General features: G+C 35.4%; 4 protein-coding genes across 5 annotated transcripts; 1 reads left to right on the forward strand and 3 right to left on the reverse strand.

The window, feature by feature from the left end:
• Positions 1–10,638: 10,638 nt before the first annotated feature.
• On the reverse strand, positions 10,639–44,076 carry LOC149780769 (uncharacterized). Its single transcript, XM_089936411.1, has 5 exons — positions 43,999–44,076; positions 13,109–13,196; positions 12,495–12,540; positions 11,888–11,956; positions 10,639–11,470 (listed from the first exon to the last, which is right to left on the reverse strand). Exons 3-5 carry the CDS (start codon positions 12,532–12,534, stop codon positions 11,073–11,075), a joined length of 507 nt encoding a protein of 168 aa, XP_089792537.1. The 5' UTR covers positions 12,535–12,540; positions 13,109–13,196; positions 43,999–44,076; the 3' UTR covers positions 10,639–11,072.
• A 7,053-nt stretch (positions 44,077–51,129) lies between these two features.
• On the reverse strand, positions 51,130–110,273 carry LOC149780770 (alanine aminotransferase 1-like). The gene is made up of 13 exons (XM_089937848.1): positions 109,706–110,273; positions 106,506–106,595; positions 96,189–96,300; positions 88,523–88,653; positions 85,302–85,418; positions 82,546–82,675; positions 79,623–79,702; positions 76,501–76,634; positions 70,942–71,050; positions 67,870–67,935; positions 66,027–66,182; positions 64,434–64,546; positions 51,130–59,307 (listed from the first exon to the last, which is right to left on the reverse strand). The coding sequence occupies exons 1-13, from the start codon at positions 109,892–109,894 to the stop codon at positions 59,217–59,219; spliced, it is 1,518 nt and encodes a 505-aa protein (XP_089793974.1). The 5' UTR covers positions 109,895–110,273; the 3' UTR covers positions 51,130–59,216.
• A 2-nt stretch (positions 110,274–110,275) lies between these two features.
• LOC149780771 (T-cell activation inhibitor, mitochondrial-like) lies at positions 110,276–160,789 on the forward strand. The gene is made up of 9 exons (XM_089937849.1): positions 110,276–110,414; positions 113,983–114,121; positions 116,082–116,208; positions 121,457–121,691; positions 126,723–126,946; positions 129,902–129,993; positions 138,016–138,257; positions 142,108–142,239; positions 159,255–160,789. Exons 1-9 carry the CDS (start codon positions 110,392–110,394, stop codon positions 159,493–159,495), a joined length of 1,455 nt encoding a protein of 484 aa, XP_089793975.1. The 5' UTR covers positions 110,276–110,391; the 3' UTR covers positions 159,496–160,789.
• Positions 160,790–168,057: 7,268 nt separating this feature from the next.
• On the reverse strand, positions 168,058–228,853 carry LOC149780772 (Y+L amino acid transporter 2-like). Of its 2 annotated transcripts, XM_089937845.1 has the most exons (12): positions 228,513–228,853; positions 224,866–225,012; positions 219,801–220,458; positions 217,653–217,778; positions 209,403–209,502; positions 205,900–205,944; positions 204,533–204,656; positions 199,933–200,036; positions 197,086–197,182; positions 187,006–187,161; positions 181,349–181,526; positions 168,058–176,784 (listed from the first exon to the last, which is right to left on the reverse strand). In XM_089937845.1, the coding sequence occupies exons 3-12, from the start codon at positions 220,381–220,383 to the stop codon at positions 176,729–176,731; spliced, it is 1,569 nt and encodes a 522-aa protein (XP_089793971.1). In that variant the 5' UTR covers positions 220,384–220,458; positions 224,866–225,012; positions 228,513–228,853; the 3' UTR covers positions 168,058–176,728. The 2 variants fall into 2 exon arrangements, with proteins under 2 accessions (XP_089793971.1, XP_089793973.1); XM_089937847.1 differs by lacking the exon at positions 224,866–225,012.
• Positions 228,854–237,037: the final 8,184 nt, after the last annotated feature.

The raw sequence follows: 237,037 nt of genomic DNA on the forward strand, positions 1-237,037 counted from the left end.
GTGACTTGGTGTATTCATTATTGTCCAGACTCATAACCTACTTTCGTTTCTTTATATCCATTTTCGTGTTCATTAACAGGTTAGGTTATATACAGAAGCTACATGCAAACGAAATTAAGACTATCGGTAAGTGGTTATAATGAATGGTCCAAGAGTGTAACGAAATAAGAAATCAACATTTACAGTTATGATCACAGCATCATCGCTAGCCAATGTTCCGATGTGTTAGCCCTATCTACATATTGGCTGATCGATCAGAGAACTCAGTGCTTCGAGTCTGTCAATTTCATTGGACCGCATCCAATCAAAATTAGGTTGGTCAATTTTGAACACTATTCGATACAAAGGGAGCACACAACTGGAATGGACTGATAAATTACATCCTTTCCCTCAAATAAAAATGTAATTGTTTTTTCTCTGATACGAAGTCGTTACACGCTATTGGTTAGTTGGCGTTACATACTAAGGGAGACAACTTATGAAATCCAATAGATATCGCTATGACAAAGCAATCAAATATTTTATCAATCCGCCAAGGTGCAAATAGGGTTAACATATCGGAACCTTGGCTAACGAAGATGCCATCACAGGTTCTCGTTGCCAAGAAAATTAAGAGTATCCGTCAATAAATAGAGTGCTGGGGGGGGGGGAGTCTAACCAGAAACAATATACCATATATTATAGTGATGTTTAACACGTGGGGCATCATGCTGCATACATTTAGCATCATGTCCCACCCATTCACATTATCCTGACACCAGACCAACCAGTCATAAAACTAACCTCTTAATGCTGAGCGTCAAGCGAGGCGGCTGATATTAGCATTTTTTACAAGTATTTGGTATGACTCAGCCGAGATTCGAACCCGCGACCTCCCGCATCCGAGGCGGACGCCACTTAGGCCACCGGAGCGGTCGTTATGAAAAATGAAACCATGCTCTTCATTCAGTCTGCAATAAGATTACTCGGGAATTTATATTTATAACCAGCCGCAATGAAAGACCAAGACCTAGCACAAATGCAACATTATATTTCTCCAGACATAGATCAAATCTAGATAGAGTCATTTATTTTTTTTTTAAATACATATTATTTGAAACTGTCAAAATGAATTTCTTTAAATTTTCTTAATTCGATATAAATTCACTAGCATTTTTATTTCATTTTAAAGGCATGCAATTTGTATGCCCTTCGTTTCATTATTTGCAAGAGTTACCTCGCACGTGACTCAAATTAAGTTTTAGTAACTTAATAAATGAATGAATGAATGAATGAATGAATGAATGAATGAATAAATATTGTGTTAGATACATAATATTTCTAACTTTGAGTATTTACAGGCGAATAAACTTAGAATTCATTTCTTCAGCTACTTCGACAAAAACTGGCCACTCAGATACATAAAACCCGTGTGTCTCTTTTGATGACCCACTTCAGTAAGGTCACTAGAACTTGTTTGTGTTGTTCATATCCTGGTAAATAATTCCATATAAGTAAACCAAAATGGACAATTTTATTTATGAATTATAGTTAAATAAACTTTGCACAGAAATTACTAATCTTTCTAACAATGTACATTTTCAATGTTTTCATGAGGGTAAATGAATTGTATATTTCACATGTCAAACAACCAGCATAATCAATATTGACGTACGCCCGCACATGGGATGGGGGCACTTGCCCGCCCCCTCCACCGGATTTTACCTTTATGCATATTTTGGCCTACATCCGTAAAACCTAACGTTTGACCACTACATGTTTGTCCCCACCACCATCATTGAACACATTTCTGTGATATGCATGAAATTCTTACAACAATATCCAATAACCCCAAAAGTTACCATTTGAAATTCAATTGTAGATCTAATTAAGGCATACTCTGAATAAGACGAATTCCAAAGTAGCTCACTCTCCATCTTAGATCCAGATATTTTATCGAGTCCGCAGTGGCCGTCACAGAAACTGTGTCATTTGCTTTAAGCATATACCTCAAATCATGCTGTACATGGTAAAAGTTTGTTTTAACACCGGAAGGAAATACGAATCGTTCCATCGTAATCTGAGCACTGTTTTTAAGCAATGTTGAATAAAGAACATTATCACGTGGGGTATTTTCGTCGTACCAGAAAGTCAACTTGGCATTCAGCTCGTACACTCCGGAAATGGAGACCTGGAAATGGCGGCTAGAGGAATTATATTGTATATCCGTGGATATCAAAGCATCAGTCCTTCTTGCATCCCAAGGTATATATGTATGATTACCTGAAACTAAGTTCAAATTATGAAAGTGTTAATATTGAAATTATCCTAACTTTTCTTACATTAGAATCGACTTATTTGCAAGACAACTTTATTAAGGCTCTCCAGAAACAATTCAGAAAGACAGAAATAGAAATTTTGAAAAAGGATTGTTTAATTTTAGGGATTTCTTATATCATCACTGCACTGTCTTCCCAAAGTACATAACGTGGATCTAAGAAGTCCAGAACTAGAAAGTCATATTTTGAGTAGTTTATCTAAGAAGTCCAGAACTAGAAAGTCATATTTTGACTAGTGGATCTAAGAAGTCCAGAACTGGAAAGTCATATTTTGACTCTTGTGTTATCATTAAAATAAAATAATATTCTATAATCTTCACTGAGTAATTTGAATGTCATTTTGAAGTTTCCAATCACAATTTGCAAAATCAGCTACCATTAACCCCCCCCCCCCCGTCTCTCTCTCTCTCTCTCTCTCTCTCTCTCTCTCTCTCTCTCTCTCTCACTGTACCTGAATTCAAGGGTTCGTTGACTTTTCCCACATCGAGGAACACGTTCACTAGTCCCACGGTACCTTTCAGAGCGTATGCCACAGGATCCTAAGAGACAAATACAAAGTGAATATACGGGAATAAGTACTGGTGTTATAACCTACGTATTATAACAATACTTGTTACTGTTCAGTATAAACAATAAAATTAATAACGTTTCAAGACAATTGTATATAGTTATCGCAGGCGTGAAATGTACCAGTTACTCATAAAAATAAGACTGAGAGGGTTTACAATCAGATAATTTCATTTTAAGACATTTTATAATATCGCAAATGCCATTTCAAAAAGTAGAAGCTCAAAAGTATAGTTCGATGACATTATATATATATATATATATATATATATATATATATATATATATATATATATATATATATATATATATATATATATATATATCGGATTATCAAAAGCATTAAAATTTCTTAAAGTGTACTTTAATTTACAAAATATAAGCATACCACAATAAATACTACAACCAACAACAAAACTAAAAATCTCCAGATGTAAATCTCCCTGTCTCACTGTACTAAACTCCGCAGAAAATTTGATTTTTGGAAAATTTTTCGAAACTGTGATAGGAACTTAGATTGATAAAATAATTAACTTCTGGCTCACTACCCACCTGTGCACTGTCGATAATTTCGATGTCTCTGGACACGTTTACGTCCGAGTTTGACTTTAGTAATAGTTGAACTGCAACGATTACCAAAGTGGAGACAAATAAGGAAACGAACGTCGTGATGAGGACAACTTTTTTCCATGTGACTGGACTCGTTTTATTCACAGATCCATCCAGTTCGATATCTCGCTCTAAGCATCTGTCTCCACTACCGTCTTGATCGTTAACATTACCTTTCTGTCTCATTATTTGTAATATCTGAACCAATGTATTAATTTCAATGTTAAGAAACACTTACTCGCAGACGTTTATTATGGTTCTTTTATTAATATAGAGTACAGTATCCAACAAAAATAAATGCTTTATAAAGATTTCTGTGTTTACCTATATATAAGCTTACAGAGAAATTTCCATTCCCTAAAATAGTTATACATGACTAACTGTGATTCACTGGTAAAGTTGATCGCCCCGCATCCATTATGTTCAGTTGTGTCTCCTGTTCATATCTCGTTCAAACAAAATGTTCCTAACTGAATAGTGGAGGGGATTTATTTCTGTGATTCTGTAGAAAACGTTAGACAAATGTAGCAACGTTCAACTATTTTCCCCAATAGTTGATTTCTCAACAAATAATGGACTATACTTTGGACACGTTTATATGCGGATATAAAAACCAATCGTGGTACGTATTACGGAAGCATTAGAGGCATAATTGGAACAGGTAATAAACTTGATACGCATTCGAAAAGCACAATCACTCATGTCCTCACATTTGCAACTGGGAAGTCGGAGTATCCGGATTAATTACCAAGAGAAACAGGGAGAGAGAGTTTATATTTATATTTACAAAAATACTGGAACCCCGAGTGGCCGAGTGGTCTAAAGCCCTCACCGTTCCGGATCACTGCCATCTCACCTCTGTCTGCGTGGGTTCGAATCCAGGGCACGGCTAGCGTGGGTACGTGGGAAATCCTGCCAGTAGCTTCTCGTGGGTCGGTGGTTCTTCCCTGGGTTTTCCAGGGTTCTTCCTCCACCAGTTAAACCCTACAACAACAACAACAACAGCAAAAATCCCCAACCCCCGCTTTGTATACTTTATTTTGTTTACAATTCTCTCAAAAAAATGAATATGTTTGTTTCACTTCGCTATATTTTATCTAAAGTATTTGCGTATTGTAATTCGGAAATCTGAGATATTTCATGTAATGACATTCTGGTAGGTTTTCAAATCTGATATTTATATTGTAACGCAGATTACGAAAGAAGTTCTTGCACTTACGTGACGCGATGTCGACGGCTCAGGCGTCGGCGCAGTGTTATTTAAGGTGAAGGAAAGCGTAGAACAAAGAAACCGCTGACTTGGGATTGGCGACCATACAAACTTTTATGTTTTGGAACCAGGGATCAAACCCTGGACAGGAAAGATTAAAGCAAGTGCGTTTCAAAGCCAATTTCAGGCCATTAATTGTACTTTTATGGAAGAAATGTGTCATTTCTGTCAGACATGCAATTTTCCCTTTTCCTTCATTCTCGTAGTCATTACGATCATATATTAGTCATTACGTTCATATATATATATATATATATATATATATATATATATATATATATATATATATATATATATATATATATATATATATATCAGTAGAGAATGTCTTACGTATTTGAAGCTTATCAACTTGAGTACACGAACTAAATTGTTACACTTAATTGTTCCCAATATTACACAGACGGACAGACATACATTACATCGATATATAGATTCATGGTTGGATAGGTTTTGCTATATAAAGACCAGTGGTCAAGTCTAGAAACAGTTTCATGCAAGAAAGACCGTTCTTTATTTCTCGATGGTTTCTGTATGGAAGATTTCACTTACCCAGATTCACTGATTCTGTTATTTTCAGTCGAATATTGACGTTTGTTTATTTTTCATTCTTTCTTTTCCGCTTTATTGCTTTGATGTTACATTTATCGATCTGAGATACAGTTGAATTATTAATGTGCCACAATGACACGAATGCTTTAACACACATATACGCAGAGACACAGACACGTACACACATACACACACACACACACACATACACACACACAGACACACACACAGACACAGACACACACACACACACACATATACATTTTGAGATTTTAGTGTCATGTTATTGTGTTTTCTTTACATTAAGCTTTACTATATTATTTACATTATGTCATCCATCCGGCATTATGCGACGGCAAATCTGGGATTGTGCAGTTTGCAGATGGCGTCGAGTTATATACCATTATATACGGTATATATTTTGTTTGCATAAAGGAGACCTTTAGAATTTAGCTTTAGTAGATAGACAATACCTGGCTACACGTGGACTTCACAATACATACCGAAACAAAAGGTAATTTGCAAAAGCGTGACTATCATTTTACAAGTGCTAAAGGTTCTTTACATTAGAGAGAAATGAACTGCTGAATAACATACAATGTGAAAATTGACTGTATACCACTTGTAATAATATTCTCACGAGGACTGACAAATATACATGAAATATGGAAGATACACCTACAAACTCCCCATCGGTGACAGCTAGCAAAGCAAATCTTTCCAAATCCACCACTTATATCTTCCGAGATAACATTTTCAATGTCATTATGTCCACATCAAACACAATCTGCAATGTCAACAAGAAAATCGATGCAAACCCGATTAAAAGGAGTACGTAATATGTGAATGCGTGATGAAATTCATCCAATGTGAAAAATACTAAATCCATGGCGATATAGACTGTCACTTTGCATGGCTTGCCTACTCGGTTTTCTGTCAATAAACGGTTCATCGAGGCCAAATAGAAGATTGTTTAAACAATGTAGCAGTTAAACCTCTCTTTAAATCAGAGCTAGAAACTTGCTGATCTTCTTGGAGATTGTCTTAATACAAATAACCACGCTTATAGGATCATAATGATAACTCACTGTCATTCTTATCTGCATTATTCTGCATTTATATATTTAATTAACCTTTCATTTTTGTTCTTAATTGCACCTTTACTGATGCCATTATTTTTGTTGAGTTTTATGTGGGAATTCTGCAGTTTGATGTGAATAATTGTAATGCCTTTGTGTGGTGTTTCTTTCGAACCTTAAATCCCATCCTTTATTTTAGTTAATGGAGTGCTGTTTTTCAACGAAACTCTCTCTCTCTCTCTCCTCTTTGGGTCATCAACCTTTCGTTTGCAGTCTGCACTATCTATCTTCTGTGCAGTTCGTATGGAGCTATCTTGTTTTTCCTTCAAATTGAATATAAAACCCAACCTAAATACTGTCAGTCCTGTTATCAACAAATATTTCCACTTTTTTCGCCAGATATCATCTATCAAAATCAACAGAACCAGCTATGTTCATTCGAACTAATGTACAAACAACCTATTCTCGTAAATCGATGCCTGATTAGCGGCTGCCACGTTCTTAACTGAGAACTTTGTTATAACTAGCCCTCTTTGATACTATTATTGTCACGCTGAGTCCATAGATTTACCAGCTGACCTATCAGTCGACACACATTCTTAATGTTACACCACTGGTTCAGTTGGAAAAAATTCACGACTCAATTACACACGAATTAATGGTCTTCACTCCGTGTCCTATATGCTTTACTCTGCTAATTATCTATTCATTGACACAGATTTCCAGACAAAAAAAAAAAATATCCTCAGTATACCTTATGGAAAGCATGAAATCTTTATGACACAAATCATTTAAGATAGACAATTTACTCCTCACAATTTTCCAGAGGAAATGCACGAACTCTTGTATTACATCAGTTCTATTACATACAAGCAACTTAATCCGAAATCATTCATATAACGAAATATTGTATGCCATTTATAAAACACGCGAATCATATAAGAGCACTAGTATTTATGAACTCAAGGAAAAATTGAAGAATGAATTTAAAATGAATAAATTCAACAATAATTGCAAACTTACATCCATGAATATACACTCCATGCAGTCGAGACAGACCTGGATGCTTTATTCGAGTCCTAGTTCGCTTATCATCAGATAACTCAACTGACCTTCTCTGGATACCGGTCTCTAAATATTCCAACGCCCCACCCACCCACCCCATCCCCCGTCCTTTTGATAGTTAGCCTAACGAGAGAAATTACTTATTAATTTTCTCGGAGTCCCTCAGTCTTTCCCCCTTGGCAGAAGAACTTGGACTGATTAATTTTACGAAGGGAACTATTTTAAAACCCTAAGCTCCGCCCGGAAATACAAACCTTCTCGTTTAGCTCTGCCAATCAGGATTACTGCTTTACACTCCAAAATTCTTATTGGTCCTATAGAAGTTAGAATAATTCTTTCTAGTCCGCATTTATTAACAACTTTTTTGGAAAATATAATTTTATTACAAATGTTTTCAATGGACTACAACTTCCTAAAATCTTTTCAAGTTTGTCTCATTTCTTTGACCTTGCGTTACCCTTGCACTTGTCAGGCTGTAACCGTTAGCCAGGCGGTTCCCAATTAAAACTCGCTTCATCCCCAAACAGAACAGTTTAATTATTGCAAGTTGCCAAGCTATATCGATTCTAGCCAATGCATCAAACTTAATGTTTATGTGTCACGCTGGCCCCAACAAAAATGTACACCGATTTCTCTACAAAATTTTGCACCATTGTAATGTATATTTTAAATTTCTTTACTTTTGTACGCGAATGACACTATTTCTGGCAGAAATAACATGCAACTTAGAGAATAACTTCGATTTGTTTCATAAGTATAATGAGTATTGCAAGTTGTCTGTTAAAAGAAATAAATTGCAGATCATTTATTTCTGCAGAGAAAAGGTATCAAATGAATTTTTATCCTGTTTTCAAAGGTATCTGCTTTATAAACAATGGATGTATTTAAGTATTTAGGTGTTCTTTTAACTAAAACGACTTTTGTAGTTTAATGTCAAAAAATATACGTACTTTATAATTCTTTTTAGATCTACAAATTAAACTGCCTAATATTACGTTAAACCTACATTTATGCATATTTGTGATTCTCGGAGGTTATGGTAAGATCTAAACATGCTGAAATGTCCTTAGCATTCTATAACTGATCAGATATGGCGCTGCCGCATTGCCAAACGACAGTGGCATGATGACGTCATATACATCTTGTTCACTAAATTTCTACTTGGTCACAAGTTTTATGATTGCGATAAAATTTTGAAGGTATGAAAATCTCATTTTCATCAATGATAGAGACTGATGCAAAACTATTCACATAGTTTGCTTCTTCGATTGCCACTAAAACCAATTTGTTTGATTTTTTTCTTCATCAACAAGCAGAAGAGGAACCGAATTGAATTTTATTACTTTATTTTAAAAAATCGAATAATCTTCCAGTATTGTCTAGAATTTGAACAAGTAAGTTTTAAAGTTTGAGTCTTCTTGGTATTTGTTTTCTTCCATTTTCTTTCTTTTTTTATGAATTATTTACTTTTATTTCTTAGTTCCCTATAAAGTTGACACTCTTAGTGATTGTTCCTCCATAACGCCTTTCTTAGCTCTATCGCTTCTAGTGAATTTTCATACCATGCTGTTGAATCAAGGATGATCATGTGGATGCAAATGAATGTTTTTATCTGGCATGTATGTTGAAGTCATGTCCAATAATTTCGATACAGCAAAATAATTATCATGTCCTATAATTTCGATGGAAAGGATTCAGTAAAATCATCATGTCCAATAATTTTGATGGAAAGTTTATAATAATATCATCATCATGTCTACCAATTTCGATACATAAGATTCAGTAAAATCTTCCTATACAATGATTTCGATGGAAAGGAGACAATAAAATAATCATGTCCAATAATTTCGACGGAAAGGACTTAGCAAAATCATTTTATCCAATAATTTCGATTGAAAGGATTTAGTAAAATCATCAGTTTTTTTCCTTTTCTTTCTAACTATTAAGAAATTCCACCTAATTAAAATGCTCGACTTCTGCTGTAAAAGTATCAAAGTCCGAACGAGAGTATAAACCAAATGTTGCCACTGTAAGTTTGCTTTAAACTTCAACGAAGGCAAAATTGCCGTAATGGCATGAGATCTCCACTCTAAATGGAATAATACTGCTTTTCCTAAATTTATCGAATTTTGTATTAATATTGGATCGAATAATGATGATCTGGTTTCTGTAATTCTGGTCAATTGTTGAATGATATTTGCAGAATTATTTATTTATTTTTTGAATCTTTTAATTTCCAATATTTTGCATCCATATCGTCATTTATATCACCAACTATAATGATATTTGAAGTTTCATTTCAAGTCCATTCTATGCTAACATTTAAGAAAACAGCAAACCGACAAATGTTTGTGCAGGGGCCGATAAACAACACATAGCAGAAAGGAACCGTGTTTACATAATAAGTGCATTCAATTTAGATCTTGAGAGATTTTTTTCATGACCAGGTAGTGGTTTTGATCACTCCGACCTTTTTTTTAAATCTGTATTGGAATACATTTGTTATGTATTTGCTCTTCTTTTATCATATACATTTAATAAGCACGCAAACCGGGTTTGGGGCTGTAAATGGTGTTGAAGAGGAAGTGACGACTAACTATTTTGAATCATCAGACTGTGAGTCAGATCTTGTTTTTCATGACCATGATTGTGCTAGTGGTTTTGATCACTCTGACCTTTTTTTAATTCTGCATTGGAATACATTTGTTATGTATTTGCTCTTATTTTGTCATATTTATTGTGGAACCGACTGACCCCATGAAGGGCTTGCACATTGCTTTGTATTTTTTCATTGTTTTTAGAGACCTCCCGACCCATGAAGGATGTCCAGTTTCCATTTCTTTAGGCGCTTTAGATGTGCAAAACAAGTCATATAATTATAATTCACACCACGCATTCCCTCCTGAGACACGATTGTTCATGCAGTTCGGACTAGTGGTTCTAGTACCAATGAGAAAAGAGCAGGTGCAATGATCTAATTTAATGCAGAATTCAAGTCTGTTTAATTTTTTACCTTAAATTGTCAAATGATTTGACAAGAAATATAAAATATATTCAAATTATTGTAAGTAAATAAAAAGTATAAATAAATGAATAAATAAATATTTTGTTAAATACATTAAAATTCTAACTTTAAGGATCAAATAATTTTAAGTAAATAAAAACGTTAAAAAAAATGAATAAATAAATATTTAATTATATACATTATATTTCTAACTTTGAGTATCAACTCGTCATTAGCCTTAGCATTCGTGTTTTTGATATTTCTTCAGGTATGTAGATTGTCTTCAGTAAGGTCACTAGCAGGCGATTTACAAAATTTCCCAGTCTGTCTTGGAGATACGCTGGTGCTGGTTCCGTAAACGAAAATTGTCCATTTTATTTAGGAATCATACTAAGATGAACATTTGCACAGAAATTACTACTCTTTCTAACGACGTATGTTCCAAATGTTTTCATGGAAGTAGATGAATTGTATATTTCATATTTCGAACACTGTGTATAATCAATATTACCGTATCAATGCCTCCAGCTGAGCTTTATTGTACGACGAGTGAAAATTCTGACATTTCCAATCGACCAAAAAATATCCTTTTAATTTCAACTGTAGATCTATTTCTGCATTCTCTGAATAAGACGAATTCCAAAGTAGCTCGCTCTCCATCTTGAATCCAAATATTTTGTCGCGTCTGTAGAGGCGGTTACAGAAACTGTGTCCCCTGCTTGAAGTAAATACCATAGATCATGTTGCACATGGTAAAAGTTTGTTTTAACACTGGAAGGAAATACAAATCGATCCAGCGTAATCTGGGAGCCGTTCCTAAGCAATGTTGAATAAAGAATAGTATCGTGTGTGGCATTTACGTCGTAATAGAAAGCCAACTTGGCATTCAGCTCGTACATTCCGGAAATGGAGACCTGGAAATGGCGGCTAGAGGGAATATATTGTATATCCGTGGATATAAAAGCACCAGTCTTTGTTGCATCCCATGGTATCCTTGTCTGATCACCTAAAAATGGGTTCAAGTTACGAAAGTATTAGCATGGAAATTTTCATGACTTTTCTCACATCAGATTCGACCTAGTTGCAAAGAGTTTTTTTTAAGGCTGTTCCCAAACAATACATAAACCAGAAATACAAATAAAAAAGAAATACAAGAACTTAAGGAAACGGCAATATAATTTTAAACGATTTCTGTACGTACAGTCAGTTCGTCCATTATTATATGAACTACAAAAGTACACAAATTGGGTAACAGAAGTCCAGAACTAGAAAATCATATTTTCACTACTGCTTTATCACTGGGAAAATTAATATTCTAAATATGATCTTCACAGATTAACTTGAATGTCAGCAAGTTTAAGTTTCCATTCAAAATTTGCAATCAGCTGGCATTCCACCCACCCACCCCTGTCTCTATTTTTACCTGAACTGAGGGATTCGTTGAATTGTCTCGTATCGAGGAAGACGTTTACAAGTCCTACGGGCGAATCAGCTGAAATAATAATAATAAAAAATAATAATAATAATAATAATAATAATAATAAACTTCATTATCATCGTCGTCATCATGTTATTATCGTCATTAACATCACTGTCTTTAGATATCAACATGGACATCATCTAGTTTTGATTTTATCGATTGGTTTACAAAGGGTTTTTCAGACAGTAAAATATCTTACAATTTTTTTCCGATATTTCCATAAATCGTTTTTAGATATTTGCATCTGTATTTTCCAAATGAAAAAGTAGAACGAAAGAAAACTATCTATAAAAAAGTGATGCGTAGAGATCTGAGAGCAGCAGCAACATATTAATCTGGTGCGCGAGTGCGCGCGCGCGCGCGCGCACACACACACACACACACACACACACACACACACTTGTGAGAGTGTATATTGTCACATAATCTCAGAAATATTTGATCCCAAAAGAGTACTCATTTCGAAAAACATGACTTTTTAGGAAAGTTCTCATTCAAAAGAAAGAAAAAATACTGTTATCGTTGAACAGAATGTCAAAGAGATTCTTACATGTTTCACCAGGTGCTGTCCCTTTTTGAGCGTGTGCCATAGGATCCTAAAAGGAAAAAATACAAATAGAAGATACTGGAATAGGTACTGGTGTTATAATATAAGTATCCATATATATTGTTCAGTATAAACAATAAGACCAACAACGTTTTTCAAGACAATTGGATATAGTTTTTACAGACTTTATCTGTATCTATTACTCATGTATAAGACTAAGGGTCAGAAGTTTTACAATCAAATCTTTTCCTTTTTTTAAAGACATTTTACAAGAACCCAATTGCCATTTCCAGAAGGAAAAAAAGATGAAGAAGAAAAAAGAAGTATAGTCCGATGAGATAATGTATCTTGCATCACTCATTCTCAATAAAACAAAAACGTTTTAACTTTCATAAGGTCCATGCTATATTACAAAATATAAGCAAAACACGAACAAACAAACAAACAAAACAATAAATACAACGATCAAAACCAAAATTAAATTTCCCCATGTAGATATTTCTTTTTTGTCATTGTATTGAATTCCGCTGAAAATGTTATTTTTAAAAAATAAATATTCCCAACTTTAATATGAACCAAAATTTATAAAATATATTAACTCTTTACTCACTACTCACCTGTGCACTCTCGATAATGTCGACGTCCCTGGAAACGTTTACGGTCGCATTTCCCTTTACTAGTAGTTGAACCGCAACGTTTACCAAACTGGAAACAAACAAGGGAATGAGAGTCGAGATGAGGACAAGTTTTTTCCACGTGACTTGACAATTTTTATTTTCGAATCCATCCAATTCTAAATCTCGTTCTAAGCATCTGTCTCCACTACCTTCTTGATAGTCTACGTTACCTTTCTGCTTCATTATTTACGACGTATGAACCAATATATAATTTCCAATGATAAAAGATCTTGACGCAAAACTATTGTAGAAGTTTATTAAAGTTCTTTTGTTAATATTGAGTACAGTATCCGACAACAACATACGTTTTTTAAAGAGTTCTGTGAGTTTATATACATATAAGTTTATGAAGGAATTTCCATTCTATAAAATCGTGATACATGTTTAGCAGTGATTCACTGGTAAACTTGATCTCAGTGCATCCGTTGTGTTTCCTTCATAAATGAAACAAAACGTTCCCATTTGAATGGTGGCGGGGAATTAATCTGTGATTCCGTTTGAAACGGTAGATAACTGTTGTATGTTGGAAATTATATATGCGGATATAAAACCAATCGAGGAACGCTATTACGGAAGCATTATTAGCAAAATTTACACGGGTAATAAACCTGATATTCACATTTCGAAAGCAATAGCTCCTCCAATTTTCATATGCCCTTGGTTTCTTGCAGTCATAAAGTTGATATATTAGCGGACAAGGCTTACTTATACATGAAGTTCTCTATTTTAATACACACTAAAACATAAATTAAATACTTAACTGCACCCAACATTTCACAGACAGACAAATTGATCTATGTACTGATTCACGAGTGGAAGGGTTTTGCTATATAAAAATCAATAGTAAAGTCTAGGAAAAGATATACAAGAAAAACGGGTGTTTATTTCTCCTTGTTTTCTATATAGAAAATTTCACTTAACCTGATTCGCTACTTCTGTTTTTAGCTGTGTGCTTTTTTGTGCTCCGTCATATACATAAATACCGACATTTGTCTTTCTTTCTGTCTTTGTGTCCCGACTTCCAAACAAGGTCGCGATTTCGAAACTAGTGGCGGCATCTAACTTTTTTTCGTATTTTATGTTCAAACCTTCTTCTAAACTCTTTCATCCCAGGTTTTGTACATTTTTTAATGCTTTTCTTTTTTAAAAAACACAAACAACAAAACACTTTCATGTTGAAACTTTCTTTATCACTCCCATCCTGGGACGGGCAATCATTTGTCTTTCTGTGTGTCCCATCTACCAAACAAGAAGTCGCAAATTCGAAACTATGTTTAGACTTTTTATGTTTAGACTTTCTTTTAAACTCTCTCGTCACAATTTTTTATTTTCAAATTTTAACTTTTTTTAGTCCAATCCTAGGAAGGGCAATTAACCTGGTTGTTTTGATATTATACTTATCGATTTGAAATTTGTTTAAAATATTTAATTTCTTTCATATTACGCGCTTCATCTGTCAGAAAGGGAAAAATATTTTAACAGATTATACATATAGTAATATTGAGAAGTGAAAGTAAAACGGTCTATACAACACTGAAATTGATGGTTTCCAACGTATATACAAAGTTGATTACTTATCGTGAAATTGTAATTCCTGTTGTAATAGATGATATCTACAATTTTTAGTAGATATGGGGAAATATTTCACCCCACGAGTGAAATACTTCCTTATATCCACTAAAAAAAAAACGTAGATTTCCCTTTCATTATGTAGCTTTTAAGGTTAAAAAAAAATTATTTCGTTGGATTTGTTTCTCCATTCTGTGTAAGTGCGATTAACGATTGCATTACTACATCAATAAAAAGAAGTTCCGAAATTTGCAATAATTTTGTGACAGCGACTTTGTACATTTTAGATTGTACATATAATGTTATAACTGTGTATATTGTCAACCTAATTTTTGTTCTCATAAGTAAATGAAGAAATGTTTTAATTACGTAAACACATTTCTTGTGCGGACTGATACAGTGAACGTGTTCGTTTTACTTTTGAAAAACCAGAAGAAGAAAAAAACAGCGATCCAACAAACTGCATGTGTTATTGAGAATTTTACAAGGAAAATATTTAATGATTAAAAACAATGGTAGCCTTTTTCAATTTTAATGAAGTTCTGATTCGAATTAAACTATAAAATGCAAATGAACTTATATTGCATCTAATTTTACAACGACTAGTGGAACATATTACATATACACATTTGATACACGTTTAATAACAGTAACAGAAATGGACACATTGCTCGGCTATATACCACCCATAAATATATATATATATATATATATATATATATATATATATATATATATATATATATATATATATATATATATATATATATATATATATATATATATATATATAGAGAGAGAGAGAGAGAGAGAGAGAGAGAGAGAGAGAGAGAGAGAGAAAGAGAATTACAATCACTAATCTCTGAGTTTTCTTTTGAGAGGCCATACAATATTCAATTTTTACATTAAAACTCTGGAACTAATGTAACATATTTATTTAGAATATGACATTAGATGTAGAGCACAAACTGTGTATACGACTATACATATGACAATGTAGAAGTGTGCTATTTGAGAGAAGATGTTTGAAGTACCTAGAGAGATATCGTTTTATGCACGAATGGAACTTGTAGAATTTAGCCTTCATAGATTGATGGTTCCAATATAGCGGTCGTCGCTACAGCACGTTTGACTGAGGATCTCAGTGTATTCACTTAATTGATCTGGGAGAATTAAAGTTCAATCATATCATTTTTTTTAATGTGGATGCTATGGTAGTTATAGCTTTATATCAGTCCGTTGTCACACAATGTACTGATTTTAATTTATGAAATATATGTATTGGAAGGGAATCTGGGTGGCTCACTCAAACATTTCACCTCTTTGAGTTAAAGTCTTGGATTGACCATCATCGGTATGTGAAAAAGCAAGCCAGTAATTTCCTCTGGATCAGTGGTTTTTCCTGTGGTCTTCCTGGTTTCTTCCTTCAGGAAATATACTGGCCACCATGTATAGCCTGTTATGTGCTGAAAAATGGTGTTAAATGAACAAACAAAAAAAACAACTGGGTCTGACATACAGGTGTGCATATGGTACACTGGTTTGGTTTTCAAATTAACAGGAAGACAACGGGTGGTTATGCATAATACTTTTTTAATTGTAATTCCATATAAGGAGTTTTATTACAGGGGTATGTGTTTGAACTGTTGCTCTCTTTTGTATATATCAATGTTCTTGATAACCGTAATGTCTAAGTCACTTATAAACTAACATGGCCATGAGGTTAAATAAGTGTATGGCACAGGCCTGTGTCCATTGTCCATCCACCAACCGTCCATCAACACATTCTTGTTGCCACTCTGGAGGCCATATTTCTGATTTAATTCTGATCAAACTTGGGCAGTATGCTTATATATTCAAGATCTCAGACAAGTTAAAAAATGATTAATAAGTGACATATGTGCATATTAACGACTTTATCTTGCATATGATTGGCTAATCTTGTTGCCATTCTGGAAGCAATATTTCCGATTTTGATCAAAGTTGAAAAAGAGGCTTATATCCTGAAAATTTTGGATGAGTTCGATAATGACTGAGATCCATGCATATTAAGGAAATGATCTTGCATCTGATTAGCTGAGCTTGTTGCCACTCAGGAGATGTATATCCTAATTTGATAAAACTTGTAATATAGTCTTTTATTATCAAGATCTCACATGAGTTCGACACTGAGTGAGATCCACACATTTCAATGCAGCGATCTTGCATCTCATTCACTGAACTTGTTACCACTCTAGAGACTGTAATTAGCTATTAATGATCTTGCATATGATTGGCTGAGCTTGTTACCATTCTGAAAGCCATATTTTAAATCCAGTTTTTAATAAAACTTGATACTTAAATCCTCAAGAATTATGAGCAAGATTAACACATTGATGAGGTGTTCTCGCATCAGATTAGGTGAGATGTCAGCACTTTGGTCACTATTTCTGATAAGATTTTTTTAATCAGATTTGGTTAAGAGCCCTGTAGCATCAAGAAAGAAATAGTTCTTTATTTAAATGATATTCAATACCTGTCTTCTTTCTCTAATTGAAAGCAAAATAGTATATGCATGATTTTGACTTTTGAGAATCACAGCTTTGCAGTTACAAAGAGTTCTTCCACTTGCAAATATGTGCAAACGACATTTTTCAAAACAAAATTAGAAATTTGAGATGTATAAATTGCAATAGAATAATTTATACAAATTAGTAAAATAATTCACCTCCGGAATCAAAATGAACAATGTGATATACATAAGTGAAGAAAAAACAAAATATAAATATTTTTAGAGAAAATTATTGTCTTCTAAAACACTGCTATATTTAATATCCAAAAAGTGTGAAGAAACTAATAACTTTAAAAAACAAAACAACAGCATGTCTATGAAAAATAATTTCAATTCATGTGAAAGACGTGATTCTGTAGAGCATACGTTGAAGATTCATCCATAAACTAAACTTTTAAACAGCTTCGATGAGCTCAGTTATGACCAAGAGACTTTGCAAATTAATCATGCCTTTATCTTTGGAAATACTTTATATCGGACCAGTAAAATGGGTAAAATTGATATGATATTTGGGCGATAATTTACATAGCTTGTTTTTCTCGCAATACTACATAAGCTGCCTAATGAAATGATCAGTTGTTCAGTTATGAAAACAGGCGACTGATATCAGATTCACTTGGGCCTCTTTGTCATTTTAAACATGCAGATCGGATTGTAAAAGTCTAGCAAATATCGCGAATTCTGAGGTATCAAAATATGGCGTCAACTGACTCTTTTTTGCTACAAAGAGTAACAGGAATTGTGCCATGCTGCCGGTATTTCAAGGACATGTAAAGAATTAACATCACCCAATGCCCTCATGGTTTGAGTTGTTCCCACTTTTTCAAATGTTGGACAAATCATTGTGGGTTGTCAAGGCAAAGCCTTACTTTTTTCAGAGACGGATGACATCTTATCAGTGCAAAAATGTTTCTGTTTGGATGTGTTTTGGTGCCATGAATACGCAAAGGTATCAGACGAATTACTCGTTTGAAATATAGATAGTTCAGACCTGCCAAGTCTTCCATCTCAGCTGATATATACTGAAACTATAAGTAATATAAAATACACAGAAAATATGTTGTAAAGCCCACAACACATATGTCAGTGATTTTCTGACCAGTCAAGTCCAAAATGTTCTGGAATGTCATCAAGAAGAGAAAGAAGAATTACACATGATGCTCACTTGATTAAAAATAGATGGTCTCACCTTTTGCAACAGCGCCAGCAGAACAAATATCTTAAATCGGCAATTGCTTAGAGTTCACCAAAAGAAGATCTTTTTCACACATACCAGACAACGAATTGAAAAACTGCTTGGTAACATCAAAACACACTAAGTACTGGCCCAGACCAAATTTCTGGTCGATTGCTTATATACGCTTTCACTGTATTTTCACTTGGCCGCACGAAACTCAAACTTCACCTTGGATAGTGGAAAGATTCCTGACGACTAGATAATCTCCCTAGTTGTGTAGATATTAAAGAAGGGGAACCGTTCTATACCAGCAAACGATCGGCTGATACTTCCGACTTCCATCACATGTACAACGCTGGAACCATCTCACGCTGCTCTGTCGTGTCACACTTCGTAAGCCACAACATACGTAGCGACTGCCAGCAAAGATTTCGAAAAAGAAGGTAATGTGATACACAACTTATCCTTTCCATGCTTAGCTAGCAAATAGTTTACTTTATATGTCTCCGAAACTATTGGCAGATTAACTCATTAATGCCGACTGAAGAAGATTCGCCACTGTGATGCAAGGAATTATACACTTAACTGGAGTGACTATTTTATCTCAAACCATACACAAAAGTTTGTTCCGCACGTCTGAAAGTCCACCTCTATACCAGTCGCGTCAGGCGTTCCTAAGGCAAAGTTTTGGGTCTCCTCCTATTTCTGGTAAATAACAATGACTTACCAGAGTGTACGTCATCATGTGTAACCAGACACGTTGCAGACGATTGGAGCCGGTACAGAATGGTCAATTCCACTGATGATTACCGCTATTCATCATAATAAAATAAACGTAGTAAAGTCAATGGGAGAGCTAATGAATAAAAGAGCTAATGTTCAACATAGAAACATAAGATCTCCGTGTTTTCCCATTGTTCTCTAACGGCATAAGGTCCTTTAGCTAGGTACATAAGGAATTTATTCAGCTGCTGGAGTGTGTGTGTGTGTGTGTGTGTGTGATTTACATTTTTAACATAGCTTTAACAATTTTAGTCATTTCGCTACGATGTCTGCAGCGTGACAGTTTATAGTGATGTCTGGCACTGGGGCATCATGTCGCAGACAAATGGCATTATGTCCCACCCAGTGACATTAACCTGACACCAGGCCAACCAGTCCTAACACTAACCTCTTAATAATGAGCGTCAAGTGAGGTTGCTGCAAGTAAGATTTTTACGAGTCATTGGTATGACTCGGCCGGGGTTTCGAACCCTTGACCTCTTGCATCCGAGGCTGATTCTCTAACCATTTAGGCCGCAGAGGCAGCCGCTGCTGGCTGGGATTTAAGCTTTTAAGAACCTTTTTCTCGTTTGCTGATGCCGGTTTTTGCATGTATAATCAAATCATAATTTATTGATACTTCTAGAAATCCCTGAAATTTTTAATACTGTATCCCCAACAACAGCATGGAGTGTGCTCTTGGTAATAGGAGTTTTCTAAAGGATCAGTCGTCAAATTTGATTCGCTGTAGGACCAAAACATTTTCCTAATATGTCCTGTTCGATTCCCATCGCTGCTGAAGTCCGTGAGCTTTGGGAGCATTACATGTGTATTTTGAAAATTTTAACTACCACAGAGGTCGTGACCATCTTCAATAGAAAGTACAGGTACAAAAGATGGGTCGCAGATAGTCATATCTAAGGACAAGTAGGGTCCTGTTGTTTGGTTCAGGTTTGTCATTAAAAAACAAAATATATGTTTCGAAACAAAGTTTTCTATTTTTCTTTGTTTGATATCTTTGCATTCCCAAAGTGTATAGTGGCCGATAAAATCGCAAGATCGACAAATTGGCGCTGGTAATTGTTCACTAAGATGGTCAACATCAGGTTGATCGATTGGAGTTCTTCTTGGGGTGGGAGAATACATCTTGAACACAATGTAACATTTTGTATTGGGAAATAAAATCGGCTAACTTGCAAAAAAATTTGTAAGAAGATTAATTTGGCTATGAGAAGTTTGTTATTTATGATTGTGGACACTCCGCAAGCGAACATTGCAGTTAGAAAATATTTGCATTAGCTATATCGTTCTCTTTTGAAAAGGACTTCTCAAGACAGGTGTCCATTGGGTCATGTTCTTTAGACGAAGATTTATTTCATCATTTGAACCGTGGTAACTCTATTGCATTAACGTTGTCAGATATACATCTGAAAGGGGTGAATGTGCTGGACGGAAATTCTGGAGATTTATATGGCGCGGAATGGAGTGTGGGGCTCGCCATGTTCGACATATTCTAAAATTTAAAACCCACTGAAGAGCTTGGTAAATTCCTGTCGAAGTTTACAAGATTCTTCAGTTCCCTCTTTTGTTCAGTTCTTAGCATGAGTTAGTGAGTGGTTCGCCGCTCTCGTTGTCGGCCGGATGCAACCAGTTTCTAGGTAGTAATGTTATGTTTCTTATTAGTCAGACTTTATTATCCACGAAGGTCCGTAGCGGTCAAAATTTAATCCAATGAGAAAATAGCATTTGTTGTTGTTTTTGTTGTTGTTGTGGGGTTTAACGCCATTTGTCAGCACATTATAGGCTATGCATGGCGGCCAGTATTAATGGTGGAGGAAGAACCCGGAAATCCCCCGGGAAGAACCACCGACCCACTAGAAGCTACTGGCAAGCTTTCTCACATACCAACATTGGCCGAATCCTAGACTCGAACCCACGCAGACAGAGGTGAGATGACAGTGATCCGTAACGGGGCCCCTAATGAGAAAGTAGCAGTTGAAATTTCAGTGTACTGTCGAGAATTACAATGTCATGAGTTAAATCAAATTCTTGATGACATTAGTTATATTTCATATGTCTAGTGTTTATATTTTATCTGTTGAATTAAACAACGGTGAGAAAAATTTTAATGATAACTATCTAGATTTCCAGTTTGACGTATGCAATCAAATTGATTGTTTTCAACGTTTCACTTCCTAGTTCGAGTTTTTAAATTTTATCTCTTGCAATACAAAGTGGTGGTTAGAATTTCCATGTTCCGATTTAACGTTTTAAATCAGACTGTGTTCAAAGTTTCACTTCCTATTGCGATTTTTTAAGTAATATCTGCTGAATTACAGAGTGGTGGTTGCAAATTCCATTTAATCTGTCACGGTTTTAGATTTTATATGTTGAATTACACAACTGTTGTTGAAATTTCACTGTTATACATCTCGGGTTCCAATTTTAAGTGTTGAATCAAATTGCTGGTTTTGAAAGTTCCATTGCATATGTCGAGCTTTTAGATTATGTATGTTGAATTACACAGCGGCGGTTGAAAGTTTAATTTTCAATGTGAAATGTTTAGCTTCTAACTTTAAATCACACATGGATGATTAAAATATCAATGTTGCATGTCGAGAATTTCAATTTCACTTGTTGAATTAAGTTGTTTGGATTGAAAATTCCATTTCCTATGTCGAGATTTTAGACTTTATCCGTTGATCTACAGAGAGGTTGTTGAAGTTTCATTTCCTATGTCGAAAAATGCCCATAACTGTTAAAGATAATCTTCTATGTTTATCTCCTGTAATTTACTGTTGCGTTCTTTTTTAATTCCGTGTGACGTTAATTACGTTACATGTATTTTGCACGGTTGACAGGAAATGACCATCTCACTCACGATTTGGCGAAATGACTGAGACCCTGAAAAAAATGCATAAACAAGGTCCCATATGACTTCTTTTATATGAATGATTTTTAACATTTTATAAAGTAAAAACAAGAATGAGATGCTCTTTAAATTCTGGTAAATAACTTCAATTTAGTTTTTCGTTTAGGTAACTTCCTCTTGCATTGTTAGTCCAAAAGTATAACATCTTTCTTTGCATACGCAACTCGGTGAATACCACAAATATCGACTAAAGTAGGTCACTTTCATTTATTTGTCCCTTCACACTCATTTTTAGTTTTATTTTCGTGTCAATGTTAGTGGGAGCGAGGCATAGCGCTCACTTTTCCGACGGTGGCATCTGTGTTCTCCACAGGCTCGGGTTTCAACGACCGCCTCGAAATTTGACGACGTCCATACAAGAATAAACATGTATGAACCTTATATTCTTACATGAAAATGCACGTGTAGCATTGTAGGACAAGGTATATCTATGTGTCCGCATTTATGTATCATCAGAGGATTTTGCGCTATTCATGTTCTGCTGTGTATTACACTTATCCTATTCTGCACCGCAACCCAAATCAATGCCTCACCACTTCCGCATCGTCAGTAAGAGCAACCTTTCCCTACTCGGATGTTATTCGCCACCATTAAGGACTCTATTCTTTCCCCACTAGTGTTCACATTGTACAATACAGAGGCAGAAGGGGACCAAGTCACAATAAAAACATCGTCGGCCTTTTCTGTCGTAATAGACGTGGTAGTTGCATTATTCCCCTAAATGACATATCGCAATGAATGTTTCTCCAAGTGTTTATATATCAAAAGACTTTTGGAGCTGGCTTCCTAACGAGAACATCCAATCGGTAAAGAGCCTCCCCGGAAAGGATTAAGTAACTTCAACGTAGCGGATCAACGCCTTCACTAGGGAGGCTTTAAATTTGATGTGAAACTATTAAAAATATTTTTTAAATACAAGAATAGCGATCATGCAAGATGTTGTTTTGTTGGGGGAGGGGTGTTGGAGGGGTACAAAAGTTCCTCTTCGAAGTTCCATCTCCCCATCCCCTCCGTCGGGAATTGAAAAACCTTGATTAAAAAAACAGTCATGTAGGAGAATGTACAGACGCTAGTATAAATTTATTTTGCCTTCGGACCATGATTCGTTGTCCATGATGCGCGTTATATCAGAACACAACTGGGGTCCCACCAATCTGTCCAACACTATCGGCCTTTCAGTAAAGTCGAGATAGAAACCGCCATTTAAAACTATATTTGGAACTAATGTTGTTCACATTGTACAAAATAGTGGTGAAAGGAGGCGAATCATCAAACCCATCAAAAGTTATGAATATTGATAGAACTTAATCTGGGGTTGTTTCTCGTTTGATATAAATGTCCAATCAGTTTCAAGCTATCACATTTTCACTGGAATTGACATATCTATTATATGTCACCACTTTTCACTCCGCTAACGAATCGAACATCGTATTTAAAGAACTAAGTGAACTATAAGGGTTTGACCGTTTATTTTGTTGGAAGGAGTGGGGTGGGAAGACAATCGGCAATCAGCCGGACTGAGTTGTTTTCTGAAGAAAAGTTCCGGCCCCCGAACATCTTGCAATAAAAGTATTCTTGCTTTGATATATTGAAAGGAAGTACCCATTATATCGATTACATTAGTCGACTAAAAAGTATCTTGAGGTAAAATAAAAATACTTTGGGATGAAAAAGAATTGGAATCTTGAAGATATGCGGCATCTTTTTGTGCTGCGACAATTAAATGTCGCAATTACAAGACACTGTAAACATTGTAAACACTGGGGCTTGTATCGTTGTATAGTTGCTTACAATTTACATATGAATTGTATATCTACTATATACAAATTATTACAAAGGAGGGCACATCTCCCATTTCTCGTACGACCAAGTTAAGAATGATATTGGTAACATTTCCATTGTAAAGATGATTATAGTGAAGCGGGTCTGTTAATGTTTGTGAACATGCGCTTCTAAACCGATTGGACTTGGTTGATGGAAGGCCAAAAACTTCATTAGTTCCGTTGTTATCCGTATTTATGGCGCAGTGGGAAGGCCATTGTGTTATGAGACAGCGCAGGCTCTGAGTAATCAATGAAAGTCCAAAGGCACAACAAATTAGACATACATACAGACAGGCATACATACATACATACATACATTGACAGCATTTTTTTGTCTCAGCAGCAGTGAAGTATTTAAATAGCACTCATCTATTTTATTTTATTTAATTCTGTAAAAACCTTTTCCCCTCACAGATAGGCCAAGAATAAAAATAATCAACATGATCTCAGATGTAAGTAATGTTGGACCACTCAAAAACATCTACCAAAACTTTATTTAAAGAGAGAGCGAGAAAGAGATTTATTTTTCGTGAGGTAGATAGATAGATCAACAATGGTTATAAAAGTTCTATTTTAAGATTTTAAGTGATTTCCATAAATTTTACTGTACTCAGTACTTTCAGTACTTCATTCCTGAAGAAGTATATGTGTGTGTGTGTGTGTGTGTGTTCGACAGACTGAAAACAGTATTGATCTTAGCTGATTATAAACCGAGTTTTTTTTTAAATTCATGTTAAATGGTGTAAAAAGTAACACACTGCGAGACAACTGATTTGTTTAAAGTTAAAACTATTATAATATCCACATTAAAATGATATGATTAAATTTTAATTTTCCGGTTCTATCCAAAGTCAAATTTACTGTAGCGTCCACCTGGACACAAGAGCCGTCAATCAATGAAGGCTAAATTCTACACGTTTCATTCATACATAAAACGATATCTTTTTACATATTATAACCATCTTCTCCTTACTTAGCTCAATTCTACATGGTCCTATGTATAATCCTTATACACAATTTGGACTGTACATCCCCAAAAAAATTTTAATAAATTTCTGGAGTGGTCAACACTGTATAGATTCTGTGTTAACGTATTTGAAAATCGTATACGTTCTGCATCAAAGGCTCTGCTTAATTGAAACGTTGGCATGAAAATACTGTTTACATGTACATAAATGTAGGACTCCTGTCCCCAGAAAACCAGGTCATTGTGGTTCCATTGGCAGGTGAACCCTTTATACCCACATGGCCACTATGAATTAGGGCCGTTTCATCCGAATATATGACAATATCAAACAGTTCCGTTTAAACTTCATATTATAAAAGAACAAAATATTGCATTAAAATCTAAAATTCTTTCGGTAAATATAGAATTTGATGATTTCAGAAACGTTAAAACGTTTAAATTAGTCCCCAAAAAATTTCATGAAATGTGAAATAATATATAGCCTGTCAAAAGATATATATGTAGTGAGAGACTTCTTTTTCGAGAGTTAGATAAAAATGGTCTGCTGAAATTACTATTGATTTTCTCTCTTTATTTAGACAAAATAAAAATAATATCAGTTAGCTAATTTGGGGCTTTTTTCGTGAGAAAGATAAACTGGTCATTTAAAATTCCCATTCAGTCATATCTTCCTTTACACAAGTCCTCATTTTATTGTAATTGGTTTGGATGAAAATGACTTAAATGCTATTTAACTTCCGCAACAATATTTTCTGTCAAATAAATGTTCTCTTCCCGCTTCTTTATTTACTTCCGAAATGCATTAATTCCAAATGGTAGAGAAATAATGCCACAGGTTGACTGGATAACACAGCGATGAGTACATTGTACTTAATGTCTGATATTTACTGTCGTTGCTGCCAAATATGCGATTGATTTTCCGTCTTTGGAAAGACAAAATAAAAATAATATTCAGTAACTATTGGAGGGATGGCATGGGGAGGGGGACTAACGACAGGCTTAATGTTACAAAAATGCTATAAAATAATTTGGTGTGTCGTCTTAATAATTATTGTTTTCATTAAAAGAGAATTAATTATTCTCATCTTCATAACATAAGCTGCCTAATAAAATGATCAGCTATTGAGTTATGATAACAGGCGAGTGATATCAGATTTACTTGGGCCTCTTTGTCATTTTAAACATGCAGATCGGATTGTAAAGATCTACTAAATGTCACAGATTCTGAGGCATCAATATACGGCGTCAAATGATTATTTTCTGCTACAAAGAGTAACAAGAATTGTGCCATCCTGCATATATTTCAAGGACTTGATTTTGATGTTTTTGTTGTTGTTGTTGCTGTTGTAGGGTTTAACGCCATTTTTCAGCACACGATAGGCTATACATGGCGGCCAGTATTAATGGTGGAGAAAGAACCCGGGAAAACCCCAGAAAGAACCACCGACCCTCGAGAAGCTACTGGCAAGCTTTCTCACATACCCACATTGGCAGTATCCGAGACTCGAACCTACGCAGACAGAGGTGAGATGGCAGTGATCCGTAACGGAGAGCGCTTTAGACCACTCGGCCACTCGGGGCCCCGGTTTGATTTTGAAGAATTAACTTCAACCATGGGCCTCACAGTTTGAGTTGTCACTTTTTTCAAATGTTGGACAAATCATTGTGGGTTTTCAAGACAGAGCCTTACATTATTCAGAGAAAGATGCCATCTTATCAGTGAAGAAAAGTTTCCTTTTGGATGAGTTCTCAGTGCTATAGCCAGCCATGAATACACAACGGTATCCGACGAATTACACGATTGAAATGTAGATAGTTGAGACTTGCCAAGCCTTTCATATTAACTGATATATAGTTAAACTATATGGCAATATAAAAAATACACAGTAAATGTGTTGAAAAGCCCGCGACACATATGTCAGTGATTTTGCTGACCAGTCAAGTCCAAAGAGCAAACATCTTAAATCGGCGATTTCCTCAGAGTTCACCAAAAGAAGACATATTACACATACTAGACAACGAATCGAGAAGCTACTTGATAACATCAAAACACATTAACTACCGGCCCAGACCAATGTCTGGTCGCTTGCTGAAATATGCTTCCATTGTATTTTCACTTGGCCTTACGAAACTCAAACCTCTCCCTTTACAGTGGAGAGTGAAAAGATTCCCGACGACTGGATTACATCCCTAGTTGTGCACTATTAAGGAAGGAAACGGTTCTATACCAACAAACGATCTGCTGATACTTCCGACTTCCATCACTTGTACAACGCTGGAACCATCACACTCTGCTCTGTCGTGTCACACTTCGTACGCCACAACATACTTAGCAACTGCCAGCATAGATTTCGGAAAAGAAGGTAATGTGATACACAACTTATCCTTTCCATGCATAGCTAGCAAATAGTTTACTCTACAAGTCTACAATACTTTTGACAGAATACACCATTAATGCAGCTTGATGAAGATTAACTACTGTGGTGCAAGGAATAATACACTTAACTGGAGTGACGGCTTTATCTCAAACCATATACATAAATTTGTTCTGCACGATAGAAAGGCAACCTCTAAACCAGTCATATCAGGCGTTCCAAAGGCAATGTTTTAGGTTTCCTCCTATTTCTGGCAAAGGGGCCCCGAGTGGCCGAGTGGTCTAAAGCGCTCTCCGTTACGGATCACTGCCATCTCACCTCTGTCTGCGTGATTCAGATTCGGTTAATGTGGGTATGTGAGAAAGCTTGCCAGTAGCTTCTCGTGGGTCGGTGGTTCTTTCCGAGGTTTTCCCGGGTTCTTCCTCCACCATTAATACTGGCCGCCATGTATAGCATATCGTGTGCTGAAAAATGGCGTTAAACCATACGACAACAACAACAAATATTTCTGGCAAATAACAATGATCTACCAGACTGTACATCATCATCTACAACCAGACACTTTGCGGACGATTGGAGCAGGTACAGAATGGTCCATTCCACTGATGATGACCGCTATTCAGAAGGACCTTGACAATCTCCGCTAGTGGGAGCCCGCCACCCCAAGAGAAACGTAAAAGAAAAGTCAATGGGAGAGGGTTCTAGTAGTAAGGGGGTGATTGCAAACCATAAAACGCATCCGCCCACACACCCCAAACCCCTTATCATACCGTGTACGTTTGTTCCATGATAGCACTAGTGAGATTATATCGGGTCAAAATTCTTCATAGAAACCGCATTACCTCGAAAATTCCATTTTTTGTTCTCTGGTGGACTATAATCCTAAAGTTTCTCAATCGAGTTCACATGCAAATTTGAAATAAACAAGAATGACTTACTTGGTGGAAGCCAATAAACTCGACGATAACACATTCCATTGTCAGTTAACCGTGTCAGGATACGAACTTTTTTTTTGTTGGGGGGGGGGGATCACCATTCAGGTGGTGTGCATAGGACAGGGATGTGTGTCCGCAAGCAATACCACTTCATAGCTGCCATTTATTATATATGTGGGATATCACTTCCAGTAATCGGTTTTATGTTCTGAAGCATGTTTTCTGGAATTTTCATTCCATGTATTTTACCAAGTATATAGAATAGGCTGGTTAATAGAATAATAGAACTCAGTGTACGGGATCTTCAGAAACATGCGATTGCAACTGTGGTTGCTTTATTGCCCCACCGTTGCCCATAATATTAATGTGAGACATCGTGTTGAATACATTTTCTAAATTGCGTGAGCAGATCATGTTTCTGCAAGATCTTCGATACTAAACGGTTAAAAAAACGTTTCGGTTTTGCATGACTCTCGTTGCGGAAAGATAATCCGAAAAATATGTAGACATTTGAATTGGTTTTTTTAAAGATTGATGAATCTTAATGTTAACGTCTTCGGTAAAAAATTAGGATATATCTTATAATCGGCTTGAGATAATGCTATCGGGTGTTGCAACAGCAATTCCAGTCTTGTCTCAGACTTTCAAACCATTTGTATACAGGGGCGTATAGCCAGGATCTTTTGAATTTACTCTGAAAAAAGTTTGGATTTGATAAGAATTTTTGTAATTAGGAAAAATCTAATTAATAGTGGGGGTTGGGCAAATTACCAGCATGGTGATTTTGGCCCAGAGAATTTTGCAATATTGGCAAGATTGAATTTTGCTGCTTCTAGATGAGGACGCTTTCTGATTTTAAAAGGTGGACATTATTATGCTTTATGTACCGACAGTGTTTGATTTTTGGGCCTGACTAGTTCATTGCAGGTAAGATTTGCCAGCTGACCAATAAACAATCGAGCTATAGTCAAGTTTTGGATCTTATTAAAATCTTGTATAACCGGAATAAAAACTATCATTCTGCTCTGTAATCTGTGTTTGCATCGACATGTCTTACATGTAGGCCATTTGTCATTTAGCACTGAGGTCTTTATTACGCAGAAGGAAAATTTGTTGACAATTTAAATTTATAAAAATACAAGACCACAGAAAGGTTCGCACCTGCCGTAACTCTGAAACTTCTATACTTTAAATAATCAATCCAACAATAAGTAGGCCGCCTCATAAAGCATTGACTAAATAGTTATTCATTATGCCATACTTCCGGGAAGTATCATAAACTTTCTCCAAATCAAACCAGGTGGCTAGTATATTCTTCCGTGATGAAAGTTATCGAATCAATGTTTGAAGTCTGTCTACATGCTTAATTGTGCTTCTCTGGAGTCTGAATACATACTGATAGTCTGACGGTAGTTTGTTCAACTCCAGATACAAGATGAGTCAGTCATTTATCATTTGTTCTATGGTTTAACCAATACGACTTGTTTGTGATCTGGGACGATAGATGGAAGGCTCGGTATGGTCCTTGCCAAGAACGGGTGTTGGGATCATTGTTGCTTTCTCGCCATGTCTTCCGGAAGGAGCCAGTTTCCCAAATTGTATGGATTATGTATAGCATTATATTAAGAGCTCTGTCGGTAAGTGTTTCAGAACTTGATAGTGGATATCAACTAGACCTGCTATGAGCTGGATCGTGCTGTTCCCTAAGAATTAAAGGATGTAATCTTCAGAGTTAGCAAATGCAAAATTTTAAGGAACCGTTTCCTTCACGTTTTGTTTACACGGAGAAACATATTCGTACCAGTTCTCATGTGAGTATTTTCTGAGGAAACCTTCAGCCAACACACTTGAATTTCTGATAAGGTCGTGGCCAATTCATGCGATTTCTTAAGGGTTTAATATGTTTGTAGTTTTGCCAATATTTTTTCCGTACCATATTCCATGCCGATGTAATAAAAGAGCTAGTGTTCAACATAGATACATAAGATCTCCGTATGTTTTCCTCTTGTTCTCTAACGGCATAAGGTGCTTTAGCTGGAAACATAACGTATCTAATCAGATTTTCAGCTGCTGGATTGTATGTTATGTGATTTAGATTTTTAAGTAACTTTAACAATTTTAGTCATATCGCTACGATGTCTGCAGTTTCGCTGTTTATAGTGATGTCTAGCACTGGGTAATCATGCCGCAGAGATGTAGCATGATGCCCCACCCAACCATATTAACCTGACCCAAGGCCGACTAATCTTAACACTAACCTCTTAATACTGAGCACCAAGCGAGGTAGTTTCTGTACGGACGCTCTTGCCATTTAGGCCATCGAAGCGGTCACTGCTGGACTGGAATTAAAGCTTTTAAGAACCTCGTTTTCGTTTGCTGATGCCGGTTTTTGCATGTATAATCAAATCATGATTTATTGATACTTCTTGAAATCGCTGAAATTTTTAATACTGTATCCCCAACAACAGCATGGAGTGTGCTCTTGGTAATAAGAGTTTTCTAAAGGGTCAATCACCAAATCTGATTCGCTGTAGGACTTAAACGTTTTCCTAATCTGTCCTGTTCGATTCCCATCGCTACTGACGGACGTGATCTTTCTGGACATTACTTATGTATTCTGAGAGTGTTTGAAAGTTTTCATTACCACAGAGGTCGTGACGATCATCAATCTAAAGGGCAAGTACAAAAGATGGGTCGCAGATGGTCAGCTCTAAGAACAAGTAGGATCCTATTATACGTTTCAGGCTTTGTCATTAAGAAAAACAAAATATATGTTTCGAAACAAAGTTTTCTATCTTTCTTTGATATATTTGCATTCCCAAACTGTATAGTGGCCGTAAAAATCGCAAAATCGACAAATTGGCGCTCGTAACTGTTCACTAAGATGGTAAACATCAGATTCATCGATTGGAGATTTTGGGGTGAGAGCAGACATCTTGAGTGAAATTTAAAAATGTTATAGGGACATAAAAACGGCTAGCTTGTAAAACAAATTGTATGAAGATTAATTTGGCTGTCAGGAGTTCGTTATTTATTATTGTGGACACTCCGAATCGGACATTACAGTTTAAAAATGTTTGCATTAGCTATATCGTTCTCTTTTGAAAATGACTTCTCAAGACAGGCATCTTTTGGGTCATGTTCTTTATATGAAGGTTTATTTCATCATTTAAACCACGATAACTCTATTGCATTAACGAGTCAGACATAGATATGAAAGGGGTGAAGGTACTGGGCGGAAATTCTGGAGATTTCTATGGGGCTGACTGGAGCGTGGGGCTCGCCATTTTCCGCACATTCTAAATTTTCAAACCTACCGAAGAGCTTGTTACATTCATTTCTAAGTTTACTAAATTCTTCAATTCCCTCTTTTTTATGGTTCTTAGCATGTGTTAGTGGTTCGCCGCTCTCGTTGTAGGCCGGATGCAACAGGTTTCAACGTAGTAATGTTACGTTTCTTATTAGTCAGACTTCGTTATCCACGAGGGTCAGTAACGGACAAAATTTAATCCAATGAGAAAGGAGCAGTTGAAATTTCAATGTGATAACAAGAATTACAATGCCATATGTTAAATCAAATTGTTGGTGACAATAGTTATATTTCGTATATCGAATATTTATATTTTATATGTTGAATTAAATAACGGTGAGTTAAATTTCAATGGTAACTATCTAGATTTCCAACTTGACGTATTCAATCAAATTGCTTGTTTTCAACGTTTCACTTCCTAGTTCGAGTTTTTAAATTTTATCTGTTGAATTACAAAGCGGTGGTTGGAATTTCCATGTTCCGATTTAACGTTTTAAATCAAATTGCGTTCAAAGTTTCACTTAATATTGCGAGTTTTTTAAATTATATTTGCTGAATTACAGAGTTGTGGTTGAAAATTCCATTTCATATGGCATAGTTTTAGATTTTATATGTTGAATTACACAGCTGTCGTTGAAATTTTACTGTTATACATCTCGGATTCCAATTTTACTTGTTGAATCAAATTGCTGGTGTTGAAAGTAGATTATGTATGTTAAATTACGCAGCGGTGGTAGAAAGTTTAATTTCCAATGTCAAATGTTTAGCTTTCAGCTTTAAATCACACACGGATGATTGAAATATCAATGTTGCATGTCGAGAATTTCAATTTCACTTGTTGAATTAAGTGGTTTGTATTGAAAATTCCATTTCCTATGTCGCGATTTTAGACTTTATCCGTTGATCTACAGAAAGGTTGTTGACAGTTTCATTTCCAATGTCAAAAAATCCCCATAACTGTGAAAGATAACACTGGTCAACAGTGAAATCATTACTGACTTGAAAAGGCCCTAATCTGTAGTATTTGGGTGTGCCGAACACGAATATAACCGTGAAAAATTTGTATTGGCTCTCGTTTTGAAGATATTCATATACCTCATTTTCTATGTTTCACTGTGTAAATTTCTCCAGTAGGACTGCAGCAACATCCGGAATAATGATGTAACATTGCATAATACCATCATGCTCACATCATCCACAGTTGATTGCATCATTTTCTGATGCAATGCAATACTAATGCCATGCGGCTGCTGAAGTAAGTTGACGTCAGCAGTGTACTATACATGTGGAGGCCTATTATACTAATGCCAGGCGGCTGCTGAAGCTGACGTAAGCAGTGTACTATATAAAGCCCAATCAGATAGGTTCAGCATTTAAAATATTTTAGACGTTGTGCGAGACAGTTCAAGCTACTGTTACATAAAACTTATTATTTTATCCATTTACGTACAATAAAGAACAGTAATGCCTCGAAAGTGTGTTAATACCGCGGACAATTTTTGCTATATTTGTGGGGAAGTGACATTTGCCAACCAGAAGAAAAGTATCAATTCTCAAGTGAAGAAGGCATATCATCTTTACTTCGGATGCAAGGTTGGTGACCAAGACAAGCCTTGGGCTCCGCATATATGCTGTGCTACATGTACAACACAGCTTTCACAGTGGTTGAATTGCAAAAGGTCATCAATGCCGTTTGCAGTCCCAATGGTGTGGAGAGAGCCAAGCAACCACCTAAATGACTGTTACTTCTGCTTGGTTCCTCCTCTTTCCGGCGGAATAACGAAGCGAAAGAAGTCGAGAATAGTCTACCCAAACATTCCGTCTGCATTGAGACCAGTTCCACATGGTGAGGGACTTCCTATTCCAGAACCTCCAGCAGAATATTCTCTTGATTCATCTGACGAAGACAAAGGTGAGTCGACCTGTTCTTCTCCTGGTCCATCAGCATGCAGTGATCCAGATTTCACTGTGGTGCATCATCAACCCCACACATAATAACACAGGAAGAACTAAATGACCTGATTCGTGATTTGGACTTATCAAAGAACAAGGCAGAATTGCTAGGATCAAGACTCCAACAATGGAATCTTCTAGAAGAAGATGTCACAATTACTGCATATCGAAAGCGCCACCAGCAATTGGAGCCTTTCTTCAGAAAGGAAAGTAATCTGATATTCTGTTCCGATATTGAGGGCCTCATGAATGCTTTAAAAATCACTCATGACCCACAAGAATGGAGACTATTTGTGGACTCTTCGAAACTGAGTCTCAAGGCTGTGCTTTTGCACAATGGAAACATTCTTCCATCTATTCCAGTAGCGTATGCTGTCCACATGAAAGAGACATACGATAACTTAAGGCAGCTACTGAATTCCATTGAGTATAACAAGTACAGCTGGCACCTCTGTGGTGATTTGAAGGTAGTTGCCCTTTTAATGGGACTGCAGCAAGGATATACAAAATACATATGTTTCTTATGCGAGTGGGATAGCCGAGCAAGGGAAATGCACTACATGAGGAAGGAATGGACTCACAGGCAGAATGTAGCCATTGGAGAGAAGAATATCCAACACCCAGCTCTGGTTGAGGCTCAGAAAATCTTGCTACCACCCCTTCACATCAAACTAGGTTTGATGAAGAACTTCGTGAAAGCCATTGACCGGACTTTGCCAGCATTCCGATACCTGCATGAAAAATTCCCTCGACTCAGCGAAGCAAAGATTAAAGAGGGAGTTTTTGTGGGTCCTCAGATTCGAGAGCTTTTCAAAGATGACCGGTTCAACAACTTGCTGGAAGGTGACGCGAAACAAGCATGGAATGCTTTTCGCCTAGTTTCTACAAACTTCCTCGGAAATGTTAGGGCAGAAAACTATAAGGAACTAGTAGAAGACATGTTGATGAAGTATAAGAAACTTGGCTGCAATATGTCTCTAAAGATTCACTTCCTTCATTCCCATTTGGATTTCTTTCCTAGCAACTGTGGTATTGTTAGTGATTAACACGGCGAACGTTTTCATCAAGATATCGCAACAATGGAACAAAGATACCAGGGAAAATGGTCCACTACAATGCTGGCTGACTACTGCTGGACACTCCTCAGAGATGCTCCCGAACAGCTGTACAAGAGACAGGCGAAGAAATCTAAGATGTAGTCAATGACTTGATTTTTTATAGGTAGGCTATTACAGTTGACCTTTTACTATTGGAATGCATTTCGTTATGTAAACATTAATTTCTTGCAGATTACAAAAAAAACTAGAGCCAATTTTGCAATTTGACTGTCATATTCGTGTTCAGCACATAAAAATTGATAAGAATTGACTAATTTTATTTCAGTAACATGACTTTTGTAAAAATTTGTTGTCCAGTGTAATCTTCTATGTTTAACTTCTGTATTTACTATGGCGTTCTTTTTTAATTCTGTGTGACGTTAATGACCGTCTAACTCACGATCTGGCGAAATGATCGAGACCCTGAAAAAAATGCGTAAACAAAGTCCCATATGACTTCTTTTATATTTATTATTTTTGAAATTTTATAAGGTAAAAACTAGAATGAGATGCTGCTTAAATTCTGGCAAATAACTTCAATTTAGTTTTTCGTTTAGGTAAATTCCTCTTGCATTGTTAGTCCAAGAGTAATACATCTTTCTTTGCACACGCAACTCGGTGAATACCACAGATATCGACTAAAGTAGGTCACCTTCATTTATTTGTACCCTTCACACTCATTTTTAGTTTTATTTTCGCGTCATTGTTAGTGGGAGCGAGGCATAGCGCTCACTTTTCCGACAGTGGCATCTGTGTTCTCCACAGGCTCGGGTTTCATTGTGTAGCATTGTAGAGCGAGGTATATGAATGTGTCAGCATCCATGTATCATCAGAGGATTTTTCGCTATTTATGTTCTGCTGTGTATTACACTTATCCTTATTCTGCACCGCAACTCAAATGCCTCCAGAATTTCCGTCCAGTACCTCACCACTTCCGCATCGTCAATCGGAGCAGCCTCTTCCTACTTGGATGTAATTCACCACCATTACGGACTCTATTTTGTATCTACTCGTGTTCACATTGCACAATACGGAGGCAGAAGGGATCAAAAGCACAATAGAACATTGTCGGTCTTTTCTGTCGTACTATACGTGGTAGCCAAAAATTACATATCACACTGAATGTGTCTCCAAGTAGTTATTTATCAATAGACTTTTGAAGCTGGCTTCTAACGAGAAGAACCACTCGGGAAAGAGCCACACCGGAAAGGATTAAGTAAAGACAACGTAGCTGACAAATACCTTCACTAGGGAGGCTTTAAATTTGATATGAAACTATTAAAAGCGTTTTTTACTACAAGAATAGCGATCATACAAGTTGTTTTGTTGGTTCGTGGGGTGCGGTTGGAGGGGTATCAAATCTTCTCTTCCAAGTTCCACCGGCCCCTTCCCTCCGTTCTTCCAAGTTCCACCGGCCCCTTCCCTCCGTCCGTATATATATATATATATATATATATATATATATATATATATATATATATATATATATATATATACGCGATAAAACATTTTAAGTTGGTGATTATCCATACCAACTGTCTTTATGGTTTCCATGGAATTCCTGGTGATAATTTCCATTCCATGTCTAGTTAGGATACTCAAATTATTCGTACTGCAGTTGATTGAAGCTTGTTTCTATAATGCATGAATAGAAGGTGTAAAAAAATTGTTCAAAAGGTATTTTTTAAAATATGTATATTTTAGTAGCGAAATGGTATGAGCAGTTGATGACCTTTAAAACGATATTTATGTCCTACCACCAGTAGATTCACATGAATGTTATTTGAAGAAATGAAAATATTAGGATAACACAAATGTCATAGGTAAATAACAGTATCTGCCGATAGTTAACCATCCGAGTTTTATTTTAGATTTTAGGTGATTTTCAGTACCCCATTCCTCAACATGGTTAAATATCACAAATAAAACTCTATGACATACACAGTGTAAAATTAAACTTATTGCTTCGATTTCCTGTTTAAGTTGTTTAATCAATGTGTTAGCTAGCATTTGACATCTTTCGAATTCCGTCTGTTTATCGGTCGATGTTGTATATGAAAATTACTGATCATAAACTCACTGAGTCACTGAGACCACCACCACCAAAAGAACAACATCGACCCCAACGACTCGTGCTGCTGCTGCTACTACTACTGTTTTAATCAATAGCACAAATTTAACATTTTGACGATTAAAACGAATGATGACAATGACGACGATGATGATGCCATAATGATGCCGACAAAGATGATGAGAGAACAATACATTTATTTTCTTAAGAATATAATAATTGTTAACACGAAGCACCAACTTATTTTATAACAGTTTTGTAACATAAAGCCCGTCGTTATTCCCTTCTTCCGCCACACAACGAAATAGTTACTGAATATTATTTTTATTTTGACTATACAAAGACTGAAAATCAATAGTATATTTGGCAGCAACGACAGTAAATATCAAACATTAGGTACAATGTACTCGTCGCTCTGTTATCCAGTCAACCTGTGGGATTTGTTTTTCCTTCGGGGAAAAATACATTTAAGTAAATCAAGGAGTGTGAAAAGTGCACTTATTTGACACAAAATATTGTTGCGGAAGCTGAAATAGCATTTAACTCTTTTTCATACAAATAAACTACGATAAAATCGAATACGTGAGTAAAGGAGGATATGACTGGGAATCTTAAATGACTCTTGTTTATCTTTCTCACGAAAAAAATCTCTCTGTATATAAATAATCAAAATGACTATAATCTGCGAGTTTCCTATTGACAGGTTTTACTTTATTTCACTTTTCATGAAAATTCTGGGACTAATTAAATGCTTTCACGTGTCCGAAATCGTAAAATTATATCTGTACCGAAAGCATTTTTAGATTTTAGTGTAATATTTTGTTCTTTCTTAATATGAAGTTTCACTGGATCTGTTACATCCTGTGGTCCATTCGGATGAAACGTCTTTCATTCGTGGTGTCTATGTGCTTAAAAGGGCTCCGCACAACTCCGTCACACCTGCCAACGGCGCTATGATGACGTAGTTTTATCAGGACAAGAGTCCTAGATTTATATACTTGTAGAAGTGTGATGTTTACGAGAAGATTGTTATGTGTAGAGACATCGTTTTATGCATGAATGAAACGAGTAGAATTTAGCCTTCATGGATTGATGGTTCCTGTGTATATGTGGACGCTACAGCATGTTTGATTTTGGTTATCAAGCATTCACCCAATAGAACCGGGAACATTAAAATTTAATCATATCATTTTATTTTTCTTATGAATGTGATGACAGTTTCAACTTTAAATCATTCAGTTGTCTCGCAATATACTGCTTTTACACCACTAAATATGGATTTAAAACAAATGGCTTAACTTTAAGTCACACACACACACACACACACACACACAAATTGTTTATACTCCAGGTGTTTTAAGTTTGTACCTTATCTACACACACGTCCATTACAAAATTATTTAAGATACTACCATTAGCAATCGGATGTGTAGAGACTATACATGGATTACATTATTTAAAATACTGTAATTATGCACAAATGAAAACTTATAAGAACGGATTAACCTTTTTGAACTGTTGTATATATAAATCTACTAATATATCTTTACAAATGTCAAATGTACATTGAGAAAGGTCACTCAACTTGAAAATACTAGGGTAACACTAGTTAAGTAAACAATACCGGTAGAAAACCGATATGTTGAGGTTTAATTTTAGTTTTTAGTTGACATCCAGTACTCCAGTCCTCAACAGGGTTAAATATAGCATATGCTGCTCTATAATGTACACAGTGTAAAAATAAACTGATTAATTTCGTTTCTTCTTTTAGGCACTCTAACATGTTTTATGCTATTTAATCATTGTTTTTAACTGCATTGTACAACTTTCGAATTGCGTCGGTGTATCGCTCGATATTGTATTTGAAAACAATGCTCATAAACTCAGTGAGTCACTGAAACCACCACCACCACGACAAAAACATGGACAACAACATCTACTGCTGCTACTACTACTGCTACTATTTTTAACATTAGCACTAACTTCACCTCTTGACTATCACAGCCGATGATGACGATGATGATGATGATGATGATAAAAATAATGATGCCGACAAAGATGATGAGAATAATGAATTTATCTTTTAGGAAAACAATGATTGGTAAGACAATATACCAAATTATTTTATAACATTTTTGTGACCTAAAGTCTGTCGTTAGTCCCCTCCCCCCGCCAGTCTCCGAAATATCTACTGAATATTATTTTGATTGTGTCTAAGCAAGGACAGAAAATCAATAATATTTTGAGCAGAATCGATAATGAACATGAAACATTAAGTACAATGCACTCGTCGTTATGTGATACAGTCCACCTGTGTGATATTTTTCCTCGAGAAATAGTACATTTCATAAGGAAAGCATGAAGTGGGAAAAGAGCATTTATTTGAAATAAAATATTCTTGCGGAAGATAAAATAGTATTTAAATCATTATAATCCAAACCAATTACAATAAAATGGAGGACAAAGGCAAATGAGGATATGATTGGATGGGAATCTTAAATGACCATTGTTTACTTTTCTTGCGAACTATATATATATATATATATATATATATATATATATATATATATATATACGACTTTTTAAGTTGGAGGTGTTTATCATAGATTTCCATACCAACTGTCTTTATGGTTTCCATGGAATTCCTGGTGATATTTCCATTCCACGTCTAGTTAGGATGCACAAATTGTTTGTAATTCAGCTATTTGAATTTCTACTTAATTGACACCGACGTCCATTTAAAATTTCTATATAAACTAGTACCATTAGCAATCTAATGTGTGGGGAACGTACATGGATTAGATTATTTAAAAAATCGTGTAATTATGCATAAGTGACAAATAATAAGAACGGATTAACTTTTGTTTACAAAGGACTAAACTTTATGAACTGATGTATGCATAAAGCTGCTAAAAAAATTACCATTCTCATATGTACATTGAAACAAGTCACTCAGTATGAAAATATTAGGGTAACGGGAATGTCATAGGTACGTAAACAATATTTGCTGAAAGTTAATAAGCCGAGTTTTATTTTTAGATTTTAGGTGATTTTCAGTACCCCATTCCTCAACATAGTTAAATATAACAAATAACACTCTATGACATACACAGTGTAAAATTAAACTGATTGCTTCGATTTCCTGTTTAAGTTGTTTAATCATTGTGTGTAGCTAGCATTGGACAACTTTCGAATTCCGTCTGTTTATCGGTCGTTGTTGTGTTTGAAAATTACTGATAATAAAATCACTATCTGAGTCACTGAAACCACTACCATCAAAAGAACAACATCGACAGCAACGACTCCTGTTGCTGCAACTACTACTACTACTAATGTTTTAAACATTAGCATCAATGTTTTAAACATTTGCACCAATTTCACGTTTTGACTATCAAAACGAATGATGACAATGACGACGATGATGGTGCCATAATGATGCCGACAAAGATGATGAGAGAACAATGAATTTTTTTTTTAGGAAAACAATAATTGTTAATGCGACGCACCAACTTATTTTATAAGATATTGTAACATAAAGCCCGTCGTTATTCCCCTCCTCCGCCACACAACGAAATAGTTACTGAATATTATTTTTATTTTGACTATACAAAGACTGAAAATCAATAGTATATTTGGCAGCAACGACAGTAAATATCAAACATTAGGTACAATGTACTCGTCGCTCTGTTATCCAGTCAACCTGTGGGATTTGTTTTTCTTTCGGGGAAAAATACATTTAAGTAAATCAAGAAGTATGAAAAGTGCACTTATTTGACACAAAATTTTAACTCTTTTTCATACAAATAAACTACGATAAAATCGAATACCTGAGTTTTATGGGGAAAAGAATCGTAGATTTATATACTTGTAGAAGTGTGATATTTAGGAGAAGATGGTTATAATATGTAGAGACATCGTTTTATGCATGAATGAAACGAGTAGAATTTAGCCTTCATAGATTGATGGTTCCTGTGTAGAGGTGGACGCTACATCATGTTTGACTTTGGCTCTCAAATAATCACTCAATAGAACCGAGAACATTAAAATTTAATCATATCATTTTATTTTTATTATGGATGTGATAACAGTTTTAACTTTAAATCATTCAGTTGTCTTGCGATATACTGCTTTTACACCACTAAATATGGATTTAAAACAAATGGCTTAATCGCAAGCTAAGATCGACTCTGATTTTGGTCTCTCTCTCTCTCTCTCTCTCTCTCTCTCTCACACACACACACACACACACACAGAGATATATATAATTAGGTCACACAATTGTTTTATACTCTAGCTGTATTAAGTTTGTACCTTATCTACACCCACGTCCATTTAAAATATTTTTAAGCTAGTACCATTAGCAATTGGATGTGTAGAGAATATACATGGATCACATTATTTAAAATAACTGTGTAATTATGCACAAATGAAAATTTATAAGAACGGATAAACCTTTTTGGTAAAGGACTAAACTTTATGAACTGTTGTATACATTCATCTACTAATATCTCTTTACAAATGTCACAGGTCCATTGAGAAAGGTCACTCAACTTGAAAATACTAGGATAACACTAGTTAAGTAAACAATATGGTAGAAAATCAATAAGTTGAGTTTTATTGTTAGGTTTTAGGTGACTTGCAATACTCCAGTCCTCAACATGGTTAAATATAAGATATACTACTCTATGATGTACACAATCTAAAAATAAACTGATCATACACAATCTAAAGATAAACTGATCATACACAATCTAAAAATAAACTGATCACTTTCGTTTCTTGTTTTAGACTGCGAATTGTATTTAACTACATTGTACAACTTTTGAATTCCTTCCTTTTATCCCTCGATGTTGTAAATTGAAAATACTGCTCATAAACTCACTATCTGAATCACTGAAACCACCACCACCACAACAAAAACATCGACAACAAGTACTGCTGCTACTACTGCTACTATTTTCAACATTAGCACTAACTTCACCTCTTGACTATCACAACCGATGATGATGATGATAATGCAAATAATGATGCCGACAAAGATGATGAGAATAAATAATTTATTTTCTTAGGAAAACAATAATTGGTAAGACGAAGTACCAAATTCTTTATAACATTTTTGTGACAAAAAGCCTGTCGTTAGTCCCCTCGCCACGCCAGCCCCTAAATAGTTACTGAATATTATTTTGATTTTGTCTAAGCAAGCACAGAAAATCGATAATATTTTGAGCAGAATCGACAATGAACATGAAACATTAAGTACAATGCATTCGTCGTTATGTGATACAGTCCACCTGTGTGATTTTTTTCCCTCGAGAAATAGTACATTTCATAAGGAAAGCATGAAGTGGGAAAAGAGCATTTATTTGAAATAAAAGATTGTTGCGGAAGATAAAATAGCATTTGTCATTTTAATCCAAACCAATTACAATAAAATGTAGGACATGGGCAAAGGAAGATATGATTGGATGGGAATCTTAAATGAACATTGTTTATTTTTCTCTCTCTTTCACCCCCCCCCATATATATATATATATATATATATATATATATATATATATATATATATATATATATATATATATATATATATATATGCATGCTATACATTATTTCACATCTCATGAAAAATATGGGACTAAGTTATAAGTTTTAATGTCTCTGAAATTTTAAAATTCAATCTTCATCTAACACACACACACACACACACACACACACACACACACACATATATATATATATATATATATATATATATATATATATATATATATATATATATATATATATATATATATATATATATATATATATAACTTTTTAAGTTGGAGGTGTTTATCATATATTTTCCATACCAACTGTCTTTATTATTTCCATGCAAGTCGTCGTGATATTTCCATTCCATATCTGGTTAGGATACACCAATTGTTTGCACTCCAGCTATTTGAATCATGTACTTTATCTACAACGACGTCCATTTCAAATTTCTTTAAACCAGTACTATTAGCAATCTAATGTGTGGGGAAAGTACATGGATTATATTATTTTAAAAATGTGTAATTATGTAGAAGTGAGAAATAATAAGAACGGATTAACTTTTGTTTACAAAGGACTAAACTTTATGAAGTGCTGTATGAATAAATCTGCTTTAAAAATTTACTATTGTCATATGTACATTGAAACAGGTCACTCAGCATGAAAATATTAGGGTAACACGAATGTCATAGGTAAGTAAACAATATCTGCTGAAAGTTAATAAGCCGAGTTTTATTTTTAGATTTTAGGTGATTTCCAATACCCCATTCCTCAACATGGTTAAATATAACAAGTAACACTCTGTGACATGCAATGTAAAATTAAACTGATTACTTTGATTTCCTGTTGAAGTTGTTTAATCATTGTGTGTAGCTAGCACTGGACAACTTTCGAATTCCGTCTGTTTATCAGTCGTTGTTATTTTTGAAAATTACTGATAATAAAATCACTATCTGAGTCACTGAATCCAACTCCACCAAAAGAACAACATCGACAGCAACGAATCCTGCTGCTGCTGTTACTACTACTGTCCTCTCATTGGTTAAAACAAAATGACGTCCTGTATTTTTTTTAGAACTTATTTTCACTTGGACAATGGGAAGGTAGTATTCCATTCAGCGCGTTGTTATTGCATATTAAGTGGGCACGATTAGGGCCATGGCGAGCAGTAGCGTGGGAAAATTATTTGGCATAGCTCAAAGGTATGATATTAAGTCAAACTTTTGAGAGGGATACACATTCGAATGCCTGAGCTATATATCGATACCAAATTTATCAAGCGACGCAAAGCGTAACTTGAAATATCAACGTTTATTCTTAAATAGGTCGGGCGAACAAGGAGAGAAGTGTCCTCCCTTGTATTTGTTATATAGTCATGTATGACAGGTCAATTGTAAGCAATGATACGAATCCCTGTGGTTCTCGTTCTCGAGCGGCAACAGCTCCAAAAGTCTGTTGATAAATAACCACTTGGAGAAACATTGTGTGATATGTCTTTTGGGGGAATAAAGCAACTACCACGTATATTACGGCAGAAAAGGCCGACGATGTTCTTATTGTGACTTGGTCTCTTTCTGTCTCCGTATTGTGCCATGTGAACAAGAATAGGGACAAAATATAGACCAGCAAGTTGTTCTCCACCTTTTTTTTTTTTTTTTTTTTGACTGGCGACGGAGACCAACGTTATTCTGCACCACTCGTGCTAAGCCGTCCGCACCATGTATCTTCGGATGATCGGACCGCGCGCTATTAATTAATAAATTTATTTACACTAACCTTTGTATCCAGACGGTAAGTATAATCGCTCTTCTAATGATCCACAGCGTTAAATCCGTTAGAACACACACGTTTTTAGTATAAATCCCTGTCAGAACAGAACACCTGTGTATTCATCGGCTGTTGATCTCAGATTTGAATTACCCACGCATGCGTGTAAAGCAGCATCACCACATGGCAAGAAATGTGAGATAGAGTGAATGATAAATAAATTGTAAAAAGACCACAAACTGTATTCAGATGTGAAAATATCTTACACAATAATAATAATAATAATAACCCCGGCCGAGTCATACCAATGACTCGTAAAATTGTTATTAGCAGCAACCTCGCTTGGCGCTCAGTATTAAGAGGTTAGTGTTAGGACTGGTCGGCCTGGGGTCAGCTTAATGTGATTGGGTGGGGCATAATGCCACTTGTCTGAGGCATGATGCTTCAGTTCTGACATCACTATAAACTGTCACACTGCAGACATTGTAGCCATACGACTTGAATTGTTAAAGCTACTTTAAAAATCCAAATCACACACACACACACACACAATCCAGCAGATGAATAAATTCCTTATGTGCCGAGCTAAAGCACCTTATGCCGTTAGAGAACAATAGGAAAACACGGAGATCTTATGCCTCTACGTTGAACATTTATTCTTTTATTCATTAGATCTCCCAATGACTTTACTACGTTTATTGGGGGGGGGGGGGGTATTCATCAGTGGAACTGACTGGTTGTAGATGATGACGTACATTCGATTAGGTCATTGTTATTTGCCAAAAATAGGAGGAGACTTAAAATTTTGCCTTGGGAACGTATGATCTGACTGGTTAGATGTGGACTTTTTGACGTGCGGAACAAACGTTTGTGTATGGTTTGAGATAAAATAGTCACTCCAGTTAAGTATATAATTCCTTGCACCACAGTGGTGAATCTTCTTCAAGCAGCATTAATGGGGTAATCTGTCAAAAGTATTGGAGACATATAGAGTAAACTATTTGCTAGCTAAGTATGTAAAGGGTAGGTTGTGTATCACATTACTTTCTTTTCCGAAATCTATCCTGGCAGTCGCGAAGTATGTTGTGGCTTACGAAGTGTGACATGACAGAGCAGGTGTGAAGGTTCCAGCTTTGTACATGTGATGAAAGTTGGAAGTATCAGCCGATTGTTTCTGGTGTAGAACGGTTTCCCTACTTAAGACACACGTACCTAATTATATGGAAGAACTGAGAACCAGTCTAATAATGGGTGGAAATAATCGAGTATATACGGTTTTGGTGGTCCATAATTGGTTAATAATGAAAAGTACAATTTTGTTTTAAAAAAATCTTTAGAGAGCTTATCCTATCTGTAATTTTAAACAAATATAGACTAAATTCTACTGATGCAATTTTAATATTTTTACAGACTTGACTTACGAGCATTATATAATGAAAGTAGAACCTGATTCGTTTGGTGCAAAATAGGTAACGTGTTTCATGTACATTTAGATGAAGAAAAAAAAAATGCCGCGGCTCATATGGTGTTCTACACACAGAAGCTTGCACCAAGGATAGCTATGCATGGAGAAATATAGGTCTGATCATCAGCGCCCAGAAATTTTAAGTTATTGAATTTTGAATATGATGTTGTTTTCATATATTTACTATGGGAGTTGAATTAGTACTGCTAGTCCTGTAATATCTGCACAACTAGGGAGGTAATCTAGTCGTCGGGAATCTCTCCACTCTCCAGGGTGAAGTTTGAGTTTCGTATGGCCAAGTGAAAATACAGTGAAACTATATTTCAGCAATCTACCAGAAATCTCTCCACTCTCCAGGGTGAAGTTTGAGTTTCGTATAGACAAGTGAAAATACAATGAAATTATATTTCAGGAATCTACCAGAAATTTGGTCTGGGCCGGTAGTTAACGTGTTTTGATGTTACCAAGCAGTTTCTCGATTCGTTGTCTAGTATGTGTGATATATCTTCTTTTGGTGAACTCGAAGCAATTTGCCGCTTTAAGATTTTTGTTCTGCTGTCGCTGTCGCAAAAGGTGAAACCATCTTTTTTTTCGAGGAAGCAACATATGTAATTCTTCTTTCTCTTTTTGATGACATTACAGAACATTTTGGACTTGACTGGTCAGCAAATCACTGACATGTGAGTGTGGGCTTTTTATGTGTATTTTATATTACCTTATAGTTTCAGTATATATCAGCTGAGATGGAAGACTTGACAGGTCTGAACTATCTTCATTTCAATCGAGTAATTCGTCTGATACCTTTGCGTACTCATGGCTGGCTATAGCACCGAGAACTCATCCAAAAAGAAACATTTCTTCACTGATAAGACGGCATCCGTCTCTGAAAAAAAGTAAGGCATTGCCTTGACAACCCACAATGATTTGTCCAACATTTGAAAAAACTGGGAACAACTCATATCTTGAGGCCATTGGGTGAAGATAATTCTTTACATGTCCTTGAAATATGGGCATGATGGCACAATTCCTGTTACTCTTTGTAGCAGAAAGTAATCTGACGCCATATTTTGATACCTCAGAATTCGTGACATTTGCCAGACTTTTACAATCCGATCTGCATGTTTAAAATGACAAAGAGGCCCAAGTGAATCTGATATCAGTCGCCTGTTTTCATAAATCAACAGCTGATCATTTCATTAGGCAGCTTATGCAGTATTGCAAGAAAAACAAGCTATGTAAATTATCGCCCAAATTTCATATCAATTTTATCCATTTTACTGGTCCGATATAAAGTATTTCCAAAGATAAAAGCATACTTAATTTGCAAAGTCTCTTGGTCATAACTGAACTTATCGAAGCTCTTTAGAAGTTATGCTGTTTGTTTTAAAAGTTACTAGTTTCTCTTCACTTTTTGGTTATTAAATATAGCAGTGTTTTAGAAGACAATAATGTATTAAAAATCTATTTAAGACATTTTAAATAGGTTTTAAGCAATGGCATTAAATATATGAAATCTCATAAAATAATTTCACAATACGTGTGCTAACACAGACATGACACATGTTTTAGCCATTTAAACATGACAATACCAGCAACTGTCAAACTCTTTTTCACCAAACATCTGAAAATTGTCTTAAAATATTTAAGAATTTTGAATATGGCAAAGTTTTAGAAATAACTTTCTGCAAATAAACATATAAACTTTGACATGGTCTTTAAAAAAAATGGTTCGCACTGGAAAATAGATATTAAAAAACAAAGTACAAATGTCTCTATGTAAAGACATTCTGATCCTTAATTACAACATTGCATATAGTCTATGCTGGCCTGCAAGTGTACATTTTCTCTATAAATATTTATATTTTGTTTTTTCTTCACTTATATATAACACATTCCAAAGGTGAGTTATTTTGCTAATTTGTATAAATTATTCTATTGCAATTTATACATCTCAACATTCTAATTTTGTTTTTAAAAAATGTAGTTTGCATAATTTGCAACGGGAAGAACTCTTTGTAACTGCAAAGCTGTGATTCTCAAAAGTCAAAATCATGGATATACTATTTTGCTTTCAATTAGAGAAAGAAGACAGGTATTGACTATCAATTGAAGAAAAAAACCTATTTCTTTCTTGATGTTACAGGGCTCTTAACCAAGTCTGATAAAAAGTCTTATCAGAAATAGTGACCAAAGTGCTGACATCTCAACTAATCTGATGCGAGATCACCTCATCAGTGTGTTGGTCTTGTTCATAATTGTACCCGTCTAAGATCTTGAGGATTTAAGTATAAAGTTTTATTAAAAACTGGATTAAAAATATGGCTTCCAGACTGGTAACATGCTCAGCCAATCACATGCAAGATCATCAATAACTAATTACAGTCTCTAGAGTGGTAACAAGTTCAGTGAATGATATGCAAGATCGCTGCATTGAAATGTGTGGATCTCACTCAGTGTCGAACTCATGTGAGATCTTGATAATAAAAGACTATATTACAAGTTTTATCAAATTAGGATATACATCTCCTGAGTGGCAACAAGCTCAGCTAATCAGATGCAACATCATTTCCTTAATATGCATGGATCTCAGTCATTATCGAACTCATCCAAAATTGTCAGGATATAAGCCTCTTTTTCAACTTTGATCAAAATCGGAAATATTGCTTCCAGAATGGCAACAGGCTTAGCCAATCATATGCAAGATAAAATCGTTAATATGCACATATGTCTGAGATCTTGAATATATAAACATACTGCCCAAGTTTGATCAGAATCAGATCAGAAATATGGCCTCCAGAGTCAGTTCAGCCAGTTTTGCCCGTCACCCCTGCCGGGGTATAGGCCGCCCACAAAACATCGCCAGAGGCTTCTGTCCTGTACCATCCCTTCGAGCTGACTCCAGGTGTGACCCATCTTAGTGATGTCTACCTCAAGGTCGCATCAACAGGTGTTTCTTGGTCGGCACCTTCTTCGTTTGCCTTGAGGGTTCCACCTCAATGCCTGTCTGGTAATGTTGGTTGGCGGCTTACGTAGGGTGTGTCCTTTCCAACCCCACCTTCTCTTCTTGATTTCATACTCTACCGGAAGCTGGGAGGTTCTCTGCCACATGTTGGTGTTGCTGATGGTGTCTGACCAGCGGATCTGGAAAATTCTTCTTAGGCAGCTGTTGATGAAGATCTGAACGCTCTTTACGGTCGACTTGGTGGCTCCCCAGGTCTCTGCTCCATACACTAGGACTGGCTTCACGTTGGAGTTGAACAGTCTGGCCTCCAGAGTGGCAACAAGAAAATGTTGATGGACAGTTGGTGGATGGCCAATGGACACAGGCCTATACCATACACTTACCTAACCTTATGGCCATGTTAGTTTATAAGTGACTTAGACATTACTGTTATCAACAACATTGATAATATACAAAAGAAAGCAACAGTTTAAGTACATACCCCTGTAATAAACCTCCGTATATGGAATTACAATTTAAAAAAGTATTGTATACAACCACCAGTTGTCTTCCTGTTAATTTAATAACCAAACCAGTGCATCATATGTACACCTGAATGTCAGACCCTGTTTTTTTGTTTTTGTGGGTCTAACACCATTTTTCAGCACATAACAGGCTATACATAGTGGCCAGCATATTTCCTGAAGGAAGAACTCAGGAAAAACCACTAACCCTGAGGAAACTACTGGCATGCTTTTTCACATACCCATGATGGTCAAGCCAAGGCTTGAACTCAAAGAGGTGAAATGTTTGAGTGAGCCACCCAGAGCCCCTTCCAATACAAGAATTGGAGCTAAAAATGTTTGCGAGGATTCTATGAAATCTGGTAGGGTCTTTAATAATTATATGCATCATGTGAATTTGATCTTGTGCAAACAGCAGTAGGTTAATATTGAAATCAACTGATCAGCTCACTGGCACTTAAATTTTTTATTTTGCATTAGTGAAAACTATATTACTGCATGTATTCACTTGTAATTCAAGACCAACTACAAACTGTACTGACTCAGACCTGCCATCACACAATGAACCAGCAGATAGGGATCTATTTAGTTTTTCTGGAGCAATCAACAGAACAAACAACATAGATCTTGATCTGCCAATGCATTTTGCCATGGCAGATCAGGATCTATGTTCTTCGCAATTGGACTTCTACGTGAATTATTTACATATATTGGAGTGACAGTTTTATTATACCTACAAGTTCTATCACATTAATGTGATCACTCTTATCGTAAATAACATAATTATCTGCATGGCAAATCCCATCACAATAATGCTTCATGACAACATTTAGTGTAAACTTCACTACTGTTTACACTTTGATGTCATTCCATTTGTAAAAACCAAAAAAAAAAAAACAGCAACAAAAAAAACAAAAACAATAATGCAGTATGCAGAAAGGTACTGCAGATAAATGACAATTTCTATTTCTAGCTACTGGGTACCTAAATTACTTAACTTGGGCTTTTTGTATGATTTGAAAATAAACCGTAATATCATTCTGATAGCATTTTCAAGAAATTCTGCAAAAAATTATGAAATGAACTTTTCATAAACTAGTGGGTTCAAAAATCTACCTCTTTAAGAACAAAACTCCATAAAAAATCATCCTTGTCCTTTTTTTCAGACCATCATATATCATTACAGTCCATGTTGGATCCTGAGATAAGCTCTTCCTTCTCTGTGTGGTATATATGTGTCAATTTGTAATTATTATTGTACATGACTTGTACTGATAAACAGTAACCCATTTGGTCTTTGCATTTAGCTGAGTGACATGCAACAGTTACAAAAATAAAGATGACAACTGCATAAATGTGACAGAACTAGGGCATCAAACCATTAGATTTATAAATTTTGATCATAGATTGGCTTCTAAACTATAATTTTTTTATTAACATAAATTTTACCTGTTTAAGGTAGAATGAAAGGAAAACAAATGGGATTATTGAAACTATTATCTTCATTCTCTAATAAACAGTAACTGTTGAATCAAATTTTAATGGACATATTTACAATATTAATAATGAATATCAGCCAGTGTATTGTCAATTAAATGAAAATTAGAGCTGTACATCTCATATTAAACTGCAAATTTCTTTTTCTTTTTTATAAAATCCACAAGCATATTTAACTTGCTTCACAATATACTGACAGGTAACCACTAAAGACATTCAATGTGATTATTAAGTTTTACACTTAACATGCTCTCAATAGTTTTCTGGTCCTGATTTTTCCTTGAATCCCTTTTGATTGTGCAAAGAATGGTCAAGGTACTCTCTGTATCTGCATCTGAAGAGGCAATGACAAAACAATCCTGCTCTGCCCGCAAAGAAGTTTGTTTCAATGTGGATAGATTTTTAAGGAGCTTGACTATCCTTCCAAGCTAAGTTCACCCCAAGGAGAAAGTTCCTGAGTTGGATATTTCTTAATTGGTGGTTATTTAGCTTTTCGAGAAAGTGCAAGATTTTGGCAATTTGACAAAAGAATTTTAAAAAATAATTATGAGCTGCCTCTTGAACAATGCAATAACAATTAAATAAAACAGAAACTGAAAATACTAACTCAAGTGTTTTCACTGAAATAAAATTTTGGTTGGTCTCTCCTTTGCACCTCACATCCACCAAAGGTCAGCCATTTTTCATTCAAAGACTCAAAAACCATCATGGAATAATTTTAAACTTTTTATTACTTCCAATACCTCTAAAAACATTTCAAATTTAGCCTTAAACTCTCCAGATTACAAAAATAAAAAATGTATAACTTGTATACATGTAAGCCTTGTTAATCCAATTAATCAACCACACAGCACTGCACTAATATAATATTTCAGGTTACTCCAGCAGACTGGTTCCCACTGGTTTCTATAATGCATGGATAAAATGTGTAAAAACTGTACGGGATTTTAAGAATAAATGTTAAAAATGTTGTATTTTTCAAAAGAGGTTGTTGTTGTTGTTTTAGGGTTTAACGCCATTTTGCAGCACACAATAGGCTATACATGGCGGCCATTAATAATGGTAGAGGCAGAACCCAGGAAAACCCCGGAAAGAACCACCGACCCACGAGAAGCTACTGGCAAGCTTTCTCACAGACCCACATTAGTCGAATCCGAGACTCAAACCCATGCAGACAGAGGTGAGATGGCAGTGATTCGTAACAGAGAACCCTTTAGACCACTCGGGGCCCTCTTCAGAAGAGGTACATTTAAGCAATAGAATGGTATTTGTGGTAGATGGTCTTTAATATATTTTTTTCCTACCACCTGTAGAATCACATGTATGCAACTATATAATGATTGGGTGTATCAGTGGAAAAAGAGAAATAAAAATATGTGGTTGGGGTGATACCATGATGCTCTAATCAATTTAACTACATAAAAAGATTTCTAGTGCCTGTTTGAACTGCTTGTTTGTCCATCTCAGGATAAATTAACATGTGTGTGTGTGTGTGATTCAGATTTTTAACGTAGCCATAAAAATTTTCCAGTCATATTGCAATGATGTATGCAGTGTGGCAGTTTAGAGTGAGGTTTAGCACTGGGGCATCATGCCGCAGACATGTAGCATGCATGTAACACTAACCTCTTAATGCTGAGTGCCTAGCGAGGCATCTGTTAGTACCATTTTTAGAAGTCTTTGGTATGACTCGGCTGGGGTTTGAACCCATGACCTCCCACATGCAGGGCGGATGCTCTAACCACTAAGCCACCGGAGCAGTAAATTAAGAACTAATACTTCTATTATTTTTTGAAGAAATGGGACAAAACTTGCATCCTACCTGTATCCAAACATAAATAAAAGTTAATTGATGAATCTGCATTGTTGTAATACTGCTTAATGAATGGGAAGCTGACAAAAACAAACAACATCTAAATGTGAACAAATATGTACAGTATGATTTGTACAAAATTTGCATACCCATGATTATTATATCTTGTGTTCTATATACAGGTCAGTGCATATCTATAACTTTTTTCATAACTGTCCAAGACAATAAGCAATAGCCTATTCCACGTTGTAAACTAGTCACAAATTCATCAAGACCAACTCTCTAACGACTAGACTCATTTCATTTGGGATATATTTTATTTACAAATTTAAAGGTGCAGCTTTGTTTGGAACAATCATGCTGGAATTATTTTGAACAGATGAACTGATATGTGGACAAATGAATGGAAGAAGATAGGAAAATTAGGTAGTGACACAATCATATGAAACTAGCCATCTGTGCAGGAACTTTTTTTATTTCCAATATGATTTAAACTTAAATCCCGATTAAGATCTTTTATGTATGTAAAACATTACATTATTTTATATAATGCATCATTGATACATTATACTGTATATGTAGATGAAAAACTTCTGACAAATCTTTAAATACATGGCATCATCAATAAATTAAAAAAATGCAACAAAAATGTCACTGTTTAACAAGTTCATAAAAAGTGTACATATTTTCGGTAGAATACTTTGAGAGGTTCACGTTTCCTGAAATTGTTGAGAATAAAAATGGCTTTCTGACTTGTAGCTTTGCTGATAGCCAATTATCTTGAAAAAAGTTTCACATGTGTGTGATCCTTTCAGAAGACCTGCCTGTAAGAATACACAATATTTGTTTTTTGTGAGGGATATGCACATAATCATAACTGAACTGTTCCTCACTACATTCTATCTACAGGTTTACTCAAGCAGGCAGATAACTATTAGAACACTTGCATATTATGGCAAATATGAAATCAAGTTTTTTAAAGTAAATTATGCTTCTCTGAAAATACACACCTAATCACAATAACATTTGGAATATAATCGTACTTCTCCTGAATCCAGCTCTACAAACTATGAAAAATGTCATTGCTAGCTGCAACATACATATAATGGGCAATAACCCTTGCCTATTACCTCCCCTAGATGCTGCAATGTGGTGGTCGTTTTAAGCTGAGCGCTGGATCATTTAGCATGCTTTTATGGTGGGAAGGTGGGAGGGTATTAAAGTAATGTGATTGGGTAATTATTTTTGGAGAAACATAATTTACTTGCTTTCTCCTCAAATAAGTTCCCGATCTTGTTAACTTTAGAATAATAGGTAATAGGAAGGAACACTGAGCAACCTACCAATACCCTTGGAAGAAAGGCTGGATTCCCTATCTGAAAGATAACCCACTCTCATACTTGGATGCAACACAGATGATGTAGCCTGTGAAAATTATAACTGATTTACAAGTGTTACTGAACTCTTCTTTGTGGGAAGTTCCAGGAGAAGAACTAGGAATGTCCATAATGAAGACTATGCTGACATCAGCAAGTTCTGGTGGATAACTAGGCCACAGACACTGGACCCACTAGATTCAAATATTGTCTGTGGGAAGCTAGGTCCCAGAGACAGAATCTTCAGATTGACTGTGCATGCCAGCCAACATCTTATATTCTGTCTCATATCGCAACATTGTGTTTGAGAGCAGATACTGATCTAATTTCAAGGGCTAAAATCTTCATGAAGTGACTCTGATCTCTTGAAAGTCAGAGTGCGCTGAGTGTATGACCCACTTCAGCCACGATGTTAGGGCTTGAGGAGTAATGTCTTCTTTCCTGACTTTGACGGGGAAGAAGTGTTGTTTTCTTGTTCACCGAAGTATCTCTGTGGGCTTCAGGTAATGTTTGAGAGCATGGAGAAGATTTAACAAGGACATTTCTCTGACATTTGATGGTAATTGTGACCAACCTTTTCTCCTCATAAATCCAGAGAACAAATTTAGCCAGTTGTGGGGTCAAGGCACTCAAAGGGACTATGCTATCATCTTCGCGCTAGTCCTTGAATATACACCACTTTCCTCTGTAAGACATCAATATGGAGGGTCTTCTTGCTCATGCAATTTTCTCCATGATATAAGGCTTGAATTCTATTCTTTGCAGGGGATTCTGACAAATGCCAAGTGCAAAGGAGTTACCTGTTTGGACAGAGATGGAAACCATGTGACCATGCCTGTTTTGAGAAGAAAGTTTGGGTAGGCGAAGAATGACAGACCGTCCCAAATGAAAAAAAGTGCATCCATGACACAAACTGCTGGGTCTAGGACTGGGCAGATAGAGATGGGCTTTTTGTGGTTCCATCAAAAAAAGGTATCATTGGTTGCCTTCAAACTGCATAAATCTGATGAAAGATTGATTGGTGAAACATTAATTCTGTATGAAATAGGAATAGAACATGCCCAGCAGCATGGCAGGGGCAAAGCCATCTTCATTACAGAAGCCTTAGTTGCCTGGTGCAGGAGATATTTCCACATTGACATATCAGAGGGATGTTTAAATTAAAAGAGAAAATAATTTGGTAATAGATGAGCATGCAAATATTTTTTCCTGTTTACCAACACAAGTGTTTGTTTTTTGAAAGCCATTTATATTTTTTAAAATTTAAGGGATAACAATCTGGTGTTGGTGGATATGAAATTAAAATTCTAACTCTGGTGTTACCATCAACCAATCCACTTTTGACAAATGCATGTAAATAATGAAAAATAATCATGAATATAATCATAAATTTTCCATGAATGTATACGTCATATGCAAAGTACCAAACATACTTGCTTGTAAGTCAGGGAAAACTGCAAAACAACATAGACTAAGAGCTACAATTACATAATGCACTGGCAGATTGGGGTCTATGTTGCTTGGTATACTGATCACTTATAGGAAACTACAAAAAAAATCTAGATGTGCTGATGCATAATGCAATGGCATATCCATGTCTATGCAGACTCAACATATCAGCAAGTATATGAGATACATTAAAATAAGTGGTTCAATCAATTAGACAAATAAAACCATGTGCCAATACATGTACCAAATAGAATACTATTACGTAGACATATATTTCCTGCCCTTTATTTCCAACACAGTGAATAACAACATTTCACATGATTGTCTTTTTAAATGTTATGCAAAGCACTACTTTAAAACAGTATTATACATAAAAACAAAACAATATCTTTGGTATCAGGAATTAATTTAGTCCTGTAATTTTTTTATCATAATGACTTTAACAATTAAAACTCTAGATGAAATGATGTTTGGACAAAATGCATATGATCTGACGAGTTCTGAGTATGAAAGTTATATATCAAGCTTTACTTCAACAGATCTCAAGTTAGTTAATTACAAATATTAAAATCTGGTAAATTTACCATTAAAAAATTAGAATGAACAGTAAGGCATTTTATGTTAATGTCAACAATGACAAATACGATTTCTATTCTTATGGTACTGTAATATTTTATACACAGTCAATCCATAATTCTTTCCTTTGATCTTGGGTTAGTAACTTTTTAAAAAAAATACTTTTTAAATTTAAGATATCTAAGAATATGATAATAATCTTGTACCAAATTACCTATAAAAAAAAGAACCAAATAAAATGGGTATGAAAAATGACAGACAATATAGAATCTTGTTTCTTTGGGAAACTGGAATTACAATGTACTCTGGCATGAATTTTTTTCAAAAAAAGACTTCCCAATGTATGTTAATGAAACAGGCCTTAATTATTATATCCAGACAAGTAATACTTTCTCAAACACAATAGACCATCATTATGTTGAGACAACCTTTCATTTATAATATGTACTCGCTTGTAACTTGTTGATAGGAGTAATCAGTAGAACAAACAACACAGACCTTGATCTGCCAGCAGAATATGGGATGGCAGATCAGGGTCTATGCTGGTTGCAGTTGGACTCGGCTTATATACAGGTTGTGCTCCTGAGGTTATGGTGTAAATCGAAAATAAATCAAAAGTAATGTGAATGCATTACGTGAGCTGTGTGTGAGTCATAACATGTGGCACCAGCAATGGCATACAAATGAGTGGAAAGTGATTGCCATGTCAAACTTTAATGATCTTAAAATACATCCTGTTGGTTGAACATGTAAAGAAATTAAAAATACTACCTGAAAATAGTCATCCAAGACAAAAAAAATTATTGTGCTATAGTCTAAATGAAGCAAAAAAATACAGATCTTCTAAAATGTAATTATGATTTCTCTACACCCTATAAGGGTCTTCAAATATATCATAAAATGGTCTGATAATCAAAAATTATCACATTACTGCTGAGTGGTAAGTGGTCTCTGTTGCAAAGAATTTTACCAGCTACACATCAGTGGAGCTGATTAAAACAGATATTTGCAACAGTCAAACCACCAGTTACATCCTCAAATCCTTAAACACAAAGTGGTTATCCACACTCTGAAAACATACTTTAGAAAATGGCCAAAAATTGAAAATATAATTCTATTTGGTAGCATATCACCTGGAAAGTATTGACATTTCAACAGAATCAAAATTTCCAACATTTCATACCAGATTTTACTGTCTCAAATTTGTACCCTTGACCAATGAGAAATTGCATTACCTTTGCAAATGTGTTTTTAACATTTTTAATGTTTTCATAATGCAATCAAAGCATTCCCAGATAAAAGATACATACTTCCAAATATGTATGCATTACATATCTAAATCACACCCACCCACCCACACACTCCTTTTAGAGTCACTCTCCTGACCTCTCATCCTTGTCTTGTTTATTACTTTGTTAATTGTACCCATAGTATGACATGCTTCTGACTGACCAGACTCTTTAAAGAAAATTAAAACTGGGAGATTACAAGTGTATGCAAAATTCACTGCAAAATGACCATTATGATCTCAAATCACCACAGCAAACAAACAAGCGGGCATCAATTATAAAATCAAGATGCATATATTCAGTTTACAAAAATATGATATTAAAGCATGTTAGAAGCTGATTCCCAAACCCTATGAGCAAAAAAATACACATATAACTAGGAATTAAACTTCCATTTTATTTCAATTTATTGTCAATTGCACAATGATTAAAACAGGAGTATCTAATGAGGACTGGCACTCAAATGAATGAAAAGAATTTTCCAGAAATTCAATACAATACAAGACCATTTCTTCTTTTAAAGTATTAAGAGTTGAAACCACCTCTAATATACTTTAGCAATAATCCAATTTTCAAATTAGCTGATGCTGTTGTCATAATGAAACAAGACCGTAGGACCAACTACATATCTGAAGTCTTTTGGTCAAAACTATATGTGAATGTGACCATCCATTTAGGAGAGTAGCAATAACAAGATTTCAAGAGGGACACAATGGTGGCCATACTGGATGTCCGACTGGCCAACCAGACCTCATAAGAAGTCTTCTGGTCCAAACCCCATGTTAGTAAGACTTTACATTTAGGATGAGATGTGATAAGACTTTCAAAATGGCTGTCATGGTACTCATATTTGATGTCAAATTGGCACCATTATCATTTTGCGGCTGACAAAACATCACAGGAAGTATTGTAGTGAAAACTACATATTAATATGACTTTCAATTTATGAAAAGAGTTGACAAAAAGACTTCAAAGATATCAGTCATGTTGGTCATATTGGATGTCAGATCAACACCATTTTCATTTAGGTCCAACTATACTTCACAGGATATATTTTGGTGAAGATCCAATGTAGATATGACCAATCAAGGAGCAGCTCTTGTTTGGTTTGACAAGCCAATAAGTTGTCAGTGTTAGGGACCCCCTGGCATCAATGAGGTTAGAAATTATAAATTGACGGAAAAAAATTACAAAGTTTTCTGCATTTTATTTATATACTTGATGCTTTTTGTTATTAAAATCAGTACTGGGGGTTAAAACAAGTGGGACATGTGTGAAAACTACACACTTCATAAAAATCCTTCTCAGGGGAAAAACTCCTCATGTTAATACAACTTTCCATTCAGGAGCTGCAATGATAAAAAGATTTTCAAGATGGCTGCAGTAGTGGCCATATTGGATTTCTTAGTAACACCATTTTTATTTAGGATAAACAAGATATTATAAGTCCTTGAAAACCCCATGCTGATATGACCAACCATTCAGGAATAGTAGCAACAACATGATTTGTATGATGACTGCTGTGATGGACATAGTGGACATCCAAGTGGCACAATATTTCATTTAGAATCAACTAGATCTCATAAATAGTCTTATTGTGAAAACTTCTGTGGAGGGATAGCAAAGACAAGATTTCAAGACAGCCATTATGATGGCCATAACAGATGTCCAAGCAGCACCATATCACTGTGGATCAATTAAGCATCGTAAGAAATCTTCTGGTGAATATGACATGTCTATAAGACATTACAATCAGGAGGAATAGCAACATTGAGAATTTCAAGATGGTCATCATGGTAACCCAATCAACATAATTTTTATTTGCCATTGGACCATTAAGAGATCATAACAAGTATTCTGGTGAAAACCCCATGTTGATTTGACTTTACATTCAGGAGGAGTATCAATAACATGATTCAATTAGTACCAATCAGAATATCGGATAAATGTGTGTGTAAAGTTTTAATGCAGTCTTCAAAGCAATTTAGGAGGAACAGCAATAACAAACTTGTACTAATTTCAGTGGGCAACAAGCCATCCCATAAGCTCTTCTGGTCAATACCAATAGAGCTAAATGTTTAACAAATGTATTATTTACAATGAAGAAAGTGGTCTTAGATCTGGACAAAAAACTGAAAGAACCTGGAATGCAGTTTTCATTTACACAAAAGAAGTTCATTCTGATACATAATTTCAACAGTCTATTGGAGATCTATATTAAGTTTTTTTTTTGCAATAAAGGCATCACATTGATGGTTTACTGTCTTCAACTGACAAGTTTCTTTGGAGTTCTAGCTTTACTTGTAGGACTGCAGGAACTTCTGGTGGAAACCTTTAAACAATTCCATCATTACTTGAATCTTCTCTACTGGTGGCAAAATGGTTGTCCTAAAATATGAAAATAGAATCATTTAGGAAAACTAATCAAAAGAATATAAAGAACACAAGTACCACAAATGGCGCATGCTACACCCATCTCATGACCTCTTTGCCACATGAATGGCCTTGACCTCTGAGTTAATGTTGTTGTTGTTGTTGTAGGGTTTAACGCCATTTTTCAGCACAAGTAGGCTATACATGGCGGCCAGTATTAATGGTGGAGGAAGAACCCGGGAAAACACCGGAAAGAACCAGCGACACACGAGAAGCTACTGGCAAGCTTTCTCACATACCCACATTAGCCAAATCCGAGACTCGAACTCACGCAGGCAGAGGTGAGATGGCAGTGATCCGTAATGGAGGACCTCTGAGTTAAGGACTTTACTGTGACCTTTTTTTTTTCCTTATCCTGTCACTTTTTAATCTTTACAGATATTTTTAATGAAACTTATCATACACACCTTATCATACAGTAAAGACCTCTGAGTTAAGGACTTTACTGTATGATAAGGTGTGTATGATAAGTTTCATAAAAAATATCTGTAAAGATTAAAAAGTGACAGTTAGGATAAGGAAAAAGGTCACTGACTTGCATCATTTCTTGTTGTGACTTTGACCTTGTAATGGTTTAACCCCATTTTTTCAGCACAGGATAAATTATACATGGCAGCCACTATATTTGGTGCAAGAAGAACCTCAGAAAACCCTAGGAAGAACCACTGACCCACGGGAATCTACTGGCAAGCTTTCTCACATACAAAGGTTGGTTAAGTCTAAGACTTGAACCCATGCAGACAGAGGTGAGATTTCAGTGATCTGTAAAGGCAAGTGCCTTTGACAACTCAGCTACCTTGGGCCCCTATGTCTGACCTTGAGACTGGGCATAGAATAAAATAGTTTTCAAGACAAATAAAAGGCTATAAATTCATTACTTCACGGGCTCAAAAGTTATCACTTTTACTATTTAACAAGACTATTGGCTACTACTGACGTTTCACTTAAATTTCAATTCATTTAAAATAAATTCCTCTAAGTTAGATCAATGGATCAATCTGCTATACCCTGCTATGACATAATTCAATCAGAACTTTTTTTCTGTATAAACTAGATCTCAGTCATACAAGTGCTTGCATGCAAACATATCTACCTAATCAATTGAGATCATGGAGACAAAAGACAAAAACATGATGAACTGATAAATATTTTGAAATTTAAAAATAACAACCAATCAGTACATCAAATTGCATAAACGCTGTATGACAATCAAGCGTTACTGTGAGAATCCCATTATCCCTAGGCCAAGCAGCTTCTTTGTGCTTTACATGTACCAAATCTGGTTGATGTTGTTGTTGTTGTAGGGTTTAATGCCATATTTCAGCACATGATAGGCTATGCATAGCGGCCAGTATTAAGGGTGGAGGAAGAACCCCGTAAAACCCTGGGAAGAACCACCGACCCACGAGAAGCTACTGGCAAGCTTTCTCACATACCCACATTGGCCGAATCCTAGACTCGAACCCATGCAGACAGAGGTGAGATGGCAGTAATCCGTAACGGAAAGCTCTTTAGACCACTCGGCCACTCGGGGCCCCCCAAATCTGGTTGAAGTATCTTGAACAGTTTGAGAGTTATATTCTGAAAACAATAATGTTTATGGAGAGACAGATGGACATAGTGTCAAGCTAGCCCCCCACCACTATATCTATGGGTGGGGGTGAAAACCCAAAACAGTCATCTACAACTAATCACAAAGCCAAAATCTCTTCACAGAGACAGAATGATTTGTTAGAAATTTTTATATCATGAAGTCTGTATGTATAAAACATATATAAGGAGGGAGGGAGCGAGGGAGAGAGGGATGCGGTGACAAGTGGACAGAAAAAATACAGAAATTAGCATACAACATATCTGGACCAAGAGTCTTATATGAATTTTAAAGAGATATCTTGAACAGCTTTAGAGTTGTGGTCCATAAACTATTGAGTTTAATGGATGGATGGATATAAGAACAGACAAATTTATGAAAATGTTTAAAATGTTGAAAATGAATTGTGAATATCAAATGGCACATTAGGACTATGAGTCTAATATTTGAACCAAGCTACAGAGAATTATTTTCAATGGCTTCACCCTGGAATGAGAGTGTGGATAATGACTGGGTTGACTGACTGGACAGTTGTTGTTGTTATAGGGTTTAATGCCAAATTTTAGCACAAGATAGACTATACATGGAGGCCAGTATAAATGGTGGAGGAAGAACCCAGAAAAGCCTTGGAAAGAACCACTGACCCACAAGAAGCTACTGGCAAGCTTTTCTCGCGTACATACTCTGGCTAAGCCCAAGACTTGAACCCATGCAGACAGAGGTCAGATGGCAGTGATCCATAATGGTGAGTGTTTTAGACCACTCGGCCACTCTGGGCCACCTGACTAGATGGATATTAAGCTGTAAGTAGTCTCTAGTAGCATCTATTAGTATTAATTATGATAGTGAAATTATTCTAAAGTGATCTTGACAGCAACTTGTTGGCAACTTTTCAAATTAAAGACTTTATGAGAAACATTGCTCTGCTTATTTTGATTCATAACCTTTCCCCAAAAAATCAAGTTTAAAATTTTAATTAGTACTATATTGCTAGTGTTGTGCTGACATACTGTTAAACCACACAAACTACCAACCACCTGCCTACAAGCATCCATACATAATGTCACATTGCATAAAACAATAAAAAAAATTAAAAAAATTCTATGATATTAAAGTAGAGTACTATAATGAGTTGATAAACAAAAGTCCCTCGAAGGGACTGGCACTCTCCTGGCCAAAAAGAATTTCCAAGAATTCAAGACAAGACCATTTCTTCCTGTTAAATGCCAAGTGTTGAAACCATCTCTGATATTCTTCAGTGATACCAAGATTTTCAAATTAGCTGCTGTGGTGGAAAGATGAGATGTGAGATTGGCACCATTTTTATTTGGAACCTAGTAGACATTATTAACCCCATATCTGCAGACCCGCCAACCCTGACATGTCAGTCTCAGTAAGGCAGTTGATTTTTTTCTGTAAGAATAACCAGTTTTCAGTAAGGTGTAACAAAATATCAATAACTGCTATTGTAAAGCTGGAAAACGTAATTAAAAGTTTGACACATTGACGATAAACATTACGTTCAACTGAAAAGTTTGTAAAGTACGCATAGACTTTATTTACCACTAGTTCAGCTGCACAAACTCTAGTTCCAGACCATATGCAGCTCAATGGCTTGTTGCTATCTCTTAACTTGACATAATTCTTGGCAATTCTTTTCCATTTCATGCGATGATGGTAATCATATCTCCCACCATGAGACATACTCAAATTGGCATGTGATGTCCAATAAACATAACTGTGTCCTGTCTAGCTTTTATTCACAAGAATCTAAATACTTCTTTTTATTCTTCTGTGTCGATTATTAGCACTTTTTAGAAGCTTATTTTCCCTTTCATCTTAAACATGCATTGCTTTCTGGATGCCATTTTTAAAAATTCTATAATCAACCATTTGATCATGCAGATGCTTCGCATGAACAAATAGGTACAGTTTAAAGCATCTGGGGTCCCGCTGTAAAGTTAGTCTGGTTCCCAGACTAATTTCACTAATTCTAAGATGAAACCCGGATCCAAATAAAACACAGATGAACGAATTATCTGGATTTTTCAGCAACAATCATTTTTCCATAGCTTTTACTAGTATACTGTAAGTCCGTATTTTAAGGGTAATTTTCATAAGACTTATGGCAAAATCATAAGAACTGGCAGGTCTTTATCAGGTTAAGTAGTGACAGCAAAATTTAAAAAACAGCCATCATGGCCACCATACTGGATCTAAGATTGACACCATTTTCATTTAGGTCCAACTAGGTATCATAAGAAGTCTACTGGTGAAAACCACATATTGATATAGCTATCCGTTTGGGAGTTAAGATAATATTTTCAAGATGGCTACTTTAGTGGCCATACTGAGGATCAATTTATCATTTTCATTCAGGAACAACTAGACACCATAAGAATTTTCTGATGAAAATCCGATGTCAAAGTGACTTCCCATTTATGAGGAGTAGCAATAACACATTTTTCAAGATGGCCATGATGGTGGTCATACGGGACGTCAGGTCAGCACCATTTTAATCCAAAACCAACAAGATATTATATGAAAACCTCTGATGTGACTTTCCATTCTGGAGGAGTAATAAGATTTTCAAGATGACTGCCACGGTGGCCATACTGGATAACAACTTCATAACATTTCCATCTAGGATCAACTAGACTTCATAAGAAATCTTTTGGTGGAAGCACAATGTCGATTTGATAAGTCATTCTGGAGAAGTAGCAATAAGATTTTCATATTAAAGGTTAGATTATCACCATTTTCATTTACAACAAACTTGATATCACAAGAAATATTTCAGTGAAAACTCCATGCTGATATGACCATTCATTCAGGAGAAATAGTGATAACAATTTCAAAATGGCCACCGTCACTGCAAGCTGGATGACTAAGCTGCACCATTTTCATTTAGGACCATCTACCAAAAAAGATGTCTTTCGGTGAAAACCCCATGTCCATGTGAATTTTTGTTCAGGATTAGCCATAACAAGATTTTCAAAATGGCTGCAATGGTGGCCATACTGGCCCTTGCATTGGCACATTTTTCATTTTGGACCAACTAGTGAAAGGAACATGTGAACCACTAGTCTAAATTCATCACCAAGTGCCAAGAGAATCTATGAATGGTTTGAGAGTTATATGCACGAAATGAGCGTAATGGACTGAGAGATGCCACCCACTTCTATACAGATAAAAATATATTTGGACCAAGTTTAGATAACTGATACTGATGATTAAGCTAAGAGTAAAGATGTGTGGAACAAGGGAGATAACTCTAGGAATATCACATGCACAGACTAATCTACCCCACACACCCCATCTCTGGAACGTAGTGGTGGTGAGGGTTGGTTTAGTTGTCTATATCACCATTGTCCTTGGGGTTAAGGTTAAGGAAATAACTTTTGGAAAATAGGGATATGGACCAACTCTACTACCTTTGCCACTGCATTTCCATATTAGTGACATGAATAAAGAACAGAAATAAACCTACCTGAAGTGAAATGTATTTGGTTTCTGCCCGAATCCTGATCCAGGCACAACACAAATTCCTGTGTTTTCTAGCAGCTGGAAGCAGTAGAATGCATCAGGATTCTGACCTTTTGCCTGTATAAAAAAATAAAAAACAAAAAGTGAAATTTCTAAAAACAGTAAATAGCAGCAACAAAATACTGTTGCATTTTATTTTTCATTTTTTGCTTAAAACACTGACAGCCTATGATCCACAGTGACACTTTATCAATGGTCTGTTGAAAAAAGCTCTGTGCTTGGCCTATAAGCATATGAAAGTTGTTTCTATTGATCCTGGAATGTGGCAAAGTTAAACAAGACAATACTGTTGCTGCATACTCTATTGGTTTGTGCTACAATGGCTACTAAATAAAATACAAATTTCTGCCTGAAGAATTTTGCTACCTGACAGTTTAAGACATTTGAGTAATAGTATTAGATTAATAATAACATGAACTGTATAAACTCAGATAAACATAAAATGGGGTAATCTTTTCGGTCCAGAGTTGTCCAAATACTAGAAAGCTGATGGACAGCCCTTGTGTCATTTCAAGGCAATATCGTCAAAGTGTGTGAAATGCAAGAGACTTAAAGCCAGGGAGGCCGCCCAGTATCGTATGTACAACAACTATATTTCAGTAATTTTTGCTTTTATACTGCAAATCTGTATGATAAGAGTAATTTTCGTAAGATTTAAGGTCCAATCATAAGAGTTGGCAGGTCGGTAGATTACATCAATTTTGGAGGCAAATCATTGATTTACTGAGCAACCAAAAAAAACTGGGGGGTAACCAGGTTTTAAAAGCTGTTTGCCAAGGAATAAACATGAATTCTGAAAACAGTTATACCCTTGGGTTTAACTATTTTTAGTAATGGCAGCCATATTGGCTGGCACATCAGCATCATTTGTTAAATCTTGAATGGCCCCCATTTAAGGGTGCTTTCAGTCAAATTTTGTTCTGTGATTTAGGAGAGTTAAGGGCAGTCATATCTAAAGGAGGAATGCCATTATCTCTACCAACCTAAAAGACATCTATGCCAGACAATTTCTGTGAAACTTGGTTGAAATTGATCCAATGGTTTATCCTTTTTGATTGCTGAAAGTTGAAAATGGCAAATGCTAATGGACAACAGATAATGTATGATGAACAATGCATGATGTCACCTAACTTTAGGGCCCAGTAAGCTAAAACAAAATGGAAAATGCCTGTTTTATTCTTCTGTTGTCAAAACTCCTAAAATTCAAATCTTTAATAAAGCTACAAATCCTCATGGTTCATCCCTCATCCTTCAGAAGTGTCCCCATCACTAAGCTCTGCCATCAAATGCGAATAAAAACTCTAAACATTCTGTGTACATCTACAGACCACTGTATATAATATCCCATGGTTTCAAATTGTTATGACATCCCATGGTTTCAAATTTCTATCTTGAACAATACTGGAGAAGATACACAACTTCACAGATGCAATCATGTATGTTTTTGGTTGGGTGGGATTATATCATCTGCATCTTTTCCATGAAATGTGTTGAGATAAGACATCAAGAAGTAACTTTGCAAACACTGGTCTTTTACCTGAGCAGCCTGGATGGCTTTTGGTGGAAGTGAGATTCTTGGAAAGGCATACATGGCTCCCTGCACAACGTTACAACTGATACCCTCAATTGAATTAAATGTTTTTGTCACCAATTGGGCCTTCTGTGCCAGCTGACCAAGGACATCTGATTTTTCCTGTATAAATATGAAATGCGATTATTTTAACAGGCTTATTACTTATGAAACTAAAAACTTCCGCACAAAAAAATATTTTGCTCATACTGTAGTGTAACACTTAGCAACAAACCATAAAATCATTTGCCATTCTGTAGTGTAACACTCAGCAGCATATAAAATCATGTCATACTGTAGTGTAGCACTTAGCAACATATAAAATCATTTGCCATACTGTAGTGTAACACTTAGCAACATCAAAGAGCAAAGTCATCAAGTAATGTAAAATACTTTTAAATCATGTCATAAAAAGGATCTTCAGCTCATGTTAAATTCATATTAATGAATGCAACCCCTAAGACTATACAACAAAACAATTGCAAGTAGTTTGTGTCATATCATATTATTCCACTTGTTTCATAAATTCTTTATCCAATGAACACTCCTGAACAATCCTCTATGTCTATAATGTACACCCAACTATACTCAGTATAGACCCAGCTCTGCTGTGGTATAATGCACCAGTAGTTCTGGCCCTGGACTTATTCTAACTGTGACAACTTGCACAAAGTGTAGACCTATATTTGTTGTGCACTGATTCTAACTGTGAGGACCAGCACACATTGTAGACCTATATATATTCGTGTATAATGCACCAATAGATCAGGGTCTAGGTTCACTCAAAGACCCAACTATGCAACTGAGACCCAACTCTGCAACTGTATAATTCACCAGTAGAATTGGGTCTCGACTTTTTGTAAAATCCTCTACTTGCATAACCCAACTACACACAGTTTAGACCTAGATCTACCATTGTATCATGCCCATCTGGGTCTGGACTCATTCTAAATGTGAAGCCCAGCACACAGTGTAAACCTAGATTTGCTGTGTACTCATTCCAACAGATAACCTGTACACAGTGTAGACCTAGACCTGTAATGCAACAACAGATCTGGGTCTGGTCTCAACAAATTGTGATATCCTGCAAAACAACAGACCTAGATCTGCTGTAAAATGTAAAGAGCTGAAAATGTATAATCTGAACTACACGATTTCTCTGTATACTAAAACTTCTCCCAAACAGTTACATTACTAGTTTCCATACTAATAAAAAATTAAGATTCTAACACACTAACAGAGCTGGATCTGGACTCGTATTAACTGATGTCATGCATAGTGTAGATGTAGATTAGATCTGCTCTTGTACATTGCAGCAATATATCCGGATCTGGTCTCGGTTTCTAATGTCCTGCAGAGAATATAGATCTAGATTTGCTTACGGATAATGTGCCAAAAGAGTCTGGACCATCTCTAGGTGTGATGTGCTGCACACAGTATTGACCTAGCTCTACTGTTGTATAATGCACTAATAGACCTGAGTCTGGATTCATTCAAAATTAAATGCCATACTAACAGTGTAGACCCTGATCTGACATAGTATAATTCAGACACATGACATATTGAAGGATCTTGATTTATGCTATTGATTGTAAAATGTGTTATTCTAGAGTAAATATGGCATTTGCCAAAGTAAAATGTTTGGGATCTGCCAATCAAGCATGATATCTCATTATGGGTATGTTCCTAATGAAAGTGAACATTTGTGAAAACTTAGTTTTCTTGCGGAATTGTGGGAAATTTTGATGCTCATGGTGACAAGACTAATCCTATCTGGTGTACATGACTTGAATATTAATGACATACGTACCTTTTCAAACAACTCATAGGAAGGTTCCCCAGGTTTAGGAGGGTTTACCACCACATCCATCGCTGCCTGAAAACAAAGAAGTCTGTAATTTTATCTCATAGATTTTAACTAAAATGCATTCAATTTGAGTTCCAACCTTACATGGAAGCAATCACAAAAATCTTCACTACTGAAGTAGGATTCAGGATCTGAAACTTTGCTTGTCATCTATTTATCATACCCTTCTTCAATTAGTGTAAATGGTGTTCAGGTTACAAAGAAGATTTGATATTACCACAAGAAAATGTGATCCCCTTAGGAATCATCCAGGCTCTAAAGAATTCAATGTAATCTACACATCCTCACTAACATGATACCCAATATGATTACCTCTCAAAAATGGTGCTCATGAAGTTCAGACCATAAGAACTGATAGACTGACATTTGGCTTTTTGTAAATGTGCAGATATATCAGCTGGTCTGTAACCATGACCTTTGACCCATTTGCCCCTCGCATGACATATGGTCCTTCCTGACCTAGGTGCAAGCCATCATAAAGTCTGGTAACATGAATGAGGACAACTCAAGTTATGCTCAGAAACCATTCATCTTCTTTCAGTCACCATGTTAAAAATATGGCCCACAACCCTGTCCTACAAGCCTCTCCATTGACACTTATGTTTTGTTACTATTGGTAATTCTGTATGTGAAGTTTAAAACAATCCATTAATATTTATCTCATCTAATTTTACATCTGTAGATGTTCTGTTTTTGGTTGTTTTTTTTAATGCACATCAACCTATACATTCTCTTGCTGTCAGCAGGTACACATCTTATGACAAAAAAAAGACTACTTGAAAGGTATGGAACACTAACTTTAAACCAGTGTTAGTTGTGATGGGGGCATCCCAAAAGGGCTCTGCTCTGTTCAATATGCTTGGCAAAATATTAAACAGAAGAACTTTTGCTGCAAAACCAAAGTTTGAAGAATAAAAGATGTGAATTCAGGGGCTATAACTCTTTTAATTGATGACATGTTATGTTGGAAATGCAACACAATGTCTAATCAACATAAAGGTGCAATATAACTTTGGCTTAAATGCAATATTCCTTAGAAATGTTATGCTGCAGAAAGCAAACTGGAGGAGGATGGCCAATCAAAGGCCACTACTCCAATAAATGATAACATGGAACAACTGAAATTGCGTTCATTTAAGGTCTGATCAATATAAAGTTTCATGCTAAATCTGGTTGAAATCATAACAAACTTAGGAAAATTATTATGCAGAAACGAGTCATGATAAAGGAAAATCAAGAATGATTTTATGGAATACTGAAACTGACCTTACTCGAGGTCTCATCAATCTGAGATCACATGCCAAACTTGGCTGCAATGCAGCAATTTGGGTGAAGTTTTCTGGTGGAAACCTAATTCCGAAGGATGAACAGTCACCAGTCCACAACTCTTCTAAATGAGTCCAAACCCATATAAGGCACATGAAGGTCAGGTTAACATGAAACTGCATCAGGTATGTTGAATGCTTCTTGAGCTGGTCACAAGGACATGATGTAGTAGAGATGTAGTATTTATTGAAAAAGGGTCAATAAGTCAATTAAAACAAGATCTAAAAGACTAAACCTTTATAATATAATAGGCAGTCAATCTACCAAACAGAATCCAGTGAGATGCAATGATTGCTGAGCTTTGCTGATACAAGCAACATCTTATGTTCAGATACAGAGTTAACTGTCAAGGACCATAACTCTGTCCAATTTGCATGCGGTGAGACAAAATCTGTAAATAAGTTACAAGATAATGTGAATGATACTGGTACAAGAGATGTAATATTGATGGAAAAAGGGCAATAACTGTGTTAAATTGGACCTGAAAGACTAAACCTTTAAAAGGCACATCTACATATAACTAGACAAATAATCTACCAAATAATATTTGATGGGTTGCTGTGCTTTGCCGATACAATCAAAATCCCATCTATAGACAAAAAGTTAACTGTCAAGGGTCATAACTGTATCCAAAGTGGAGAAAAAATCCGTAAATAGGTAATGAGATAATGTGTACACCAAACTACATCAACAAATGTTCAATAATTCCTGCACTATACCTGTAACAAGGATTTCCCACTGAAGAGATGTTCTATTGATAGGAAAAGGGAAATAACTCAATTATAATTGGATCTGAAAGATGAAACCTTTAAGGCACATTAACATGCAACAGGCAATTCATCTACCAAACATTATCCAATTTTGTGAAATAGTTGCTGAGCTATGCTGATCACAAAAAGTGTGAAGGGACAGACCGATAAAGATCTTACTCTGGTTCTTTGTTTGATTTGTACTCTGAAATCAGTATTATCTAAATATATACCTTACATTTCTTAGACTGTATTACATTCATAATAACCATAAATTATAATGCACTGTCATAATTTTTTTTATATACAACTGTAATAGATAGTGGTATTTCTTGTATCTTGCAGGACACACGGTACTAATTGTATGGAAAAATGGGAACCAGCCTGGAAATGGGTGAACATAAAATAGAGTATATATGGGTTTGGCTGGCGACGATTGGTTAATAATGTAAGTTATGTTTTAGGAAAAAGAATCTTTTGAGAGCTTATCCGAGTTGCAAGTGGAAAAAAAAAATGAGACATTGTTTTATTGAGGGAATTTCAGTCCTTTACCAGTCTTGAGTTTGGAATACTCATTACTAAAATCAGCACCTGACTTTTTGGTGCGGAACTGAAAGCACATGTTTCAAAACACATGCAGGTCCAGAAAATGCTGTGGCTCATTCTTTTCTCTACACAAAAGCTGACATCCAGGTTTCATCTATATTGATAAATACAGTTTTAATCATGAGATCATAAGTTATTGAATAGTTTATATCATGGTGTTTGCATAAGTTTACTATGGGAATTGAATTAGTACCACGAGTCCTGTAATGAACTATTCCCAACTGCAATCTGGATTTTTTTTAATGTGGAGTCCAAGAATTACAGTTTTGTGTATCAATGCATTATGTTTACCAAACATCTTATACATACATATTTCACAACACAACAATTCTACCTGTCCAGCAACAGATGAGCACAGTTTGGCTGAAATGGACTTCAACAGCATAGCCTTGACGTCAGGGTCCAGGTTTACTGCTTCACAGTAACCACCGCGAAATCCACACCTACAAGCAGATGATTAAAGATGTATTCTTGATTATAGAACATATCTAAATTATGTATTCACGAAATAACTTACAAACCTGTATGAATGATCATTTTGCTATTGCAGACCTAGCATACTGGGTAAGTACTAGCCAATTTTGCCCTGGAAAAGAATACTGACCTGTTCAACAAGTTGGTGTGTGTGCATGCATGCAAACATATATTGTTACACATCTTATTCCAAATGAAAGACTGACAGGAAGCGAGCATAACACAGCTTGCTTGACTTTTTGGGTACAGCTGACTTAAGATGCTTTTTTCTCTCTCAAGACAATAGGTAAAAGGAGGATTTATGTCCCCTTACCCTGGAGTCCCTTCAGACTTCAGTATTCTAACATATAGGAAGCATCTTCAATCTGAAGATGCCGTGGGCTTGGGTTAGCATTAGCAAACAAAACTGCAGGTATACGAGTGATGGAAAATATTTTTGCTTTCACAAATCCAAATGAAGTAGAGTGACCCACATTTATGTGAAGCTGCTGAGAAACCTGGAAGGGTAGCCTGTTGTGCTGCTATTATCAGACCCACTGGGCTGAACTGAATTCCTTGGAATGAGAGGCCTCCTAAACTTTCAGTGCAGTGTGCTGTCTATCCTGAGCAATCCTGTATACCACAAGTTCTGAAAAGAGCTTCTTTCTGAAGACTTTCATTATATGAGTCATGTGTGCATGTTCACCATCTCTGTCACAAAACATACATTTGTGGTTGTTGCAGCATGTGAGTTGAGTGTGATATTTTCCAGCAATCTTTGCTAGATTATTCAAATGGTCACTGATCCATCATTTTTCTTAGCCATGGTACTCTGACTCCTCATATTCTGCAAGACTTTGGAAATCAGAGGTGTAGTAGGGTTGGCAAGTGCATCCAGACCATTCAGTGCAGTTCAAGGTCATTGAATGAACAGGCTCTTGTGTCTGTATGGAAGACAAAAGGTTGGGAGTTAGGCATTCCACATGGTCATAACTAGGTTTACATGAGGGTGACCCCAGCATAGCTTCAGTCATGACTGTTTGAGGGGGATCACTTAAACTGGTCATACACAATGAGGTTAAATGCTGCAATGAGAACATCCAATAGGCAAAGAAAAACTCTGGCCAAGATGTGAATCTGAGTGAATGGTAGGCACCAATAAGACGATGCTTCCTGAATGACAGACACCCAGTTCTTGAGAGTACTATATTCCATATCCAAGAAATGAAAGCTCAAACAGTAGAGTTATAAGTGATTTCATGTTCAATGCAAAGTCGTCTGGCATCTTTGTAGGATGTTGTCCATGGGACTGGATGCCATGGACATGGATATGGCGCAGAAATGTGACAAATGCGACACAACATTATCCAGGATTCTCATGAAGACCCTGGGGCTGATGTTCTGGCTGGCGTCCTTGTATGCAAACAACAGGAATTTCTGAGATGTGTGGATGGGATGTGGAGTAAACATCTTGAAGATTTTGACTGATGGTGAAATCCCTCTCCTGAATGGCAATGAGTACTGAGTTTAGGGTCTCCATTTCTGAAGTACAGGTCCCATAAAAAGTGAGTGAGCTGAGGTCTATAACATATTGAGGAACATCAATTTCACCAAAATTACCCGAGTGCTTTAATAAATTCAAGATACACAAGATTCAAAACACAGCACTGACATTACAATAAATAGAAATATAACTGTAACTGCAACAATATGTAATACGAGTCCCTCAAAGGGAATGACATTCTACTAGATGAAAATTTTCAGATATTCAAGATAAGACCATTTCTTCCTTTTTACTGTCAAGTGTTGAAACCATCTGCGATATTCTTTGCCAATATTAAGATTCTGACATGATTTTGGTCTTCCATAAAATAAAGCTGAAAAAAAAGTTTAAGGGGGGTTTGGAGGTCCTCCCCAAACAGGGTCTCGAGGAGCAGTGCCCCCGATCCAGGGGTCCAGCTAAAACGTATTTTACACTCAGAAAAAACTGCTCCCGGTGCAACTTATGATCACAAAATAAACCAAAATAATCATCTGAAAAACTAATAAACTTACCAAAAATGTTCAACTTGACATCAATAATATCACAGTATTTATTGTCACATGAATTTGTTCTCCAATACTACTGATACTGAAGTTATTTCATGTGCATGTCAGTGTTCACATCATAATTAAGTCACAATAATTTCTCAATGTTTTGCAGCAAATATATTTTACTTCTCTCTTTTCATAATAAATCTGTAAAATAAGTACCCAAGTACCAGTACATCAACTATATACAAATAATCCCAATCATTCACTTGTCTTTTTCTCCAATGGACACAACCTGTTGATAATGCCAGTCAAGCTCTTTTTGCGGCTTTGGCAAAGATTTCTTTAGCCTTCCTTTTTGTCACCACTGACTTTGGACTCAATGTGCAATTGTTTCTTTTCCTTCTCAATGAGAACTTTTTTCCTTTCAAGCTGGTGCGTGTATTGGTGATATGCAGTGCACATATTCCAACAGAGGGCTACATCTGTTTTCTCATGCAAGAAATCTTTCTTATTATCATAATTAACTGCAGCTATTCCAGATGCCTGCTGAGCTTCAATTTTTCTGTATGCAGCTTCTTTTGTAGGTGCTGTTCCAAACTCTTCCAACCATGATTACCATAATTCAGATCTTTCTTGCAGAGGTCACAAAATGCCAGTCCTCGCGTGCTCAGTTTTCTTATAAACTGACCAACTAAATTTCCATCAACTTTTCACACCAGCCATTACCATTTCCATACGTTTTTTAAACCTTTATCAAAACTTTTAGTGTCATGGTCTCTCTCAACATCTTGGGACGCCATGTTTTGCAAACACGCTTCTTCTTTCCATTGCCATCAGTTTCCACTACACAAAGATTCATTGGATGAATTAAAACTTTTGACCAATCAGAATACTCTTTACGAGAGTTGTGTGCTAACTAATATATGGAACAAATAATTTACAAGGGTTGTTGTAGAATGGGACTGGACAGACCATTTTTTAAAAACCAGATTGGAGATGATATAAAAAAAATGGACTATATCAAGAAAATCTGCTTCAAGTCATGAGAAAAATCATGTCTGAAGATTATAAAATCAGCTGCTGTACGGCACATTTATTACATACCAGATCAGAACCATTTTCATTTAGGACCAAGCAGACATCAGTCCTTTGGTGAAAACCCCATGTCAAATTGATCATCCATTCAAGGGGATTAGTAATAGCAAGATTTTTAAGACAGTTGTCATGGCAGCCACAATGGTTGTATGACTGGTACCATTTTCATTAAGGACCAACTAGATAGCATAAGAAGTCTACTGGTGAAAACTATGTCGGAGGAGTAGCAATAAACAAATTAAAGACAGCTATCATGGTGGCCATATATTGACAGTCATTTTCATTTAAGACCAACTATACACCATAAGATTTTCAAGAAGGCCACATATTTGACGTCAGATCAGCACCAATTTAATTTACGTTCAATAAAACATTATAAGTCAGTGAAAACCCCAGGCTTTCATTCAACAAGATTCTAATAACAAGATTTTCAAGCCAGCCATCATGATCGACATATTGGATCAGCTCCATTTTAATTTGGGTCCAATTTGACACTATAAGAAGTCGTAATGTAGAAAGCCCATACTAGACATCATTACAAGTCTTTCAGTGAAAATCCTATGCTGATATAACCATCCATTAATCAGGAAAACCAATACCAAGATTTTTAAGATGGTGGCTGTTGCAGCAATACAGAACAATCTCATTAAAATCAGACTATAATTTCCTACATGAAGATCTGACAGCGACCATTTAGGGGTCATGTTCTGGTGACCTTTGAATGAGCCAAAAGAAATGCAGCATTCAGAAATCTGAAAGTGAATCAAATCATTCAGCACACATTGATGCTCTTCAGCCACTCTGCTCAGTCTCCCAAACACTAAGTACATAAAACTTCATCTTATTGGCTGATAAAATATGCAATTATGGCAACAAGATAGGTCACCAGAACATGACCCCTACTCGGTCACTGTTGGATCTTAAGAAAGGACAGTGGAGATCTGATTTTAATCAGATTTCCATACTTGACATCCAAGCTGCAAAATTTTCACTCGGGACCAACTAGTGCATGGGATGAATATGCGTGTAAGTTTCAAGGCAATCCTCCAAATAGTTTAGAGGAAGTAGTAATAACGAACTTGTGCTAATGGATGACGGTGGTCAAGAGACCATTACATAAGCACTTCTGGTCAATGTCCATAAGAGCCAAAAATACAGTTTATGCATATTTATCTCACTGCATTTCATTTTAATAACAATATTACCAGTGATGATGTCATCACATCAATGGTGGATTTAAGAAAAATTTAACAGCATCCAAGTAGAGAGAAAAAAAAGCGTCTGTCAGTGTAAAGAATAAAGAATCTGATTCTGGATTATCATGCAAAAGGGTTTTTAACCAAAGAAATTAAGGGGTAGGCTAAAAAAACATGAAAACAGATTTTCAAATCCATGCATGAAATATTTTTGTTTCATTTCATTTTTGTTTATCATTCATCATGTTGCAATATTTGCATTGTCTGGTTCCTTCATATTGCATTCAGCAATTTATTTGCATTCATTCTGCATTTCCATTTTTGTTGCTCTAGTAAAATAACTCATTTAATCCTATTAAACTTTGAACATGGAAAATTAAGAAGAATAACATTTTTTCCTTTTAATTTAAAATTTTTCCTATTTTGCAAAATCATATTTTAAAAACATTAAAATATGTTCTTTTCTAACCTGAGCTTTATATACCAATTTCATAAACTCTTTTCAGAGATGTATTTTCTAAAGTAGTAAAAATTCATTCACACCAACAGATACTGACTGATAAAAGTAAGGATATAAGCTTACATACCAAGTTTGATCAAAATCTGTTCCGAAATTTAACCACTGGAGTGGTAACATGCCAAACTTGACTGTCAATGAAAACAAACAAAGAAGACACCTAATAAATGATTTAGCCAAGTATATAATAATTATTATAGAGAACTAGTGTGCAAATAGTTCCTGGCCAGATAAATACTGTTGCAGTTAGTATGGTCTGTAACATGTATTTTTAATTTGGTGGTGTACATTTTCAGAAAATTGGGAAACTTTCATAGCACAACAAACATGACTGGTACTATTATACTGTGGTGGGTGCTACCAAAATTTAAATCCTCAGGAGTGAGGTAAATGCAACCAAATTTAAAACCTCAGAGAAGTGAGGGAAATGCTACCTAATTTAAAAGCTTGGAGAAGTGAGGGAAAGGCTACCAAATTTAGAAGCTCGGAGAAGTGAGAGAAATGCTACAAAATGTAAAACCTCCTAGAAGTGAGGGTAATGCTCTACTGTAAGACCATAGAGCCATTACAAGTCCGACATAGCTGACAGAGCACTTACTCTCCCATATATCCTTTGGATGTGGACAAGAAAGAAGTCAGTTCCATGTTGCGATATTCTGGTGGCATCTCCATCAATACCTTTTTGAATGAGTTGAACTGAGAACCTTTGGCATAAATGTTGTGCTGGTACACCTGGCAATATAAATACAGTAAAAAAATATGTTGGAATACATGTCAATATAAATACAATAATAAATATGTTGGTATACGTGGCAAACAAAAAACAGTTTAAAAAATGTGTTGGTATGCCTGGAAAAATAAATTCTATACAAAATGTGTAAGTGTACCTGGCAAAATAAATACAGTAAAAAAATATGTTGGTATAACTGGTAAATTAAATACAGTGAAAACATGTGTTAGTTTACCTGGAAAAATAAATACTGTAAAAACATTTTTAATCCTATTAAACTTTGAACATGGAAAATTAAGAAGAATAACATTTTTTCCTTTTAATTTAAAATTTTTCCTATTTTGCAAAATCATATTTTAAAAACATTAAAATATGTACAAATGTTTGTTGGTCTTAAGAGTACTCTTAACACATCAGCTATATCATCCCGTGGAAATGGGAGCAAAGTGCCCATCTCAAAAACACACCAAGGCAGCCAACTCGGGTTTGTCTGGGCAGACAATGAACCCATGATTCTTGGATAAGGCCAATGTTCAACCAATTAAGCAAATGTCACTCACTCAAATACTAAGAATTTTTTTTATCAGCTTAAAAGTCAGTCAGATTAATAATTATCAAATTCTACTGAATACCCATGGTATCAGTACATTTCTTTACATGGGCATTACCAGGGGCAGATAAAGACAGCAAACCTCTCTTTTTCTACCTTTGGATCAAATTTCTGCCACCTCTTTACAGTTCTACTAAATTAAAAATCTTGAACTTAAAAATTATGCAGAAAGGGCATTTTCTAAAAGCCCAAACAAAGAAATCATTTTTAAGTGCTGGAATTTATAGATCTTACCAGGGATATTAACTAGCTATTACTGTTTGAAAATGGACCAGAGAGGAGCCTTTGTAGCTTAGTGGTTAGCATTCTGGATTTGCAATTGATAGGGTGCAGGTTCAAACTCTATAATTGGATCAAACCACCCTGGTATGTCCTTTGACGAGATATTTTACTTCAACTGCCTCAGCACTGAATAATCTGTGTTGATGTGCCATAAATTGCCATACCAAGCCAAAGTGGATCTGGAAGTTGTTTACAGTTGTTGGACTATTCCTAATAAACAGTACAGACCTAGATTACACAAGGAAAGATGGTATATAGGAGAACAAAATAGTATGTGCCTGAAGGCAGGATGGTAGCTAGGCAGTCTTTTTCTATGTATTTTTATTTTTCTATGTTACACAGGTGCATGTGCATGCACACCTGTACTACAACCAGGAATCAGATATAAAGTGCACCCACCTTTTTAGCAGACATTCATAAATAGGGTACACTCACAAAGTACACCCACCTTATTAGCAGACACTCATAAATAGGGTACACTCACAAACATGGGCCTGTTATTTACAGTGCCAAATATTAATTCAACACATTCCAATTATATACTTCCTCAAGAAATGAGGATACCTGCAAATTAAGAAAAGCTGACAAAAATTTGGTCAAGAAGATAAAAAAATTATTTTAATCTGATCTACATGCAATGGAAAATCACTACATGGTTACATCTTGCATTAAGTATGCAATCAAAGTTCACTTCTGGCACGTGCGATAACAAATAAAAGGCATAGATGTTCATGATGAGTCTAATCCATTCCTTTCTATGAGTAAGCAGGTCAGTAATGTACCTGCCCATTCAACAATGTTGTTCTTTCTTACAACATAGACAGTACTGAGTCTCCTTTAAGAAGTTGTGCTCTTTGTCTTAAAATTTGCATTCATTTACATTCAGATATTTTGGTGCACAATTTCAAAAGTGAACTTTAGGACTATAGCAGGATTATCAAAAACTGAATACACATTTTAAGACATGAACTCAGTCTAAAAGAAATAAATTACTGACATCAATGAGATATTATCCGAAATTCATGAAAGGCTGATAATACAAGTGATTGAGTATTGGAAATTAAATTTTCAAATAGAAATAACCAATTTTTGTGTAACAAGGTATCAATATCCGTTTCACCCATTACAACAGCAAAATGTACTGTCTATACTCACATCAGAGTTCAGTCCAAATGCACAAACCCAGAACTGTTTGCACATTATGTGATGACAGATCTGGGTCTATGCAGTTCATTAGGCCTAACCAGTAGAACAAACAAAACTGACCCTAATATTCTCAAGTATTAAATGATGTCTGATCAGAGACTATGATGTTTGCCAGTTGCACTCAACTTACAAGTTAGTATACACAGTAAAAAAAAAAGTCAAGGATACAAACTGGGTACCTAACAATTGGAAGAAAAAAACAACAACCGAACTAAATAAACCTCGAGATGCTTCTTGATTCTTGGTCTAAGTCATAAAGGTTTAAGTCTTACGAAAATGTTTTGATCTTTAATAACAGAACTGTCTGGGAAAAATCGGAAGCCAAAATGTGCAAGATAACTAGAGATAACCTCTGAAATGATGATACTCCACTCAAGTCCGATGAATAAAATGAATTCTCTGGTGTGTATATGTATAGCAAATATCTTGAAAATTGATCTTATGTGAGATAACAGACAAATATTCAGTATTTGGCAAAAGGTTGTATGTCAATTACAGTAATAAGTCCCCACTGACTTCTTGTTACCATTATTCACTGAAAACTATACAAGCCACTGCAAAATTTGTAAATATTTGCCATAACCAATTTTGTTATTACAACATCCAGCTAATAGGAGGAAGTAACAGACATAAACGATGCCTGGGTGTGTGTCTAATTTACACTCACTGATTGGTTACTCGAACAATGTGATTGACAAGTGGCGATAGGTCAATTACAGTTGAGATCCAGGCATTTTCTGCTTGCACTGAAAACATCCAAGAACGCATTTCAGTATGGCAGCGTTAATTTTACTATAACCAATATACAGCCATGAATGTAAAAATTAAATGAATTTTAGTTTCAGCTAATGAAGATGTTTGTTTCTTTTATGGTGTTTGTGTATGTATTTACCTCATCGGCCAAAATGAACAAATTTTCCTCTTTTGCAAACTTTATGACTGACTGAATATTCTCACGTGACAGAACTTGACCTGCAAGTAGATAACAAATTTGTTTCTTTGTGTGAATAAGTGTCCTTTAGAACTAGATTTCTTACCTGCATATGTACAATGACATATTCTTCCACCCCCACCCCCCCACAGGAATCTGACATAAAAACTTTGAAGCTGTATATGCTGTAATTGGTAGTAATTTTGTGCTTTGAAAGTGCATAAAATAGTACAATATTAGTTATGATACTCTACCAGGCAAAACCAAGCCTTACTGTCTGATTTCAAGTTTTACCACTGTTAAAGAGTGATAATTTTTTTTGTTCTTCTTTGCTCTTTGCTCATGAATATTCAAAGCTATAGTCTCCCTTGCAGTCTCAAAAATAGTCACATGATGGTGTTTCCTCGCAATGAAAATGGAAAGCAGTGTACAGTATGTGCTAATGTAGCAAGGCATGGGTTAACCCTATAATCATTCATAAGGATCGAAGATTTGTTAATAGTGTGAAACCCATGAAAACCAAAAATCACTGACACCAAATTTAATATTTGGTTTCCAAAGATGTTCGCTTCACTGTGGGGTTTCCAAATGTGAAAAAATGTCTTTCATAAGCACTGAATGTGACCTAAGAGAGAGAGAGAGAAAATTTAATTAATTAATTATTAATCTGTGCATGTTCAGGAGTGAAAAAATTAAGAAAGATGTTTGTTTTTTTTACCATTAAATGAAAAGTTAGCTGAACAGTGTATGTTCTTTCTGAAAATCAATTTGAATCAGGTAAATACAGTTGTTCCACAAAGAAACACAGACCTTGTCTCAAGAAACATTTCAGGTACAAGAAACATTTATAACTATACTACTAATCCATTAGAATTATGAATGATAATCAATAATATTTCAATAATTTGCAAAATTCATAATGTTCCTATGCCTAATTTTTCACCATGTTTCTGCAACACAGAATTTAGCACAAATTCATACTTTTTGATTAGATTTATTTTATTCTGTTAGGATAATACAATCCTATAATGCTTAGCTGGTTATTCGGACATCCTGGCATGTGGGTGAAGACAAATGACAGTCATGGCTACTTTAATACATGTAGGTAATGAATTCTTCTCCTTTGAAAATCTGTTGAGAAAATCTGACTTTTAGAATACTGTTTTGGTGCCTCAGTGGGCACAGCATTGACAGCAAGGCCACATGCCTGATTAATAAAGCCCAGGTATTTATTTAAAAAAAACAGAACACAAAACAAAAACCATACTATTGATGATTCACACCAATGAATAGCACCAATAATAATTAGATAATCTGCAGATAAGTACAATCTTTTTCAAGATATTTACAAGCATTTAGTTAGTAATACTTTACCTTAAAAGCTGGCACTTTTTATTAGTGCAAATTCTCCAGATTAGTTTACTGATAGCCCTACTCTGTATCAGTGAGCATGTCATCCATTGTTTTAACCTTGTTTCCACTGCAACAGTGCATGTCAAGCACTGTTGTAACCTTGCTTGCTGTTGCAACAACACATGTCAAGCATCATGAATTGCTTTAACCTTGCTTGCCACTGCAACAACACATGTCAAGAATTGCTTTAACCTTGCTTGCTGCTGCAAAAACACAGGTCAAGCATTGTTTTAAACGTTGCATGCCGCTGCAACAACACATATCAAGCATTGTTTTAACCATGCATGCCACTGCAACAATATGTCAAGCATTGTTTTAACCTTTTCCAATACAACAATATGTCAAGCATTGTTTTAACCTTTTCCAAAGCAACATTTTCTCACTAAAAAGCCTACTACACTGTTTACTAAATGTAAATAATCTGGTCCAGCATATGTCAGGAATTTAGAAGCTAAAATACAGTTCCAAGTTTTGGTTCTATGTGGGTTTTCAAAACATGTCAAATGAAATTTCTGACTGGAATTAGTTGCAGTTTTTGGAGCTGACAAGTTTTGGTTTACTAAAACAAAAAATATCATAGAAAGGAAATAAAAATTGAGAACCCAAAACAAATTTTGATTGTGAGGATATTCTGGTATACCAAGAATTTGGTTTCAAGGTGCTTCACTGTACTGGCTTCAACCAATTGTATATCCATCTGACTGATTGTTTGGCATTAATATGATAACAAAATTTAATGTCACATAAGTGATCAGACCCATTTTTGTCACAATCTTCCTGTTTCACTGCTCCATCATCCTTGCAATTTAAGGCAAATGGCTTTTGTTTTTAAAAAAAATGAATTCTTTTCACTATATGGCTCTGTTGGCTCAACTTCTACAAGTTGTGGGCAGTGAACCATGGAAAAAAGCAGAGACCTCAACAAAATTATTTGATCTAATTATCCATAATTATCCATAATTATCATGCTCTATGTAATTCCACCAACACATGTATAAAAATGTAAAAGCTCATAATTATTGAGAAAAAATGTGCATATGTATACACTTGTTTTACATTATGTCAGAAATTTACAAAATCCATGGCATATATAACTTTATGGCCAATGATAATGACTGTGTTACTGCACCTGTTGACCCCAGAAAGTGAAATCTATATCTCACCATGCTTACATAGGTTCAACAAAAAATAACCAAATACACTGTAAAGAAGAAAAGAGAGAGAGAGAGAGAGAGAGAGAGAGAGAATAGGAAGGAAAACAAGCAAAAGACCATCCTTTATATAATCTTGACTCATCCAGATTATCTGAAACACATGGATGTGCCAAAATGTAAGATTGACAACGACCTAAATTTTTACATTTAAAATTATTGACTATTACCTAATTGTTACATCGAAAATTATGTCTACCTAACATTCCCCAAGTATTCTAAGGTGTTTTACATATTCATGTTGAAATTAATATTCTCACCTGTAGGATTTCCTGGATTTATAACCACAATTGCTCTAGGTTTACAATCAGCTCTTGCCTCATTAAGTGCCCGTTTCAGCTCGTCAATATTTAGAGCCCAGGTGTTGTCCTCATCTAGGTAATATCCAATCTGAAGACAAAATGGGTATTGATTTTCATAAGCAAAATGTTTCCACTACAAATGAACTTTTGTTAAAACTTGACATTATTTGTAAGTTTACATTAAAATTACCTCGTTTTTATCAGACTGATCAGTATTGAATACAATGACCTCACATAGTCACATAAAGCACACAAAAGATAAGAACATCATGTAAATGGCCAAATGAGTATCCAAACACTATGTTGGAGAGGTAAAGTTTTCATTGAGACAGGTTAAAGCGACCTATTTTAAGCATGCTTGTGTTGAGACTGCATACAACTGAATAGTTTACACATTGCTCTCATTAGCAGTCAGAGAGTTGCAATGTTAGGTGGGTTTTCAAGGACAGTTATAGATTTTTTTCTCAATATTTACAGGCTAGGCAATACACACAGGTACCTTTGCAATGTAATGGGTCTACTAATGAATGTGTACAGCACATCTACTTACTGGTTAAATAATATGGTTAGCTATGATTGCAGTGTTAAAAGACTATCATTATATAGGAACAGCGTACTTACTAGAATACTCCTACTCATTTATAGTTACAGTGTAAAGTGGGTATTCTCTTGGTACCAACAAGTTTGTCTCCCAACGTACCCTTCTAGGGTGCCCACCCCTCTAAAACTACCTGCAGGCAGCATATTAGTGCAAAACCGGTCAAGTTTATCCTTCACAAGTGGCCACACAATGGGGTTTAAAGATAGAAATCACAAGAATATTTGTTCATTTCTAAATATAACCTGTTGACATTTGTTCCATCACTCTGATAAATTACTTAGCTTGTTCCAACATACTGATAAAGTACCCAACTTTAATCCATACAAGGATGTAAGTAATCAAATTATCCTTAATGCTGCTTGTTCATTAGATGTTAGGTTTTGTACTGGCTATTATTACTACTGATAATAGTCAAGATGACAAAAGCTGGGGCCCCGAGTGGCCGAGTGGTCTAAAGCGCTCTCCATCACGGATCACTGCCATTTCACCTCTGTCTGCATGGGTTCAAGTCTCAGATTTGGCTAATGTGGGTATGTGAGAAAGCTTGCCAGCAGCTTCTCGTGGGTTGGTGGTTCCTTCCAGGGTTTTCCCGGGTTCTTCCTCCACCATTAATACTGGCCATCATGTATAACCTATCGTGTGCTGAAAAATGGCATTAAACCCTAAAAACAACAACAACAACAACAACAAAAGCTAACCACTGAGAAGCCAAGTATTGCTTGTCTCAAGGAAGAGTGATATACAGTTGCCATAAAGTAAAAATGGTATATTAGCCTTAGTGGCTTCTCTCTCACAGATTATGAAATGAATATGAAAGGGTACCAGACTCATGCCAGCTGATTGCATTACAAACCATGCATATGATTCTACCAGCAGTAGGGCAAAAATAATGTTTTAAAAACCATCCACTGCACTTAGTCATAGCTCAAATCTACAACTTTTGATAACTAAAAGATTTTTTTTTAAATATGAAGAAAGAACATAAAACCCTGGTATTTTACGTATTCTCCCAACACATTTCAGAATCCATCCAGACTCATTCCTGTGGGGACAGGAAGTGTTCAAGCAGTGCACTGCCAGTGCAATAATGTGTGATGAGTAATAAGATAAGAATTAAAAAAATGGCTAATATGTTTTTAAGAATTATTTTACTAAACTGGTTAAAGTTGTTTCCAAACTCACTGATTTCACAGGTATTTTGATGCCAGTACACAATAATATGTTCCCAATCAGGTCCTAGCCCCATCCACCCACCACCCACAACAACAGAAAAATTTAAATTATGTGCAGGAGTCTGAAGTTCAGTGTATGATTTAAAAGGTTAAGGTTCTTTGTTGCTTTACTGTTGTTAAAGCATGAACGCAGTACCAAATGCAACATAATCAGAGAAAGAAGAAAATGTGTACAGTAACTATGACACATTTTATTCTATTTTACCTACTTAAAACCAGCTGAATTTTGACACTGAAAACAAGCCCTCATGCAGGGATCTATTAGATACCACCTGTCCTGAGAAACCATTTTGGTTGGCAAAAGGGGCGTTCTCTCAAGACAGATTTATCTGTATTTTAAGATTATCTTTACATGACGGAATTATTTTTTTATCTGTTCTTTGTGCCCAGAGATAGCGTTCAACCAAGCTATCTGCCGTCCTTAAGACACTTCTAATTTTCACTTACAGCTGGAACACTGTTAAAATTAAACTCAGTATAAATTAACGTGATGATGGAAAGACATGAGAATGGCCTCTCCATAGAATATGGTATAGGTATATTAGGTTTAAAGGGGAAGATTCCATATATGCTCACTTACAAGCTAAAGTCATACTGCAAACAACATATAGACTATGATCTGCAATGCACCAGCAGATCCGAGTCTATGCTATTTGTTCTACTGATTACTACTAACAAACTGTATAGAGAAGATCTGGGTCTGTGCAGTTTGCAGTTGAATTTATAAGCAGGTAGATTCTGTACTATGTATTTACTTGCAGGGTGTGCATTATACTCAGCTATAGTGGCAGTGTAAAGAGGGTACTGTATATTTACTTACAGTGTGTGCATTATACTCAGCTACAGTGGCAGTGTAAAGAGGGTACTGTATATTTACTTACAGGGTGTGCATTATACTCAGCTATAGTGGCAGTGTAAAGAGGGTACTGAGGGATGGGTATCATGATTCCAGCTCTGTCTTTACCCATTTTGCCTGTCAGTAGCAGCTTCATGATGCTCTGGAAAAATCACAATAATTACACTGTTACATCATATATTTATATATAAAAATTATTGTATTATATATTTACATACATCATTTGTCTGGATTGCAGGAATCTAGCATTGAAGTAAAAATTGAAATATTTGAAGCATACAGCTGGCAAATATCTTAATCAAAAAGCTCAACTATTTTTATTTAATTCAAAACATCTGAATATGGCGCATATTTATTCAAACTGAATTAATTTGGATGTAAATACGGATTCCCAAATCTCCAGTGTTAGTAGTTGGTATGTTGGTATTTCTTGGAATTTATCTTACCAACAATCAAAAGGAATGCTGGTTATGAATATCTGACTCATTTCAGCACTCTAGGAATCATCATGTAAGGAAAATAACAGAAGATTTGAAACTTAAAGGCCAGGCCTGAGAGTTCACATTCTACTCTGCTGTTTTCCTGAAAATGTCTGAATTTTATAAATTATGAATGATCAACATTTTTTCAAAACATATAAGTGAATTTGTTGATTAGATAAGGCTCCTCAAAGGTTATGTTTTCTGGTAATCTTTATTCCTTGGGTACATCTGATATTTTAAACAAACATTTGACACAGACATTGTAATATACACTGGACTATAGGTTGTGTTTACAAACAAGATACAGTCTTTCTGGCATTTTTTTTCAAGAAGGGTACCTTGAATGCATGGATGCTCTTCTGGTTCTAAAGAATTTCCAGGATAAGATCATTTCTTCCTTTTAAATGCTTAGTGTTGGAACTATCTCTGATATTCTTTAGCAATTACATGATTTTCAAGTTGGCCATGATCGGTGCAAGATTGGTATCATTTTCATATGGGACCAAAAATCATAAGGTCTTTTGGTTAAAATACCATGTCAACATGACCACCCATTCAGGAGGAACTGTGATTTTTTTAAATGACCACCATTATGGCCCGATCAATGTCATAGCAGCATCCTTTTCATGTAAGTTTGTTTTTGTGTTTAGTGTTTTACAGTGTAGCAGCATGAGTTAGTTATTTTGAGCCAAGGCAATTGGAATAAATTGACTTGTTCAAGGACACATCACAGCAGCCAAAATCGTTTAATCCAATGGTAGGATTCTAACCCTTTCAGTTGCCAGTTTAGCATACTAATGACTGTATCACTGCTACAGTAAATCCTATTCATTTAAGACCAACAAGACATGATAAGAAGTCTTCTGGTGAAAACCCAATGTTGTTATCACTGTTCATTTTGGACAAGCAGTGATACGATTTTCAAGATGGTTGCCATATCAAATCAGCACCATTATTGTTTAGGACCAACAAGACATCGTAAGTAGAATTCTGGTCAAAACCCTATGTATATATGCAATTATATTCACTTAAGAAATTTTTCAAGAATTCAACAAACTATCCCGATGCAAGATGTTACCATACTTAGTTTTGTTTTGTCTTAGAATATCAACTGGTTCTACTTTCATTTGTTAGACTGGTCTCTGCTGATGATCAAGAACTACTAAATTATAGCTAGGAACCAGTAAAGGCACAATCATACAAAACAACAGAGATAACAAAACATCTGTGTTTGTTTACCTGCCAGATCATGTGTCACACGAAACATGACTCCCAGTAAATCTTATTAAAAAGAAGAGTGAAAGAGAGAACTTTCTGGACACCATGATACTTGCCCATAACATGTAATGTGTAAAAACAGTAAACCATGATTTGCATAGGAACATGCTTTGTGCTCAAGGAATACTGTCACCCATGTACAGTTTCTACACTTCATATCCATAGAGGTGAAAACATGATAAGATCCGATAGTAGCCACCACTATAACAAATTACCTAATTGACTGACTGCAGCTAACACGATTTTCTGTTTGATATTCCTTGAGTGCTGCTGGAGACAGTTCTTCAAGGTAATTCATGTAGATAAAGTCCACAAAAAGGAACCCAATTTGTTTCAAGTTTGGTAAATTAGGAACAAAAGTTATTACACAATGCTGAAAATGTTTAAGCTATATTAAAGATTAGTGGCTAGTTCGTAATCAGTGGCAATGTTTCTTTGAAGTTGTCATTAATCCATATAAAAATGCCAAACATGGCTATTTTGTAATGGTAAAGTTCACCTGTGATTCAGGAAAGCATGTGCCATCTGTGAAGTGAGCAAAAACAAACTTCAGAACTCCTGGTTGACAGTTTCATTTTGTGAATCTTGGCAGCAAGAGGGAGCATGAACATACTGTAAAAACCATACTGACACTGCAACAATACCCTGCACTGGGGCAGATGTAGAAAGATGAATTTCAATGCAAAGAAAAATTCAATATGCTCTTTGGGGACGTTTCAACAACAGACCATCCTTCTCTAATTAGTGCAGAAATGATCAGTTAGACATTCACATCACCTTCAAACACTCCACCGACTTGTTGACTACAGCAAAGTCAGTAACTATGGTTTAATACTGTATTCCACAGTCTATGGGATTTTAAAGACAGAACCTTTATATATATTTGTATTTAATGTCTGCATTGTTGTGATTGTGTGTGTGTGTGTGTGTGTGTGTGTGTGTTTGATAATAATTGACAATGCTAAGTATACCAGTTATTTTTGTTTTTTGGTACATTATAAAATGTTTGAAAGAAAACGTTCATTTTTTTCGTTCAGATTTGACAAGTCAGACAAATCAATGAATTTATATTAGAAGCATGTATCACTTAATCAGTTTCTCATATTAACATATTTTAGATTCAATTAATTTTGTTAAGGAAAAAAAAGAATGGATATTTTGAGTTAAGCAAGCTAGGGCTGTTCCAGTAAAATATACATGGGACTCAGGGGAGACACCTTTAATGTAGAATAGTCACCCATTGATGAAATTTAAAAAATTTGTATTGTTTTCATGTGAACTCTTTGGGCAATCTGAGTACCCTAGCATATATTTTTCAAAAAGTGTCTTCTGTAGGTAACAACCCTTATGGAACAATTAGATTTTGGCTAGAATGGTTGGAAACTAAGGATCTGATAGTATTATTGGCTATTTATTGGTTGATTCCTTAAAGGGATCAAAGTTAATCATGGCTCTATTTTAAACAATAATTTGTACAATCACACACCTTGATGGCATCACTGGCTCCAGTAGCAAGGAAGATGTCATCAGGATTGGAAGGGTGACCATCTCGCTGTCTAATGTAATTAGCGATATCCTCTCGAATGACCCTCACCCCAGCACTATCACTGTATGCTCCTGGTAATTAAAATAGTTTAAGACAGATCATCATAAGATTTTCAGACATTCTCAAAGGTAGGTGGAAAGAGAAAAGTGCCCACCATTCTAGCACAACTTGGTTTACAGGAAATTTAACTTTTGATGGATACAAATTCTTGCTCTCAATAATATACAAAACTGACAAGAAAACCATATAATTATATTGAAATCTGTCCTTGTTTTAATGAAAGGCTGAGGTGACTTTGAAAGTCTAAGAAAACGGATGTACATGAAATGGCTAGGCAGCCCTATGAAATATTGCAGAAGAACTGGAAACATGACCCCCTAACATCAACTTTGCTTCATTTAAAAACTGTACGGTCCTTGGGTTAACCAAAGCCAAAATTCACAGTATCCAAAATATAATAATCAACTGAATTATGTGATGGAAGCAAGAGGTCCAAGTGAGCCTTATTAGTCAAGTGCAGGAGTAACTGGGCAAGAAATCTGGATCAGAAGGATGCCTTCTGTTCAATGTTTTTTATTAAAATTCTGCTGATTGCATATTTTATGAAAACAATTGTTTAAAGGTTCACTAGTTACTAATATTGATGCAAGAATGCTTTGGCCAATGTTGGTCTAATTCTGTTCAGCAGTTATAAAATCGTCAACTGTTATTTTTTGGAATGGAAACCATATTTGATGATGGATTTGCAACATTTCTATAGATGTTTCTAAGATCACCAAGGTATGGTTTATTCCTGCTATATTTTTGTCTCTGTTCAGTGTTTTCTTGTAAAAGATGTTCAAGGTTTTGCTATTTTTAGTAACAGATGCCATATTTGAAGGCACATTAGCATCATATAAACAAACGGTAAGCTCTTCATGCCAGGATGCTTTCTGTCAATTCTGGTAAAATTCTGCTATCTAGTTAAACAAATAAGCCATTTAAAGGATTTTCTAGTTTTAGTAATGGTAGCTATATTCAAAGGCAGACTGGCATCAAATGCATAAAGCTGAAGTTCTTAATGTCATTATTAAATTTGGTCAAATGCTATTAATTGATTTCTGAATATATATATATATATGAATGAATGAACTGAAATACTCATTTATAAGATGAAGGTTTTTGTTTTTACTAAAATTTCCAATCATGCAGAAATTAAATGGGGTCATCTTACATATCTTTTTTATATACAAATCTAAGGGTAATGTTGGAAACCCATGATGTTATTTACATTTTCAAGACACTATTATCATTCAGAAATTCATATATCGCTTACAGCGTTTTATTCATTTTGTGGCAATATAATTACACAATACTTTAAGTACTGTAATTTGGACTTCAATAATCTGAAAACAAAACCGGTAATTTAAATACTACCCACCAAAATAAGAAGTGTCCATTATTGTTTACAATGTTTACTAGTAAATATATTGCTTCCATTTCTCATTCAAGTTAGAACAACCTGTATTTGCATTATATTTTGTGTTTTGCTGAAAAAGCAGTGTACATGTTTGAGTGTGTGTGATTTAGATTTTTAATGTAGCTTTAACAATTTTCAGTCATATCATTATGATGTCTGCAATGTGACAGTTTAGATTGATGTCTAGCACTGGGACATCATGCCGCAGACATGTAGCATGATGTCCCACCCAGTCACATTATCCTGACACCAGAACGACCAGTCCTAACACTAACCTCTTAATGCTGAGCACCAAGTGAGGCAGCTGTTAGTACCATTTTTATAAATCTTTGGTAGGCCTAGCGGAGTCCTACAAATACCTTAATCCCTTAGCTTGTACAGGCAGCACCCTCTTTGTTTTCCCAAATGAAAACCTTTTGATTGACTTATGAATATGATAATTATTCAGTGCAGAGAGTAGTTATTTGCACTCCCTTTTATCCTATCGTCCAACTGGCACCTGTTCAGTTGTATCTTTAATAGATTTCACAGTCTATGATTAAAGTGTCAATTACAGAGTCCAAATTCAGTCTCCACATAAATACCCACATATGACAGTAAAGACCAGGAACTGGAGTTGGACAATATTCATAATGAATAGATGACAATGGAAGATTTCTGAACATAAGGATGTATTATTGGGCTTTGTACCAGATGACATGAGGCATTTATATGATACAGTAGTCCGCCTTTTTAAAGGCCCCCTTGACCAGCGGCCACTCGCTTCTTATGGCCAGAATCCCTTGCCACTGATGAGTTTGTGGTCAAAAGTACTCCTCAAGAACAGTCACCCCTCTAATGCAACCAGCAGCCAGCATATTAGTATAAAACTCTAAAATGTTCCCCTCACAAGTGGCCATTTTTTCTTCAAATTATCCAAAACCAATAATTAATTTATTTTGTGACGTAAGCTAAGTAATCAGATTATCTCCATCATCGATACACGTCTCCCAATGTCAAGCTTCCGTTACTGAAAGAAGTGTTGACTAAAGTACATGTAACACTAAGATTAATATTGTATTATTGTCTATAAAAGCCGATGTCTACAGGAAATGGACTCAACAATGTTATGCTAGAGTTTTGGGCTTCACACATCTGTCGAGTTCTCTTTGATGATTACAACTGGGCATAATTGTCACGATCATAACATGGTCAGCATAGGCTAAAAATAGATTTGTGCATTAACACTCACACAGAGAAATTACCTTGAACAAACCAGACCAAGACTGAAAAATCATGTGACAACACATTTATTGCTTCCTTTATGAAGACAACATTTCGTCCACTCTACAAAAGTTTCGTCTGCATAATTGAATCACATACAGTTAGCAACATCCAAATAAATCATTACAAAACATTAACATGTCATCATGTAAATGAAAATGTATTATTTTAAAAGAAAGTCAGTTATTCTACTCGATGACATGGGGGGAGGTGGGGAGGGGGAACTTGCAGAACAATTTTGTGTAGAAAAGACTTGAAAAAAACAATTTTATGTCGAAAAGACTCGAATAAACAACGTCATAACCAATAAGGAGGTTATTCAGCAGCAGTGGGAAAATGGAGCAAATGGAAATAGAATTATGTATGTACCAAGATTTAAATGACGTTTAACAAGAACCTTTTAATAATTAATGTTACTTTTAAATGAAGATATTAAACGCTTTCAAGTATGTAGCTTTCTTACTACGTACATTACATATACTTCTCACAACATTTGTAGTCCCCCTCTAGAAAGGCCACCCATCTTATATGGCCACTTTCCTGGTGCAGAAGGGGTGGCTGTATAAGAGTGGGACCACTGTACTCTGAAGTACAAATATGTGGACAATCATTGTTTATTTGTAACACATGTAGAAGTAACATATTAAAGGATACTGAGATTTGGATCATTCTGGGTTACTGTTTTTATACTGGTATGTGACTTATAACTGAATTCATTATCACAAAAATGGATCTAAATTGTAAAGCATTATGGATTTCTAATGATTTTAGTGGCACAAAGATGAACAGAGAATAAGGTGTAAGATGGATTCAATAATACAATTGCATTTTACAATGGTTTTGTCATTATTTATTTTTTATGTATTGATCTGTCTAGTTTGGCTTTTTTTATTTTCCATAATGTAACTTTGACTCAATAACAAACACTCAACCCTTTAGATAGATCTGACTTTGTACAATACTCCATGACTTAGAAAGCTAAAAAAGAAATCAGTTTTCTGTAAACCTCAAAAATGCTGTGGTTCAGCTTGTAATTGAGTATGCATGCTGTGTATAGAGTTTGTTGGCATTTCACTACTCATTACAAGTTCTAAAATTCTAAAGAAACATTGCAACAACAAAAAATTAATTAAAAAAATGGGGAGACAAGAGACCCAAGAGGGCATGAGATAGCTCACCTTGCGGACATTTCTTTTAGTAATAGTAACCAATGGAGAATCATTTGAACAAATCTGAAAGTCGTACATGTCAGAATGTTTTCTTTCAAATTTATTCAAGTTCTGATGAGCAGGGTCTGTTCAAGTCGCTTAAAGTATTTTCTAGTTTTAGTAACAGTGGCTATACTTGTTCTGAGCAAACCTGAAGGACATTCATACGAGGGCATTTTCTGTCAAATTTGATGAAATTTCTCAGATTCTGAGAATTGCTTTTCGGGTTTTTCCAATTTTGAGTAAGGTCAGACACGCTTCATGGAGGATCAACATAATTTGTACAAAAACTAAGAACCATCAATGCCATGATGCCTTGTCAAATTTGGTAAAGTTCTATTGAGTGGGTTTTAAGAGGATGTCATTTAAAGGTTCTACTTTCAACAAGTGATGGTGGATTGAAAACATTTTAAGAACTGTTTAAAGATCATCATGCCAAGATGCATTTTCTTAATTAAGATGCAGTAGTTCAGTGCTCAGCATGCCCAGTTCATAAGTGAAAAGGGGTGACAGCCCGAATTATACCACTGGACCAGCCTTGGTCAACCACCATGGCATTTCCTTGGGAAAGGCAGTCAACTCAAATTTGCTCCAGTATCCAATAGTCTGCTTGCGTCACTGTGCCTTTTTATTAAATTTGGTCAAATTCTGTTTAATGGTTTTTGAGAACTCTTTGTCTAAAAGTCTATTTTTAGTAATGGTGGCTATATTTGATGGCAGATTAACGTCATCAGAAACAATTTCATGTCATGATGCTTTCTTTAAAATCTGGACTAATTCTGTTAAGTGGTTTTTGAGAAGGCATTGCAAATAGCACAAAGGTTGAGGGACCAAAAATTTAGTTCATTTGGTCTTATTGCCAGATGAGCTAATAAACCCTTTCAAACCTACATGGACAAGTAGTCTTACAAGTCAAAGAATAAGGGTAAAGAAGTTAGAAGTCAACAACAAAAAAAAGTTAAATGCAAAAAATTAAAAAGTCCTTAAAATATTGGGTAAAAAGATTTGAAAAAAGTCTGAACTGGATGTACATGATCACAAAACTTCTTGAATGAGTTCACATCATACAACTCCTGTCTTATTGGGAGGAAGTCGGTACCTTTGACAAGAATGTGAGGTATTCATGAACCCAGATTGTTTCCTATCCACAAATTGCTCAATCTGTTGGTGGATCAGTATCATTTGAATAACTCTCAAAGAACTTGATGCCAGGATGATTTCTTTAAATTTGATCAATTTCTGCTGAACAGCCTTTTGGGATGCTGTTTAAAGATTTTTCTATTTTTAGTAACAGTGGCCATATTTTATGGTCAACGGCATAATTCATAAAAATATGAGTACTCAATGATGAAAAATCTTTCTGTTGAGTGCTTCTGTGACCAAATCAGTTAAAGGTTGCTATATCAGGGATGGTCCTGGCTTTTAAAAAGCTGTCGCCAAAAAAATCGCCAACCTCAATATTTTGTCGACAATTTTCAAAAAGTGTCGCCAGAACAAGTAGTGTACATTTTTCCAAGTGTCAATTTATTCTATTAATGTAACAGGCAATGAAAATTACAAAAGATGGGTTAGTTAATACTTTAATTACAACAAGCATTAACAAAATGTTACAAAGTGTTACATAAAGATCCGTCGCAAGTTTAGGGCTGCCCACTTGTTGAATGCAGCTTCAAAGTCTAATTTTTCACATCTGTACATGCTGATTCTCATGAAATTCTCGAGAGATGAGATGCAGAGTTTATTTCTGATGTCAGTTTTTAAGAGGTTCATCTTACTGAATCCACGTTCACAGTGCTGACAGGTGACACCAGTAGTCTATCAGCAGGCCCCCCCCCAGCTAGCTTTACAAAGCTTGTAGTGAATTGCTTCCTAAATCCCAAGAATGATCACTGAATGCTGTATAAATTTTCTCGACAAGCAAAATAGGATCTCCATTCCCACAAATGAAATTTACATGACTCAACACCTGGCAATATTGGACCGTATATATAAGCATAAATTCACTCCCAATTTAGAGATTCTTTCACTCCTGTATTTTGAGAAATAAATAATTATTATTAATTATGCAAAACTGGGGTTTTTTGTGCTATTTCTTGTTGCGGAGTTTAAATCTCAGCAGCCGTAACACGGATTGATGGCAAAAGGAAAAGGTCAATGAGTAAAATGCTGCACTGGCGACAGACATAATTGTGATTGAGATTTTTTCCATTTGCTTTGTATTTATACACAGTAGTCGGTACCTCAAATGTTATCAGTCTTCTATGAAGGTTCAGCAAAACTATTGTATTGGTATACGTAAAAAAAAAACAACAGAAGGATTAGCCATTCAATTAATTGTATCTGTTCTATTGGCGTCTTCAAAAGTTGGCCAGTTGTAGGTCTAGTTTGGTAGCTTAATTGACTGTATCACAGCATACAGTACTCAGCCAAGATGTCAGCATAAGCAGATTATGATGTAACAATGCACTGTAAAGATGGGGTTGTCAATATGAACAAAGGATCATTTGTGTAACAGATTGATTCCAATGCACTGCTTAGTCAAGTTTGCGGCTTCCTTTCAATCTCCCTTTTAATTTATCCAGTCCAAATCCATGATTGTATGTACAAATTAAATAACCAAAAAGTCTGTCGCCAAAAAAAAATCGCCAGATGGGATATTTTTGTTGCCAATAAGGAAAAAAATAAAATCACAATTTGCGACATTGGCGAAGCCCAGGACGATCCCTGTTATATATTTAGGAATGGCAGCCTATTGGAATACATTACATCATTATTGATAGCCAGTTATGCCAGTTTGGTTCAGTTCTGTTAGTTAATTTTGAGTGGAGGTTATAAAAAGAATTTTCTGTTTTGGAGTAACAGCAAGTATTATATTTTGTTGCAAATATGCCCTCAAGGTTCAAGCTTCTGAATGTATGCATAAACAATATGTGTCCTATATGTAAGTATAAACAATGTGAGTGTGTCCTATATGTAAGCATAAACAATGTGTGTGTGTCCTTTATGTAAGTATAAACAATGTGTGTCCTATATGTAAGTATAAACAATGTGAGTGTGTCCTATATGTAAGTATAAACAATGTGAGTGTGTCCTATATGTAAGTATCACAATTGTGTGGGTGGATGGGCATCTCTTGATGTAATCCCATTAGTTTTCAGGAACCTTGCAGAATCAATTAAAACCTGGAATGATGCAAAAACGTATGACATGAAGCCATTCATTTTTCAAACATTACACTTAACCAGTACCATATAGCTAGCATTGTGCTGACATGCCATTAAACTCAAACACAAACATACATGCATATGACACAAAACACAAATCTACATTTCAATGGGCATTGTCTCCAAATCAGAAATATGGAAATTGCTTATATATAGAAAGGTGATTTCTAAACACTTTTCTCTCCTTTTACAGAAGCCTTCAAAAAGTACAGAAAAACAAAAGAAAAAAATGGGAAAATCACTGCAGGCTGGAAATGAGAAATAAATCTTGGACATTTAAATTTTCTGTATTTTTTGTTTTTAAAAGAATGTAAGGCAAATCTCTGAAAGATATGCGGTTGCATTAAATCTCAGCACTGGCAAAGATTATTTCCCAGAACTGCGATATCTGTTTAAAGATAGAAACTGCTACAAAAAGTTTAACTGCAGTATGCTTTTTAATGTAACTGTACCTATACTGCGTCCCCCACATCCATCCAGTATCCTTGTTGCCCTCTGTTTGGCATCAGTCGGGTAAGCAGGGTTGTTCATCAGCCTATCAGGGTCTGTACACAGACCCACAACCTTAAAGAAACCAGAACGTAATTACCCACCTGCTTAAGCTTGTCAAAGTCTCCAGCAACCACAGTGAACATTCTTTATCATGCAGTAAAAGGAATTCTGACTAGAGTGATTTTGATGTTTGAAATATTAGCCCTGTGACAAGAGCATAAATAATGAAAACAATAAAAGATGAACATTCTTGTCTGTGAAATCAAACTTGATGTAATATAATGAGTTTTTTTAAAAACCCAGAATTTTTGTACGAAAATATTGTTCATAATATGTTTCAGCAGCAATTATCATTGTCTAAAACTAAAAGCCATATTTTACTGGGCAGAAGTCACAGGGTTTGAGTAATCAAGGAGCAAGGACCTATATGACCACAGTTACAAGTAAACTTTACATGAATCAGTTAATACCTTGAATAGCCACTGTTACAAGTACACTTTACATGCATCAGTTAATACCATGATTAACCACTATTACAACCATAATTTACCTGCATCAGTTAATACTTTAATTAACCATTATTGCAACTGTAATTTACATGCCGCAGTTAATACCTTGATTATCCACTGCAGATGACTCTCAGTAATTGGATGCATTCTATTATACCAATACCTACCCTCATTCATATGTACAATACAGTTCACCTGTTGCAAGTAAGTTATCACAATAAATAAAGTGAAAACCATAACGTGTAAAGTTTACCTTTAAATAAATGTATTTATCCTTACTTGCAAATGTTCTTGTCAAATGGCCTTCTGCTTTCACTATATATTTATTGCTCTTGATATAGACACAAGTACTTAACCCATGTTAGACAAGCATAAAATGAAAGTCAGAGTGACATTTGTTGGTTGTTAAGATGTACTACTGGTTTCATGCCAGAAGGTGATTCTGGCAAAATAGGCCTCCTAGTGCCTGTCATTTTGCTCAAATACTGAGAAAGGAAGCTGACTGCCTTTTCTCAAGTTTACATCTTTAACCATCCACTCCCCTTTAGACCATTTTGAGTACAATATCTAGGTATTTTTTCTTCTCATGAAATAGCCATGTAAAACAATTTCAACATAGAATTTCATGCATTCTGATCAACTTTTGTTTTGATTTAATTATTATGTCTCCAATTACATTTTAATTTTCTCAATTCCTGGTTAATTTACAAGATTCACATGATTATTTACTTATGAAGCTCAAAGAAGAAATGCCATGTGTTTGCAGCCTAATGAAGAGAAAATTGTTTGTAACATAACCAAGAGAAAATTGTAACATAACGTAGAGAAAATTCTAACATAACTTAGAGAAAATTGTAACATAACAAGGAGAAAACTGTTTGAAACATAACTAAAAGAAAATTGTTATTCTGTGGAGTTTTAAAAGCAACAAGCACCTGACATCTGTTTTTGATAGTAACCTATTTTTCAGGTCTTTTGCTAAAAGAAATTTGTCATACAAACCTCCTGGATCAACCTGAAACTTGTTTCTGTTTTACTTACATTTACTGAGTATTATTTATGTTCATATAATATCTTACCATTGTGGCTCAGTGGTTAACATGCCAGACTTGTTATCAAAACCATATGGGTGTGAATTATACCATTGGATACCAATCATACTACCATGGTTAATTCCTGGTAAATGCACTTTATTCCAACTGCATTGGCACTAAATAATTATGTGCTGTTGTACAATAAAACACCAAACCAAACCAATTATCTTATCTCGCTCAAAGGAATAGTAATGCTGATATTTTAAGCAGACGGTTTTTGACCATTCTGTAGTCACATCTCCCATCTGTTTTAAGCAGATGGTTTTTGACCATTCTGTAGTCACTTGAACCTATTCTGGAAAGAGATGTCCCCATTACCAAAATGTTGTCCCTTTATAGATTCTGAAGTACTATATAACTCATGATTTGTGATTCTAACATCAACACTCAAGAAATGAATTTTAAATTTGAAAGTCTATAAAGAATGAAATATAGATCATATAGACCTTTCTTTTAGAAAAAAGGGTGTAGTACTTATCAGAATGCATCAACCCATTAAGTTTCATGGATCTCAGAAGGATAGTATCCATGTAGTGCAGGATGATTCTGTTATATTAATTTTATTTTGAAATATTCCTGTGAAAAGTTAGTAAATCTGGATTGGCAGAACTTTTCACTGATTCCATTCACATCTGAACCATAATTTTACTTTTATCTTACCATAAATCATCATAATCATGCAAAAGCTTAGCACTGTTTTTAAGTACTTAAATCATCTTAATCATGCAAAAGCTTAGCACTGCTTTTGGGGGCACTCACCAGTTATTATGTACTTTTGAGAGAGTGACATACGTATGGTGAAGTGTTTTGCATTTAAAACATGCACATTGGAGAGAATGTTGGCATACCTCTATGCTATTTTAATGTAATGTGGCTGACGTTTCTTTTGATATTGTACTTTTGTAAATTGTACATGATCTAAGCACATTGATAACTAAAATGACAGCTCCCTTGTGCTAAAAAAAAATCGCCTCAATAAGTCTAAAGTACACTATCTGTAGCAGCTATTAAAATAGGGAAAATGAATTTCTGAAAAATGAATTTCTGAAAGTGCAACGAATGAATTACCAAATATGTAAAATGTAACAAAAAATTATCAGCTCTTTTTTATACAATTTACCTCTGAAGTTCAGGAAGTGAAAATGACCAAGTGGAGCTAGGACTTTTATGAAAGGTACACATCTGGAGTAAGGCCAAGCTGTATACTCTATAACCCATACTGCACCCATTAATCATACACCAAAATAATGGGAATGAAATGTTCTTTGAACTATACCTAAAATATACAAGGTCTTCTTTAAATATCCAGTATAACCAGAGAGGAAAACTGGGGAAATTCTTTTTATTTAAAATTCTAACCCTATGCAAAATTGGAAACAGTTGAGCGCCACCTTTAAATGATTGAATCATCTTAATCATGCAAAAGCTTAACACTGCTTTTAAGTGCATGAATCATTTATCATCTTAATTATGCAAAAGCTTACCATGTTTTAAGTGCATAAATCATCTTAATCATGTAAAAGTTTGGCACTGCTTTTAAGTGCATTTGATCATGACAAGTTAGGATTAACAATTTACCCAATATTTTGGTAAAATTACTTCTACCAGAATAGAGTAAGGTTGGCAGAAATATTAGTGGGAACAGAAAGTTCAAAGTACTAACAGCTTAAACTGATGTAGTCTTTGCATATTTTCAGGCCATATTATTAAAATGATGATAAATATTATTAAGAGTTTTTACAAATATTGAAACTTTTTCTATTCTGCTTCATCATATATGTTGTATAACATATAAAAGCAACGTCAAAAATAGGTTAAAATAAAAAATCTACAGCCTCTTCCAGATCAGATGTCCTCTTTTCATATATCAATATAATGAAATATCAGATCAGTTGATTTTTTGCTACAAATGGACCTGGATGCTTCCAATAAGTCATAATTTGCTAAAGAAAGTCAATTTTTTGACCCACTCTGTACACATACAAGTTTTCTATCTGAATATAATGTCTGGCATGTATGATCCCCAAATTAGTACCAAAGCTAATTACAGAGCATAAGACTTCACCTTTCTTTCCACATTCCTCTTTTATGGGAAAACTGATTATTAATGTAACGTACTGAAGCTAAATTGGCTGGGGGTAATGTGAAATGAATGCATGGTAAAGTGAACTTCACTTTTGGGCCTGTTTTGGTGAAATGACAGACTGACTCTAAGGCGACTATTTCACCGAACCCACTTCTTGTGTGGACCTTGTAAATATCTGGATTCTCCAAATATGTGCACTGTAGAAATGCTTATGAAAGCAGTCAGCTCCCCATTTTCATAATGACATATATGCATTCCTTCCTTAAGTTAATTTACTCTTTTATACTGTTCCAATAGCTGACTCTACACACTGGTAATGGCATATAATTTTAAACAGCGGTCAGTATTTAAGTTTGATGGCTTGTGTCAACATGGTAGAAATGGCGTATAATTTTAAACAGTGGTCAGAATTTAAGTTTGATGGCTTGTGTCAACATGGTAAAAATGGCATATAATTTTAAACAGTGGTCAGTATTTAAGTTTGATGATTTGTGTCAACATGGTAAAAATGGCATATAATTTTAAACAGTGGTCAGGATTTAAGTTTGATGGCTTGTGTCAACATGGTAAAAATGGCATATCATTTTAAACAGTGGTCAGTATTTAAGTTTGATGACTTGTGTCAACATGGTAAAAATGGCATATCATTTTAAACAGTGGTCAGTATTTAAGTTTGATGATTTGTGTCAACATGGTAAAAATGGCATATAATTTTAAACAGTGGTCAGTATTTAAGTTTGATGACTTGTGTCAACATGGTAAAAATGGCATATAATTTTAAACAGTGGTCAGTATTTAAGTTTGATGATTTGTGTCAACATGGTAATAATGCTGCAATGATTTCTATCCTTTAAAACATAAAATTTTAATCTGATATGAAACAAATTAACAGTGCCATATTATCAAAGTGCACCTTCATTCCAATAACACCTGTAAGTAACATACACCAACAGACTAGGTTAACATAAAGGACATGTTATCAAAAAGCCACTGTTTATAGAATACAACAATGGCACCAATTTCTATCACCCTACCATTCGGCAACTTCACTACAAACAAGAAAACTACATTACTAACATTGGTTAATAATATTAAGTTTTTTAATCTGCTATAAAGGAACATAAAAAATGCAAATTGCCCAAAAAATTAAGAGTGATGAAGGCTATTAGGTTACAAAGGATAAACCTATGTGTAAACAATTCTGAAATATACTCTTCTCATGATGAAAATTCTGGGGATGGGGGTCCAAAAATGTTATTGTTGAAATCATTCCTGTAACATCACAATAATTCAGGTGGTCATGATATGTAGGTCACATAGGGCTTTTGCTGCTAGCATGAACAGTGCCTGAGAAAAGAACACAAAGCAAAACGTTTAACCGAGACTAAGTGTAAAATATGAGCCATAATGACCTACTTTTGTAAAGCTGTTGTAGTGATCATCAAGATGCCTCTCTTCATAAAGTCTCATGATTCTGGATAGGACAGCATGTATACAGCATGCCAGAATGCCAGCATGCCAGAAACCTATCTGGTCATGAGCTAGAAGCAAAGACTTAATCTATGCCAGTAATGCATGTGTGTGATCCCAATTTTTTAACGTAGTTATAATAAAAAATCAATGATATCAATGTCTGCAGTGTGGCAGTTTATAGTGCTGTCTAGCATTGAGGCATCATGCTCGATACATGTGGAATCATGTACAACCCAGTCATATTATCTGGACCCTAGGCCATCCAGTCCTAACACTAACCTCTTAATGCTGAGTGCCAAGTGAGGCAGCTGTTTGTACCATTTTTTTGTCTTTAAGACAAGTCAACCCTACCACCTTCTCCATAAGGCTGTCAATTATTTTCTGTAAGTTGGACTAATTTTCAGTAAGATGTAACAAAGTATTATGTGCTGCTATTGTAAAGCTGGAGAACATGCATTATAAAGTCCAGAAGTGTGAATCAAGACTGATAAAGCCATGGTAAACATCATGTTTAACTCAAACGTTTGTCAAGATTTACTTGAACCTTAATTACCTTCAGCACAGTTTCACAAACTGCAATTTAAAACCCTATGGAGCTCAATGGCATCTTGATACGTGTATCTCTCAATCTGATGCAATCCTAATAAAAATTTCATGTGGGCCATGAATTCAGTTTCCCCACCATGTGACATACTCAAAGCAACATATTATGTCCTCTAAATGTAACTGTTGCAATTCCTGACTTTTTCACCATGAATCTAAATATTTCCTTATAGTCTTCTGTACTATTAAAACATTTTATGAAGATTTTTGGTCCCTTTCATCCTAAAATGTTAATTGTTGGATGCCATTTTCTAAACAGACTAACAACTTGATCATGCAGATGAATTGCACCACAAAATACATGCAGTTAAAAGCGCATGAGTTACTCTGATAAAGCTAGACTGGTTCCCAGACCAATTTCACTGAATCTAATATGAAAACTAGATCCATATCAAACATGGACAAACCAGTATCTGGCTTTTACCACAAACAATCTTCTATCCGTAATTTGTGCCATTATTCAGTAAGTCTGTATTTTAAGTGCCATTTCCCTTAGACTTATGGCAAAATTTTATGGGTTGGCAGGTCTGGTCTTTGGTATGACTTGACCAGGGTTCAAACTTGCAACCTCCCGCATCTGAGGTAGATGCTCAATATACCTTTTCCCTGATAACTCGCACAATATGTAACCCATAAATATCAAACATGATAAAAGCAAGTAACAAGAAGTTCAGTTAACACTATATAGTGTAGTGTGGGGTGTTTGGGGTGGAGTTGCCAGCAATTTCCATTCATAAAAGTATTATGAGTCTATGCTCTTAAAATAATTAACAGAAAAGAGTGAAGACAACAAGCTTTGTAAAATTTAACAAATAATTATTTTCCGTATAACACAAAGTGAAAAATAAGAAAAAAGAACTTATGATATTGCAAATTTAATCCAAAAGTAATCCAAGAATTAAAGACACAAGTCCTAGTAATAAAGAGTCCTGAATAAAACTCAGTTCAAGTCCCGAAGAGATCCAAGGTAATGATGTGTCTGTTATAACCTGAGAAGTACTGATGTGTCAACAATCTCTTGTTGACTCACAGAAATATTATTCCAGGTTTGAATTCAGTATAATTTCCAATGAATGTCTTTATCCAAGAATTTTGACAGACTACTTTTGTATTTCCAGAGAAAATAATCACTTGAATTCAATAATTTGAAGAAAATAAACTTCAGCCCAAACTAGTCACAAAATATACAAGATAAAGTGCTAGATGTTAAAGCATGACTGGTAAAATCCTCAGCCACAAGATAATATAGTTCTCTGCTTGACCTCAGGTCACAATTAGCATTTTCTAAAAATAACCATTACCAAATGGAAAATAACCTTCTAGAATGATCTAATGAGCCTCATTTATTTACAACACATTAGCCTACAAAATTCACTTAGGAATCTCCAAAACCCTGACCTTGATCAACAAAATTTTAACCTTCTTGTTTACCTGAATAATAATCCTGATAATAAGCTCATACACATAGAGAATAGACATGCTATTATTAGCGGTTTACATAAATGAAATAAAACAAATTAACAAAAGTCATTCAGGTCAAGCAGAAATGAACTCAATTTTGGACAAGGTCAAGTCCAGCAAAAAATGTTACATTACAATGATATGTAATGAAATAAAAAATTTAAAAAGACAAACAAGTAAATTAAATATAAATAAAAAGAAAATTATAACCTTCATAGTCCTACACAAATATCCATCCAATGAATTATAATATTAATGAATCCTGAATTTTATTAAATCAATTAAAATAAATAAAATTTAAAAAATTCACAAGCAATACAATAAATTTATGTATCAACTGGAAGCAAGCGAGAAGAAAAACAAGCAACAAAGCTAGATTTACATACATAAATCACAAAAGCCTAAAATAGATTTGCACTAGTTATTTCCTCAATACAGCAATTTTAAATGCCAGCATACACTGTTTGTCAACTGCAAATGGCAAAGACTAGGCACATATCAATCATATTTGTACATGTACTAGTAAACAACTTGCATGTGACACTTGTACGGTTCCAGAAAACTACATATATATATATATATATATATATATATATATATATATATATATATATATATATATATATATATATATATAGAGGGAGGAAAACATGACAAGAAAATAATAGACAAAAATAAGATGTGTATTTTAATATAACTTATAATTTGATTTTAAAATATATCACTGCAAATTCTGAGTAACAAGTGAGAGATTAGCAAACGGCAAAAAAATTTGTGCATTTGTCTACAGTGAGTAATTTTAACAAGAAATTAGGTTGACCCTAAATTTGGATGTTACTGTGATGTAGGCACCTTTCATGTACTTTACACTTACAGGCTAGAGACAATTTGCTAACTAGCTTTTGTTAACATGTCAGTTGACCATTAAGTCCAAAACCATTGTCAAAATAAAGCCACAAGAACCTGCTTAACAAACATAGTTATTACAATCTATTTTTTGTTTCTGATTTCACAACATTTTTAATGCCTTGGGCATAGACACAAAATTAAGCAGTCTTGTGTTACTCTAAATATCCAAATGTTGACTTATTTATATATTTCACTTTCAGTAACAATGCTGAACTCCGAAGATATATGGACATTGTAATATTTAATTTAGTTTCATGCAGGAGTGGCATAGAATGTACCCCCCACTCCATAATAGGTCCTTTAATATGAAACCTACTTGAAAGCTAGTGCCTAGGACCACAGGAACACAAGCATCAAATAAAACAAAGCTCACATAAAAACAAGTATACTGTATCATAGAGACAAGAAATGAATGTGACAAATGTAAACAATCATACCCCATTGCAGTTTGGATCCATATTCTCCCTTCATAAATGAAAAATGATCAGCATTGTTGAATATAGTGTTATGTATATCCACACTGTGTGCCAACTTTTGTCCATGATTGTAAAAAGTATTTTAATATAATGGTCATTTGTAAACAGGCTATTTACTTGACTAACTTTTGTCCATGATTGTAAGTTGTAACTAACATGCTGAAATAACTTTAAAGTTCAGAACATTCTAGAAACAGGCTTGTGGAAATCCATTACAGTTGTGTTGTGATTGGAGATGAATTATTTATTTAAATTATTCATCAGAATTACTAAATGCTCATTGACTCTGGTTTAATACATTTTTTCGAATTATTGTGAACTCATTCAAAGACATTCTGGTTTACATCACTGTAGTACATCAGGACATTCAAGACTATTGGAACTGATTCTATACTTTTTTCAACAGGACATTTAGGATTTGGGATTTAATTCACAATAATGTGTTTCTTAGATTTTCACTTTGTAAATTAGAGAAATAAACTGTTTGCTGATTTGACTTAAATTACTGGTTTCATTTCTTTCTGTTACATAATTTAACACTTAGAGTCATAACAAGAGAAAGTCATCAGACTAAATATTCAACAAACCAACACATATTCTAGTGATATTAATGTCCACACAAACAGATATTCTGAATTTCCTCCTGTGGCATACTCCCATTAGAGAATATACAGATGATCATTGTTGAAATGTGCATCACACAAAAATGCCAAAAAAAAAAGCACTGCAATGAACAGGGTAATGGAAAGAAGAAAACAAAACAAAAATGATTATAGATGTCAATGTTCATAAAATATTGGAAAATATCATTGTCAGATGTAGTACTTCTCATGATGCAATTACATAACAACATTCTTAGGGAAACAGTGCATAAGAAAATGAGCTAAAGACATTAGCTCAAATCTCTGGGCTGTAAAATATGTTAATGACAATACATAAAATGGAACATGGGATACACTGAATTGAGCAACATAAGCTTATTGCAAGTTCTCTCCTCATTAACAATAGTTGCTTTTATAATATAATTTATAAGCATTTACAGCAAAACATGTTACTCTGTATACTTGCAAAGCGACGAATGAAGGAAAAATAAGAAAGAAAAAATGAAGTTGGTACTGTATTGATGAAGGGGAAGTGTTAGAAGACTTTTAACTTCAACTTGGGTGTATATATTTATAACATCTAAAAATGTACTAGCGATATAACATAAATGGCTTAAAGTGAAGACATAAGCAGTGATCAAGCAAATCTCTTACTTGTAATTATGTACTTTTGGACCACCTGGAAGATCTCTTAAAGTGATTACAACAGCTTACCCATGAATAATGAAGTTATATCTATAATATAAGACACAATTACTATTGCTCAGTTTCTGAGGGTAAGATTTTGTGTAGTCCAATAGAACATGCTTTGTGGTTTATGCTTCACCGCATGAACATAAACTGCAATTGTTTTGCAACCTGGACAAATTGTTCAATATTCAAACATTTCACAAAATGAATGTCAATTTATGAAGAAAAAAAAACATTTTATATTGACAAACACTACAGTTTAAAATTAGACAATGTGAAAACAACCACAAAAGCTAAGTGATAACAATGTGTTACTCTTTAACATCTTCCAAAAATCTAAATTGTTTGCTGCATTGCAAACATGGAGCATTTACCTGTCTCAGAAATGTGATTGGTTTTTGTCCTGTGGCATGGCAGTCTCCAATATTGGCACGGATAACTTCCTTGAATGGCTTTTTAGCACCCTGAAATGTAGATTATAATGTAAGGGTTGTCAATCACTGTCAGAACTCTGGCTAAACAAATTATTTGAAAAAATATACACAAAGATAAACTTTACTGGCATTGGACCTGCTGTCCTTTAACATGCATACAGTATATGCTCACTTAAAAGACAAGTCCTCCTTGCTTCTCCCTCAGCATCATGTTATGTGATAAAGTCCAACTGCAAACTGCACAGACTCTGATCTGTCATTTCATAATGTTTGGGCAGATCTGGATCTGTGCAGTTTGTTAGCAGTAATCAGTGGAACATAACACACAGACTCTGATCTGCTGGCATTTTATGCTACAGCATTATACACAAACTTCAAACTTGTGCATTTGTTACATGTACCAGTCTTACAAATTAATGGTTCACTTAAAGATGTAATGTACTGTGAAACTTAAAATATGCAACATATCACCATTGTCTTAACCCTCATTAGTACCCTATGACCTACCCACTGCCATCAATTCCCAATACCCTGCAACAAACTTTCCTTTACACAAGGTACAGATTAAAACTGAGATAAGATGTCTCCTAACAATATATATGCTCCAAAAAAATGATGCAATAGAAAGGAAAAGTTCTGAGTCGGACAGGTGCCATGACTCCATAGAAAATGGTAAAAATTAGACTTGATCCAAATTATCAATAACCTTTTTCACCCTTCCAATTTTTTTGGGCAGAGTTTATAATGGAGATGTCATGACTATTATGATTAAAATAAACCAAACACTAATTTATCCAGAAGTTCTTATTAATTCGTTACATATGTCCATTATCAGCAATTTCAGGCTAAAGTCTCTTAATATCCATTAGCAGCAATTTCATGCTAAAGTCTCTTAATACTATTATACAATTTTTGTATATGGGCTGGAGTGATAACTGTCCAAACCTATTTGACCATTTGTATTAGGTCATTATGGAATTCAATGTTAGGTTTGGTTTTGTAGGATTAATGCCATTTTTAAGAACATGGTAGGCTATACATAGCAGCCAGTATATTTATAGGAAGAACCTGAAAAAAAAACCTGGAAAGAACCACTGACCCACAAGAAGGATCTGGGAAGATTTCTTATGTAACCAGACTTGATGAAATTCAAACTTTTTGCAGACAGAAGTGAGATGATCTCTGAAGGCAAGTGCTTTAGACCACCTAGCCACCCAGGGCCTCAGGAATTTAATGTCACTGTAGTCTTTATCTAGCTATATTTTAATATATATCACTATATTTTCAAGAACATTAATATAGTACCTTGTGATTTTTCAAGGCCACATAAGATTATTAACTTGGTTGTCATGTTTCCATTGAGAAATAATTTCGTTTTTCTTGTTTTTATGACAAAGCAACACTTTGATGGTTATATCACACTAAGGCAGGTAGTCTAAAGTGCCTTGCTCAAAGACACACTCTGTAGCTGATCTGGACTGATTTAGCAGTGAAAATAAAATGTCCTCTTTCGACAATGGGTATTACATCTTATCCACCAAGCCACCACTATTCAACACCAACCAAAGTAACTTCAGATACATTCCATGAAGCACTTACTCTCCATGATATTTTGGGCCACTAATGTACTGCACATTTTTGAGGATAGATATATACTTCTCACTATTCACAGTCAACTTCAGTCAACGGGGCAATAACACTATATGTTATACATTCCAAAAACAAGCATGAAACTTTCAATGCATTCTTTTTGTCAAGACAACTTGTATGCCAAAGTTGTTTCGTTTTCTCCAAACATGTACAACTCTATCTTTCCCAATAGCTACTTTTGTTTCATAAGTAATAATGACATTATACCAATTTTCAGTCACTGTCCATTCATGTCTCTCAAGGACCCAACAGACATAACTGACTATCTGGTTTCGAAATAGTTATGATTATGAGGCATCATATGCAACCCATGGAAATTCAATCAGTGATGAAGAGTTCATAAAGCTATATGAACATGCCATGATGAATAAATGACATTAGTGATTTTCCTCATTAGTCAGCTGCCCTTCTGCATTCTGCCTAATCAGTTGGTTGGTTATAACATGGACTGGTCTATAACATGGTCCGGTTCTTTGGACCCCAACCATTGCAATCTAGTGGTGTCACACTGTATTAGTTAATTTCCTTATTAGTCAGCATCCTTTCTAGCATTCTGACTAATCAGTTGGTTTTCTTCAGCTGGCTTGCTTGGTTATAACATGGATTGGTCTATAACATGGTCAGGTTCTATGGACCCCAATATCAAATTTCACAATAGCTGTTAATGGAGCAACAAAATTGCAGTCAAAGCTACCAATAAATTATATCTCTTCTTACAAAGCATGAGCAATATAGAACTTCTTTTATTTGTGTCTTATGACCATGTAAAGATTCAGCATTTGATCATTTTTCCATTTTTGTCTGCCAAAAAACATGGACAAGATAATTATCGTTCTATAAGATATATTTCACATTCTAAATGTTCTAATATAACTTTTTAATAAAAGTTTACACAGCATTAAATTAGTTACATCTATAGTCATATAATAATTTTGCAACTTGCTACGAGACCAAACAAAAAAATATGTGCATTTCCACTTTGTATCCTCAACTTGTGTTGTTAACTGACAACAGCTTGTTCATCTAAACAGAAGCCACACATTGTAATTACATAGCTATCAAATGCCACTAGAAACAAGCCTTTTCTTTTTCCCTTCAAAACTTCACCAAAATTTGAGTCCCAAAATGTCAGATTGTTTCGGAATTAAAGCACTAAACATGTACTTGTATAGTGGAGGTTACTCAAATACAGTTCAGTAACAACTATAGTTTGAACAGATAACAGTCTATGGTGTGAAGACAGTCACACATGCTTTCATATACATTTGTAGCAGATGTGTCAAACTTCTTTTGTAATGTTTTTGATTGTCATATTCTGGTGAAGTTATTTGAAGCACAGGAGCTCCTATGGTTGCTTACAACTGACCTGTCATAAATGTACTATAGAATATGTATGACAAGTCAACTGTTAGCAACGATACGAGACCCTGTGATCTGAAGCTAAACTGAATTTATCTTGGGTGCTAAGCACGTTGAGAATGTTACCCTACTTTCTTTAGCTCTGCCTCTATCTCCCCAGCTCGAATAACAATCGGTCCTCGTACTGCGTATTCCATGCTCTTTACAAAGGGGTTCATATTGTCCAAAGACAGGACCTTGCTTCTCTTTCCAATCCATTGGTGAGCCCTGCAGCTGCACAGACGGGCTCCGAAATTTGACCCCACTCGTACACTTTTCATTTTTGCCACGTCGATGTCCTGATTTTAATTTCTAGCCCTTGAGAATGGTCAGTTGTGACTGCGGCAACGAAGTTTTTATAGCTTGCCTCACTTCAAAACCTGAAGTAAAAACGACTGGTTCAATCCTGACACACAGTACGTGTTCACGACTGATGTTTAGAGGCCACCGAGATGCTAGCCTACAGTGAACAAGCGCGAAAAGGTCAATGACCTGACAGGCAAAACATACAATGGTCTCTGAAGAATGTCATTTACGTTGCAATATTGCAGTGAATATGTATTAACCCAGTCACATGCAGGCTGAATAATCAAATCTATCTGACGTTCCCTACAAAGAATAGCAAATCGTTAAAAAGTTGACATTCGCAACTTCGAGGTCAATCCTGCGGATCATGCAGGCACCTTTTTGTCTTGCAGAAACAACCGTGGTGGATCAAATGTAACATCCGAGAGACTATACTCCTAGCGACCAATTCTTGAAACAAACTGCTCATGGCATGTTCAGAACGTGCATTTTTAGGTGATAAGATTTTGAAAGGCACTGAATTTAAATAATATATTGATTTCATATGTAGTCTTTTTGTCTGCTACTAGCGAAATTCAGATATATGCAGTCTACACCAGTTTCTGTTTAGTCACCTATTTTCACTATCTCATATAAAAATATATCCCGGCTGATGAAAATCATAGCAAGAAATTATCAGTTTTGTTAAGGATCTGTTCTAATGATCTTAATGATGAACTTAGTAGAAATAATAAGATTCCATTGCCGCAAAAGATTTGTCAGTTATGTGAAATATGATAATGCCCTCTTATGCAGCCTTGTACTGTAGTTATTTGTACTTTTTACCATCAAACTAGTTGATATAGTACCATCTTTCGTAAAATGACTGAAAAATGGATACATATATTTAGTGGGAATGTTCCAAATAGCTGAAAAATTATTCATCCTCCGTCTTTAAAAACAAATGAACAAATTATATTGTTTTCATTAGTTGAAAACAAAAAGTATTTCAATTTAGAAATAAAATTCCAGCCCATACTATCCCAAATAGTTTTTCCCATGATTTTTTACATGTACAGATTGTGAGAAACCTAATGGAATAAGTTAAATATCAGAATCGCTCTCTTTTTTCCACTCTGATGGCCTAAGTGGTTAGAGCAGCCACGCTGAATGTTGGAGGTCGCTGGTTCGAACCCCTGCCGAGTTATACCAAATAATTATAAAAATGGTATGCGCAGCTGCCTCACTTTACACTTAGCATTAAGATGTTAGTGTTAGGACTGGTTGGCCTGGTGTCATGATAATGTGACTGGTTGAGATATGATGCTACATGTCTGCGGCATGATGTCCCAGTGTTCAGCATCACTATAAACTGTCACACTGCAGACATCATAGCAATATGACTGAAAAATTGGCAAAGCTAGGTTAAAAATCCAAATCATACATGCACACACTATCTCACTCAGTGGTATATGTAATAAGTGCCTATTTATACTTAGTGGAAGTGATTATGGTATTAACAAGATATATTTTTTATCTGGCTATACATGTATATCAAACATGTATCACCTGTCATACAGTTACAGTATAATAATAAAAATAGTTCTTATCTATTGTTATGAGTCTATGCTCTTAAAATAAGTAACAGAAAAGAGTGAAGACAACAAGCTTTGTAAAATTTAACAAATAATTTATTTCCCTAGAATACAGAGTGAAAAATGAGATAAAAGAATGTACAGTTTTGTGAATTAAATACAAAATAGTCCAAGAATTAAAGACACAAGTCCTAGTAATAGAAAGTCCTGAATAAAACTGAGTTCAAGTCCGGAAGAGATCCAGAATTGAAGGTAATGATGTGTCTGTTATAACCTGAGAAGTACTGATGTGTCAACAGTCTCTTGTTGACTCACAGAAATATTATTCCAGGTTTGAATTCGGTACAAATTCCAATGAATGTCTTAATCCAAGAATTTTATCAGACCACTTTTGTATTTCCAAAGGAAATAATCACTTGAATTCAATAATTTGAAGAAAATAAAATTCAGCCCAAACTGGTCATAATACAACTTGTAGTACCAGATGTTAAAGCACAACTGGTAAATTCCTCACAATCACAACACAATATAGTTCTCTGCTTTACCTCAGGTCACATTAGCATTTTCTAAAAACAACCATTACCTAATGGAAAATATCCTTCTAGAATGATCTAATGAGAATTTTTTCTTACAACACGATAGCCTACTAAATTCACATGGTAATCTTCAAAAACCCTGACCCTGATCAACATATTTACCACTTTTTGTTTACCTGATTAATAATTCAGTTAATGAGCTCATACACATAGAGAATAATAAAGCTATTATTAGTTGCTTACATAAATTGTATTTAAAAAAATTAAAAAGTCAATCAGGTCAAGCAGAAATGAACTCAATTTTGGACATGGTCAAGTACAGTAAACAATGTTACATTACAGTAACATGTAATGAAATTTAAAAAATTAAAACTAACAGAGAGACAATTAAATTAAATGTACATAGCACTGTTAGTACCATTTTTGTAAGTAATTGGTATGACTCGGCCGGGATTTGAACCCACGACCTCCTGCATCTGAGGTGGACACTCTAACCACTAGGCCACCGGCATGGTCCAGTGTGACTAATAAACAGTCAATCCTTACAAATATAATTCTCATGTAAAATAGACTGCCCATCCAATGTTTACCCTAATATCCTTCAAAGAAACTATGTTATAATAAGTGTATATGTCTTCTTTTTTGTTTGATATTATAAATGGCTAAGAATTTGAACCTGATATGTATTAAAAGAATGAGCATGTGCTTTTCATTTTCCTTTCTATCCTTTTGAAAGAGAGGGACTCCTGAGTTCATACCAGATTACTATCAGAAATATGCTTATGGCTCCTGAGTTCTATCTTGAAACTATGTTGAATTTCGATTGCTTGATGTGCTACCTGTTAACAGGTTGTTTAAGGTAAAAGCCTTTACAGATGACTCACATCTCACCTCTGTCCACATGGATTTCAGTCTCAGGCTCGACCCATGTAGGTACGTGAGAAAGCTTGCCATTAGCTTCCCATGGGTGGATGGTTCTTCACAGGTTTTCTGGGTTCTTCCTCGACCAGATGTATTGGTTGCCATGTATAGCCATTCATGTGCTGATAAAAGGAGTTAAACCCACAGCAACAACAACTTCTTATCTTGAGATATTGCTCACACTGTGAAGGAACAACAATCACTAATTGTATCAAGCTTTAGCAAGACAAAGTGTATTTTGTAAATTAAATGCAGATTGACAAAGTGTATTTTGTAATACAGATTGACTCCTGGCTCTAATGATTCCATAAATGACAAGAGTGAAACAAAAATTAAACTTAAACTTCTTTCAGTGTGATTTGGATTTTAAACGCAGCTTTTGCAATTTTTCTGTCCATGTCACTATGATGTCTGCAGTGTAGCAGTTTATAGAAATGCCTGGCACTGGATCATCATGCCATAGACTTTTAGCATGATGTCCCACCCAGTCACATTATCCTTACTCCAGGCCCACCAATCTTAACACTAATGCTGAGCACCTAGCAAGGCAGCTGTTAGTACCATTTTTATAAGTCTTTGGTATGATTCAGCAAGGATTTGACCCTGCAACCTCCTGCATGCAAGGCAGATGCTCTAACCACTAGGACACTGGTGCAGTCAACTTCATTCAGGATCACCCTCATAACTTTCTATTTGAACTCTGTAATTGTTATCAAAAAAAGGAAATTTTTATTGGGCAAGGCACTTAACTCCAATTGCTTTGGCACTAAATAACCTCCTTTTTTTGCTGTGCAATAAGACACCAACCAACCCCAACCCCCAAAACCGTATTTTTATTTTAGCTTGATACTGACTGATTGTAATTTATTCATTAGCTGTAAATTAATAATTTTTCCTTTGAGATAAATCATCAGAAGGAAAAAAGGGAGCTTTTGGTACTTAAGCAAATTGTAGTGAGGTTTCATTATACCTGATTTCTTATTACTTGTAATGATACTTTTATTTTCTTCAATTTTTTTAATAAAATTTCAGCCTGAAAATCCAGAAAAAGCAGTTATTTCCCTTGATTATTGGTAGGAGGACAATAACTGCCCATGAAACTGCAGCAGTCTTGAGGCCTTTTTACTTTGCAGTCCATCCAGATCGATTTGGAAGCCATCCAAATGAAAGGGTAAAAACAGTATTTAACTGGGCTTTTGCTTCATCCACCATATGTACCTGTTTATAAATCAAGTCCAACTGCAAACAACATAGACCCAGATCTGCCAACATTTTATGCTTAGATCCACATACATCCATATTTTTTTGGAGAGCCATTATTTACACGACCCGAGAAACACACGTGGTAAGTCTCGGTGTTAAAATATGTGGACATTTTTGGATGAGGTTAACCTAAAGGTGTGATCCAGTACAAACCAGCCTGAATGTCTTGTGCTGTGATGTCACAATGAAAGCTATGCATGTTGAAAAAAATTGAGCTATATATTTTGACAATTAGACCCCATATGCTCTTGTTATGACCCGGTTTAGAACCTTGCCACCATTGTAAAAGTCCATAGTGATCAATAATTTTCATCTTGAAATTTCTTGCCAACAGTTAATGAAGAGAATTCAGTAATCAGGATTGAATAGACTTGGTTAAACTATATTAGGATTAAATTTTAAAACAACAATTACTATTAATTTAAAATGAGTAAGTGTTCCTGAATGATAACATTGGCATACACTTTAATGTATATTACTTGCCATTAAACAAATGCATATATAATTCACATTTTCAAATAAATAGTTCTTAATATGAATCAGATATGTGACATTCTAGGTCTTTTAACAGTATGTCTAGTTTCTCCAAGTCTTTGTTTGCATGTTTCAGTTGACAAGTTATTCTCTCAGTGGAATTGCATGTACATGCTTTGTACAGCCTTGTAAAATCCTTGAACTTGGTGGTTTGCCTTGAAAACTCCTTGAATTTCAAAACATTTGGTTTTACCCCTGAAATAGTTATCAAGTCTTTAAAAAAAAACTACTTGAATTATTCCAAAACCTCATGGAATTCATCAGGGGCAATACAAATCTTAAAAGTGGACAAAATATGAAACTTTTTCTGTTTAGAATTTTTGTTGATTTCCATATGGACCAAAAATAATAAATAAATAAAACAGGACAAAATATTGTGGATTAAATGGTACAACAGCAGTAGTTAACAAAAGATTTATACAATGGTCAACTTCCATGAGATAAAATACCCCTTTCTGGAAGGTTTTGCTGTGTGAACCATGCTGCATTTATCACACTGAGCTGCCAGTCATTGACTCTTAGATTTGCCACTTTGTGCCCTCCACTGGAAGCCCCATCTGTGGGATTGTTATTCTTGAGCTACTCAAATGCCATCTAGTGCCCTCCACAGGACACCCCTACTGTAGGATTGTTAGCTTAGAACTAGTCTAATGCTGCCTAGTGCCCTCCACTGGAAGCCCAATATATGGGATTGCTAGCCTAGAACTAGTCTAACGGTGCCTAGTGCCTGCCACTGGAAACCTCTACTGTGGGATTGTTAGCCTAGAACTAATCTAATGCTGCCTAGTGCCCTCAGCTGGAAGCCCTTACTGTGGGATTGTTAGCCTTGAACTAATCTAATGCTGCCCAGTGCCCTCTGCTGGAAGCCCTATCTGTGGGATTGTTAGCCTTGAACTAATCTAATGCTGCCTAGTGCCCTCTGCTGGAAGCCCTATCTGTGGGATTGTTAGCCTTGAACTAATCAAATGCCATCTAGTGCCATCCACTAGAAGCCCATCCAGTAGGATTTATTAGCCTAAGGCTAGTCTAATGTCACCTAGTGTCTCCACTAGAAGCCTGTACTGTTAGATTATTAGCCTGGAGATAGTCTAATTCCACCTTGTACACTCCACTGGAAGCCCCTAATGTAGGATTTGCTAACCCTGGGTTGGTTTAATGCCACCTAGTGCCCATCACTATTGAAAAATAACCCTGAACCATTGAGGAAACATTATGTAAAACATGTCATGCTTTTAAAATGTTAATGTAAATACTTTGCTGCAAATACATTAGCAGTCAGTACTATTTGTTGTAGTATTATATATATATATATAATTTTATAATTTTTTTTCCAGTCCATTAATGAAGAATCCCTTAAAAGCCTTCATGAGTATGTTGACAGTCTTCAGAAAGGAAATAAGGTCCAGCCAACAGAAATTGTTTTCTTCATTCAAGCATTTGATGGCAAAGGACATTCTATAGGTATCAGTAACATACTAATTTTCAATACATTGCACATAAAAGGAAAACAAACTTTAGCCTATATTCAGCTTAGAATTAAAAGAAAATTCTCATATTTTGGCATATTGATTCAGGATTCATATTTTTTATTTGAGAATAATAAACAGCCCAGGCCAGTTTTTGAATCCATTCATCTCTACTCTGAACTCTTATTTTGCATTTGTAAAGACCACTGAAGGTTCTTACTGATGTAGGACATGTTTTACTTCATCCTTTGCCATTATTTATTTTTGTGAAACATTATACATGCCTTTGACTGAATATCGAAAAAGGAGGCAAAAGGTCTTGATTACTAACCCTAATTTTTTTTAGAAGTCCAAAGGGAATACTTTTTGCTAAGCTTGACCCATGAAACTTTAAAATGATTTTATGACTAAAAGGCACATCTTACACATGGACGTCCTGTTGAACATAATAACATTATTCCAGTGCTTCTGACTGTATTATATGCTTGAGTTGTGAACATGGGAGTCTTGTTGATCATAATGATATCATTAAAGTGCTGGATACTGTATTGTGGCATCATACAACCTACCGGTAACAACTATTCATCATAAAACCTACTGGAATTCAGACAGACTTCCAAATAGCAACAATGTCAGATGCTAAGACACAGACAATCCCTATACCAGCCAAAAGAAAATGTAAAATGACCATGCAAGTAACATCTGATACCCAAAGTAATCCTGCATTGCAAACAACAGTACCCCCTTCTCAGTCATGTGTCACACCTGCAACAGCATTAAGTGTATACACATGGCCCTCAGCTCAGACAAGTCTGTTGCCAGCACCAAGAACTGCATTGCCCAGTGCACAGACAAATGTGTCAACATCAGCTCAACTGAGACACCAATTTCAACACCCCTTCCTACAAGAGATGTGTCTTAAATACAAACCAGAATCCAGCACATGAAATCACAAGCCAGAAAAGATAGGACACTAATAATTGGCTCCTCAATATTGAAAATTATAATACCAAGAAGACTTCTTAAAACAGATGTACAGACTCTAAGAGGTGCAAAAATTGACAACACCACAAACAGAATAATAAATACTGACCTCACCAAATACAACCAAATTATTATTTTAGTAGGTGGAAATAATGCCAGTGATGGAAGGTCACTAAATCAAATCAGAACAGATTTTAAAGTTTACCCCATGCTGCTAGGTATTGCAGTCCAGATACAGTAAAATAATGATAACAGGACTACCTCCTTATGTGGACACAGGTGAAAGAAATCAGTGATCGGAAAATTTACCTATCTGAAGTCTTCAACCTACAGTACATTCCACAATACACATTTTTCTTTCTTCAGAACCAGGATGTCAGCCTAAGCATCTACCACAGAGACAAAATTCATTTAAGTAGAAAAGGAACCTCTCAACAATTAAGAAATATTAACATGTATGTCCCCATTTTCAGGTACTATAATGAGGAGTACACAGGTATGCCATCATGGCAAACAGATTGAGTGCTTCAGATGCCATAAATTTGGACACAAACAAAGACTCTGTTAATCAATGTATTATACATATTAGGAGCTGGCAAAGAGGAAAATGCCAATGCTTCATTTATAAAAAAATCTAAATGTACCTAGTGAGACTCTTGACTCTAATTATTCAATGGACACTATTTTAAATGCAAAAGTTAATGAATTTTCAGGGTATGTATGTGACTTTGAAGACACTAATATATTTGAATATTTAAATATGGAAATAGGATGTCATAATGATAAAAGTAGTAGAGACAATCTCAGTGAGTACCCTATTGCATGATGACATATAATTGATATGAAACTAAATACAAAAGGTTTTTACATAGGTCACTTAAATGTACAAGGTATAATTGGAAAAAATAGACCAGATTAAGCTAATGTTGTCTTCCAAAGAAAATAATATATATGTTTTAGGACTCACTGAAACCAAATTAAATGCTAACCACACTGATAATCAATTTCACTGTCAAGGCTACAATAAACTATTAGGCAGGGACAGAGAGACAGCCCAGGTGTGTGTGACCTGTTGTATACATTAAGGAAGATGTAAATGCAGAATGGCAACTTGACTTGGAGTCGCATGAAATTGAGAGCATCTGGGTGGAAATTTCTCAAAATAATGCAAAATCATTCCTAGTTGGTTTCATTTATAGACCACCTTCCTCCAAAGCAATTTTGGAATGAATACTTTTTTAAACAAATGATAAATGTTCTTGCACAGGAGAAAGAAACATATATACTTGGTGATATAAATAAGGACCTTTCCAGTACTCAAATAAGGAACAACTGGATGGAATTTATTGAATCATTAGGCCTAGTCCAGCTGGTAAATGAGCCAACAATGGTAGCAGAAAAATCAAGCACTCTTATTGGTCACATTTATACCAACCAACCAGACAATGTGGCTTGTCTTAATGTACCAGATGTTGGTCTTAGGGACCACTATCCTAATATTTTGATAAGAATGGTTAAATGCAAGAAAAATAAGAAAAATAACTAAATAAACTATCACTTACAGATCATTCAAAACTTTTAAAGAAGAACAATTTCACAATGACCTACATAGTTCCATGGAGTATGATTCCAAATTTGGATGGCATAGATGAAGCTCTGAGGGTGTGGACTGATTTATTTACAGATGTAGTCTCTAAGCATGCACCACTGAAAGTACATCAAGTAAAGAATGAAATCCAATCTAATTGGCTTACTACTGAAATCCTAGATGCTATGAAAACATGAGACAATTCAAGGCTATGGGAAACCATGCACAATATAAAGTATGGAGAAATAAAATAACAAGTATGATTAAAAAAGCTATTAAAAAAACTTATTATCAATCATTACTTAAAAACAAAACGAGCAACACAAACTCCATTGGAAAGTCATCAGTGAACTCACTGGAGGAAACACAAAGATCAGAAAAATAAAATGCACACACGTCTGGTAAATGACACCATAGTCACTGATGACACTGACATGGCAATGTTTTCAATGATTTTTTTCACCAACATTACCACAAATTTGAAAGAACCAATGATAGAAAACAACTTTAATGAACTGAAAAGGTTCTGCAACAGCAATATCTCTAAGGAGGCATATTTCTCCATCCCACCAGTATTAAAAAAAAACTTTGTTAAAAAATGTCTCAGTGAACTTGATACCAAGAAAGCTACAGGACTTGATCAGATTGGTCTATGACTCATTAAATCTTCTGCCTCTGCCATTTTAGATAGCATAAGAATCAAAATCAGTTTAAGTATTGCAACCTCATCTGTCCCCCAAAGTATGGAAAACTGCAAAAGTAACTCCTATGCACAAATCTGGTTCTAGGGATGATGCTGATAACTACTGACCAATCTCAATACTACCAAACTTGTCAAAATTGATTAAAAAACATGTCCATGACTCATTTATGTCATATTTAACCAAACACTTGCTGTTACACCCTAATCAATCAGGCTTTAGACAGAAACATTTCTGTGAGACTGCCTTGATCTCCCTAACTGATAAATGGCTTGACCAAGGTAGAATAATAGACAAAGGTAGAATAATAGACCAAGGTAGAATAAAAGACCTAGACCAAGGTAGAATAATAGACCAAGGTAGAATAATAGACCAAGGTAGGATAATAGGATCTGTATTTGTAGATTTCAGGAAAGCTTTTGACAAGGAGGATCATGAAATCCTTTTAAAGAAACTGAAAATCGACCAATGTGCTGAAAGCAGTTAGATGGTTTACTTCATACTTAAGTGAGAGAACACAATATGTTTACATAAATAATGTTCTGTCTGAACCTTGAATAATTAGATATGGAGTACCACAAGGCTCAAGGTCCATTACAATTTTATTTATTAATGACCTGCCACTTTTACTAAAGGGACTCAATATCATCTACAGATCTCTGTGCAGATGACACAACATTGTAAGACATCCAAAACACAAAGCATGAACTTGAAATTTCTGTACAGAATGCCCTAAACAAACTGGACAACTGGTGTACGTGCAATGGCATGGTGATAAATTTTTGTTGTTGTTGTTGTTGTAGGGTTTAACGCCATTTTTCAGCACAAGATAGACTATACATGGCGGCCAGTATTAGTGGTGGAGGAAGAACCCGGGAAAACCCCAGAAAGAACCACCGACCCACGAGAAGCTACCGGCAAGCTTTCTCACATATCCACATTGGCCGAGCCCAAGACTCAAACCCACGCAGACAGAGGTGAGATGGCAGTGATCCGTGATGGAGAACGTTTTAGATCACTCGGCCACTCTGGGCCCCCATGGTGATAAATACTGGTGAAGCTAAAATATTATCTCAACACTGCAAAAAAGAACAAATCTTGATAGTGATGAACTATGTTTGACATGGAGGGATAAAAGTTTGCAAATGGTCTCTCATGATAGACTACTGGTGTTTGGGTAAATAATAACCTTTCACAGACTGAACATATCAAACATATCAGTAAAAAAGTCAATTCAGGTTTATGGCTTCTCAGTAGGATAAGACATTTTCTCCTTGAAAGGCACAGAAAACTATTTTATAACAGTTAGATACAACTCTATTTAGACTTCTATAATACACTATGGGGTAATTCACATGATTAAAAAATAGCAAAGCTGGCACATCTTCAATAAAGAGCATTTGAGCTAATATCAATCCAGAAAGAAAGCAAGCTGTAAAAAATATTACCTATTAAAGACTGAATCTGTTTGAGAAAAGCCAAATTAATATACAGGATATCACAAAATAGTGCTCCTGAATATTTACAATCACTATTCCAGTATAGGCTACCTGGCAATACTCCCCATATGTCTACCAAACAGTATAAAATTCCCAAACCAAGTAAGGAATTATTTTAAAAGTGTCTAATACTCTGGAATTTTGCTCTGGAAAGTATTCTAGTTGAGATCAGAAATGCCCACTATATTTCCTTCTTCCAAACCTAATATATCCAGTGGCTTCAGAGATGCAGCTAAAATAAATAAATTCCTCTGTATGATGCCTCAAGGTAGATTAGTTCTTTGCTAATTGTGTTACCCTCTTTAAATAAAGTCATTATTATTATTATTATTATTATTATTATTATAGTTTAAGACAAGACAGGGAAATAAAGGGGTGCAAAACTGCACAGTTTTTATCACAGGGTGAGTATGTTGTATACAATTCAATAAGCTTAAGTCCAGGCAGTCATTTATTTTCTGTTTATTGCAGGTTTGAGGAAAGTCAAAATTAGATTGGTGTCCTCTGACCTCAGAACAACTTTAACATCAATTTTGAAATCATGTGAACTTCCTCTTGACTACCTTCAAACAATTTCTACCCAGAAAACAGAGAGTGTTATTCTAGACCGACCAGTCAAATGGGACCCTTCATATTACACAGTTACTGGCAAGCCCAACCATTATCAACAAGGAAGCTACAAACCTCCTCCTCAGAAAACTTTAGGGTATTTAGAAATTTAAGTTGTTCGAGAAGGCACATTAATTTAAATATATTTTGGTTAGATATTTGATTATATTTTCTTGCAGGTTTTTTTTCAGTTAAAATCTGAGGGACATAATTTGTAAAAAAGAATAATTATTGTAATAGCTTTGAAACAAAGATAGTTGAGATAATGCTAGGTATATTTGTTCTGGACTAGAGGCTGTAACCATGTACAGCAGGCAAGTGCAACCTATGGCCAGTGGGCTGGATGTGGCCCATGGACCAGGTACAGCTTGTGGTTTGGTTTTATCCACCTATTTACATCATAGGGGTCATGCTACTAGGCAAAGTGGGCAACTAAGTTGCTGAAGTGACAATAGTTTGGTGCTTTTGGAACACTCCCTTGACTCAGCCCAGGGTTCCCATGATACCAGGAAATCAGGAAAAAAGTCAGGAGAAATGTTATATGTTTTCCAGACCATGAAAACTCCTTGAATTTTGCAAATATTTATGAAACTCAGGAAAAACCCAGGAATTTTCCACCACAACTTGATGACAGAAACAAGTATGTAACTGATCGAAACTGAACTGATTGTGAGTTAAATTTTATTGAGTTCTGACCAGAATATTCAGAGCATGCAATATGGATCGTTTGCCATAAACATATTTGTTTTGTCAATCCAAACGCTCAGTGGATTAGATTCATTTGGTAAACTGGTTATTTCACATGCAGCTTGCTATCGGTATCTTTTCTTATATGGAAGTTATGAAAATGAGTCTAGCATTACAAGAAGTCAACATGGTGGCAGCAGAGTGTTGCCATTAACCAGATGGTCTAGCAGACTTAAACACTGTTACATGTGGTCATAACATCATGAAATCGATATGAAAATTATTTATTTTCTCAGAAATTGCAAGTATTGCAATTTTTGTCTTTAATCTGCTGAAATATGAGATATTTATATGGCATTGGTGATATTTGACATGGTCCTTGCTTTTTGCATTGCTAGTTCACACGAGTACACAAATCTTTTAACCCATATGTTCATGACATCATAGGTCCAATACAATAGTCACATGATATCGGTAATAACCCATTTCAAATGTTGTATAAAAAAAATATTAAATGAAAATTGTATACTCTCTGTAATAAAACATTCAACAAAAGAACACAAAATTCTCTTGATATTTATTGCAAGAATTATTGCCTTGGATTTTTTGTATCATGTGACTACCTCATTGACATGTGCTCTCTGCTTGATGAATCTGACTGGCCAGATTCCTGCAACTGCAACAGGTTTTTGGTCATTGTTTTTGCAACAAATAGATTGAAAATTATATGTTCCTTCTGGTTTTTACAAAAGGTATCTGATTTTCATGTAATGTATTTGGATTTTGTACAGCATTAGAATGGAGTTGTTGATACCATGTGACTGTTGGACTTCAGTGTCGTTGTTTGCGATTCATGTGACTAATAATGCAAACGGTGAGTACATGGTCAGGTTTCATCTATGCTGTAGTTTCGTCAGCAGATTGAAGACATAACGATTATAATACTTGCCATTTCTGAGAAAATAAATTGATTTCATGCAGGTATGACTCAATGTAACATCATTTAAGTTGTATAGGCCCGCTGATAAGTGACTATCATATGCCACTTCTGCACGGTGGTGGCAAATTCCAATTTTTCAATAGGCATTTGCTATGACCTCACACCCCTACCGAAATATCCAAATGTGAAAAATGGGCTGGGAATATTTGAAGGAAACCCCAATTAGAAAATGGACTGTTTCAAGTCAAATTTGTAGTCTAAAATGTTGACTCTCTGAGATGAAGATTGATGCTAAACTATTATACTGTGACATGTAGCTTGAAGTATTGGTTTCAGATCTTAAATAGGTTGTTTAATAGACGATTGACCATTAACACATTCCTGTGAATGTGCAAAAGCTTATTTGCCTGGGGCTACAATAATATAAACTATATGGCTGACATGGTTGCCACCCTTTCTTAAAGATAAATTTCCAGGTCATGGCCGGGATGAAATTGATTTTTCAAGGTTCACATATGACCATTACTGAATGGAATTGATTTTTCAAGGTTCACATATAACCATTATTGAATGGAATTAAAGAACGTTTTAGCTTATAAAACAAGCATCTTTTTAAAAATAATATATGATTGACCATTAACACCTTCTGCCACAAGTTATCATTTGTAGTCGCTGCCCAATTTTTGCAGGGTATCGTTTGATTATGAGAACATACCAACTTGTGTTTCAAAACTTTAAAGCATGAATAGGTAAATAACAAGTTGTTTTAGGAATGGAATAGATGAAAGTACTTTCGTAATATATTTTTTGAAGATTTTAACTGCCATGCTTTTGTTATTTTCTTTATAAAGTCAATTTGAAACCATAAGTGATAATTGCATTTGGAATAGATGTCAATAAGATGAGTTTTCTAATGAGGTGTTTAGCTTTTCTGTAATAAATAACCTTTATTTTTGAGGTAACCAACATTTGAGTGATAGTTGTAAACATTAATCCAAGACATTTTAACACATATGATGTGTACCTCCAACAAAAACATTATGTATTATGTCACTGCATTTTGCATATGAATGCTGTTGTTGTTGTTGTTGTAGGGTTTAATGCCATTTTTCAGCACATGATAGGCTATACATGGCGGCCAGCATTAATGGTGGAGGAAGAACCCGGGAAAACCCTGGAAAGAACCACCAACCCTCGAGAAGCTACTGGCTAGCTTTCTCACATACCCACATTGGCCGAATCCGAGACTCAAACCTACGCAGACAGAGGTGAGATGGCAGTGTTCCGTAACAGAGAACGCTTTCGGCCACTCAGAGCCTTGCATATGAATGCAGATATTTGAGTGTCATTATTGGCTCACAAAAGAACGAGATTTCCTTTTTTTAAAAACTGCACAATTAATAACAATCATCAACACCGAAACTAAATTTTTTTAATATTGGTGTACTAAGAAAACTTTGATGCCATGATTCTATTGCAAATAATAGTGAAATTTCTGCTCATCCTTGAGTAAACCCCAGGGTGCAAGTTTTGGAATTTTTAGTTCCCTAAACTTTAGAACTTGCTTCTCCATAATTAACAGTACTTGTAAAACAACGATTTGCATAAACTGATTACTCATTTCATTTTGCTTCTTTTGCTGTCATGGATCACATTTGTGGTTGAGTAGGATAAGCTCCTGATTGATATTAGATACTTTAATTATATTACCTAAATAATAATATTTATAACAGTGCAATTGGTTGATTGAAATGAGATGACCTAGCACTGTTGAGACCATTATCTCTCACATAGGTAGGATTTGCATGCCTTTTAACTTTTTTTTAAATAACACCCATTTTATTTGAAACCATACAGAAAGTAATTAATTAACATGATAAAGCCAGCAGGTCTACTTTTAATTGATTGTAACAATGCAACAAATTTTCTGCAAATTGAAGCTCAAAACCGGGTCACACTTAATTAGTTTCTCAGAAATACTTGTGGACATAGCTGTGACTTTAGGTTGACACTTTTTGCAGTGGAATACAAGAGGGCATACATCATCTATCATGATTACACTGGAACTGAATTAAATAGAACAAAAACATGAATTTCACTTTACAAAAGTTAATTAACATGTATTTTTTTCTTAAAGGGCTGCCGCCAGTAGGCATTACTTATATTTTCATGGATCAAATATTGAATATTGTTATTTACGGTATACTGAGAACTTTTCTATTGGAAAACTTAGGAAAATATATGACTTATTAACAGTTGAAAATGATGTTGAATCAGATTTCAGGTCACTTTCAGCCATTTTTGATGATAACATAAGCAATATATCAAAATGTTATTTTCAAATTTTGATTGTGATTTTCTTTGTGTTCAGCAAATAGGGACCAATTCATTTGGTTTTTCTGGAAGAAAATGTGATTCACACCTAACTCACTGTGATCAGTAGATTTTCAAGTTATCGTTGGTGCAAGTTATCAAGGAAGAGATTTATGAACTGATTAGATTTAGCCTAAAAATAATTTTTGCTTTAGGTCATAAATGTATGGAATAATGCTGTGTTGTGGAATTCAAAAAGTGCTGTCAGGTAAATGTTGTTTTCTTACAAAACCCATTTTTGTGAAAATATGAAATAAGAAGGGAATCAAAAAATATTGAATGTTATGTTGAGTACATAATTGTAAAAACAAACAAGTATAAATAGTTAGCCAACTGCCAGAAGAACAAGCAATTTAATATTTCGACTTTTTAAAACTTCACCAAAATAAGAGAGTCTTAAGAATTCACTTTTAATTTAAAATAAAGAACCTGAAGTTGTAAAGTTAAGGTTATTCTTCCATGACATCAGTGTCCTCTATGGTTTGAATGGATGAAGACTATGGTGTGAAGGATTGTTTCAAACTAGTGTAGAAAAGTTTTTGACAGCCAGATTTAATTGAAGTTTTAGAAACCAAAAATATGATGTATTTTTAACTCTTTGTATTGACATTATACAAATCTAGGTACATATATCAGTTAAAATTAATTAGAATGTATATTTTCTGCTGTGCTATTATTTTAAAGTCATATGGCCAAAATGCATTGCATATATCTCTCCATCCACTTTCAAGTATGAATATAATACATTCATGTACTTAAAGAATGTCTTTAAAATATACATACAAACACAGAATTTTCAACCTAAACATAAAGTATTGCAGGACAGTTCAGTTACAAGAACGAAAGCACACACACACACAATATATATATATATATATATATATATATATATATATATATATATATATATATATATATATATATATAATCAAGATCCATGAAGAGAGACAGATAAAGGGGTCATTATTGCACATGTGCTGTCTGAGAGTGAATGTCCCAGAATCTTAAAATACATTGAGGTGATTCAGTTTCTCCTTGGAAAATGCTGACATGCTACATTAGGACTTATCATTATCTAGAATGGCATAATATATAAAGAAAGAAACAATCCTCATCATTCCTTTATAGTGGCTGGCTGAGTGAAAACATCTCCAGAATTCGAAGGTACAGTGAGACAGCTCGATTCCTGCAGGGTGAGATTGACAAGATATGTGAGAAGCTAGTTGATCTCATAGGGATGACAGGGATCCACTGGGATAATGTCTGGGGTAACAGACACTATATGGGCTGTCTCAAAACATTTGACCGGTTGTGTACCCAGCAAACTCATCGTATTCAGGGCATTCTGAAAGGTAATTTTCAACAATAAATTTCTTTGCAGACAGCTTAAGTTTTGTAAACTATTTTTGCCATTTCCGACACCAGAATTTATGTTGAAGTATATTAAGAATATCATTGGCTAGCCAGAAGGTGGTTGTATGCTTTTCATGAAAAACTGACTTTGTCTTGGGATTTACAACCCTTCTTAAGTTCTATTTTTATTTTAAAAAATTGCATTTTTATCTCACTTTGACCTAAGGCATAGTGAGCTATAGTATGACCACAGGTCCATCATGCATTGTCTGTGTTGCATCCATTGTGTGTCATGCATCCATCAATTATTGCTCTTATCAACATCAGTTCAAGAGCTGCTAGACCAGTTTACTGAATTTCATGTAATATTTTGTACATGAGAAAATAATTATTAATTTCAGTGTACAAAAAATTATATGTAAAATAAATATCATTTTGTGGTACTGACCGTGTATGAAAAACAAAAGGGATCATACCCGAACAAGTTCTATGGAACACATGCTATTCAACAACCTAACGGTACAAACTAAATGTATGTTTCCTGTCTCATTCTGCTCTCAACTCAAGAAGCCAGTTACAATAAAAATAAAAGTACTCAAAAAGATTATTTTTTTTAGAGATAGAGAGAGAGCATAATATCTTAGTGTGCAAGCTTGTCTGCACTTAAGAGCCTACTTCCTTGTAGCTGTTATGTTGTGTAATGTTGGCAAAATGATTAAGATGGCCTGAACATGTAGGGATATTATTGGTATTGGTAAATTGTATGCAATGAGTCCATGTTGTCAAGAAACTAAGTGCAACTTTTATTCTTACAGCCACAGCCTCATTTTCAAATTACAATAATAAATAGAAAGAACTTATAAGCACGTTTTAGTTAATGTGTGTGAGCGCATGTGTGTGTGTGTGTGAGAGAGAGAGAGAGAGAGAGAGAGAGAGAGAAAATTTTGTCAGTGTACAAGACCGTATTTATTCAGGACAGTTTTTAATTGTAGCTTTTGCAAAGAGAAAAAAGACTATTTCCAGTTACCTGACAGGTGTGATAATCCTCGTGTATTAGGACAAAACTACACCACTCCCATGTTAACTCATGCCCTGATAACTTGCGAAACCCACTTATAATGTGGGGTCAAGCGTGGATCACATTTTTTAAACCAGATAATACCCCAAAAATTGATCCCTATTTGTTGAACTTGAAGAAAATCGTGATCCAGATTGGTAATGGAAACTTTGATGTATTGCTCGTTTTATCATCGAAAACAGTAGATTGGACCTGGAAATTTTAATCAACACTATGAAATATCAAATTTAAAAATAGGTCATACAATTTTTTACATTTTGTTTCCAAACGACATTCCTAGTACACTGCAATTAACAATATGTAAGGAAATTTCGATCAATGAAAATGTCACTTACGCTGAGTTTAGGCAGTACTTTAATAAATACAAATTAAATAATTTTTATCTGTTGAAATTTGTGTTCTAGTTCTATCTTTTAGTTCCTTTTAAGTGTAATTGTCATAAATGCAATGTGTCCTCTTGTAATTAAACGTAAAATGTATCAATCTACCATAATAGCTATGTCCGCGAGCCTTTCTCTGAGAACCTAATTAAGTGCCGACCATGTTTTGATAACTGACTTTCGGAAGTATTTGTTGTATTGTTGCACTGAAATAAAAGCTGGCCTCCTTTGTATTTTCATGTTAGTTATGTCTTTTGAATCAAATAAAGGAGGTGGAATAAAAGAGAGTTAAAAGGCACGAAAATCCTACAAACTTAAAACCTAGCGGCTCTGGTCGTATGTCAGGTGAACTCACTTTATTTGATCAATCAAACACTTATAAATGATATTGTGTATGTAACATAAACTACCTTAAATTAATCGACTCTTTCATAACTGATTAAAGATAACAAGGCCGGCAAGTGAAATGAACACTTCGTAAAATAAAGAGCTTGATTTCACAGATATGGACCATTGTGGGCAAGCGAGTTTCAGAGAATTCTTGAACTGGCACTTAGAGATATCCTCAAAGATGATAAGAAGTTTCATTATTACTTCCAATGAAATCATGACATCAATATTGTACTAACTGAACAATAAAAAGTTTTTGATGTAGACGATTGTCTCACAAAATAAATATCGCATGTTTTTGAAAAAATGGAAACTTTTTAGGTGTGTATCAACAGTTAGTCTAGTTCCCTGCTCTGAGGACTCCCGATTTGGCAGGATAATATTAAACATCACTATGGGAACCAGACTCATCAAGAAAACAAAAAGCAGTGACGTAATGCACAGATATTTTTCACGTACACATGATGGTTGTTGAGACCAGTTGGAACAATCTTTCATATGTTGGACATTTTGAAAATAAATGTTATTTAAACAGAATAACAAACAGATTCATTAGAAAAAGCGCATTATTAAAAATTATTATAAACGTGATTGTAAAATGAGGATTCAGTCAATGAACAGCCCAGTTCCCTAACTCCACTCCCCCCACCACCACAGTTTTCTTGATGTCAAAGCAATTTTTTCTCTCAAGTTTTGGATGTCTCTCTGTAACTTGCACCTCACTTGTTACCTGTGTAATAACATTATTTCTTCATGACATATTTCAACCAAACTTAGTGGATGGCTTGCATTTAGAGTAAGGAAAAAGCCTAGTGATTTAGGGCTCAAGAAATTAAAGGTCAGGGTCACTGACTGAAAGAAGAAATATGCTTTTGACAGAGTAGCATTAGTTCTGCATTTCAGACCTGAAGCAGACTATGTGGATAGCTTGCACTTGGGTAAGGAAGAAACCAGTTTGCTTTTGGGTCGCAAGTTCAAAGATCATGGTCACTGATTTTCTGTGCAAAATTTCAGGTTCATCTTCAAGGATTATTAGATATGTGGCAGGCATATAATGTGCCATTCATGGTACTCCTACCATGTATAATATACCATTTTATTCCTAGGGCGAATGGTTGTGTTCAGCAGTAAAACGGGCATTAATCTTCATGGAGAAGTTGTGCTGGGTAGTGAAGATGTTCCAACAGAGTGGATGACTGTAAGCTTCTTTCTGATACTTTTTAATCAGGACAATGATATGAGAAAAAAAATATAGTAAAAATTCCAGCAAGAAATTTTAAGTTTTCTACTTATCAGTTCTAAAAAGGACGATGTTGTTTTTCATAACTTTTATCTCATATATTGGCCATACACTGGGCTTCAGATATAATTTACTTACTATTTTAGTGATATGTTTTGATCTTTAAAATTTTTACTGAGAGAAAAAACAAAACAACAACAGCACCCAGATAATCAGCCTTATTCTTGATGCCATTGTAGATCATTTCAATGAAATAATAGGTAATATTCCATTTCTTACGTAAAACTAAAAAACAAATTCTGTCATTAAAATAGCAGCTCTCACATTTCTCACATGCATTCGGTTACCCCCCCGTTTAAAAACCAAATTGTTTCTGAATGGTTCAACATGAGCTTGATGAAAACTTGGCAGAGGTTAACTTGTACCTGCTTTTGACCTCATAGATAAATGGGATCTGGGCCCCACTTGTATAAGACATCTGTTTTGAGGGAAAATTATCTGTAAATCTGATAAGCACCAGTTCAAGGTAATATTCTTTTGAACTTTTTAATTCATTAATCAAATTAGAGCTTTCATCCTTTAGTAATGATAACACTGCCTGTAGTTAAATGAGCTCTTTATCTGATACTAAACAGATGTGGACCAGGAATTCCCAAAGTCAACATAGCATGATCTTTAATCAGTGCCTGTCAGATCTTAATGTTACGGAATGCAGCATTACCTCAGCTAGCCTGGTAGGGCATGGAACTCGTTATCCTAGGGTCCCAGGTTGATATCCATGGTGGCCAGCATGAGTCACTGTCTTGGTGTGTCCTTAGGAAAAGCATTAGCTAAAATTAACTCAGAATGATATAGATTTGTTGTTGTTGTGGGGTTTAATGCCATTTTTCAGCACACGGTAGTCTATGTATGGCAGCCAGTATTAATGGTGGAGGAAGAACCTGGGAAAACCCCGGGAAGAACCACCAACCCACGAGAAGCTACTGGCAAGCTTTCTCAAATACCCACATTGGTCGAATCCTAGACTCGAACCCACACAGACAGAGGTGAGATGGCAGTGATCCTTAACAGAGAGCGCTTTAGACCACTCGGCCACTCGGGGCCCCCCATGATATAGATAATAATCTGTTTAAAGATTACATGAAAATGAAAAATAACCAAAACACTCTGACTGAACTTTAGTACTAAGCTCAGATTGCTGAGCCTTGTTCATGGTAAAACAGAAAAACCCAATTCTAGTAAAAATTGGCCATAATAGCTCATAAGAAAGGATGTTATTTTTTAATATGAGTTTATGGAAATATTCAGAGGGAACAGAATAATTAGTTGTAAAGATGAGAAGTTTTGCATAAGTGTTTCAAGAACAAGAAGAAAAGTATGGTAGTTTGAAATGGTTTTAGTTTTTCATTCAGTCAAATTTTTAAGGTGCTTGAAAATATTTCCCATAGTGTATAAAGACTAATTTAATTGTTTCATTGATAAAACAGATTTATTTCATTTTCGTATTTTGATTTGTTGGTATCTCTTTATAATTTTTGTTGAATAGGCAAAAAAATTACGTTTTTATTCACCATCATAGGGAATAACTGAATTTTTAAGATTGCCAAGGAAAGCATATTACATGGATATAATTTTCTCATAGGAGCATTGTAGGTACAAAGTTACATTGTGTAATGTATTTATATTAATAATATATTACCTGTTGCTATTGCATAGATTACATTTCTTGAATGGAAAAGTATCCTTATCCATATGATACAAATTCCATCCTCCCATGAGAGGAAAATTGTGGGATGTTCAGAACTAAAAGCACACAGAGACCCAGTCTATTCCCCCATATTTGTAAAACCATGCATAGCATCATCCTTTCTTTGAATGACATTTGGATTGGTCATTTCAAACATGGCCATAGAACTATTGTCGTATGTCGTCTAAATACAGTTCTGTGTAGCTAGGTCGTTTATACCCTCATTACATTGCATATTTATTTGCAATATTAGCTCTGCAACTTTTTAGGCATTTGTTGTTCTGTTTATCAGCTGTGCCATTTATCATTACCCTTTGCCTTTGGCAACTGGGTAATCTTTATCTGTTTCGTTACAATTCAGTTATGTTTGGGGCTTTTTTCCATTTTTTCTTTCCATTCGTCTCTAGATATGCTTGTAACCTCTGTTTAAGTGTGCATTTAGTGAAGATCTGGTTTGAGGTTTCATTAATTGTTTTTTGTTCAATTATAAGATTTTTTGGAAAGGCATGCACACAAGCAGTATCGTTTTTAAGTGTGTTTGCTGGTCACACAGCATTCATTTTCAGTTATAGTTCACTGCTCTGGTGGCCTAAGTGGTTAGAGTGTCCACCTCAGATGCGCGAGATAGTGGGTTCAAACACCAGACAAGTTATACCAAAGACTTGTAAAAATTGTACTTGCAGCTGCCTTGTTTGGTGCTCAGCATTATGAGGTTAGTGTTAGGACTGGTTGGCCTGGTGTCAGAATAATGTGACTGGTTGGGACATCATGCTACATGACTGTGGCGTGATGCCCCAGTGCTGTAACTATAAACAAAAGCCACATGATATGACTGAAAAAAATTTGAAATATTTGTTATAAATCCAAATCATACACACACACATACACATTTATAGTGAGTTGGAATCACACTCCATGCATTTTTATACCTTATAATTGCAAAGTCCTTGTTTCTTCCTATTCTTTGCTTTCAAGAGGTTAAATATTGCTGCTTTTATCTCATATTTAGATGATAATCCAAATGAGCCTGACTTCATTTTTTTAATTAAAATTATAACATATTATGTGTTGCTTCTTTTATTATATTTATTATCATCAGTGTATTATTATCAATTTATTATCATCAATTCTCAGGTTAAGTATTGCTCAGATTTGATAGTGTTTGACTACAGGTTTCACACCACTCATTATCATTGATTCCTTTACAAGCAGATATGGTATTGTTGCTATTATATTGCGTTTAACTTCAAGTCTCATGCAACTCATAATATTATAATCATTATTTATTATTGTCCCTTGTTATCAGAGATTTACTTTGCCATTTATCATTACCCTTTCCCTTTGGCAACTGGGTTATCGTTAAATGTTGCAAAGTGTGGGTTAATGTTGGAATAAAAATGTCCCATGGTATATACTTCCCACCTGCCTTGCTTCAACTAATTACTGTCTGAAAGATGGGTGTCTGTTTTACTGCTTATAGTCAGATGAGGGGTCCCCCTGCAGATCAATTGCCTGACTGATCAGTGGGAAGTAACCAGGCACTGGTCATTAGAACCAGCTTCAGCATGAGAACAGAGATCAGGTCTCTCACTCACAGGCAACCGATGGACCCCACTGTGGAACTAGAAGTCAGCATACGCATGCCAGACTAGAGAAGGTATGAGATCAGATTGCAGCCTGACACAGTCTTTTAAAAGTGAAGACAAAAGGATGGAGTTAGGATGGTCCTCTTACCACAGATGCTCAAGGAGCAAGCATTATCATCCTCCTGCCAACTGTGATAATAGAGACAGTCCCATCTCTGTGCATGCAAGAATATACTTGATAAGGCTTTCCCTACCCCAGGTCTCCAATTCACGAGAGACAGGCCTCCCAGGAGTGAAATCATGATGAAGACATCCTGTCAGTCTTAGAGGACTCTAATGAGTTTCAGTAGAACAGGCTGAGATGGTGCCTCCTCCTTTATGGTTCCCTGCCTCCTCCCATCCATCAGTTCAGTTGGATATGATAAGACCATAAATGAAGTTAACCATCTTTTACCCCAGGATTTGTGTCCTAAATCCTCAGGCTAAAGGGAGAAGAAAATTTTCATCAGTTTTTAGAGGCTCTTCAGGGATACTTAACACCTTGATCTTCTCCCCATTCAGCTATGGTCAGGGAGATTTTTCAAAGGTTTTGTCAGGGCCAAGAGTTTGCTAGGCAGCATAGGGGGTGGTCAGTGCCCCCCTCTACATTGAGACCTCAAGTTTCTGCATCTTGCTATAGACTACTTTCCCAAACCTGGTCTCATAGTCCTCCCACCATGTATGCTGAGGTATTACATCTCCACAGGGAAATTAACCTGACTTCCAATGATAATGTTGTGGCATAGGTATTTAAGGCTAGTTGCTTGTCACCATAGAATTGAATGCAGATCAATTTTTGCAGCCGTTTAAAGGAGGAATGTCCATTTCCACCCATGTTACAGTGCTTGTTTGAGGCAGTTGCCAAAACCTCTAGGCATTTGATGTTGCTCTGAACATGTCTAAGGTCTTAGTAGAGTACAGAAAGGGTCTTCTTTGGGCTGCTTCTCTGGACATAGAAGCCTGCTTTGGAGGGCTCATTCCATCTGGCATCTCAAAACTAGAAGGTCCAACAGAACTGGTACCTTGCATTTGCTCCTGGCCCATCAAAACCAGCTAGAAAGTATGTTCATCTATATCACTCCATGAGGCCATCAGCAAAGTTCTTTAAACAGGTGCAGTTCAGTCTAGGAAGCAACCCCGATTGAAACCTGTGCCTCACCCATCGGCTGCTCGATGGGGTCACCAGAAAGCCTACGGTTGAAGTTACAGACCCTTCTTCCTTTCCAGGATGTGGGGTAGCTTAGGGGCTCTGTCACTCTCTGGCAGTGCATCCCTTTTCCAGTAATTCCCATAGGTGCTCAACTAGCCCTCTTTTCAAAGATCTGTTTGAGTGTAATAGATGATGGGTTTGTACTTCCTATTTTAAACAGAACATATTGCCTTTAGTTCTGGGAACTTTTTTGTCTGGCAAGGGCTCCCATGCTGTTCTATCAGTGAAATATGGTGCAGTTAAAATGACAGGCACACTGCTTTATATGGAAGTGGACAGTAGAGAGTATGTAAAAACTCCCAGACTTCAGCCTTCTACTCCCTGATTTTCCTGGAATCCCTAACAAAGTGAGAGGTTTCAGCTGATTGTCAACCTTTCCACCTTCTGCAGGAGAAACCTCTCAAGATGGAGATCACAGCCTATGCCAAGAATGTCATATTGCCTGCACAGCATCTGGGTGGTCTCCGTTGATCTCCAGGATGCATACCTTCACATCCCAAATTTATCTCATCACAGGAAGTATACATTCCAGCCTAACATCCACATGCAGAGTCTTTAACAGATTAATGGGAATAGTCACTGCCCTTTTACGATCACTAGAGATCCCTATTCTCCGGTATAAAAGACAAGATCTGTCACACTGTTGACCCTTATACCGAACCTTGAGAAATCAGGACTAGCTGCCTCTCTATGTTGAAATGAATTAGTTCATGTCCTGCTAGGTCCTGACCCTTTGGGAGCCAAGACTTAGTTGTCAACTTGCCTATGTCTGTCTGTTCTGGGGAACTTGAACTCCAAACTGGGCCCGATTCCTCCAGGAAGACTATATTTGTGCATCCACCCAGTTTCCCCTTCTGGCAAAGTGGAAACTGCACAGGGATCCTGTGGCTGCTCAAATTTCTCCAGGATCAGATTTTAACCATCATTTGAGATGGTGGATAAATTGGGTCTGGTTTCTGACCAGAGTTCCTCTACATGCTCCCAAACCCCACACCTATCAGTTTATGGACACCTCAGATTTTGGGTGCTGTGCTCACTTAGAGCTGGAAGAACGGGTTCTTCAGGACCATATTGTACCACAAAGAATCTACCCTACACAATAAAAATGTGGAAATGAGGGTGGTATTGATAGCCCAAAAAGGGATGAGTCAACCCATTAAGGAGAGTATTTGTGATGGTCACTTCTGACAACACATTGGTGCTACCATGCCACAGGTGACAAGAAGGCATACAGGCCACTGCTCTGTGCAAAGAGATTTGGAATCTTCTTTGCTAAGCAGCCTTTAAAAGGATTATTTTTTTCATTTTATTACCTTCAGGGCAAGAAGAATATTTTTGGCAGCCATTCAGTCCAGGAGAGACAATGTTGTCCTCACTTAAGGATCTCTGCAGTAAGATGCCTGAGGAATGCCTGAGCAGACTACATGGAAGACCTTGATGGACTTGTTTGCAACAAGGCTAATCAACAAGCTCCCATTTTTGTTTCCCAGGTTTCAGACCAGAGGGCCTGAGCAGTGGGTGCCTTCAGCAGAAGTTGGAGTATCAGTTCACTTGTGCCTTCTCACTGTTCCTGATAATTCTGCAAGTGCTCCACAAAATTAGGATCTGCACTGCTAAGCTCATTTTCAGCTGGTGGCCTCAGTGATCAAGGTTTATCGAGCAGTTGGTGGACAGATTTAGGACACAGCCTCAGAAGAGGGACCTTCTGTTGCTGCAAAGGGGCTCTCTTTTGCACAGCAGCCCACAGATTTTCCAGTTCACACTTGACTCATCTCAAGTGATCTATCTGCCTGGACAGGTTTTCAAGCAAAGTTGCCAAGTGCATCGTTCATACCAGAAGATGCTCCATGTTAAAGATCTCTGATGCCTTTGGTACGGCCTCTACCTACTGAGATCTCCAGTCTCATATCTGTTCTAGTGATGATCAAGATCAACTATTAAATTCTGCACTTTATGATTCTATTTGACCACTTCTAGAAGGAGAAAGAAAGGTAGGAAGCATCATTTCCTTCCATTAAAGGGCTAATTTTGGCATCTACTATTTCCATTTGAATTGTCGTAATGATCAAGAGGGTTTGACGGTCCCTTCTTGAAAGGGACATTTCATTCATGGACATTAATTCTCATCAGATTCTTGCCATTGCTACCTCATTCTATTTATTTTTAAGAGACTAAATGTTCATGAGTGAGTTTCGTCCAATTCGTACTGGAAGATTTTAAGAAATCTGCATTTTGGCAGTCACACACTACTTTCAGTCTTTTAAACCATCAGCACTTCCACCACATTGGCAAATTCAGCTGCGCAATAGTGACAGGTATTGCATTACTAATATTAACATGTAGTTGGTGACAGTGGTGGTGGGAACAAATTTGAATGATGTATTATGTACTAGTCACAAACCTTGTATGGTTGTTATTCTTACTATCTTGACACTAACAGTCTTCAAAATTGCTAGCAGCAATAAAGAATTTCAGATAGTCAATCATTCCAGTATAAGTAACAGGTGATTTTAATACTTTTGGTGGTTGTGCCATTGTCTGCAGATAATCTTTGAAGTATCTCACATCCATTATTGGCACATATTGAGATTATTTAAATTGTATAAAGGGACTTTTTTAACAAAGGAACATGCAGAAATGCATAATTGAGAAGAATTAAGTAAAAGATGGGAATTAAGAAAAAGTTATTAGTCAGTAAAAGGTTATGACTACAGCCAAATAGGAGTGCTGCCTTTTTCTGGTGCATTAGATAATCAAACATATGGGGAGATATGGCAACTCCTTGAGAAATTCTAATGACAGCCTACTTTTAAATGGTCAGTTACCAAATAAATAAATTCTTTATAAACTGGCAAAAAGAAGGAGTGATATAAAAATGAAAAGAGAATGTGCCAAATCAGCACATTCTATTCTGGTGTATGCTTATAACTGATGTCCTAAAAACATGTCAAACCAGCTGGAACAAACCTGAAACCTAAGAATTGGAATTATATCATGAAAATGCAGTAAGGCCTGTCTTAAATGACCACTGCTATGTGAGACCACCCATCTTTGGAACCAGATTTATTGAATATATAGTGTTATGACCTGTCATAAAAGACCACCTGTCTTTAGGGACCATGACTTTTGGGCAAAAGGGATGGTCTTTCAAAACAGGTTCTACTGTAATATGATTATAAGTTTACTTGTAACACTGACTTGAAAGTTTTTTTTCTCCTCAATAGAATGTTAACTTGAACATAAGTGTCCATTTATTGTCACTTTTCAGGCATATAAGTTGAAGTAAACCTTAGGATTTATGTTAAACATTAAGGAATAGGAATTGCAATAGACTTTTAAATTGCCTACAAATAATTCAGGGGAGGAAATGACGATTTCATAATAGTTTTTCATTGCAGCTATTGTTATCAGTAAAGGCATACGATGCTGTACTGGAGCGCCTACCCAGGATGGAGTGGGAGCTTTCTAGACTACTTAATGGCATTAAAGTGGTGCGTGGGCAGCGCCACCAGATGATGATGGCACAGCAGTATGAGGTGCTACTCAACAAAATTCTCAACTCACTGCGGCGATGTCAGGAGGATGTTCTGAGAGAGATAGGGACAGAAGACCTTTCACACTTGGAGTTAGTACCTGAAGGGTAGGAATCTGTTAATCTATTACAAAATCATGATGGTACTGATGACCAAATTGGTGTCTGAATGTTGTAATACTGCTGTTTCTGTTGCCTGACTGATATGGTGTCTCAAATATGCAATACTGTAGTTTCTTTTGCCTGACAGATATGGTGTCTTAATATAGCAATACTGTAGTTCTGTTCCTTGACAGATGTAGTGTCTGAATATAATAATATTGCAGTATTTGTTGCTCGACAGATGTGGTGTCCAAATATTTCATTCCTGTAGTGTCTCTTGCCTGTCTGATGGTGGCATTTGAATATTGCAATACTGCAGTTTCTGTTGCTTGATAGATGTGTTGTGTGAATATTTAAATCCTGCAATTTATGTTGTCTGACTGATACATATATACCTTTGAAATGTAGTATAGGTTATTGCCTCAAACTGTATAGATATGGAGCCTTGTTTATCAAAAAGATGAGTGTATTTAACCATGTGTATGTCCCATAATGTGCAGGCATCATATAAGCTAAACTTGTCCATTATCCAAATTATCAGTGTAAACAACATATATATGTGTACCTTTATATGTAACGATGTGCTATGAAACAAACATATCCATTATCCTGATTATCAGTGTATCCAACACGTCTGTGTGTACCACGTATGTAATGATATAATATGAAACAAACATATCCATTATCCTGATTATCAGTGTATCCAACACATCTGTGTGTACCATGTATGTAATGATATAATATGAAACAAACATATCCATTATCCTGATTATCAGTGTATCCAACACATCTGTGTGTATCATGTATGTAATGATATACAGTTGAACCCGGTTATGTCGCCGGCCTAGGGGTTTGCCAAAAAGCGTCGAGATAACCAATGATCGAGATAAACGAAAACCAATATGGCGGCAATATATTAACATGTGCTTGAAATTTCTTTATGTACATGATGTGCGTTAGTAAATGAGAATGTACATGCACGTGTTTTTGGAGGATTTTTTACACAACAGTGTTGCCGCGATTTGTTTGATGAAGCGATCGGCATGCTATAAAAATGTACATACATGTTTGCTAACAACAAAAGGCATATGTGCACCAACTAACAGCAGAGATTTACCAGTATACAATACAAACCACCGTCGATTCTCGATACAAACCTTTATTATATTCTCCAACATTGCAAACACAAAGATCGCTCACAAAATCACAAAAAACGTGCGGGGTGTAGTTCGTTTTTACAAAAAGCTAACCAGTGTCAAAATTAAATTCGCGAGTCATTTCACTCTGACACAGCTCTGAAAAGTATCGTACACGCGGTTACTATCAAAAGACCGTGTTCTTGCAAAATAGGATCTCCATTCCCACGAAAGAAACTTACACGAGTCAACACCTGGCAATATTGGACCGTATATATTACTGTAGCATAAGTTAACACCCAATATAGGGATTCTTTCACTCCTGTATTTTGAGAAATAAATAATTATTTTTAATTATGCAAAACTTGTTTATTTGTTGTTTGCTATTTCTTCTTGCGGAGTTTAAGTCTCTGTAACCGTAACACGGGATTGATGGCAAAAGGAAAAGATCAATGAATAAAATGCACAAATATTAATTACCCCCTGGATTTATGTTTGGTGACATACTCCTTCTTCAAAATATCACAGCCAGTTGTAAATTAATTGACAAACTTTGCCTTGATACATGCATCATAGAACATCAGTTTTAACTTTTTATCATATCTCAGCCAACAAACAGAAGGATTAGCCATTCCATTAATTTTATCTGTTCTATTCGCATCTTCAGAAGTCGGCCAGTTGTAGGTATAGTACGGTAGCATGATTGACTGTCACAGCATACAGTACTCGGCCCAGATGTCAGCATAAGCAGATTATGATGTAACAATGCACTGCTAAGATGGGGTTGTCGATACAAACAAAGTGATTGGTCATGGGGATTGAGATAACCGACGTTAAGTGGCAAATTTGGCCTTCTTTTGTGCTCGAGATATTAGGGTTTGGCGACATAAAAGAATCGACATAACCGATGAGAAAATGCTAAGACAAAGAGAGAATTTGGCGGTTCCACTTCAAAAACGTCGACTTAATAGGGTTGGCGAGTTAACCGAGGTCGAGATAAGTGGGTTCGACTGTAATATGAAACAAACATATCCATTATCCTGATTATCAGTGTATCCAACACATCTGTGTGTACCATGTTTGTAATGATATAATATGAAACAAACATATCCATTATCCTGATTATCAGTGTATCCAACACATCTGTGTGTATCATATATGTAATGATATAATATGAAACAAACATATCCATTATCCTGATTATCACTGTATCCAACACATCAGTGTGTACCATGTATGTAATGATATAATTTAAAACAAACTTATCCATTGTCCTGATTATCAGTTATCCGAACCACATGTATGTCCATTGAATGTGCCATGGAGCAAATTACTGCTTCGGTGGCCTAGTGGTTAGAGCGTCTGCCTTGGAAGCAGGAGGTTGTGGGTTCAAACCCTGGTTGAGTCATACCAAAGACTTACAAAAATGGTACTAACAGCTGCCTTGCTAGGCATTAAGAGGTTAGTGTTAGGACTGGTCGGCCTGGTGTCAGGATAATGTGACTGGGTGGGACATCATGTTACATGTCTGCAGCATGATGCCCCAGTGCTAGACATCACAATAAGCTGTCACACTGCAGACATCATACCAATATGACTGAAAAATTCATAAACTTACGTTGAAAGTCCTAATCACAGACACACACACACACCATGGGCCAAAACCTCCTGTTTATCTTAATGATTATCTTGCTCTCCCCGTCACCACAGTGGCTTAGTGCTTAGTGTGCTCAAATCTGGACCAGAAGGATGTGGGTTGACATTCTACCCATACTAGGCCAGGTCAGTGGTCATGATGTGTCCCTGAGCAAGGTGATGTAATGTTTTATGTGTTGATATGCTGTTGAAGAAACAAGTGTGCTCCCACAAGACTGTCAAGAAGATTAGATACTAGGTTGAACCGCAGAAGGAAGCCTTTATATAATGAAATCCTTTGTGTCAAACTTACTTTAAATATGACAAACAATAGTATTTGCACTTGCACACCCTTAGTTTGTTTGTACTCCCCTACATGTTTTAAAAACAAAAAGCATCAAGGATATAAAAAAAAAGTCATTTTAAAATTTCTAACCTAATTGTTGCCAAACACTGTCAACTTGCTGGCATTTCGAGTCAAACAGGAGTTTCTTTAGTAACACAGTTTATATATTTGCATGGGCAAGTCTCAGTTTTCAAGCAAAAGATGTGATGTAGTTCACCATCGTTTTTAATCTCAATAATTTTGTAAATTTTGGAGTTACATCTCTTGGAACTATGTATACAAGAATTCCTCTTTTTTTATTTGTTCAGTCTCTTTTTAAATAATAAAACAAGACTTTGAAAATATTGGAAGCAAACAGCACAGTTTTTACTGAAATGGTCTATTCTAAAAACCAGAAAATGATAGTGAGTAGTCTGTCTGTTTGGTTTGAAACACAAGTAAGATGATGTTAGGGATCCCCTAGAAATTATAAATTGATGAATAAAAAGCATTGTTTTGGTATCCTTGATGCTTTTTGTTGTTAAAATTGGTAGGGGGCACTAACAAATGTGACAGTGTGCAAATACTATAGTATTTGTTTCTTTCAGGATTATTTTATTTTCCTCTTAGTTTCTACCATTATTAATATTAACTGTCATAAAAATGATTATTAAGGGTTTTGTTAATTAAAGCAATGCTGTATTTATGTTTATTCATTTGCTTGTTTCCATTGTTAATTTACATGTATGACTGCTTTTAGTGATTCCGGACCTCTTGCCCTGACCTCCAGTGGTCAGCTTCTGATACCTGCCTCAGTGCCTGGTTCCATGGCTGTCAAGTTCATAGCAGAGAACAAGGTCAATGCTGTTATTTTTCTTGCCAAGAATGAAAGGTAAGGATTATTGGAATTAAATAGTTTGATTTGTGGAAATATTAAACATAATTTCAGGAAAATATTTTAACCTAAAGGTCAGAAAGTGTCACAGACAATTTAGCATTTGTATTTAATATTTCACAATGTTAATTGTGTTAAGGCACAAAATAATTACTGTAGTATCATCAATTTTCATGATGGACCAATTTTCATGGTTTTTGTTGTTGCCCTAAACCACAAATTTAAATCCCCAACGAAAAATGAGCCACGTAGGATGATGACACCCCCCCCCATTTTCTTAGTGTTTCATTCTAGAGATTAACACATCTACTAGTATTTGATAGATCAAAGTCAATACTGTAATCAGGTAATTAAATATTAACATTTATAAATGTTTGTTTTATTTTTTATTTTAACCTTTTGAAACAAGAATTGTAAATCATTTTATATTGTTTCAATGCACACATTCGATAAGGTATCCGGTAGCTGTAATTTTTCACTCACTGCCTTAAATCACTATATAAGGTAAGGATAGAAAGAAAATAGAGATAAAGCATAAGCATTTAAACAATAGTAATACTGAAAATGAAAGAAAAATAATACAAAATAAGAGTGTATGAAAATTAAATTTAATACTTATTCAACTTGATCCTTCATTCGAGTACAACTGTTTTTGAAACATTTAAATCCTTCTGAAAGCACATGTAATTTTATTCATGCATATTTAATCCCAAAGAACAACAATCCTGTAAAATACTATAACTATTTCTTGAAACACTATTATTAATGAAACACTATGTATATACACTAATTACAGCATAGTATTAAAGCTCACACTTCACATATTTTTGGACAAAGCCACTGCATTAACATGGTGTCAATCAAGTCTCATGTTGCTTACAAATTCTTCTCAGATAAATAATCCCAAAATTGTTGAATTAAACAAGTCCAGCGTTTTCAAAACCACTGATAATTAGGTCTGATATTTCACTCATTGTCACGTGAGCTGCAATTATCCATTCAGCGTGAATTGACTTGATTTATGAGGTTGCAAGGTTTACTAATAACTGTGCACTGATTGTCACCAGTAACATCTTCATTTTCCATAATGGCATCCATGGCCTGTCTAGCATACCACTCGTGGAAGTGTGACTTTAATTCTTTTTTGTACTCTTTATTTACTGTCAAGTCTAGTGGTTGAAGTTGGTCAGTACAAGAGGAAGGCACAAAGGAGAGATTCCACTGTCTTTCAATTTTGTTAGCCTCTTCGCTCTTTGGTGGGCTCTAAACATATCAAATATTGATGGTGCAACTTGATGGACAGTGTTATAAGTAAGAGATCATTCATATGTACTTTAATAACTGATTGGCCTTGTTGGCTGCATCAGCTTCCTTTGATGTTGAGTACTCAAACAAAAACATGGCGAAAATGATTAATCTTGACAGGTGTCTTATTTGTGCTTATAGAGATGGAAGTATTATTTCAGCGTTGTTGGCTGTGTCAGCTTTGACTGATGTTATTCACTTGGTCCAAAACACAGTGTAAGTATTGAACTTGCCAGGTCTTTGATTTGTGCTCATACAAGTGGTAGTATTGTTTCAAACATTAAAGTGACTGCCGTTTGCATCGGCATAATTTTATTCTTTTGTATTCTTTATTTTGAGTACCTGTAGAGGTTAAACCATTAAATTAAATACCTGCAAATATGCAAACTTTGACAGGCAAAACCACAAATTTAAATACACACGAAAATTACTTTTTTTTACAACACCATGAAAATAGAGCAGAATGAAAATAAATGATACTACAGTAACTTATTTTACAAAAGCTTCAAGTATGCTAATGAATATTTTATTTCAGTCTATTGCCAGATACTATAGTTGACTTCGTTTGTTCATGTAACTGACTTTTTTATCTTCCAATAGTTCAGAGCATCCCATAAATGTTATTGATTTATTTCTCATGGAAGACAAGATGGCCACTATCGCTTAACCAGCTAGAAGCAGCTGTTCTGTTTTTTGTGCCGTTTTTCATGACATATGTGCTAGTTGCCTGTCTTTGTCTACGTTATTGTGTTCATCATGCACTTGCTGTTCAGTTTGTATGTGTTTCTTCATCTCCCTGTTTTGGAAACGAGAACAATTAGACTTTTTCTAAGCTGTCTTGCTCCACTGCTACAACTTCCTTTGTTGTTGAACAAACCGCCATCAAGTGATACTCGCTAGTCAACCTGTTTATGCTATGATGGGCCCTCATCAAATGCTTTAAATGACCACTCCTTGGCTCTCCACACTACATTGTGCTCCAGACTAAATGAACTGGGACTACATTCATCATTACTTAAATGTAAATAAAAGCGAAGAAAGAAAAACATTTCAAAGCTGGCAGGCGTAGAACAGGATGAAGAATTCCAGTTATCTCCCTTATGCCCTTTCCGGCTTAACAATTTAAAAATTTGACCGTTAATTCGGATAACCTAATTCAAATCCTTATTCAGTCGTCAACCTTTGTATCAACTATCCAAGAGATACCTCTACGTATTGCATTATTCAATGCCCAATCAGTAGGACCAACGGAAAAGCGCACAGAAACAATTAATTTTATCAACAATCAGAATATTGACGTCTTTTTCCTGACGGAAACATGGCTAAAAACATCAGGCGATGAGCTTAAGTACACAGATCTAACACCCACCGGTTACTCCAAGTCGTTCCCCTGCCACTCGCAGAGGTGGAATTGCTGTCATCACAAAGAGCTCCATGATCAAACGTCTTAACCACATGACAACTTTCAATTTCTACCACACATTGTTTGAACTAGTCCAACCACACTTACAGTGGAACAAAGGTCAGTCAGTGTTTTCATTTTTTCTGCCTATACCGCCCTCCTCCTAATAGAAAAAACAAGCTGACTGAATCTCTATTTTTGGAGCAGTTTCCGAATCTCCTGGAGTATGGAAATTCAGTAGATGGCAACCTGATTGTATTCTATTCATGTTTTCAACCTCGAACAGTCAGTTATTCAACCCACCCATAAATATGGTCACATTTTAGACTGAATTCTTCAAAGACCTGATGATAATATTATACGTTCCTCCCTGGTATCCCACGAACACCTCTGCATTATATGCCATCTTGACTTATCAATCCCTGACCCTCCACCTTTATTTGCTGCTAAGAGAAACCTCCGTATAATAAATAGAACCAAACTTACTAACAAGCAAATGTCAAGGAACAAATGTATACCACTTCCAACTACCTTCTCTCCAGTCGACCTTCCAGACATGTTGCAAATTTCTTCCGTGACAAAGTACAAACCGTTAGAGATAAGCTTGACACCACAATTTCAATTGACTCGTCATCACCATACAGTTGGGATACAGAATTTGAGCGATAACCATTAGCAGCATTTGAACCTGTCTCTATGGATTTCGTACGTACAATCCTGATGAAGAGTGCACCAAAGTCATGTGAACTTGATCCAATTCCAGCATCACTGCTGCTTGAGTGCTTAGATCCAGTATTGCCTTCACTAACTGATGTTATTAATACCTCTCTCTCATCTGGGGAATTCCCATCATTTTTCAGAACTGCCATTGTAAAGCCTCTGCTGAAGAAACCAACACCAGACCGTAATGATTTAAAGAACTACCGCCCAGTTTCTAACCTCCCATTCATATAAAAAATGTTAGAAAAGGTTCTTTCCCAGCTTGTATTTCATCTGAATTCAAACAGTTGTTTTAGCCATGTACATTCTGCATATCACCCTTGCTACAGTACTGAAACTACTCTTCTAAAGGTAGTTAATGACATTCTCTCTGCGTTGGATAGTGGAAAGATTACAGTCCTCATTATTCTTGATTTGTCTGCAGCATTTGACACAATAGACCATGATATATTACTTCACTGTCTCCAGCATGTATTTGGCATTCATGATACAGCCATACTGTGGTTCAAGTCCTACTTGGTCAACAGGACACAAATTGTGTCAGCAAATGGAATACACTCCAGCCCAGTTAATCCATGTTGTGGTGTTCCACAGGGGTCTGTTCCTGGACCTGTTCTCTTCATTCTGTACACTCAGCCGCTCTCAAGTGTCATAGGTCATCATCCAGTGTTTCACCAATTGTATGCTGACAACACCCAAATATACAAATCTAGCCACCCAACTGAAGTTGATGCTACCATCCAAGGTGTAGAGAGGTGCATTTCTGATGTGAAATCATGGATGATATGTAACAAGCTGTGGACGAATGAGGATAAAACTGAGGCCATTCTGATCACAACACAAAGACTTTCTCGGTCACATCCTTTACCTCAAACAATAAATATCAGTAACACCAACATTAAATTCACACAGTCAGTATGAAACCTAGGTGTCACTCTGGACAGTACTCTCACATTACACCAACATGTCATGAACATATGCAAGACTGCATATCTTGAGCTGAAACGCATCAGCTCCATTCGCAAATATCTTTCAGTTGATGCCACTAAAACACTTGTATGTTCATTAGTACTTTCAAGACTGGACTATTGTAACTCAATTATGTCTGGTTCATGACAATATCTACTTCAGAATTTTTAAAAAGTTCAAAACACAGCTGCTCGGATCATACTTAGAGTACCACGATCAGAGCACATCTCCCCGATGCTCAGTACCCAACACTGGCTCTCCATTCGATCCAGAATCAAACACAAAATGTGTTCTCTGTGCTACGTTTCACTGACTGACTCCAGTCCAACATACCTATCTGACCTCACCCATGTGTACACACCAGCAAGATACTTACACTCCTCTTCTGACAATCATATACTTATTATTCGCACTATGAAAACGAAGTCATATGGACAACATTCTTTTGCATACCAGGGCCCAGCAACGTGGAATGAATTGCCCACTGAACTTAGACACAAAGACAGTGATACATATATATATTGCATTTCTTGCTTTGCTCTTACTTCTTCCTACTCTGTCAAAAGGATAAGTCACTTCTCCCTAAAGTTCAAGTCTAGCTTGACCCCAGCTTCATTAAACTTTGTACACTATATTTAGTCACTTATAAGACGAGTCCAACTGCAAACTGCACAGATCCAGATCTCCTGTCACATTAGGCGACAGCAGATCTAAGTCTGTGCAGTTTGTTAGAAGTAATCAGTACAACAAATAGCATAGGACCTGATCTGCAAACGCATTATGCTGTGGTACATTTGTATTTTAATAAGTTTACCATTTATAAAATGGGGCCACGAGTGCCCGAGTGGTCTAAAGTGATCATCGTTCCGGATCACTGCCATCTCACCTCTGCATGGGTTTGAGTCTCAGGCATGGCTAGCATGGGTACATGGGAAAGCCTGCCAGTAGCTTCTCGTGGATCAGTGGTTCTTCCCTGGGTTTTTCAGGTTTCTTCCTCCACCAGTTATACTGGCTGCCATGTATAGCCTATCTTGTGCTGAAAGATGGCATTAAACCCTAGACCAACAACAACAACCATATATAAAGTTTGCCTTTGTTAGGCAAATTTATTTTTCAGGTAACTCCATTGTTTTAAACATGACTCTTGAGTGTCCATTTGATATTGCCAGTTAGGATATCTTTATGAAACTTGATTCATTTGTATATTATGATGGTGTGTCGGGTATGAAGATAAACATTGCCAGATTTCTACTGTTTGGATTATCTCTTAAAAGCTGCAGTTCAATCGCAAACTGTCTGCCTGCATGTTTTTTATTAGCAGGTAACACTGAAGTTCAACAGCCATTGATTAGAAATAACGATTGGACTCCCATTTAAACAGATATATTTATCCCTACCGGCTGTTAAGTTTGTGCTTGGTGTATCCAATAAAGTTCTCTATCTTTCCATTTAGTATTGTTACTAGAGATCTCAGGATCCAGTTGGATGATTTCTATTATCTGATACTGAACACAGTTTATGTTGTGGTCAGGTTGATTTAAGTGACTCCTTCATGGTATCCCTAAGGTTTTCTTTTTTTTTCTCACTTTTGGCTGCAGTCTTGAAGATTGTCAGCTACTTGTAGTTTGACAAATTTTTTTGGTAGCTTCGTAGCTCTTTTGTTGACAGGAATTGAGGGGTTTGGTAGTAGCAGATGCTTGTTGGCATTCTGAAATTAGGTTTTCCAGTTTTCTTGTTTCCCTTCTAGTCACTGTGGTTTTGGAAGTGCTTGATAGAATTACTGGTGCACTTCCATAGAAATTTATCGGGTTCTCAGTGGAATTGGGATCTATAAAATTGGTATCCCACAGAGTGCCACCTTCACTTCCAGTTGAATTTAAGCTGAAAGAAGGTACTGCCTGATTGGATGTGGAAACATTCCCTCCCATCTGCTCTGGTGGTCTAGTCACCCCAGTTCACTGACTGGTTTCGTTATCTTTGTAACTCATTGAAGGAATTGGTCCTGTTGATTCATTTTTTCAACTGATCTTGTGGGTGCAAAGTTTATATACAGCCCAGCTGCCAGCACCACTTTGTACAGCCACATTTTAGGTCATGTGACCTTTGCTGTCTCCTATTTGAAGGGGAATTGTATTATCTCTACTTGAAAAATGGCATTAAACCCACAAAACCAAACCAAACCAAACCTGCCTGGACAGGTTCTTCCTTTATAACCAACTCTTGTCAAGAGGGTGCTGCATTGAAAAGAAATTTGGTCATTCAGCTATGGAGAGAACCTCACATGCTAGAAGGTGCTCCTTTTTAAAGGCATACGGGGGATAGTAACAGTTTTTCATGGACTGGTTCAAGGGCAGCAGCATCATGCCTTTAAATGTCATTTTGTGGTAACTTCAATGTCTTTCTTTGCTTAAACTAGTTCAGGTAATTCAGTCACATGATCAGAGGCAGTATTACCATAAATATACTACTCTGGAACTAAATTATGAAATAAATGTGAACACTTACTTGGAAGATTTCAGAGACAGGAGAGATGTGAAACATACAAAAACGCAGGAGAAAAACCCTCCCATGCAGAAGGTTCACATTTATGTGGTGGAGGTGATATAGGCCATGTTGGACTACTTGGTAAATTCTGACCTGGAAAGAACCAGATCACTTATTTTACTTCATAAGTGGAATCTTGTATGGGTTTTGATATGGCTCAACTCAGACAAGTTCAAGCCTTTAGCCAAAGTTTTGCTGATGCCATTATCTTACAAAGCATATTTTTACAGAACTAGATTTGGCAATCAGGATGAGCAAGTTGCATGCCCTTTTGACAGACAAAGTTCAGTTCATATTGGATGGTTCCATGGTCATACTGATGCAACCAGGTTTTATTGCAAGCAGAAAGTGGTTATTCGCCATCTGTCCTCGACTGATACATCGAGAGAGGTAGCGATGCAAGACTCAATCTTCCAGTAAAGGCCTGAAAAGATGAATACAGCCTCTCAAGATTGTTCATCTTAACTGAAGCAGCTGATATGCTTATTGTACACAGACGCAATATTCCTTGTGAAATATTCATCTTGTAAGATTCAAGTGACCTTGTATTTCACGGAAAACATTTGACCAAAGACATTATTGAAGCCATTGGCTGGCAATCAGTCAGCCGTTTTGAGTTTCTATCTCCAAGATATATTTTAGCAGAGAAGAGAATTTAATCTGGTGGGTCCAGTGGATGCAGCCCATATTATCCAGTTAAAATCACCTTCAAGGGTTTTGGTCTAGATTTTTTTACTGGATTGGACAGAATTTTTTTCCTCATGAGAAACACAATTCATTTGCCATTACCAGTGTATTGACATCATGTGCCATTAGTTGTGCTGCTTCAGTGTCAGAAGAGTGTTTTATCCTTCATATTAGGCACTCCAGCTATATTTCTTTCCCTCGAAGAAGACTTGAGATGGAAGTTGGATGCTCAATGCTGCCTCTTTTTACCTGTTCTCCAATGTGATCAGGATAAGGGATGTAATTTATGAGAGTTTTTTCCCTTTGTGTAAACAGTATATAGACCGGAAAGAAGACAATTTTTGTCTTTCTGGAAGGGTTGTTTTTGAGAGGTAGCCAAGTTTGTTTCTTAATTTTAATGTAATAAAGTAAACATTTGTCAAAGAAACATAATTCGCTAAAAACTTTATTTTTTTTCTCTTTAACATAATGTCAGAATTTGTTTTTAATGTGGCTGAGAATAACTTTTTGGTCTTCAGAATTGATTGAGATAATTTACGAAACATTTCAGGAGCCCCGAGTGGCCGAGTAGTCAAAAGCGCTCACTGTTATGGATCACTGCCATCTCACCTCTGTCTGCATGGGTTCGAGTCTCGGGTTTGGCCAATGTGGGTATGTGAAAAAGCTTGCCAGTAGCTTCTCTTGGGTCAGTGGTTCTTTCCAAGGTTTTCCCGGGTTCTTCTGCCACCATTTATACTGGCTGCCATGTATAGCCTATCTTATGCTGAAAAATGGCATCAAACCCTACAACAACAATTAAGAAACATTTCATTCATTTATATCATTACATGTTGGTGTGTTGCGTACGAAAATGGGCTTTGTCAGAATGATTTATATATAGGAGTTATCTTCTCCTTATAACACTGGTCAACAGTGAAATCATTACTGACTTGAAAAGGCCCTAATCTGTAGTATTTTGGTGTGCCGAACACGAATATAACCGTGAAAAATTTGTATTGGCTCTCGTTTTGAAGATATTCATATACCTCATTTTCTATGTTTCACTGTGTAAATTTCTCCAGTAGGACTGCAGCAACATCCGGAATAATGATGTAACATTGCATAATACCATCATGCTCACATCATCCACAGTTGATTGCATCATTTTCTGATGCAATGCAATACTAATGCCATGCGGCTGCTGAAGTAAGTTGACGTCAGCAGTGTACTATACATGTGTAGGCCTATTATACTAATGCCAGGCGGCTGCTGAAGCTGACGTAAGCAGTGTACTATATAAAGCCCAATCAGATAGGTTCAGCATTTAAAATATTTTAGACGTTGTGCGAGACAGTTCAAGCTACTGTTACATAAAACTTATTATTTTATCCATTTACGTACAATAAAGAACAGTAATGCCTCGAAAGTGTGTTAATACCGCGGACAATTTTTGCTATATTTGTGGGGAAGTGACATTTGCCAACCAGAAGAAAAGTATCAATTCTCAAGTGAAGAAGGCATATCATCTTTACTTCGGATGCAAGGTTGGTGACCAAGACAAGCCTTGGGCTCCGCATATATGCTGTGCTACATGTACAACACAGCTTTCACAGTGGTTGAATTGCAAAAGGTCATCAATGCCGTTTGCAGTCCCAATGGTGTGGAGAGAGCCAAGCAACCACCTAAATGACTGTTACTTCTGCTTGGTTCCTCCTCTTTCCGGCGGAATAACGAAGCGAAAGAAGTCGAGAATAGTCTACCCAAACATTCCGTCTGCATTGAGACCAGTTCCACATGGTGAGGGACTTCCTATTCCAGAACCTCCAGCAGAATATTCTCTTGATTCATCTGACGAAGACAAAGGTGAGTCGACCTGTTCTTCTCCTGGTCCATCAGCATGCAGTGATCCAGATTTTCACTGTGGTGCATCATCAACCCCACACAGAATAACACAGGAAGAACTAAATGACCTGATTCGTGATTTGGACTTATCAAAGAACAAGGCAGAATTGCTAGGATCAAGACTCCAACAATGGAATCTTCTAGAAGAAGATGTCACAATTACTGCATATCGAAAGCGCCACCAGCAATTGGAGCCTTTCTTCAGAAAGGAAAGTAATCTGATATTCTGTTCCGATATTGAGGGCCTCATGAATGCTTTAAAAATCACTCATGACCCACAAGAATGGAGACTATTTGTGGACTCTTCGAAACTGAGTCTCAAGGCTGTGCTTTTGCACAATGGAAACATTCTTCCATCTATTCCAGTAGCGTATGCTGTCCACATGAAAGAGACATACGATAACTTAAGGCAGCTACTGAATTCCATTGAGTATAACAAGTACAGCTGGCACCTCTGTGGTGATTTGAAGGTAGTTGCCCTTTTAATGGGACTGCAGCAAGGATATACAAAATACATGTGTTTCTTATGCGAGTGGGATAGCCGAGCAAGGGAAATGCACTACATGAGGAAGGAATGGACTCACAGGCAGAATGTAGCCATTGGAGAGAAGAATATCCAACACCCAGCTCTGGTTGAGGCTCAGAAAATCTTGCTACCACCCCTTCACATCAAACTAGGTTTGATGAAGAACTTCATGAAAGCCATTGACCGGACTTTGCCAGCATTCCGATACCTGCATGAAAAATTCCCTCGACTCAGCGAAGCAAAGATTAAAGAGGGAGTTTTTGTGGGTCCTCAGATTCGAGAGCTTTTCAAAGATGACCGGTTCAACAACTTGCTGGAAGGTGACGCGAAACAAGCATGGAATGCTTTTCGCCTAGTTTCTACAAACTTCCTCGGAAATGTTAGGGCAGAAAACTATAAGGAACTAGTAGAAGACATGTTGATGAAGTATAAGAAACTTGGCTGCAATATGTCTCTAAAGATTCACTTCCTTCATTCCCATTTGGATTTCTTTCCTAGCAACTGTGGTATTGTTAGTGATGAACACGGCGAACGTTTTCATCAAGATATCGCAACAATGGAACAAAGATACCAGGGAAAATGGTCCACTACAATGCTGGCTGACTACTGCTGGACACTCCTCAGAGATGCTCCCGAACAGCTGTACAAGAGACAGGCGAAGAAATCTAAGATGTAGTCAATGACTTGATTTTTTATAGGTAGGCTATTACAGTTGACCTTTTACTATTGGAATGCATTTCGTTATGTAAACATTAATTTCTTGCAGATTACAAAAAAACTAGAGCCAATTTTGCAATTTGACTGTCATATTCGTGTTCAGCACATAAAAATTGATAAGAATTGACTAATTTTATTTCAGTAACATGACTTTTGTAAAAATTTGTTGTCCAGTGTAAGATAAGAAATGGTTTCTACACAGAAAGTTTAGTTCAAGACCATATGCTGTATCTAAAGTCCAGGTAATTGGTTCCCATGAGTCAATAATAGTCAGTTAACAGAGTCTAACTAGTGTCTACATTCAGGATTATTAAACATGGGGCAGATGTAGAATCATCCATTCCTGGTACTCTTATGACCTTTATAGTTCATAAACTATTTGACATATCTTCATAAAACTTTGTTTGCATGTGTATTGTGACTAGGCAATATGCTATATACAGAAGTGGACTTGGTCAAATAGGTATTTGTATATGAAGACTAGATGGTGTGTTACATAGATAATTGGGCTTTGTCAAGTAGGTATTTTGTTTTGTGACTAAACAGTGTATTACATACACAAGTGGGCTTTGTCAAATAGGTATTTGTGTATCATGACTAGATGTTGTTACATACACAAGTGGGCTTTGTCAAATAGGTATTTGTGTATCATGACTAGATGTTGTTACATACACAAGTGGGCTTTGTCAAATAGGTATTTGTATCTGATGACTAGATGGTGTATTACATAGATAACTGGGCTTTGTCAAATAGGTATTTTGTTTTGTGACTAAACGGTGTGTTACATACACAAGTGGGATTTGTCAAATAGGTATTTGTGTATCATGACTAGATGTTGTGTTACATACACAAGTGGGCTTTGTCAAATAGGTTGTTGTTGTTGTAATGTTTAATGCCATTTTTCAGCACAAGATAGGCTATACATGGCGGCCAGTATAAGTGGTGGAGGAAGAACCCAGGAAAACCCTGGAAAGAACCACTGACCCATGAGAAACTTTCTCACGTACCCACATTGGCCGAGCCTGAGACCCGAACCCACACAGACAGGTGAGATGGCAGTGATCCGTAATGGTGAACACTTTAGAACACTTGGCCACTTGTCAAATAGGTATTTTGTTTTGTGACTAAATGGTGTGTTACATATACAAGTGGGCTTTGTCAAATATGTATTTTTTTATCTTGGATAGATGTTGTGTTACATGCACAAGTGGGCTTTGTCAAATTGGTATTTTGTTTTGTGACTAAACGGTGTGTTACATGCACAAGTGGGCTTTGTCCAATAGGTATTTGTTTATCATGACTAGATGTTGTGTTACTTGCACAAGTAGGGGGCCCCGAGTGTCTGAATGGTCTAAAGCGCTCACCATTATGGATCACTACCATCTCATCTCAGTCTGCATGGGTTTAAGTCTTGAGCTCGGCCAGTATGGGTATGTGAGAAAGCTTGCTGGTAACTTCTTGTGGGTTGATGGTTCTTTCCAGACTTTTTCTAGGTTCTTCCTGCATTATTGATACTGGCCACCATGTATAGCCTATCCTTTACTGAAAAACGGCATTAAACCCTACAACAACAACAACAACAACAACATACACAAGTGGGCTTTGTCAAATAGGTTTTTGTGTATCATGACTAGATGTTGTGTTACATATACAAGTGGGCTTTGTCAAAAAGGTATTTGTGTATCATTACTAGATGTTGTGTTACATACACAAGTGAGATTTGTCAAAAAGTTATTTGTGTATCATGACTAGATGTTGTTTTACATACACAAGTGGGATTTGTCAATAGATATTTGTGCATCATGACTATTGGGTGTGATACATAAAAATGTGGGCATTGTGGGTGGTATTCCAAAAGTCCCTTTTTAAATGTATATATAGTCTTATATGTATCTTGAGCAGATAGTGTGATATATGCAGAAGTGGGCTGTCAGGGTTTGTGGGTGGCAATTCCATAATCTCTTTCTGTACAAAAACTTTTAGCCTTATATATATATATATATATATATATATATATATATATATATATATATATATATATATATATATATATATATATATATATGTATATAAATAGAGTGACTAACTAGTGTGTTGTGTACGAAAGCTGTGAAAATTGTAGTAAACATTGGATACCCATCTAACTTACTGATTGGTTACCTAGTTAACCAATCAAAAGGAAATTGTACTAAATTTGTACAACCCTGAATAAATGGTTGTCATGTGGGAAAACAAGCTAAGATTAAGGTATATTAAATTCGCTGCACAATCAAAGGATTGTCAACTTGAAATCAAAGCAAGTGCTGCCTTTACAAGCCAAGGGCTTATGGAATCACATGCACTGGCAGAAAACTTGTATACAGTAAATGGGTACCCGCTTGCTCATTTTATTACCCAGGTTATTATCAGTGTGTGGGTACTATATATAGTTTCCAGGTACCCAATGACAGCTCTATTGCAAACAGAAGTGGGCTTTGTCTGATAAGTATTTAGTGTCATATCTATAATGACTAGATGGTGTGTTATATACATAATTGTTGGTATGTGAGAAAGCTTGCCAGTAGCTTCATATGGGTGCGTGGTTCTTCCTTGTTGTTTTCCTGGATTCTTCCTCCACCAGTTATGCTAGCTGCCATGTATAGCCTATCATGTGCACAACAACATACACAAGTGGGCTTTATCAGAGAAGCATTTGTGAACAGTATTCCATTTACCCCTTGTGATATAATCGTGTCGAGTCTAATGTGTATAAATACTAAATGGTGTATTCCATACTAATGTTGGCATGTTACATACAGAAGTTGGTGTGTTACATACAGAAGTTGGTGTGTTACATACAGAAGTTGGCATGTTACATACAGAAGTTGGTGTGTTACATACAAAAGTTGGCATGTTACATACAAAAGTTGGTGTGTTACATACAAAATACAAAAGTTGGTGTGTTACATACAGAAGGTGGTGTGTTACATACAGAAGTGGGCATTATCAGATACATATTTGCAGGCACTATTCTATAATCTTCCTCCTTATATAATTTTCTAATGCAGTGCATATTCACATCATATAAAATGTAACCTTTGGGAGGTTCTGCCAGTGTGGATATGTAAGAAATTATTTTGTCAGTAGCTTCTGTGGTTCAGTAGTTCTTCCTCTACTAAATATACTGACTGCCATGTATAGCCTGTCATGTGCTGAAAAATGGCATTAAACCCACACACAAAAAACAAAGTAACCTTTGGGATTGTTTGGAAGTTGATGAATGTATTAGCAATGTAAAGTTTTGAAAGGTTAAAGGGTTATTGAGGATGTTATGAATGCAGCAGAACACAATTTAGCCCAATAACATTTTGTCAGACATTTCTGTAAGCTATATGACGTTATTTCATTCATCCAGAAGGTCATTTATATGTTCCAAAAATAAAATATGTTGATGGTATTAGTTGCTTTGCTTGATTTCTATAGTAATTATCAGTTTGTAAGTCACGGCTTTGTACTTTTGAGATTTTATCATGGATAATTAGTTTTTGTAGAGCAGCCTTAACAGAAGCTTGGCACAGTTTGGCCTCTTTTTGCATGTGTAAATATGTGTGACTGTCCATCCATCAAGACCCTATGTTAAGGTCAGTGTACAGCTTTTACATTAAACTATGTGTGTTTAAGTCTGTTACTTTCCACTTAAACAAAAGATAGGCTCCACAAAAAGGAAGTATCTTGTGTTAACATCCCTTTTTATACTGGCTTGTAAATCAAGTCCAACTGCAAACATTGTAGACCTTGATCTGCCATTGCATTATGCACTGGCACATCAAGGTTTAGGTTGTTTGTTCTAATGATTACTCCTAACTAACTGCAGACCAAATCTTCCTGCACATTTTAAGATGGCAGATTTGGATCTGTCCAGTTTGCAGTTGGGCTTGACATATGAGTGAGTATACATTTTATACATTTTATCAAAAATAATTATACTACAGTGTGACCCCACTATAATATGGTAAGTGGGGGCCATAGAACCTGACCGTGTTATAGACTGAACTGTGTTATAAGCAGCCAGGTCAGTTAGCTTAAGAAAATAATGCATGTATCCCCAAAAATGTGCAGGGGGAGTTGATAATAAATGAGGGTGGTAAAATATGTGCTTCTATGGCACAGTTACCATCTTAAATTGATGCATATTCAATGAAAAATATACCTGAAGTGAAAATAGAGAAGGCATATATAATAGTTTACTTTATTTAGAGAACCACAAATTGGTACATATACATGAATACTGTTTATATATACATGTCTAATGTATAGCATGAATAGAGTTTTTGTTGTTGTTGTTGTGGAGTTTAATGCCATTTTTCAGCACACAATAGGCTATACATAGCTGCCAGTATTAATGGTGGAGGAAGAACCCGGGAAAACCCCAGAAAGAACCACTGACCCACGAGAAGCTACTGGCAAGCTTTGTCACATACCCACATTGGCTGAATCCGAGACTCGAACCCATACAGACTGAGGTGAGATGGCAGTGATCTTTAACGGAGAGCGCTTTAGACCACTCGGGGCCCCCATGAATAGAGTACTCACCTGCTAATCTCATCATATACATTGAGTCCACAATACAAGTGATTCCATCTAAAATATGCACACACACACATTTAAAATATTCAGTAATTTTCTCACAGGTTGTATTGGTCTGAATTCAGTGGAAAAACATAGCACAATCACGTAATGAATGATGAAATACATTTACTTTTCAGTATGTCCCAAGCCAGTAAAAGTTAGTTTGTGTTTTAAGCCACCATAGGTAGCGTTCGTAAACATAAACGTTTTCTATGCAAAAAGGAAACTCTCATGGCACAGTTAACATGTTCAAGTCACGTTGGAAAATGCAAAAATCCATCAGATTCCATTACTTCTATTTAAGTTTGGTACTGACTTCCTTTGAAGAAAAGTTCTTTGTTTGTATTGAAGATTGTAGTCAGCTTTCTTTGATGAAGGGGGCATGCATTATTGATGTCACCGCTGAAGGACAGCTTTGGAGAAGCAAACAAATGTCCATTTCTTATTCAGTTATTGAAGCGGCAACATCAAAAAATTGTATTGCATGATTGAGGCTGATTTTTTTTTCATTTGCTGAGTACGTTTTCATAACAATTGGTGCTTCAAAGGTAATCTGTTTCCTCTGAAATTTCAGCAAACTATTTTATCTAGGTACATTTTTAAAAGGGAATTGGCCATCCTTTGGCCTCTTCTAGTTACTGTTCCTCCTTGCCTATTGAATAAACCAATAAGTAAGATGTGTGGGGTTTAGTTTTTTTGTTTTATTTTACATTTATGGTAACAACATGATGCTGCCTTTCATGCATGCATTGGAAATTTAACAAAGGGTCAACGGACGATAGAGATGCATGTGTTCTGGTCTGATGACAGGGATTATTACAGAAAATGTGAGTTTTCTGAAGGATTTAATTCCGAGTGAAAAGAATAGAGGAATTTTACTTACCATCCAGATACAAATGTCAGTCTATGTAAATATATTAATTACTATCGAGCGGCCAAAATCCAACGAAAGATAGATTATGAGTTAATGTCTCATCCAGTTGACCTCCATTACCAGCAGCAAAAAAGCAGATATCTCACAACATAAAGTACTCATGATAGATGTCAAGATAAGCAGATTAACAATGCACTGTTTAGATGGTTTGTCAATATGGGCAAAGAATTTGTTCATGTAACAATAGATAAATTTTAGTGAATTTTATATCCAGTTGGCGGCTTCCTTTCATGGGGTCTCTGAATTTCTCCACTCCAAACCAATGCTTGTATATACAAGTTTAAACAGCCAACAATGTCGACCATAAAAAAAATAGATGATATATTTTGCCACCAATAAGGAAAAAAATGTAAGTTTGCAACATTGGCGAAGCCCTATGTGATCCCAGAATAAACTTTTTAAACATTATTTTGTGTACTTTTAAGAAGAAAAAACTACTTTTTCGTGTACGAGAAAAATATATTTAAAATTTCAGGAGCTATACCACAATCGACTCATATTATTCATATGTGATCTCTTCCCTAAAATGATAATAAACTTTTTATGATTTTTTTCGTACTTTTAAGAAAGAATTTTTTTTCATGTGCAAGAAAAATACATGTGAAATTTTGGGAGCCACACCATGACTGTGTTATATCCTAATTCATGTTATAACAGCATGCTCTAGCGTGGTCACACTGTACATATTTTTGTGAATTGACAGTGTTTTTATTTTGCAGAGAGATGAAAGAGATGGAAGAGATACTTGTTCGATGTAAGGAAGCTTTTGACTTGACTTCTTTGCTTCGAGATGACACTGTGACTCCCCAGCAAATGAAAGAATGTTGTAAGCGACTCTTAGATTTACAGGGCAGCTTGGGTGAATATCTACAGGGTGCAGAGCTCAGGATTTCAATGTACTACACTGTAATGAAAGATGGTGAGATCACTATACCCTGGAACTGGTTGGATGATTCTTGATTATAAGTGCAGTGATAAAAATACCTGCCTCCACCAAAGCCAGGAAGAGTCTGTTTTACTAAAGAAAAATTAGACTTCTGTTTAAAGGAATTGTGGGTGGTTTTTTTACAGACCTGGCCAGTTTTACTAATGCAAGAAATGACATGGACTTAATGCATGAAGACATTAGTGTATATTCAATGTTTTCTTTCTAGTATTGTTAAATTTGAAATTGTCGTGAGGTTTTCATTAGTTTGCTTTTTTGATTCTCTCTCATTCTATCTCTCCCTCTCTCTCTCTCTCCCTGCACCAGGGAATTTATAATAAAGTTATTGTTTTTGCAGAATAGTGTTGAGTACAAGAGAATTATTGGGCATGAAATGTTACACATTTATTTGTTTGTTATAAATGCAAGTGATAGTGGAAAAAGCATTTGATACCATTTAGTATTTACTTCCTGTGCAGTCGGTTTTTTACTTTTAAAGACAGGCAAAATGGTATACAAAATTTAGGTTATGTGCATATATTACAGACATAGCTGTGGTCTACATCTGTACATAAAAAAAGGGAGGGAGTCAGCTTATGGTCAAGTCGACTTGTAATCGAGTATATATTGAACATAGCAGTGGTCTAAATGTGTGCATAAAAAGGGTGGGGAGTTGACCTACAGTCAATTCAACTTATAATTGAGTCTATACGGTACATAGCAGTGGTTTACATCTGTATATGGATACCCTATAAACTCAAAAAATGTAGCAGCTTATATTATACTTAAGTGATTTTCATTAACCTTACTTTTAAGGATGCCTTACTTTTAAGGTGGTCATAATGGTTTCTGTGTATGTAACATTGGTACTGTATATTAGAGGAATATGGACTTTTACAACCATACTTTACGGTGCTGCAATGATAGGGAAAATTTTAACATTTCTTCAATTGCTACATGATTTTACAATTAGATTTTGACATGATTTTGAATATGTACATTTTTGTGTTTGAAAATACAAGGTTCTCCTCACTTTACATTCACTTGTAAATGTATTAGGTAGCTTGCTTCTTAAATGTCTTCCAAAACATTGTAAGAATTGGATTCTTTGGGGGGGGGGGGGTTTGTTAATTTTGAGGATATTTAAGTTTAGATAAGAAGCGTTTAAACTTTATGAGGTTTGTTCTTGGCTCCATTTCTGTTAATGTCAGTGAAGATGACTATAACCCTTCACTCACCGAGGTCTTAATGAACAACATTGTGCTATTGTGGCTTTATTTGGACTTTTTATTCCCATGCTTTTTTAATAAATTGTCAGGGATATTGTGATTGCCTTCTTCTGTCTGTATTCTATATCCTTTGACCTACAGTTTTAGAAATGCGTAAACAAAACCTGGCGCAATAGTTTTCCCATGATGTAAAGTGTTTCCAGTTGTGACACCCCTCCGCAACAGCTTCCCAGACCTTTGTGATGGGTCAAAAAGTGGACATACAAGTGATTGACACTATGGTGGAAATGTAGCCTGGTTTTGTTTTTTTTTACTGGAAAGTTTTTTTAATTTTTGTATTTTAACACCACTTAAGAAGAGGGATACATTACACAACTTGCTTTTCTTTTGGTTTAAATTTTACTTACTTTATTTCTGCCCTATTGGAAGGCCTCAACTATAACCAAATGAGCCTCCCTCCTTTTTTCTAGGTTGGATACCTTTTCTCAACTTAAAGGGAGGACAGTGCCCAAATTTACTAAGTCCTAGATGCAGTGCTGCTTATATTATGATCACTGGTTTGATACCCACCTGAGGCCAGCCATGGTCAACTGCCATGATGTGTCCTTGGGAAAGGCACTTGGCTCCCATAGCCACTGTATAATATAGCCATTAATGTGTTAACATTGCCTTTAAAACCAACAAACAAAAATGAACCTAGTATCATATACACATCAGATAAAGATTGTGATTCATCATTGTTATGGTTGATGTCAATTAATAACGATCATGTGAAGGGACAAAAGCAGTTACACTGTTTAAAGGACACTGTGAGTAGATGGAAGGAATCAAAGTAAACAACAGCAACATAAATCAGTCATTTTTATTAAGAAATAATTGATTAGGGTACAGTAGTCCCCCTCTTGAACGGCCCCTGACCAGCAGCCACCCGCTCCTTACGGCCAGAATCTGTTGGCACCAACGAGTTTGTGTTCAAAAGTACCCCTCACGAAAGGCCACCCGGCTAACATGACCAGCGACCAGCATATTAGTGCAATAATATAAAATGTAAATTAAATCCCCACAAAAATTCTAAAATATTTATCACAACTGCCAAAGTATAGTGTTCCAAAGAATTCCAGTATTGAATGTGCTGACATGTCAGTAGCCTTGACTGTGCCAATATGCTGACAATCTTGATGAATCACTATGATATATTCCAGAATGTCTTTGAATGAATTCACAATAATCCCAACCTAGTGATTTGATCCAATGGTCAATAAACACTTTGTAATTCCAATGAATTATTTAGATGCCTGTACATATGTTCCAGGCTTGATACTTTGATTTTTAAAATCACTTAATTATCTAATGTAAAACCAGATTCTTCACATCATGTCGTATATACTGTATATACTGTACATAACAGATAGAAGGCCTCAAGGTAGATTAGTTCTGTAACTAACTGAGTTACCTTCTCTAAATAAAGTATTAAATAAATACTCTCTAATTATAACTGAACACAGCTAAAAGACTGATTCCACTAGACAGATGTTAACATAGGAATGAATAATTTTGATGTAAACAACCTTATATACATTCTGACTTAACCTATGTAACAATAAACCTTTCAGAAAAAACTCTGTCATCTTAATGGAAGATTACCCAAAAATGAAAACAAGGTCAGATCTGTTTACAGGTACTTAAAATATAGTGAATCAATCTGACAAAACATCAGGTAGACTATGATCTTTTTCCAGAGAAAATAAAACTAATGTCCTGAACTAAAATCCAAGTAAATATGCTACTCACATATGAACATTATCTTAAAATATAATCACAATCATGGACAGAAATTAGCTATGTAAGATGTTCTTTACAAATGATCTTTATGATCGACAGTCATGGACAAAAGATAATTGCACAATATAGACATACATAACAACATTTGCATGATACAGACATACATAACAACATTTGCATGATATAGACATAACAACATTAAGTTAATACTCTGTAAAGTTCAAAGTATATACACCAACAAAAAAAAAAAGATATCATTTCATCAGAAAGTAGGCTTTTATTTTATTGTGCAAGATGCTGATATGAATTAAAATAATTGGAGTTGTATAAATCAAGAAAACAAAAGCAATAAATACAGGAAGTATTCATAAAACACTTAGTTCTTTCCACTTTGAATCACCTATCCACCTTCACCACTCACCCCCTCCCTGTGATACTTTTCAGTGCCAATTTTTTTTATAATTAATGTCAAAATGTGAAATGTGGAGGAGATTGAAGGATAGCTTGACGCTTGAAAATAATTTCATTTCTTATGTTACATTTTAGGTTCTTTAAAACAGTAACAAGAAAAGACTGAAGACAACAAGCTTTGTAAAATTTAAAAAATAATTTATTTCTCTAGAAAAACAAGGTAAAAATGAGAAAAACAAATTACAGTTCTACGAATCAAATCTAAAAATAATCCAAGAATATAAAAAAGAAAAAGTCCTAAACGAATCTGAGCTAGAGTCCTGAAAAAAATCCAAGATGGAGGAGGATGATGTAGGCAATATTCAGTGTTGTCCTAATATGTCAACAGTTCCTTGTCCTAATATGTCAATAGTTCCTTATTGAGCCAAAGAAAATAAATCCAGTGTTTGAATTCTTTGTAAATTTCGATAACTGTCCTTGTCCAGGAATTAATTTAGAGCACAAGTATTTCCAAGGAATTTTTAAAAATTCAACTCAAACTGTTCACAACAAAACACCTTTAAGTGTCAATGGTTTAAAGCCCAACTGACTAAAAAATCTATAAAATATAGTTATACACTAATTTAAGATACAAAACAGATTCCTGTATGAGGGTCACATGATCATGTTTCTAGAACATAGAAGCTTTTTACATGGTCAACAATTATTGGTTACCTGACTTGGTCTTAGGTAAGGGACCAACACAATCTACCATTATTCTTCTTAATGGTTTGTTTTATGCAGGAATAGGTTGTAGATGAGCCTTAGGTATCTTCTGATTGGATGTCCTACCATTTGACAAATATGACAAGATCTACAGTATTTACAAACATCACTTTTGATTTTTGGCCAATAGAAGTGAGTCAAGATCTTGTGACAAGTCTTATTAATCCCTAAATGTCCAGCCAAAGGAGTTTCATGGGCCAGACTAAGTATTTCCTGCCTGTAAGGTTTTGGAACTAAAATTTGATAGTTCACTGACCATTCATTTTTAATGAAATAACACAGGTACTTCAGTTTCACTAATAGCCCTTTGAAACAAACAGGAGATCTCAGGATCTTTTTCCTGTTTGGTGACAAATGATTGTTGTTTGTCACCCTGATTAGAATAAAGAGAATGAGTTGTTAAAAGAGGATCACTGTGATCAATACCTTTTGATTGATCCAAACAAAGAGGGAAAGTGACCTCATCAAAAACCTAACCAATATATGTGTCAGCTAAAGGAATACTTTCCTGATCAACATCATTCTCAAGAGCTTTCTTTGCCATAGCTCTAAACTGCACAAGCTGGGTATAAATCAGGGAATTCTTCTTCAATAGGATTGACTGTCTGATCCAAACAAGGCTTGTCAGTTACAAGTGGATTAACCACAACCTTATCTCCAGATTGGTCGTTGCCTAGTAATAACTGAATGCCCTCAACGGGTAAAGCACACACTGTTCCGACTGTCACGGGTCCTGAAACTAAGTCTGATGACAAATTTACACAATGGAGAGGAGCATTAACAAAGCCACACTCTACTTCCTGAATAAGAACTCTCATTAGAAGAAGACTTCTCAGAAAAAGGCAAAGTACCTGACAATAAAAGATTGAGAAGCTCCTGTGTCCCTTAAAATTTTAATAGGGATAGGATTGGCCAAATCACCCAAGAGTGATATAGAATCCTTCAACATGAATTGTTCATAATTCTCCAAAATAAAATTCAGACCCAACAAATGTATTGCTCTTAATACATGACCTTGACCTTGACCTCTTAGAAATAAGAGCATTTGGAATAGGTCTGTCTTGATTCTGATGCTTATTTTTCAATTTGTAGCAATCAGAAATAATGAGTCCTCTCTTCCTGCAATAGGTACACGTTGGAAGAGACAAATATTTTTGATCAATCTTATCAGAAGCTTCATTTTTAGAAGTTGTGCCAGTTTGAGATTTAGAAGGGCTTGTATTATGCTGAAATACATTTCTACAAGAAGACTGCTGAGTGGAAGTCTTATTTACAAAAGAAACTTTATGAGCTAAAGAATACTCATCAGCAGCACGAGCAGTATTTTCCAAGATTTCAACATTATGCTCATAAAGATAAGTCTTAAAGTCAATACGGACACAGTTCTTGAACTCTTCAAGTAATACAGGTGTTTGAGACTTTCATAGTCTTGATCAACTTTCTTGGCTAAGCACGATCTATCATATAACTGCTCTTTTTCTCTTGCAAATTCAAGTTTGTCCAGCTTCTTTTTTATAGTTCCTGAATTTTTGCCAATAAGCCAAAGGGACTAACAAATAACTCTTTAAAATGCATTTCTTAACCAGATCATAGTCCTTAACTACATTCCTATAGTGACTAAAACCAATGATTTTACTCTAAGAATTTTAACACATTAACCCCTGGAGGTTTTTGCCATTTTTGCCTGAAAAATCGAGTAGGAAACACATTTTGAAAGCTATTTCTGAATAGACTCAAAAACATCAAATCCCCGGTCATCTTTCAATAACATACTGCCTAGTTGTGTTAGAAACATCGTTTTTTGTTGGCTATTTGACTCGCACATGAGCAGAGGGTAAAAGTTGGACTTGTTTTTAGTGTTTTTTGTGTTTTTCTTGCTAAACGGAGCCATTATTTTTGTATGGAGACCATTCTTTATTCCAAATGCCCATCTTATCCTACTTTTTGCTAAGGCTCATCTGTCTGTTTGCAGTTCATACCGGTTTGCCTTAGATCTGAGATCAAAAAGTCTAAAATCCGGGCACAAAATGGGACTCCGACCACGGGCAAATTTTTCGTAAAAAAAAGTCGGGTCCAAAAAATGAGGTTTTTCTATCTGTATTTTATAGTGCAACTAGATATTCCAGATTATTTGGTATCATTGTAGAGCTACATCTGTCTACCTTTCTATAATACCATCCACTTTAGTGTATCATGCATGACCATGATGCTACAGAGCTCGGCAGTAGGCTACTACCTCCTGCTCCATAAAGTCGTCGCTAGGGGTTAATGTGTTAAAAAATAATATTTAAAAAATTGTTTATTTCAAATCTTCCTGAATTTAAATCAAGAATCAAGAACTAGGTCAGCATTAGATACAAAGTTTCTATTATTAGTGTTTATGAAAAACAGTCGGGTCAAACTGAACTGAATTTCTGGAAAATGTTAAATCCAGTAAATAAAATTACATTACAATAATATGTAATGGAATAAAAAATATAAAAAACTAACAAACAATTAAATTAAACCAAATATAAATTAAACCAAATATAAATCAATTCAAATATAAATTAAATCAAATATACATAACACTTATAAGTGACATGTTATACCTACTATAGCACATTTGCATACTCTAATGAACACACCTGCATTAACGATTGGTAGGACAATGGCAGCAGGTGTACACGTCATAGATAAAGTAATGATAAAGACTTAGACTAAACCTTCATGTTTGATCATGTATTACCCAATTTTCTACAGCACAGACACAGCTCAGTGCCATGTAATACACAACACACATCCAACTTTCAAATGGATAGACTCAGCTTATTGTCATGCAGTACGTAACACACACCCAAATTTCAACAGGAGAGACCCAGGCATGTGCCCTGTAATAACGCACACACACACACACCTTCTAACAGGGCAGACCCAGTCATGTGCCCAGTAATATATAACACACATCCAACTTCCAACAGGATAGACCCAGACATTTCCTCTGTAATGTATAACACACACCCAAACTAACAACAGGACAGACCCAGACATGTGCCCTGTAATATTGAACACACAACTTCCAACAGGATAGACCCAGATATATGTGACTTGTAATGTCTATCACACATCCAAATTTCAAGAAGTTGTTTAAACTTCTAATTTTAGCAATGGTAGCCATATCTGATGGTGTGTATGCATCGTTAATACAATTTGAAAGACCTTCATACTCAGATGATTTCTGTCAAATTCTGTTGAGCATTTTTTGAGAAACAGTTTTAAATTTTTCTGTTTCAGCAATGGCAGCCATATCTGATTGCAGATCGGCATCAATTGTACAAAAACTGAGTCATCTATGCCGGGACACTTACTATCAAATTTGGTTAAATTCTGTTCGGTGACTTTTATGAAGTCACTTAAATGTCTTTTTATATTTGTTATTTTGGCTATATTTGATGGTGGACCAGCACTCATGTAAGGACGCTTTCTGTAAAATGGTCACATTCTGTGAACAGTATTTCACAAGTTTTTGAAGGTTTTTGTATTTTTTTATAATTTTGGCCATATTTGATAGCAAATCTGCATCACTGAATAAATATGAAAGACCTCCATGCCAGAATGCTGTTGAATTTGATCAAATTCTTTAAAGTGGTTTTTGAGAAGTCATGTAAATGTATTTATTTTTAGTAATAACATCCATATTTGAAATATATATCTTAAAGGTTTTTGAGAAGTCATTTGAAGGAGTTTCTATTTTTAGTAACAATGGCCATTTCTGATGACAGATTACCAACATCTGAAAGACATTCATGCCAGGACATTCTGTTAAATTTTATCAGACTGTATTGAGCGGTTCACAAGAAGTCATTTAATTATATTTATTCTTAGTAATGGTTGCCAAATATGTGTGGCAGTTTATAGTGCTGTCTAGCACTGGGGCATCATGCCACAGACATGTAGCATGATGTCCCACCCAGTAACATTATCCTGACACCAGGCAGACCAGTCCTAACACTAACCTCTTAATGCTGAGCACGTAGAAAGGAAGTTGTAAGTACCATTTTTATAAGTCTTTGGTATGACTCAGCCGGGGTTCAAACCCATGACCTCCTGCATCTGAGACAGATACTCTATCCACTAGGTCATCGAAGCAGTCTTGTTGATGGATAAGTGTAATTTTAAAATATTTTACAGAAATTCATGGTAGGATGCTTTCTTTCAAAGTTCATTTCTGTTGAGCAGTTTGTAAGAAGAGGTTATAGATAGCAATTTTGAATGGAAGACAGATGCACTATACAAGACAGAAAATTCACACAGGATGAAATACCATACCATAAGCTCACTTCACACACAGAAAAGAAAAGAAAGAAAAAACAAGTGAACAGATTTAGAACAGTAATACAAGTGAAAGTAGAAGTCTTAGTATCAAAAAAGTAAGTCATGGATCTTTATTTCATACCATCAAAACAGTAGTACAAACTTATTTTTATTGGTCACAAAAAATAACTAGCAGATCCTCATGGTACATTTCATATTACTAACCAATTCATATTAGTCACGATACTATTAATCACAATAAAGCAGATCATATATTTCATATTACATAAACAATCTACCCATAATATAGTAGCATATAAAAAAACACAACTCAGACTTAAGTATTATATTGCAATCTATTAAACACTTTAACTATGTCTTCATAATGAAAAATATATTTCTTCATTTAATATATTCATGCAATGTAAGCTGCAGTCAAAATAAAAACTATTTAACAAATAAAGAAAAACAACTTATAAATCAGCACCTGCTTCATTTCAAGGCCATTTATGAAATTCCGCACTTTTTTGTTATAAAAAAAAATTAAAGATTCAAAATTGGTGAATACATGTATATCAAAAGGTAGAACTTAAAACTGTTATCTCATTCTTTAGGCATACACACCCTCTCGCAAACCCTAAACATTTACAAACTGACATTATAGTATCCATACAGATCAGGTTTCAATTCTACTCAAATTAGCAAAGCAGTGGTTTCCAGTTCCCAGGTCAGGACCCAAATCATGGTCGTGAGGAAAAGCTGTAAGGACGCCAGGATATTTTTTAGGGTAGTAAAACTTGCCAAATGTGAAAAAAGGGTTGTGAGGCTCAGAAAAATATTTTAAAGGGTCATGGCCAAGAAAGGTTGGGAACCACTGTAGTAAAGTATATTGTAACGATGTATGTCAAAAAAACAGTCGTTTGGTAGAGTATGGAAACTAATATAATATAGCAAATTCCTGCTGTAACATACTTCATAAAAAAAATGATTATGGGTGTATACCTGTCATGGCATGGCTCCTGAAAATGAAAAATAATTTTGCCAATTGCTTTAAGTGCTACAAAGCTTGGGTGCAAAAATAAACTAGCTTAAATAACTTTGCAAGATAATATGGACACTACATATAAAAAGCTCTATAGTTGATCCTAATAATTTCAGGGGCATATAATTGATTACTGCTACATGTAAGATGTTTACCTCCCTTTTAAACAAGCGTCTATGAAACACAGAGTTTTGGCAACATTATTCCAATACTGATAACATATTCACTCTACAGTCTATCATAAATATATATCATAAAAAAATGGGTAGGTTTTGTTGTTTGTAGATTTTTATAAAGTAGATCGAACATGCTATCTGTATAAGTGTTTTGCCTCAAAATATGTAAATGGGAAATTTGTATCCATTTTAAATTCAATGGACTCAAACTTGTGGTCATGTGTAAAAAGTCAAGTGAAGGTTTAATTGAACACTCTATGATGATGACAAGGCTGTGCTTCAAATTCACTTTTATTTTTTGGGTTTAATAACAATTTGATTTGGTTACAGTGTGTGTGTGTGTGATTTGGATTATTAACATAGCTTTAACAATTTTTCAGTCATATTGCTAGTATGTTTGCAGTGTGGCAGTTTATAGTGATGTCTCGCACTGGGGCATCATACTGCAAACGTGTAGCATGATGTCCCACCTAGCCATATTATCCTGACACCAGGCCAACCAGTCCTAACACTAACCTCTTAATGCTGAGCACCTAGTGAGGCAGCTGTTAGTACCATTTTTTAAGTCTTTGGCATGTCTTGCAGAGGTTCAAACCTCCAACCTCCTGCATCTGAGGCAGACACTCTAACACTGAGAGAAAACTGAAAAAGAGGTACTTTTATTGGGAAAATGTCCTTGATCTTTTAGCACTCATATTTGTTGATGTAGCAAATTGCACCAATACAGTGATAGCGTCACAACAGCAGATACTCATCACTTTTATAATGCCACTGTTATGGTAGATAACTTGGACAAGACAAAAATAAATGTCTTCACAATGACGGACTTTTACGGCATAATGAAAAGTGGCTTTAAAATGGGGCACAAATTGGTAATTTCATTTTACAAATATATGGGTCTTGTGCTAACACCCAAATTATCCTGGACAAAGGCTAAAGAAATATTAGTAGCTCAGAGTATCAGATTTGTTATTTGTTTCTATTACCAAAGTCAATTTTTGCACTTTAGTTGTGTATGAGCCTCTAAAATATTTGATACTATTGTAAAGCCTATATTGTGTTATGGTTCTGAAATTTGGGGAAGTATATGCTGTTTTTGCCAGCCTATAAGTAGATACTTTTTTATTTGAAAATTTGGGCTTCGTCTATACTCCGAATTGACTTGTATATGGATTACGGCAAGTTATTTTTTGAATGTTAAAAAATCTCCAAAAGAGATCATGTAAGAAATAACATAGGACACCACTGAAAAGGATTTTAAAATATTTGCATGATTGTAAGTATTGAATTAACTTACATCATATGTAAATATGCTAAAGCGGCATATACTAGTAATATACATTGTTTAAATTGATTACATATATGTGCATTAGAATAGGCAAGTTAGGAAATGAATAACCATGACAATGATAGGTATTTAATCACACTTTTCTTCTTGCACTATGTTTTCAAACAAATTATGCAGAGAAAGAGAGAGAGAGATTGTTTAGTTACCATATGACTGTCACCTTACTCCTTGTACAAGTGCAACACTACTCCATTATCAATTAATACCACTGTAAACAATTTCTTCTAGTTTTAGTTTCCATATCCATTATGCCAAGAACAACATGGCTTTGATGTAATATTTAGATCATAATTAAATATGCTACAGGTGTGGTCAGGTCATCAAAGCTAACACCTGTTTCATTTCAAGATTCTGCAGACCAGGTCAAATTAGTGAGGCTATCAATAGGGAAATGAGGCTACCCATAGGGTATTATGAATAATGTACCATGTAATGAAAGGAAATGCCAGTTGCTAACTCATGTACTGAAAACCAGTGACTTCTTTTGAACTTGCCAACATAACTATCAGAGCAATTTAAAGTAACAACTAACATGAACAAAGATATAGAAAAATATATAAAAAATCCACCCAAGTACAGGAAGAGTACATGAACTTATTGATAAAAGAATGATCTTATTTGTTGGGAATGGAGAGGTCATTTTACTTGCAATTTTTTAAGACATTTTGGGAATATAATGTAATAAGAGTCTATGGATATAAATAATGTGAATATTTAAACTTTGAAACAGAAGGAGTATTGTATTTTAATAGTTTATATTTACTACTCAAATTTTTACTATTTTCTCTCTTTCACAAAAGCTTTGGCAAGACAGGGGTAGTAAAATAAGATGAAAGAGGCTGAAATCTCTCTCATATTGGGCCATATTTTATTTGTATCACGATGTGCAAGAAGAAAAATCCGATGAAATTTATCTCTCTCTCTCTCAAGCAAACAAACAAACAAAACTGTAAAACTGTACAAAAAGCATCAGTGATGCAATTTCCGTATTGCTGTTAACCTGAAATAGCATACAGCAATACCACTAATATTAATTAAACCTGATGTTACTATAGTTTCATTCCTCGTAGCATAGTGAATTTCATCCTATCTGTAACTCGATGAATTTTCAAATCAGCATCATTAAATGTAGCTAAAAGTAAATAATTTGTTTAAAAGACTTATTTTCAAACAAATTAGATACTTTTAGTTACATTTAATGATCCCAACCTGAAAATTTACAGTTACAAATATGATAAAATTCACAGTGTTGTATCGAACGAAGTGAAAAAGACGAAGCTGCGGTATTGATCTGGCCTTGTCTTATACTCAGCATCAAATTATATATGGATGAAGGATGGAAAATTTACAAAATTTGCTGATTCCATTTATACCCTGCATCGACTTATAGGCCGGCAAATACAGCATTCAGAATGTCTTGAAAGTGTCGTCAATATTATCTGTGTTGCTTTATAGACTTTGTATTGCCATTAGAGAATGTGGCAGATTACCCTTGTGTGTTACATACTGTTCTAGGTGTGTTAATTATTACTGTAAATTGTTGTTGTTGTTCTTGTTCTAGGGTTTAACGCCATTTTTCAGCACGCGATAGGCTATACATGGCGGCCAGTATTAATGGTGGAGGAAGAACCCGGGAAAACCCTGGAAAGAACCGCCGACCCACAAGAAACTGTAAATTGTTACATATCGATATGAGCAGATACCCATCAGAATGTTACAAAATCCTTGAATCATTAAATGATAGTGGATGTGTTTCATTGGACTAACATGTGAGACATTTGTTATTTAGCTGAAGTTTTGGCTTGGTATGGTTATTACAAGATGTTGGAAATGTTAATGTATTTGTAACAGCATTCTCTCAAATAGTGAAGGATTGCACTAGTCAAATCTGATATTAAATCATGTGATCATCAAAATGTAGGTATCATTAACATTTTAAAACAATATTAAATATTGAGAAATATATTTCCATAGGTTTGCATATTTATGTTATCAAAGCCTTTTTTGATACAGATGTTCTTGTCATAACTTTTTATAGAGATTAGTAGACATAATGGTGTCACTACTTCATATCAGTTGTGTAACTTTTGTAATCGCAGTAATTTGGCATTCTGTAGAAAGTGAATATCATGCATTTTTCATTTGTAAACATTATCAAGAGAAAAGTATTTAGAGAAATCTTGGTATAATAATCCCTCTTTAGAAAAACTGTATGGCTTTATGTCAACAAAAAATCATTCACTGATTTGCAATATTTATATACCAGTGGCTGCCTTAACAAGAAGATACATACAATATTTAACATAAAGACAATACGTATATGTACACTTAGGATGATGTATGTGTGATTTAGATTTTTAACATAGCTTTAACAATTTTCCAGTTATATCGCTGTGATGTCTGCAGTGTGGCAGTTTAAAGTGATGTCTAGCACTGGGGCATCATGCCGCAGACATGTTGCACGATGTCCCACCCAGTCACATTATTCTGACACCAGGCCGACCAGTCCTAACACTAACCTCTTAATGCTGAGCGCTAAGCAAGGCAGCTGTTAGTACTATTTTTAAAAGGCATTGGTATGACTCGGCCTGGGTTCGAACCCACGACCTCCTGCATCCGGGACGGACGCTCTAACCACTAGGCCACCGGAGCGGTCACTTAGGATGATAAATTTTTTCAATGTGTATACTATTGTATTATGGGCCGGTGGCATAGATTACCAATTAAAAATCATGAATCTTGACTCTTAAAGAAAACAAATACCATAGTTATTTTAATAGAAGCCCCCTTCTAAAAAATGTCCCTCTCCCCTTTTATCCACACAAAAAATTAAACGTTTTCCTTATCGAGGCTTATAAATCCATATATATCCATTATGGTACGTCCACAGAAATAAAACAGTGTATGATTAATCCAAGAAAGGATCAAAACAACTTAATTTACAATCATTTTCAGTCAAACATTGATGCATGGTATTCAATGCCCCCCTCCCCCTTTGAAATTGCACTGCCCCTGAGGCATCTATTAGAATAACAATATATCATTGCTTCTTTTTTTCTTTTTGATGGATGTTAATCCCTTAAAAAGCTAATATATGTAATTGTTAATGTAATTATTACTGAACCATCAACAATAAAGTCATTAAGTCTCCAATGTGTTTTGCTTCAGTGCATTCAGCATACCAGTAGCCAACAGATTTTTGTTCAGTCATTTGTCATACACATCCAGTGTTCTGATCAAGTTTCTCAACTAAATTTATAAATCAATTTACCTATTTTAGGAAAATCAACAGACCACTAATGCATGCTCAGTCAACCTTCACACACCTCTATTAAAAAATGTTTATTGGTTTATTGCCACACATCCCACCACCACTGCAACATTCATCTTCATCTTTTTAAGTAAAAAATGTAGACCAGACCACTTTCACATGGAAATGTTTTCAGATGGGTACCAAATCAGAGAAGAAAAGGGGCATAAAATTCAGACAAGGGAGCTAAAATTGAACTTTCATTTTTCTTCCTATGAAAATCTTTTTTATTTGGCCATAACTTGCATCAATTTCTTAAGAGATTTCTGGTCCAGAAATATTGTTGAGGCATGCATGAATGAATACAGATAAGTGGGGGGACCAAATGTTTGTTTTGCACAGGGTGCCATATCTTCTCACTCTGGCCATGGTTATAATTATAAACATAAATTTCAACGAAAAGGAATATAGGTTTTCCTTTGTCTTTTCAAGAATAACTCACCATTTTTTATCAAGATCACTCTTTACCCATCAAACAAATTGGTTTGCTCCAAAACATGTCCACACTTGTTACATTTTTCATCTCAAGTTCACTAAGTCAGTACCCTTGACCTCTTGTATGAATTTCAACTAAATTTCCAATGTACAATTTCAATACATTATTTTTGGTCAAATATTAGACCCTCTGGACATGTACAGTGAATATAATGTTTCAGACAAGACAGTGTTTCATAAGTGAGTGTATTACCAAGAAATTAAGTATTTGGATTCAAATGGAATCTAGCAGAAAAATATTCTAACAATTAAGTTCTATTGTACACATGTGCAATATGTTTTTTACTGCATAGTCAGTACACTTTATCTCCATCTCACCTCTGTCTGCGTAAGTTCGAGTCTCAGGCTCGGCTAACGTGGGTACGTGAGAAAGCCTGCCAGTAGCTTCTCAAGGGTCGGTGGTTCTTTCCGGGATTTTCCAGGGTTCTTCCTCCACCAATTATACTGGCCGCCATGTATAGCCTATCTTGTGCTGAAAAATGGCGTTAAACCCTACAACAACTACAACAACAACTACACTTTATCTATAGTGTGTGCAGTTTAAAATGTTTGATAATACATGTTAATTAGTCCAAATAAGCCAATGAAATTCTTGCACAATATTCTCTTTTTGAATGGCGGCCATTGTGGGAAAAGTTTCCCAACCCTGCCTTCCGGAACTTTTGGTTTTAATTATTACTACCAAAGTTTTGGCAGCCATATTTTGCCTTGATTCCCGAAAGAAAAATGGGAAAAAAGGTTAATTTTTTCTGAATATGGACATATTACCACACATATGCTCACTACATCGTGTGCATATCATGCTATGAAATATGGCGTAAAACCCCAAGACAAGAACAACAACAAATAAAATTAAGGGTATTGTTCAGTTGATAGCAGGTGTGGGGGAAGGGTGGGCAGTATATTTGTAATATGGAATCCACCCTATATATAAGCGTGTTTTAAATTTTAAAGTGTAGAATAAACTCACCTCTGTTTGCAGAAGAATGTAGATATAAACCTGTCTTCCAACTGACAGAACTTTATCCAACCATAGCATTCTTAAGCAGTTAAATAGCTCAAACAAACTAAACTTGCTTGTGTGATAATTATCTGGCATCATGCTTGCACAAATACATGATATTATGCAAAATCTAGAGCTCTGTAATCAATGTATGAAAACTGAATTTTATTTCTGCATTATGAACAGTATGTAAGAAGAACTCACCTCAATCATGATTCCCAGCCTATTATGAATCTTAATACACTCATAATATTCATTAAATACGACAAAGCTTACAAGTAAATAAATTCTATATGTAATTAGTTCTCTATGAACCTTTTCTGATGACTACATATAATAAAGCATACCACATTAAGCAGTGTTTTAATAATGATGTGTTTCATACAGCAACCCAAAGAAAAAAAATGCACACCCAAATGCACATGGCATACTCAATGACATAACATTTGTCTTCACTATCAAATCATAATCAAATAGCATGTGTCCTTCCTTTACAATGTGCAAAAAATGACAAAAAGGAAACACTGTGGCAACCTCTGGCTCACACATCTGATTGGTAATTGGTTAACAAGCAAAAATATAATTCCCTTCATACCAATGTTTAAATTGTTGAAAGTTTCAATTAACAAAGGAACATCTGATCTTTGAATGTAAAGTGAATGAAAAAGAGAAAAAATAAAGTCAAACATAAACAGTATGACACAGTAAAGATAACAGTATACCTGAACAATATCAGAAATGGAATAATATATAGGAATTGAACAAAACCTAATTGTTAATATCACAGATATAATTAACTATCTGAGAAACAAAATTTAACAACTCCATAAACAGATGCATGTATCTGTGCATCTGTATTGTTACAACTCTAGGTCTTACACCATGTAACAGAAAGGAAGTGAAATGAACAATTTTTAAAAAAATCAATTCATAATTTATTTACCTAGAATGCAACTTAAAAATTCAAAAGACGAAATTCTGAATTAAATCCCAAATAAGTCTAAATGTCCTATCACAGTCCAACAGTACAGAATGCTCCAGATAAATTCCAATAGTCAAAAGTGTCTTGATGTGCCACAATGACACAATCCAGAATGTCTTTGAGTTAGTTATCAATAATTCCAAAATAGTGTTTCAGTCCAAAAAGACAATAAGCATAATTAAAATTATATCTGAAAATCTAATAATAGTTTCTCTGATATGAGACATGAATAAAAAATGTGTTTATCAAACTTCTATACAGATAATAAATAAAACAACTTTTAACTTAGATAAGTTCATGGGTCACCTCATAGGCCTGCTAGTTTATCATAGCTGGAGGTCTGAAGGTTAACAAAAATAATTTTCTTACAAAAATGATTGAAGATAACAAGTGTATAATCCTTTACATTTACTGGTGCTGAATAGCAACAGCTCATAATCCTGTTTTCTGGATATTCAATATTTTCTGTGCTGCAACTGTCATATTTCCTGAAAAAAGACACGTAGGATAAAAGAGTGTCAAATAAATAAACTTGACAGTTTTTCATAAGCATACAGTTTTTGCATTAAGCATTCAAATAAATAGTAACATCATTCCCATGAACTAATTAAAAAATGTCACAGATCTGCTTAACTTACTGAAATCACACTAATTTATGGGCAATGAATTAGTTTGATTTCCAGTTTTCACACATAAAACCAACACAGTGCAGCCTCAATTACCTGAACACTCATTTATACAAAGTATTGGATTATCTAAAACAATTGCATTATATCTCCTTAGATACAGTAATTCTTTAACATGTTTCCTAAATTATATTTTTAAGATATCAACAATTTCTTCTAATTTTAATTCATAAAACAGCTAAACAAAAGCAGACATAAAACTGATATATTTCCAAAGATAACAATGCCTACCAACATCTAACAAGAATGTCAGCTGTAAAACATGGAGGAAAGGGGGAGACAACTTTTATTGATACATAAGAATTTTAATCTCTGATGTCCTATACAAAATATATATCTTATAGATTTTAATATCAATGAATATTATAATGTAAGGAGTCAGTTAAAGTCAATAAAGTCATGGCAGACATTTAATGTAAATCAAGCTGGCATGCAGTACTTGCACATTCATGTATCAGTAAATATGGGCTTACCGTCCATTCAAAATTCAAGTCTGTGTATCCAACATAAGCAACTGCAAATGAACTAAAGCATCATAATGAAGCAAGAGGCCCAACTGGGCTTACTATTGCTCAACTGGTTACATAATGAAACAGCTGATCATTTTAAAAAGTAGGGTTATGTAGGATTGTAAGAATACATCCCATGTAAACTAGCTCCTGAACTTTACGTTGTAGGAATACATCCCATGTAAACTATCTCCTAAACTTTATATCATGCTGATTTTACCTAATTTACTACATCCTGATAAAAATTTCTTCTAAAGATATAAGGAATAGTTAATAACACAAAGTCTTCTGCTCATAATCAAAGTCATCCAAGTGCTTGATGATATAAACCTGTTTACCAAGTTTTATTTAAACTGGATGAAAAATATAGCCTCTGGATCCCCCGAGATAACAAGCTCTGCCCATCTGATGCAAGGTATGTTATGAGTATGTGATGATCTCACTTATTAAAGAACCTGTCTATGACAACATAAGCTTAAGGTGGAGCAATTGCAGGGGTAGTGGGTAGGAATTTGGCCTCTAGAGTGTTAACAAGCTTAGCCAATCAGATGCAAGATTACCTCATTAAATTTCCTTCAAAATCAAACAAGACTATTTAAGAAGTTTCATCAAAATCTGATCTGAAATAGAGTTGCAAGATTGCCAACAAGCTCAGCCAATCAAATGCATGGTGACATCATTATTATGGATACATTTTACTGGTACAGATAATCATACTCAACCAAGACCTTGATGACAGTGACTTCATTTATATGCATAAATTTCACTCATAATCATACTCAACCAAGACCTTGATGACAGTGACTTCATTTATATGCATAAATTTCACTCATAATCATACTCAACCAAGACCTTGATGACAGTGACTTCATTTATATGCATAAATTTCACTCATAATCATACTCAACCAAGACCTTGATGACAGTGACTTCATTTATATGCATAAATTTCACTCATAATCATACTCAACCAAGACCTTGATGATAAAGGTCTTTTTATCCAGTTTGATCCAAATTGTATCAAAACTACTGCCTCTACAGTGGAAAAAACAACAGGTCTTTCTCATAATAGAAATCACCTAACATTTGAAGATATCAGCTTATTTACCAAGTTTGGTGTATGTGTGATTTGGATTTTTAACGTAGCTTTTAAAAAAATCAGTCATATCACTACAATGTCTGCAATGGGGCAGTTTATAGTGATGTCTAGCAATGGGGCATCATGCCGCAGACATGTAGCATGATGTCCCACCCACTCACATTATCCTGACACCAGGCCAACCAGATCAACACTAACCTCTTAATGCTGAATGTCAAGAGAGGCAGCTGTTAGTACCATTTTAATGAGTCTTTGATATGACTTGCTCATAACAGTACTTGTCCAAGACTTTACTGATTTAAGCCTATTTACCAAGTTTCATCAAAACTCAATCAAAAATACAATCTCAAGGTTGGTAACAAGCTCTGTCGAACACGTGTAAAATCAACTCATTAATGTGTGTGGATCTCATGTATTACAGAACTCCTGTCCGATCTTAATCAAATACATTTCAAAATCAGATTAAAAAATGATTTCAGGAGTGGTAACATGATCAGACAATCATAAACAAATTTGCCTCATTAACATGACTTGTATCAATCCACTCACTGTTGAAATTTTAATGATATAAGACTAAAGTTCACCTTAATATGTATGGATCAATGAAACTAATGCCAGTGTAAAAGATTCTGACGATATGAGCATACATTCCAAGTCTGATCAAAATCGAATCACAAATATGGCTTGCAGAGAGGTAACACCCAAGATCTTGAAGATATCAGCCCATATCTACAGCCTCCAGAGTGGTAACCAGCTCAGTCAGGTGCAAGATTAGTGATCATTATGCACTGATCTTGCTGATTATCGAACTCGTCCAAGATCTTAAAGAAATTTTTTAAAAACATTTCAAGTTTGACCAAAGCTAGTTCATAAATATTGCCTCCAGAATGCTATCAAGCTCTACCAACCAGATGCAAGATCACGTCATTACTATGCATGTTCTTGATCAAACTCCTCCAAAAGCTTAATGACGTATGCATTTAATACAAGTTTTATCAAAATCTAGCTTCCAGAGTGGTAACAAGCTCAGCCAATCTGATACAAGTGCACCTCATTAGATTATGTGGATCTTGATAATTATCAAACTTGATCAAGATCTTAATGCTCTAAGCATATATTCCAAGTTTGTTAAAAACTAGATCAAAAATATGACTTTCAGAGTGGTAAATAAATTTAGCCAATCAGATGTTAGATCACCTCATTAATATGCATGGATCTCACTCATTATCAGACACATACATGATTCTGATGATAAAAACTTGTTCCAAGTGTGAAATTTGATGAAAAATAAGGACTTCAAAGTGGTAAAAACAATTGTTGGTGGACAGACAATGGCAGACACTCAACAGACTTAGAGCCATTGCATAATTTCAGCTTGCCAAAACTCATAACTGCTGGAGTGGAATCCATCAATACACTTGCATTGGTTAATTCCTCCAGAAAGTGATTTTAAATGTCAAGATAGACATATGCTTCTTTGTTGTTGCACTAATAAACAAAATTAGCACACATCTGGATCAGCAAAAAAATAAATGTGTTTCAGTAGACCTTTCAAGTTATTCCAGAATATATCATTAGACATTCACATATCAGCCAAACACAAAAGTGAGTTATCAATAGTATGTGATGTTAACAAGAAATTATGCGGAACCTATACCCAAATGTTATTGTGACATCCGCAACTTTCACATGATACATGGCCTAAGTGGTTAGACTGTCCACCTTCGATGCATGATGTCATGGGTTCAAACCCTGGCCAAGTCATACCAAAGACTTATAAAATGGTATCATCAGCTGCCTTGCTTGGCACTCAGCATTAAGAAGTTAGTGTTAGGACTGATCAGTCTGGTGTCATGACACACACACAGACACACATTCACATTTTACTGTCATTTGGAGATATTTTTCTGTCAATAATGTTTGTGTCATGTCACATGATGATTAAGTCTCCAATTGTTATTTTTATCCAACAACTATCTGAAATACAAGGTCTTACAACACAACTATCTGAAATACAAGGACTTACAATACAACTATCTGAAATACAAGGACTTACAACACAACTATCTGAAATACAAGGACTTATAATACAACTATCTGAAATACAAGGACTTGCAACACAACTATCTGAAATACAAGGACTTACAATACAACTATCTGAAATACAAGGACTTGCAACACAACTATCTGAAATACAAGGACTTACAATACAACTATCTGAAATACAAGGACTTACAATACAACTATCTGAAATACAAGGACTTACAATACAACTATCTGAAATACAAGGACTTGCAACACAACTATCTGAAATACAAGGACTTGCAACACAACTATCTGAAATACAAGGTCTTACAATACAACTATCTGAAATACAAGGACTTGCAACACAACTATCTGAAATACAAGGACTTACAATACAACTATCTGAAATACAAGGACTTGCAATTCAAAAAGCTTCCTTAAAAGAATTTAATATTGGGCAGTATGTTGTGTCAATCATCTGGTGTCCAAGTTGATGTTTGCATTATCAAATTTCATCTGATTAGACAGACAAAATCTGAGAGAACTGACTGCAGTGGTGTGATTGAATGTTAAATATGGGAATGATTCTGCCAAGAATAGGTTGGCATCTCTGTGTTTCTAAGAAATTTGTGATTGGTCTCTAGACTGGTAGAATTTAATTTCTGTTTTAAGGAAATATAATGTCTGGCAGTATGCCTGCATTTTGTTGAAAAAAACCTCCTGTGTATACTTACTGACTAAAGAAGTGATTAATTTTGGCTTGTTTTTCCAGTGGACTCCAAACCAGTAAACTGGAATCCCTGCAAAAAGGATGGCAAGACCAATTCCCATTCTATGAGGCTTCTGATATATTGCCAAGAACAGTACAGCTATGTTCACTAGCAGTTGTATTACAGGGATCAGTATGAAAGTCTGAAATAAAACAGTTACATCACGATAGGAAATAAACAAAAATTAAATTAAATTAAATTAAAAAAAGTGTATAAAATATCTCTATTTTTATATCAAAAACAAAAAGAATTTAATCTATATAATAATTTTGATACATATATTCCATATATAAACTAGAACTGTACTTCAAAAACCTTAAGTACTGTGAAATCAACATTTATTTTTGAGATTTTGGTTCTCTGAAGTTTTCAAAGTCACAAGAGAATTGGACAAGGCATCTGAACTATGCAGAGTCTTCAAATAACTGATGCTTGAATTAATCAAAATTACCTTAATGATCTGAAAATTCTGATTGCTAACACATTCAGTATCTGAAATCAAACTAGACTTATTAGTGATGGGTGTCTCACAAATGGGCTTACTGACTATAATTTGCATGGGAGGTCCTTAAACAGAGGACCTTGTGTTGGAAAATAAAGTTGGGAGAATGGGTGTTCAGGGGCCATAACTCTTTCACATGATAATGTGAATGCTGGAAATGAAATGGTTCAAGGTCTCGTCAGTATAAAGGTATGCCCCAAATGTGGTTGAAATCCAACAATCCTTGGTAAAGTACTGTGCAGAAACCAAAGTATGGAGGACCTGCCATCAAGGGGCATAACTCTATGAATGAAAATTTGGAACACTTGGAATAAAATTAATTTCAATATTTCATTAGAAGAAGCTACAGACCATTTGGATTGAAATCCATCAATACTTTGTAAATAATGCTGCGCAAACCAAGGTCAGCAGAACCACAGACAACACTGGTCAACAGTGAAATCATTACTGACTTGAAAAGGCCCTAATCTGTAGTATTTTGGTGTGCCGAACACGAATATAACCGTGAAAAATTTGTATTGGCTCTCGTTTTGAAGATATTCATATACCTCATTTTCTATGTTTCACTGTGTAAATTTCTCCAGTAGGACTGCAGCAACATCCGGAATAATGATGTAACATTGCATAATACCATCATGCTCACATCATCCACAGTTGATTGCATCATTTTCTGATGCAATGCAATACTAATGCCATGCGGCTGCTGAAGTAAGTTGACGTCAGCAGTGTACTATACATGTGTAGGCCTATTATACTAATGCCAGGCGGCTGCTGAAGCTGACGTAAGCAGTGTACTATATAAAGCCCAATCAGATAGGTTCAGCATTTAAAATATTTTAGACGTTGTGCGAGACAGTTCAAGCTACTGTTACATAAAACTTATTATTTTATCCATTTACGTACAATAAAGAACAGTAATGCCTCGAAAGTGTGTTAATACCGCGGACAATTTTTGCTATATTTGTGGGGAAGTGACATTTGCCAACCAGAAGAAAAGTATCAATTCTCAAGTGAAGAAGGCATATCATCTTTACTTCGGATGCAAGGTTGGTGACCAAGACAAGCCTTGGGCTCCGCATATATGCTCTGCTACATGTACAACACAGCTTTCACAGTGGTTGAATTGCAAAAGGTCATCAATGCCGTTTGCAGTCCCAATGGTGTGGAGAGAGCCAAGCAACCACCTAAATGACTGTTACTTCTGCTTGGTTCCTCCTCTTTCCGGCGGAATAACGAAGCGAAAGAAGTCGAGAATAGTCTACCCAAACATTCCGTCTGCATTGAGACCAGTTCCACATGGTGAGGGACTTCCTATTCCAGAACCTCCAGCAGAATATTCTCTTGATTCATCTGACGAAGACAAAGGTGAGTCGACCTGTTCTTCTCCTGGTCATCAGCATGCAGTGATCCAGATTTTCACTGTGGTGCATCATCAACCCCACACAGAATAACACAGGAAGAACTAAATGACCTGATTAGTGATTTGGACTTATCAAAGAACAAGGCAGAATTGCTAGGATCAAGACTCCAACAATGGAATCTTCTAGAAGAAGATGTCACAATTACTGCATATCGAAAGCGCCACCAGCAATTGGAGCCTTTCTTCAGAAAGGAAAGTAATCTGATATTCTGTTCCGATATTGAGGGCCTCATGAATGCTTTAAAAATCACTCATGACCCACAAGAATGGAGACTATTTGTGGACTCTTCGAAACTGAGTCTCAAGGCTGTGCTTTTGCACAATGGAAACATTCTTCCATCTATTCCAGTAGCGTATGCTGTCCACATGAAAGAGACATACGATAACTTAAGGCAGCTACTGAATTCCATTGAGTATAACAAGTACAGCTGGCACCTCTGTGGTGATTTGAAGGTAGTTGCCCTTTTAATGGGACTGCAGCAAGGATATACAAAATACATGTGTTTCTTATGCGAGTGGGATAGCCGAGCAAGGGAAATGCACTACATGAGGAAGGAATGGACTCACAGGCAGAATGTAGCCATTGGAGAGAAGAATATCCAACACCCAGCTCTGGTTGAGGCTCAGAAAATCTTGCTACCACCCCTTCACATCAAACTAGGTTTGATGAAGAACTTCGTGAAAGCCATTGACCGGACTTTGCCAGCATTCCGATACCTGCATGAAAAATTCCCTCGACTCAGCGAAGCAAAGATTAAAGAGGGAGTTTTTGTGGGTCCTCAGATTCGAGAGCTTTTCAAAGATGACCGGTTCAACAACTTGCTGGAAGGTGACGCGAAACAAGCATGGAATGCTTTTCGCCTAGTTTCTACAAACTTCCTCGGAAATGTTAGGGCAGAAAACTATAAGGAACTAGTAGAAGACATGTTGATGAAGTATAAGAAACTTGGCTGCAATATGTCTCTAAAGATTCACTTCCTTCATTCCCATTTGGATTTCTTTCCTAGCAACTGTGGTATTGTTAGTGATGAACACGGCGAACGTTTTCATCAAGATATCGCAACAATGGAACAAAGATACCAGGGAAAATGGTCCACTACAATGCTGGCTGACTACTGCTGGACACTCCTCAGAGATGCTCCCGAACAGCTGTACAAGAGACAGGCGAAGAAATCTAAGATGTAGTCAATGACTTGATTTTTTATAGGTAGGCTATTACAGTTGACCTTTTACTATTGGAATGCATTTCGTTATGTAAACATTAATTTCTTGCAGATTACAAAAAAAACTAGAGCCAATTTTGCAATTTGACTGTCATATTCGTGTTCAGCACATAAAAATTGATAAGAATTGACTAATTTTATTTCAGTAACATGACTTTTGTAAAAATTTGTTGTCCAGTGCAATCTGGGGCAAGTAACTCCTGTATAAGATGTGAAATTTTAAAAAATCAAACCATTTCAAGGTCTCATCCATACATGAAATTCGAAAGTTCTTCATAAAGTTATACTGCAGAAACCAAAGTTAGAAAGATAGAAAATTAAGGGCAATAACTCTTGTGTGTATGTGATATGGATTTTTAAAGTAGCTTTAACAATTTTAAGCCATATTTGGTTTAAATCCAAAAATTCGTACTGAAGTAATGCTTCATAACTAAAATCAGGAAGAAGGTCAAAATTGGGTTAGCTGCTGTAAACAAAGTCATGAAAATCAAATTTCATTCAAAGCCTCATCAACATAAAGCCAAAGACAGATGGCAACCAGGGGTCACAATGTCTTTAACACATTAACCCCTAGTGATGACTTTACGGGGCAGGAGGTAGTAGCCTACTGCCGAGCTCTGTAGCGTCATGGTCATGCATGATACACTAAAGTGGGTGGTATTATAGAAAGGTAGACAGATGTAGCTCTACAATGATACCAAATAATCTGGAATATCTAGTTGCACTACAAAATACAGATTGAAAAACCTCATTTTTTGGACCCGACTTTTTTTACCCAAAATTCGCCCAATGTCGGAATCCGATTTTGTGTCTGGATTTTAGACTTTTGGTCTCAGATCTAAGGCAAACTGGTATAAACTGCAAACAGACAGATCAGCCTTTGCAAAAAGTAGGATAAGATGGGCATTTGGAATAAAGAGTGGTCTCCATACAAAAATAATGGCTCTGTTTAGCAAAAAAAAAAAGAAAGAAGTACAACTTTTACCCTTCTGCTCATGTGCAAGTCAAATAGCCAATGAAAAACGATGTTTCTAACACAACTAGGCAGTATGTTATTGAAAGATGACCGGGGATCTGGTGTTTTCAAGTCTATTCAGAAATAGCTTTCAAAATGTGTTTCCTACTCGATTTTCAGGCAAAAATGACAAAAAGCTCCAGGGGTTAATGTGTTAAAAGATGAAACAGAGCTGCATGCAATATTGGGTTAAAATCCAACCATTCCTAGGAAAGTTATCTAACAGAAATCAAAACTGCTGAATGGCATAGGTGACTATTGTAGAGCTATGTTGACTTCATTGAGATGAATGGCATAGATGACTATTTTAGAGCTATGCTGACTTCATTGAGATGAATGGCATAGGTGACTATTTTAGAGCTATGCTGACTTCATGAGATGAATGGCATAGGTGACTATTTTAGAGCTATGCTGACTTCATTAAGATGAATGGCATAGATGACTATTTTAGAGCTATGCTGACTTCATTGAGATGAATGGCATAGGTGACTATTTTAGAGCTATGCTGACTTCATGAGATGAATGGCATAGGTGACTATTTTAGAACTATGCTGACTTCATTGAGATGAATGGCATAGGTGACTATTTTAGAGCTAAGCTGACTTCACTGAGATGGCCCAATATTTGCATACCCTTTTTACTGCAAAATCAATAAACTTCTTTCTTACCCAACATTCAAGTCATCCACAATCTCTGGTGAGGTACATGGTTGCAAACTGAAATTTTTTGCAGATAGAATTATTTCCCCTTATTGTCTCAGTAACCATGACCTTTTGACACCCAAATCAATTGACTTTTTCATTAACTTAGGTACAATCCATCCAAAAAGTTTGGTCCAAACTTGTGATGTAGAATACTAGTTCTTCTTTCAGTCACAATAACCTGACCATGACCTTTGAGCTTTTGACCCCAAATTCAGTAAGCTTGTTCTATTTACCCTAAGTGCAAGATATCCACAAAGTTTGGTCCAGGAATGTGATGTTAAACTCAAGTTAGTGTGCAGAAATCATTTTTCTTTATTCAATCAGTGACTTGACCTTTGACCTTTTGACCCTGTAATCAACAGGATTCTTCCATACCCCACATACAAGCCATCCACAAAGTTTGGATGTTGTAGATTGTGGAGAACTTAAGTTACTCTGCATAAAAAAAACTGTTAAAAGATGGAAGGACAGATATAACATAATATGCTGTCCTATGGCAGACATGTAGAAATTTTATTTCTTTAATGTCATATACATTTTGTGATACAAAGAATTCCTGACCATCAAAGCAACATAAAATGATGTTATTCCTTTTCTGGGATGTACATACCTGTGACAGGTGGGACAAAATTCATGAACATAAACAGCAAACTATAAATAATTCAGTTTCTATATTTTAAAGGACTCATGGAAAGAAATAAATTCCTGGAATGAAAGAGTCATTTCAACATTATTAACACCACAAAGGCATCTATACCTTGTAAGGTCGGTGCTCATCTGGATTTTTCCACCTGAGATAGAGCAAGGAGAGTACACACAAGATTCCCGTGATGGTGGAAAAAAGAGTGATGAACTCCATCATGCCTGCCACAGTCTCACCACTAAAAAACAGTATCACCAGGCTCCATCCAAGCTGAGGAATATATATATATATATATATATATATATATATATATATATATATATATATATATATATATATATATATATATATATATATATAAATTTGCACATAAACAGTAAGAGTAAGGTCTTTTAGAACACTACTATCAAGGACTATTTTCTTAGTGGGGAGCACCTAAAAAAAAATTTGGAAAAGTAATTTCCACCCCTAAAATAGCTTTTAAAAAACCCATCTTGCTCTGACTTATAGCCAAAAATCATTACATCTATTTGATTATGTATATTTATTTGCATTGTTTATTAGTACTTTTAATTTTTTATTTGATTATATGCTATTGGTAATGAAACATTGTATTTTGACTTGACCTTGTCCACAATCAAGTTCATTTTCTACCTGAGCTAAATCAATGATTTTGATACTGTTGTAAACATGTTTATCTAAATCTGAGTCAGGAACTTTGCAAATTTCCCATACCTGTTGTTTACTAAATTTTATAGTATAATTTTAGAAACAGACTTCTAGTTATAACTAAGATTTTATCTTGTAAACATTTGGAGCCTTCCAGAAGGAAACTTTCCATTAGATAATATTTTTTTTTAAAAAAAGGCCAAGTGTGACCTGAGGTCAGGTAGAGGACTAAATAATCTTGTTGTTCTACAAAGTAATTATTCATGCTTTAATACCTTAGTAGAAACAATTGAATTATTGTTGTGCCCAACAGCTCATTTGAGCTGGAATTTTATTTATTCAAATTACTAATTCACTGGAAATACAAACTGCTCTTCAAAAATAATTTGCTTGGAAACTGAGACTTGAATTTAAAGTGAATTTTCAAATTATAATATATTCTTGGATTGCATTATTGTGATCCAACAAAAAACTGTTGGCACATCAGCACAACATGGGCCACCACAGGCAAATCAACACTTCCAGCATTGGATTTAATCTGGATTTACACTAAAGTTTATTCAGAATTGTAATCATTAGGACTTATGTCTGTAATTCTATGATTATTTGGGATTTAATTCACAATACTGTAAGTTCCTTTTTTTATTTTCACTTTGTATTCTAAGGAAATAAATTATGTTGAACTGGTCCATGACAATTATCATAAAACCTGGAATTCAGTCTCATGGATGGTTAGAAACTTACTCAATCAGATTCCAGTTTACTTCATTAATATGCATAAATCCTGCTCATAATTAAACTCACTCCAATTCTTAACAATATAAAACTATTTAACAAGTTCTATACAAATTTGATCAGAAATGTAGCTGCAAGATTGTTGACAAGCTCCACCAATAAGATGCATGGTCACATCATAAATATGCATGAATTTGACTCAATCTCACTCAACCACAAGATGCTGAATATGTAAGCATATTTAAAAAGTTTGATAAAAATCATATCAAATCAAAAATGCAGTCTTTAGAGTGGTACAAAAGTCTGCTAATCTGATGCAAGATCATCTCCATCATATGCATGGGTATTGTTCATAATAAAATCATCCAACATCATGGTCATAGTCTCTCATATGGTAAGAAGGTCATCCAGTCATTTGCAAGATCACCTCCTTAATATCAACATATCATGCTCATATTAAAACTCATTATATAACTTGATGATACAAGCCTATTTATCACGCCCAGTATAAAAAATATATCGGACAAAGTCATGCAACTGTTGACAAGCTAAATCAATTAGATTATAAAAAAACTCAAAAATATGCAACAAGACATTAAAAAATAACTACTTTAATATGGCAAAATGAAATAAGTGTGTTTCCTATTGCACTGTTTTTAAAATTAGTGTATATATATATATATATATATATATATATATATATATATATATATATATATATATATATATATATATATATATATATATATATATATATATATATATAGAGAGAGAGAGAGAGAGAGAGAGAGAGAGTATTAAGCACTTCAAGTACTGGCTAAACCAGTTCAATTAGATGCACAAATCAATTTATTTAGGAATTTTTTTATTAATTTTTTTTCACCAGGGACAAAAGTGCTAGAGTTGGCAACAAAGACAGGGATGATCAGCCAACCAGAAACACATATATTTTGTTTTTTGGCCTTACATACTTAAGTGTGAAATACAGAAATTTATTGGCAAGATAATTTAGATCCTTTTTTCATTCCTATATTTTCACCTTTCAAGAACAGATCCCTATATTTTCACATCTGATAATATAAGAATTCCAATCATATCATGCCATACCTGATTGTGTGTACCTACATCTGCAGAAGCAAAAACAAGAATTTTGTGGGCTAAAATACATAAATTTCTACTGCTTTAGATTTCAGGCATGAAAATAAATTTTTATTTAAAAAATCTGACTTGATGCCATTTGTGTCATTATGAAGTTATTTCCCCTTATCTGACAATAATGATAAATCCGCTCTGATGCTGAATCGGACCTGCTTTGTCTTCAAAATATGAACAAATAACTTACAAAATGTCAAAAATGTCAGTTACTGCAACAGATAAGGTCAACCCACTCCTACTGCTCTCTTATGTCACTGATATTTATATTATTGGTCTATGAAAGTGAGATGAATTTACGAAAAGAGTGAATGGTTGATGTTGTGGTTAAGCACGAGTTTAATATCTAAGTTGCAATTGTTGAGCAATTATGGTACACAATAAAAATAACATTTTCTTTTCCTGCAAAAATACTGAAAATAGTTCATTTAGTGGTACCAAAAATGATATATTTTAACTTGTGGCTTTTGCCACTCAATAAATATCATGTTTATTAAACCACATTATGAAATATATCCGGCATTAACATACTATAAAAAAAAAAAACACTTTTTCCTTCTATCCAGATAATTCAGATCCTAACGAAAATTATCATATTTTAACAATTATTTTGTATCTAAACTTAACATCTTTACTGTCAGGATTACGTATCACCTTACAAGTTCAATGCTGCTTGGTTGTGGCTGTCCAGGCAGGAAAACAAAGTTGTTACATGAGTCATGACATCAGACCCACATGAGGAAGCAAACATTTTCAATAACTAGTTTTATAAGGTGTTCACTGCAGAATAAAATACCATTCCTATACCAGACAAAGGACATAATCATCATTCTAATATAACCATAAATAAGAATGGCACTCTAACTTCTAAACGGCCGGATGCAAAGCAATGGGGGCCTGATAAAATCAATGAAAAAGCACTAAAAAAATACAAAACACCATTGCCCCCATGTAAAACACTATTTTCCAAAATCTGATAAATACAGGTACAATACTAGATGATTGGAAATAAACCAATGTCAGCCCTGTAATCAACAAAAGGTGAAACATATAACACTATAACACCAATCCCTCAATAACCCGCGCCCTGATAACTTGCGATCCCGCTTATAACGCGGTGTCCGTCTTGGCTGCCGATTTTTTCCAGGGAAAATGTATTTAAAATATCTTTAAAATATGCTGAACGTGATAAGAATTGATAATTAAACCTTGACACATTGCTCATTTTATCATCGAAAATGGTGATTAATGCCCATAAAAATAGAATCCATATTTTGAAATTTGCAAGTTCTAAATAAGAATTAATTTCAGAGATCTCGAAAATGCTTAATTACACGTATTTGGAGGCCAATTTTTTTATCTGGAACGCAGAAAATCACTAAGACGGGAGTCCTCCATAAGTATGTAATAGGTGCGCGGGAAAATTCAAAGATCTGCCAGTCCTGCTTCAGCCACCTGCTTTGTGGGAAAATGTTTTTATCAGTTAGCTGTGCTGATATTTACAATGACAGAATTCAGTGACTGAAACACTCCTTGATATACATACATGTTGCCATTTTATAAGAGTACATAAAAAAAAAGAACATGATGCAATAGCTAGGCAGCTAGTTCAAAGGCTTTGACTGGTGGCCAGGTGAGAAAATGTACTGATATTTAGTGATTGAATTCAGAGGCAGAAAGACCCAGTTTTAAAATCCTAGCGAAACCTCTGTTTAAAGATATAAGTTTTTATGATAAATAGTTGTGAGTATACTGTAAATAAACAGTCTGGTGAAATAGCAATCAATGAAAACTTCTGGTAAATGCTAACAGGTGGCAACAGAGAATGAAATAAACACCAATTAAACGTCTTCCTGTGTGAAAGCCATGTTCTAATCCTTTAATTCCATTTCAGTGTAAACATTATAATCGCAACATATTCTGTTCATTGAAAACATGAAAAGAGTCAATCGACCATCACATCAAAACCCGTGAGTACATACTTCTGTGAGAACCTAATTACATGCCGGCTTTGTTTTGATCAACAACTTGGGGAAGTGTTTGTTGCATTATAAAATCGATTACAAGAGACCTGTGTTGTTTTATCACTTTGTATATGTCTTTTGTATCAAATCAAGCAAGGTAGGCACAAAGAAAAAATTCAAAGGCATGCAAATCGGAGCATAAGCTCTTGTGGTCACTACCATTATCAAAATTCATTTTATTTGACCAATCGAAAATGGTTTCACATTTTTTATGTACTTAACATCATTAAAGCATATATTATCAATCAGTATTGTGTCTTAATCATTTGTAAATATGACCACGGAGAGTAAAGGAATCAAGCAAAAGGCATACTCAGTGACTGAAAAGCTGTGCATTATAGATAGGGTTCATATTGGTGAAGCGAGAGCCAAAGTTTGCAATGAACTAAAAATTGCTGAGTCGACACTTCAAGGTTGGCTTAAAGATGAGCAGAAACTTCGGGATTACATACATGTTGTTGATACAGATGATGGGATAAAAAGAAAACGAGCATGGACTGCACAAGATACTGAATTAGATGATGCTGTGTACACGTGGTTCACACAGCAACGTGAACAAGGTGTTCCCATCTCTGGAACAATTCTAAAGGCCCAAGCAGAGAAAATGGCAAAAATTATGGACAATGAATCACATTTTGGGGCAAGCCAAGGATGGCTTTGGAGATTTCAGCGCTGATATGGAATTAAACAGAATTCGTTGTCAGGAGAGATACACGAATCAGGAAGTCGCGTGTAATTATCCAAACCAGCTCAGAGAGATAATCATCAGTGAACAATACACAGAAGATCAAATTTACAGCTGTGATGAGGCTGGACTTTGCTATAGAATGATGCCAGACAAAACTCTTGCTTCCAAAGATGACCCGCACAAAAAGGAGGGCTTCAAGCTCAACAAAGAGAAATTAACACTTTTGTTTTGTGTGAACAAAACTGGTACACACAAGATGAAACCATTATGTATTGGCAAATACAAGTCTGCTCGTTGTTTCCATCATATGAACATGGACAGTCTTCCATTTCTATACAGAAACAGTGGAAATGCGTGGATGACTATGATCACATTTACGTAGTGGTTTTTCAAGATGTTTGTACCAACCGTCAGAAACCACCAGTGATCCAGGGGGCATAGAGGAGAAAGCTATACTTTTATTGGATAATTGCCCAGCCCACCCCCTTGCTGATTCACTCATAACAAGTGATGGAAAGATCCGGGTGGAATACCTCCCAAAAAATACAACATCTATAATCCAGCCACTGGATCAAGGAATTATTAGCACTTTTAAACAGAATTACCGTCGGCTGTTAATACAGTCAATGCTGGACAGTGGAGAAAGTGTTACAACCTTTTTCAAAAGTGTGAATTTAAAAGAGGCTATATTCATGGGTGGTCAGGCTTAGAAAGCAATCACTCCTAAGACCAGAGAGGGGTGCTGGATTAAGGGTCTTGGAGCTGCCTTCAACGTAAAGCAAAACAGTAACAGAGACAGCGACGATGATAGTGACTTTGAAGGTTTCAGTGAAACTGATGTCATTAATGCAGAGGCTGTTTGGGAGAAATTCGTACAGACTCATGGTCCTGAGATGGACGTTTCTCTTGATGATATGGAGGAGTGGATTTGTGCTGAAAATGATTGCCCCACAGCCGAATACATGTCAGATGAAACAATAATTAATTCAATAACGAACAAATTTGTGGGAGAAGACGATTCTAACTGGAGTACCACAAGTGTTGAAAGTGATGCAGATGCAGATGTTGCACCACCTCCCCCCTCTGCACAAGAAGCAATCAAATCTTTTGATATTGTCATAAGGTGGCTGGAGACCCAAAATGTTGACTACGTAAAACTCATGCGGTTGAGAAATCTGAGGGATTTTGCTCAGTGGCAGAGAAACCAAGGAGTAACACAAAAAAATTTACTGATTTTTTCAAAAAGTGAATTGATATTTGTCAAGCGTGCAAGCGTGGCACAAATGGCAAGTATTAACTTGTTCTAATTTACGTTGTTTTAAATTTGTAGACTCATTAAATTCATGTTAGTACTGATTAACCCTTGTTTTTTGTTTTCCCTTTTACTTCTATCGCAATCAAATCTATCTATCGTTCGATCGAAAACGATTTCTCGAAAAGAGTCGATCTTTTGTATATAAAAAAACGTCTAATTTGGATCAAACAATAAAATTAGAATGTATCCATTTCAACATAAAAATTAGTGATGTAGTACACAATGTGTGAAGTGGTACACATGTTAAACGAACGGAAACCACGTGGAATAATGTTTTCGATGATCACCTAAATATACTGTAATTTATCCTGAAATTAATGTTGCTGTATGAGGTAATAATAAAGAAACTACACCATTATGAAGAGATATTTATTCACAGTTAATCTCAGCACGATTATAAAGTGAGTATTCAACACTATAATCTGCCTAACCCCCCCCCCTTATTTTTCCTTTATGTCATCGATCACTTTATTGGTTTTAAGCTTATTTTATAGGTCCCTCGATAACTCGCGCCTCACTTATAGTGCGGTCGATGTTTCTGGACCCCGATGTGCGCGAGTTATCGAGGGAGTGGTGTACCTACAGACCCATCTTTTAATTTGTATCACCATCAAAATAATGGAATACAAACTAGTCAGCTCCTTAATGATTAATTTAGAAAAGAACAACAGCAAGAACAAACATCTTGTGTGACTACACTATGGTTTCAGATCACAATGGTCACGTGAAACTGGTAGATGTTATTGATGAAGTTACATAAACAAATATCCAGTCATTACAATAAAAGAGTTTTTAAATGCAGTTGAGAAAGCACCTCACAAAATACTTTCATATTGATTTAATTCTGATGTCATTAATTCCACAGCGACACCATGGTGTCAAAGACTTTCTACAAGGCAGGAAACATACTACTGTTCTTGAAGGGCAACAGTCACACAGCTTAACAACTGACTTTGACCTAATTCTCTTGACACTTTCAACATAGTGCTCTCATGCTACTTGCAAGTGATAGCTATATCTATTGTAAAATGCAATCTTGTGATGACACTATCAAATTAATGATAGATATTAAAGCTGTAAATGAGTGGTCTAAAGCACTCACCATTACAGATCACTGCCATCTCACCTCTGTCTGCATGGGTTTGAGTCTCAGGCTCAGCCAATGTGGGTATGTGAGAAAGCAAGCCGGTAGCTTCTTGTGGGTCAGTGGTTCTTTCCGGGGTTTTCCTGGGTTCTTCCTCCACTATTTATACTGGCCACCATGTATAGCCTATCTTGTGCTGAAAAATGGCATTAAACCCTACAACAACAACAACCAACTGCAAACTGCATAGACTGAGATCTTCCATTGCATAATGCACTAGCAGATCTCAGTCTGTGCAGTTTCTTAGGAGTAATTGGTAGAACAAACAAAACAGACCCTGATCTGCAAGCTCGTTTTGCTATAGCAGATCAGGATGTTTGATGTTTTTGCAGTTTAACTCAACATGTACATGTGCTATCATATGGGAATGACATCAATCTTACAAAAAAGTTCAAATTTAAAACAGATCAAAAAATAGCAAGTGTGATATTATTAAATAGGTATTACAACATAGGCTCTGTAACAGACATGATAAATAACTTAACTGGCCAACTCTTGAGCAATGGTAACTACAAGCATGACACATACAATTTTGAACAACTCTGTACTATCATACTACCATCTATCCCACTGAAATTCTTAGACATATGTACTCCAGGACCACATGTAACCACAAACTAAGCTTTTTAATCATTCAAACAAGCAAAACTTCATATAAATATTCTTTCTTTCCTTGAACGATAGGTACCCAAAAGGACAAGTCTGCCAGCTACAAGCAGTTAAGGCAGACACTGTCGAACCTTACAGGATAGAGCTAACAATCTGTGCACTGTAACAACTTTCTATTAATTGACAAGTGAGATGGTACATTGTTTTAAATACACCGTTGAAGATGTTTCAAGACTCACTTTCGCTCACTCTATAAGATAGTTTGATTAGTGACTGCATGCCTAACTTAAAAAAAAAAAGAGAATCAAGATCAGAGAGTCAGATTGATTTGATACTTTATGGTACAGCAATACAAGTAGGTTATTTAGTGTCAAATGAAGTAAAGTGCCTTGCCAAAGGACACACAGTAGTAACTGACCCAGGCTGGTCCTATGGTAAGATTCGAACCCACACTTTTTCAGTCATGAGTCTGGAATGCTTACCACTGAACCACCATGGCTCCTCAGAGAGTCAGATAATTACAAAGTACTTACATACTAGGTCAAAAGATTGCTGGCCATGGAGTTAGATCTTTATCACAAATATACGTACCTGAACAAAGATTTCTGGCCAGGGAGTGAAATCCTTACCACATATAAACATACCTGAATGAAAATTTCTGACCAAGGATTGCTGGTCAGGGTTTTGGATTTTTACATCATGTGTAAGAACCAAAGATGGAAATGAAATATTTACGTCATATGCACATACCAGAATAAAGATAGTCAGGGAATTAGATTTTAATATCTTATGTACTTATCAGAACAAAATTGTCAATCAGGGAGGTGAATAATAATTTTATATGTAAATATGTAACAATTTAAATCATTCAAATGTTTCAGATTGATTGCTGGTCAGGGAGACTGTTGGCATTTGTACATGAAAAGAGATTGCCAGCAAAAAATGTGATTAATACCATATGTCACTGAAGAAAGACTGGCAGCCAGGAAGTTAGATAATTACATCATATGTATGTAAACTGAATAAAGATTGGCAGTCAGGGAGTTCTGATAATTACATCATATGCGGCCCCAAGTGGCCGAGTGGTCTAAAGCGCTCTCTGTTACGGATCACTGCCATCTCGCCTCTGTCTGCGTGGGTTCGAGTCTCGGATTCGGCTAATGTGGGTATGTGAGAAAGCTTGCCAGTAGCTTCTCGTGGGTTGGTGGTTCTTTCCGGGGTTTTTCCAGGTTTTTCCTCCACCATTAATACTGGCCGCCATGTATAGCCTATCGTGTGCTGAAAAATGGCGTTAAACCTTACAACAACAACAACATATGTAAACTGAACAAAGATTGCCAGTCAGGGAGTTCTTATAATTACATCATATGTAAACTGAATAAAGACTGGCAGTCAGGGAGTTCTGATAATTACATCATATGTAAACTGAATAAAGATTGGCAGTCAGGGAGTTCTGATAATTACATCATATGTATGTAACTGAACAAAGATTGGCAGTCAGGGAGTTCTGATAATTACATCATATGTAAACTGAACAAAGATTGGCAGTCAGGGAGTTCTGATAATTACATCATATGTATGTAACTGAATAAAGATTGGCAGTCATGGAGTTCTGATAATTACATCATATGTAAACTAATAAAGATTGGCAGTCAGGGAGTTTTAGATAATCATAGCCAGGGAGTTAGGTCTTGACATCATATACATGTACCAGAACAAAGACTTATCTGGATGTTGGATATTTACATATGTACATACCAAAACACAGATTGGTAAACGAGTTGGATATTTACATCATATCTACATACCAGAACAATGATCGGTCTGGGAGTTGGATATTTACATCATATGTACATACCAGAAAAATGATCGCCGGCCAGGGGGTCAGGTACCTGGTATGGATCATTCCCAGAATTAGTGGCATATGTCCAACACGGGCTCCAGCAAACAGTATCCTGTACAAACATGAAAAGAATTTTCTGTGAGCTTACTGAAACAGGCAATAAAATGAAATAAGATCAACAATAAACAAGAGGTTATTCATTTAAAGCTAACTGATCAGAGCTTTTACTAAGTTATCTACTTGGCTATCTACTTCCTTATCTACTTTCCTATGTCTTTATCTACTTTCCTATCTATGTTCTTATCCTCTTTCCAATCTACAAACCTGTTGTTTCTCTACATAAGTTAGTGCAGTTCAAACTTCTAATAATTATGCGAGTTCAGATCCCAAACCACCAACACACCAATACATGTATGGGGTAGATTTGTGGGTAAAGAATATGGAATGCAAGGATTTCACTCATTACCAAATTTTTCTGAGACGCTGATTAAGCCTGATCAAGACTGGATGAAAAATATGGACAGTCCAGAAACAAGAAATTTTATACTGACAGGTGTCACAGAATGCACAGCAGACACAGGGCTGTACCAAACACTCACTAGACCTCATCGTCAGGTGGACTATAACTTTGATGTGGTTTATTTCATCTTCAGCAACTCTAAAATGATACTAAGTCATATCAGTTTCCTTTTGTTTTTATTTCTTTGTTTTATTTCTAAAGCACAAATTATTACATTCAGACTAGTAAACATTAAATCAACTACATAAAAATTCCTAGCACACATTGTTTGCTGTCAGTTCAATGAAATTCTTAGCTCTATTCCTTCCTACCGACAAGAATGGTATCTTCATCATTGTAAAAAAAGGGATGTTTTTCAAATCCTGACACCGATCAGCTCAGGCTAGCTACAATGATGCATCCTTTGGCAAAGCACTTTACTCAAATTGCCTTGGCAATAAATAACCAATTTATGTTGTTGTGCTTTAAAACACCGAAAAAGCCAATGATGATATGAAACATGTCTAAGACGTTAAAAATATTCCTGGCCTTTTTCCACAATGTATGACTTACAGTAGATACAGTTATGTCTTACAGTAGATACAGCTAGATATTAATATCTTTGTACCATGAAATACTGTGAACCACTTTAAATTCGTGAGATACCAAATTTCGTGGTTTTGGGGGGCAACTGAGACAACGAATTTAAAGTCATAATGGTGTATGAACTAAGTTGATATTCAAAATGTATCCACCCATCCTATGCTGTGGTAAATCATTACTCATTTTGTTTGTTTTAATACCAATGGTATTGAGAGTACTGACAAATATACCAAATGATACAATTATAAAATATGAGTAATATTGGAAATTTATTGATTAAGATTTCGTTCATGTGCAAAAAAAATTGAACTTGAAGCCAACAAACAGTGGACTCTTAAACCCACGACTGTAGATTTTACTTTAAGTTTCCCATTCCCTGTCCACTGTATCAGCAATACTGTGACAGCTGAGAGAATGAATTATTTATGTATTTAACAAAAGGAAGCTTTATCTTGACAAGCCCATTTTCTTGTCATTGGATTTGTTTTAGTGCCCATTCTGAATTGTCGAAAGCTTTTATGTTTTGATAGCAGTCTTTAAGAAAACTGAAAAATTTAAATGCCATCTAACTTGCAGCCATAGTATTAATTTTGTTTGTCTGCACATTCATGCATAAAAAAATGACTTCAACTTTTTTGCACTAAGTGCCTAATTAACCCAATTATACTACAGCATGGATTAGGATGGTTGGCCTGGAAACGAGTGAAAGTGAATAACAGTATAATCTTCTATTGAGATATATATACACCATCACTCAATCTTTTATCATGGTATTTTAAAATGATAAATCAAACAAATTAGGTGCCAACAAATATGTATTTTTTACCAAGCCTTAAAATTGGATACACATGCATTTAAACTGATTCACAGTATTAACAATTAACCATTGTATAATAAATTATTTCCTGTCCTTGTTTAAGCTTAAATTGACCTTCATTTAGGTCATAACAAGAGAGGTACATGTGTGTCATAAAATAAATAAACCACTGCATTACATTTATTATACGTTCAGAAAATAACTAAAGAATTACATCTTCCTAGTAAAGCTGAAATTAATTAATCTGTTTGTAACCATGGACACAAAATGGATTAAAACAAGTATGGATATAACCACACACACATACCAATCAGCATCACATTTTCTAACATTTGTTTCCCCTTCGAAATTCTTGGACCATTTTTTGTACGTACATGTGAATAATAGTGAAATCTGAATGGATACAAATATTAAGATTTAATATTTTGAACAAGTAAACTTTAAAAATGATAAATTATGGAAAAACTATACCAGAAAAAAGATCTAATACAATGCAAGCATATGTGTAAAATCTCTGCATGAGACCTTTCCAAATTAACCTCAAGTAACCTCAATTAATAATTAGTCAATTAACTACACCTAACGTCTCATTATCTCTGTACCGTTAGCCCAGAAAATATTGCTTTGGTTGCCTCAAATGTTCAAGCTTTCATTTGTTTAAGTGGATGTGATAAATCTGTAAAATTTCAAACTGCTGGATACATTAAAAAAGATTTTCTGATGCAAACGAGGTGGGATGGGGTGGCCCGTAGGTGAAGCTTAGACCAGAAGTTCTATGACGCAGAGCACTCATGACTGCACTTCCAGGATTCTAACTGAATGCTGAATATGCAATAGCCGACTGACAAGTCGATGGGGTGAAGTAATTTAGCAATGGATTTGTCTGACTGTGTACCAAGGTACCAAAGAAAAATTTGATTTTAGGTCAGGGCAAATTAAGTACCTGGAATGTCCCATAATGGATGCATTTAATGCTCCAATACAAGTCAAAGCCACAAAAATGGAAATCAGTGGAGCTATTGGTTTATAAAGAGTCTGGACAGCCAACTGAAATTAAATAATCAGGTAAAAATATTATATACATATAATGATGACATGGTTCATTCTTCATCTGTACAAATTGTCGTAATAATAACAAGAATCCCAAGATGGAACTAACGCTCTTCTGGTCAAAAAAGAATTTCCAGGAATTCATGACAAATCTGTTTCTTCTTTCCTTTGATTCTTATTCTTTCATTGGAAATTCTCTTATAGATACCTTTAGCAGATGTTAATTGCTGACCCTTTGTAAGAGCAGTAGAATCACCCACCCCCATAAAAGTGACATAATAAGAGAAAACAAAAGATTTCAACTGTAAACAACATACTTGCTTTTGTTGATCATTATGGAAGAAACACATACACACTGTATCAATCATTCTGAATGGGCAATAATTTACATAATTTCAAGGATTTTTAAATTTAAGCTAATCACTGAGTAGAACACAAGTACACAGAAAGAGGATTTGGCATCAACTGGTGATATTTCAACTTTCACTTCCAACAGGATCTACAAAACAATGATGATTGTATGGTCCAACACCAGAAATGAATACTGAGAAAGTCACAAAAAAAGGAAAGCTGTATTTAATTACATGGTTAGACTTTTGTTGTATACTCACTATATTAATTAAAATATAGTGTTTAAACAAACGGTTAGCCACCTGACAGAAAAGACTAACATTTTACAAAATGCATGGGTCCTAAATGCACTGATGTCAGACCTACAGTAATTTCAAACACTGCTGAGCACTGAAACCATCTCAGATATTCTCGAGAAACTCCACCAGACCAAACATCAGAAACAACAATATTTTCTTATTGTTGTTGTTGTTGTTGTAGAGTTTAACGCCATTTTTCAGTACACGATAGGCTATACATGGCGACCAGTATTAATGGTGGAGGAAGAACCCGGGAAAACCCCCGGAAAGAACCACTGACCCACGAAAAGCTACTGGCAAGCTTTCTCACATACCCACATTGGCTGAATCTGAGACTCAAACCCACGCAGACAGAGGTGAGATGGCAGTGATCCGTAGTGGAGAGTGCGTTAGACCACTTGGCCACTCGGGGCCAAACAATATTTTCTTAAATGTCCTAGCTAACAAGACACCTGTAAGTGCAATATAAAATTCTTTGTCATGTCATTTGGCCTTTGACCTGAACATTGCACCCAGTTGCTAATAAAATGGTCACATTAACAAGTAAAAAAATCTGAAATGGCCACTTTTAAGGTCATGCAGACACTTGCATGAAACTCCAGCAATCAAGGCTCATCTAAAATACAGTCATTCCAGATTCCTATGACAGAAATCAAAGCATACAAAAATATCCTAATACCAACAACTATGTCCCATCCTTTTTGGATGATATGCATATAGGGTATAGGGGGCAGGCAAGGTGATTCTTGCTGTAACCCATGGACCCATGTTTGAATCTTAGAAGTCTATATTAGTTCAACTCCAATTCCAATGTTTGTGTTTAGCAATCACAACCCCCTTACTTTCATTGGCAAGATGAAAAACAAAAACCAGAGACTATCAGAGTGGATGTGATATTGCAAAAATACAAAATTGACATACAGCACGTCAAGGGAAACGATAATTTAATATCAGATGCACTTTCACGTGTATATAAATGTATTGTTTCATGTATACTTTGTGCCATTCATAAGATTTAAAAGAAAAAAAGAAAGCTTTATTGCATTAATCTCTCTTTTTACTTTCAATTTACATGCTATTGTAATGTAACATTGTATGTTGGACTTGACCTTGTCCAAAACTGAGTTCATTTCTGCTTGACATGAATTGACTTTTTTGGGTAAACAACTAATACATAACTAAATTATTCTCTATGTGTATGGGTTTAAAATCAGAATTATCATTAGCAGAAGTCTAGGTCTAGTTTTTGGAATTTTCTTAGTGTATTTGACACAGTCCAGGTTCTCTTTTCTAATAATACCGTATATACTCACGTATAAGCCCATTTACATATAAGCCGACCCCCAAACTGAACAGGTATAAACACTAAAAAGTGCATGACCCACGCATAAGCCGACCTACAACTCTGAGACATCTCAAGATGCACAAGGTAAGTTCTAAATGTGTTTATTTAGGCAAAGTTATATTTTAAAAAATTACATGCATACTTATCTCGAGGTTGGCATGCATGATTATTAAAAAGAAATGGTATAAACTTGTTTGAAAAGTAATTTATTTAATTTTCTGTTTTCTTATTGTTTCTGCCTAATTTAGATTTGTGTATAATTTGAATACATCCTAATACATCAACGTCCAAGAGATTTCTAGTTACTCTAATGCCTAGTTGTGTTAGAAACATCGTTTTTCACTGCCTATTTTGCTTGCACTGGAGCAGAAGGCTGAAAGTTGGAGTTCTTTTTTGTTGTTGTTGTTGTTGTTGTTGTTGTAGGGTTTAACGCCATTTTTCAGCACATGATAGGCTATATATGGCAGCCAGTATTAATGGTGGAGGAAGAACCCGGGAAAATCCCGGAAAGAACTGGCAAGCTTTCTCACATACCCACATTGCCTGAATCCGAGACTCGAACCGACATAGACAGAAGTGAGATGGCAGTGATCTATAACGGAGAGAGCTTTAGACACTTGGCCACTCGAGGCCCCCTTTTTGCAGGGGGGGCTTAACAGACCCATCATTTTTGTATCTTATCCTACTTTTTGCAAAGGTTCACCTGTCTGCCTTAGCTCGGAGGCCAAAAAGTATAAAATCCAGACACAAAATCAGATTCCAACCATGGGCAAATTTTTGGTGGAAAAAAATTAGGTCCCAAAAATTACATTTTTCCCTCTATATTTTGTAGTGCAACTAGAACGTCCAGATTATTTGGTACCATTGTAGAGCTACATCTGTCTACTTTTCTATAATACCACCCACTTTAGTGTATCATACATGACCTTGATGCTACAAAGCTCTTCAGTAGGCTACTACCTCCTGATGCATAAATGAGGTGCCAGGGGTTAATGAGATATAGAGATTTTTTTAATGAAAGCAAGACCATGAAAAAATCACAGTATAGAAAACCATACTTTAAACAGAACTATTCATGCTACTTATTTGTCAGTTTTCTTGTACATGTACCAATGTATTGTTCTCTGTACAAATTAAATATCAATTATGCAATCTTTCTGTTTTAAGTACTTCACACACACACACACATAGAGGTCCCTCTCTTATACAGCCCACCTCACCAGTGGCCACCTCCTCTACATGCCTAGTTTTCCCAGTACTGACAAGTTTGTGTACAAAGTACCCCTCAGATGCAGCATGGTGTCGGCATCGTAAACCAAAAATATTAAATTTACCCCTCACAAGCAGCCATGTTTTATTTTAGTATGTGTCTAAAACCAATAATTCATACAGTAAGGTAAGTAATCCAATTATCTATACAGATGTCTGTTTCCTTATTCCAAGTTTTCACTACTAAACAAGTACAATATAACATGTGCCACTATGGTTAATATTATATCATTAGCTAAAAATGCTCAGTCACATTTACAGGAAAGGTGATCAACAATGTTATGATAGAGTTTTGAGCTTTACACAAGCTTTTGAGTTCTTTTCTTTGTTGATTATGACAGCACATAATTGTCAAGATCATAACAGACACAAAGAGAAAGTAACCTTGAACAAAACAAGGTACCAAAAGACCAAAAAGTCAAGTGAATGTATGTGTATCATTTCTTTTAAAAACAAAACATTGCATCTAATCTACACAAGTGTTATCTGCATAATTAAACTTCAGTATTGTACAATTAGCAAAACAGGAATCAACTGTCACAAAATTTTAACATATCATTGCATAATTGGAAAACTATTCTTACTTTAGAAGAAAATGTAAAATTTATTCAACTCTGCAACAATCGGGAGAGTTCAAGAGTTTTTGCTGAAAATTTGATTTTGGAAAGATTCAAATAAACAATATCATAACAGATAAGGAGAACATTTGGCAGCAATGGGAAAATTAAGTGAATGGAAAGTGAATGATTATAAATTCAAAGCAATGTTTGTAACAAGATTTAAATGACATTTTTAATGGTCTTCAATGCAAGTGCCAATACCCCACTCACATTTCATGCTTAAGAATCAAGAACTATTAATCTATTTCACTTGAAGTAAGTCTATTCTAAAGACAAGAAGAACCTTTCAGTAATTAATGACAATTTTAAATAAAGATAATAAATGCTTTGAAGTTACACGTAGCTTTGTTACTACATACACATGCATATACTTCTCAAAAAACAGTTCCCCTCTGCAAAGGCTACCTGTCTTATATGGACACTTTCCCAGTGCAGAAAGGGTGACTATAAAAGAGGACACCTGCACATACAACAAACATACAGACAATTCTGCTATTTTCCAAAATCTTTATAAAAATAACTAAATTTCAAGAGTATGATTCACAATTTGAGAAGAAATTTCTAAAAGTTGGTAGAATAATCATCTCCTAAAATTCGGACCTTTCTTACCAATGCCACTGCTTTTGAGTTGATGATTTCCTGTGGTGACAAAATGGCTAAATATGCAACATTTGCCATTATGTATTTGAGAATCACGATGACAAATGTAATGTTGCAGGCAAGTGGAAGATCTCTGAAAATAAATCAATAAAAAAAAGAAATAAACAAGCAAATTCTGCTTTTCAGTGAAGTAAAGAATATAGAGAAAATTATTTAAAATACATTTGTAAAGGAAGGGTTGATGAAAATGTGGAACACAATTTAAAGTAGGTGAGGTGTCATCAATAAAAAGCTTCATAAATTGTACATCATAACCCCAATGCATCAAGTTATTCTGCAGAAACCATTTTTCTTTTTCTTTTTCAGACTTTTGACCTTAAACTTGGGCCTACTGACCCCTAAACTGATAGGTACCTTTCTTGTCTCAAACTGTGGTTATCCAAAAAATTTGATAATAGAACCTATAGGAGTTATTCAATGAAAACCATTTACCTTCTTGTGAAGTACTTATGACCTTGACTTTTACTTTCTGACCTTCTGACCCAACATTCACTGGTGTCTTTTTTTATCTTAAATGTAAGCCATTTAAAACAGTTAAGTTTGTTTAAGGTATCTGGTATAAAAATCAAGTTATTGTGTAAAAACCTTTTCCCTTTTTCTAGCTGCTGTGACGTTTTGAAACAGAAAGTAATAGGTGGTTTCTTCCTTGTCCCAAATGCAGCTTCTTAAATAGTTTGGTAACAGTAGATGCTAGAGAACTCCAGTTATTGTGGGGAGAAAAAAAAAAAGGAAATAAGAGCATAATATGCTCAGCCTAATGGTGGTTATACAATAAAAATGCTGGCCATTAACACCTAAACAATGTCACAGAATACTTACAATCTTACTGAGTCCAACAATAATTAAAGAATTTTTATTCTGTGGAAACACTGGCTGTCTCCAACAATCGAAGTCACAACTCCACTATATAATAATATTATGCACAATGAATGCTGAAAAAAACAAAGCCTCCGTCATGTCAGCAGAAACATATCAAATTACATAACAAATCTGGTGGAAATCCAATTAACAATTAAGTTAGTTTTTGGAAAAAATGTAAATGACAGGTTACAAAAATCAGGGGCTAGAGCTGTACTAAATAATGATGCTGAATGTTGATAAATAATTGTTTCAAACATGGAGCTCATTAATAAATATTAAAATTGACATCCAAACTTGTCATATATTTCTAGTGACCTTTAGACCTATTTCCCACTTTTGAATCTGACTACTATCAACTCTGATAGGTTCACATGACCTCAGATGTTCATAATTTAATTTTCAGAGCCAAACAGCGGTGAAACACCGAGGATGTTTATCATTATTATTTTAATTACCTTCCTGGATTTTCTACCTCTTCCATCATGCTTGTCATAATCTGCCTAAAAATATAAAAATAACAAGAGGTCCAATTGGACTTGTTATTTCTCACTAACTTAAATAAAATAAAAGATGACCATTTCACCTCGAACAAAACCCTAACTAAACTATTTCTCAAATTTTATATCGTGTCAAATTTTGCCTATTTTACTTTAGTTTGATACAAATTCTAATCTATGCCAATATCATTCTTTGTGCAGAAATCTCTTCCAAAGCTGTTGACGAAATCTGTTATGATAATGTTTCAAGGCTTTTTGTATCTTTGTCCATATTTAATGGCACATCAGCACCAAATGTCCACTACAGCAAGGCCTCTATTCCATGACGCTTTCTATCAAAGTCAGTCAAACTGACCCTGTGGAGTGGTTTTTTTATACATAAGGTTGTTTAACCCTTTACCTCATAGAGCTTAGTGACAAAGTGCAGCACGCTATAAATAGAACACCTGTTACCTAGCAGACCGCATCTGCATAGGCATGCCTGTGAATTGTTAAGCTATGTAGTGGTGTTACGTTTAACAGCAGTTTTAACCATTTTACGTTTTAGGCAGACATTTATTATATGTGGAAAAATTGAAGAGTAAAGTCCGATTGTTATAGCTGTGTAATTATTTTTCACAGAAGAATATTTTATGTGCTATAAAATCGAGAGAGAACTCGTTCACCATCATGTCAGTGAGGCCACGTGACCGACCGTAGCTGCCATTTCCCATACTCGAAATTTACATGTTTTTCGTCTGCGTCTACATCACTAAGTCATCTGAATTTGATAATCAATAAAAAACTAATTGCTGCTTGCATAAATATCATAGCCTTTACCAAGGTTATTGAATCTTTCGTGTTTGTGATTCTACTCGTGAAAACTTCGTAAGTACTGAATGAAATCCTGCCTGTGAACTGTTAAGCAATTTTGTGTATGTTACATTTAACAACAATTTTAACCATTTTACATTTTTGGTACACGTATATTATATGTGGAAAAATTTAAGAGTAATGTCTGATTGTTATAGCTGTGTAATTATTTTCCACAGAAGAATTTTTTTATGTGCTTCAAAATCTTGAGAGAACTCGTTCACCGTCATGTCTGTGAGGCCACTTGACCAACCGTAGCTGCTATTTCCGATACTCAAAATTTACAAGGTTTTCTTGTGTGTCTATATCACTAAGTCATCTGAATTTGATAATTTATAAAAACTAATTGCTGCCTACATCAATATCAGAGACTTTACCTAATTTATTGAAACTTTCGTGATTGTTATTCTAATCGTGAAAACTTCGTACGTACTGAATGAAATCCGCGGCTGCCATTTTGGAGAGTGGAGATTACAACCCAGTTACTTTAAATAGCAGATATCGACCAGTGCATGAATAGCGACCACGTGATCTGACGTAATTGTCATTCGCAGAAATGAATGTAGTATGTAATAGGGGGGTTTTCCCCGAAGGTGGCGCTACGAAAACTAGCTCAAAATGGCTGATGTTTACCGCAGGCGTCAAAAGGCGCTTCTATGCGAATCTTGTAGAGGTGTCAAAAGGCGCTTCCATGCGAATGGAGTAGAGGCGTCCAAAGAAGCTTGTATGAGGTAAAGGGTTAAATGTTTTTATTTTTGTTACTGTTTTTATTACCATGTCCATGTGAGTGGTCATAGGGGTGATTGTAAAAAATCTTGTTTTTTGTGTCACATGCCATGACATTCAATGTGTTTATACTCATGTGTTTTGTTTTCTGTGTGAATTACTGCTTTAGTGCTAATCTCAACTCTTTAATCTCTACCATCTACATTTAGTGTTGCTGACCTTGCTGAAGTCAAAGAGCCCCTGCACTGTACTGGATAACTGGCAAGAGGGTGGAGCTTGTCAGTACTCCAAGTTCTAAAAATTATGGGTTAGAGTACAGTTTTTAGGCTCTGTCTTCTACCTTACTCTGATATAAGCAATTTAAAGTGGTCTGATCCTCAAGTAAATTGTCATTGTAGACTGTCACAGTAATGTCACATGGCCTATGTAGACTATCACAGTAACGTAGACTATCACAGTAATGTCACATGGCCTATATAGACCATCACAGTAATGTCACATGGCATATGTAGACTATCACAGTAATGTCACATGGCCTGTATAGACCATCACAGTAATGTCACATGGCATATGTAGACTATCACAGTAATGTCACATGGCCTATGTAGACTATCACAGTAATGTCACATGGCCTATGTACATCTGTGTGTAATGCAGCTGATGTCTGCATTTCTAGTCACACTGTAAGAAACAACAAAGGATTTTAATACATCTTAAGCATATTAGCAAATTCCAAAGCTATAAAATGACCTCAAAACTAGAATAAAAGACAAATTAGGAATACATGATGAAGGTAACTTTCTGAGCCAAGATGAATTAGGAGGCCGAAGGGGGGGGGGGGGTAGGTGGGATTACTTACAATTGCCTTTTAATGAAACAAAATGTCCAACAATAGTTCAAAATCTGAATGGTTGCAATTACCATTTTCTAGAAATACTCTGTCAACTTAATCAGAAATTTCCATTCTAGAAATGTCTGAGGTCAGAATCTATACTGCATCTTTAACTCAAATTCAAGTAACATGTTTACCATTAATAATGATCTGAATATTTAATCCATAATCATAGAGAAATTTTCGCTATGTATTCTGTTGTTTACAAAAAATACGTCACTGGTCAGGTACACCATGAACCTAATTTTGGACAAGGTCAAGTACAAAATACAGTTATGAATAACAAACAATCATTAAAAAAAGCCAACAAGCAATACATATAAATATACATAACAATATTACAAGCAAGTTCTCAAAGATCTACCTGCATGCATGAACAAACCAATGAACATATACATGTCCCCAGGCAAGCAAACTGTTCTCCACAAATTAAACTGTCCTGACATGACTGGCAGCATCACTGTCAGGCATGTCAGAACATTAGAAAATGAGACCAAGAAACAGCTTGTTCTCTATAAAGATACATGTATACCTACCTATCAAGCTTCCTAACTATCAATCTATGTACCTACCCACCTGACCGCGCCGGCAGCCTAGTGGTTAGAGCGTCCGCCTCAGATGTGGGAGGTCATGGGTTCGATCCCAGGACAAGTCATATCAAAGACGTATAAAAATGGTACTAACAGCTGCCTCGCTTGGCGCTCAGCATTAAGAGGTTAGTGTTAGGACTGGTTGGCCTGGTGTCAGGATATTGTGACTGGGTGAGACATCATGCTACATGTCTGCTGCATGATGCCCCAGTGCTAGACATCACTATAAACTGTCACACTGCAGACATCATAGCAATGTGACTGAAATTTTTTAAAGATACGTTAAAAATCCAAATCTCTCTCTCTCTCTCTCTCTCTCACTCACTCTCACACACACACACACACACACACACACCTACCTACCTACCTACCTACCTACATAGGTAAAATATGTAACTTACCACCCGCCATAGGAAAATACAGCATAAAAGATTGACACAGCAATTTGGCCTGGTTCTTTTGTTGTACCCTCAAATGAATTAGTGAAACTTCCTGTATGACCTGAAAAACATGAGTAAAATTGTAAAGAAGACACCCAAGTGGGCTTTATATTACTCACAGTATATATGTCAGCTTGTGAATGCAAATTCTCACATGCACTGAAACTGTAGAGGGTAAAGAATATCTTGGAGTACACTGCTGCTGCATCATGTATAAAAGTTAGCAGAACATTCATTTATACAACCAGGACTGTCACCTGGATCTCTCCCAGCCGTGAACACAAGGTCCTAACTTAGAAATTTTCATAGCTTCACCCTTAAGGTATATAAACTTACTTTGCATTTCAAGGGCAGTTATATTTAATATGTTACGAAAACACAGTTTCACAGTTTTTCTAGATTTTGAATCTTCATTCATATCTGGGGCCCCAAGTGGCCAAGTGGTCTAAGGCGATGACCTTTACAAATCACTGACATCTCACCTCTGTCTTCGTGGGTTTGAATCTCAGTTCAGCCAACCTGGGTACCTGTTACATCCTGTTGGGGGCCCAGAGTGGCCAAGTGGTCTACGGATCACTGCCATCTCACCTCTGTCTGTGTGGGTTCGAGTCTAGGATTCAGCCAACATGGGTATGTCAGAAACATGCCAGTAGCTTTCCATGGGTCTATGTTTTTCCCCTGGGTATTCCCTGGTTCTTCTTTCACCAAATATACTGGCTGCCATTTATAGCCTTATCGATGTGCTGCAAAATAGCATTAAACCCACAAAGCATTCATATCTGAAGGCACATCAGCATCACCTGTTCAGTATTTAATGGCCCCTATTACAGGATGCTTTGTGTCAAACTTTGGTCAGATTCTCTTGAGTATTTTTTTTAAAATAAAGTTGTATAAATGTTTATCTACTTTTATTAACAGCAGCTAAATTAGATGGCAGAACAACAAGATTTGAATAAGTCTAACAGGATTTCAAGTTAGGACATTCTCTGTCAAATTTGATCGAAGTCTGTTAAGTAGAGTTTTAGCATTAGTCTTGAATAGTTTTTCTATTTTTAGTAACAGCTTTTATATTTTATGTGTACACTTGGATTTTTAATGTAGCTTTAAAAAATATCAGTCATATCGCTATGATGTCAGCAGTGTGGCAGTTTATAGTTAAGTCTAGCACTGGGGCATAATGCTGCAGACATATAGCATGATGTCCCACCCAGTCACATTATGATGACACCAGTCCTAACACTAACCTCTTAATGCTGTTAGTACCATTTTTATAAGTTGGTATGAAACCTGCAACCTCTCACATCCAAGGTGGATGCTCTAATCACTAGAGCGGAATTACTACATTTTATAGCAGACTGACATCATTTGTATAAACTTGAAAGCCCATAACACAAGAACAAATTCTGTAAAATCTGGTCAAATTCTGCTGAGTAATCTTGTAAAAGAGATCATTTAAAGGAATTTTCTTTTCTTAATGGCTACCATATTTGATGGTGAACTGACATTAGAATAAATCTGAGAGCAGTTTTTACCAGAATGCTGTCAGATTTTGTCAATTTCTGATGAGCAGCTTCTGAGAAATCATTAACAATTTTGTCTTTTTTTTGAGTAAATGTAGCCATTATTCATGGTGATTTGGCATAATTTGTATAATTTTCAAACCCCATTAAAATTATCTTTTCCGTCAAGCTGGTCAAATTTTGCTATCAATAGTTGTTTTTCTATTTTTAGTAACTGTGGCCATATTTGATGGCAGACTTTACACAAAATTTGAAAGACCACACCAAGAAGCTCGTCTTATTATATGCTTCTGTTTGGAGGTTTGTTAGAAAAAGTTGTTTAATGGTTTTTCTTGTTTTAGTAATTGAGGCCAAATTTCAAGGCAGACTGGCATCATTTTAACAATTCTGAAAGACCTTCATGCCATAATGCTGCCATATTTGGTCAAAATCTGCTGCAAAATTTTGCTTTAGAATGGCCACCATATTTTATGGTGTACCAGCACCATTCTAGCAACTTTTAAAAAATTTCATGCCAGGATGTTTTCCATCGAATTCAGTCAATTTCTGTTCAGTGTTTTTTTTATAATTTGTAAATAGCATACAATGGATAACTGATGGTGGATTATACAGTAAGCTCTCTTGACCTCATGGCCTGGTGAGGTAAAATAAAGGTCACCAGCAAACTATCATACACATTGGAAACATAGGTGGTTACCAAGGATTTAGGAATAAATATATAAATAAAGGAAGGAAGGAAGCGAGGAAGGGAATATATAAATCAATCAATCTGTAATTTCATCCTTCCATAAAGATACTAAAGTAAATGGCATTTCCAAAGTTATTCCCCAGGCTGTAACTAGTACCTTTGAAAACAGTGAAATTGAAATAGCTTACACAGGCATCAGCAACAAGATGTAACAGGTTCACAGAAAGCAACCATCTACACCTTTTGCAAGCTTGTACTCAGTATGTTCACTATTAGGCACATCTACAAAAAAATTAGCAATAGCTTGATTGTAACACTCAAAGTTCTCAGTGATAAAGATCACCTAATGTACACCACTCCCTTGATAACTCGCAAACCAGCTTATAATGTGGGATCAGGCATGGATCCCATTTTTTAAACCTAAAATACCCCCAAAAAATTAATCCTTATTACTTGAACTTGACAAAAATCACGATCAAAATTATTAACTGGAACAATGATATATCGCTTGTTTTATGGTTGAAAACGGTAGATATAACATAGAAATTTTAATCAACATTTTGAAATTATTAACTTTTAGCAAGAATTCATAACTGGTCACATTTCTTTCCAAACGACATTCTTAGTACACTGTAATTAAAGAAATTCAAGGAAATTTTATCAATGAAAATGTCACATAGGCCTAGTGTTGGCAGTACATTAATATTTAAATGCCAATTAAATAATTTTTATTAAGTGAAATTTGTGTTTTAATTCTATCTTTTAGTTCTTTTTTTAAATGTAATCATCATAATGCAATGTGTATTTAAATGTAAAATATGTCAATCTACCATAACGGCTTTGTCCACAAGCATTTCTCTGAGAACCTAATAAAGTGCTGACTGTGACTGCGGAAGTATTTCTTGTATTGTTGCACTGAATTAAAAGCTGGCCTCCTTTGTATTTTCACATTAATTATGTCTTTAAAATCAAATAAAGGAGGTGGAATTTAAAAAAGTTAAAAGGTACACATTGCCTACATACTTAAAATCTAGCAGCCCCAGTCGTAGTTGGGTGAACTCACTTCAGTTGATCAATTGAACACTGTTATAATGTTATTGTGTATGTAATATAAACTACCTTAAATTAACTGACTCCTTCATAACTGAGATCAAAGATAACAAGGCAGCAAAGCGAAATGAATACCTTGTAAAATAAAGAGCTTGGTTTCTTAGATACAAACCATTGTGGGCAAGTGAGTTTCTGAGAATTCCTGAACTGGCACTGAGAGATATCCTCAAGATAATAAGAAGTTTCACTATTACTTTAATGAAATCATGACATCAATATTGTACTAATACAAAAATTGAGTTTATACATAGGAGATTATCTCATAAAATTAATGTCACTAGTTTTTCAAAAAAGGAACATTATTTGGTAGTTAATCAACAGATAGTCTAGTTCCCAGTTACGTGGACCCCCAACTTAGTAGTATACTATTACATACCATTCTGGTAACCAGACTAATCAATAAAGCAAAATGCAGTGATGTAATTTTCACTCACACGTGATGGTTGTTGAAACCAGTTGGAACGATCTTTCACATGTTGGACATTTCGAAAATAAATATTATTTACACAGAAAAATGACTAACTTTATTAGAAAAAGCATGTTATTAACAATTATTATCAACACGATTGTTAAACAAGGATTCAGTCATTAGGCAGCCCAGTTCCTTACCCACCCCCACCCCGCAGTTTTCTTAATGTAAAAGTGAATTTTTTTTTCAATTTTTGCAGGTCCCTCTGTAACTTGCGCCCTCACTTATAGCGTGGTCTATGTTTGTGGACCCCATTGTGCACGATTTATAAAGGGAGAGATTTATTAACAGGACTCCGACAGAACTCCGACTGAGTAAACTGCACAGAATTAAACAATAATTAATTTTGCCACATCCAGTACTTAAGTTAATCACTATGACAACAACTGATGGTCTGATATAAATGCAATTACTATAATGTATTTCATAGATGTAAAAAAAACATCTAAAATACTCCTGAGAAACTCAAACAAACCACATTTGGTAATGAAAATATTTTATTACATGTCTAAGTTAACATATCCACAAAATACCTGCAAGTGCAGCACGAAATTCTTTGTTATAGCCTTTTAGCCTCGTATGATAGATGATCGATGAACTGTGTCCTCGCCAATGTCATAATATAACCACATGGTTTAATTAAATCTGTAATTAATATTTTTTAACAAGAAGAAGAAAAAAAACAAAGTTATTCAAGTGGAATCATTTAGGGTATTCTTTCGTTATATCCATGAACACAGATTGATATTGAAAAAGAAAAACATTCATACTTGTGTTGTTGTGCATATTTAATTTAATTGTTTGTTATGTTAGTTTTAAATTTCCTTTTTATTCCATTACATGCTATTGTAATGTAACATTGTTTACTGGACTTGACCTTGTCCAGAATTGAGTTCAGTTCTGTTTGACCTGTGTTACGTGTTTAGGCTCTCATAAACTGTAACAAGAAAAAAGTGAAGATAACAAGCTTTGCAAACTTTAGCAAATAAATTATGTCCCTAGAAAACTAGGTAAAAATGAGAAAAATAATCAAATCCAACATGAATCCAAGAATAATCCAAGAATTAAAAATTAGAAGTCCTATTAATAAAATGTTCTAACGAATCTGAGTTTGAGTCGCTAAAAAAATCTAAAATCGAAGGCGTTGACGTATGATATAGCCAGTATAGTACTGATGTATCTTCAGTTCTTTATTGAACCACAAAAAATAATATTCCAGTGTTTGAATTCCAAATATAATTTCAATAAATGTCTTTGTCCAAGAATTCTGTATGAGCACTTAAATATTCCCAGGGAAAGAATTAATAATTCCATAAAATAGAATTTCAACTCAAACTGGTCACAACAGAATTAACATCTTGATGTTTAAAAGCCCAGCAGAGATTATCTCTCAAAACATCACTATTAAATCTATTGTGCAATTCCAGTAAAAATAAAATTTCAAAATAGAGGCTATTTACATGTCTAAATTCACATACTTCCAGTACAAATTTGATTTCACCCTATAAATCCCACACTAAAAATGAATTAACAAAAATATTTTAAAAAGTTGTTACTTCAACTCTTACTAATTCTGTGAGGGGCCCCAAGTGGCCGAGTGGTCTAAAGTGCTCTCTGTTACGGATCACTGCATCTCACCTGTCTGCGCCGGTTCAAGTCTCGGATTCGGCCAATGTGGATATGTGAGAAAGCTTGCCAGTAGCTTCTCATGGGTCAGTGGTTCTTTCCGGGGTTTTCCCAGGTTCTTCTTCCACCATTAATACTGACCGCCATGTATAGCCTATTATGTGCTGAAAATTGGCGTTAAACCCTACAACAACAGCAACAAATTCTGTATCATGGTCAGGAACTAGGTCATCATTAAGATACAAAGTTCTAATATTAGGTGTTTACAAAAATACAGTCAGGACAAACTAATTTCTGGAAAATTTCAAATTCTAGTAGGGGCCCTGAGTGGCCGAGTGGTCTAAAGCGTTCTCCGTTACGGATCACTGCCATCTCATCTCTGTCTGCGTGAGTTCGAGTCTCAGAATTGACCAATGTGGGTACGGGAGAAAGCTTGCCAGTAGCTTCTCATGGGTCAGTGGTTCTTTCCAGGGTTATTCCTGCACCATTAATACTGGCCGCCATGTATAGCCTATCGTGTGCTGAAAAATGGTGTTAAACCCCACAACAACAACAACAAATTCCAGTAAATAAAATTACGCTACAATAGCATGTAACGGAATAATAAAAAATTAAAACTAACAAACAAACAATTAAATTAAATCAAATATAAATTAAATCAAATATACATAACACCTGATTCACCTTTTTTTTTATTCAATGATGTAAACAACTAATAGCTTCATTATCCTCTGTGGGAAATGAAACATTGTATCTAGTTGCTGACCTTGTTCCAAAATCAGTGACAGTTTTCATAAACAACTTTTTCACAATGTATTTTTTACCTTTCTCAGAGTAAGAATCATTAAGTTGAGTTAAGGTCATACCTGGACTATGTGATATTTTATCATGTGCCAATTGGTAACAAACTTCTATTTTTTCCAGAAGAATGAACTTTGTCCCTCATCCAGGAATCTTAATTAGTCATATAAGATGTTTGGATAAAAGCTAGTCAATTGGGCTTAAAACACTTGACACATTAAGTTGTATTATGTTGTGAACAGTTTGGGTTAAATTTTATTTTCTTCAAATTCAAGTTATTATTTTCTCTGGAAATAAAAAAGTGCTCTGACAAAATTCTTGGATAAAGATACTGATTGGAATTTATACTGAATTCAAAACTGGAATAATATTTTCTGTGATTCAACAAGAGACTGTTGACACATCTGCACTTAGTAGGATATTAAAGATGTCATCGCCTTCAATTTTGGATTTCATCAGGACTCAAAGTCATTTTCATTCAGGACTCTTTATTACTTGGACTTCTGTTTTTAAATTCTTAGATTATTTTTGGATTTAATTTGCAACACCGTAAGTTCTTTTATTTGTCATTTTTCACTTTTGTAATCTAGAGAAATAAATTGTTAAACTATTATATAGCTTGTCTTCACTCTTTTGTTACTTTTAAGAACATAGACTCGTAACAGTGTGTTATTGTTATCAGGAGCCAGTACAGAAAAAATTGGGAGGCATGACCTTTGACCTTAAAATCAAGGTCAGAGTGCTGACCATAAACTTCTGGTCAAACTTTCCTTAAACATGTACTGTGTTCAATAGCTCAAAGAAGTACAAAATCACAAGCAATAATCTTTAACTTGACCCCAAAGTCAATTATGCCTGATTTTCAAAACTCCATTACAAAGTGCTGATATGTTAGTGGTCAAATATGAACCTTTTTTGTTCATTTTTGATGCTACTTAATTATGAAATTTACAAAAATATTACAAAGCCAGATTTTTCACACTACATTATCTTGATATGTGTGGCATAAGATGAAGAAAAAAAAATGATCAAGTCTATATTCGACTTATATTTTTATGATTAAGAGAAATTTTTATCCCTATTATTTTACGTTTACCAGTTATAGTAGTTGGTATCTTGCATGATGTAGGCAGCAAAAATGTACCGACTTTCTTTTTTAGCTGCACAAGTGTTCACATCACAACCATGCACATTATGATACACATTAGACTATTCCTAAAAATAGGATTCTATAACATTGTACTTGCAGTTTACAAATTTATTTTTCCAAATTACACAAGTTTTCAGAACAAGGTTTCCTCTGAAATTTGTAATGTTTGAATGGATTAAGCATACATGAGCTAGATAAAAACAGTTCCAGGCAAATATTTTTAAAGACAGGACGATTCATAATGGACCAGAGGCAGACTATCATTTGAAATTAATGTACCAGTATCAGAAAGGAATTTATTATATATTCATAACTTTGGTGCTGTAAGAACCAGGTAATATTCATGCTAATTGATGGAAAAAATAGGCAGGGCCCTCTGAAACTGAAAGGGTGCAATAAATTTGATTCTTAGAGCCTAAAGACCCCTTTACTTAGAAAGTTGTAAGAAAATGTCAAATTTCAACAACAAAAAATTAAATAAAGGCTACATTTAATAAACTTTTGATAAGACATACATAAAGACCAACATGATGTTACATAATCTGATGTCAGGAGAGACAGCAGTTGTTTGTACAGCATCAGTCATAATCCAGGGTTTGATATCCACTCGGACCAGCCCGCAGTGGCTGCCTGCACATGTCTTTGGGAAAAGCACCGAGTTCCCATTTCCTCTGCATCATATATCCAATGATGTGTTAAAAATGTCATTGAAACCCACAAAAAACCCAACAACTGATGTTTGTTTTATATACAAGCATACTGCACAATGAATGTGTTTGACTAAAGCCTTAAGTGAATGCAAACAAAAGGGCCAGCACATAATGTATTTAAACGCCTTCCAACTCACCATTTGCTATCATTATGATTCCTCCACCAATTAGAATTAATAGTGCCAGTAATTTTGTACTTGACAAAAATGTCTGGACCTTTGTAACATACTTCATGTACACACAGTTCAACGCAACCATTGAAACTGAAATAAAACAACAAAATATTTTAATGAAAATACACCAAGAAGTAAATGGTGTTTTCTCTTTTATTTCTTTAACACATAAAAAAAATTCTTTACAGAATGATTTTGTGACAAGACAACTTTATTTCATGTCACATTTATGAAAGACATAAACAACTTTATTACATGTTTCTACCAATTCATTTAAAATTTACCTTACAAGAAAAGTAAGTTATTTCCCATCTGCTGCCAGTTTGTTGCTTGCATATTGTCAAATGTAAAACCATCCAGTTGTCAGTTGGTTGTCAGATATGACACCACACTGATAAGGACATGGTCCAACTCATATCTGTGTTCCCACATTACTGTCAGTTCATGCAAACATATTGTTCGATCAAATATTTGAAAAATGTATCATTGTATCAAATATTTGAAAAATGTATCATTGTATCAACTATTTGAAAAATGTATCATTGTATCAAATTACTCTTTATTTATTTCATAAAAAATTCAATAATCAAAGCAGATCATTTAACATTAAAGAGTATAACGAAATTTAATTTGTCAATGCACTTCTAACACACTAGCAATAATTTCATCTGATAATAAACTGCCAATACACTGACAAAAGTATGGACATCTGATAACAGAATGGATTTTGTATGTTTTCAGTCTACTGTCACATATCTTACCAGTCTACTGTCACATATCTTACCAGTTTATTGTCTCACTTATATTTTCTTTGTCAGATGTGCTACCAGTCCATTGATAGCTGTGCAATGTGAAGAAGAACAAATCACACAAAAAAACAGAACTGGTAACATAATGGCATTACAAATTGACACAACACTGGCTGAAATCTAGTAGTTGGCAATACCCTATCAAGACAATTCCTAGCATGGGCATTGTTACTGAATTCACACACTATCCCATTTGTTTGTACCTCACTACCAATATTAAAAACGAAAAACATCAGTATGAAAAATAAACAACACTTAGTCATTTCATTCAATGATTTATAATTTCCTCTTATTACTAACAATCTTGAAGGAGAAAAGAATGAGAAAAGGCAAAGTGTACACAACGGGCATGGATTTAAAAATGCAATAACACTCAAGAAAGCTTAACTGCGAAACAAACTGATCAGGGTACATGTATAACCAAACATCTAAGAATATGCTAATAGGTACAGAAAATTCGCCTCAGAGTCTTAATCTTCCAAAGCAATGGCAATCTCCTTGGATGACAACAGTGCCAAGATGATGCCCATGTGACCAAGGAAAGAACTGAGTACACATGACCATCAAAAGAATGCTGTTTCCCTGGGGTGATCCAGTGTTCTGGAATACTCTGGTTCACACTCATGGCAGGACAAATTCTCCTTATACAGTCATGGTATTTTTGACCCAGAAAAGTACTTGCTATGCAATAGCAACAGGCATGGTATTATTGATATTAAAATTTTAAGTTTTTTTGCCAGGTTATTGCCAGTTTGTATAAAAATGTGCTTTCATATTGCTAACTTATTGCCAGTTTGTATAAAAATGTGCTTTCATATTGCTAATGTATTGCCAGTTTGGATACAAATGTGCTTTCATATTGCTAACTTATTGCCAGTTTGTATAAAAATGTGCTTTCATATTGCTAACTTATTGCCAGTTTGTATACAAATGTGCTTTCATATTCCTAACTTATTGTCAGTTTGTATACAAATGTGCTTTCATATTGCTAACTTACTGTCAGTTTGTATAAAAACGTGCTTTCATATTGCTAACTTATTGCCAGTTTATTATCAGTGTGATGCTACTATGGAATATGACAATACATTTATGCAAGTACATTGTCAGGTTTGTAGAATTTACTGCCCAAATATATGCATTGTCCACCTGATGCCCTCTGCATATAGTTACACTGCCGATTTGTTGCCATACTATTAGATGTTAAGTGATACACAACATCTCATTTAACATCAATAATTAATAATGTCAAAAAGTTCTCTAGAAGATAATGATCACTATAATTAGTTTTACTTTTAATATTTACCCATAATCCAGCCTGATAGAATTTTTACTGCTGAATCTGGAATAGTGCATCCGCAGACTTCCTCAATAGGCTGCAAAATATATAATCCAGCTGTATAGGCCAAAAAGGCCCAAAAAGGTCCAGCAACAAACACAACGTATCCCCACATTATTAGAAATCCTGGAAGTGGTCCAAATGTTCGCATGACGTAAGCATAAGGTCCACCAGCTCTTGGTAGCATGGTACCTAGCTCCGCGAAGCATAATGCCAGCATCCAGTTAATTAGACCGCCCACAAGCCATACAATAAGTGATGCTCCAACAGAACCTGTTGTTTTCAAAATAGCATTTGGTGATATGAAGATTGAAGAATGTCCAGTCACTGCAATCATGATAGCCGTGCAGTGTAGCAGATTCATAGATTTCTTCATCTGAGTTCCAGAACTTTCAACTTTCCTTTCAAGCAAATTTTGCCCATCAGGGGAATCTTTGTTCACTGCAGTTCTTTTTATGCTCGAATTAGATTTAGTTTCTTCAAAGTATGGGGCACTAACCTTGTTCAAACAAGATTCTGCTGTGAATTCAAGATCTTTTGATGCTGCCATGTTGAAATTTGGTACAGTGATGTTTGCCAACTTCTGCTTTATCAGTCGCAGACCATCCCAACTGGTAAGATCAGCCTGAATAACAGATTCTTGGTAATAAGGTTAATGCAAAATATGGTTAAAACTTAGCAGAAAAATCGGACAAATATAACAAGAGGTCCAAGTGGGCCTAATGTTACTGACCTACATAACTTAACAATGGATCATTTCACACTGTGGGCTTGTGCAATACTGTGAGAATACAACCCTATGCAAACTATCTTCCAGCTTAAAATTATAATGAATTGTATTTAATTTACTCGAGCCTGAGAATTCTTTTCAAGTTTAAAGGCATGAATAATATGCATAGATCTAACTTATAATCAATCTTCATGGTATAAATCCAGTGACAACATTTTATCAAAATTAGACATGAAATAGAGAGTTAACATGATCACCCAGTCTCAGCAATATCACCTCACCAAGATGTGCAGCCTCACTTATCACTTGTCTGGGGCTATGATAATGTGAGAATATTTATCAAGTGGACGCAACGTCCAATTGAAATTTGGTCTCCTGAATGGTAACAAGCTCAATTAGATAAAAGATGACTTCATAACTAAAAGCAGATCTTGAGCACTATCAAACTCGTTCAAAATATTGTTGATAAAAGGCTATTTTAACAACTCTTATCAATATCTGATCAGAACGATTCACCAGAATGTCAACAACTACTACCAATCATAGGCATGATCACTTGAATAATACTCAAGAATTTCACTAATAATTAATTAATAATTATCAGAAATTATCAGTGTGAGCTTATTTACCAAGTTTAGTAAAAATCCTCAAAAAACAAATAGTCAAATACAATGACAAGCTCAGCCAATCAGATTCTGTATCACTTCATTAATATGTATTGATATCATTCATTACGGAACTCATCCAAAATGTTGATGATAAATCTGCATTTTAAATTTTTTTTTTTTTTTACAAACTGGATCACATGTATTCTCTCCAGAGAGGTAAAATTTTCAGTCAATCCTATATCAGATCCTTCATTATTATGAGTGGATCTCACTCATTACCAAACTCACATGAAAGCCTGATGTTTTAAGCACACATTCCAAGTTTTATCAAATTCAAACCAGAATGATGATGTCTTGAGTGGTAATAAGCACAGTTGATTACATGCAAGATCACCAGATTAATATGAGTGGATCTCACGCATTATCAAACTCTTCCAAAATCTTGATATATGTCGATATTCCACATCTGACAAATGTCAGATGAGAATTACAGCCTCCAAAGTAGCAATCAACTAAAGTAGCAACAAGCTCAAGCAAAGCAGCAACAAGCTCAACCAAAGCAGCAACAAAAACAAGCAAAGCAGCAACAAGCTCAACCAAAGCAGCAACAAGCTCAACCAAAGTAGCAACAAGCTCAACCAAAGCAGCAACATGCTCAACCAAAGTAGCAACAAGCTCAACCAAAGTAGCAACATGCTCAACCAAAGTAGCAACAAGCTCAAGCAACAAGCTCAACCAAAGTAGCAACATGCTCAACCAAAGTAGCAACAAGCTCAACCAAAGTAGCAACAAGCTCAACCAAAGAGGTACCAGATTGCCTCATACATACACATTGATCTTGTTAATAATCAAACTCATGTAACAGCCTTATCTAACACCTTTGATCAACCTCTGATCAGAAGCAGAGTCACCAGAAGGTTGAAAACTTGAACCAATCAGATGCAAGATCACTTCATTATCACAAGTGGATTTCACTCGCAATAGTATGTTATACAGACGCTACATCACCTCATTCATATGCATGGACCTTAGTATTAAATCTGAGTTTTTGATGATATAAGTTCATATTCAAATCTGGATCAAAATAACCTGGCCACAAAAATGCTAACAAGAGCAGACAATCAGATGCATTATCACCTAATTAATATTCATGAATCTCAATAATTGTTGAACTCATCTGAGATCTTGTTGATACAAGTCTATATTTCAATTATAATCAAAATCAGATTAGAAATATGGCTTCTACAGTTTAGAAATATGGCTTCTAGTGTAATCACAAGTTCTTCTGTGCATTACAGGCCATTGTTGATGGATGGATGATGGATGTAGGGCAATACCATAAGCTAACTTGACTCTGTGTGCTAACAATACCTTTAAATTTGTAGGCAGAATGTCGCATTTCAGCTACAGCATTCTTGAAAGGGTACAGAAGAAACCTGGTTAAACTGCATCAGATCTACTGTTCAAAACTGTGCAGTGAAATTGAGGTTAATAAGCACAAGCTTTCTGACTTGAGATCTCTAAGCCAAACAGTAAAACAGATAATTTGAATCAGTTGATTGTTATACCGTTTAATGCCATATTTCAGCACAAGATAGGCTATACATGGTGGCCAGTATAAATGGTGGAGGAAGAACTGAGGAAAATCCCAGAAAAAAAAACTGACCCATGAGAATCTACCAGCAAGCTTTCTCACGTACCCAAATTGGCTGAGCCCAAGACTAGAACCCCAACAGACAGAGGTGAGATGGCAGTGAACCCTAATGGTGAGCACTTTAGACCACTCAGGGCCGCTAATTTGGATCAATATATCCAACAGCAAACAAGACAGACCCTAATCTCCCATCACAGAATGCTCCAGCAGATCTGGGTCTACTCGGTTTATTCTACTGATTACTCCAAGCAAACTTCTAAGGTACAGATCTGCCACCACATTATGTGATAGCAAATCTTGGTCTTTGCAGTTTAAGTGAGTGTATGGTGTAAATGGTTAAACGACTGAATTTTTTAAAGAAACTTTGTCTCTATAGTTTTTATTGTATATATATATCACAGGGTACCAATACAACACTGACATTTTCTTTAATGTAATGATAGCTAACTGAAAATGTTTCTTGTGTAATGTTTATACTCACTTAAAAGTCATCCAACTGCAAATGAAGACCCAGATCTGCCACTACAGAAAGCACTGGCAGGTCAGGGACTACACTAACCCAGATCAGCCTGTGCATTATGCTGTAGCAGATCTGAACTGATGCAGTTTGCAGCTGTCATTATTTAGATGCATTGAGAAATGCAAAATTAATGTTATAGTATGCAGACATTTTGGATAAAATGAACTTAAAGGTGTGATCAAGTACAATCCGGATTGAATGTTGTGCACTGTGATGTCACAATGAAAGATACACATATTGATAAACAAATTCATGCTACCCTATCCTGTGACAATTCCACTCGATGTGGTCTTTTCTTGACCCAAGCTGAGAGTTGACAGTATATTTTTCTAAGCGAATGGTCACAGAATGTGGCATTGTGTGCTTCACAGTCTGCATAAAAATAGTAGGTCTACAGTGAAAGTAAACCTGTGCTTGTTCCTGAGAGAATGTGTCACATGGATATGTATAGGATGTAAGTACCAAACACAGCCTCATCTATTAGAGGTTTTATTTTGGAAAGTGCTGGGTATATTTCATTCTGTCAGAACATGTTAAACGAACAATTCAAAGTGACTGGGGCAAAGGAAATAAATAAATCACAGCATTTATCACATATTTTTTTATCTTAAAAATGGAATGAAACACGCTAATACATGTGATTTCTTTTTTCTTGTTATCTTTGTCTCAAGCATCATAATGTATGTCTCATTAAAATTACAATCATTAAACTTTGCACATTCTATGAAGCACCTAAATAGTCTCAGGATTGTTTTCTCAGACATTTATCTTTAATCTCTTGCAATACACATATGGGACTGTGTGATCAAGCCTTCGACTATTAAATGGCATTGTGTACAAGTTAGAATGAGCATTCTGCACAGTGTAATGAATCTGAGCCGACATGAAAGATTACTGTGATGTAGTGGATGTCCACTAGTACATAATTATAATGATGAGACTTTCTAACTGAGGATAATAATACATAATCTGTCCACTATGAGCCTTGACATAGATAATCCATGATAACCACTATATCTCGTCCATGACAAAATTATATTCCAACCATGGGAACATGGATTTTCCTTAATCTCAGATATGCATACTGTATGAATTTGAATGTAACAGTTATTGTCCAATTTATAACTATTCCAACATTTATCCCAACTGATTTTTTTTAAGATGGCTCATTAAAATTCCAATACATTAGCACTTACAAATTCAACTGGGGATAGAATCAGCAATCTAAGCAAACAACTTTGAGTTTGAATAATGCATCAGTTTGGTTACTGATAAACACCTGTGTAATGGCGCCTTCATTGGATGCGATAGTGGATCTAATATTGTAAGACAATCAATTTACTGCTCTCATTTTCTGAACCACTTGATTAGTAGTACATCAATCATAGTAATAGCATCAGGTAATTCATGGCCCTTTTTACATTTATGGAGCCTAATGGCCCCGTTGGGGTCATTTCTCGGCAAAACAATGCATTGAAGGATTATGTTTATCACCTGAACCAATAAATTAATATACCTACCAAATAAATATCTTCAGATCACCAACATTAATCACACAGCAAATGGCTGATGAAATTGTCAAGCTATATTTTATCGGCAATCATGAAATGATAGCAGACTTCATAAACATGTGGCTTGGCTGTAATGGCCGCCACAAGATCCATCAGCTGGTGAATGAAAAAAATCAGTTCTTTGGTCAACAATAAACTCAATCAAGTTTATGTAAGATTGTAATTTAATTCTAAAAATATTTATTTCCTATTGTATTTGCTTACTGTTGCCAGACATGTATCAGGAACAGCTTTATCATTATCGCATACATGTACAGGTGTACCCCAACCCCAAACTCTCTTCCCAACAATCTTTATCTTTCCTCTTAAAGTCAACTCCATAAATCATTAATATATCCCAAAATTTGTCTTTGATGAAGTTCTTAAGTCATTATATGGCTATGTTTATATGCTAACATTCTGACACAATCCTTTTCTATATCCTTAAAATGACGTAAGAATAGTAGATGACATTGCCTCCTCCTCTTTTCATGGACTAATAAAGAGATTTTCAAGGATTATTCAAGGACTTTTTTGGTCGAACAAAATTTCAAAGACATTCATTTCAATTATGAAAATTCAAGGACTTTTCAAATCTGTGTCAGCCTGTTCCTGTTATATTGATTATTAGTACATTCAACTGAAACAACAAGGTTGGGCAGGGTGGTCCAACACTTTCAACAAAGTGGGCAATATGGTCATACAAGATATATATTATAGTAACTGGACCACTCTGGGTAATGGGATGGCCTGAAATCATGCAAAGCAAAAAATGAATGCATTTCGGGTATGTTAAGGAAAAATGACAGACTTGAGGACAACTATTTCACCTGAGTCGCCCCTTAGTGTAGACTGTGACAGTGCAACAATGATATCATCTAATCACTGTTAAAATAAGGCTTATATGCAAGCCAATGAACAACTCCAAATTGGACCATAATGCTACCCTGTTTTGATGCAGTGTTATAAACTCCAAGTTCTCAAAAGAACATCTGTTAATTATGTCATCACCACAACACTGTTTACACTAATTTACATTGATTCATATAGACAAAAAAATTGATTTAAAAAAATCCCATCATTAGCTCTGAACTGAAATAAAATACATATCATGAAAAAAATTCACTAATTCATTTTTTCTTCTAATCATTAAGACCACATAAAAATCATTACTAAATATTATCGCAAGGTATATCAACTTCTGGTCCAATAAATCAACGCCCACCAAATCTGTGTTGATAATGATGGACGATAAATGGGTCAGATGTCACCTGTTTATTAAAATGTACAATTTTGCTGCATGCAAATCTTTTCAGAACACACCAGCATACAATTTAGACACTGACCAATATTTAGTAATAGCCACAGGACAGAGGGTTGTGCTTTCCACATGGATTTACAAGTCATCAAACATAGGATTTGATCTGCAAATATTATGCACTTATTGCAAAAAAAAATACCTTCAGGTAGATCAACAGCTGCAAGAAATACCAGTAAGTATATAAATGTATACCGGTGTGCACACCAAACTGTCTGCAAATAACTGCAACTTTGAGTGAACTAGCGACATCATCCCCATAATCTTTAGTCAATATTATTACAGGTGTGGGCTGATTTATGGTACTAATCAACTCCCTGCCATAACAGACGTTCAGTCAGCTACTTAGATTTCAACAACTACTTAGAGTGCATCATGAGCGAAGCCCTGGAAAACCACTGTGGGACAGTCAGCATTGGAGGGTGTAACATCACCAACCTCCGCTTTGCAGACGACATTGATGGGCTGGCAGGCAGTGAAGACGAGCTTGCCACCTTAGTGAAGAACCTGGATGAAACATCTTCCAGATTTGACATGGAGATAAGCAGTGAGAAGACAAAGCTGATGACAAATAGTGGCAAACAAATCTCAGCCAAGATTAAAGTCAGAGGACATGAACTGGAAACAGTGAGCCAGTTCAAATATCTTGGTTCCATAATCATTGAAGAGGGATCAAGAGCAGAAATTTTGTCAAGAGCAGCACAAACAGTGGTAGCTATGTCAAAGCTAAGACCCATCTGGAGAGACAAGAATATGTCTGAAAACTAAAATCAGACTATTGCGAGCTCTAGTCATCTCAGTCTTTTTGTACTCATGTGAGGCATGGACCCTGACAGCAGAATTACAACGAAGAATCCAGTCACTTGAAATGAGATGCTACAGAACCATCCTTGACATCTCTTACATGGACCACATCACAAATGAAGACGTGCATAACACCATCAGGCATGAAGTAGGCCAATATGAGGACCTCCTCACCACCGTCAAAAAGAGAAAGCTGAAATGGTATGGCCATGTTGCTAGAGCCAACAGTCTATCCACAACAGTCCTGCAGGGCAGCTTCCAGGGTGGCAGAAGGAGAGGTAGACAGAGAAAAAAGTGGACTGACAATATCACAGAATGGACCAGGAAAAGTTTTGCGGAGACAGAGGCATTGGCACATGATCGAGACAAGTGGAAGGAACTAGTCAGATGTTCAGCAGCACAGTGCCTCAACGACCACACTAGGTCATGAGACTGATGATGATGAGTCAGCTACTCCACATGAGACAGCAACACAACACAGCTGATAACTATATCAGCAACACAATTAAGAATATAGTGTACTATTTTAAAGCCTCATTTAGATTTGGTTTTGTGGGCTTATAATCATTTTCAACAGATGGTGACTAGCATATCTGGAGAAGTAACCAGGAAAACCCCACAGAAACACCAACCAACAAGAAGCTAATGACAAACTTTCTCATTTTGATAGAGTCAAAACTCTAACCCCTGTAGATAATGGTACAAATGATAATAAATTGAAAATAGAACTTCAGTAACTTTATTTCTTCTGTCCCTATTCATCTACACTTCTAGACAATCTGATTAAAATCAAATCGCCACTGTCCTACATGAAGATCTGACAGGTCATGTTCTAGTTACCCATGTTATTATCATAACTGCTAATTTTATCAGCCAATCAGATGATGTCTTGTATCTTCGTGTTTGGGAAGCTGAGCATATAGATGAAGAGCACCAGTGTGTGCCTATCGATTTGATCCACTTTCAAATTTCTGAAAGCTGCATTTCCACTGGCTAACTCAAAGGACACCAAAAAATGAACCCTAAGCGGTCACTGTCAGATCTTCACCCACGGCAGTGGAGATCTCATTTTAATTAGATATCACTTCTAGAGAAATGATTTGTGAAGGATGCAAGACAGTTTTGAAGTTCAGGCATTCAATAATTGACGTTCTGCACATTCACTATGCCAAGTTTTAAAAATAAGTCATACGCTAAATCTATCATTTTTCCATATAAGTAAACATTTTTTTTAAATGATAAACTTTTTTTTAGAATGCTAAATTAAGTTTCTTTATATAATTTTTACAATAAATCTGCATTTTATGTGTACTGTTGATGTTGCTTTTCATTAGTATTTTTTTTTACGGTGTATAATATTAGGTACAAAAGTACCAAAGGCAGCTGTAGACTCCTGTCAGCTTAAAACCCAATTTTAAAAACAAAAAGCGATATGGATATTTCTTCTTTTTTTAAATACCCAAAATGTAGGCCTACTCGTTTCACACTCACTCACTGATTTAGAACTCGATTGTCACCAGTTCCTAACATTGTCATCTTCGCGGTTCAAACCAAACGTCAGTTTTCTGCACAAATATAGAAACCCAATCTTTTAGGACCATTTCTACATCTGTACTGTCCATGCCATTCAACCCGACAGTGCCTATCAGCTTACATCCACCAACAGGCCCTACATCTACCAGCAGGCCCTTCCATCATAAAACCGGCAGTGGGTCATAACTAATACACATATGCGGTGTGTTTCTCAGTACGTAACTGGCTGAAACAAACATTGCATCAGTATTCACCATTTATTTTAGATGTACTTTTCGTACTTTAAAACATACGGTGAAGCTTATTCACACACACACACACACACACACACACACACATACAGAATACAAATCATATGGCGAATAACAATCCTTTCAAGTGCAGCACTGGATCCAGCAAGTGAGCAGGTGTGTCAGGGATTCATTGAGATAATTGCTATAAACTGACAATGAACAGTGCGAAACTAGTATCTAACTAGCATGATCGCTTTCGACTCTTTAATGAGACTTTTTCAAAGGCAAATACAAAGCATTGACAAGACAAATGTTTAATGCCTGTAGAAACAGCCATGTAAAGTTTCGCAAACATAACCGTTTTTCTGTTTTATTTGTTTGTCCTGTCTATGTTTTGGATTTGCCTTTGAAAAAGACTCATTAAAGAGTCAAAAGCGAACAGGCTAGTTAGATACTAGTTTCGCACTGTTCGTTGTCAGTTTATTGTGTGTGTGTGTGTGTGTGTGTATATATATATATATATATATATATATATATATATATATATATATATATATATACACACCACACTCATGAAAATGCAATGCTTTTAAAGTGTTGGTATAAAGCAATGTGATATACCAATACTATTAGTATATCAAATTGTGATCCGTCCATAGCGCAATGATACGCATTAATAAACCGTCTCGTGATCGTGTACAGTTGATTCTAGATCTGCAAATAATAACTAGTGACGTATGAAAATAACGATAAAAAGTATTAATAATTCCCGTTTTCTAAATAAATTTGATATAGTACACATTTTCTTCGCAATCCTTTCTGCTTTCTGTTCTCCCCTCCCCTCTCTTGCATAAGGAACAATTACTCTTAGATGTGGGGAGAGAAAAGAAATTTGTGCTGGATTAAAACCTTGAAATAGAAATTACACCAAGTAACCTACAAAAATATGGTTCGTATTAATGATATGAGTGCACTTTCCTTAGGATTTATCAGCAGTGTTTATCAATGATACAAAGTTGCAAATCATATCGACATTATACGGTAAATTTCTAGGTTACGTGGTACACATACTGTGATGTTTTGTTATTGCTGTTGTTTCTGAAACGTATTATAATGTTTTAAAAATCATGAGCGTAGAGGATTTTCCGTTGTCATCGCACGATGTCGCTGGACTTCTGAATGATGGTAAAAGTTAAGTCAAATGAAATGTAACTACTGTCACAGTTACGTTTATTCGGCGACTTCATACTTTACATCTTAGGCAATGGCTACCCGTGGTGTCCGCACATTTCTTTTCATATTAAAAAAAACAAACATTCTTTTTAATTTTAGTATGTCCTATACAGGAATAACATTTTATATCTTTTTAATCAGCGTTAATACTTATAACAAGATCCTTTCAGTTATCTAATGTGAAATTAAATGTGCATTTGTTCAATTTAGAGTTGCTCGCAAAACCGGCCATATATCTTGTTTGGTTGCATAGTTGAGTGCTTGAGTGCTGGAAAGAAATAATGACTACACATCCAAAATAACTTTACTTAGCAAAATAATCACCTTTATGGAATATATATATATATATATATATATATATATATATATATATATATATATATATATATATATATATATATATTCAATGGTGTTAGGTCACATTGGTGGATATGGTACTTTTACCCTTTAAAAACTTTATTCAGTCTTTGACCAATGGTCTCATAAATATTTGTTTTTATTTTGTATAAGTGGTCATATTCACACCATGCAACGTTTTTTAAATAAGCAAACAAAAATAAAATAGTTTTTTTAAATTACCACTGAAAACGCCAATACTCCATTTTGTGTTTTTTTTAGTAGCCTCCGAGTATTGATTTATTTCAATAGCTTTTAAGTCTTCTTTGGACAATTTCTTGAATCATGGTTTACATCCCACAGCGGCCTCAAAATTGACTGGCCCAGTTCCCACTCTATTATTATTGTTGTTGTGTATTGCTAGGGTGGCTGAGGTCATGGGGTGCTGTGTGAGGGAATTTATCAATCTGTTGTTCTGTTTCATTTTCAGCGTTTGGTAACAGCCATTGCATTATTGTCAAATCCATCTTCATCAGCTTCAATCGCTGCTATTATTTCTTTTAACTCCTTGTCATGTAATTGTTCAAAAAACTCCGCAGAATATTGCAGTGAAAAATCACCGTAATCGGACATTTTGCGCGACTACGTAGCAGACGAACGCCAAATTATAAATTATTCATTTCAAAGAATATTTGAAAAAGTATAAAAAGGGTATAATTTATATTTATTTGCTGAATTAAACGTTTAAAAGATAGAACAATCTTTTCACAATTATGTGTCTGTAATGTTTATTTATATTGCAAACAGTATAAAAACCGAAAGTAGTCCCAGAATGTATCGATGTGTACAAAATTCCAGATCAGTATCATGTGACCGTTTACAGCCAGTCTGTTTCATTTATAAAAATTGGTGTTATTTATATATGATATTTAAATAAAATATATGTATAATATGTACGATGCATCAATGATATATCACAAGATGTATACATTTTCATTTAAAGGTAACTGCCTATTCTAAGCGTCGCGTAATTCTGCGCAATGTTACGTCATTCTGTAAACATTCGGTCAGGTGTTGTTCTGGGTAGAAAATCCAGCTTGTATCAAGAAAGAACGATCGTACTTTAATTAAGGAAAGCGATATTCATAAAGTGTACAAAAATACCCCACATGTCTATCGTAAATGCATAAGAAAATGTGATTTCTAAATGTTAAAATGAAAACCGGCTCCATGACCCTCTTGAACTTTAAACCCAGAAAAGCCTATTTAATATTTATATTTTAGAACCATACAAATAAATCCAGTATTTGAATTAATAGAAATATTTACCTCAGAACAATATTGTATCTTAATCCACGTTTCTAGTTTTGCAAGTTATCCCACACCTTTACTTTATCATATGCTATCCAACTTGTCAACTCGAACGGATTCTCAAGAAATTCATGGGTGTGTAGTCTGTTTTTAGATTCTTTCGCAATTTTGTCCCCATAAATGAGACGTTGCAAACACATTACAACCTATTCATTGTTGTTTCTCTAAAACATATTATCTTATTTTTATCAAGTGTTGAAATTTTACTAATTTTTTTACAAGATCGATTTAGTTTGCTTAATATCTCTTGCCATTTAGTGAGATTGTCACGTTCAGTTTTGTAAAACCATCTATAAACCTGATCTAGTTCCTCAGCTGAAATGCTGTTAGAAAGAGTCCAAATTAATGCATTTCATTGCCATGGCCCGATGCATAAACATTGTATCTTATGTTTTCAAAGCCATGCACGGAAAAGGCCGACATATCGCAATTCATGAAAAAAAAAGAAAACGGGTATTATCCCTTATGTCCAAAATTAGTTTTATTTTGAACAGAATGTTCTGGTTACAAATGCCGCTTTAGAAATGGTAAGCATTGCAGTATTTTATTTTTGTCAGTCTGTCGAATTCGGTATGTGTTTAGCGCCAATATTTACGACAGAAACCTTAGATGCGCAGAAAATCCCAACAGCGGTGTGTGTGTGTTTGCGTGCGTGCATATGTGTGTGTGTGTGTGTGTGTGTGTGTGTGTGTACACGTCATTTATTGAACCAGTTGCAGTAGAAAAAAGAAGGGAAAAAACAGGCCAAATCGATTTAGGGTATTTCCAGGCCCGGCCCTTGGATGTGCGATGCAAAAGGCAGCATTGCGGGGCCCAAGACAGCAAGCGATGAGTGCGGGGCCCCAAGTAAAAAGAAAAGCATTGCCTAAAAGCGCGGGCCCCAAGGCGGTTGCCTCGTTCGCCTTGCTCTATGGCCGAGTCTGGTCTCAATTAGCAGAGTCAGTCCAAGAATGCTATTGGGGTGATGGTGGGGCTCTTCAACATTTAATCCGCCTTCATCTTAAACATTTACAGGGCATATTTTAGCCATCTAATTGTAAAGAAACCTCTAACTAAGAAACGATCCTGCTATCTCGGGGAGGGGGTGGGGGGCATTGGGTCCGTCCCCATCTCCCCCTGATTTAGTAATCATATAATTTGATCGTAATGTTTGAATCACCTCAGCTTGGAAAATTCACTTTAGAAAAGTAAAAAATTCCTAGACTGTCAAGGAAATCTAACATGCCTAATAAATTTCATTTGCCTGCAGTCAGCTGTTTTGTGAAATCGTGCGAGGAAGCTTCGTAGGACTAAAGTCACAACTTACGAATGGACAGATGGACATGACCAAATCATGAGGTTCTCGGCTGCACTAGCATTGACAGACAGACAGACAGACAGACAGAGTCAAAACAGACCGTTATCTAATATTGCTGTTGATAAATCATGCTTGCGCAAGTTTGTTTTTCTCCGCTTACAAGTATACTAACTGACCGATCTAAGTGAGACTTTGTCCCGCCTATTTCACATATTTATGCTTTTTTTATTGTCGTTTATTTTACCACAGAATTTTATATTTGTTTAGCTTGATGTAATTTTGATTAAATAGCAAATTTCACGAAGTCTAGTTCAATAATAGCCTTGGGATATTTGAGTTTATAGATAACATCCATTGCTAGGTCCGTCACAGCTTATTTGTATATGTATTTCAACAACACACACAAGAGCTTTTATAAAGATTTGCAGACAACATCCATCATTAGTCCAAAGCCATATACACAAGTGAATAGGGATTCGCACATTTGTCATACATCCACCAAAATATTTACATCAATGCACGCACTGACACAGCCTTGAAATATCTTACAGATAACATCCCGTCACAAATTATTTACATATTTAATCAATACACGCACATGAAGAGCTTTGATTAACAGCTGCAGACAACATCCATCATTAACTCCGTGACATATAGGCACGTAAAGAGGCGTTTGCACATTCTAAGGAAAGACCAATACACCTTCCAACAATAGCCACGTCCACTGTAAAATAGTTTTCTGTTTAATAAACGCTTTCACAATATAAAGCGAGAACAATATACTGCATCCAGTATTGAGACTATATACATTTACCAAACTGTCAAACAGTTGTGGACATCATTCATACAGTTCCGTGCAATATTTACAAGAAAGAAGCACTTATTCATCCTCAGAAAAGACCAATACAACATTCAGTAGTATCCACGCTCATAATAAGCTATTTATCGAATACACACTTTTAGAATACAAAGCGTAAAGTAAACACTGCATCCAGCATTATGACTGTTATTCATTTACCAAATTTTCTTACTAGTCCATACACTTTCACAGCCTAAAAATGTAGTATATATAACATCCATCACTAGACCCCTCACATATTATTGGTATACTTCAACAATATACACACATAAAGAGCTTTCATTAACACATTAACACCTGGAAATTTTTGTCGTTTTTGCCTGAAATTCGAGTAGGAAACACATTTTGAAAGCTATTTTTGAATGCATCCAGAAAAAAAACAAATCCGGGTGATCTTTCAATAACATACTGCCTAGTTATTTTTCTTCTTTTTTTTTGTTGCTAAACGGACCCATTATTTTTGTTTCGAGACCACTCTTTACTATAAATGCCCATCTTATCCTATTTTTGCAAAGGTTCATCTCTCTGTTTGCAGTTCATACGGGTTTGCCTTAGCTTTGAGACCAAAAAGTCTACAATCCGGACACAAAACCGGATTCCGACCACGGGCCAAGTTTGGATAGAAAAAAAAATCAATTAAACAAATTGAGGTTTTTCCCTCTGTATTTTGTTGTGCAACTAGAAATTCCTGATTTTTTGGTATCATTGTAGAACTACATCTGTCTACCTTTCTATAATACCATCCACTTTAGTGTATCATACATGACCATGACGCTACAGAGCTCAGCAGTAGGCTACTACCTCCTGCCACGTTAACTCGTCGCTAGGGGTTAATGTGTTAACAACATCCATCACTAGCTGCGTGCCATATACACAAGATAAAAGGGATTTGCACATTCTAAGGAAAGACCAATAGAATAACATCTAACAGTAGCCAACACCCATTGTAAAATTAGGACAGACCGATACAACGTGCACCAGTAGTCATGTCCATTGTAAAATATTTATCTAATACAAGCTTTCACAATAATAAGTATGCACTGCGTCCATCATTAGGCCTGTCATACATTTACCAAATTATCATAGCAATGCATATGATGTCTGCTGGTTGTCTATCACAGATTTCGTGTCACAGATTTCGCATACTCTAGGGTCTCCAGAGATGTCCTAGCCGTCAGCGAATAATTTTCTCCGTGTAACTATTTTGATACAATGTTAGGCTAGCGATAGAAGGCACACACTGTATGGTACAGGTCATAGCTGGGGTCCCTCCAGCAGCGAGATGCAACTGATAGGGCACAAACATGTCTTCTTTGGCTGGTAATGAAAATGGTAATAAGTATGCTTACATTTGTGCATCTTAAATTTCCTCAAAATGTACATTTTTAGTTAGTTCTGCAAATCTGAATGATATGCCCTGCAAAACATGATACGCATTGAAACTGTACTGGAATTTCGAGTATATTTCCAACTGAAATATATTCTTCTTACTCCACTGATTTGACCCAATAATCCAGTCCATCATAATCAGAAAAGAATTGAGTTGAATCAACACAAATACAAAATCCATCCACTTCAGACCAAATGGAAAAGTTGTTGCAATACGCATTCATTTACACTATAACTCTAAATTTCAATTTTATTAGACCGAAAGGACCATTCTCATTGAAACTACTACTCTCGAGCGCGCGACGAAGTTCAAAGGTCGCTGGACGGTACTATGTACGCATTAATATTGTTATTCTGTATTGATGAATCTACGGTTGTGTATTTTTTTTTTAATACAGCATAAATTCAATTACTTTGTTTCTTGTAGTGTAATTTTAACAATTAAGCCTTATGTAGGATTAAAAAAGAGTGTATAATAAGAAGCTTACTGCATTTGTATGGGAAAATATGAACTAGTTTTCTCGGGTGAATACTTCACTCCCAAAGGTCGTTCAGTATTAATAATAATGAGAAAAAAAATGGTTCATATGTTCCCATACAAATGCAGTAACCTATAGTCAAAGGCATGGCCAAATAGCTCATGGAATCTTTAAACGGTACGTTTCCCACTTTCATGTCAATGGGTTTGGCTCTGTTCATGATCACAGCTGAATATTAAGTGCATTGTTCTGCATACTATTTCAAAAGAAATTGTTTCTCATATGTGAGCAGTGGCTGTGGAATATTGTTGCCAGTTCCCTAATGCTGAATTTTCTCTTCACTGCGGTTGGTTCTAAGATCCATTCGGCAAACTCTAAAAAGAAGTAGGATAACCCTTAAAAAAATACTTCTCACGTCCTCCTTGAATCTGACTACAATCTGGACAAGAAAATAATATATACACTTGCTACAAGCACGATGATTTACGCAAAAATCAAAGATGTCAATTCCATTCTCAAGGGAAAACTCAAAATTAAAAATGATAAAATCAACACCTTCCTTTTTATTTTTGTTCTGATCGTCCTACAAACTTCCATTAGATCACTGTCGTATTTTTTAAAAATCTAACACTGATGATTGAAGTCGACGATTTGGTCATAAAAACGACCTATTTTCTTTCCTGAACCAACGTGTGTCTTTTGTTTATTCGTTCGAACAAGATATCCACAAGTGGAGCACTCTCAGTAATTCGCAAGGACTTTTCTTCTTCTTGTGACTGTTTCATTCGATGCTGTTCATAACAGGTTGGACTGACGAAGGTTTGATTATAAGAGGAGCAATTCATTTTGTTTATTTTCATTCAGGGATGTAAGGTCTGGAAGCTAAACATCCACGACATTTCTCTCTACATTGAATATGTTCCCGACCGGTAAATCCTGACTTAGATTTCTCGCAATAATATCCGGTTCCAGGAAATTATGTGATAACTATGATGTCATCCAAATACCCTTGATGATGATGATAAACGTTAATTTATTTTCCATCCAAGAAAGTTTAAACTATCTGTTAGTATCTAAACATTTTAACATTACCATCTCCATTGTGATCCATACATTTTTAAACACGGAAACAGACTATAGCAAAAAAAACAAACATTAATTTAAGATTTCCCACTGTTCACCTCCACACACACACCTTTTAAATTTATGTACAATCTTAACATTATATCTCACATTTTGGCCGCATAAATTTTGACATGGAAACGGACAACAACGAACTCAAATGTAAAC

The sequence above is a fragment of the Sinohyriopsis cumingii genome, chromosome 16 (genome assembly GCF_028554795.1).
Source record: "Sinohyriopsis cumingii isolate HCF-2022 chromosome 16, ASM2855479v2, whole genome shotgun sequence".
Classification (NCBI taxonomy): domain Eukaryota; kingdom Metazoa; phylum Mollusca; class Bivalvia; order Unionida; family Unionidae; genus Sinohyriopsis; species Sinohyriopsis cumingii.

Bases quoted from the DNA above. Each gene is read 5' to 3' on its own strand.
- LOC149780769 (XM_089936411.1), bottom strand. From the start codon at position 12,534: ATGGCACACGCTCAAAAAGGGACAGCACCTGGTGAAACAT. The intron at 11,957-12,494 runs GTAAGAATCTCT...TTATTATTTCAG, and splicing joins GACAGCACCTGGTGAAACAT to CTGATTCGCCCGTAGGACTT. The intron at 11,471-11,887 runs GTAAAAATAGAG...ACCCATTTTTAG, and splicing joins CAACGAATCCCTCAGTTCAG to GTGATCAGACAAGGATACCA.
- LOC149780770 (XM_089937848.1), bottom strand. From the start codon at position 109,894: ATGAAAAGTGTACGAGTGGGGTCAAATTTCGGAGCCCGTCTGTGCAGC. The intron at 96,301-106,505 runs GTAAATGCTCCA...GGTTTCTTTAAG, and splicing joins CAATCACATTTCTGAGACAG to GTTGTGGGTCTGTGTACAGA. The intron at 71,051-76,500 runs GTAAGTGCTCTG...ATCTGCTTGTAG, and splicing joins TCCAAAGGATATATGGGAGA to GTGTGGATTTCGCGGTGGTT.
- LOC149780771 (XM_089937849.1), top strand. From the start codon at position 110,392: ATGTTCAGAACGTGCATTTTTAG. The intron at 114,122-116,081 runs GTAAAAACAGTA...TTTTTTTTCCAG, and splicing joins GAAGCCATCCAAATGAAAGG to TCCATTAATGAAGAATCCCT. The intron at 138,258-142,107 runs GTAGGAATCTGT...GACTGCTTTTAG, and splicing joins TTGGAGTTAGTACCTGAAGG to TGATTCCGGACCTCTTGCCC.
- LOC149780772 (XM_089937847.1), bottom strand. From the start codon at position 220,383: ATGGCAGCATCAAAAGATCTTGAATTCACAGCAGAATCTTGTTTGAAC. The intron at 217,779-219,800 runs GTAAATATTAAA...GTTTTATTTCAG, and splicing joins TCTATCAGGCTGGATTATGG to TTTCAATGGTTGCGTTGAAC. The intron at 181,527-187,005 runs GTATAGATGCCT...GTTTTATTTCAG, and splicing joins ATGAGCACCGACCTTACAAG to ACTTTCATACTGATCCCTGT.